General features: G+C 35.1%; 1 long non-coding RNA gene across 2 annotated transcripts; it reads right to left on the bottom strand.

Annotated features, from left to right (window-relative positions):
* Window positions 1–25,067: 25,067 nt before the first annotated feature.
* LOC112307957 (uncharacterized) lies at window positions 25,068–206,060 on the bottom strand. Of its 2 annotated transcripts, XR_006656053.2 has the most exons (5): window positions 205,265–206,060; window positions 203,410–203,794; window positions 185,323–185,401; window positions 59,955–60,082; window positions 25,068–26,316 (listed from the first exon to the last, which is right to left on the bottom strand). It is a non-coding gene; the product is annotated as an uncharacterized lncRNA (long non-coding RNA). The 2 variants fall into 2 exon arrangements; XR_006656055.2 differs by lacking the exons at window positions 25,068–26,316; window positions 59,955–60,082 and adding an exon at window positions 119,332–119,405.
* Between the last annotated feature and the right edge of the window lie 82,298 nt (window positions 206,061–288,358).

Genomic DNA, 288,358 nt, shown 5'->3' on the forward strand with positions numbered 1-288,358 from the left:
TTGCAAGCGATATCTGATAAGGGATTGATTTCCAAAATATGTAAGGAACTCCTACAACTTATTAGCAAAACAACAAAACATAATAATCTGATTTTAAAAATAAGCTAAAGAATTGAACAGACATTTCTCCAAAAAAAGACATACAAGGTATTAAAAAAGATGGTCAAAACCTTTGATATTCAATAAATGCAAATAAAAATCACAATAATATATCACCTCACATCTGTGAGGATGGCTATTAACAACAATAAAAAAGACAGTGCTGGTTAAGATGTGGGAAAATTGAGTTCCTTGTAATTTAGTTTTGAGGACTTCATTTTAAAGGTCATATATACAAACTGTAATATACTTAAAAATATGACAGATAACAGAATAATGAAGAGACACAAAATCCTCAAAGAAATATTTAAAGAAGCAAGACTTATTAACTCAAAGGAGAAACAGAAATTGTTTTATTTTATATTTTAAGTATATTTTATAAATTATGCTATTACAGCTTTCCCAACTTTCCCCCCTGCTTTATACTCCCTCTGCCCTGCACCCCACACCCTCCAGCATTCTCCCCTGCTTTAGTTTATGTCCATGGATTGTATGTATAAGTTCTTCAGCTTCTCTATTTCCTATAGTATTCTTAACCTCCTCCTGACTATTTTATGCCTACCAATTATGCTTCTTATTACCTGTACCTTCCCTTCCCATTCTCCCCCTTGCTCCTGACTGATAACTTTCCATGTGATCTCTATTTCTGTGATTCTGTTCCTGTTCTAGTTGTTTGCTTAGTTTTTGTTTTTGTTTCAGTTGTTGATAGTTGTGAGTTTGTTGTCATTTTACTGTTCATAGTTTTTGATCTTCTATTTCTTACATAAATCCCTTTAACATTTCATATAATAAGGGCTCAGTGATGATAAGCTCCTTTAACTTTACCTTATCTGAGAAGCACTTTATCTGCCCTCCTATTCTAAATGATAGCTTTGCTGGATAGAGTAATCTTGGATGTAGGTCCTTGCCTTTCATGACTTGGAATACTTCTTTCCAGCCCCTTCTTGCCTGTAAGGTCTCTTTTGAGAAATCAGCTGATAGTCTTAAGGTCAGTCCTTTGTAGGTAACACTCTCCTTTTCTCTTGCTGCTTTTAAGATTCTCTCCTTATCTTTAATCCTGGGTAACTTAATTATGATGTGCCTTGCTGTGTTCCTCCTTGGGTTCAATTTCCTTGGGATTCTCTGAGCTTCCTGGACTTCCTGGAAGTCTATTTCCTTTGCCAGATTGGGGAAGTTTTCCTTCATTATTTGTTCAAATAAGTTTTCAATTTCTTCCTCTTCCTTTTCTCCTACTGGCAGCCCTATGATTCACATGTTGGAACACTTAAAATTGTCTCAGAGGTTCCAAAGTCTCTCCTAATTTTTTAGAATTGTTGTTTCTTCATTTTATTCTATCTGGATGCTTATTTCTTTTTTTTTCTTCCAAATGATTTGAGTCCCAGTTTCTTTCCCTTCACTGTTGGTTCCCTGTATATTTTGCTTTATTTCACTTTGCATAGCCGTCATTTCTTCCTTCATTTTGTAACTGAGCTCAATCAATTCTGTGAGCGTCCTGATTACCAGTGTTTTGAACTCTACATCAGGTAGGTCATCTTTCTCCTTGTTGTTTAGTTCTTTTTCTGGAGTTTTGATCTGTTCTTTCAGTTGGGCCGTATTTCTTTGTCTTAGCACACCTGTTAAGTTCTGAGGGGGCAGGGCCTTAGGTATTTGCCAGGGTGGGGCAACCCTCTTTGCTGCATTGTGGCACTGTCTGTGGGGGAGGAGTCAGAGAGGGAACAGTGACACTCACTCCACTCTAGCCCCACTTTCCAACAAACTCTACTGTGAGACTGAGAGTTTCTCTTGCCTTCGTGACCCCCCCGAAGTATTTTACAGCTAGATGTTTTAAGTCTTTAGTTTCCTGTCAACCAGCCCCGTGTTTCCCAGGCCATCCACTGCCTTGCTATGGGTCCCCTTTGCCTGCTCAGGTTGCCTGTCTCTGCCCCTCCTATTGGTCTGAGTTGATGTTTCTTTAACTCCTTGGTTATCAGAGTTCCTTGCAGTTTGATATTCTGGCATTTCTGGTTGTTTACTGTTTTTTAATTGGCTGTTATCCATCTTTTGGTTGTGAATTCAGACAAAAAGGAAAGCATGCATTTTGTATGTTTTCACTGATACAATTTTTTAATATGCAAAGTAAACCATGTCAGAAAACAGAACAGATTTGGGGAAGGAGAGATTACAAAGCATATGAGGATAGTTTTGGGAGTGATGGGAATATTTTTAAAAATTTTGATTGTGGAGATTACTTGACAGATGTTTCTATATGTCAAAGCTGATTGTAGGACAATTTAAAAATGTGCAGTATATGATACTTCAGTTATACCTCAATAAAGTTTAGAAAAACATACCTATACATCGTGCTAAAGACACATGAAGTTAATAAATTTCTATATCAATTAAAATAGCATTATCCCTTTTAAATTGTATATTTAATCTGATGTAGTTTTTATTAAAGTAAGATTATTATTTTATTTATAATTTATTCTTTTTATATTTGTGTCTAATGTCAGTATATTTTATAAACTGTGTCTACTATAAGAGATTTAAATGTTGCATTGCTTGCTCTTTTCCTTCACTTCTTCCCTTCCATTCGCTCACTATATGATGCTTTTAAATTAAATGGACTACTTCTCTAAACTTAAAATTTTTTACTTGTCTGTCTTTATGGATAATATTTTTGGTGTTTTAATTAAAAATATTTTCCTTACAAAGGTTACAAAGATTTTCCCCAATGTTTTATGCTAGTAATCTTACAGTTTCAGGTTTTTTATTTAGATTTATAATGCATCTTGTGTTATTTTTTGATTATGGCTAAAGATATTGGTAAAAGTTTATTTTTATATGGAAATTCAATTCTCGCAATACCATTTGTTGAAATAGTTATGCTTTAAATATTGGCTTCTGATTTCATCTTTGTAAAAAAAATCAGTGACCATAAATATGGCACCACTTCTGTGTTCTTTATTCCCTTCTATTATCAGGTTTTCAATATCGACACCAGTTCTACGTGGCCTTGATTACTGTAGATAAATAATATCTTGAAATTAGATAATCTAAGTTATCCAAATTTAAGGTTCTTTTTGAAATTTGTTTTTCTTGTCAATTTTTACACTCCCCACCAAAAAAAAAGCTTAGTGACATTTTCATTGGAATTCAGTTGAATCTATTGGCCAATTTATGGTTGCTTTAACAATACTGAGTCTTTGGATCCATAACACAATGTATCTCTTCATTTATTCATCTGTTCTGATTTCTCTCAACAGTGTTTTTTGTACAGTACACGTCTTACATATCTTTTATCACATTGAACCCTATGTATTTTATTATAAATGGTAATTTTTAACTTTATTTTCTAACTTCTCATTCTTATTACATAGAAATAGAATTGACTTTGTAAATTGATCATGATTCTTACAAGCAAATGTACCAAAGCAATATTTCTCCAAGAGAAATATGAACCTCTGTCCCTACAAGAATCCTGAAACATCAATTCAAAAGACCCTATGCACCCCAATGTTCATAGCAGCACAATTCACAAAATCCAAGTGTTGGAAGCAACCTAGGTGCCCATCAGTAATGAGTGGGCCAAAAACCATGCTACATTGACATAATGGAATATTATGCAGCAGAAAGAAAGAAGTAGCTCTTACCCTTCACAGCAGCTTGGATGGATCTGGAGAGCATTACACTAAGTGAAATAAACCAGGTAGTAAAAGACAAATACCATATTATATCAACTATAAGTAGAACCTAACCAACAGAACAAACAAGCAAGCAAAATATAACCAGAGACTTTGAAATAAAGAACAGATTGATAGTAACCAAAGGGGAAGGAAGAAGGGAAGTATGGGGGGAGAAAGGGGAAGGGTCATCAAGGAGCATGTTTAGAAGACACATAGACAAGCCAAAGGGGGGTATGACCCAAGGAGGGAAGTGGGGGTGGGAGGGACAGAGTGTAGTGGTGGGGGGGAAATGGAGACAACTGTACTTGAACAACAATTTTTTAAAAACCAAATAAAGGAGATAATCATGATAATTACCTCTTTTTCAGCTCTTTTATGCTAGTGAAATATTAAAATAAAATATCACATTAAAAAGATTAGGATAGCTCAGGGAAAGCAAAGTCCCAATTCACTTTTTCATTCTTTTGGACAAAGGTATAAGGTTGTCATACTTATTGCATTATCCAAGATAGGTGTTGGTGGAGCAAAGATTTCTAATACCATATGACATGTGAGTGCCTGCCTCACACTAAATTTAAACATAAATACCCTGACGTTATCTATAATAAACTGCATTAACCATTTTCATTTCAAACTAAAAATAAAACCAAAACATATTTGAATAATAAGCCTAGTTATTTCTACTCCCTAATTGCTCTGATAGCACCATTTTTAAAAGATTTTCTGTTTTCATTCATTTATGTATGTATGTATGTATGTATGTATGTATGTATGTATGTATTTAGAGAAGAAGCAAGGGAGAAAGAGAGGGAGGGAAACATTAATGTGGGAAATATCAATCATTTGCCTTTCATGCATGCTCCCAGCCAGAGACCTGGCCTGCAACCCAGGCATGTGCCCTGACTGAGACTCAAGCCAGAGATCTTTGGTTTGGGAAGATGCCCAACCCGCTGAACCATGCCAGTCAGGGTTCTGATAGCACCATTGATAGTGTCAAATTTTCTAAGAGTCTATTTGCAGAAATATAAACTTTAAATAAGTTTCGGGAGCATTTAGGATGTGATTTATAAAATATGTAAATGTGTTTTAGTGAACTATTATGAAGTAGTCAAGAAAGGACATTCTGAATTATTATATATGGTACCTTCCAGTATGTTTCTTTTTTTATTATTATTATTTTTTTACAATCAGTAACTCAGGCTATTTGAATTTTCTATTACTAATGAAAATTGGTAATATTGGATAAAACGTTTATTCCAAAAATGTATTTTTATTATTGTGTTGCAAAAAATCCTCCCTTTACAAATATAAGGGATTTACTGTACTCAGTATAACTTATGAAAATAAAACAACATAAATTTATGCTTTAGGCTTTTCACTTCCAGTTAAAATGCATTCTTTATGGGTAGATCCATTTTTTCTGAGAATAGGGACAGTCAGGGAGCACTTCTCACAGACGCGCACAACGTGCGCACTGAGGTAACGCGAACGTGGGATGCTGTGGCGGCAGTAGCTGGTTGAGTATACTGACGTGCTTAAGAGTCTAATGAAATTCTGCTTAATTCTCATAATTATAAAAAGATAAAAATTCATTGAGCATGCATAGGGACATTTCAACTTAATGTTATTGGTTTAACTCCAATTCAACTTAATGATTAAGTTCTAATATTCCTGAGAAATAGAATTTTTAAACATAGTAACCCTTTGGAGCACTGTTCATCACCTGATCTCAGTGTAAGGGAGCTTCAAATCATCTGCACATCCAGGTTTTCCCCCTTTTTCCCAGAGTCTAAGCTTTAAATTAAATTATCAAAGAATGACTTAATAAATTTCTGAATAAATGCCCTATGGAGAGATGTCTTTTAGTTAATTTTCATGTAAAACAGGCTTTATAAGTAATTATTATTCTGGCAGAACACATTTAAAAAATATCTGAGAAACCCAGTATAAATTGCTGGAAATAAATGACATTGAACAAGCAGTGTTAAATTGACTTTTGAGATTATTCAGTGTTATTTTCCTCTGAGGCACAAAAGAGAAGTCCGTGTTTCTTCCTAGGATAATGCAACTTTTAAGTTTAGAAGATTACACGTAATTGTACATTTTTAACAGATACAAAAATACTCAAAATATTTCTTACATTTTTAGCAGTGTGCAATAAGTACTTTTTACTAGAAATATCCATATTGTTAATGTTTTATAATAATTGCAATCTTAGCATACACTTTTAAATATAATCTATGATAAAACTTTTTGGTGAAAGGATAATGTATGGAACAGTGATTTTGAACATTTTTCATCTCATAGCACACATCAACTAATTAATAACATTCTGTGGCACACACAAAATATATATATTTTTTGCCAATCTGACAAAAAATTAATAGGTATAGTTTTGATTCATTCACATTGATGGTTATTGTTGAGTTGGCTGTTGTCATTTTTTCATTTGATAACGTAAGGGAAAAGCGGTCAGTGCCCCTGACTAAATAAGTAGTCAGGTACTGCATGTTTTACAAGTCCTTGTGGCACACCGGTGTGCATCCTGCAGCTCACCAGCTGAAAATCACTGGCATACAGTACTTTTAATCTGAATGAGTAAGCATGCTATGCAAATATTAATTTATAATATAACACTGATAATTAATTACACACATGTATTTTCTTAGGTAACTCTAGCTTAAACTGGGAGGAGTCAACTAATCTGTTCCCTACCAGGTTCTTGGAAGAGCATGGTGGTGAGCAAAAGCAGGTTTATAGAAGACAAAGAATATATTAATTAATACATAATTTAGAATTCAAGTATACATTCTGTGTTTCCTATACTCACAACTGTAAACACACTTTACACCCCCATATATCGAAATCACTGTGAACCAGGCATCCTGTGATTTGCCTTAATGTGTTGCTTCACTGCATTGTTATAATGTCACCAGATGAGTTCTGTGCTGGGGGCTGGCCCTGCACCCCCACTGTCTGGGACCTTCAGGTTTTTGACTCCAAGAGGAAAGCCTTTGAGAACAGTCCAAGTGAGAGCCTGCATGAGAGTGAAAGCAAGTTTTATACAGGTAGAGTCCAAGAAACCGTGCTGGTGTGAAAGAAATGAAAGCATGTACTGAGTGGAACCTGGGCCAACTCGTGAGTAAGTTGTGTGAACGGTGGTCAGGAGTTCTTGGAATTTCACATGTTTCCAAGGGTGGGTTGTTGCTAGGCTTTGTGACCCAACGTCTGACTCCACCTTCTGGCTGGGAGGGGGTCTTATTCCTAGTATGGTCCAATTAGAACTATATGGCATTTGTCCCCTCAGCGGCCCTTCTACTATGGTGTTAGTTTTCATTATGGGGATGGTATAACCAGCTTTGGGGCCATTCTCTGGTCAGTTTTGCCTCCCACTTGGACTGATCTGGTTTTAGCCAGTCCTTGCTGTTTTGTGACTTCTGTGACCACCACAGGGGTTTCCTGCCATAAATTGTTCCCTTTTGATCATGCATGGAGGTAGGGGCTCTGTGAAAGGACCTGGCTTCTTAGCCTATGATGTCCACTCCTACTTCCTCATTCCACTTGCAATTTTCTCCTAATGTCTTTCTATCCTGCCTCAATGACAACCCCTGTGGATAGATTTTATAATGCCACATTTATGAGTATGGAAGCTGAGGAATGAGTAGTTAATTCATTTTGCTAATATTCTTATGTTTGCAATTCAAGCCAGTTCTGCTTTTTCTCCAAAACCCATACACTTCAATTTTATTCTTCTCTTAGATTCTGGGATAAAGACTAAAAAGGAATACATTCCTTGTCCTCTAGGAGCTTATAATAAAAGAGCTGATCTAGATAGGACATATAAGAAGAGAGTTTAATATATTATAACCTATTGTTTAAGAGAAACGTTTGGTGGGATAGCACAAAAGCAAGGTGGTTAACTCGGGTACTATTGGAAGATTAGAATGAAAACACAGAAGTTTCCTTGGTGACTTCCTGAAGGATGAGGGGACATTAGTCACTCTAAAAATGAAAGAATGAAAACTATCAGGAAAACAATGGGTGTGATGGTGCATAGAAAGGATAAAATAAGACTTGTGGGTTCTTGACAACAGGTCAAAAAAACTAGAAACTTGTACAGTAAGGACAGTGTCAAGAGTATAGTTCAGAGAGCTATTCAGAGCACATGAAGAAGGCTTTGATGGGCCATGGTAAATAGGTTTGACTTTATCTTTTAAGCCCTGGCAGAAAAAGAAAAGGAAAAGAAAAATTTAAACCAGATGTGCATGGGACTTGTGATATTGGGGAAGGACACAGAAAATTATCTAATTATATTTGTAAAATAATTACTTGAGGCTATGCAGTAGATATGTTATTATAGGTAGTTAACTAATTACTAATATGAAGGGAGGCAAAGGAAATTAGACATTGAGTTTAACAAACTGGGGAGCATAAGCCTGTTTGCTTCACTAGGAAGCTACAGCTTCACACCTCAGGGGGTGATGGCTTTGCTCGCTAAGGGATTAACACTTCTTTCTTTCCCCCTCAGGTACCAGATTGTCAGGGGGTGAAGGGGTGGAGTTCGAGCATATAGGACTGTCAGTCTAACTAGGGGATGGATCCATCAAAATGCCTGTGGAATCTTGGGATTAATTGGTTCTTTTGAAAAAGCATTTGGTCCATCCTGAATCCAAGCTAATATAATCTCAGGGGAATGAAGAAAAGCGCTCTCTCTTTCTCTCTCTCTCTCTGGTTCACCCGATAAAGCATTTGTTCCATCCACTCATGCATTCTCTCTCACCCTGGGGTACACGTGCTGTGGGTCTAGCAGCTCCTGGGGTCTGAGGCAGACTGCATGGGCTCCAAAGGACGAAGCTTTAATATGAAGTATAAACCTGGACCCTGCCTTTTGCTTTGGCCTTGCTGAAGACAAGGTTGGACTTTATTTTTCCATGGCAGGACGAAGAAAGAGGGCACTTAGGAGCAGCCTTTCCTCATGAATAAGCCAGTTGCCACACCACAGTCTCCCATGTGTGGGCTCTTAGAACGCTTTTCTCCTGATCCTGTGGAAGATCCCGATTTCCCCGACAACAGATGGATGGAGATGACAGGACTGCAGATGGAGAGGTCGGCGGGGTCACCCCTGTGTGCACGCCCGCAGTAGCAATGTTTACTGCATTTAATGTGAACTCTCTGAATATTAGGTAGAATTAAACTATTATTAGTTGTCAAAATACTAGAGTTAATATTTCCTTATTTTTAAAGTGCCATAGTTTAAATCACTTCTTTCAACAACTATTCCATTTCTACAAACAATCTTATAGGGCCTGACCAAGATAATCTTAAAGTTTCCTTTAGCTTGATTAAAATTTAGAAAGGATTTTCTTTTACTCTAGTCTTATAGCTACTGTTTTTAAAAGCATTCACTTTAAAAAACTTCAAAATACTTTTTCTGCCCCTTTGAAATATATGTAAATCTTCTCCCAGAGTCTTGCCAATTTTACCACCTAGGAAATATCTTTCTCAAAGACCTGTGAACCGTCCTTTGAGATGTAATCATTGAAGATGATGGACCTGTATTGTTACCGGACAGGGGCCTGGTCCTGAGCGGGTCTGCCTAGAGCCATTTGTAGTGTATGGGTTCTTCACTCTGTGTAGGAAGGTTTTCACAACATGAGTCCCGGTGACTGTGAGGATACATTTATTAAAGCTAGGGACAATTAAACAAGGGAGGACTTAGCCTAGAAGAAGCAACAGGGGAGCATAAGCTGGATTGCCTTGGCTTACTGGGAAGTCAGAGAAAAGGGGGCTTTAGGGAATGATTCAGGGTATTAGTCTGGGGCAATCTGCCCACTGCCAATTGCCTAGAGTTTAGGAGATGTGTTGCTGTGGGGACAGAAGTGAGGGAAAGGAATGATGCCGACTGCTCCCCAGAGGGAGAATGCGCACCGTGTGCTATTCCCTTTGTCTTGAGGCTTTTATCTCTTTCTTGCAGAAGGAATCTTAGGGGAGCTCTTAGGGGAGGGTTTCAGTAGAATATTCATCAGTTCTCCAGGTGTGCCTTCTCAGGGTCATGGTCTCTGCTGATTGGTCAGTGACAGGGCCGGAGGTCTTTAGTCACTGCAGTTGCTTCTGGTATTGCCCACTGATTTTGCTGCTTTTCTGGGCCTGAAGCTGGAAAAACAACTGAGGCCTAGATGTTGTCTCCAAGGAGGAAAGGCCAGAGGAATCCTTGTCTTCCCAGTTTTGACCCTTGCCAGGCCCTGGGGGCCTGCGCCACGGTGACCCTCTGCACCTGGCTGTAAACTGCTCTACCGCTGTCTTCAGCTGTTGCTATGGGAGGGTTGGAGTGTAACTTGAGAGGGACCTTCTTACTCCAAATTTTAAAAGTACCTCTAGTCATGAAGATAGGGGAAAGTTTACCTTTTCCTTGGCTAAGGCCATTTAGCAAACACAGATGGCCTATTATATGCCCATCCTACTCTTAAAATCTCTCTAGCCCTTGTTTCTCCTTGGAGTGTGTGTCCAGACTCAACCTGCCTGTGCGCTCTTACTTACTGCTTACCTATAGTATTGAAATAAAATTAACCTTTTCCTACTCATCTCGTCTGGTGTGATTTTTTTCTTTGACACCCCTCATGGTATAACAATGATACACACACACAGTGAGAGGGGATATGGGGTTGCGAGTATATACAGAGAAGTTTTTGTAAGTATTGGAAAACAACTTAAACTTAAGCCATAAAGAAGAGTGGCCACTAGGTATGTGGGTTTTTTTTTAAATAAAAATTATCAGATTTTCTGTTCAATAAATTGTAGCTTCCAACAGAATTGAGGTGCTAATGGACTGAGGACATTAGAAGGTGCTCGCTGGAACAAAACAGAAGCTAGTGATCAACAGTAACTCATGAAATTAAAATTGTGGGGCATATCACTTATTTTTAATGATGTGATGTAGACTATCACCAAATGGGCAAAAAGGGGAAGTAACAGAAGACATGATCAGTTGAGGAAAAGAATTCAAAGAAATAAAAGGCCTGTGTGTTGAAGAAACTCTACATATGTTTAAAAATTAAGAAGAATAACCTGAAGGGTGGTTATGTTGGAAAAGCATTTTAGACTGTGTGCCCTACAACTTAATTCACGGCTCTAAAGAGCGAAAGAAATGCAGGGACCTGAGGGTCAGAGTGAGTGGACAGATGACTATGGGGAAGAATACCAAAGACACCATGGTATGTATAGCCATTTTTGCCAGTGGCTAGAGCCTAAAAAAAAATTATGGGTCTGAGATTTTGCCCTATTTGCAAGATAATATGTTAACTTGTCACCATTTCATGAGTGCTGAGCGAGAACAAAAGACTCCCTCTGCAAAGGCTACAATTCGTTATCCACAACAATAGCAGTAGCCAGTGTACCAGCATTTGAGGGGCTTGCCCTCTGAGCCACGGTTCCCCCAAGGAAAGGCTGAGAGGGCAAAGTAGCAGATGCAGATGCAGAGGTTTGCATTGCAGGATAATGGGGACCTTAGTGAACCCAATCTTTTCTACTGAGCGGTCATGACGACTACTCTTTGCTTCTGGGGAAAGCCTATCTCTGTCTTCCAGGGCAGTTTGCTCTACAAATATCTCAGAAAAGATTGTACAGAATACATGTAGTCAGTGCCTCACTCACAAGATTTGGAGAAATGTGAGAGACTCACAAAAAATTGACTTGCACATCAGCAGCTAAGCCAAATAATAAATTTAGCTGTTTTTGATGACCATGCCTTATATTTTTGTGAGAAAATGGATGCACTGATTTTAAATAGAATATATTCATTAATATAAAATGGACTATGTGACCATTTAAAAGAACAAAAAACAAATTGAACTTAGTTTCTACAATTGTTAAAATAATTTTCTTAATCCAGGAATGTCATAAAATGAAACCTAAAACATTGTCTGTAATTAATATTTTTCATGGTCTGACTCTTCTTCCTTTTCATTTATTAAATGTTTACAACACATTGTGCAGAGGCCTTCCCCCTTTTTTCTCGGTCCTTTAGAAAACATTTGACTCCATTCTTTTTAAAATTTTATTTATTCATTTTAGAGAGGGGAAGGGAGGAGAAAGTGAGGGAGAAACATCAATGTGTGGTTGCCTCTTACGTGCCCCCTACTGGCGACTTGGCCCACAACCCAGGCATGTGCCCTGACTGAGAATCAAATCTGTGACCCTCTGATTCACAGGCCAGTGCTCAATCCACTGAATTACGCCAGCCAGGGCTCTTTTCTTTTAACTTGGTCATCAGATTTGACACCTCATCGTGAAATTTGGATTGGAGGATTTTAATACTACTACTGCAGTTACTACTGTAGCTATATAACAAGAACTAAACAACTAGAAACACCATACGTGAAATGAAACAAAAAGCGGGTAAGATAGAGACACAAGCTCTTTCAAGGATGAGCTCCAGTTTTTTAAATACATTGGAGAAAGTGACACAGTTTTAATTAGGTTCAAACTCATTGTTGTTCAGGGAACACGGGCACCTCATCTAACACTACTAAAAAGACAAAGCACCTCTTTGTATGACCTGATGTCTTCATAGCTAGGAAGCCACAGTAGAAAGAATCTTACATTTTTTACTGAATGGGACGGGTGTTCTTTACTTAGCGTCTGATTTCTTTCATTGAACAGTGGGTCAATCATGCCCATCAAGTACAACATATTCTGCCGCTGGTAGAAACTTCTGAAATATCTTATTGTGATATTGTAATAATGCTATTGTAATGGGGTGTAGGCTGAGAAGACCCAGATCGCCCCCCGCCCCCCCCTCCCCCCCGCAAGCCTAGCTTGAGGGCTGGGAAGAGCAGCAGCACAGGGATTGAGTTATTTTGCATGTCAGTAACGGCAGGCTAGCTTCAAAGCGTCTGCAGAGCCAAGGAGATGGGCATGACTTTGAGCGTGATGTAGTCGGGAGGCAGCTCCCCCAACCGCGTCTATGCCAGAGTTTGGAGATGGTTCCTCCAGCAATGGGACCACTCCTGCCTGGAATAACTATGGCATCCAAGAAAGGCAGAGAATACGGGAGTGCTAGCTCATTATGGGAGGAGTTGGAAATGGGGTTACGGAGGAGGTTTTAGGCTGCAATTTAAATGAAAAAGCGAGCGGCCAGTGTGGGATGTGAGACAATGTGGGACCCTGTGGGTCAACAGGGGGTGAAAGGACTCTTGCTGGCGTGCCATGGAGGTGCCGTGCTGTTTTGGATTAAGAATTGGACATTGTGGAGACACAGCTGATGGTGCTGGGGACTATGTCAGACCTGCCCGGCCAAGCACAGATTACTGGGAGGAACTGGAAGAAGTGAGCTTCGGATTTCGTTTTTTTCTCCTGGAGGGCAGTACTTCTGATTGGCATGTTCTGAGACTGACCTGACTGCGCAAAGTGGGGCGGGCAGGGCTGAGTGTTTGTTTCTGCAAGGAGTGAGATTTAATGGTAGAATTCTACCACTTTTCTGAACCTGTATAACTTTTAATTAAATCGTTCCTTTCCTTTTTACCAAACTCTGGCATTGAGATCCATAGTTCCTAACACGGAGGCAGGCAAAGAAGAACCATAGTACAAAAAGACCCTGGGATGGTTGTTTCTGTAGCACTATATTTAGAAATCACCTTGCAAACAGAAAAGGTCTCAAAGCATTTTGGAAAACTTTGACAACCAATTTATAATAGACTATTATAGGACTTCCACTGCTTGCCTCTGGAATGCAAACATCTTCTGGGTGAAACCTGACAAGTGATTAACAGTACAGCAACATTGTACAAGTGGCAAAGAATTCTCCACTAGGTAGGTACTGGGAAAGAGGGCTCTTAAGAAAGAATGCAGCCCTGGCTGGTGTGGCTCAGTTAGTTGGAGCATCAATCCATACAACAAAAGGTTGACAATTTGGTTCTTGGTCAGGGCACATAGCTAGGTTGCAAGTTCGATCCCCTATTGGGGTCTATGTGGAAGGCAGACACATTATTGTTTCTCTCTCCCTATCTCACCTTATCTCTCTCATTTCCTCTCTCTCCAAAAGCAATGAAAAAATATCCTCCAGTGAGGATACAAAAAAAATGATAGAATACATATTAGCCATTAGTGGTTGGCCAAGGCACCTGGGTTAACATTCTTACTTTTGAAAAGTTCCATAATTTGAATAGGCCTGAAAAGCTTTGAGCTCTTAAAAAGAGGTAATCTGTAATAGAACATTGCACTAAATAAATAATAGAAATATTACTTCACTGAGCCAATAGAATGTGGAGGCACTACCTTAAAATGTAAAATTCATAATAAAAGATGGTTTCAGTCCCGGCCCCTCCCCCCAAAATGTAAAGGTCTCTTTCTCTAGTTTTCAACCACTTCAAGGATCCCTTTTTGTTGACTGGTGTATGTAAGTGTTCTTTCTTATAACAATACAATTTAAGTCAATGAATGTTTTGAGGGCATTTAGAAAGTGACAGACACTGTAGAAGTTACTGGGAATATTAACATGAATGAGGCATGAACTCTGACCTTCAGAAATTCACCTCACCTTTGTTTTATAAGAGATTTATAGTGTCAGGATTTTCCAGATGAGATACTAGAAGTATTTGAGGGAAACATTCATTTAAAAAAATCATTCAATTATAAAATATTGGTATGCATATTTTTAGAATAATGGTTAATTAGTGTCTTTTTTAATTTTAGGGGTTTTATACCAATTGTAAATATTTCTTTAGAATTTACCAGAAATCACTTATTAATCAATGAAAAGGACATCTTTGAATCCAGGAGAGGAAAAATGGGTCTTTTGGAATTCATTCTTCTGCCTCTTTCTACTACCCTAAAACCAACCTGTGTACTGTACGAGAGTGTGCTTTTACATATGTAAGTCGTCTGCTGTTGTTGGAGCTGTTTGGGACGACGTAGCAAAGGGAAACAGAAGGTTAATGTTTGTGTGATTGCGAAAGTGCAAACAGAATGAACCCTGAATGCCAGAACCTATTAATATGTTGCCTTACATGTCCAAAGGACTTTGTAAATGTGATTAAATAAAGGGTCTTGAAATGAGAAGGTAATCCCAAATTACCTATTAGTTGGGCAGGCCTAATGTAACTTACAATGATCTTTGTAAGAGGGAGGTAGGAGAGGCAGGGTCAGAGCAGGTGAAGTGACATGTGACAAGGGATGCAGAGACTGGAATAGTACAGCCACAGAAAAAGCTAATAGCTCCTAGTAGCTTAAAAAAAGGCTAAAAAAGCATCCAAAAAGAGTGTAGCCCAGCCAACACCATGATGCTAGGACTTCTGACCTTCAGAACTCTAACATACTTGTTTTAAGCCACTACATTTTGAGCAGTTTGTAATAGGAGTGATAGGAAACTAACACAGCAAACAAAATATAAAGGAAACTCTAGTAAAGTCTTCTTTACCTTGGAAATTAATTTAATATGACAATCAATTATCTTCATTTTTTAAAAATTGGGGGTACAGCTATTGCCCACAATAGTATTTATTATACAAGGTTAATCACTAAACAAAAATATTTGTTTTTTGGTGAACAGAGGACTGGCCCTATGTTGCATGCGGGCATGTGATTGCTATTTTACACACATTATATCCTATGAATGGTGTTTGGTCTCATAAAAAGGTATTCATCCATCCAAATCCATTGTAAAAATTGTTCTGTTTAGGAATTAAACCCTTTTCAAGATTATATCTTTCCCTTGAAAAATCCAGATAGTATAATAGAAAGCAGCTGCCAAACTGCTGCAATAGTCAAGCTCAAAGTCATAGTCAATTAAAATATGACTCAAAAAATAATTATCACAGAGCTGGGTTATAGAGAAAACTTTAAAGGCAATAACTTCACTTCTTAGGTTAGCAATATTAATATTCTACAGTTGGACATTAACATGCCAAAATGGTCTAAAAGATTCATGAGCAACTTCAAAGAACTCTTACTAATAAAGAGAAATCTCTCATGTTTTCTTCATTTCCTTCTTCTGTTTCTTTCCACCTCACACCTGTGAGATGCCCCTATGAGAATGGGTATACTCTTGGCCAGATGTGTTTAGTTGCAGGTCCTTTGCTTTTGGAAACACCAGATAAAAGTGAAATAAAGGAGTAATAAAATGTAACACCTGCAACAGGTACTCCATTTCTTTTTTTTCACTTTCCCCTTGAATAATGAAATAATTAAAGAAAATAGACCATTTCTATTCTTTAGATAATTATCTGTATTATTGGGTGTGTATGTAATATCTAAAATTCTAAAGTTGAAGCTCATCAAAATTTTTAAAGTCTATTATAAAAGTTGATCTTCATTATTAAACCTGGAAATTTGAAAAGTTAAATATAGAGATTAGATTAGTATCAACGTATTGTCAGTTATATTTTTAATATCATTCTATGTGCTAGAGGTGCAAGGGGAGTTGAGCATCACTGAAGAAATTCAGATGCAGGGATGTAAGCCTGCTGAAGAGAAAAGTGGTGAAATTTAGACAGGGTGAGTGACAGTAGACCAATAATACCATTATTATGTGCCCTGGATCCATCAGTGACAACAGCGGAAGAGAAAGGGAGGCCAATAGAATTCCTTTTGTTTTTACTTTTCATAAATCCTATTTATTTCCATAATTACTAAAAAGACCAGTGTTATTATTTTTAATTATTTGCCTTCAAAAATTTCTTACATGGATAATTATTTTTTTTTACAGTAAGACCAATAAGGTTTTTTTTACTGAGTTTATTGGGTTGACATTGGCTAACAAAACCATGCAAGTTTCAAGTGTACAACTCAACATCATCTGCACACCGCATCGTGCACCCACTGTCCTAAATAAAGTATCTTTCCTTCCCCATTTATCCCCCCTTTGCCGTCTTCCACTTCCCCCCAACCCCCTTTTCCTCTGGCCATCACCACACTCTTGTCTGTGTCTTTGTGTGATTGTATAGATTATATATATATATATATATTTTTTTTCTTAATCCTTTCACCGTTTTCACCCAGCCATCCAATCCCCCCCCCCCGCATTCTGACAGCTGTTAGTCTATTCTGTGTATCTATGTTTTTGTTTCTATTTTGTTTGTTAAATTATTTTGTTCATTAGGTTCCTCATGTAAGTGAGATCATATGGTATTTGTCTTTCTCTGACTGGCTTATTTCACTTAGCATAATAGTCTCCAGAAGACCAATATGTTTTTAAATGGGTAGATCTTTTAAAGGCTAATATTTCACCCATATGTAATTCTCTTTTCCCAGATATCTTTCATGATTTTTAACTACTACACATGGGTGTGGGACCAGCCCCTTCCACGTCTCTGTCCCTCCTACCAATTTGGATGCAGCTTCTTCTTTGTATCTGTAGTTGTAGGGTTATTGTTCACCTAGACTTCAGGTGGTTATCAGAGTTGAATTTTCTGTGGTTTATAATTGTAATTTTGATGTGGTTGTGAGAGGATTTGAGTACTTCATTTACTTATTCTACTGTCTTGATGAAATCCCATTTTCAATTTTAATTTTTCTGCTCTGATTGCTCTCCTGCCTTTCTTCCTTCTTTCTTTTTTCATATATGCACATTGCTTTCCTGCTTTATTTCTGCCATTATAACTCCTTATTATTATATTTTTAAGTTTTAAGGCAAGTTATACCTCATTTCATAAACTGTATCTTATTGAATCAATCAGAATTCTGAGTGTGTTTCTATCTAGTTCTCTAATGTATCATCTACCTAGCTACTTTGTACAAGTATTCTTAATTTTTGATTATGTAATATATTTTCTTCCCCTCCCCAATTGCTCATTATTTATGTTCCTTGTGTTCTTATTCCTTACATGGGATGTAAATTATTTGAGAATTCAGCCGTTCCTTTTATTTCTCATGCTCCAGGTTTACCTGGTTTGTGAAAACATGTGTAAGGTGTTCACCAAGGGACTGGAGATTTGTAATCTTTGCCTAGTCCTACCTAATTATATTCTCATAAATATCAGCCTTTAACTACAGCTCTCTGTTGACTAATTTAAATAAAATTGATCTTTTCTGTTCTCTAATGAGCTTAATTTACAGATGTAGCCTTAAACTAGTAAACTGGTGAGTTTATAATTAGGACTGAAAGGAGTGAGACATTGATGATACTAGAAACTGTGGAAAATATTGGTGTTGAAAAAGATAATAAAAGGAAGGAGGATGTATGAGACAAACAGGCAGAGAGGAGATTTTGTGGTATGCTACCACTCTGTTTACAAGCAGCTTTGGAATGGTATCCTTCCTCTCTCTCTCTCCATATTTTCAAAGACAACTGATTCAAAATGAGAAAGTGTTGGGATAGAACTTTTGGGGGAAAGGAAGTTTCAATTGATTCCACCTGTACAATCTACAGGATGATCCAATTGTCCCTTCCTCATACTCTAAATTTTAACCCAGAGTGAAGGACAAGGTAAATTTTTCAATGTTTCTTTGGTAACAAATACAGATTCCTGTGTTTAAAAGGTTTAGGGAAAGAAAACATTTGAATGATGAGAAGAAAATATAAATATTTCTGAGTCCAAATTTAGGGCCCATTGAATAGTTACTTTGTGCCTCTGGAAACCCATGAGCTACTAATTCTTTTCCTTTATGTGTTAGGTATAACATACCACATCTTTGCACTTTGCTTTTAATAAAATTGCTATGATATTTCCATGTGTTGCTTATTGAATCATAGTGCAAGTAAAGTTCATACCAAATTAATTTATAATAGTTGAATAAAATGAATATCAGTTCCTGCACATAAAAGTTACAATTGATAATGACTGTAGACTTATACACAGTTATGTACTTGGCTCAAATACAAATGAATGATACGGCTGGCTAGAAAGGATGTCTCTAATTTAATTTATTAATGCTGAATACAAAGTTTTGAGGAAGATGGCTGTGAAGTATAGCATGAACTTCACAGTTATAAAGTAACTTTGAAAAGAAATTGCTGTATTGTTTTCTTAATTTTATTTTTTACAGCTAATATTTTTATTCAAATAATTTCTGAATATAACTCATGTGTACAGTGCAAAAACATCAATCACGAAGATAATATCTATGACAAGATTTCTCTTTTATCTAATCCTGGATTAAAATTTAGAAAATCCTTTTATCAGTCTGGTTGTATTAGATGAAAATAAGATACCAATAGATGCAAAAGCAAATAAGCATATCTAAAAATCAGCTAAAACTATACTTTGAAAAGCTAAGGGAGCTTCAACATCGATTACCTGAGAGGGTGCATATACTGGAGGGAAAATGTCACAGACGCACAATCAAGCCCTCGCACAGCACTGGAGCTTGCTCTGAATCTGGGCAGTATTAGTTGCCATTTCTTATTCCAAAAAATGCCTTCTCTCATCCTTTATATGCCCAAAGTACATATCTCCTATAACTCTCTGCTTTGTTTTGGATTTACCTTTTTTAAAAACTACCATCATCACCTAGATTTGATCGTAATCTGTTCCTTTCATCTTGTACACTTCTAAACTACTGTTATAATGCCATGATTTGATAGTGGTGCATCACATTTCTAGGAGAATAGGAAGGAAGTTTCAGGGTGAAATAGCTAGAGTCAAGGATTATAGGATTATCAGTATATTTTGAGAAATAAATGAGTGCAGATATATTAATGAATATGAAATTACAAAATATAATAAAGCATCCAACTTGAAGTAGTAATAAGAAAATAATTTTATAGCTTATTTGTATAGTGTAGTAAGACAAATTATAAATATATTATAAAAAAGTAATTGATATCAATTTTTGCCTTGCAAGTGTGTGTTTACTTGGTATTTGTTTTACATACATAGTCTTATTTGATTTTCACAATGAAATCATTATCTAACCTAAATGTATAACATAAACAAATAAAATACATTTAAATAAAATTTTAAATGTGCATTCTCATAAATAAATGTTGACAAGGAAAGGGGATTTAGAATCATGTCCCTGGTATGGGCATATCTTATATAAATTACAAGAGAGAATAAAGCAGTTCTCACCATAGAAACAATATGAATAAAGATTGGGAGATGGAAATTAATAAGATGTTGAGTGAATATATAAAGCATGGATTTTGGAAAGCACACATTCTCAGTGGGAATACTATTGCCTCAAGAGGACAAAATTAGTCCAGATGTTGGAGAAGAAAGTTGACAAAAAGATCTTAGATTTTAAAATGGATTATGGCCATCCAAAGCTCAACTGTTTTTGCCAAGATCTTTTTCCTTAGTATTTAATATCTTATACAGGTAGATAGTAAGTTAAATTTAAAATAATGAAATTAAAATAGCTTTTCTCAGAGGAGCACAATAATAAAAAATAGGTTGAGAAACATTGATGAAAAAGATATAAAATGTTTGAAAAAAGTTTTACTGTAGTATTTTTTCCTTTCATTATAAATTCAAGAGCAAAGAATCCTAGGAAACACATTTATTTAGATCACCTTGGTAGCGCAAACATAGACATGAGTATATCGAGTGAAACTGATCGTATTGTACATTATATTACTGTTCTGTGTGTAAGTGTTCCTGACTGGAAAAGCCCCATTCCATGGGTTTGTATTGTCCCAGATGCTAATCCAGCTTAGGCTCCCAATGAGAGCTTGTTGAATAAAACAAACAAACAAAAAACTCACTACATAAAAGCACTGTGAAATGATTGCATAGTCTATATTTAAATTTGCAAACTGTAATAAATCGCTAATTCCCTTAATGATTTTGAATCTTCACAGTTGTGGCCACATTTTAGTTTGTTAAAGGTCCCCTTGAAATGAGCTGAACGCCAAACTGAGCACAGAACTTCCACCATATTAAACCAACACAATATGAGAGGAGATTGATAATCCTCTAGTTATTAACTTTCCATTTCAATAGGAGCCTAAGGTGCCATTGGATTTATTAGCTGCCACATTCACTATTAATTCAAATCTAGCTTAATCTCAACAATTTTCTTAAATCTTCTGTATATGTTCTATTACGCTATATAATTGGCAGCCAAGATAGACTATTTGTTTAATCAAAAGAGTACTTAAAAATAATTTAAAAATATTGTCTTACTGAATTTAGTACAAAGCAAGTCTGTCTGTACGTCACAGATCAAATGTTCTTCAACATTAGTTTTGCTTTTCACTGTCTCCAATGTGAATTTAATGACCACTATTGTATTCTTACTTTAATCTGCAGGACTCCCAATGCCATTCATCTGTTTTACTGGGCTCATACCCAGTGTACTCTCAGCCCTACTGAGAGAGCAGCCCCTCCACTCCCATCTGTTCTTGCACGGATATCGTTCTTGTCAAACCATGATTTCATGGCTGCTCAGCTACATGATTCCTCTTTTCTCTGTCCCTGGTCCATAGTTCAGTATAGGTGGGGACTACAACATCCAGAGCACACACACTTGCTTTCTTTCCGTAATTTCTATTCAAACCTTTTCTGCCTAAAACGATGTGGTGACCGGATGGAGCAGGAAGGGTCAGAGCCTCAGAGGAACCCCCTCTCTCACAGAAGACCGAGACGGGAGTGCTGATCTCTGCCCCATCTTTCCTAATCGCTAAATCTTGAGAAGATTTTGGAAATGGTCTGAAGCTGACGTTTCTTATTCTGAATTCTGGTTCGAGTTTTTTACCTGTCCAGTTCTTTATCATGGTAAGTCTTCTCCAGAATTCACTACTTACTTAGCAAGTCACTATATATATATATTCCTAAAATACATGCATGCATACATATACATATATATGTATACACATATAAATATAAATGCATATATATAATTCCTAAAGTCTCTGAAGATTTCTAACATAAAACAATAAACAAAAGTAAAACTTCTTTAACTGTGTTTACCCAGGAATCTCTCATTTGTATTTTCCAAAGTTCCCTTTTAATTAACAACATGTATTAGAATTCTAATTTCAGAATTCATGGAGCTCACTTTGGACAATTCTGATTTAGAGCCATTTTTTTGTTGTTATTAAAAAGTGGCATGAGCTTCTTAACACTTTCCTATTTTTCCCTGACCCATGGTTTTATTTTTGAAAATGTCAATATGTGGGCCATTAAGAGCCCATTTCAAAATTTTTCCTACACATAAGAATTTTTAAACAATTTATCTGACAGATGGCTGTGTATCTACTTAGGAATGTTTTCCTGAGAAGCTATTCCATAATCTTCTGCAACCACCTGTTCAAATATCTAGCTGTCCTTCTAATCAAGAAGTATTTATTTAGATTTAACCAAAGAAGAAAATTAAATGTTTAAAAGTAAAAAAAAAATCACAATGATTCCTTGACGTGTTAGTTTTAGCAACTGATTTAAAAAATGAGGGAGACATAGTTATTTTCTAGGAGATTTAGAAACTCTAGTTCCATTTTGAAAGTTCTTTTTCTGATTTTGGCAGTATTACTTAAAAAAAATAATGGTTATCCCTATCTGCATTAAACCCAGAGCCCTCAATGTGTAGAGCACAGATCTGACATAATTCACAGAATGGTGCTAGAATTAAAGGTCCCTGAGAACTGTTTAGTACACTTCCTTTGATTCTAAGATATTGCTAGTTTTGTCAAAAACAGTAAAAGCAATGTAATCATAGTAAAGTCACTTGAACTACTTTCTGGCAATGAGAGAAGCTGGGAACCAATCTGAGGTCATTAGATAGAGGGAAAGAAATGGTGAGATGCTCAGTGGATTTCTCAGAACTGGCTCTATTCTTGCTGATGATTTCAATGCTTCATGGTTCCTTAAGAAATGCCATTTATCAACATGTAGAGTAGACAGGTCTCTGGATGCCTGCTTCTGACATGTTTGCCCAGACATTAATGCATTCTCATTGGAAAATACAGTTCTTGGAGGGCAGGTATCTCCTTTTGAAAGCTGGTTTTTGAATCTCTATTTAGCACCCTACAAAAAACATAATATATGTTCAAGTATATAACATATACAACTTTAATAACTTTGATTCTAAATTTACCTTAGTCATTAAAATTTGTTTCTTCAGTCTCTGGAGACAGAGGAGCTTAAGACTGTTCTTCAATTCAGGAAACATTTAAACTTAATACAAACTCCTTGTATTTTAACCTCTATTATTCTCCCAAGAAGAACTGAGTGTTATTCTCTTCTCAGACCTTTGGTTTTAATCGTGATTTCTAGCCCATCACCCCAGCAGTTCTATTCACTCTCCCACTATTCCTATGCCAAAATTGTCTCTGTCAAAATTATTTTCCTGATTAATTTTACTAGCTTCAATCATCTTATGCTATTTCCTTTTGTCATCTGTATAGCTTACTAGTTTATATTTATTATTCTTCTTAACATACATCGTTCATATAATTATAACTTATAATCTTATCTTAAGAGGAAGCACATTATTATCACTGTCTCAGGGCTTTGTATCCAGTGTTTTGAGACTGAGCAGTATACTTAAGTCCCCCTGAGGCTACCTTAGTATTTCTGAAATAGCCATACAGTCTGTAAGTTTAATTGTTGGAGTACGGCTGACCCCAACGTGGGAGAACAAGTAAATCCTCTGAGACACCTCGCACCCATACCTCCTTATTCATGGAAGATGATGTATTCTCAACTAAAATTAAATTCCTTAAAATTCTGGAGTTTTCAAAATTTATTGAGAATACTCGTTCGCTTCCCTAATGTGGCCTCCTTTGTCCCTAGCTACTTTTCCATCTCTTTTAGTCAAATAAGGAGAACAGACAATCTGTATTATTACCAAGAGTTTCAAGGTTTCAAGGAAACCTGATTAATAACCTTGTAGATTCTGAGTCAATTGATAAATCAGTAATCTAGGATGAAACTTTGTATTATTTTTCCCCCTGGGTTGGAGACTAAGCTTGGGCTCTAGAAATAAATGGCTGTTCTGTTACTTCCTCGGGCGAGTTTATTCACCCCACTGCATGAATTAGATCTGGAGGGCTGCAGGGCCAGAGCAGCCCTGGTGAGTGTCCCTTACAGAGGAGACTTGGTGTGAACAGTGATGTAGGTCTCAGAGATGGAGCCACCCCAACAATGACTTCTAGCATATGCATCTCACTTGTGACCAGAAGTGTCAGTCTGCAGTATTAATTAAGGTTGGCTTGACTGAAACAGGTGGAGGCAGGGCTCAGGAGTTTACTGTTTGTATTGCCTGTGCTGAGAGTCTGCACATAAGAAAGTGAGAGAACGAGAATAGCGTTTCCTTGAACAAAGTGCCAAGGGAAGATCCAAGGATATTCTACTCATAGTTTTTTGGAGGAATGGCCAGCTGGAGAGAGGACTTTCCACATTTAAAGATAAATGGGAAAAAAATGTACGTGGGCACCAATACAAAATTTAGGTCAAAGTATAAGAAATAGAACATATTCTACAAAAGAGTATCTCAGAAGATTGCTTCTAGAAAGCAGTTGAAGGTATTATTCTTAAATAAGTTGCACTTGCAAGGAAATCAAATAAACATACACTAACTGAAACAGGGGTTGAAAAAACAACAGAGAGACGAGAAGAGCTCAGGGCTTTTCCTCGACAGTTCACATGGCTGTGTGTGTGGACGGTATTGTACCTGTGAAGCTGTGCACCATCGATCTGTTAGCCGCCTATGCTTCCCAACAAAACCAAACAGCAACAGTAAGATACAGTCCAGTTAGCCAAAGACAAAGCAAATAATATTAACCACAAATGAGAAAGTCTAAGAGTTCATACTTAACCTAGAAAATAATTGTAATAAAGATGATAAATGCTATTCTATGAAAAATCACAGCATTAGTGCCTTTATAAAAAAATTATTAGAACAAACTCATAAAATTGAAAATATAAATGTTATTATGGATAGAGGAGACATTAATATAACATTGGAAATTAAAAAAAATAAATGAGAAAAGCCATGCGTGTAAAAACTAATTCTTTAAAAACAATGAAAGAGATAAACTACTCCTTGGACTAATCAAGTAAGGAAAAGAAGAGAAAACACACATATTTGTAATAAGGAAAGAAAGTACACAATCACTAAGAGAGAAAGAATAAAAGCAAGTAAAGTGATTATTATAACTATGCTACCAGAAATGAAAGTTTGTATAAATTGAATAATTTTCTAGAAAAATTGATGGAAAAAAACCTCATTTATTTGGAACTATTTTAATACTCCTTGTTAATAATGCTAAACAAAAAACTGAAGCAAATTAAAATTTCTAGGTTCAGCAAGTTTTTAAATATTTAACAAATAAATTTGCTGCTGTTTAAGCAATTTTAAAGTATAGAAAGTAAAAGAAAACATTTTGTTTATTTTATTTTATTTTCAATTTTTATTCTTTTGGCTGGGTACAATGAACTTTATTGACAGTGTATGACAAGGTAGGGCTCCCTAAGTCCTTTCTCTTCTTCAGGGGGTCTGGGATGGAAAATTGAAGTCAGGACGTTCTCAGTGTGCTTGGGAATCTATTTGGGGCAAGGACTCCCCAGCAGCTGAGGGCCTCTCTTCTTCCTGGGGCTGGTGGTCCAGGAGGCTCTTACTCTTTGGAGGCCATGTGGACTGTAAGTTCCACCACCATGTTGCTATAGCCAAATTCGCTGTCATACCAGGAAGTAAATTTGACAAAGTGGTCACTAAGGACAGTGTCAGCCCCAGCATCAAAAGTAGAGGAGTGGGTGTTGCCGTTAAAGTTGCAGGAGACAACCTTGTCCTCAGTATAGCCCAGGATGCCCTTGAGGGGGCCCCCTGATTCCTGCTCTACTGCTTTCTCAATGTCATTGTATTTGGCAGCTTTTCCAGGTGACAGGTCAGATACACAACTGACACATTAGGGGTGGGGACACAGAAGGTCATGCCAGTGAGTGTCCCATTCAACTCAAGGATGACCTCGCCCACAGCCTTGGCAGCAACAGTGGAAGCAGGGATGATGTTCTGGGCAGCCTCTCAGCCATCACACCACAGTTTCCCAGAGGGACCACCCTCGGTCTTCTGGATGGCAGTGATGTCATGGACTGTGGTCATAAGTCCCTCTATGATGCCGAAGTTGTCATAGATGACCCTGTCCAGATTGCTGGCAATCTTTAGGGAGTTGTCATACTTGTCATGGTTCACACCCATCACAAACATCCCCTTGTGGAGGGGGGCATCCACAGAAGGGGAAGAGATGGTGAACCCCAACCTTCTTTAACATAGTGAAGACACCAGTGGACTCCATAACATATTCAGCACCAGCATCACCCCATTTGATGTTGGTGGGGTCTCGCTCCTGGAAGATGGAGATGGAGATGGACTTTCCATTAATGACAAGTTTTCTGTTCTCAGCCTTGACTGTGCCTTTCAACTTGCCATGAGTAGAATCACACTGGAACATGTAGACCATGCAGCTGAGGTTAAGGATGGTAACAGTATCCACTTTGCCAGAGTTAAAAGCAGCCCTGAAGACCAGGGGCCCAATACAGCAAAATCCACTCACTTTGACCTTCACCAGCTTGTCTCAAGGTTGTGGCTGGCACTGCACAGGAAGACACAGTTGTCTGTCACACAGGAGAAGTAGAGAGCCCATTCTATTTATTTTAGAAGGACAATGTAACTTTGATATCTGAATAGTATAAAATAGCATAAAATATTTAATTATAAACAAAATATGAAATTCCAGCAGTATATCCAAATCAACCTTACCTGATCCCACCCCATCCTGATGATATTCCAGAGAATTATATTGTGCCTTAATATTAGTATATAGGTTATTATAATTTACTACATTAATAGGTTAAATGAGATAAATTGCATGATCAAATTTTTGTCAGCAAGACATGTGATAATATTTAAAATCTGTACTGATAAAAATCATTAGTGACATTGGGAAAATATATTTTTTCCCTAAAGGGAAGTACTATGTTTAATAGGGAAATAATTAAAACATTTTCTTTAAAAGCAGAAAGCAGAAAATAATATTGTCAGTTTTTACAATTTCTGGACATAGGCCATTGGGCAAAGTGAATTAAAATATAGCTAGCCCAAGTAAAGAGATAAAAATTTTAATTATTTGCAAAGAAAATCAAGTCAAATATACTTTAGGTATTGAAGGAATACAGTAAAGTAGCTATTTATGAATTAAATACATATAATCCAAATTATCTCATTTTTGTTTTTGGAACTTATTTTAATCACCACTGGGTTTGTACACAGTCTACAAAACTCAGTAAGTAGGTTAACAAAGAAAAACAAAATAGCAGAGACAACCAATTTGAGTTACAATATCTGATTATTTAATATTTATCTCCACATCTCTATGGAGTATCATGCTTTTTTTCAGTCATAAGTATACTTTTATGAACTCTTAGTACGGAAAAAGATATCTCTTTCTCCTACTTCTTTCTCACACATTTGCATTCTTTCCATTCGACCATCATCCCAGCAAAGTTTTATAGTAATTTTGGTTAGATTGAAATCCTTTTTGTTGATTAATATTGTTATGAATATACAAATGCCTTTTACAGTTAGGTGTTGTAGTAAACCATTATTAGTTTCCCTCTCTCATACAAATTATGGGTCACCAAGGTCTTTTCTGGTAGGTGACAAAAAACAGTTTTAAACATTTATTAAACATTTAAACATAAATTAAATATTTGATTGATTTGACTTCCTAATCTGGAATGACAAATGCATGATACATAAATGTATCTCAAGCACAAGCTAGAAAGCATGGTGAAATATATGTTATAATCAAAGGGTTTATTTCCTTAATATATTGTGAGCATTCAAGTCAATATGAATAAATAATTATTTTCACTAAAAAAGTAGAATGAACTAATGCAGCTCAAGAAAGACATTTGAAATGAACAATAAGCTGTTGGGAACTGCCCTGCCTGGTTTCAGAGGCTGTAACACCCCATGGTTAAGGCTGAGTCAGAGTTGGGACCATAAGCCACTAAGGAGACAAAGCTTGTCTTCCTGGCAGGTGTACCACCTCTGCCCACTTCACCCTGCTTGGCCCTGAGCTTGGCCAGTTAGCCAATGACGGGTAAGAATCCTCAAGGGAGGATCAACCTAAGACAGGTTCTGGTCACAGAATCTGTGAGACAGGAATAAACTCGCAGGGAAGAACTCGGGGAGCTGTGGAAAAAAGGGGTGATGGACCCTTGCCCCTCGGCTTTGAAATAGCCTGAGTCCTCATTCTGTCTGCAAGAAGTCTCCTAATCTCTTGGCTGCCTTACTTCCCTTGCCTGACTTAAGCCTGAAACAATGACAGAGGGCAGTGCAGTCATGTGCTGGGAGGGGCAGATTCCCTGGGGAATCAGGCCTAAGAAAAATACATACATTCCTGTGAAACCTACTTAATTTGTACCCTCAGTTTAAAAGATAAGGGTCCAGACCTGAGATGAGTCTGGCGCCTAAAGTTTTATGGCCCTCTAACTAATTGGCTGTAACTCAGAATAAGCCCTCAAAGTTCTCTGTAAATCATGTATTGTTTAACCCTTACTGGCTGACAATGATTGATGAGCTTTATCCGTATTCCTGTGCAAATGAACCTAATAAAAGCCCATGGAGAGAAAGACTCTGGGCCCTTCTCCTTTGAGAGATCGGCCACCTCTCCTCCTCAAGCAGATCATGTCTTGGTAGTCTTTTCTTCATCCGTGGCGGACCGGGGGGCTGCGTTAAAGCCCCCCGACAGTAAGCAAGAAAACAAATGGAATTTACTAGCAATTTTTAAAATGGCAGTTATATACCCATGATATGTAATATTTTGCTATCAAATTGCCAAGAATTAAAAAGAAAACAGGTAACTTCTGTGTTGAGGAAAGGTTGGACATGGGCGGACACTGCCGTAAGTCGTGCTGCTCCAGAGACACCAGGATAAGAACGAAAGTAGAAAGGAATCACTCTAGGAGGTGGTCCCAGTGTTCACTGGTTGGAAAACCCACTGTGTGAGACAGGGAGGAAAGTCTGGTTACCATTGTGTGAAACTAAAGCTCAGTTCTGCTGCGGAACTTTGAAGGACTATGCATAATTTATCTAAAAGTTTTCCCATCTGAGGGACAGGAAGCTGGGCAGTGTCTCCTCCCAATATTTATCTGTTATTGGCAGATGACTGCCCTCAAGACAATTATCTGACCGACACTAACGTCCTACCCCACATTTGTGGTCCTAGAGAAATTCTTCTCATGGAGAGTCAGGGATACTGGAGGTGAACGCCACTGGCCAAGGCTAGACTAGTGAGTGTCAAGGAAGTGTGGATGGAGCTCCAGCAGTATCTCCTGTACACAGTTGCACAATATGAATGGGTTTATGAATTGGTATGGTGCAGTTTTCTCAGGCGGCATCCATCCTTCTATGGTCTATCTATTGAATCTATCATCTGTCACCTAGCTACCCAACTGCCTATCTACTATTTATCTATCTCACCCTATACATTCGCACCTGTTGGGAATTCTGCAAATTTGTCAAATATGTGCCATTTATGGTCATATTGTTGGAGTCATTACACACTATTTTTTTCTGAAATCACTCTCTCTAGAGTTATCTTATGACCTATACAAATATGTTAGATTCAATATTTCTTTATAATTATGGTTGTTAGGGAACCCATTTCTTAAGTCTCTATACCAATTTTCTGGTTTTTTTGTTTTTATGTAAATATATACCCACTTATCTAATATTTAATCATACTACTTGCTTGACAACCTGAGGATAAATTTATTACAATTATGTAGGTCTGATTTATTTAATGTATGTGTATACTTTTTGATCCATTCTTTTACTGATGGGTACTTAGGTTGCTTCCAGCACTTGGCTATTGTAAGTTGTGCTTCTATGAACATTGGGGCACGTAGGTTCTTTTGGATTGATGTACATTTACACAATGGAATTCTACACAGCAGAAAGAAAGAAGGAGCTCCTACCCTTTACGACAGCATAGATGAAACTGGAGAGCATTATGCTAAGTGAAATAAGCCAGGTGGTAAAAGACAAATACCATATGATCTCACCTTTAACTGGAACCTAATCAACAAAACAAACAAGCAAGCAAAATATAATCAAAGACATTGAAATTGGGAACAAGCTGACAGTAACCAGAAGGGAGAAGGGAGGGGATAATGGGGGAAAAGGCTGAAGGGTTTACAGGAACAACTATAAAGGACACATGGACAATAACAGTGGGGGTGGAAACAGGGGAGGGAGGTGGGGAAGACTGGGATAGTAGGGAAGGGTGGGGGGAAAAGGCAGAAAACTGTACTTAAACAGCAGTAAAAATCAAAAGTATTTAAGAAAATAAAATAATGTATGTGATTTCTAATCCCATGAATACATCATACAAACATTTCTTGCAAGTACATATATTTCTATCTTTCTACATTCTAGATTTGAGGATACTTTCTCAGTTTTAACTTTTGATGAAAGTTTTAAACTCTTCCCTCATTTAATGCAATCCAAAATTATCCTGCAGTGTAAGCTTTTTATTTTTTTAAATTTTAGTCTTGATTTGGGGAAAAAGTGGGACAACAGAATTGAACAACAATAAAAAAAATAATAATTTGATACTTTAAAAATTACTTACTAGAAAATCAACACACAATGTATTCAACAAAAGACTTCACTGTTAAAAAAAGTATGCTCACAAAATCTAAGACCTCTATTTTCTAAACTTTTTGACTTCAGACTTTGCTTATAAAAAGATAGCTGCTTTATTTTTCTGTAATTTTCCATCTTTTACTTTTCTTAGTTCTGTTATTAGCTTTCTCTTCACTGAGCTTGTTTTCTTGCTCTTTCATTTTGTAAGTTGCACTTAAATTTACTTTTGTCCTTGCCTGTCCATTTCTTTTAAATCAAAGTAGTAGTCCTTTCTTGTATTTATTCCTAGTAACCTGACCTAGTTACCTATTTAAGTTTCAGGCTTTTGTGGCACCAACTTTCAATTCAGCCAAGTAGATTTCTTCTTATATTTATTGTTTCTTTCATTTGTTAGTGTAGCTTTTTCTTGCATGCATGTCTTCAAGGATATCTTTCTCTCCCAAATAGTTTGTCTCTCAGATACTCTTTCTTGGAAACTGTCCCCATATTTTCCTAAGCTTCTCAATGGTTGGCATAATTAAGATTCACTTTTTTGGTGTCTCTGGTTCCTTGTCCTTTTCTTAAAATTGCAACATTCATTAATCTGTAACCATGTTAAATTTATTTCCTTTGGCTTTAATTGGCATAGACCCTAGAAGAACAACACAAAAGAAAAGTACCCATAAAGGAAATCTGGGGCAATAGGACCCAGAAACCTAATTCACTTTATCCCCTCCCCTGGTATTTTCTATACAGATTAAGTTACTGGGACATTCAACTCTAACAAAATTTTTTGTGGGTATTTTAATGTCATGTTTTCCATGTATGCCTAGAAGATTCTTAACGGAAAAATATATGCTTAAAACTTGCATGTCCTATAACATTGCTACTGAAAATGAGTGCCTAGACATGCATGCCCAGTATCTCCAGGAAGATTATTAGAAGTAAAAAAAAATGCCTTGCCCACTTCAGACAGAAATCAAAATCTGCATATAGATAACATCTCCCCGTGATTTGCACGCACAGTGTAGAAGGAGAAGCATTGCTCTCCAATGTGGCTTGCATGTGATAGGTACCGATAAAATCACTGCTGTGGGCTCTTAGTCATCTACGATTATCAACTAATCAAGATTAGTAATCAAAATCTACTGGTCTTCATAGGGTAACTAAATTATTTACCTTCCAAATTCCCAAATACCTGCATCTAAAAAAACTTTGGGTTGAAAAAACAAATTCATGATTTTAGTTAAAAACATTAAATTTTCATTACAGGTTTATTTAAAAACTTTCAGTAGTCAAATTTTAAATCTGATGTTACAGAGAGGGAACATGGATTTCTCAGCACTTTCAACTGATACATTTATTCTGGATCACTTTAACACATATTTTTGATTAAATACAGGTTCTCTTTCAAGTGATACCAGTTACAAAACATACTATTTTGGGAATAACCTATTTTCTTCAAACATTTTCTTATTCTTTTCTATATGATTTATATTCTTTATTATGTCTAGGTTGAAAAAGGTTGCTCGTGAATATTGTCATACACAATTATGGAATTATTTTTCCTTCTCCCCTCAGTTAACTCATGTCCTAAACTTAATTAAATAACTAACCAGTTCTTATAGATTGTTTTACTTATTATTATGGCATAATATAGAATAAACAATTCTTCAAAGACTTGCATTACCTAACCTCTTGCTTTATGTTTTATTATTTTCAACAAATAATTGTTGAATCACTAAGGCATTATGCTTATATTATTTTGCATGCAAATTCTTAATAACTGTATTATCAATCTATTTCTCTATTTAACTATTTTAAAGCAATTACTAATGGATTTTACATGTAAATTAGCTCTTACAATCATAATTTTCTATTGCATTTTACTTTTGCAATAACACTGACTAATTTTTAAGAGTTGTACTTTTATTGAGCTTTCATTTATATCATCATATATTTCATGCAGTTGTAGAAAATAACATAGAGGAATCTCGTGTACCTTTTAATCCACGTCTCCCAATGGTATATTTTGTACAATCATCTTACAATATCACAAGTGCGTTGTCATTAATACAATTCATCAATCTTATTGAGAGTTCCTCAATTTTACTTAGACACATTTGTGTGCATTTGTGTGTGTACACTTAGCTCTGTACAATGTTATCCTGTACAGGGCCCTGTATCTACCACGGCATCAGGACACTGAGGCGTTCCATTCCTGTAGAGATACAAGTGTTGCAACTTCACAACCTCTCTGCTGCCCTCCACCCTTCCTATTCCTAACACCTGTCAGCCACCGATGTTTTCCATTTCTGCCGTTTTGTCATTTGAATACGTTATAGAAATGGAATCGTCCCATTTGTCACTGTTTGGAATTGGCTTTTTCTCTCGACAGAGTTCTCTGAAGGTCTGTCAAAATCGTTGCAGATAGGAATAGGTGCTTCTTTTAACCGCTGAGTGGTATTTTCTGGGATGAATGTACTGCTGCCGCTTGTTTGACGACCCATCTGCTGAAGGACATCGGAGGAGCCTTTTCCTGGTTTTAGCTGCGTAAGTACAGCTCCTATGAACATTTGTGTGCAGCATTGCTGCGTGCATGTATGTCCCCATCTCGTAAATGTCTATTTAATTATTACTGCAACTGACCGATAATTCCAACATATTAAACACTTAAGGTTTTTTCATGCCAAGTCATACCTATAATTGAAATTGAACAATCAGATAATGATGATTCTGATAAATACCTTGTCCTATTAGCTCTTGCAAAAGTTTCATGTTTAATATGACTTTGGCTATTTAATCAAGATTGAAACTGCCCTAAATAACGGATTTTGAACAAATATTGTAGTCAAATGTCAGTGCATTTCTAACAGTGCCTTAAACAATGCCTTGAAACATTGGACCTATAAACTCTGAACACTTACCGCCATCCACCTGGTAATAGTTGTGCACATGTCATGCTTAGTTAAAGGTCGTGGAAAGAGAAGAAAAATTAATCTACTAAATGGTAGGTACTTTATACCTTCCGAGGATTGTGTGTATGTGTATATGTATATTCACTCATCCACCAGTTTATTATTAAATGTCTGTATGTGGCAGACCCAAAGCTAATGCTTATATTTGAAAGATGAAATAAAATAATTTTTACTCTTAAAGAACTGATTGATTAGAAGCTATAGCTATATGCCTGAAATTAAAAATGCCGTGCTGCAGTTATGATTAGTTAGTATTGTTGGAATATAATAGTAGATAATTTTAATGAACTTATGATGATGTAGAGAAAATACTATTCAGAGTACCAGAATTTCTTTGTGTTTGAAGAGAGGAAGAGAGAGAGAGAGAGAGAGAGAGAGAGAGAGAGAGAGAGAGAGAGAGAGAGATGATAGATATAGATGCATTTTATTAAAAATATTTTTTCTGCATAGATATCACTTTGAAATGTTAATTTATGTTTTAATTTCTTCTTCTTCCTTTTTTGTTCTCCACAGAAGTAGGTGACATTTTTCACTTAACTCTCTCAGTTATGTGTCAGGGCAAAAAGCCAAGATAATCTGCAGCTTTTACTGGTTTAGATTTTCCAAAATTCTAAGGGAATTTAGTTTTGCCCAAATGGGGGTAGAGGATCCCTGGGTAGAGATCTAGTCAGTGGAAGACCAGAAGGGTTGGTGGTTGAGTTGAATTTCTTCCCAAACTGAAATAAACTATCCTACATTGGAGGAGAAGCATAGAGAGATCTGAGGTTCCCTGAGTAACATGGCTTGAGCTAAACTTTCATGTGGGAGCACCAAGGATGTGGAAAACGACGATACACGAATGGACAGCTGGTGCATCGAGGCAGACAGGGCTATCGTGCCCTTCACAAGATGTATTGTACTCCTGTGCCAGGGCATCCCCAGACACGAACAGTCATTGAGACAAGGCTGAGGGTCATTTCAGTACACATTGAAATGCTTCGTTAATGTGTTGTAAAACCTACATGTGTGGTGTAATGCAGACGAGAGGAAAACTTCTGCAATGATGGAGTCGTATGTTCTCCTTCCTGGGAGAACAAGGCACACATCTGAAATCACAGTGGTTCACAAAGCACAGAGAGAAGCAGTGATGTTTGCACACCTGATCGTGTGGCCTGAGAGTCGCATCTGCTTGGAGAGGAGCTCGGGGGCAGAAATGAGTCTCTCTGTTCTGGATATTGGTCTGATGCTCTGGGTTTTTACGGGGAGAGCTGTGCTCTTTTCAATGAGAAAAAGGGGGAGCTGGTGGAGACTACCGCAGCTCAGAGAAAGCGTCAGAAGAGAGGAGCTAAGCTTGGTTACACAGAAGCAGCAGAGCAAGGAGAACAGAGAGTCTGAAGAGGAAGCGATCTTTTAATAAAACTAAAACTAAAAATCCTAAAAAAAGTGGTTATGATAGAATTGAAAAATGAAACGAGATTGATGTTTGCACCATGATTTGGATAAGCCCGATAGAGACATAGGGGAACACCTGACATTTGTGGTGCAAACTTATTAAGGTGGCTAAAGTTTAATTTACCATGAAGTCAGTTTTATATATAAATACACATAAATATGTAAATAAATATACACACACGTATCCATTTTTATATTAGTGTATGCACTTATACATTCATATACACACATATAAATTTATATAAAATACATATAAATATTGTATATAATTTGTGTAATTATAAATTATATATAAACATAGATATAAATTATACATAAATTTATAAAATTATGCATTATATATAATTACATATATATACATAAAGTTAGAGGCCAAAGTTTGTATTTATCTCAGTAAAAAAATAGAAAACAGACAGCATTAATCTTCCTCCCTTTGAGACAAAAATAAAAATATACATTTGATGTGTGTGTATTCTTTTCAAAAGTAAATTCCTGTCTGGTAGTTGCTTATTTTTTCTCCTGCATGGCCTTTATGTGAAAGGCTATGTGCTGTATAAAGTTTTGAGGAAGGAACTCAGGTCATAAAGTAGCTGTGTATTTTGGTAGTCACCGTGAGGGTGACCTACGGTGTCTCGTGTCACCACAGCCACTGGGCCCTTTGATTGTGTACAATGATATAAAAACTGCAATTTTTCTCAGCGTAGTAAGTTCATTGGAGACCAAGTCTTCCTATAGCTTTTATAGTATTATCATTTGTGTTATAAACAAGAGGCTTTAAAAAAACCCAACAGTGTATTACTGAGATTTCTCTCTGGGCACAGAAATAAAAGGAAAAAAATGCACATTTTCTATGCTGCAGCATCTAGTTACTTTTGGTCTTATATTTTTCTTCATTATTCATCACCTGGAGAGTTTGACATTTATATTTTGCCAGTAAATGAGTCTTAAAGAAGAGAGATGGGTCAGTTGGAGGTTAAAATCAGCAGAATCTATAATACTAATACCAATAGAGCTGTCCAATGATGTTGACATATTCCTCATTAGTCCCTTGGTTTTACTTTACCTGTGGACACCTGGATGCTGATAGACTTGTGTAATACAAGCCTGGGAATCAATTAATGAAGCCATCTTTTACTTCACAGCCGCAAGTTTCACATTAGCCATGTGATGGGAGGGCGAAGTGAGAAAGAATCTTCAGAGTGTCTCAGGACATAAGTTTACTCATTGTTACCCCCTGAAAAAGTCTCTCCCATGGTATCACCATCACTCTTGTTTCAAAATGTTCAAAACGGACTTCTGATTCAAACATTGTCTTATCCCTAATTTTATAAATAAGCATAAAATTTTTGTCCAAGTGGAAGTTAAAGAGGTTGGCAAAAAAACTAAGCTGAGAGAGAAAACAACAGCAAAAATGTTTTAGGATTTTAGAAAAATTGGTAGAAGCAAGAGTTGTTAGGTGTGTTTGCTATTGAGAAGAAAGTGGTATAAAATGCAGAGTAATAAAACATGCTAATTAATCAAGTCTTTTTGGTTAACTGGAAATGTCCAATTCACTAGGCATTTGCTGAACTTCTATTGAGTGTACTCTGAACTGAGAAATCTTCTTTAAATACTTAAAATCATGTCAGATAAATAAAATGTAAACAGGTGAAAAAGTTAAATAATGATTAAATTCATATAATTACAAACTAAAAGTTGTGGCAGTGACAGTGAATTGATAGGTCTTTAAAGGGGGAAGGGGAAGAGGATGTTTGGAGTGGTGAGCGTCAGAGCCCTCCATCTCCCTCCTTGGGAGCAAAGAGCGTAGCCAGTGCAGTCCTTGAGTGAAGCAAAACCATCCAAGGACTTTTTTTCCCAAAAAGAAATAGAGAATACTTAGTTCATCCTTGAAAATGGGAAAAAATAATGAAAGAAATAACACTTTGGAAAGATTAGACAGATGTTTAGGAGAGAGAGAATGATAAGAGACCCATGCTTTATACACAGTAATTGTCAAAGGATGAGATTGCAAATGATGAGACTGGGGAAAATATTATAATTATATTTGCTTGATAGTGAAAGGAAAAGTCAACTCTACTCTGTGTTCTAAATTTTATTCTCGACTCAGTCCTTATCTGAAACCACCTTTGAATCTGCATGGTCTCTGCTTACTACAGCTTCCAGGGAACATGGATCTCCATCAATACCAAGGCTTGTGACGCTTGTCCAGAAGCATAGTACGCCTTCTTTCTGAGCTGACTCCTTAAGGATTTACACTGGCCCATATGAATTGGAACCTTACTTCCTCAGTAGTATTTAACCTGAACTCATTAGCTTTGAACTTGCCTTTGTCCTTGAGAGATATGCTATTTTCATATTCATTTTATCTTCCCTTAACTAATTCCCAGTTGTCCTTCTTGGTTTGTGTGCCAAATATTCACTAGGCTTTGGATATTCTCCGCTCATTTTGAACCTTACCTTTGAACCCCAGCACAATGCTTGCTGTCTTCTGACCAGGTTTTGCTCATTTCTATCTTTACTCCTATTATTGCTTTGTTGCTACTGTTGTTTTAAATCCATACTCTTCTTAAAAAAATTATTTACTTATTTATCTTTTATTGATTCCAGAGAGAGGAAAAGGGGGGATAAAGAGAGGGAGGGAAATATCAATATGAGAAACATCAATCAGTTGCCTCCAGCATGCATCCCAACCAGGGCATGTGCCCTGACCAGGAATTGAACCCATGGCCTTTTGGTTTATAGGACAATGTTCACCCAACTGAGCCACATTGGCCAGGGCAGGCCTTTCCATACCCTTACCATTATGAGTTCTTCAGACATGTCAAAATCCACTGATTACAGAAAACGTTTTTGTCTGCCTACTTCATATTATTATGCATTTTATTTATTTTATTATTTTGTTAACATATCCTAAATTAAAGTAAATAATTAGATTCATTTCTAACCAAATTTATTCTGAAACTGGTTGAATATTTATTAAATATATATATATGTGTGTGTATATATATATATATATAGCTAGGTAGGTAAGATAAATTTATTTTCAAATTAAGCAAATAAAAAAGAGAGGAACAAAATAAAGCAAGCATTATTATGTCCTAAACTTTTGGCTAGATATTGAACACACAAACAATAAGCGAGAGAAAAATACATCAGTTATAAGAGATTCTAAAAACAGATTCTTTAAATAAAATACCACTGACACCAGATAGTTACTCGTATATGAAACCTCACAGGGAGAACACTACGCATTATTAGGGTAAATGTCTTTGAGAACCACTTACAATAATCATCTACAAATTCTTAATATACAACATAATTAAAACTTATGACCTGCCCTGCATTTGTTTAATTTTGTAGAGATATAAAATTGATGTCTTTATTTTAGGAAAAAATTAATAACCCATTAAATTGTAAAATATTATTCTTATTCAAAGAATTGAGTAATAAAATTAAAAATAAAACTTCAACATTAAGCTGCCAAAGTCTGGGTCCAGAACAACTCCAGGCTGACAACCGCCCGCCCCCCCACCCCCCACCCTCCGGCCAAATAAGCAGGCAAGGCCAGCTCTTAAAAAATGTTTTGCAAGGGCAGTCCTAATAGTTTCCCTTCTACGGATTCTTTCTTTTTCTCTGGTTGATTCACCAAGTCTAAGTTAAAAGAGCTAATGACTTGATACACTGGCCCAGGGAAAAGTCAACTCTGAAAAGAAGAGTGCTAACAATTCAGGCAAACACAATGAATTCACTGGTTTCTCTGGCAGCTTTTTCATTTCCTGTAGGTTTCAAGGCTTCTGACTGGCTATGAAGTTGCAAGCCAACAACTACTTGTTTATTAGACTCCAAAGCTATAGAAGTGTTCTGGTTTATTTATATATACTTACTTTGAAAACACACACAAACACACTCATGCATATTTCATTTTTTTCTTACGTATCAGGATGAAAACTCTCTACTTCCATACCCACAAGAGTTGTGCAATGAACCAGTGTACTTAAATCTAGAAACAACTGAGTTTCTTTCTAAAAACTTTCCACATGCCCTCAAAAATCTCTGGATTTGATTTTTTTTTTCTTTTGTCAAACCAAGGATTCAAGTTTCAAAATCTACAGATTTTTTTTTCTTCAGTACTGTAGTTCTAAGCTATCACATTGTTTTCTCTTATCAGAAATATAAAAGACTCGGAATGATCCAAATTGATCATTAAGTTCTAGATATTAAAAAAAATCCCAATAGTTAGATGGCATGATTTGCCCAGATTTACATTACTAGTTAATAGCAGAATCACAGAAATGAGGTTCAATTTTCTTTCTCTCTTCCCTGGGAAAAATATCCAAAATATATTTATTCATCCATATAGTCAATCCATACTGAACACTTTGTGTCAGGTCCTGTGTAGAAACAATAATTCAAGCAGATATGAGCCTCACCGTCAGGTAAGGTTGGTGGGTAGGAAGACATATATGAAGATGAACAATCAAAGGAAAGACCAAGTTGCTGTGGGAAAAGTAATAGGGTACAATCTAATTTAGACTTAAGTCAAAGAAAAAAGTCTCTCAGGATATGGCATTTAAGTTTATATCTGGACAATATGGAAAAGAAAACCATGCAACGAGTAAGGGTAAACTGTTCTATGCATGGGAAAGTAGAACCCAGAATGTTATAGGAACAGACAGAACGCCGGTTTCCCTTTACTGTCTGCCGAGAGATCTAACAGTATACAGGTGTGTGTGCAAGTCTGGAACTGAGAAGACATGTCTGAGTTTCATGTTGTTTTGGGAATTATTAGCGTAAAGCTGGTTTGTAAAAGCCTAGCTATGGATGAGATCGTCTACGAAGAGATATAGAGAGAGAAAGGGTCATGACCAAGGGTGAAGAACTGCCACATTTAGTAACTAAAAAGTGAAATGTAAGACAAAGGAGAATGCAAAGAAACAGGCAGAAAAGCTGAAAGACAACCGTTGCTTCCTAACGGAACACAAAAAGAGAAGGGATCTCAGAAGACACTGACTGTTTTGTGTGACTGGAAATTCCCAGGAAAAGACTCAGAACTGACAGGGGACATGCGAGGACTAAGACCACTGGTGCCCTTCTCTAGAGTACATTTTTGCACTGTCATTGAGAAGCAAGACAAATGTTTTGAGAGAACGAGAAAACGAAGTGGAAGAAGATGGATACTCTGTGTACAGAAAATGTGTTCCAGAAGCTCGATCAGGAAGATAGGCTTACATATTGGGGGCTGAGGAGGGAGACATATGGTAAAGAGGCCTTTTGTGTTAAGAGGCAGTTATTAGAGAACATTTACATTTGGGGACATTGGGACCACTGTAATAGCATAATCAATAAAATATAGTTAAAAAAGAAAATCTAGGTGATTGTAGAAACACTTAAACTCCTAATATAAATTTCAATCAAAGGGTAAATGTTAAGCTTTGGAATATAAGGCAAAGGAAAGAGGACTATTTAGTAATATTGGGAAGACAATGAAATGGCATTTAGGAAAATAGATGGGCATTCTGAATAAGGAACAATAGTGAAGATACATGTCCCAAGAAGGAGAAGTTGGTGATGCAAAAAAATACACATATGTTTCTTTTTCATCAATAAAATTTCAGTCTCTAAAAAATACAAAATTCAATCCATAGTAAATCCTTTATAGGAAATGTTTAATATTTTACATTCTGATGGGGAATATAACTCTAGTTATCCACCCGCTGCAGGAGGTGGCTTATATATCAGTGAAAGTTAATTATAAGTTTTCTCTGACACAGAAAGGTGAGGTGACTTTCCAATGTCATAAAACTGGAGAACAGCAGAAGTGGGAATATAATTCAGGTCTACTGAATCCCAGTGCAATGCTTTAGGGAGAAGACAACTATGATTTGTTGTGAAATAAAATTGCTAATTACTTTGGGTATTTCTTTTATCCTTACAAGATCTAATAATGCTCACAACTTCATAAAAGTGTTTTATCCAAATGACAACAATGCCATGTAAGAAGATTTTCTTTTAAAGTTATGTCAAGTAAAATTTTAAAATTTGATAATTCAGTCATAGTTCTGAGTTCTCTAAAGGCAGATGTTGACTTTCTGTCTAAAGCTGGTGACAGGAGTGTACAGGGCCTCTCCTCCAAAGATGCAGAATGATAACATTAATTATGTTTCTGTGTTGCAGGCATTTATTGTGGTGCCTAATTCATTCCCTATAAAATTCTAAGAGGTAAGAATTTTACAGATTAGAACTAAGGCTGAAATTGGCCCCAAGTCGAGCAGATCAAGAAAAGAGCCAAACTTTGAATTCATATCAAACTCCAAAAATCTCATTCTTTTCAGGACACCACAGTCTCTCTGCACTCGAGCACCCGCTAGCAGCATCTACCCAGAGTAGCCATGGAAGAATGCAGAGACAGGAACTCAGGCGGTATACTGAGTTATGTGGAATACACTTTTTAATATGGCATCATTAGACTACAAGCAGAGGTAAAAGAAAGTTGCATTTATTGAAGGCATACAATGTATTATTTAATCCTCACATTCACAAGTCTATTACAGCTGTTTCATTGGAGGGGGCATGGAGTTTCTGAAAAGTTAAATACGTTGTCTGAGATTATAAAGCTAGCTAGTGAGTGGTAGAATCAAGATTGAAAGAACATATGTTTGACCTCATAATTCAAGAACCTTCCTTAATTCTTTGATATCTTTTTTACTATTACTATGTATATATTTTTTAAATTGAAAGGGACCTATGGAAGGTTGATAAGAGCTATTTCTGATTATTACCTATTTATCAATACTATTACCGTGCAATTTGGAGAAGAGTTTTAGGATTTTAATTTTTTTTTACTGTGTATTTATGAACAGATAATCAGAGTTCAGAGTGCATTAGTCCAAGATATATCTTAGAAACTGGTATAATTGTGGCTCTATCCACATAATACTTGACTTTTGCTTTTCATTTTTTTAATTCTTTCAGTGCTGGTATGGTAACCATACCTTAACATCTGCGTGCATAGGATTTATCTCAGAAGACAGATACCGTGTCTTCAACTCATATATTTGTCTTAAGTATCTGGGGAGAAGCCTCATAATTTTTAACAATTATCCCCAAATAGCAAATACTGCAGTATTCTGGGGAAAAAAGCACCCTAAAAATTTACAGGGGTTAGCCCTTGGACATGAAAGTTCAGAAGGTCTTGGGAATGGACATGAGTGAGTGAGGCATATTGATTGATGACAAGCTCACCGGGCTATTCCATATTATATAAAAAATTGGAGAAATGGTATCATAGTGTTAAATGGATTAAAAATTTACTTATGAGTTTATTGATGTTATTATTTAGGAGTTCTCATATTATGTTTCCACTGATAGAAACTAATTGTAGATAGAAAATAATTGTAGATAGGTTTTGATAGAAAATAATTGTATATTATATTCTTCCCAGTCACACCTGATTGATATGATCTCTGGTATGATAAGAGTAAAAATTCTATATAGTGACAGAACGAGAGCTTTTAAATACAATGTGCTCTTGAAGACTTGGCTACCATATGTGCAGTATGCATTTTCTAAAGTGCGCCCCAAATTTTCACCTGCGGTTTCAAAGTCTCATTTCCCCTGAATTGTAGAATAGTCAGTACAGGTACTCTTCTTTTTCTTTAATTTTCAGATATCAACCATAGATGTTAACACAAGGTAAATTTAAAAAAATAATTGTAAGTTTAATATGAACCCCCAAAGAATCTAAAATACTGACGCAGAACATCAGGACTCAGAGTATAAAGACTGTATACTGTTAGAGCATCGTGAAAAAATATATACGGAACTTCATTTAGAGGTTAGATAATAAGACCACGTTGAGAGACTACAAGAAATGTTGCTAAGCAACGTATTGTTGATTTTGTTTGCTCTAAGTCTGGTAATGAAAGCATTGTTCTCTAAACAAAGTGGTGTTTTAAAGAAACGTTGGGGCTTTTCATCTCAAGTATCAGAATTAAGAATTGTTATCCTTGACCAAATTTTTTGTTTTTATTTTATAGCCGCTGAAGATCATATTAGTGATTGGGTTTCCCACTTTGAGTTAGCTTCCAGAAAACTCAGAGTGAAATTATGACCCACTTTCTACTAAAAAATGATATGCCCTAATTACACGCCTAGCTTTATCATACTCCCAGTCTTATTCTCCTCCTTGTTTTATTCATTCCAAATGCAAAATCAACTTCCTGTAATGTTCATAAGGCAGTGTACCTCATAAATTGTGAAATGGTCAAGTAAAAGTAACTTAAATAAGCTTATGCACATTAGAAAACATTCTAATTAAACTAACGTAGTATTTTATTATTTTCTATGTATTGTTGCTTCACATTAGAGTTTATTTTTAAACAACATATGAATAAGGGTATTTAAAATGTGTCTTCACTCTCATTACTTACAATTTCACACCATTAAAATATATTTGTCATCAATTATTTATTTGCTTTCAAAGAAAACAAAATATCACTCTCGAAAATTGTGATTAGATTTTTTAATCACATGATTAACAATAGCTTCATTGTCTGGACTCTGAAAAACGTACTCAATAAATAATTTGCAGCAACTCTTTTCATTGCTTGCTTTGGGAACCCATGATAGGTCCCTCGGTTAGCGAGATGGCCCCAGTATTTGTACAAGCATAGGCTGTATCTCCCAGCTAGCACCAGACCAGGGTTCTTCATAGTGGCGTGGAGAGAGGGTTAAGTTTAAATAATTTTAATATGGGAGAAAATCCATAAAAGAAGCTAATGGGTAGGTGCGTGCCATAATAATTAAGTATTTGCATAGCTGACTGCAAACCTTATTAAGCAATGTGCCAAATGCCAGGCTGATTTACATAATGGATGTCGGGGAAGAAGTCGCGCACACCAAAGTAATGGAACACATTAATAAAAGTTTGCACAGTGTGTGTCCTTCATGCAGGCGGTGGTGATAAATATCCACGCCTTTACAAACTACGCCGCATTATGGCGGTTAGTCCTCCAGGACTCACCTGCCAATGGGCTGTCTATCATTCATTTTCTGCTCTGGCGTGTGCGCTTTGAGTGATCAGTGGAAGGTCACACAGCTAGTGAAATTTCCTTACCAAACGTTTCTTTTTTTTCCTGTCTGGGGATTTAAGTGGTTTGCTTTTAAAGTTTATGGTACTTATTTTAGTAAATGTCCCGAGGAGATTCAGGGTAGGTCCTAGGACCCAGGTCTTCCATCAACGTGTTTGCCCTGCGTGCTCCCTCACTGCTCCCATTTCCCACTTCTATAAATAACTGCTGAACATTTGCAGGAACACTTTCAGTGTCTTTAACCTTATCTTTTGTTACTTTACGGTTCTTATAAAAGGAAAAAAAGGAAAAAAAAAGCTCTTCTCACTTTCTCTATCTTGATGCTTATTGGCTCCCAGCAGATGGGCAGTGGTACTATAATACTCGTGTCAAAACTGCACCGCTTCGTCAAAGCTCTCTTCACTCAGGCTTAGCCATCAAAGTGCAGGTGGGTGACTGATAGTTAAATAGCACATCACCAGCGATCAGGGTACGGTATTCTCACTACATACAATAACTTTGCCTGTTTAAGCTGAACACGCACAGTGAATTACCTTTCTTTTCCCAATTTTTATTTCCAGGCCAGTATTTAACAATGGACCTTTACAAAGGAACACATTAAAGCGTCACCCCATCATTGCAGGTCTGAGTTGCCCAGTGGTGAAATTGAGAGTGCACACGCAGCGGGAGGGCACCATGCCTTTCCCAGAAGAAACAAACCTGTAATCTTGTCTAAGGCACTCAATTACTGCTCTGTGATGGGGGTAGTGGGCATTAACGCCAGGGCTTCTCTGAGCACCCCCAAGGCGCCAACCCCTGGGTATTCTTTTATCCTCTGTCTCATCATTTCCAATGTGGTATTTTTAGCACCTCACAAAGCTGGCATGCTGGGCATCTGTCCCTCCTACCTCACTATCTCTCATCCTCTCTCCTTGCCAGGCATGCAGGTGCTGGTGTTAACAGGTGAATAGTAAGCCAGCTCCAGAGAGATGTCTGCATTGCTTCTCTACCTCCTATGCATGAATTCTGAGCCTGGTCAGAAGAGGAATCATAGCAGAGAAGGAAAAATTTGTTCATACTAGGGTCAGATTTTAAGTGTTTTTGGTGTAGTAGTCATTTAATTTGGGAGGAGTAAGAATGTGATAAGCAAGTCCTTGATAAAACCCTTTTACCTGCAATACCTTTGAGGGTTTTCTTTATGGGAGGCCAGGGCACAAATACTACCTGTGGCAATAAATCATTTCTAAATACATCAAATATACAATTATGAGCCATGAATTCTGAATTAAAGGGATTGATGTTATTGGATTTTAAAAATGGTCCCTACCTTTTGACAAATATATTACTCAATCCATTCAAAACTTACAACTCTCAATCATGATCTATTTTCAAAAAGTTGGTTAATATACATGATGAGTTCATGTCTAAGTCAATGAATCATAAAACCATATTCTCTAAACTATCAAACCATTGTCAACACATTTTTGTGAATAAAATTCTTATTAATCAGCATAAATATTTTTTAATTTTGTTTTTTAATTAAATGTATTGGGGTGACACTGGTTAACAAAACTGTACATGTTCCACCTGCGTGATTCTTCCACACATCATCTGTACACTGTGTTTGTGCTCATAGCCCAAGTCAGGTGTCCGTCCATCGTTATTTACCCCCCCTTACCCGCTTCTACCTCCCCCACCCCCAAGCCCCCCGCAATCGCCAGACTGTTACCCATTTTCATTTCTTTCTCTCTCTTTCTTTTTTTGCTTAATCTCTCCCCCACCCCCCTGCCCCAACACCTGTCAGCGTGCTCTCTGAGTCTGTCTCTATTTTGCTTGTTCACTTTGTTCATTAGATCTCACATGTGAATGAAATCATAGGGTACTTATCTTTACCTGACTGGCTTATTTCACTTCACGTAATGTTCTCTAGGTCCTCCCATGCCGATACAAAGAGTAAGATTTCCTTCTTTTTGATCACTGAGTAGTATTCTATTGCATAAATGTACCACAGCTTTTTTATCCACTAATGGACACTTGGGCTGCTTCCAAATCTGGGCTATTGTAAATAACAGTATAATGAACATTTAAAAAACATCTAATATTCAAAATACTGTATCCATTACTTCTCATGACCAGTTAAAAATAAGATTTTATGTTGGGTATGTTTTTCATAAAGACACATTTTATCTTTCCCAACACGCTGTAGGCACCTGATTACTTAGATAATTTGTGGGCACTTGATTATTTTGATGATCAGTGCACTAGTTTGTTAATTCAGAGTAAATCCAGGATTTTTTATTCACATGACTTGCTGTGCCAACCCTGGGCTAATTCCCTTGCAGATCCCTTGCTGACACTTCTGCTCTGCTCTGCAATATACTCAGGGTCCATTACCAACAGTTTCCATCTACATTTATGCCACGAAAGGCACTGGAAGGACAAAGGAAAGAGGAAGGATATCTCTGAGAGTGGCCGAGTCTCTGCCGGGAGCCCAGCTTTCATCAGGCATTCCTTCTGGTTGCCATACCAGCTATCACCACGTAGAGTCTATATGTACCCAGATTCTGCCTGGTGGCCTCAGCTCTCTACTGAAACCACTGATCTCTTGGCTACCGGGGTTTGTAGAAGCTTCCTGCTACTCCTCGTCTCTAGTTTGCCTAATTATTCTGGGTTTGCTGTTCAGCTAACCAAAGTCTTTTTTTTTTTTTTTTAATTAATTTGCACGGCAATGGGAATGTTCTTGAAGAGAATCTGTCTGGGGGGGGGGGGGTTGGTGCATAGTTGCCTGGCAGTTTCCCACAGCTGCGCACCTTTGGATACACTACAGTTTTAATGCCAAAGCCACACTTACATCAAGCTGCTCTCAGCCAGTGATCATGAATGATGAGGTTGTTAGAATCAGGCCATCCCTGCACAGGGCAGGATTCCTTTCATGGGCAATCTTTGCTTTTGGTACTCCACTACAGCCTACCCCAGACTTTCCCAGAACTGTGCTGTGGTCTGGGACATTTCTTATGCAATTCTCCTTCTGTCCTTCTCTCCTCTCAGAGTTATGGGCCTGCATCATGATTTGATGCCTCTCTGCACCTATCCCTGCTCCTCCCTTTTTTCCCTTAGTATCATAATGTATATTGTGAATCTTTAAAAGAGGATATAGAAATTTTCGAATGTACTTGTTCATAGAACCTATTTTTAGAGAATGTTTTAGGGGATATTATCCTATTCAACATTCTTTGGGGAATAGTCATGTAATTTTTGAAGAGTAATTTATCACCCTCACAATTTGCTACTTCTTTTCTAATTAATCAGGATATAGAAGGTGAAATTACAGAGTTTACTGCAATTAAAGCAGGAAGCATTTCTCGTCGAATTGATGTTAGAGGGTGGGAGGGAGATGACTGCATCTTTAAAAGGGTAGAATGTGGTCAGTTCAAAGAAGAGAAAGGAAATGATTATACTGTAAATGTCTTCGATGTGCCAGGTCATACGGTAGGATTCCCCATAACAGTGAGCTTTGTCAGACCTACAACCTGTGCATAAAAGCTCTAAATCTGACATTCAGACAAATTATTTGGTGTTTTTCAGCCTTGTGTTGTATAGTTTTATCAAAGAAGTGCTATTTTATATCAGCCATAAAAATTTTGTTTTACCATCACTGAATCTTGATTTGATTAATATCTGTATTACTGTAATATGGAAATCGATTTAAACATTTATTTCAAATAATTGCAAATAAATCAATTTTATCATGTATGTATTTTAGGAAATGTGCTTTTTTTGTTCCTTTTTTGCTTCAAAAGCTGATTGTGAATTAAATGCATGTAAGCGTTTAGTTTCCTGAAGTATCTGTAGATAATAACTTCTGATTTTCTTTGTCTTCTTTTTGACTTCTTGTGATTTTCATATCCTATATGTCTAACCTAATCTTTTCTATGACCTATTAAAAGATGACAGCGGGATATTTATTTGTCCTCATTTATTGGTTTAACCAGCACATCACTAAGGTTCTGCTCCTTGAAGATCAGAGCACGCTGAGCACACTGCTAAATAGCTGCTCGGCTATAGAGTCAACACTCAAAATTAATGTTAAACAAAAGTTCACGATCATTAAACCAGGTATGCAAATAAATAGTTATCAGCAAACAATTTATTGTTTCATAAAGTTTTATGAGTTTACCTATTTAGAAGTCACATGGAGATTCAAAAAATGCCATTAATTTATTTGTTCATTTGTTTATAGGCAAAAACAGATTGTATGACTCCTGATTGTGTATTGAACAACTCACTGGGTATAGAATAGTCATTCATTCATTCATTCACTTTGTGCAAGGAACCATGTCGAGCGACTGTGGGTATTCATGTGATAAATAAGAACCAGCCCTCACGGCCTTGCCATTTTTCCAATGGACTTTCTTGGAACAGACCACCCATTTGGGTCTCTGGACACGGTTTGCACTCACGCGAGCATGACCTTTCTGACTCTCTGCGCGGCGCCAACACTCCTGGTCTGACTGCTTTGTTACCCCAGGCCTTTTGCGTAAACAGCTGCGTTTCCTTCCGTCATCTACTACAACCTACTGAAAAGTTTTTTTTTTTTTTTTTTTTTTTTTTTTAATTTATTTATTGTTATTTAATTACAGTTGTATGCCTTTTCCCCCATCCCTTCACCCCACCCCAGGTGAACCCACTTCCCTCCCCCCTCTCCACCCTCCCCCTTGGATTTGTTCATGTGTCCTTTATAGTAGTTCCTGTAATCCCCTCTACCTACTGTCCCTGCCCCCACCCCCCAGTTTTCAAAGCAAATAATGCAATTGTATTTCTCAAAAATTACATTTTACATCAATGAAACATAGTCAGCCCTTTTTTATTATTTGGATCTCCATAATGTTTAGGTTGTCCTTTGTGCCTTGAGCTCAGGTAGTTTGCTAGAAATTTCTCTAGGAGCCTCACTAAGTAGATTAGTGAATTTAATGAGGGGTCAAGTAGTGGAACAAACACTACAGCAGGAATCAGCTGAGTAAGAGATCTCATTTCATTTGATTTCATTTCCTCCACAGAGTGGAGATAATAATATTAGACCATGCTACTTCACAATGTGGTTGCGAGTATCAAAGAAGGTAATGGATATGAAAATTATTTGAAAAAATGTGGGATGACACTAATGTTTAATGGGGATCTATAATGCACTGAGCACCTTCTCAAATTGGGATTTCAATTATTCTGCTCAAAAACCTGCGATGTAGGTGGCGGAGGCAGATACTCTCACACAGCTCGTATCTAGCAGAGGTTCCAACCTGTCTTTTGGTGTCAGCAGAGCACAATTTCACTGTGCCACACTGGGGCTTTAGTAGCAGGGCCTTTAAACAGTGTTTGATAACTGTGCTAGGCATGTGTTTTTATTCCTATGTTTCTTACTGAGTTCCATTATGGACAACAGACAGAGAGGCTATTTAACTTAGGAAGATTACTTTGTTGCCAGTCCAGTTTAGAGGTTAGTTGAACAAAGAACTTATTAGTAAATAAGTGATTGAGAATAAAGCTACAAAATAGCAATTGCATCAATTCATCGGTTATATCAATACATCAATTGATTGTCTTTCTATAAAATGCCATTAAAAACAAATGCAAAGTATAGGATGGTATGATGCATTTGAGGTACTTTTCCTTTCTCTAGGAATTTAATTACTGTTATAAGTAAAGGGAATGATCCAAAGGGAGACATTTCCTCTCTGCCAAGCTGGAAGTAGAAGGTGTTTTACTGCACTTTTTCTTTCTTTCTTTTGGTAAAAACTTGGGATAAGAGGTGGAGTGACTTCTTTGCCATTGAAGAAGGATATCATTGATACCTTAGGTCATACACAGTACAGTCTTGTACAACATTTAAACAATGAAATGTTTTAATTTAAACAATTTAAATGTTTTAAATGTTGAAAATGCTTAAATTGTGAGCTTTTATAGTTAAATTGTTTTCTTTGAAAATGATTTCTAGTTATAGCACCTTGCCTGCCCTTTATGGCCATCTGGTTACTTTGCCCAGTCTTTCTTTTCCCAGTTTGGTTATTGGTGGCCAAGAAACGCATTGGCACTATGCTTTGCCTAAAGCATGAAAAAGCACGGGGAAAATAGAAAGCTCCTTTGGGAAGCACATGATGTTTCCACAGATACTGTACAGAAAAGTGAAGAATTGGAAAAACTATGCAGAAAAGATATACAGCTAATACAATTAAATAACTATATGAAGGAATAAACAATTTAACAGAAAGTCTAGAGTAACCTAGGAGATTTAAGGGATTAAGTCTGTTCCTATCGCCAATGAAACTTATCTCCTAAGTGGGTTTGTAGTTTTCTTCTGCACTTGTGGGGGATAATAATTAAAATATTTGCATTTGGTCAAGTTAAAGGAAAAAGTTATGAATAAATGGGTGGATCCACCTTTATAACATCCTTTATAGGGATGTTAAGGTACACAATAGGAGTGTGAAATACAAAAGAATATGGGCATGTGATTAGGAGTTAAGAAATAAGAACCTAGACAGAGTTATAAATAGATAACATGGTAATGACACTTTCATTTGGTCAAAGTCCATCATATATAATAAAATATTTTCTATATATTGTGTTGGTATCTTGTTTTCCCTCAGTAGTGGTCAAAACCCATGTACAGTATTTTGTCAGTATGAATCACTGCTGTAGTGTGGCAAAAGTAAATTACAAGTCCTGCTAAGAAGTTTTATTTATTTATTTCCTCATACTACACAATGACTTAAAAGGCAGGTTTCAAGCATAAACTTATTTTACTCTCTGCATTCTCTGTTTTGTTATGATATTATTAATCTATGACAGTGTATAAATAGCATGTAGCCACTGAACAATATTAAGAGGGAAATAGTTCTGAGTCATAAAGAAAGGAAGGGAAAAAAGCTTCTAATAAAACTGATAATTTTGCAAGTTAAAATAATCAAATATAACCCAAATATAGTAATAAAATATGAGCACTTTAAAAAAAATTCAAGTTTAAATCTTATTCTCAGTCTAGAGAAAAGATTCGGTTACCAACGTGACAGGATCTAGTCCGGATGCAGCGTGATGATGCAGTACGAATACTTTGCACGCTAAACTGCCAAACCCGTGGAAGGTGATTCTAGTGCAGGCCAACTCTTTGACCCAAGGTGTGAAATGAGATTGATCTTTCGCTTGGTAGATAAAGCCAACACACATGTGGATGACCAGATTGAGACAGGCATGGAGAGAGAACAATCCTTCTACCCTAACAAAGGGTGAAATCATCTGAAAGCTTCTCACCCATGCAAAGAACCAATAGGGGGCTGGATTTGGCAGGAGACTCAGAGGCAAGAAGCATGTTAGCTTTGCGCCGAGTAACTTAAACACGCTTCTCTGATTGCCTGTAAGTCTGTCTTTGCAGGAACAGATGCATGGATAACTAGGAACCCTTCAGCTAACTGAAACAAAAATTCTGGAGACAGAAGGGTGGTAGTGGTGGTAATGGTAAGACCATTCAACCTGTCTGAAAAATATAAACTAGTCTGAAATAAAAATGTTTATGTTTGAACAATTTGCAGGATATTTGGTTTGGCCATCAGTAATTCAAAATAAGAAATGTTTTATGAATAATATTCAGTAAAGAGATCATTCAATTTTAAATACTAGTATTGTTCAAATCTCAAAAATATATTTATGTCATATCAACGAAGATTGTATAACTCTAAACACCTATGCAGACATAAGGAATAAGTCTCACTTTATGGCTTGTGAAAGTATACTAAATATTTATATTTCTTGGCAAAGTGTCTCAAGATCTACTAGGTAGTTATAACTGTATTTCTTTTATTTTCATGGGTGTCATCACACTTGGAGCAGCTGTGACAATTTACAGCTAGAATAACTTCATCCCAAAATTATTACTGTAAATTGAAGTCCTACTTTTTTCTGCCCCAAGTGTATATTTAATATTAACAGTTGGTAATTATCCTGTCCTTTGGAGAGACTCTGAAGAGTTTTGAAGAGCATACTGTACATTTAATTAGGAGAAAGCTTTCCCTGAAATCATGGACAATAAAATATAACATTAATTGAATGGTGTTAGTTTTCACTAGTGGCTGATGCTATCTCCATTTTGATACTTTTAAAGTACATTTTAAAATATGATAATGAAGAAAATAATATGAATATGCCTTGTCAAGAGAGTCACTTCAATGGAGCTTAGAGGCCATGGGAGAAGTGGAGCCTGTGCATGACTCATGTCCTCGTTCTTTGAACTGTTGCTAAGTTGCTGACCTGTAGCTAAACTCAGCCCAAGGCCAAACAATGAGTGTCCCGGATCAAGGATGCCTACATGAACACACGTGAACTTCCTCATCACGGTAACATGATCTTCTGCATTCTTCAACTTGAAAGAAGTTAATCCATTCTGACAACCAGCATCCTCCATGGAGGATGAGCCCAGGCAATCTCAGCCTTAAGCCAATGCCTGTCATTTACACGCAGGACCCAGTGAGAACAGATCTGATGATTTTGTCTTCTATAAATGCTGCCAGTTCTGTGTTCCCTTCAGCATATAATTCAAGTTGCTGCCTGAGCCAGTGCCGTCTAGACTGCAATCTCTCCTCTGCTCAAATAAATGCTTTTTATTTTTGTTATAGCCTAAATTTTTTGTTAACAAAAATCATTAAGAATTTATTTTAAAAAAATTTTGCTGTAATTCCTTCTTAAAAACCTAATTTTGGAGAAAATACAAAATACTTAAAGATGTAAAAGCAAAGAGTAATTAATTAGAAACTGTCCTTTTAAAGAGAAAAATGTACATGAAATGTTTCTTTCTGAAACCATTAAACCAACCAGTCATGCATTATTATGCTAGTTACCTGCCTAGGAGTATACACAGGTGAGTGCAGTCTGTTTTTTCATCCCGATCCAGGTGCTTGCAGTCCATATTTAGACAGCATGCTTTGCATTTAGACAGTATATACTACCTGAATTATTACTTCAGAAAAATACTACACTTTTAAACATCTTCTTTTCATTTTATTTAAATCATTAAAATCTCCAAACCATTTTCCTTGATGTCCCTTGCAGTTTCCATTCCATGCTGTCATGAGACTTAGCAAGTAGATGTACATTTGCAAAGTTTTATTAAACTATTGCATGTTTCTGCCCTGGATGGTGTGGCTCAGTGTATTGAGTGCCAGCCTCCAAACCAAAGGGTTGCTGGTTCGATTCCCAGTCCAGGCACATGCCTGGGTTGCAGACCAGGTCCCCAGTAAGGGGTGCATGAAAGGCAACCACACATTGACGTTCCTCTCCCTCTCTTCCTCCCTCTCTTCCTCTCTCTCTAAAAATAAAAATAAATAAAATCTTTAAAAAGTAAATAAAAATAAAAGTAAATTGTTTAAATTATTGAATGTCACTGAACAGGTTGTCTTTATAATTCATTCCATTTTTACTTAAGAAGGACCCTCCTAAAGTCATGCTACTTATAACAAACACACAACAAACTAAAGTGCTATAAATCTTTTTGTTATATTCTAAATTAAAATTGCGTTCTGTAGAAAAATGCATGGTTATGATAGATCAATGGATTGAGCAAAATAAGATAGTGGACAAGATATAATGTGATGTTTATAATCAGCATGTTTAACTAAAAGTAAATTTTATGCTTGACTAGAGATTGAAATAAATTTTGTTAAGAGTAAAATTGAATTAATTGTTTTTCTTATTTTTATGTAGGTAAAAATCTCATATATTAAATTTTGGTACAATTTTGTATTTCCTAATAAGAGGTTTGATTTACCTTCAGGTGCTATATTTATGTTTGACAATTTTTATAGCTATTTTAAATGGTCATCATTCACAAAATTGATATTTTAAGATAAGACTGGACATTTTAGATCATTTAGGTGTTTTGATCTTTTATAATTATGGTGTATAAATATGAGAGATACTTGGAAAATTGTCTCATTAAAACAGTTACAAATAATTAAAGTGCACACCCTGTTGGAACCTCAACAGGGCAGCCAAATGCACATATTGCAAGGTGGAGAATATACCTAATTTGGTATAATGGAACTAATAATAGGCCCATTTGCAAGGTCTTGCTACAAAAGTTTGAGAGATTTTTGCTATACCAAGTCAGAAAACTTCCAAATGAAGAAATCATCAAAAGCTTGTCTAGAAGTTACTGCCATTTATATATTACTAAACTAGGCTTTATTGAAGGCAAATAGAACATATGGCTTATACAGTTCAAAGTAAATCATACATATACTGTTTCACTTATACCAAACCATTTTACTAGTAATTTATTTGGGAAGTAGTTAACATCTCCTGGATAGGAGCCAGAGAGAAAGAGTGATTATGATAATACATTCAGTTACTAAATAGGCTGAATATTTCCGAGCTTCCAATGATACAGCTGTTAACGACAGGGGCTTTGCTAGTTAATCAGATGTTTTGCCACTGGGGATTGCCCATGTGAATTGAATCTGACAGAGGCTTCTGCTTCACCTCAAATGTAATGACACAAGTGTGTCACTTATTAAGGACTCCAGGAAAAATGCACATAGCATTCACCCTCAAGCAACTGGAACTACTATGCACATATCATCCCCATTTATGGTATGATAATAAGTCATTCATTAATTAAATAATGATTCAAGAATGAATACAAATGCTTTGCATTTTTAATAGCATATATGTTTCTTTTGAATATGCTTCAGTTTAAGCTACATTAGAATTTTAATGTCTGGGAGCACAGACATCATTTAAAAGAGTGAGTTTGATTAGTATTTCCCAAAAGTAGAGATGAAAAAACTCATTTGTAAGTAAAATGTGAACTGTATTATCCATGCCTTCTCAGCCATAGTGCCCTGAGTTGGAAAAAAAAGATGCTGGACTTAAATCTATTTCAGATTATTTGAATGATTTTATATTACCATTGACTTTTGATCTAGTTTTTCTGAAAAATTATGGTTGTTAATTAACCTGAGGCAGGCTCGAAATAAGCACATTGCGATTCTTCGAGCAAGATTATGTTCACTGTGTAGTGTTTCTGATGCATTGATTTTTTTGCAGCAAATTTCAAGGTTGTGGAAAAAGGACAGAAGCGGCACATTGTGGGTCATTGCAAGAAACCGGATTCTCTGCCTCTTTCAGGAAGATCAGATGGCTGCCGGAATATTGACTTTGTGTGAACAGAGGTGGTGGGTCTTTGGGTACAGGACTCTCCTTACGAGGAAGGCAGCCATTTGGGGGCAAGCAACACTTGGCTGTGGTACAGCATTGTAAGGCCTTGGTACACAGGAATCCACAACCATGAGCACACTGGCTAAGGATTTGTTAATCATATGCAAGTAGGAACAATTCTTTACACGTGCTTTTGAAAATCAACATGATTGAAGTTCATTCTGAAAGAGCCTCAATTCTCCTTATGACTAGTCATAAGAAGTTACTATGCTCGACACCTCACATTTAAAAAGGAGCCTCAATTGAGGCCAAGAACAGTTCAAAGGAAATGATTTCTGTGTTCTTAGAGTACTAGTGAAAAAATAATGCATCTTAAAAATAGCCTTACAATAATATAGGGCAAATATGATCTACAAGATTCTTCCTCTTTTCCATCAGTTAGATTGATTGCTGGTAGTGACCTGTTAGTCTCCCCTGGGTCTGCATTATTCACAAACTAAACCTTCTGCAGACAAAACTAGGTCACCTTAATTACCTGTGAAAATGAGGCATACCTGTGAAAGTTTCTCAGTGATAATTACTCCAAAATGTCAAAATAGTGTATGCAAACTTTGGAAGTATGTGCTGTAAATTATTGCACAGCCAAGATCAATCACACCAAATGGTTATTTTTTTTCCCCAATTCTCCAACAATCCTCCATGATAAAAGTGCAATCCTGGCCAGGTAATACACTTACAACTACAAATTAGTTTTGTGGTTCTCTCTTTGCCTATTCTCTAAATTCCTTTGCTGTATTGAAGAAAATCAACAGACCATTGTAAAGGAACAAAAGATAGCTAATCACTTTTTAAAAAAATCTAAAATGGTACCATGAAACTCTACCTAATCAGCATGTTTTATTCCCTGAAGATATTTCTGTACCTGTCATTTTTTTTCATGGAAATTAAGTGAGGGAGATTAGAAAACATATGCTCTATTTAAACAGTGAGGGAATAAAAAGTAGAACTGGTTTGCATTTTTATATGAGTAGTTATAAAATATTTTAACTCTCTGTTCACCAATGCATTTAAAAGAATAATTCATTGAAGATTCAAAACCCTGGTAGATGCCAAATGAGTGATGCTGTGTGATAAAGACCAAAGTGACGTTACAATCTGAGTTACATTAGTAATTCTGAATTCTGAAAGTGCCTTGAAAGTTTTATGGATTAACCTGTAAGTTGGTTACTAATATTAGAGATTATTATTTTTAAGTATATTTTATTGATTATGCTATTACATGGTCCTAATTTTTTCTCCCTTTTATACCCCTGCCCCTCTACTCCCCCTCCCTCCAGCATCCTCCCCCCAATAGTTCATGTCAATGGGTCATACATATAAGTTTTTTGGCTTTTTCATTTTCCACACCATTCTTAATCTCTCCCTGTCTATTTTGTACCTACCAATTATGCTTATTCCCAGTACCTTTTTTTTTACAAAGAATTATGAAAACATAAGTTTCTGAAATGATTTTATTTTTTTATTTTGAAAATGAATGGATTTTAAGGAATGCTAAGTAGTGAGTATTGGAACACCAGTCAGTAGCTACGGTCAGTCATCTGAACTGACCCACAGCATACTAGGAATGTCAGCTTTCTTACGTAAGAGAGGACCGCAGAAAATTTCAACTGATTTTTTCCCTATGCGTAAGCATTCTTATGCTGACTACTGTCCCCAAAACAGAGTTTTGTCCTTGTTATTCTTTTTTTTCTTTTTTTTTTTGAGTCTAAATTGGAAGTGACAATGCAATTCTTGTAAAACTATATTAATTGAGAATGCTGTGTTGGGTGAATCTTTAGAAAAGAACATAATTTGATTTTGGGGTATGGGATTTTTATATTTTAAATATCTCCTTACACACTTTGCTAATTTAACACTTTAAAACTGTTCAGGTATTGTCTGCAAAGCTAAAATGTACTTGTAGCTCCACAGGCCTTATTTATATTAATCAATTTACTTTTGCTGTATTCATCTACGTAGTAGCTTTATGAGCCAAAATTAGTTTACTTTTTTAAGACTAAACCCATCTGCCATCTTAAGTGTTAACACTTTTACAGAAAAGGTAGAAAGGGAATTGTGCTGGATATCATCATTTATAAGAACTCATAACTGTTAACATTTACCAAGCACTTCCTCATTTAACCTTATGAAGTTCACACTATCATTATCATCTTTGTACTGATTATGAACTTGGGAATCAGAGAATAAGAAACATGTCCAAGATTGCCCAGTTTGGCTGGAATTTGACCTGAGGTCTCCCCAATCTAAAGCCTCCAAACACACTGTCCCGCAGCAATGGAGCGAAGGCAACAGCCTTCAGTCTGCTCACCAGCCCTTCCTGACATCCGAAGACTTGGGGAGCCAGGTGGACGCCATGTAGACTAAAGACTGAGAGGCCAGGCCGTTCGTATCATTCAGTACACTGTCTTATTTTTTTCCCTTTTCTTGTGAGATCCCACCAAAACTTCTAATGGAAGGCCCACTGAGATGAAAAAGCCACCAGTTTTAAGCTTGCTAATGGGATTTCACTTATATCTCATGCTCACAGAAACTGTGAGTTTCTCTCGGTAATTTGCTTACTAGCTTCTAAATGTACGTGCTCTAAAGCCAAGACTCACTCAGATGCATCATGTGATATTGTGGGAATGGCCCACTGGAGTGTGTTGCTGCACACTAGTGACGTGATATAGTTATTGTACTTTCTTTGACTCCTTTTATAGTAGAGAAATTTACTCATTAATTCCTTGCATTACAATATTGCCTTCTATTTCTGCAGTGCTTTTATCTACATTATCTCCTCTGAGCAGCTCAGCAATATTATGAGGAAGGAAATATTATCCCCATTTTAGAGAAGAGGGCTTTAAAGCTGCAGTGTTGATGTGATTTTTCTAAGGTTCTAAAACTAGTAGGTGAAATGCTCTGAAGTAGGTCAAGTGATTTTCTACTTTATTGTAGCTCTTGTTACCCACTTGCAAATAGCGGAGTGTTTTTTGCATTCCTGGCCATGTGTGAAAAATTCCAAACTAAAATCCAAACCCCAAATCCCAGGTTGTAATCTATGGTATTGTGATATTGGGACTTGTGCACCTGCATTTTCTAAAAAGTACACTGTTCAGGATTGAGAACTTTCCTGAATAAAACTACCCTTTTTGTTTGTTGATCCATTTGTTTCCATAATTTTAAAATTGGGGTAAAAACACAGAACATTAAATTTGCCATCTTAACCATTTTTAAGTGTTTAGTTCAGAAGTGTTAAGTATATTTACATTGTTGTGTAACAGATTTCTAGAACTTTTTCATCTCACAAAACTGTAACTCTAAACCCATGAACTCCCCCTCCTTGTTTTCATTATTTTATTTTGAAGTAATTTCAAACTCATAGGAAATTTACAAATGCAATACTAAAAAGCTGTTTTCCCCCGAAAGTACACACTTGAAGCTAAGTTGCAGCACTGTTCCTACAAACAAGGACATTTTTTTTGCATAACCACGACACAATCACCCAAGCCGAGAGACTGACATTAAAACATTACTATGTCAAATACACAGTCTCAGTTCAAATCTCACCAATTATCCTAATACAATACTATTTTTTGTGTGCTAATAAGAACCAGTTGAGGATCACGTGTTGCATTTGCCTGTGTTTAGTTTCCTTCCATTTGAAACAGTTCTTCACTATTGACTTTCATGACCTGGCTCTTACAAAGGCTATAAGCCGGGTATTTTCCTCAAATTTGCATTCGTCTGTTTTTCCTCATTTCCTCTTAATGAATCCTGTCAAGTGGTACATAATTTTGATTTGTCCCATTACTGGTGATCTTACCGTTGACCACAAGATTAAATGGTATTTGCTGAGTTTCTCCATTACAAAGGCCCGTTTTTAAAATTTGTATTTAGTAAGTGTTTTCTGGCGAGGTATTTTGAGACAGTGCATGTTTCTCATCGATCTTTTAAGACTAGTTTTAGTATCTGTTAGTGTTTATTGGCTAAAATAATTATGACTATAGGAGTAGCTAAATGTGATTTTGTAGCTTTAAATTTGGTTCCACTTTTATTAGCTGGCATTCTACTATAAGGAAAAGCTTTCTCCCTGGCTGGTGTGGCTCAGTGGATTGAGTGCTGGCCTGTGAACCAAAGGGCTGCTGTCCAATTCCCAGTCAGGGCACCTGCCTGGGTTGTGGGCCAGCTCCCCAGTACGGGGTGCAGGAGAGGCAACCACACATTGATGTTTCCCTCTCTTTCTCCCTCCCTTTCCCTCTCTCTAAAAAAAGATAAGTGAATTTTTTTTAAAAAATGAAAAGATTTCACTTCTTTCCATTTATTTGTTTGCTTATTTATATCTCTATGTCTTCTTAGATGCCTGTTTACTTCTACTGGTTATAATCTGTTCGTATCATTATTTTTAGATACTTAAACTACCTTAGATTTAGCTGGAAGAAACGCCTTCAAGCTGGCTTCTGAGTACTTTTGACACATTACATTAGTTTTTGCATCCTTCATTACTTTTTGCACAAGAATATCTTCAGAGTTAGCCTATCATTCCTTGAGTCATTCCCTGCCCTAGCCTTGTAGTCAGCAGTTTTCCTGTGAAGCCCCAGTTCCTGTCCATGAAGAAGGTATTTGGAAACCAAGATATGGGCTCCAGGTCTATTCATTGCTTTGGGGAGGAGGTGGGCCACAGCTTCAGCCCTTCTCAGCAGACACCTATTTATAGCATATTTTATTTTAATCTCTTCATATGAATGGTGAAAATCACATATTCATGCCAACATTTGCCATTAGAATCAACTATCACAGTATTTAGTTTTCTTCCTTCCTATATTTGTAACTTTCTTCAAGTACAGGGATGACTATTTTTAATATATTTTTATGATAACATCTATAATATATGTATACTTTATATATAACATGGACACTGTACATAAATTCTTTTTGCACAAACCCGTCTTTCGCTAACAGCACTGCCTCACCTCTCTTGCAGATGCCATCCTCAGCTCTGCTCAGGCTCCAGCGCCCCCAGTCAGGGCCTTCTCGCTTCCTTCGCCACCGTACTGTCCATCTGTTCAGTTCCGCATAATGGCTTCAGGAGCAAACTTTTCTGGAAGGAAAGAAGGAAAGAAGGAAAGAAAAAGAGATAGTAGCAAGGAAGGGAGAAGGAAGGAAAGAAGCTAATCAGTAAACAATATCTTAAGAGCAGGATGTATCTTTTAAGCCAGACCGTATTGAACACAGAGGCGTTTACCGATCAGTTGATCAATGTGTATTACGTGAATGTTGAAAGAATGAAGAAAGGAATAAAGAACTTCACTGCGTACAATTAAGTCTGAGAAATAATTCACAAATATTAATTTTGTCCAAAATATGGCGACTACTTGCAATTTAAAACAAATGACTTATTTCCAGTACTAAACCAATGCATCACCATTAACTGTGGGGATTTAAAATTCCAAAAATGGAGTCAAGGTTTATGTAAGAAAGAACACAACAAATCTAGTGCTAAGTATGAAGTTGTATGAATGTGTCTTTAGTGCATGTTTGGAGGTGAACTTACTGTGTCTGTCCTTTCTCCCTCCTTTCTCTTTTTCTTCACCACTTTTCTCAACTGAATAATACTAACCTTTATTCTCATAATATATTTTTTTGAGATAGATCAAAAGTTTGAGCTTTATTCTTCACTTAGTGACTCTATGAGATAGCAAGTGCAAAATGTTTCACTTCAGTGCTCAATGACTTCTATATAAAACCTTTAAACTGATCAATTATTATTATTTATTCAGACTGTTCAGTTACTTTTTAAGTGTACATAGTGGATTTAGTGGTCAATAGTCAGCACTTTTGCCGATAGCATTGCTACTCAGTTAAATCGTTACTCTGGTGGCTTCTCATTTGACCTAAGAAACTGGGCAATTCCCATGAGTTTGCCAAGAGTCTTCAAAATTTGTATTTTGAGACCTATATTCTCTGATTATATTTTACTTTGGAAGTTGCCCGTTAGCATGACCTAGGGTTGGAAAATATCTGATGAAATTCAGAAGAAAAAAACGTATTAAACTGTACATAATAAAGAGGTATAGAAAGCACAAATGTAGCAATGGTGAGGGAATGTAGTCACACACAAGAGCCTGCACCATATAATTTCGTTTGTGTAATATACAAGTACAGGGGCAGCTACTCTGTTATACACAGCACTGTGGGGGCAGGGGCGGGAGGGGACCAGAGGAAGCTTTTTGGAGTGTTTGTGTTTTCCTGATTCTTAATCTGACAGCTGATTGCAAGGGACTGTTCAGTTTGAGAAATTCAACACACTGCATTTATAATGCCTACTCTTGTGTTTGGTATGTTTTCCTCTGCTAACAAGTTTTAGAAAAAATTATGTCCATCTTCCATAACTCAGCAACAAGTCTTCTCTTGGCTGTGATCGTCTGTTTTTCAAACTTCTATTTCGACTAAGATATAAAAAGCACAATAGCTGCTACGTCTCTAAAAAAAAAAAGAATTTTGATAAGAATCTCACAGAACTTGTGAATCATCCATTAAGAGATGTTTTTTGGGGGCCAAGAACTCAATCCAGTCTGAGGTGGATTTGGCAAAGTCATTTGTCCTTTTCAAGTCAGCATGGTTTTGGCACCTGCACGTCAGCGAAAGCTGCCACTGCTGGAAACTCACTCTTAACAAAGGTTGCCGGCTTCTGACTAGTGGATTATGATACAGCAGAAAAGATCAGTGAAACTGTTCCAGCCATGTGAGTAATCAATGCAGGTGGCTGATTCCATAGTTCATGATTGATACAACTTGTTGATGCTACTCTTTGAAGACAGACTAGAGTAAGCAATATTGTCTGCTCAGACGAACCTACAAGAGTGCATCTTGTATAAAAATGGTCAAATGCAGCTTGGACTGAAGTGCTAGATATTCTGAGGGTTTATTTTCAGTGAGGAATTTCTCTCTTTGAAGTGTTTCATGCTTTTTGTGTTGTTGATGGTGGTGGTCACTATTGGTTTAGTTTCTCTCTTTTTTAAAACAAGATTTTTTTTTTCAGGAATTAGGGATAATATCCTTATGGACTTTATCATCTTTCATATTAACTCTCAATACAAAATGACATGCTTAACAGCTACAATGATTTCATCCAATTTTCTTTGGAACAATTTGTGACTGAACTGGTGACTATATTATGCCTTAAGGGAATGCTAAATATGGTTAATGTTGAACTTTTCTTTCTCTCTGGTGCACATATGTAAAATAAAACTGCACATAAAAAAATGGGCAGCAGAAGAGCTGTTCATAAAAATAATCAAGGTAGGCATCTGGTTAAGACATGTGCTCAACTGTTTTGTTCAGTTTATTTAGAGCTCAACATTTTCAACGTTTCTGTAAGTAATTCTCTGGTTTTTATAAAGCAAATCCTGGTCTGGATTGTGTAGCCCTTCAAAAATAACTTACTAGAATAACTTTCAATGGTGAATGCCTTCTAACTCTTAACATGTTTGGTGAATTGTTTTCAGGTTCACTCCCAATTAATGCAAATGTTTAAAAGATTATTATCGTATTTACCCCATTTTCTTAAATCTTATAGATCATATATTCAATTGAATTCATATTTATTTTTTCATAAATGATCCAAATTTATGAATAAATAGGCATACCATCGAAACTGGGTATCAGTGGTCATTATTTTGTTAGTGCAAGCCTTTTCCACCACGGCTTGCTTCCAAAACAGTAACTGCATTAAAGTTTAATAGCTTAAATGCTTGGGAGTCTTACACACTAAATCCAATTTCAGAGTTGTCTAGTAATATTTAATATTACTTCTGAACTGAAATAAGAACTTAGCTTTTGAAATCATCATCTTTTCTCTTTATTTGAAATATCTTTCTACCCAGAATGGCTGTGAAATGGCACTGGGCACCAATTTGGCCAGTACCACCTCACCATGGCCATATCTGAGGGTGGGACTTGTTCAGGTAGGATCATGGCCTTATGAATAGTGGGACAAGTAGGGGCATGCTAGGTTATCGAAATCAGAGCTGCAACCAGTGGAAAACAGAATAAGTAAGGCAGACCACAGTCTTAGAATTATTTCCAAGTATTGCTTTTTAAAAGTAATACTTACCAATTGTCTATATTTCTATTTTTATTTTATTTTGTTTTCATTCCTAAACAGTGAGAAGAACATTTCCTATAAAGATGTACTCTCTTTACCCATTTCCTCCACCCTGTAGCCCCTGCCTCTGGCAAACGCTAATCTGTTCTCAGTAGATGAGTGTATAAGTTTGGGTTACTTTTTTTTTTTTTAGAGTTTGCATATTTAAATCACATGGAAAAGTATAAGAATAATTTAACAAACTTATGTGCCAATAAATAATGTTAGAAAAATAATGTGTATTTTCTTTAGATATTTCATTTTTTAAAAATAAAGAAATAAAATCATTATAGGTGGAGTTGATATTTTGAGCAAGGGAGCACCCCTAAAAGGAATCACTCACACACATTTGTCTTTCCACAGTGCTGGGTTTATTAGAGGAGACCTCCCCAGTAAGCCAATAGAGTCACATGCAAGGTACACACAGAGAAGGGGAGCTTATGCAATAGAAACCAGCAGAATGAGTGTTCGGTGCAAAGTCCTGTTCACTGGTGGCATCTGCAGGTTGAGAGGCAGGTTTTAGTGTTAAGCCAGGCAGTTGGAGTGGTAGTAGGCGTCCAGTGGCATGGGAGTCTGGCAGGGCTCGGAACATGACCCATGGTACAGCCAAACTCATGGTAGTGCCAGGTGGTTTGAGCTCTGAGTTCTTATAGCCAAACAGGGGCAGATGCCTCACTCATATTGGTGTCTACATGGAGTCCTTATCCAAGTGTCCAGGCTTGTGGTTTTGGTCATAGGCCCCTCCTAAGGGTATTCCAATTACACCCCATTAACTCAGTCTTAACATAGCACTTGACGTAACTGTCATGGCTGACAGTGACTCCATATTGGATTGTCAAAGGTATCTAAGAAGTTCACTCTGCTCTGTCTTTATACAGTTGGAAACTCTTTGCATATCTCAGCTACTTCCTTTCCCTTCTTTCCCTTCCAGAGTTTACCACAACCCTTAGAGTCATGTGTACCTATCCCGTGCTTGTTTTTGTTATTGTGTGTTTTTAACCTTTACATAATCAGCATTAATCCTATCATTCTGAAATTTGCTATTTCATCCATTACTATGTTTGTTCTATATATCTTCTGTTCAAGTAACTTAACTACTGCATGGAATTCTACTGTATGAATATGCCAAGCTCACTTTTCCTACTGATGAACTTATATCCAGAGGGCATATCACATGTTTGCCTATGTCTAAAACAGATGATCAGTGAGAGCAGGGACTTTGTTTTGTTCATTACTGTATTGACAGTGCTTAGAATAGCACCTGGGATTCAATAATCATTTGTTCAATGAGTGAACAAATACATGAATAAACATGTACATTTCATCCAATATTTTGCCACTGAGAACTATATCAGTCTAAATTCTGGCAGGAAATAGATACTGTGCTCAAGCTAAAACATTTGTAAAAGAGTTTGATAAAGGGACTGTTTGCAAAGAAATGGGCAAAGTGTGGGAAAACCTTAAAGAGTGACTTCACAGTTTTAGGGCTAATTACCAAACTTAGTCCTAAAGGAAAAAGAGAAAGGCGTGGTGACTGGTAACTAAGTAGGAAGAGCTCACGGTTAGGTTAAGATCATTGTCTTAGACGAAACCTTAAGTAGAGGCAGCTTAATAAGAAGGAGGCCAGTGTTGGGGGGAACCAAACAGCCTAATTTTCCTCTCTCTCGTGTTCCTCAGATTTCATGCTTTTTCTCCTCCTCAGATACACACGACCGGAAGTCAGGGCCCGCGGAGCTCAAGGATCACATCCATTCAGTTCAGCCTCCCAGGAACACGGCTGGGGCCAACAGAGGCTTTCCTGTTCCAGCACGGTGCTTCATTGAACTTCCTTACACGTGTTTACTTACACATTTCATTTAGAATTTCTTTAGGGTAAACATTGAGCAATGACCTTCTTGGATAAGAGAATTTTGTTCCACTATACCAAACAATGCAAAGCCTGTGACACAGTCTCACTAAAACTAAGATAAGCAGACATGATATTTCTCAAGATGTGAGCAAATAGGAAGCACACAATACTACCTATGAAATATTTAAGCCTAAAGTGTTAAATCTTAACCTAAAAAAGCTGAAAGATCTAATTATCAGTTTACAAAGTTTACAAGAATGCATGGGAGAGGGGAACAAATGACCCAATTTTTCTAACAAACCCACTACTTGGGGATAAAAGAGAAGGAAAGAGGACCTCTATTTGGATTTAATTGAAACCTACAACAATAATACAATTATTAAAATAATATTAATATGGCCTGGGATTAACTCTTTATTTTTTTAAATTGGTGATAATACCAGGGATATGTGTAAAAATGCCCATCTTAGTAAGAGACAGATAGAAAAATATTTAACAGATAAAATAACAAAATTTGTGAGATTGTCTTTAAAATAATCTAGCAAACAAACAACCAAACACTGGGGGGTTTGGAGTAGCAGAAGGTAGGTGATATAATTTGGCAAAATGATGGTAACCTTGGAAGTTGAGTAATGTGTACACAGAGGTTAATCATATTATTATCTCTACTTTTGTGTATTTGATAATTTCCATAAAAATTTTAAAGGAAAAATTAATACAAATGTCTTTGAAAATAATTAGGCTGACTTATTCTCACATTAGTAGAATATGAGGGTTCTCATTGTCCTATATCCTCCCCTTACTTATTATGTTAAGGTATGTATTTTAGTGAATTTGCTATATGTTTAATACTGTTTCATCTTTCCTTCAATTTTTATTTCCCTGGACAATAATGAGGCTAAATAAGTGTTCATGTGTTTACTGGCCATTTGGGTTTTATCTATGTGAAATGTTTATATGTTACAATTTGTATTTGATTGAGCTTTTCTTAATGATACTGAGTTGCTTTTTATGTATTTTGTGTATTGCTTGGCAGTTATATTGATTGCACAAACCTGCTTTTATCCGGTACTTGCTTTTTTACTTTATTAAGGTTGTCTTTTATGTATAATTTTCTTTTTAAAAAATTCACATTTCCTACATTTTCCAAGAAAAAATCCATGCAATATATATTTTCTGCCTTTTTAAAAATAGTTTACAGATTTTTTCCTGGATTCTATTTTATATAATATTCAAGATGGAAATCTACATTGTTTCCCCATCAGAACCTGATTGACAGAATTATCCTTTAGTTCCTTAATGATTGGCATTGTGACTTCTTCCATATACAAATTTCCAGATCAAGTACAGGTTTGGTTCTATTGGGATGTTTGTTCCATTGGGATATTTGTACATCTCTCTGAAGTTACTATACACTGAATTACTACAGCTTTACCATAAGTCTTAATATATGCTTATGTAGATTCCCTGGATAATTTTTAAAAATTGCCTTGTGTAGTCTTGGCTCTTTTCTTTCCTGTGAACTTTAGGTTCAAATTTTCAGGTTCCATAAAACAGCTGCTGGTTTTCTGACTGGACTTGCATTGAATTTATAGATTAATTTGGGAAAATTTGCCAATTGTTTTGCATTGAGTCTTCCAATTCACATTCAGACATATCTATTTCTTTATATATTCAAGCTTCCTCTATGACTTCAGTAAAGATTTACAATTTTCTCCATAAAACCTTTTGTATTTTTCCAGATTTTTAAAGAGTTACTTACATTTCTATTGCTCATGCTGAATGTTATTTTAATAGAATATTTTACTTGTTTATTGTATGTGTGTAAGAACATTATGAATTTTGCATTCTCATCATGTTGTCATCAATTTTACTAAACTATCTTAACTCTATTTTTCTTATTGTATCATAATGTATTTTCTAGGTAACTTGGGTCACACTTTCTTGTTTATTCTCATGTCTACTGACTTTTCAAAAGTATCTACCGAATACTAGATACTTTTGATAATATATTAAAAGTCTGGATTTGGGTTTTACCTCCTTGCCACCTGGGTTGTTCTTGTTTGTTTGTTTACCATCGTGTCTAAACTAAATCCATAATTTGCATCTCCCAGTAACGTGTGGCCGTTGACCTGTGCTCAGATTTCTGTTTGGTTTTATAACGTGAGCCCTGGCCCCTGTGTCAGCATGGCTTAGAGGTCATCTAAGGATTGGTCAGAGGCTGTACTTGCCAACTTTAAGCTTCAGACCTTGGTTATTGGATTTGTGGATTCAAGGGCGCATTCAATGTCCTCACACTTTATGTCCTGTCACCCTCTCTCTGGACTCCTCTGAGTGTCCCTTGGCCCCATCAGTTCTGTGGACCAAAAGTGTGGATATGGCATGTGTCCACTGCCCACTTGTGTACACTTCATTTTCATAGTTTTTGGTGGATACTGAGTATGGGGTGAATTTATTTTGTCCTCTACGGCTGTCTTACCTCCCAGAATTCTCTATAAAGCCCCAGTTAGTCTGCTGGCTTTCCCTGTGTCCTTGCTACTGAATTTGACAACAGTTAAATCAAATGGGTCTCTTCCCGCAGTGGGGGGCAAATCTGCTGGTTTTCAAGGCTTGCACGCATTGGTTGCAGCATTCATTGATTGACGTGCCGTGGTGACGGAACTCAGGCTGCGGATAGGGAGAAAGGGAAGCAGCCGTGGGCAAGAGTGTCGCACACCTTCCCTATTCCTACTCGGAGCTCATTAATGAATGTGGTTTGCATGAAAACACACTTCTCGGTTTGTTGAAACCCCTGATTAAATTCCAGAGTGGTAATGAAATTGTTGATTTTAAACATTTTGCTCTCCCCCCCCCACCCCGTTATAGTTGCTTTTGAACAAATGGATTTTTCAACCTTCCTACTCACTCCATCATGCAGGAAGTCAGAGCTCTATTTTAACTTTTTATGCTCTGTGATTTATAGGATAATTGAATTTGCCAGGTAATTATGTCCTTTTTGTTCATTCATAAGTGTTTATGACGTCTCTGAGCCTTTCTTCTGAGCCCTTGAACCAGCAGGATGTTTTATTTTCCCCTCAATTGTTTGTCTTTCCAGTGTGGTTTTGACCTACTTTTGCTCTTTCTTGGTCAAGCTAGAGTCTTCTTTTAGATAAATCAAATTTGATTTATATATTTATCAGTTTATAATGGAGTTGAGATATTGCTCAGAAGATTACTTTGTCTTAAGTTTCTTCCACCATGCTAATAAATTCACAATTCTCAGCTCACAGCTCTACCTCTGCCACAGCCGTCCCACATATTTATATGGCCTTGCTTTTAATGTACAAATATATAGTGAACAAACATGGGCTTAGTTGGTGACATATTTATTGAGCTACCTATAATAGGTTCCCTTGCCCCCCCCCTTTGGACTTCTGTCTTGATACTAGCACATAATTTACTATTATTTTAGTCTCTAGTTCTGCATTACAATGTTTTTTTCTTTTCATGAACAAATGACGCCTATATAGAATTTTGGGTTGTAATAGCTTCACAAGAGAGTACCCCAGATAATTATTAAGTAATAAGTGACAAGGCAAATGACTGTGAGGTTCTTAAGTGATAATAAATGTCTGTCACCCTGATGCTAGTTTCAAGGATCTAGAGGGATAATGGGGAAAGAGCTGTAGCTGTTACTCTCTGACTACTTACTATATTCCAGATGCTATGGTTTAGCTGCATTGTTTTTAATTGAATTGTGTAATGTAGTTTGAACAATAAAAGTATAAAGTAGGTTCTGTTAATATTCACATTTTCAAAGTTAAGAAATTAAGGGATGGGACATGGTTTGGAAATCATACTGAAGAGATCAGTGTGGCACAGTCACTCACCGATCAGAACAGATGTTAGCTCCATACAGCCAGGCTGACTTCTGGGTAGTCGTGAAACTAGTGTTGCTGAAGGGGAATGTCAAGGAAGGGTGAATCAATGTTTCATTTAGCAGTGAATGGCAGAAACTTCAAATAATAACAGCTTCAAGAAGGGATTCTTTTTTTCACATAACAATAAATCTGGGATTGGACAAGCCTTGGACTGCATATGTCTTCCCCATCACGTACCCATGCCCTTTTTATCTCCTTGCTTTGCCTGTGGGTTTTGGCCTCATGATTGCAAGCTGGATGCTAAACCTTCAGATATCACACCATCATTCCCAAGAGGCAGGAGGAAAAATAGTGAAGGACCAGGACTCGAAGAGACAGCTCGTGCCTTTTATGAAGTTTTTCTTGATTTCATCTCCTGTACACACTGATTGGTAATACCACTGAGATTAGGTTCTTTCTGATGTGATACAACATAAAGTATTCACTCAAAATTATGTTATTTTTTATAATGTGGAGGACAGATATAACAGTGAGGTTGCCCCAATGCCATACCATGTACACAGTTTAAGCAGAGGCAGAAAGAGTAGGCACTGTGCCTGTAACAAAGACAGGTACACCCACATGAGGTGGTACACTGGACCTAGGTTGTGTGGGCTCTCATCTCTTGGTGAGGAAGTGTTCTAGGCGCAAGGCCCATTCTTAGGTGGCTGAGTTGTCATAGAAAGCTTGTGCACATGGGGCTGCCTTTCCCAATACTTTATATACTTCTTTAATTTTTACTTTGCATTTTTATGTTCTTAAGTGTGATTGGCAATTTTCTCATTCTTGTCTTTTTTGTCAATTCCCAAAAACTGTTCTTACATGTCTTTTGTTATTGTCACCCACTGTGGAAGATAGATTAGCTATATTCTTCTCTGTCTTCACTTTGATTGCTGGAACAATGTATACTCAGTGATACTCATAGCTGTGTCAATAACATTAAACTGTGATGCTGAGAAAGCGGCCCTAAGCTTCAGTTGTTCCATCAGTATTAGGAAGAATTTAGGATGGATGATCACCAATGACCCCTTCAAATCTAAGTTTTTATTATGCTTTCTTTCATTTCCAAGTGAGGGAACTCAATAACATAAAAAGATTAACATCTCAAAGATAGTATTAAAGAAAGACAAACACCATATGATTTCACTCATATGTGGAATCTAATGAACAAACTGAACTAACAACCAAAACAGACACTGACTCATAGATAGAGAGCAGGATGAAAGCACTGAATGGGGGTTAGGGGGTGGAGGGATCAAGCAAAAAAGATAAAGGACTCGTAGACGCGGACAAGAATGTGGTGATGCCGTGGGAGGAGAGGCATAAAGGGGAATAAACTGCAATGGAAAATACAATTAAAAAGAAACATAAATATTGGTATCTTTTCTCTTAATAGCTTTGCCTGAGAAAATAACATTTTTAAGATTTACTTTTCCAAGTTACAACTAAATTCTGTTGGGACAAAAACCCCAGATGTAGACATTTTGGATTAGTTTACCTCCCAGAAGTCATACAAATTACTGAAATTTCTGCATTCACACACAAAGTTGGAAATGGAGAGCTACTTTTCCTTTTGGGAGGAGTGAATTTAAAGGGGAAGATGGAGACAGTTGTACCTGAACAACAATAAAAAATGTAAAAAAAAAAAAGTAAAATTAAAAACATTTAAAAATATAAAGAGACAGCAAACTGGAGACAAAAGGAAGGGTCTCTTAAGTAGTGATAATGTCAGAGTTCTTCAATGCCTTTAATAGTAAGATGCAAACAGGCTTCGAATAAATCTGCTTGAGCAGCATCATCTATGAGCTCTCTAACAAATGCTCGTGGAGGAGATCCTCATCCACAGTGTCTCTGCCTGCACTGAGATGATTGATAAAACACTGCTGGGCTGGAGATGTGTGAAGAGTGGATGGCAGCAGGATTACCAAGTTTTTGAATTGGAACTGAGAAGATAAGTTCAAGCAGGGAGAGCAGAACAAATGCTTTAAGGATGAACAAAATTGCAGTTTTAAGCAGTGCTCCCTAGATACGGATTTCTGGGAAGCCATGAAGAATAGGGTCATTCTCTTTGATCCACACTTCAGGTTGACTAAGTTTTACATTGCAGACCCATGACTAACAGTAGGCCAAGTGGATATATTAGATTCACATGGATTTAAACACGTAACAGAGAATATAAGAAGAATTTAAACAGTGCTTACCTGATGTCTTCTTTTGAACTATCTTGGAAAAAACCTTTGCATAATTAATTACTAGATAAATACAAATTTCTGAGACTACTAAAAAATCTGTTATTATTAGAATAAATGATTTTAAATAAATAGTTGCAAAATTAGCTATTGCAAATCATCCTTTTACATGTAGTGTAGTAAGTTTCTCAATGTTTTTAAGCCAGGAAAACCTCTATTAAGATATGTCTTATAATTTTGAATCCATTATATAATATTTTTATGATTTAGATTCCCATTTAATTGAGAATATGTTTCTACAGCATTTGCCTACATTGGCTATAATTGTGGGGCAGCTCCACCCACAGGGCTCCCCCTCCCCCACAGCCACGGATGAGAATAAGTCTACCAAGACATGATCTGCTTGGGGAGGAAAGGTGGCTGATTTCTCAAAGGAGAAGGGCCAGGAGCCTTTTCCTCAATGGGCTTTTATTGGGTTTAGTTTGCACAGGAATACAGGTAAAGCTCATCAATCATTGTCAGGCAGTAAGGATCAAACAATAGATAACAAAGAACTCAGAGGGCTTATTCTGAGTCAGGGTCAGTTAGCTAAAGGGCTATGAGACTTTGGGAAACAAACTCATTTCAGGCTTGGACCCTTATCATTTAAATTGAGGGTATTAGCAAAGCAGGTTTCACAGGGTTTTATGTATTCTTTCTTAGGCCTGATTTCCCCAGGGAACCTGCCTTTTCTAGCACAGGGCTGCACCTAGCTCTGGCATTGTTTCAGGCTTAAGTCGAGCAGGGAAAGTAAGGCAGCCAAGAGATTAGGGAGACTTCTTGCAGACAGAATGAGGACTCAGGCTATCTCAAAGCCAAGGAGTGAGGGTCCATCACCCCCTTTTTCTATAGCCCCCCAAGTCCTTCCTTGAGGGCCTCTTCATGACCATGCCTGTCTTAGGTCATCCCTCCCTTGAGGAATCTTACCTGTCATTGGCTAACTGGTCAGGCTCAGGGCCAAGCAGGGTGAAGTAAAGTGGGCAGGGGCAGCGCCCCTGCCAGGAAGATAAGCTGTGTCTCCTTAGTGGCTTATGGTCCCAAGGTCTCTGACTCAGCCTTAGTCATGGGGGTTTACAGCTTCTGAAACCAGGCAGGGCAGTTCCCAACATATGATTTGTTTTTTATTTTGAAAATATAAAATAAGATTTATCACGTGCTTAACATGTACCACACACTAGACCAAGTATCGATACTTCATTCCTATTTAATATAAAAGCCATTTGATTAAATATGTCCTGTGTTTATTCCCATTTATATATTTGAAGAAAGTGAGGATAAGAGAGGGTAACTAGTAGTGAATGCTAAAACTGAGTCTTAACCTATATGTCTATCTCCCGTCTTCTAATATTTCTTGTAATGTATGAAAGCTCCCAAACCATATGCTTCATCAAGCCCAAGAACTCAATGAGTCATTTTTGTCCACTTTATACATTTGCAATGCAAAAGATTTTAATTATTGATCAATCAACATGAATTTAGTGAATTTCAACTGTTTTTAGCATCTCTAATATATTCCATGGTTGAGTCCACTACATTGATCTCACCCCAGCAGATAATATGAACAAATCACCTTAATTTTAGTCCTCTGGCCTGGGCAGTGAAAGGCAGGTGGGTTAGCCACCTTGGAGAAAGGTTTGGATACAGAAAACATAAGGCCATACTACTCTCTTGGGAGCAGCTAGCCTTAGAGTGAGGCCACTAGTATATCAGAAAGAGTGCGTGAGTCATTTATCACATTTTAAGCTCTGGATCTACTGACTCAAACTTCAGTTCTACTTATAAGAATTTGTGAATTTACACTTTTAATATTTTTAAGCCAGTTTCAGTAAGCTTTTTTATTTTTTGCATACAAAAAGTACTAGTAAGAACTCAGGTTTGATAAGTATCATAGGATAAAATTAGAATGAGTTTGAAAACCAAGCAAAAGTGTATAACTGTTTTTTTAAGAAAATAAAGAACCGTTCTCAGTTTTAAAAGTGATGATGGCATGATGCAAGATGTTAATGCTAGTGGCATGACGGGGTTTTGCAGCACAGATCCCTTGGTGGAGTATGGTGAGACTTTCGCCTCAAGTTAAAGGTATAAAGTGAATAAAACTTGCTTTTGAGACAAGGCAGAGGATGAACCCAAGATGTGATTTAAAAACAATTATTCATTTATTAGCTAGATTATTGAGATAAAGAAGAAATAAATGACAAAGATGGACATGAGCTTTTTGATTTAAAGAATTATTATCATTTATGTAGAGTCTTTCTATGTGTCTATCATTCTAAGTTTTTCTGTATATTCACTCATTTTATTACCAAACAGCGTTAAGTGATAGTGATCATTATTTCCTTTTCAGCTGGGAAAACAGTAACTTGCCCAAGGCTATGTAGCTAGGGAATGGCAGAGCTCGATTTCAAATCCACACAGATAAATTTCAAGTATGGAGCTTTGGGGGAAGACTGTGCTATTAAGAAAATAAAGTGCCTGGAATATATTAGGTTTGAGATGATGGTGAAGCTCCTATATATTTAGGGCCAGATGTGAGGTGAAGGAATGGGTAAGGCAATAAATGGCCTGAGAACTTTAGATTTCACAGCAGTGAATTAGAAAAGCAGTAACCTATAAATACCACATAAATTTGAAGAGCACTTTTTCAAGACTATTCTTAACAAGAATTCAAGTGACTTACTGAATTAATATACCTTTAATTTACACTAGCAAAATAAAGAATACAAATAAAAATATCAAAAAGAAAAAAGTTGGCAGTGGCATTGCTCTTATTTTAATGGTAATGAAAAAGAGTATTTCAAACAGGAATGGGCTTATTGTATGATTAACTTTTGCCAGTATATCTCACTGTTATTTTTTTTCCATCCAGCTTGGTAGAAATACTAAACATTAAGATATAACCATGTTTCATATATACTCAAACAGCCCTCATTTTTCTTCTCACAATTTAGATTACAAGTAGATCTATCACACTGCAAATGATTCTCTTTTCTTTAAAGATGAAGGTGCTTTTACTAACTTTTTTTAAAGATAATCTCTTGAAAAAGTAGGGAAGTGTGCAGGTGTGTGATATATTCTGCTTCCTCTGTGTATTTTAGTCTCAGGTTTACTTGGTAAATCTAGTAGAAAGGAGAAAGAAGTTCCTACAACCTTATGGGTTAAGAAAAATGCCTAGAGTTATGAAAGGAAAAAAGCATCATTTCTTACTCTACCAGTTGGAGACCTCTTATAGTCTTCTTTTAGATTAGCAAGATTATCAATCTATTATTAATTCAAATTTGAGTTTCACCTGATTTAATCCGACTGTCAGATGGAAACCTAAGTAACCTGAGATTTGATTTAGTGGAAAAATAGAAGAAAGAAGGAAAAATAAGGAATAAGAGGTCAAACTTTATCTGTCGTGGACCCATATCTATGTTGGCTGTGTCACACTGTCATTATGATTTTAGGACCTATTTTTGCATTTGCACATACACAAATAATATAAATATAAAGTAATGAAATTTATCAAATGAAATGTGCACATTATAAAGTATATCTGACCCATGAGGAATGTGTGATCTTAAGACTAATGTTCTGTCCAAAGTACAATAGTTTCAAGATCCACTCTTTAGAGTATGTTTCCTTTGCAACAAGTCATTTCAGAAAAATGCAGAGCTATTGAGCTTATGTGTAAGCCTCTAAAATATTCAAGCCATTTGAAGGTTATTGTACAAATCTGGTAAGTTCACAGAATATCACCAACCAATATTTATTATATTTCTATCTTTATATTAATTTAAAATAAGTAATTAAATGAAAAAAGGAATATATTATACAAAATATTATCCTTCTTTCTTACATCTCCCTCTTTTCCCCAAATTAAAGTAGGGGTATTCCATTTTACTTGGAACTAAGTTGAAAAGAACTCCAATCATTCATTTGAGTCAGACATCAATTGTAAGTTAATATTTATGATTTTAGGAGAGGATGAATCATAAACCTTACACTCTTTATAGCAAAACTAATAATACAAGAAATTATTTTTATCTGACAATAAAACATATATGCAAGAGATCATTTTAAATGACATACCAGCAGCCCAGTTAAGTTGTGAAAAATAAAGTTGTAACATCTAATATTTGTTTAAAATCTTTAAGAGTATGTTTGGATACAAAAAGAATTATGTCCTTGGTCAATGTTTTCTGAATATTGATACTCTTTACTCTGCAGCATTCAGCAGAGTGTTTTATGCAAAAAGGGTGCTAATGAATGTATGTGAGAGAATGAATAAAAATAGTTTTAGTGGAGAGAATATGACTTAGGTCATGTTTCTTTCTTTCCCATCCCCACTATCTGAAAATGTAGCCAAAGGCAATTCAATTTGTATTTTATCTGAGGTTATGCACTGCTGTACATCCACTCCGGATGAGGAGGGTGCAGCAAAGGGGGTTACTGAGGCAGAATGAGACTAATCAGGTTTCCCTTTCCGTTCTTCCATTCCGCCCAAAGGGAAAGATGACACCTGCTTTTGCAGCTTCAAAGTGTTGAAATCCTTTCTGCTTTCCTGTGGTTACTATGCATGTTCTCTGGTGGATTAAATGAGGGGAATACATTATAGTTTTAAACTTTGATGCCCCATTAAGATGAATATGCACCTAATGAGCTGAAAAATTACCGATGCCGCCTCCTCCCACCTCTTCCCCCACTGTCACAAGGAACTAGCTAATCAGGTTGGGAGTGTGTCTTCTGTGTTCTTAAACCACTGACTATGAAATTTGGCCAAGGATCATTTTCAAGCACGTGTTTAGTATATTAACAATATAAGCAATAAGCAATGCTTCCATTAATAGGAAAGAAAGAACAGTTTGTCTTTTAATAATGAATGCAATAGTCTCACGCAATTTGGATATAAACAGGATAGTTATAAACAGTGAATATTATTCATAGGCCAAAGGTACTCCTTCCTGTCAGCACTTTGTCACTCTGGGAAATATCCATCACATATCTTCCTCACCAAAACATGTAGAATATTTTGAAAAACAAGCGATTTTTGTCACCTCAGTAACACTCTTTATTTAAAAAGCTGTAATACAGCATTTAAGGTGGTCTGAATTTACAATCTGTCCTTGCTGCTTAGGTCAGGCCATCTAAGAATGAAGCCATTTCAGGAGACCACACCAGGAGCTGCAGCCAATTATACGTCAGTGTTATTCACTGATATTCCTACCTGCCAAGTGGAGTGATGTATGACCGTGGACACGAAGCTCAATTTTTCCTGAGAGAAATCTCCTAACCAACAGTTGACCAAGCAAAACACAGAAAGAAACACATGAAAAATATAGTAAATATACCTTAAAATACATTTTTAAATGAGGATTTCATAATGTTTTATTCAAAGCAAAAGTTCACCTTCTGTGTAAAGGCATCATTGCAAGAAACATGATATTATCATTAATTTTGAGAAAAGTTTGCTGAGAGATCCCTTGCTCTGAGTCAAAGTTGTATTTTTCTTATTTACTGGATTTTTGTATAGTTAAAAAATAAATGCAAATATATTAGTTTAGCTGTATTATTAAAGTAATGCATGTGTTTAAAATGCATGATAAATACTGAAATAATTGTGTCCTTACCACATGTATAATTTTATTCTTGTTGAAGAATATTGATTTATTGATCTCAGAGAGATAAATTAAAACAGATACTAGTTTTTTATAATAGTTTTTAACTTCTAGTAAGTGTCAGAGCAGAAAACAAATTCTTAATCTAGTGGTAAGAGCTCATATGACTTTAAGAAAAAACACAAACGGGGAGAGTGGGGAGGGGACAGTGGGGAGAGGGGTCTATAGGAGCTACTATAAAGGGCACATGGACAAAATCAAGGGGGAGGCTGGAGGTGGAGGAGGGAGGTGGGTTCAGCTGGGGTGGGGTGGAGGGATGGGGAGAAAAGGCGTAAAACTGCAATTGAATAACAATAACAATTAAAATAAAAGAAAAAACACAAACATGTTATTGCTTATAGATGTAAAACACCACATGTGCATGATGATATTAGAGCATGAAAAATAATGTGCTATATTGATATAATTTTCAAGTCAATATTTTCCAAGGCTTTTGAGTAATTACAACAAAAAGAAGACCAGACTCAACAATGCATTTTCAGTTAGAATTAATAAGTAAGTTGAAGCTTATTGCTTTCTTAAAACCAAATTTTCATAATGATGTTTGGTGAAATTAAGCACTTCAAATCACCAAAAATTAATGTAGATATTTATTTAACCAAAATTCAATATTTCCTGGATTTATGAAAACAAAACAAAATGAATATAGCTTCAATTCAAATATGTTTCTTAATTTTTATAACCCTGGAGCATCATTCCTTATAAATTATTTAGAATCCTTTGGAAGTTATTCACACTTTCTACATTTAAGCTTAATATATTGTCCAGCAATGCAATAGCCGGGTGCTCTGTCACTTAATAGAGGTTATCGTCATTGTACTGCTTCCTAGAAATTTTTCATCTCTTACCCACTGAGTTCTGGAATCACTATGGTTAAAATGCAGAGAAAACTTTTCTTCTTGCCAGTAATTCTAACTATTAATAATTTAGACACTGTTTTAGTTGTCAGTAATTTCAAAATAAATCAAAAAGTAATTAAGGATACATTTTGGTCACTTAAAACATTTTTTAAAAGGTCTTTTCTTGAGTTCTCTCCAGGTGGCTCAGCTGGTGGGAGCATCATCCTGTGGGCACACACCAGAAGGTTGCAGGTTTGATTCCCAGTCAGGGCATATAAGGAAGGCAACCAATCTATGTTTCTCTCTCACATCAATGTTTCTCTCCCTTCCTCTCTCTCTCTAACATCAATAAGCATGTCCTCAGGAAGGGATTTAAAAAAAGGTATTTTCTTGAGAATTTTTTATTTGTTCTTGGATGTAAAAATTTTTTATAATGACAAGTTGGTATCATTAATTCAATATCTTTTTATTGCATAGGAGTATTATATTTGAAACTTATAGCACATGCTCTCTTTCAAAAAATCTGGACACATTTAACTTCGCTTTTATGTTCAACGCACAGGAGATTTTGCATATTCATGTGGATGCAATATTTGTTTTCAAATTCCTTTTTATGACAACACATTTTATGTTTGACAGAAAACTTATATTAATAGACATGAAAAACATGTTCACAGATACATGAATATGTTCAAAAAGACTTTTGACAAATTTATGAATGATAGATCCGTGTGAGTTATCAAGAAACAGCGATCTATGTTGCAGAAAGTAATGGCCCTCTTCTAGAAAATATTTTTAATATGTATGAATGTAGTTGTTTACATTTGTTTCTGAATTTTAAAGAATGTTTCCTCAATTATAGATAGTATTGCCTATGTTCCATAGCTATAATAAATTACATCTACACTCTTATATATTCCTTTTTGTTAGCTGTTTATTTTTATTTTCTATCCCAACCTTTATTAGAAAAAGGTTAGCCTGTATGTCATTTGTGGGAGATCAACATTACTGTTGATTCAGAAAGCCACTTAAAAGAAGGAAGCTCCAGTCTTGGCAACCATTTTATGCTAAACTTGTTAAGGCCATTAAGTTATGTGTGAAAGATTTTAGAAAGTGTAACAGTATACCAGTATGCCTGTGCTTGTCAGAGTAGTACTTTATTCTTCCAAGTACAATTGATTTAGGATGTACATAAAATCCTCTTACATGCTATTATCATCTGTCATGTTTCAGTAATTGTTTCCATTTACTTAAATACCTACCAGTGGAGGCCAGATAGACGGTGTCCCTTCCTAAACTCTCTCACTGAAAAATTCTTATTAGGAAAACACCAACTATGATCTACAGGCAAATTACACAAACTCCAAGCACGGGAACATGTTGTATTTTATACAAGTCTATAAAAAAATCACTGTAATCTGCAATGCTTCATTGTGAAAGCAGGCAAAACACAGATATTAGAGATTAAATACTTGCTTGTTCTATATCAGAGGGAAACACAGCAGAAGAGAAGGAATAGATTTCATACAATTGTCTTTCCCCTTTGAACTTTATTCGTCTCACGTGTGTAACTACATTTATGATATCTAAAGTGCATGTATGAAAAACCGATGTGTTATATGCAGAGTGAAATGAAAACATAGAATATCAACTATAAATATAACAAGCTTTATTTAATATTGTTTGAATAACAATGCATTTGCATGTTTTCAATATAATAGGAGAACCCTTTACTGATTCTTATCAGTCTCGCATAACATCACAAGTGGCACTGGCCTTCTCTGTTGTGTCAGTCAGTGATGAAAAAGGGATGTCCGACGGGGCTTAGAATCCAGGATTTTTCAAGTCTGCCTGAAAAGCGAGTCCGATTGCAGGCAGTGCCTCCCACATCCCAGTTAATGTGTAATGATTCGGCTAAGTGCTGACGTGAAAAAAGCCTTCAGTGACCACCAGCACTCTTTTTTCCCCAGTGACTCTCTAAAAATCATCTCATCCACCACAGCACAAGGCTAGAAGCTAAAAAAAAAAAAAATGAATCCGCCAGTAATTTCTTTTTGACAATGATTTGACACCCAGCTGATGGGAGTAGCTAACAGTATGACCTCCAGACTGTTAGCTCTTCAAAAAGAGATTCACTTGAAACACCCATGGGGTTATGGATTCCTGCTAATAGCAGCAAATAGAATGGATGATAAAATTATGGCAGGGAAAAATGCTTTCTCAATTAATTTCCCATCAGGTGAAGGCCATTATCATTGGATGTCATCTGGCAAAATGTGAGGAAACTCTCTAGAACGTCTGAAAGTTCCTCTTAGTTAGAACCATGTATGAAAGCAGGTAGTAGCAAATCAGGCTCTTAGAACTGCTTACCTTCAAATAAAACTTTTATGATATTGGTCGACAAGCCATGTCAACTGAGTTTGGGTTAAAAGTTATGCATGTGGAAGAGAGAGAAATATGCGCTTGTGAATGGGGTAGACTAACAATGAAAATGTAAAAACTCGTATGATACAGTAAGTTACTGGCCAAAGGAGACATACACATATGGTCCAGCATCACATCCTCTTATGGGTCTCTTATGGCTTCAGGTAGTTCCCCGATGAACAAATATAAACAGAGAAAGAGTCTCCTTTATATTAGGTCATCTTCATTTCCACAAACTGCTTGTACAAGCAGTATTGTTCATCACAATACTTTAATTCCATGAACATTTATTAAATCATAATAAAAATGTAATGTGAACAAATAGATCTGTCTCAACATTATGTGGGCAAATGAGAGCTATTATGAACAGGCGAGGTATTATTTTACATGCATGAAATATAAAGGGGGGCTGACTAGGAAACTAACTAAAAACTTTAGGTATACCGTAGTCCTCCTTTATCTGCAGAAGATACTTTCCAAGACCCCCGATGCCTGAAACCGCAGATAGTACTGACCCCTATATATGCTATTTTTCCTATATATTTATACCTATGATAAGGTTGAACTTGTAAATTATGTACAGTAAGAGATTAACAATAATAGCTAATAATACTAGAACAATGGTAACAATATACTGTGATAAAAGTTATGTGAAAGGCTTTAGGGCTGTTGTTAAGTAAAATAAGAATGATTTGAACACAAGTACTACAATACTGTGACAGTTGGTCTGGTAACCAGGTTGGCTACTAAGTGACTCGGGAACATGAACATGCTGGGGAAAGGGAGGGATCATTCACATCACATACCAGGCAGGACAGCATGAAATTCCATCACTCTACTCAGAATGGCAAAAATGTTAAATTTTATAAATTGTTTATCTCTGGATTTTTTGATTTACTATTTTTGGGCTACAGCTGATCTCTGGAAACTGAAGCCTTGGAAACTGAAACCCTGTACAAGGGGGAGACAATGTACATTAAGTTTTATCAAGGTGGTAAGTTTTGTATTTCAACAAAATGGAGCTCACTAATTTCTTACTCACAGATTTTTTCTTAATCAACAGCATCACTTTTTGTCACAACTCCTTGTTTTTATAATATGAATATTATGTTAGTACTGAATAATAACCAAAATTGTATTTGTAGATGTCTTAAATATCTTAGTTAAGACATGGTATAAATAAACCTAGTTAAGAAATGATTTAAATAATTTTTTAATGTGACAAGATTTCATCTCAAATTCAAGAAATACGAGGTATGTCTGGAAAAAGTCCAGCCCTTGTTAATATAACTAGAACTGTTTGCACTGACATCAGTGTAACCTGGCAGCCAAGGAGAGTGGACTGGAATACACATGTGTGAACAATGACAACTTCACTGTACTAGTCAGTGGGGACAGTAGACACTGCTGAGTGAGCATGTGTACTCTGTGGCCATCACATTCAAAATGACTGAGCAAGTAGAGCAATAAATCTTCATCAAACTTTGTGTGAAGTTTGAACATTTCTCTGCAGAAACTATTTGGATGATTCTGAAGGCCACAGCTATGGGCAGCGGGTGATTGGTAACTTCATCATGACAATGAGCCTGCTCATACATCATGTCTCCTGTGGAGTTTTTTTGTGAAACATCAAATCATCCAGGTGACTCAGCACCCCTACAGCCCACATTTGGTGCCCTGAGACTCTGGCTTTTCCCAAAAGTAAAATCACCTTTGAAAGGGAAGAGATTTCAGACTCTCATGAGATTCAGGAAAATAGGACGGGAAAACTCATGGCTACTGGGAGAACTGTGTGAGGTCCCAAGGTGCCTACTTTGAAGGGGGCTGAGGCATCATTGTCTCATGTACAGTATTTCTTGTATCCTGTATCTTGTTCAATAAATGTCTCTATTCTTCATAGTACATGACTGGATACCTTCTGGACAGACCTCATACTTATGCCTAGAAGAGACTTCATTTTTTAAAAAAGTTAGAGTTGGAAGAAAATCTCTAAATTTTTGAAATCAGGAACAATAAGTGGTACAGATCTTTTGCAAATCATTTAATTAAGCTCTTGACAGTATAACATTTATCTAGTGCCAACAGTCTTTTGATTTTTTTCATTCTTTATATTTAACTATTTTACATATTTATCACTCTCTCATATCCCTAAAGAGATTATTATAAAATCTAATAATATCCCCTAAGAGATAACAATTATGATGCCAATTCTATATTTCTTCTTCTTACTTACATGGGTATGTATACATACATGTCACTCAACTGTAATTGGTACAGATAAATATGCATGTCTGATGCTTTTTATATATGCATCTCACTCAATTCTAGCTGATACTGTTATTTTAATAAATTTCCCCTCTAATTCCAGCTTTTTGATAGAGAATTTTTGTCTGTGCAACCATATTTGGTACTAAAAGAGAGTATATAGGTAACCTATACTAACTCAATATATTGATTAGAACTCTGCATCTCAAAGAAAACACTGTTACTTGATCCATGCTACTTGAGCTTGTTCGTAACAGAATAGAGACCAAATTCCTGATATCTAGTTCAATCCTGTTTCAATTAAAATGTTGCACACTATTAAAACCCACATAAAATATGTAAGTTAATGTTTACAGTTAAAATCTGTTCCTTGCTCTGTAATTCAATTTTCACATTATCTAAATTATAAACTATATAATACATTTTAACTCTGGTTTATATATTAATAAACTATTTTAAGCTTTTCTTCAATTTTATCATGTATATGCTATATTCTTTCAATATGTGTTTAAGTTTTGTACCTATGTGGTCTCAGGATACAAAGTCCAAAATAAGACAGAGTCCTTGAAAAAGGTGTACATTGAGGACTGTACTAGCAATTTCAGGCTAACAATATTTAGCACAACGTTTTCTTATAGAGAACTAAAGAAGAGTGAAAGCACAATAGTAAGTTTCTTTTGGTTGTAATTTAAATTTCTTACGGGACCACCAGTAGTACAGAGAGTGTACAAGAAAGATTGTGCCTCATTGACGGGAACAATGAGGGAATACCATCTAATAAACATCTGAGATGACAGGTTTATATGTGCTGAGGTGTGAGTATGTGTGCGTATCTTGTGGTGTTATGCGTGTATAATCAATAGAGGATCAGACTGGCAAAATGAAATGACTAAGGAGGACAGTAAGCATGGAAACAAAATAGCAATGTGTTTGAATCCTACCCTTGTCATTTGCTAATTATAAAACTAACCAAATTGCTTAAAATTTTCAAATATTGGTTAAATTATCTGTAAAGCTGAACAATAGTTTTTAATGTCATAAATTCTATGATTCTAGAAATCATCATTCTCTCCCTCTCCCCCTTGTGGTAGGATACTTTCCTTGATCCCTGACGTTGGGTCTGGGTATGCGACTTGCTGAGACAATGGAGTCGGACAGGACGTAATGCATGGAGGTTGTCAACCTGCCCTGCGTGGTTAGGGGCACCCTCACTTGTTTCCAAGATCCACTACTAGAACGTACCTTACGTGTCGTTGGACCAAAGAGGAGGGAAAACACTTGGAGAGAATACCTGAACAAAGCTGGTGAGGAAGTTAAGGGGATAAAAACAAGAGGCACCAAGACAAACAAACAGTGTCCATAGCCCAGTGAGGTGTAAGTGTTTTTAATGAGTTTGATTTAGGGCATACATTTGGAGTGTTATTATTTTTTTATCTCCACACTACACTGCACTTAATATTTACTATTGCATTCCTTTGTTATTTCCTTTTTGGCTTACTTTTCTATGCTTGGGCTCTTGCACAGTTAAAAAAAATATCTCTTTAGAATATGTTTTCTCTGAGGGATTTACTTGTTTTTCTTCAAGAGGAATCAAATTTTATCTCTTGACCATATTGCCAATTATCTTATAGCAATTTCCTTCTTGATATTTTTCTGAAACCTTTATTAATTTTGTTTAATTTTCCTCTTATCCTACTAATTTGTAGCTGAACATGTTCAGTGAAGCACAACTATCAAATGCAGTAAACACTTGTCATTTTCTTCCTGCTGCTTTTTTCCAAGGAGTAATTAATTTACTATAGCTCTGACACATAGACTATTTTGGTTTAAAAAAATCAATTAAAATCCTTTCTTGTAAAAAGTAACCTTTAACTATTGTTATGTAGCCATTGTGGTCAACTATTAACAGGAAGATGGTAACAAATTTATGTATGCATAATTGAACACAGGCTGAAACAAAAATATTGCTTTCTAAATACTTACCCATAACAGTATTTATCTTACTTCATTTTAGGTAAGAACTTACTGTTATACTAATGAACATTTTTACTTCTATCAGATTTATAAATTCATGTATTTTTATCATAAAGTTGGAAACACCAGAAAAAAGAAACATTTAGAAGGTTGTTTTGCACCATAAATTTATACTGTCAAGAATTTGGCTTGAAGATTATTTTAAAATTGTAAAATAATGATGGCAGATATTGAACACTTGACAGTAAAATACAACACATTTATTTTACACATATTTGCTGCTTGGACTTCTCTATCTTCCCCAGCGGAAAAGGAAAGCCCGAAACATCAGGACACCCTGCATGAACCACCCGTGTGAATTAGCATAATCGATAATCAAGGCTTTGGGAAATAGTCCATCTCTACTCTACGTTAACTCTCAAATATGTTAAATGGCCCACAAAAAAGTTAATGTGATTAGAGTTGATTATATTGGGCAGGAGTCTGGAATAATATAAAAACAACAAAAAATCATACTTATTCATGAAACCACTCTGGTTTCATGATTAATGAATAGATTAATAAAGGATCTTCAAGAAAGAAAAAAAAGGTTGATTAATAACTCAGTTTTAAGGCACAAAATACAAATCAACTTTATCCATTACAACTGAATTCAGTCTTTAATCAGTTTTATTTGAAGATCATTCATACTGATAGCAAATGGCACTTTCAGAAATTTAAGAATGAGGGTGTGTATGAACCCTGACCGTGCCTCTGACCTCTGTAACGTGCGTTCTAAAGGAAGAAGCCACCACAGCTGATGCTTCTTATGGTAAAAACCCACCGAGATTTTGCGCATACTTTAAGTAGGTGGCACTTTGTCTTGAGATTTGTTTTTCTATATGTCACTCTCTCACATTAGCTCCTGAAATCCTGAAGAACAAACACTACCCCTGGAGTCTGGCACCATGTTTGCATGGAGTAAGTATTCCGGGAAGGTTTGTTGAGTGGAAACAGAGTAGAATTGTGCTTGGGTTCAATTTATGCTGGTTCTCTCACTTATACTCAGAAACTTCACAAGCTTCATGAGGGGTATAAAGAAGTTGGGAAATATAGAGAGCTAAATATTTTAGGTAGTTTTTTTTGTCTTCCTTTATAGGCAGTTTACAATTGGGGAGATTTTGAGATTAGACTATCTGTTTTTTTTCCCTTAGAAAATATATTTAAATAAGATGATATGAAGGGAATGAAAAGCAAAAGAAACAGTGGAAGGAGAAAGTAGCTGAAAATAATATGAAATAAGTTATTTGAGTTTTCTCTTGCTTGAATGAATAATTAAGTTTAAAAAATCCTTGAGTTGGCTTCAGAAGAATTTAGGTTTCTGCACATCATCTTTGATTTGTGCATATAAAAAGATGTGAGGGTAGGTATAGGGTTCATCAAGAGAGAATAAGGTGAGGATCTAGAAGAAAATGACTTCAATTTCATAGCTAAAGCAAGTCTTTGCTTGATGGATAATCAGTATGGAGAGCTGAACACACAGGGTTATTGATTCACAGTGGGCAGGAGTTTTGATTTCTGACATATTTCTTCATACATTATTGAAAAGGTGAAAGGTGTGGATACTTAGAGCTATTGCATCCGTTTTTCAGTTCTCAGGGAACAGTTGTGAAGTTTGCTATCTAAGTACTGCCATTCCTTAGGCATTTGTTGGAGGAGAATGTAGGTATGTATAGCGAACAGATGTGGCTGCCATGTGTCTGTACAAGGTCATCTGGCTACAGCAGAACACTGGGAGCACTGAAACCAACATATTTGCAGTCAGCCTTGGAAGAAACAAAAACATTTGCAGAAGACATAATTCTACCACATCAAACTACTGTGTACTTTTATTTTGAATCAGGAGATTGTTCAGTAATGATAAAGTGTCCATAATATGTTTGAAGTTTTCACCATCCTTGTAATTGAGATTAGTCAACTTGTGCATTGCCAACATCTTTCAAAGCCATATCCTTTCTCATTTTTCCCTTTTGCTCCCTAAGTTTATTTCCTTTGGCTAAATATTTAACATGGTCTGCTTCATGTTTGCAAGTGATTGTGTGTGCATGTACGTGTGTATTTTAGATCCAGATGTTGCACATGAACTCTGCGGTCCTCTCTTGGGCTGTACTGATATTACTCTAGTGAATAATTTATCAAACAGAATCTTAGTAAGAAATTTAAAAAAATCTGTTCTTGGTTTTCTCAGAGCTTTGAAAGTCATCCTTTCAGGATATGTATAAATTGCTTACATATAGCAAGTATACTTCAAGATAGGATATAAATTACCCCCACATTAGTAATTTGTGAGTTGCTTGAGGACTAAAAACAGATGATTTTCCTCTTGCTAAGCATGCATTCAGATCAATTAATTAGATTTACTTTGTGTTCATTGGAACAGTTGCTGCAACTGAGTCATCACCAGGGTGAAAGCTAAATATGTTTGACCTTTGATCCACATGAGGGGTAGGAGTGCCGACCCTTGCACATTTGAAAATTTGCACACAACTTTGATTCCCCAAAATGTAACTATTAATAGCCTAATTTAGACCAGAAGCCTTACTGATAAAATATTTTGCATATTATAATTATTATATACTATATTATTATAATAAAGTAATCTGAAGAAAATAAAATGTAATTAAGAAAATCATAAGGGAGAGAAAATATATTTATAATATTTATTGAATAAAGGCAAATATAAATGGACCCATGTAGTTCCAACCCATGTTTTTCAAGGGTCAGCTTAAGTGGCTTTGTGTTCTTAAAATGGCAGATCTTTTGCTGTCTGAAGTTGTGTTTATTTTAATTTTTAGTGTATGTATATGTTGATTATCATAAGATTCCAAATAAAATTATTATTTAGGTAATTGGTATAATTCTTTTGTTTCCAAAAGTAAAGTTATTTGCCCTAAAACACATATTTTAGTAAGAATTAGGTTATTAGAAACATGATAAAGAGTACAAAGATTTATAAGAAACTGAAAACTATCAAATTGATAATATATTGACATACAGTTTTAATCTGTCCCTTTATATGACTTGAAGTTTGAGATATTCCCTAGTGACTTCAAGTTCGTACATGAAGAGTAATTCTCATTTTGCTGAGAGTTGTCATACTACTTTCAGAGGAAGTTTACATGTTTGAACAAATTACTTAGCTTGAAGAAAACTGCTGTGAAAATAAATGAAAAGCAATAAGTAATACTGAACTTCAGTTTTCCTATCCATGACTGGAATAATAATGTTTATCACTTGCAAAATTTAAATGACAAGCCTTCTTTTACTAAGAAACACTGCCTTCTTTTCATTTTCTCTTTCTGTTGAATGCTAATATATAATGTTATATATTATATTTATTATATTATATTATATTATATTCTTATATTATGTTATAATTAATATTCACAAGCTTAATATTGGTATTATTGTATACTCAATAAATGCCACACATACAAAAGTATAATTTTGTGTTGTTCGCAGATAATATGAGGTCTCGGCATATAAGAAGTGGATACTAATTTCAACTTTCTCCTATAGTATTTCTTTCAAAATACTGGGAAATTGTTTCTCCTCCTGAACTGCACCCTAAGGGGCTTGCATCTTGTTTGACATAATTAAAGGTAATTCAGAATGTCTTTTGGGGGACCCCTCTGCAACTGGAAGCGTGTCAGTGACCTTGAAAGTTCTCCTTGCGTTATCTTTGACCAATGGCAGCATGAAGTTTCACTTCTCCATTATTATAAGAGATAGGAGTTGTGAAAATTGGTCACCTTCTGTCAGTCATCACAGAAACCATTACACACTTTCTTCAAAAGCTTAGAGTAGTTATCTTTCAATTTTTCTCCCCACCCACCCCTTTGGAATCCAATCAGAAGAATTAAGTAGATGCTTACAATTTCAATTATAATTAAAAGAAAATTTTGATTGTGACTTCTACTGTAAATTAACATTTAAACTATTATATGTTTTTATACATATTAGCACAAAGGCTTTTTATTTACTTGTTTCATGTATTGTTTTTGTTGTTTACTTTTTACCTGAAAATTAGCATATCTTGTTTGGTTTGAATTGATGTTTTTTTTTTTAATTGAATTTATTCAGATGACATTGGTCAACAAAATTATACAGGTTTAAGGTGCATATTTGCACAACATATCATCTGTATAGGGTGTTGTGTGTTCACCACCCCAAGTCAAGTCTCCTTCCATCACCATTTATCCCCCTATACCCTCTTCCACCTTCCTCCACCCCTCACCCTAGTAATCAACACACTGTTCTCCATGTTCATGAAGTTTTTTTCTCTCTCTTTTTTCTTTTTTGCTCAATCCCTCCATCCCCTACCCTACCCAAAGGATTTGTGTCTTTTGGAAAGATGAAATTTTTTATTTCAGAGAACTGACAGATGCAAAGAATATGATTTCTATAAACATATAGACTTCATTCTGATTAATCTTTACTAAGACAAACTTGCTTACAGTGAACCTTTTCACAAAGCCACAGATCATCATCAAACACTAAAGTGAGTGCAACCATGCAATTGGTCAAGTTCAACAAATCATTTTTAAAATATTGGTTTTACAATTTGCCCTTTTTATAATTTCAAATTGATGGCTTTAGGGGCTTTGTATAATGGGAATATCTTATGAAATACTTTCACAAACCTTAGAAGTACAATTATCTGTGTATGACTTAAACTTGATACAAAATTTTGGTGAATATAGGATTTTATCGACTTTATAATTTGTTTCTTTTTAAGTAAAAATTCACAGAAAATAGCATAATCATTAAATTTCAGATTTACAAATACCACTGTTGTTTAAAAGATAATGAAAGGATATCAGATTCTATCTGATTTCTATGAATAATAGTTTGAATATTTATTTCCCTTTCAACTACCACAGTTAAGTCTTATGAACCCACTGAATTTTGCTTTGGTTTCTTTGTCACAGCCAGTAAAAGCACATTGCTTTAATCTGTTCTTTTTTATCACTCAGGTATTTTATTACAAGGAGACATGATAAGACAAAACAATGTGGCAATTGGATGCCGATCCTCAACTATCAACCAAGATCCAAATCCAGAACTTATGTTACTTGAAAATTTACTTATTGAGGCTGAAAATGCTTCTATGACATTCAGATTTTTATAATACTGCACCAAATACAGATCACTAGAGCCAGATAAACTGGGCCTCTATCCATGAAATGCTAACTAATTTAATTAACTACACTTAAAACAACTGATTAACAGAATAGGATGAGAAAATATAATAAGATATGGAACAAACATTTGTATTCAAACTTTAAAAGTTTCAACTGACAATATGTCTCCCACATTTCCAAAACCTCTTTGTGCCAAAGGCCTCAGTAAGTTTTTGTCTGTAACCATTTTAATTTCTCCAAAGGGGAATATTACCATTAATCTTTAATTTACCTCCTTGTTTATTTTTAATAGGACACTTCAAACTTCCCTTTATGGAGAAAAAAATTCATATGTTAATTTATATTCTCAATGCCTTAGGACTGGAAGAAGTGTAAATTAAGGATCAGAATGTTAGTTACAAAAGTGGTTTATATAATCCAGATTTGTTTACTGAACCACCAATTAAAGTTGCTGGGTTATATATGGTACTAAACACATTTTCCATCTCTTTAATTTTAAGCTAATACTATATAATTCCAAAATTATTACCACTTATATATAAGCATTATATTAGTAAAAATCATAAGCAATTAAAATGGACCATATGAAGTGACTGTGTTTAATGAAGAAAAATGATCATATATTAACAATTCTTATATATAGTACAACTTGGTACAAAAATAAATTATCTCAAGCATATATGACCTCCTAGCTTACAAAATATTTTCACCAAGATATTTCCTAACTTATTAAAAACAATATTTTAGGTAAATATTTTGAACACTTAGCCAGTGCAAAACCCTCTCCATGCATTAAGCATTTAATCCATGTGAAAAAACCTAATGCTGGACATTACTAGCTCCATTTTACAGATAAGGAGTGTGACACTTAGATCTTACATATTGTGTCCAAGATCACACACCAAAGAGGTGAGAACAGGAATCTGAAACCGTTCAGTAGGACTGTAAGATCTATGTTTACACCCACCACCATAAAGCCACGGCAGATGGTAGTCCAGTCAGTCTTCCTACTTGTTTGTTTTCAAAATGCAAACTTATTTCAAGGTGATTGATACAATAAAAAACAATTTGGACATGATGCAAATTTCAGGTTGTTTATGCACAATTTCAACTGAAGAAGCACGAGGTACATGCAGAACACGGCGCTGCACACAGCAAAAGCAGCCCCACAGGGACGCCCGAACTGCACACACCCCCCTCAAACATGTCATCTACCTGAATGGTACAACTGACCTTCCAAGTTCAGATAGCCATCCTTCCTTCACCCCCTCACAATAACTAACACGCTGCAACCCTTCCCGTCACAACTACCACAAGCAAACTCCAAGTCTTTTTTAAGGTCAAGTTTTTTAGTTTTTTAACATTATATTTATAGCATCCTCTAATACATTTTTGTATTGTTTATAAGTTGGAACTCATATAATGTTTAATTCTAAAAGCATAACATTTTCACATTAAGTACAAAAGATGGTATATATAAAGTATTCCAATTTGAATCAAACTGTCTATATACTTTCTTTGTTTTAGTATGGATGATCACTGGTATTAGAAATCAGTTGTCACATATTTGGCTAGCATCTTGAGAACTCCATTTCTGGATGTGTGACTTGATGACTTTCTATCCCCACCTCCACCTCCTATCCTCTTTCCTCACTTCTGGGCAGGTCAGTAGAAAGACCAAAAAACTCCTTCTTCGGTAATAGTAGGAAATTCAATGTACACAGGCCCTCCTTACCCACACATGAAGACCCTCACCCCAACACAAAGGCTTAACCACACAAATAGAGAAAGCTTATCCTTCTGCCCTTGGAACCCATTTTATGATCTGATTGGGAGTCTATCCTTGTCTCCCCAGAAGGTTTAATTTTGTGCACAGTAAATATTTTTATATCCTGTTGGTGTACTTGTGGCATCATCCATCTCAGCATCCAAACTAATTTGGTGTGGCAGGGTCTCCACACAACCACTTCAGCAGGGTGAATACAATAGCACAAAACCGCTTGAGGACTATTCTAATACTGGTCTCTATCTTAGTCCAACAATTACATATCCTATCTCTTTGGAATGAGTATCAAAACCAGGTGAGAAAGAGAAAAAAAAGTAACTTCACTGCTACTGCTAGATAGAGAAACATGGCCTGGATGATGTCATACACTGTATTCATTATAATGTAGGGAAAGGATATGTTGGGAAGAATATATATATATATATATATATATATATATATATATATATATACACAAACACACACGTATATATATACACACAAATATGTATATACATATAATTTTACTGTCTATACATGCATATATGTATACATATCTATATATGTATATGTACCTATATATGTATATACATGTATGAAGTAAAAAACTTTCAATGTGTGACAAAATGATACCCTAAACTAATTTATGTATCAATATTTTAATCTCAGAAAATAAAAATAATTCAACCTTTATTGCATTTTGCTCCCATAAAACAAAGCTTAAATTAGGACATTTCAAAACACGTCTCTAATTGCTTTTATGTCTGTGAATTAGACAACCCATAAAGAAAAAAAAGCCAACACCTGTCCCTCACAACCATTGTGAATTTATAGGTATGTTCAACTGACTGAGCCAGGGTTGATATCCATGTGTGAGTGTGCAAGCACGCCTAGCTAGGAAGGAGCTTCCCTCAAGTGAGCAGGATAATATGGCGTGCACAAATGTGCTGTTCATTTCAAAATTTGTGCCAGCGTGAATGTCTGCATTTCAGACAAGAGTGAAAGGGGAGAAGTAAAATAAAATAAGTCTTTGGGAACGTGGTATGGGCTTATTGAAAATAGAGCATCGATTTAGAAACATAGAGAAGTATACATCAGAAGAGCAGTTTGCAGTTTTGACAGGAGAAGGCTGCCTTCACAGTCGTTAGGAAGTCCACTGAGGTAGACGTCGGGCTGTGGCCAAGAACTTACGATCAACTTAAACGGAGACCCTGTTATTTTCTAGATATCAAAATAGCTCCAAAGCTCATCTGATGAATTACAATGGTAATTCATTACCACTTAGAGTCTAAGTCTAATATATACCACGTGTGTAGTAGATATCACACACACACACACACACACATATGAAAGTGGAACAAGAAAGAAAAGAATAACGAAGAAAGGATAACAGGAGAGCTGCCATAAATCAACACAACTGACCAACATAAGCTTGTGTACCTAACTCGCATTTAGTGTGTTTAATTGGCAGAGTGTGACAGCTTTTTCTGATAACACTATAGTGAAAATAAGCACTAAATGTTAACTGCTAGATTCAAGTTAAAATATCACAATTAAATGGTTGCGAATATTCAAAACGGGGAAAGCATATTTTTAAGACTAATTATCTCCTGACTTAAAAATATATTCTCATAGGTGGCTTCTTAGAAACACATTTTAGTATTATATTCATTACATTAAATCTGAATACCACTGGATTGAATAAAATCTAATTCAACACACTTATGACTAAATCTATGGTCTCATCCACAAGGTTATTAATCACGGTCATTACATGGCTGGCAAGTTGCAATTACTGGTAAGCCCACTTTGAACAAGAAAAGTGAAGACAAAACCACTTGCATATTTTGGAAACTCTTTCCAGGAAAAAACACTTGAACAGAACATGACAATGCTCTTTATTTCTGGTGCTGATACTATATTCAACTTGGTTTCTTAGGATTTGTCTGACTGTGTAACTATCAGGATGTCTGAGGATCAAGTGTATGGCAGGGGTATTAACCTCTCTGAGTAGTTTCCAACACTGCTTCTATGTCAAGGAAACCTGTGTTTTGGGAAGTTAGCACCTCATATCCCCAAAGTTAATCTACTCAATAAATTCCCTTCTGCCCACAATAGGAAAAAACAAACCAACTAGGTAACTTTAAAATAAATCCAATGTTGTCTTTTCCTGAGACTCAAGTCCTTTCTAATTAATGACTACTTCTCACAACAGTACTTTTCCCCTTGGCTTCATTTTAGAGTAAAATATTCAGAAAGATGCATATTTCATATTTTGAAAGATATTGGGACCAGATTCAAAATTCAGTTGGGCTTGAAAAAGCAAAAATTGAATGTGTAGGGTGGTGTATTTTTTCTTGTTCATTTGTTTTTATCAAGAATAATTTATTTTGCCCTGGCCAGTGTGTCTCAGTTGGTTGGGTGTTGTCCTGAAAAGCCAGTTGGATTCCCAGTCAGGGCACATGCCTGGGTTGCAGGTTTGGTCCCTGGTTTGGGAACATCTGGGAGGCAACCAATCTATGTTTCTCTCCTTCTTTTTCTGCTTCCCTTCCCCTCTAAATAAACAGAGAGAGAGAGAGAGAAAGGAAGAAAGAAAGAAAGAAAGAATTTTAAAATATTTACAAATAGTAATTTATTTTTTTAGTTAGCAAAGAAGGAAAATCATAAAGGCATTCCCATTCTGATGAGAAAGTAGGGGAGTCTGTGATTTAACAATTGTTCAAGGGGCTCCTTTTTATGTTTTTTTTTAAAGCAAATATGACTCAATCCTTAGTGTGAGGAGATACTTAATAGGAAGAAAGTGGACTTATATCTAGGTGCTACTTGATATCTCCACATAGTTGTCTCTAAATTACTTTTGTATGAAAAATTATGTAATACTTTTCAATGAATTTTAAAAATACTGGGTATCTTCAATAGTAACTATGTAATGTGTAATGCACCTTTCTAACTTTTTGGTGTCTCTACATCTTGCGTTGTGTCTAAGTTTAACACTTTGGAAAATATGGATGAATAATAGAAATGCAAATTATTCTTGCCCCTAGACATGCAAAAGAGTTTTGTGTCATAAAATACAATTGCTTTCCCTTCTCCTTTGTAGGAGATGCATGCTTTGCACCCACTAAGCGAGTTTACTTCAGCCGTCCTAATTGGCTCCACATATGTCTGCTCCTTTGGGTGCTCCTTTGAACTATTGTAACATCTTCCTGGTCTCCTCATTAATTAATGCATTAAATAGACTATAACACATGCTTATTTTATATTTGTGTTAGAGTCATGATTTTACCTATATTTTAAAAAATGCCCTTCAGCACCTCATATTTGAATCAAGTCTGTATCTGGTCCCCTTCCAGTGCTCATTGATCAGAAGCACCACCAGCCAGTGTTTCATTAACATATGCGCTCAGGAACTACAGGGACAGCTTCAGATTCTTCTTTCTATTCTCCCTCCCCCATATTAAGTCTATTTCCAAATCTTTCCTTTACAAGTGCTACTATTTATATGCATCAAATCCTAATGGACAGTGTACCTAGGTCTCTGGCCATGTGCTTGCTTTCATGTGAGGACGTTCCGTGCCACACTATGTCATTTATGCTTCCTCTGCACCGTTTAGAAACCTTTACGTAAGCAGTATTTCAAATAGACATCTTCACATTCAATCAATTTCTAAGCCCAACATATTCAGTTTGCTAAATGTCTCTTGCAATCATTTATGTTGTCCCCTTTTTACCATTATGGCAGCCGAAGTGTGTAGAGGTTGACTGACTTGGAAAACTCTAGAAGGACGTGAGTCAGTTAAGAGAACGGGAGAAAGTATTGTTTACAAAGGCAGGCATGGCGTGGTGCGGTGTAGATTGCCACGGCATAAGCCAGGGCTGGAGTTCATGCACATGGCAGGACTGTGTCTCCACTCCGTTAGAGTGTCACGTGTTTGTGCAGATGTGCCTGCAAGACAACTGAAAAGAGAATTAGTAGATCATCTAGCATTTGCTTGAAGGGAACAGTTCACTAATCTATCAGTTTATGGAGCTCTTGGAGTATCAGAACAAATGCCAGGTGGCTTTTTTTTTGTATACTGACACAAATATCCTTTATTTGATTAGTTTGACAGAAACCAGTCCAACCAATATTCAGAACACAGTGGATTGCTGTGTACATTTGGCTGTGACCAGAGGAGTAACTAAATGCATTAGCTTCTGAGAAGCACACATGAGAACCTTTGAAACACACATCAAATTTTATTGTGGAAGTTTTTGAAATGAGAAAATAATTTTTAAAATACTAAATTAATTTTGCTCTTAATGCAAATCCATATTTTGGTTATTCTGCATGTTATTTAAAAATAGCTGCCAATACTTCTCTGCTGTCAAAGTGCAGGATTTTCAACAGCAAGTGCATCAGAACTTTGAAGCTTAGATTTTTAACCTCATGAAAAAGAAGCAAGGCTGGAAGAGTGGAGAATGAGGTTGCTACATGTTGATACCATATCCATTTGAGTGTCCCTTTTGATTAATGCATCTAGTCATGAAGCCCTTTTTACTCTTTTAAAATAGCTTTTAAAAATGTGTTCGTGGGTTTTGTATTGTTTTATGTTTGCTTGCTTGTTTCGAAAGAAACAAACAAAAAAGTAGATCACCCCTTACATAAGTTTAGGAAAAGATGAGAGGTTTCTAAGATGGCTAAAATCTATAAATACTATTACTCAGTAATATTGTGTTATTTGAAGGGAGCTACCAATCTAGCAACATAGAGGAAGTTTAACAAATCAAGGGAACTCCTTAGAAACATTTTCCTTTAAATAGACATGAATTAGAGTTTACACATTCATAAGAGATTGTTGATGATCGTGTGTAGATAATTTTCCCCAATCATTCACCATCTTTTGTCTCTGATTTTGAACAAGAGACTGGCACATGTTATGAATATGAAAATGAAAACTTTCTGAGCAAACCCCTCAAGTGGAGAGGAATTACAAGACAAGTTTCTTGGCTGATTGAGAATGACAAGAGAGGAAATTACCACCTTTTGATTGTTTCATTGCCAGTAAATATTGTGTTGCAGGGCCTTTGCTTATGGGAGTATTAGTTTCTTCCTCCACAAGGGCGCTCAGGCAAGAGGAGTGAATGGTGACTAAAATCCATCCCATGTTGTGTTTGCCAGGTCATGAATCCTGGTGAGTGAATGTGTTGTTCTGGAAATGAATGGACACATTTTCCTTAATTAGTGCTAAGTCTCCCAGTAGCCCTGTTGAAAGCTTAGTGCTATGCTTTAAGGAGCACTTAGGAGCTCCTAGAAAACAGGCCCGGGTTAGTGCGTGTGTGTGTGTGTGTGTGTGTGTGTGTATCCTCAGAAGACTTCCTCTGAGAAAAGACTCAGATGAGTTTGTGCTCTTTTAATGCTAGATTGATTTCAGTGATGTTTAAATCTGATTAAGGCAATCTTGAATTAACTTTTAATGTGATACTAATTTTTAACTTTCTTTTATTTATTTATCTATTTTAGCTTTCTATAGTATGTGTTTCCTTAAATTCTTTCAGTTGTGCATATTTTAATTATACTTACTAATGAGGGAATTGTTAGATAGTCATGTTTTAACTGTAGTCAAAAATTATGTGGAAAACTATGTACATAGCTACACTCTTTTGGTTTACATTGCCTGTAAAATTCTTGGCATTTTGTTTTTTAAACCAAAAACGAGGTAGTGGTATCTTTTCTTACTGTACCCTCATTGTAAGAATATAAAGTTGATACTGAAAATTCAAATCAATGCTATGGTGGTAATGTCAGAATATATAAAATTTCAAAAGTTCTAATAATTGTTTTCTTTGCTTGAAAGAACTAATGAGTTTCGAGCTTTAAAATACAAAAAAACTGTGTTTTCCAAAAGTGTAAATGAAAAGGAAATATGTATTGCAAAGTACAAAATCACACGAACAAGTATTTTTGTGCTTGTGCCTTAACTGATTAAGAACACTGTTTGCATGGAAGTTTAGAATTAAATGTGCTTTTCAGGACAGATTTTAATGATTTTTTCTTTTGAAGCCTGCAGTCAGTCCAAGCAAGCACATTCAGTAACAAGAGCTTTCATTTTTCCTTTTGAATATGCCTTCTTAACTCCACCTGTTTCTGGCTATATCGATGTAAAAACACATTGCTCATTTCATATTGCATACAAGTATCATTTAAGTTAACTATTAGGCTGACTTTATCTGGAATAAGGAAAACTCAAATTCATGACTGGCGGCCAAAGTTCCAATTTAGATTACTCTTGTTTTCCTAGACACTCTTCTCTTTCAACAACTGTTCTTTCTTCCTTCCCTTCCCTCTACACCAGTCCCCATGTCCAGCTGATCTATATTCCAGGTCTTCATAGCAATACACTGTTCTCAGCACTGCAAATGTTTCCACCTAAGACGGCTACTGTCCTGCTGCCCAACGCGGATAGGGTGGCAGTCATCTCCACAAGACCCTGCGTGTCCTGCTAAACTGATAAACTAGTCCTTGCTAGTGCCTATCAGCAAAATATACCCCTGAAAACATGCATTTTAATCATTCCTTACATAAACAAGACTCTTCTTTCACTAAATATTTAATTATTCTAATGTTGGGGGGTTTTTTGAGTGAGAGAGACATTTTTTGAGCTTCTAAGATCTGGCAGCATAGTTGATTACCCACGTAATTTTAGAGTTTATCTTAGAAATGAAACAGTCATCTGAGAGTCAAAAAATTTGGCTTCTGGTATCAGCTCCCGCACTATGCACCTGTCAGGTCTTGGAAAGGCCCTGCACCTCTCTGATGCTCATGTTCCTTATTTCTACACCACTGAGAACATTGGGACTGGTCATTTTTTAAGTCCACCCTTCTGCAGCATTTCAGGTGTGTTTCTTTATGAGTCTGCAATTTTATAACAGTGCATCTCCATAAGAGGGGGATTGAATGTGGACCATTTAATCATTTCAGACCATTTAGCTCAATTCAAGGATCAGGGGACCACATCTTCAAATCCCATTCTTTAGGTAATCAGAGTATTATAAAGTGCTTATTTAAATGAAACAAAACAAAGCTCAGAGATGTTACAATGTCTTTCAAACTTTGCATAGCTAGTAAATTTTGAATGATGAATAGGGCTGAATTTTCTGATTCCTAATTCAACCAAAGATAAAATGAAAATGTTGTACTCTGGGGCAGATTTCCAGAGATTATTTCTCATTCTCTGCGAGAATTAACACTTGTGCCTGCTTAATGATTTGTTAATGCCAAATCTTTCCACTATGAAGAACATTTAGTAGTGCTTACTCTACTATAGGCAGTTGGCTATTGTGCTGTGCTGTGCGTCCTGGCTGCTCTTACCAGCCTGCCCCGGCACTCGGACCCTTTCAATAACAGATGCAGTGTTTGCCTGCATTAATTACAAAATTTGCTTATCACTTTTATTATCTTTACAATGGCTAAGGTCAAGACTAGGAGGGAGGAAGGTGAGGGTGGAGGGAGGAAGAGAGAGAGAGAGACCAAGAGACAGTCCCGATGTAAATAGTTAAACAGGTGGGTGGAGGGGGATGAGCTTTATAGAGGAATGAACAGTAATTAGCAAATCAAGCTGAGCCTGATCACCTCACGATTGAAACACGTAACAGCACCACAAAATCATTCCCTATATTTTTCCAAATGGGAAACTGCCTCTTCACCAATTCTATGAAAAGTGTGCAAGTCAGAAATTTCAAAAATAAGCTGGGAGAGTAGAGACAATACTTCTGTGTTTTCCTTTTTGTTGTTGACACCTGGAACCACCCGGTTTGGTTGATTACACTCCTCATATGGTATGTCTCCCATTGTTTCAGACAATAATCTTGTCTTAAATATTTAACATGTTGATGAAGTTTTTTTCCCCTTATTACCCTCCCTTCCCATCTTATAGGCGACTGTACCAATACAGATACTGGTATTTGTTGTTGGTTTGTGACTGTGTAAAAATGTGTATTATTTTGTTTGAGTATATAACTAATTTACATACGTATATAGGTACACACTTGAGTGGTATTATGTTATATATCATTCTATTTTTGGTATGACTCAGTATTGTTATTTCACATGCAATTAAATTTTTAAATCTGTATATTATGTGTATACCTGGTTCACTATCCTTTGACTATGGCATGGTGTGCATCCACCACGTACAGGGTTGGGGGAAAGTAGGTTTACAATTGTGAGTATGCAAAACACAGTAATTCTTATATTATTGTTTATTAATTACTGTGTTATTTTCTGTAAAACAACTGTCAATCTATTTTTTCCCACCCCGTATTATCTCACCACTTCTCTAGACATGGATGCCTGGTTTCCACCTCCTTACTACCGTGAGCAAGATGGCAATGAGCACCCCTAACCCTTACAGACCATGGAGACCTGCACAAGGACGTTCATTGAGTCTTGTTCGATTTAGCCAGAGTGTGATTGCTACCTGACAGAGTAGGCAGTTCCTTGTCTTGGATACACCAATCCCACTGACATGGTGTAAAGCTCATTCCTCCAGTAATGCTCCAGTTTTCTAGTTATAGTCTGCCTAAAATGTTTAAATCGATCCGTCCTTATCTTAATTTGCATTAACATGAATAAATTAAAACTTTTTAATATGTTTGTGTTTTGAATTTTATTTTTTAAAGTTTAACTAGTTGACTTGCAAATATACAGTGACATTATTCTCTTATTGATTCCAGGCATTTCACATATATATGTATCCTTTAAATTTGTCCATTGTTTTCTATTTATTTCTCTAATATACCTATAAACACATGATGCCTTCACATTAGGAAGAAACTAGAATAATGTATATATGAACAACATGGCTTTCTGGGGGTGGGAACTTGACAGAGACACTGGACCAGGTGCGGTAGGGATCTAGAGATGTTAGAAGATGTCAAAGCCAGATGGAGGAGCCAAAGAAGAGCCTTCGGTCATAAAAACATAGTGATCGAAATTATTAATTTTTGAATATGGTTAAATTTATCAAATTTTGCTTAGTGTTTTTTAAAGTCTTTCATACTCCTAATTTAAAAATATTCTGTTACATTTTTGTGTCATATAAAAATGTTGTATATTATATATATTTTGTGTCAACTTTTTAGTTATGAATATAGATACACATAATTTAAATCTGTAATTCATATCAAATATAATTTTTATGTAATATTAGGTAAGTATCTACTTAGAGTTTTCTCTAAGAAATAAACCAGTTTCCCTCCACCACCCATGCAACAATCCATATTTCCCATAGACTCATGTTGCCCACTTTCTATGAAGTTCCTGCAAAGGCATGGAAGTTAGTTCTTTTCAATGAATATTTTTTCCTCCAACTGGAATTCTGTATCTTTGCCTTCCCAGGACCTTCTACTGTGCCATCAGTGTCTTCTCATAAAACACATTCGATTTGTTAATGAAATTCAAAGAGTCCTGGGAACTTGAACGAAAACACCTCTGAATAGTATGTGCTATGAACTGGGGAGTCTCACTGGGCCTTCGCAGCTCCTACACTTGGCATCGTTCATGTGCACTGAAGATTACTTGCTACCAGAGGATATCTTGTTCACTCCGGGCACCTTTTCAACATTGCCTTCACCAGATGGGGGTCACTCAAGCAACTTTATTGCTGAGCTGTTTTTATAGTCACATATGTTCATATATAAGGGAAGTGAGAATATTGAATTATACAAGAGAACAACAGAAAAAGAATATGATTTAAGTATATATCACTTTCCTTTGTAAAAACAATGGTGAAGATCATTTCGATATCAAAGAAATTGAGAGGACAGAGAATAGGAGAATTGTCTCCTTCTCTTTTCTCACTGGGAGGGGTTCGCCCTCACAGCCCAGCATCGCTGGCAGCAGTAGAGTTTTCCTAGGGTGTATCTCTTCACTATTTATAGAGGTGTGGTGCCTGGAGCATTTCATGATCAGTTTTATTTGCACCAGTCAACCCTCATTAGCCTACTTTCCCAGGACAATAGAATTATAAAATCACTATGTCAGTCTGCCCTATCTTTTTCCGCTAATAACTTTTGATCCCAGAGGCTAATTTCAACCAGACCTGACAGAGTGGCAAAGGGTTTATCATTTCTGTAAAAACAAAGACACCCGCAGGAAAGTATGACAACTCACACACCTCAAACCAAGCACAGACCTAACACAGAGGTAGGCTTAACTAAAAGGACTGCAGATAGATTATACACAAATTTGCTGGGGGAGCTTGAAAATAACCTAATTTCAGCAAAGGATGTTTAATTGAAATAGTCTGTTTGAAATATATTTAATAAAACTCAGATCCAAGAGCCTGCTCACATTATCTAGCAAAAGTATTATTAGTTAAGAAATATAAACATCTTTTAGCATATTTTGTAAGCTACCTCAGTTTATCATGAACCAAAATCATATATATTGCAAGTATATTTATGTAAAAATGTAAAAAAGAAAGCATATATAAAATCATAATTCATTCATTGCTGTTTTTACTTTATTATTGACTTCCTTTCCAACCATATCTTTTCTTTCTCTTTTTTTATTGTTGTTCTATTAGAGTTGTCCCATTTTTCTCTATTGCTCTCCCCTGGCCTCCGTCTCCCCAGCTCCCAAGTCTATCTCCACCCTGTCGTCCTTGTCCCCAGGTCACTTATACTTGCTCTTTAACTAGGCCTTCCCCCTTCTTTCCTCTTTTATCCTCCTCCCTCCTCCCCTCTGGTCCTTGTCAGTTTGTTCCTTGTTTCCATGCCTCTGGTTCTATTTTGCTTATTTATTTTGTTTATTAAGTTTCTATTATAGGTGAGATCATATGGTATTTGTCTTTCACCTCCTGGATTATTTCACTTATCATAATGCTCTCCAGTTCCATCCATGCTGTTGTGAAAAGTAGGAACTCCTCCTTTCTTTCTTTTGCATAGTATTCCATTGTATAAATGTACCACAGTTTTTTGAGCCACATTTTTACTGATGGGCACTTAGGCTAATTCCAGAACTTGGCCATTGTAAATAATATAGCTATGAATATAGGGGTGCATAGGTTCTTCTGAATTGGTGTTTCAGGAGTCTTAAGGTATAATCCCAGCAGTGGTATTGCTGGATAGGAATGGCCATCATTAACAAATCAACAAACAACAAGTGCTGATGAAGATGTGGAGAAAAGGGAACCCAGTGCCCTGTCTGTGAGAATGCTGGCAGGTGCAGCCACTGTGGAAAACAGTATGGAATTTCCTCAGGAAACTAAAAATGGAACCAACTATACTTTCTCAAAACTGATTTTTCTGTATTAAAATTTTTATGACTGTGGTTCTATATAAATTCATTTGATAAACATTTTTTGTATTTTTCTGTTTTTATGAAATTTATTGAGGAGTCACCAGCCACTGATTTTTTAAATTAATGTATACTCCCAAATTTCTCTTATTTCTGTGTCTTTTGTTGCTTTGCTTTTTTTAAATAATTTTAATTTTTATTGTTATTCAATTACAGTTGTGTGCCTTTTCTCCCCATCCCTCCACCCCACCCCAGTTGAACCCCCCTCCCTCCCCCATCTCCACCCTCCCCCTTGATTTTGTCCATGTGTCCTTTATAGTAGTTCCTGTAATCCCCTCTCCTCACTGTCCCCTCCCCACTGACCATTGTTAGATTGTTCTTAACTTCAATGTCTCTGGTTATATTTTGTTTCCTTTTTTCTTCTATTTATTATATATACCCTTTGCAACAGCATGGATGGAACTGGAAAGTATTATGCTAAGTGAAATAAGCCAGACGGTGAGGGACAAATACCATATGATCTCAGCTTTGCTTTTGTTATCGGGCTATTTGAAACATATTTACACACCTGATAATCACTACATTCTCATGTAAAGCAATGGTATTTTAACTAAGACTGCCGCTCCCACACAAACGCATGATTATAAGAACTGATTTTTTAAGGACACTTACATATTATCATTCTTATTTGGTTTACATTTGACTTTATGAGTATATTTGCTTTTAATTGTACATTTTGTTTATAGAACAGGAGATTTTGACTTTATAGAACCTACAGGTTATCTCCTCTCCATGTCATATATATAATGGAGATTGACACATTTATTAGGCAGGTGTTGATCTAATGTACATATTCTATATACAAGCAAAATCTTCTGGGGAGAACTGATGTAAATTCTGGTCAGCTGAGTCAGAGTTTCAAAGTTATTACAGCATGTCAGATGGCTAGAACAGTCTAGCTAGGGACCAGATGCCAACAGCATGTCATAAAACTACAGAAAGAGAAATCAACAAGAGAGCAGGAGGGATGCCTCTCCATTAAAGACTGGGGTAAAAACGGAAATTTAATTCTGGGTCTGCATCTTTTAAACACAAACACTTTCTGACCCAAGCATCCTGACCTGGCAGGAGAATGTCTTCGGTGAATGATTGTGTTCTAATAACTGACATCAATTTTATACAAAAGCACACTGAGATAAGTACCCTTCCTCGCCCACAGAGCTACTGTGTCTCCATTAAGGAGTCACCCAGGAGCGATGGTAGCAGCAAAACAAGAGGAACAGTCTGAGTCATAGAGATGTGGTCTTTAGCAGTCCACCAGAGAGTGTCACAGCTCTGCTTTCACCAGAAGTCAGGGACAGGGGCATTTCTTAGGAAGAACCACAGTTTTTTGCTTGTTTTTATTTTGACTTTGTAATACTAGGTTTTTCTCTACTAAAAAGAATAGTGATCTAGCCAACGTCAGGAAACATTCAGAAATTGAGGCAGAGGTCATAGGTTCCCCCACTTTTATTGGCTAGGCTAGAATAACTATGCATTCTCTAGAATGCTTTTCCCTCCCTCCTTCCTTTCTCCCTTTCTTACTCATTCCTTTTGGTTTGTAATTTTCTTTGTCTTGAAAAAAATATTTTCATAGAAGCAATATAAATTAGCTAGTAATATTTTAATAATTTTTGAAATTTTGCTATGTGTATTTTACTCTTCAACTATATAGCAGTATTTTATATTTGAAAGTTTAATGTATTAACATTTTGCTAAATCTTTTATCAAGTAACTTGTTTTAGGCAACATTGTGTTTTTTATACATTTCTGTCTTGATGTATTTGATATAGTTTCTTCATTTAACCTGAGTTATTATATAACTTTAGTAAACAGATATTATTTTTGTCAATGTCCTTACTTAGAGACATCTAAGTGACTTCTTTCCTTCCTTCCTTTTTCTCCCCCTTTCTCTGCCTCCCTCCCTCTCTCCCTCCATCACTGCTCCTTCCTTCCTTCCTTCCTTCCTTCCTTCCTTCCTTCCTTCCTTCCTTCCTTCCTTCCTTCCTTCCTCTTTCCTTCTCCTCTTCACTATGAAAAGAAATATTGCCATGAACTTGTTTTGTACATATTATCTAGATTCAGTGTCATAGAGTTTCTCCACGGTAAACATAAGAGTGGAATTGCTTTGCCAGTGATATGTGAGTTTTCAGATTTCTAGGTATCACTGAATTGTCTTTTAAAGTGATCTTAATAATTTTGATTTCACTTTTTATTAAGGTTAGTAGATTGAAAACACTGTCAATTTTAGATATCTCATTTTTTTTCATCATGAGAGCAAGAAATCTTTTCCAATATTAATTGACCATTCGGTTTTCTCTCCCAAGCTGTATGTTCATGTTCTTTGCTCTTTTTAAAAAAAGAAATCAGGTTTTGGCTTTATAAAAATGATATGTGGGATATGTATGTGTTTGTGTGTATAGTTCAAATGGCCCCCCCCAATAACCCATATATCCCAATATTCGCATCCTTGAGTCGTCTCCCATGCTCAATCACCAAATCATGGTTGGTCCTATTCTGGTGGTAGGTCATAACATTTTTTTAGCTTTCACCTTGGTCTTTCGGAACGCACCCCTTGGAGCCCTGAGCTGCCATGCAAGAATTCACACTGCCCTGGAACTGCCATGCTGGGAACATGTAGAGAGATGGCAGGGAAAGTTCCAAAAAATATATTAAGAAGATGCCCATGGTACGTGCAGGAGAAACAAACCATCCTGCCCACCGCTGCCTATCGTGCAAATTGGTGAGCAAAAGAAATGAATTTTGTTATTTTAAATCACTTTGGGGTGATTTATGAATTACAATATGCAAATTATCTATCTACCTATTAGCTATCTAATTATCATCTATCTATCATCTATCATCTCTATCATCTGGTACTATCTATCTACTCTTTAGATAAATATATATACACGTCCATATTCTGGATATTAATCTTTTATTTATATGGAACACAAACTTCTTTTACTATATTATATCATTTTTATATTGTTTTTGATTTTTTCAAGTCTCACATAATCTCATTTTATACAAATTTGTGTTATTTTCTTTTGATTTTTGCTCTTTGTTTTTACAAATAAATTCTTTGTTACTCTAGTGATATAAAGATTGGCTTATATTCTATAATACAAGTTTCTCAGTTTTATTTTTTACCTTTAGTGACTGAAATTTCTGAAAATTATTTTTTTGAGTAGAGCATGATTTAATTTTATCTTTTTTGTATGGCTAACTTTCATGTGAATAATTTTCCTCACATGTTCATTAATTAACTCACATTTTTTATGATTTAAGTTCATGTTTTATCTTGCTACTTGCATTATATATGAAACTGGTTTTGGCTGCTCATTTTATTTTAGTTGCTTGCCAGTGTTGCAAATATCTTCAGCATTCTGGTACCAGGATCCTTATACCTGGTAGTTACAGTCTCATTTAATTTTTACTTCTGTCAGTTATTTTCTTCTTTTGTTTTTGACTGCTTAAGTTCCTTCTCTTGCACTATAAAATTGGATAGTTAATCAACAGCTGAAAAAAAAGTTAGGATTCTTATTAGAATTCCACTATTATTATAAATTAATGATGGAGATGAATGACATAGCTGTTGCGTTTCCTAATCTATGATTCTGACAATTTTTTGTTTATGCGGCTCTTCACAACAGGTATATTTGAAAGGGTTGAGGGAAGATTATATTTTATTTTCTTCAGGTGATGCTGCATGACATGGTTACTATAAGAGACGATCTAATTCTGGGTGGAACGGTGAACAGCATAAGCCTCAAAGTCTCTTTAATTTTAAATTTCTAGGTAGTAAAATTAGTTATGCAGACTAATGTTTGAATGTTATTTTTAGCCCTTTCTAATTGTAAGCCTTTAGGAAAATTGTTACAATTTTCTGATCATCCTTTTATTATCTGGAAATTGGGATTGGCTGTACTTCAAAGTATGCTTGGAAGATTTAACCAAACACTTAATATACTATCTGTTTCTCAGCCACTCAACACATTTAGTTCTCTTCTCTGTCTCTGTCATAATCTGCAATGTCCTAAGAGACAAAGGTGTTCTTTATAAAGAAATAATTGTCACAAAAATTTTAATGGCAACCTTAAATCAATGTGATGAACTATCAAAATCATTTCTCAAAATTACATGGAAGTATACATGTTTCTGACATCTCGAGGCTAGATTAGGGCAGGTGGTTGTGCAGGCATGGTTTCTGAGGGAGGAGTCTTAGGTGTAACACATCCGTTTTAGGCCACTCTTAAAGAGCTCTGGCCAGAAACTTTTGCTATGCAAATTCTATGGATTTAAAGTATGAGATAAAGTTAAGGTACAGGAGAAGCTCTGTTTATCTGTTTTCTTTAGAATCATTATCTATTAATATATTTACAAAAACAAATGGAACAGCTACAAATTTTTTTAAAACCATCATAATGAATACTATGAATCTTTTGCAATTTTTCTGATTCAAGTGTATCAAAAGTCCAGAAATAGCAAAATTAAAACCTCTATATCAGGAAAATAGAATTTAGTTAGAATTTATTGTATACATAAGAATAGTTCATGAACTGGGAGCTTTTAAGCACAAACTGATGTGAAACTCAGAGAGGTGGCACTACAGGACAGAGTACAAAGGGAAAATGAGGAAGTTTTTAACCTTTTCAGTGATTGGTTGTTACAAGGGGGTTTCCAGGTGGCAGGGGATTGGTAAAAAGTTATTATCTTATATCATTTTCAGGAATTTTCTTTTATGATTATAAGACATTTGTAAGAAATAACCTAAGTTTCACTTATGTTCATGAAATAACTATATTTAGTTTAACTTGCATAGCTTAAATGGTTTTGTCTGTTTAGGTAATTCTTAATTCAGGTCCTCTTTTTTATTTAATTTTAATAAGTGCATCAAGCTTTTCACCTTGGCCAGAACCATTTTCTCTACCTCTTTTCTCATATCTCTCTTTCTCCATATCTTTATCTCTACCTATTTTTTAAGGGAAAACAGATTAGTATTATTACACCAAAATTGTAGACACATTTCCCAACCATTTATTGCCCAATATGCATGTTCTTCTATGACACAGAATATTTATTGATGAATTGATTATGACTGGCATACAAAATCCTAAATTAGTTAAGGATATTTCTGGCCATTTTTTTCTTAATCTTAAATATTTTTTCTTAATTTTCTCCCCACTACCACATTTTCTTTTTAAAAGTTGCTTTGTATTTTCCCTTTGTTCAAAAACACAGAGACTAAAATATGCAAGAATGACATATTTCCTGAATATAGTAATGTGGGATTTACAGGGAAAACAAATTAACCTTGGCTTTTCTACAGATGTGGTCCCATCCTTCCATTTTTCCCCATTGGAAATGAAAAGAAAACATTAGGGAAGAAATCCAAATCAGAATTTATCCCAATGCCAATAATTTAATTCCAACTTTTCTGCTGCTGCAAAGAATCTTTCCCTCTAAACTTCTCACCATTACTTCCTACTCAGAAACAAAAATACATGGAAACAGAAAGTCAAGAAGAAAGAACAAAGTTAGGTAGTTTATATATATGACAAATGGTTACCCAACTATTATATTTTATTTTAAGTCTGTTATTTTGACATTTTTTATTATTGCAAATAAAAATAGAGTAGGAGTCATGCCACTATGTGGTGTTAAAAACTATATGTAAACTGAGTAAAAATCCTGAAAGGCTTCTTATTAAATTTAGAATAGAATTCAAACTTCCTTACCATGAACCGCCAGGCCCTCCAGATGCAACTGGATCCTTCCTGTCTTTTCACTCACTCTCTCTAGTCCAGCATGATGAACCCTCTGTTTCCTTGAACATTCTTTGTGGTTCTGTTCCTGTCTTAAGGCCACTTGCTGTCACTTGGTGAGCACAGTCCCCCAGTACTCCTAGATTTTCACAAGGCTGGCTCCACATATCGAACCATTAAATATTCTCCTTTCTAACAGCTCACTCTTATCTAGACACTGTCATGTTACTCTTTTATTTTCTTTAGAATATTTATCACTATTTGAAATAGTCTGTTTAATTTTTACTTGCTGTTTTCTGTCCAACTGAGTAGAATTTAAGTTCATGAGAGCAGGACACTAATTACTTTTGTTCCCTTTACTCACAACACATAAGTGAGTTCTGTCCTGGGATAGGTTCTTGATAAATACTTTTGAACATATGACTTAATGAAGACCTGCCTTTAACACAAAGGTAGCATGTTTACACTATTTATGTAAGACACTGAGAAGCATGATTTCTCATATATTGGTTTACATTAACAGTCTGTTTCTTCCAGAAATGATATATTTACTCCATCAAACAGTTGGTGAAAATGAAAAACATTCCTTTATTATTATGTTATTATTATTTAACTGAGGAGAATAATTGTGCAATTTTTACTTCTTAAAATAATTTTCTGTTGTGCATTCATTAAAATGATTTATGAAGAAAAACTTGGAGTTGTAACAGTAATTAAAACAAAACCTAGGGGAGGAGAAGAGAAAAAAGGAAGATGGAGAACATAGGAATATGAACTGGTGATGATGGGGTGATAAAAATTCCTGTGCTGCACATCTCAACCAGTGGACCTGTATCCCGACTCCTGGCATGTTTCCCAAATGCCCCTCTCACACTCAACACCACATTCTCAAGCTGACATTTTTCTACGGCTTCATTCACAGGTCAATGATTCTTGCTGCCATCTTGGTATCAAGTGACTTGGCATCTTCCTCTTTCTGGAGCTAACTTAGAGTCTTTCAAGGTAATTTGATGAACAATCTTAAACTAACTTGCTAATAAGAGATGCTTAAGTTGAAGCATCTTGTCCTAGGGGCCCCCACTTAAGTACATTTTAAAAACTGACATGCTTCAAGCTGTGTACTGCCTTGATTTATAAATAGAAGAATGTCTCTAATGGTGGAAATACAAAGACAGCTGGAAGGGATGATTGTTTATTCTTTATCCTTGTGGAAGTGGTAAGTAAGGGTATGCAGGGATTCATGGGGCATTATTGTTTTCCTTTTGAATGATCTTGTATAGTCTGTTCTCTTGATCACTTATCCAAAAATTTAATATCACTATTCTTCCTCATCTTTCTGTATGCAGCATAAGAGAAGGAAAGTCACTAAACCTGAGGAAAATCTTTAATTTATAGGGACAAAGCCACACAAACACATTAACAGTGCTTTTCTCTTTTTCTCATTTTTTCTTTGGCTTTCCATTAGTCACGGTTCAGTTGCTACCTGATTATTTTTAATTTCTATTATATCCTTTCAAATGGGTGAATGTAAAGAAGTAATGCTAGGTCAATTATATCTGATTTTCATAGGGATATCAAGTTCCTCCAGGTTCTCAAACAATGTTGGCTATAACTTGTCACCAAAAGACCAGCATCTCTGGTATGACCTGATGTCTTGAAAAACTGATATACACAAGAAATCTTGAACACATTGCATAAACATTGTTTTGGTGATATGACACTAGGGAAATTGAAAATCAATACAAGTTTGTGGAGTCTAATGCTGATTTAAAGTTCTATTTTATTATTAAAAAGAAAATTTCCAGTCTAATTTTTACAATAGATACTGCATACCTATTGTTTATATATTTTTACATATACATATAAGTAGAAACATAAATGACTAGTCAAAGAATATTTATGCACCCTGCAGGGTTTTTAAATATGAGGAGATATTTTGAATATAGAGAGACTTGTGAGGCAGCTTGGTAGAAAACCCAGTTAAAAGAAAAGGCGCAGTGAGTATGGAAATAAGCAAGCAAATGAAGAAGTAGAAAGGCAGGTAGAACAAAGAAAGGATCTGGCTAGAAGGAGCTGGGGGTGGGTGGAGAGGTACTAGGCATAGAGGAGCATGAGAATAAACTGAAGACCAGTGTGCGAATAAAGTGCTCGTCATTTGTCCTGCCAAGGGGAGGAAAGAACCCATAACCTGAAACGGGTCATTTGGCTAACAGGACTCTGGAGAGAGCCCAAGTCAACCTTCTGAGCACCAAACGGACAAAGGTAATTAAAAATATATATCATAAAGAAACCAAGTTATACATAATTGAATATGTAGTTTTACCTACCAGGCTGCTTCTTCCTAAAAAGAGTGATGTAGTTACATGCAAGACACCTTGAATATATATTGGTATTAAAAATTGATGCCTCTGCCATATACAGAGGTTAACGTTTTTTCCCCTGTAACAAGAAAGAATGTCTGCACATTTCAAATGCAGCCCAGCTTCCTTTTCCCAGACAACTGCAAACTGACTCTTCCAAGGTGCTCGATTTCCAGCTCATCGATCCTAATTATTTCTCTTCCCCACTCAGGGTTAAATATACCTTAATGGATCTTAAATCTGCTTGACAAAGAGGCTGACTTAGATACTCATCTTACCCATGACATACAATTATTAATTAATGAGGGTCAGCAGCATGAGGGGCTCGCAGCTGATAAGGATACCAAGGGAAAGCAGCACAGGCTGATTTATGCACTGGAGAACAGGAAAGAGTACTTTTTATTAGAATCATCAAAATTTCCTGTTACCAGACTAATTCAGTTAACTCTTTCTGTAGTTTAAACAAATTGTGTTTGTGTCTTTCAGGTTGCTGCAATTACCTTCTAGCAAATAAAATGCCTGTGTCTTTTCATTAAGAGCAAAAAGCTTCCTTCCTACAGCAGTTAAGTTCCGTCCTGGCACCACAGTCTATCCTTCTTACTATTGGGTGGGGGTCAAGTAGAGTGTGCATAGTTAATCTTGGAAGCTTTCGGCAGTGTTGGCAGCCCACAGTGACCGACAAGCTAACGGAGAAATCTCTATAGGCTCCTGATGCTCTTTCCCAACCAAAGAAAAATGTCTTATGACAGAGTGACAATTAACTTAAACCTGCTATTTCCCTTTTGGGACATTCTTTCCACCTGAACATACTCTGGCTATCTAATGTTATCTGAGACTTTATTTGAGAATGTTCCTCTCATGAGAGTGTCCTTTTGAAGTTTGAGATCTTACTAAAACAAAAGATGTCTGATGACCTTAGCTTCAACCAACTGAACTATATCACAGAGCAGATGTGCAGAATCTCTTGGAGAAAATGTTTGTTGGAAAAACAAAACAAAAATTACAGCACTTAAAGCTTCATATATTGATTTGCTTCCATTAGGGAGTATGACAACTGTCAGAAGGCATCCTCGGTGTGAATATACAAGGTAGGTCTTCTCCAACCAGGGCCACTAGCCAGATGTGCTGATTAAGGTTCTCACACTTGCTTTCCTTTTAGAAATAATGAAAGGAGTGATGTGGACCTATTCCAGCCGCTCCTGAATCCTATGTTCATGTTCTAGTCAACATGGGAATGGGGACAGGGAGCACCCTAACAAATGTACATATTCACTGACTTTCACCCTGTGCTTTTCTGTTAACTGTTGCCCATTAAAATGTAAAATCGTGGAGGTCAGAGATGGTCTACTTAATTTGCTTTGTATTTGCTTTTTTATGTGTTTATATATTAGCATTCAAAAATTACTTGTTGATAATTTTGATTAAATAAATGGAGTATTCTCTGTAAATGTCCTGCTCAAAAATACGTCCTTATAGATAGAATAATATTTAGTAAGATAATTGCCTTTGTTGGCTTTTAGAATTCACTTTTTTTTAGTCTAACTAGTCAACAATCTCATCTGTGATAGCTTCCACTTTGCTTTGGCCTATTACGCCTCTGCGATGGCCTCTGAGGTTCACCCCTTGCTAGCATTTCCACTTGTCCACTCTAACAATCAGAAACATTTGCAGCATGTAAAATCTCCACAGTGGTTATCCAATAAACTGTTCAGTCTTTCTTAGCACTGTTTATCCATTGTGGCTTCTCCTGTCTTTCTATGTCCCTTCTCAACAAGGAGACATCTAATTTCTTGAAGACACGATAGTAATGGGTGTGACTTGAAGTTGAGTGGGAGAATTGCTTTGAATTTGGAGTCTAACAATATCACTTAACATCCTAAAATGAGTTTGTATAAGCTCATGACAATAGTTATCAATTTGTTTACAGATTTTAAGTTAGATAATATGAATATCTGAAGTCTATTTTTTTTTGCAAAGTAAACATTTTATTCATAGTATGTTGATAAGAGCTCCGGCAGAATTGAGCTTTTATACAAATAAAAATCACTATTAGGAATGTAGACTATGAAAACTCTAAGATCATTTTAGAAAAATTCATCTAATTAATATTTAAAAGTCTGTGACTGTCAAGTGGCAGATATATAGTTTTCTTCAAAGTATCTTTTTTCTGTTTCTCTTCTCCCTAATGGCTTAATGTCAAGAACCAAAGTTCACGAACTCAGTTGATTCAGCATAAACGTTTTAGAAGTCTTTGTCGGTAGCCTTCACACAAGGTTACCTTATTGAGGGTCAGCTGATTAGGGTAAATGTCAAATGCAAAATAATTTTTTGTCCAATCTACAAAATGAAATACAAGGTTGGTGCTAATTCTTTGGAAAACTGGATATAATTCTGCAAGGCTGGCCCCAAGTCTTATTGGTGAATGAAAGTCAATGTGATTTGAACTTTACTTATGCCCTTCTCCAGTTTCCTCTCACCACAATGTCTGAGTCCAGCTCATGGGACTTGTAAGCTCTTCCCTAGGTGGACAAAAACTTGGTCTTGGAACATCACCTTGGCTTATCCAGGGCAGGCTGCACTACCACTGTTAGCATGCCCTTAGTTACACCCTCATACAAATCTGTTTGAATATCTTTTTCCTGAAATTAGCATATAGAGTGCTAAAATAACATATGGAGCCCTTAATCTCTGTGCTTCCATTTTTCAGATTCCGGATGGAGCATACAACTGGGGCAGGAATAAAAGGGAGCCTCAGTTTTAACACCAGTGTTTCAGTTTGGAACTTGAGATGATCTTCTTCCATAATCAGTTAAGTCTTAGCGTTCTTTTTTTTTTTTAACGATTTTATTTATTTTATTTTTTGACAGAGGGGAAAGGAAGGAGAAAGACGGGGAGAGAAACATTAATATGTGGTTGCCTCTCAAGTGCCCCCACTGGGGACCTGGCCCACAACTCAGACATGTGCCCTGACTTGGGAACAAACTGGCAACCCTTTGCTTTGCAGGCCGGCACTCAATCCACTGAGCCACGCTAGCCAAGAAGTCTTAGCATTGTTTACTTTCCACATTTGGACATTATACAATTTCCTATTTTTCCTCCCCTAATAAATGGTAATGTGTGTAAAAACAGGCTCGGTTTCAAGGTAATTCATAAAGCCTGCCATAGTGTTTTGCGTGTACTAGACATTTGAGAATCAACTTTTTGTTGTCAATGAATAATAACACTGCTGTGTTAACTTTATCAGGAAGTACATGTGCTTTTTAATAGAGGGTTTCCTATCTAAACATTAATGAATAGCTCTGGTTAATATTCCAGACATCCTGCAAGTTTCTTCAAGAGGTATCTTTAGACAAGGAGCAATTTTAAATATTTCAATTCACAAGAGGGAGAGGTAACTGATTTTGAAATTAAATGTGCAAATGAGACATGTTCAAATAACTGGGATTTAATTTTAGGGTTATAGTTAGTTATAAAAGGTAAGGAATTATACATATAACCCACCTTGTATTTGTATCAACATGGACAGATTATTTGAATAATTAATTCTAACAAATTCCTAGTATTGTATGAGGGATTATATCATTCTTTCTTATCTCTTTAACTTTGTTTTTATACTTACCCAGCCTTCAATCAGTAAGGCCCCCCTTATTGAGATGTCTGGGAAAAAACTTGACACTTACTGTTCAATTATTCTTGTTTTGACTATGGTACATGTGAATAAAATATGCAACAGAGTAGGAGAAACATCACCTTAATGCTAAGGAGCCTTCATAAAAATGCTTCTTTGTCCACATTAATTAAATGGGTTTGTAGAAACCACTGAGGCAAAAGACTACCAATCATTTTCCTTGGGAATTTATCTTCTTTTTTTTCTTTGTTCAAAAATAACAAAACAGTTTAGCTACTGGGCATACACTATTGAAGATTTTTAGACACACTTTCTAATGCACGAATGAGAACAGTTAGGGGTCAATCAATTTAAGTAACAGGTTTAATATTTCTGAAAGTATTTATTGAATACTGATAACTGGAGAATGGCTATTCTCCCGTTGTTCGTAAAACAGTGCCTTGAACTTGTATAGCTCTTTGCCATATTCTAGTTTATCTTGTTCATAAGGATTTCAATGGTTAACAATATTCACTCCTTCAGTCCCTCACAAAAATTGTTTCTTCAGTTCTTACTATGCGCCTCGCACTCTTGCAGGAACTGGAAACAAGACAAGACAAAGGAAAGCAAGAAAAGCAGGAGAGCAGGGGCGAGGGGGCTAAGTGAACTGTGGTATATTCACTGGAATGTTCTCTGTTCATGTGGAATGGTTTTACACAAACTAGATATTGATACCAACAAAAAATATGACACACTTCACATTTCAAACAATATGTTGAGCATAACCTTTTTACATGTAAGTCATTGAATTAAGTGATTGTATAAATTATGTATGAAAACAAATTTCAAAGACATCACACCTTGGTTTGGGTAAGGACTAAACACATTACATTCTCATCAGTATAATTGTGCTTTGAACTAGAAATTGCAGTAAATGTGAAATCCTAGTAAATTATAAATTAAACAACGTGAGTTAAGCTGTTATAGAAACTCTTAGAAGCTGCTCCTAGCTTCATAAATCTCTACTTTGGAATTGTGAACAGAGTAACTATATAAGGCATATTGATTTAAAATCAGGATTTTTTTGTAAGTTGGATTTTAGCATAGAAGCATAAAGATAATGAATGATAAAAGGTAGTTTGCCAGAAATAAGAAACTTTCCAAAGCAATGTGTCTGAGCTAAGGATGACTCACAGTGCAAAGCCCTTTGCCCTAGGGATTCCTATCAAAACGCCCTCCCAGCTGACCCCAGGCCTGCTTTCATGCAGTATCCACCTGCTTGGTCTGTAAATGACTGATTAACTCTCGTCCTTCTCTTCAACAGCACCAACACACACACACGCAAAAATATCTTTGTTGATTGAAAACAGCTTAGACTGTTTCTTCAACACCACTTCTTTTTATAAATATTTAAATTATCATTTGTAAAAGAGAGACATCAAGACAGAGCGAAACAAAGACAAAGAACGAGAAAGTGTGTTCAGTTAAGAGAAGAATTCTAAAGCAGATACAGTGAACTCATTGCAGAATTTTGTATGTGACATAAGGTGAAAGTGGGAGGGCCTCGGATGGCCTGGCTGTGAGCCCTCCTCCCCACTCTGCTCCCATGGAAAAGGCTTTTTGGCCAAACAACCTCCTTTACCCTTTGAGATGGATCAAGTGCAATTCCTACTTATCTCTGAGTAGCAAGTTTCTGTTCCCTGCCAACTGGCAGAATTATTCAAACAAGCCAATCTCATCTACTCATGGGAACCAGGGAGCAACTCACCCTTTATATACTACAAAGCCTTCCTCCTACGGCCTCTGGCTTTTCATTCTGTTTTCAAGTGCAACCTGTGCATGGCCCCATATGCCTCCTTCCTTGGACTACAGGCACGTGTGATCAATAAACTGCAGCTAGCTATCTGATCTGCCTGGAGCTAGATGTCCTGTGTTTGGCCAGCCCTATAATTCGAAGGGAGAATCCCTCCCTCACCCACAGGGTGAACAGAAGGCAATAAAATGCTATAGCACCATGACATGTATAAGAATTTTAAATGTGATAAAAGATGTCTCAAAAAATCTGGGCTTGGATATTTGGAAACAATCCATTTAAGTTCTTATATCACACACAAAATACATTAAGGGATTACATGGGGGAAAAAAGACATGTATAAAATTAGAAGAAAATAGTAACAAGCATTTTCAAATGTCTTGAGAAGGAGGAAGACTTTTTTTTTAAAGATATTATTTACTTATTTTTAGAGAGAGAGGAAGGGAGGGAGAGAGGGAGAGAAAGAGCAATGTGTGGTTGCCTCTCATATGGCCCCCACTGGGGACCTGGCTTGCAACCCAGGCATGTGCCCTGACTGGGAATTGAACCGGTGATCCTTTGGTCCACAGCCCACACTCAATCCACTGAGCTACACCAGCCATGGCAGGAGTAAGTCTTTTAAAAATGTAAGTGATAGAAGAGATACAATTATGCAATGTTAAAATTTCTATATTATCAAAAAACATAATAACAAAATAAAAGTAAATGGAAGAATGATAGAAGTAATAAAAAAGCATGATTTAAATTTCTATAGAGAAGAAATCAAAATAAAGAGAATAACTATTTGAACATTTGATGAATTTTGGAAAAATATTTGAGAATATCTGATAGCTATATAATAAAGATAGCTCGTGAATCTATAAGAGAAAGACAAATGCCACATAGAAAAAGCAGGAAATCAATGTGAGCACATAATTCACAGTAAAATAATTCTGTTTTATAAACATATAACTTACTGTTTCATGAGTAATTAAATCCAGTATTTTCTCTAACAAGATTTCATTTTTCATGCCTGATGATCAGATTTTATAAGTGAATATATTCATTTACTAGCGAGTCTAATGAAACAGCCTCCTAGTGAGGGTACAAGTACTCAATCTTTATAGAAAATGCTTTACATATATATTAAAATTAAATATGTTCATACCATTTGATTGATTAATGACAAAGACAGAAGTGATGAAAAGAGATAATTATAGCATAACTGATGGCAATGAAATCATAGAAAAGTGTTATTTTCAACAAGGGACCATTTGAAACCACACTGAGATGCATACACATGATGGAAAACCATGTAGCCATTAAAGTTATACTTTATCAGTAATTTTAATGCAGTGGTATGATATGATATGTTGTTTAAAAGTCCTATGAAGAATTTTGTATAAACAGCATATTTTAACTATAATGATAAAATGCATTTCTTGATAGAAAGTTGCTGAAACAGAACCTCAAATAGTATCTTATTACAGACATTGGTAAAGAGCTCTTTCCCACATATCCAAATTTGGCATCTAAATCCAAATGTGACCTTAGTCATTATGAATTACATTTTTAGATAATTTAAAAACCATTCACAGATACCCAGAGATTACCTAATTAAGGAGACACTAACGGGTTTTTCATCATCATTAAAACCGAGGTTCTATTTCAAGAATCGAGGATTTATTAATGTGAAACTTAAGTCTTGCAGAAAGTAAGAAAACATTGCTTGAGCCTGGGCCTTGGCTAAGGAAGTTAAGACTTTGCTGTTGTGATACTAGTAAAATTCTTACATATTATTTCTTTCCGGTAATGATACTAGTGAATAATTTTACAAAAAGAGAGGTTCAGTTAACACAAATCTTTACTGTTAGTATAAGAATGTTAATACAATTCAAATCAATCAATATGCCAATTAAGCATATTTGTTATGAAAATTCTAAACTGGGATATTTAGCTTGTGTAAACATGTAATTGCATAAGTATGCATTTTCTGTATAGATTGTGTTCATATATGTTTAAAATAGTATTCACAGTGACCTTCAAAGCAGTATTTCCCATTTATGGACTTCATTGCTGCTATGGTTAACTACAGCAAATTTCATTTCAGTTTTTTTTTTTAATCTAAGACTGCATATAGCTGAGCTATTGAAAATAATAGTAAATGTCATTTGTAGATCATCTTCATATACTTTTACATTTAACTCCTATGTAACTCCCCTTTAAACAACTTACAATCTAGGAACTCACATAGTCCACTCCGTGCACAGAATATTATGCCAAAAGTTACAGTGCAGGACTAAAAGTAATTTTCATACTGTTTTTAAAAGTTTTACTTTTATTTCTCTAAGAATTTTAGAGAAAATTCACTTTGCTCACAGTATTACTTAATAAAAATGCTACTTCTGTCTTCCCTGTTGCCTCCTTTCCACTTCTTGTTTCTCAGATCTTGCTGTGAAGGTTTGTTTCTTTCTTTGCTCATTTATCCTTTGCCTCCTGTCCACTTGTTTTCTTCCCAGTCTTTTCATTCAGAGACATGTACTGAAGACTGGGTAGCTTTTTTTTGGATTGGGATATCAAGGGGAGAAAAGGAAGGGGATGCCTTGGTGTAGATGGAGTGGAAAATTGGGGGCACTCATCACATTAGACATTGTAATTCTCTTTTTTCAGATTTGGAATCTGAGGTCAGAGAAATTTAATTATTTAACTAAAGCGAAACAGAAAGGATGTGAGATTGTTGCTATTCCACACATTTTATTTCAATTCTCCCTCTATTACATGGATCTTGGTGATTCTTTTTTCTAAAAATATTTTTAAATAAAAAATATTTTAAATACTAATATCCTGAAACCCCTTTACCTTTTCACAAGTTATTATACGCTAATGCACACTGTACACAAGCACACATGTCCGCACACACATCTTTTCATCTCTATTGTCAAGTAATTCCTTTGTTATCAACCACAGTAATAGTTAAAAAATGGAAACAGATCTATTCTTAAATGTGCCTGTATTGACTCCATCATGGGACCTAATCCCCAACTCTTATAAGACGGAATAGTTCAAAAAGACAGAATAAAAGAAGAAAAGCTAGAAAGAGTCACATGGTAAATAGATTTATGGCAAAGACTGCTGATGCTCACATATATTTCACTGATTCTGCTTTCTGGTTGTACAGGTAGGCTCCAGCTTCCCTTGTAATCAGATGTGACCCGGTGCTGAATTCTGACTAAGGAACTGTGAGTGAAGGTAATACATACCACTACCACAACTGGCACTGTAAATATTCCATGTCCAATGTTCCACCTTTTAAGTATCTTCCAGCTGAATAGATGGGGCTTCAAAGATCTGGAAGAGAGTGAAGTGCAAGGCAAAAGGATCCTGGGTTCCTGAATAACCCCACAGAAGAGTATAAATGAAAAAGTATCATTTATTTTGATAAGCTACAAGCTGTTGAGATTTTGCATGAATTACTTAGAGTAGCTAAATCAGGCATCAAAAGACGGTGCTGATGTGAAAATACAGAATTATATTTGGGAAAGACATTTAATAAGATATGGGTGGAAAATAAATTTTCATCCTTTTTGTAGTTATGTTATCTCTCCCTTTTTGTAAATGGTATAGTATTTTTCAGTTCTACTACTACATTCTTACTTCTCCTCAAGCCAATTTGTGGCAATGGCCAATATAAACAACAGTATTTTTAAGTTCTCATGAATACTGACTTATAACAAAATAAAACAAAACAAAAAAGGCTCCTTTCACTGATGGTCCAACACGTAATGGCTGTAAGGATATTAGATAGAAGATTTGGCAGTAGAAGTTATCTGACCAACAGATATTAAGAGGATGGATAAGAAAACCTTGAAGGGACAAGGGCTTCCCTGTGGGTAGATCACATGGGAGATCCTACAGCACATGGGAGCCCAGGGGGCAGATGAAAATGAAAAGACACAGTCAGGGCCCAAGGCCAGTGAATGTGCTAGGATCCAGGCACCTACATTAAAGAAGAAGGTTGCAGAATTTGGGGAGCTGACAGGAGGTGAGCAGTGTGTTTCTACATTCATCAGGAATAAAATGTGTCATAAAATGAAATACTTTTGTATAAATACCATTTTGAGAAAACACTCAAGAAGCATAAATGCATATCGATCACTGATAGATATTGATGCTACAGAGATTTTTTGTTCTAAGGATTAGTCTAGGAGTTTGACTACAGATTATGTACAGTTATGTCTTGATAGAGACATAGCAATTGAGACAACAAAACAAATATTGACCCCTCTTGAGAGGGGACATTATCTGCCTGCCTTCAGTATGGCCTGCCTCTCCTATTTGCACTCTTTTGTAATAATAATAATATTAGCTAACAATTATCTAGTGTCTACCATGAAGTAGCATGGTAACCCATTCAAGGCTAGTCCTTCAGGGTTAAAAAAAAACAGATTTAAAATATGTTTGCTGAGTACAAATTAATAAGTGTATACTGTGTCCAACAAAATGAGATGAAGCATTGGTAGATTAAAAATGATATGATTATCTTTGGAAGCCTGCAGCTTCTGGAAACATCTGACTTGGCCAATGGGCTGATGGATTACATTACAGGAGCAGATTCTGACACGAGCCAAATGATGCCTCGATTGTGGTATCACACCTGTTTAGGAACACAGCCTTCCGTTCTTATAGTTTGAATTAAAAAAAAATTCCCAAATAGAGCAGTCAAGCACCCCACAAACCATTCCTCACAGTGTCTGGTGCGTGCTCAGTGGGATTCATGCATAAAGTGTTGGCATCACAAAATGATACTGGGCTAACATGAGGATTGGGCTTCCAGCCCAGTAACACTAAGTACCAGGAGGCAGGAAATGGGAACAGCTGGCAGCTGTTATGCCCACATGCATCCTCCTCCCTCTCCTTTGCTCTTGAAGGATGAAAACAGTCTTCTCACATCTGGGACAGGGGTTGCCATCACAGCTCATGTAGCCCTGTCAGGGGGTTACCTCTGGAAAAATATAAATATCAACAGGGGTTCTCATCTAGAGACAGCTCAAAGCTGTCAGGTTAAAAAGGAAGGGGAGCATGCAAGTGTTCAAAGGACTCAGCCAAGCATGTTTCTGGATTATATCCATTTTTGTTATCAGGTGTGTGAAACTTGAGAAACTCCTATTCCACCATAAGATCTGATCATAAACACTGCATATTAAAAACTTCACTGTAATGAAAAATTTTCATTCTTTTACTTCTCCAGTGTTATTATGGTACTTAATCTAAAGAAAAGGCTCATTTTAAATAGATTTATTAGAAAAGTATACATATATGCTAATATTACCCATAAACATATGTGATTATTTGTTTGGAACAAATTAGAATATGTAAAAGGCAAGCACTTTTATGCCCATCTGAAAAGTGGGGCTACTCCTAATTACACAGAGTTTGATGTATTAAAATGAGTAATACATGCTGTAAGCTTTTAGAGCAGTCCCTGAAATAATCATCGCTCGGTAAATGTATCTTTAAGCAGCCCGTTTTTTCAGTATTCTGACAAATCTTGATCCGTATCAATTAGTTTTTCAAATTCTTCACTTCTATATTGTTATTATGTTAAAAATAAATTTTGATAATGGGACTTATCGCCCAAATACTAAAACAAATTCAATTGTTATAGATCCAGGGACTCTGCTTTTTTAAAAATGTTCAGAGCTTTTTTCACATTTCTGAGCTAAAGATGTAACATTAATATTTGGGCATCTCTGAACTTAGCCATCTATGTTTCTTCTCTTTATTTCTTTATTACTATAGAAAAATGATGTTTTCGATTTCAGATAAAGGGGCCACAAACTTGTTAATCATTCAGGCATAAAACCTTGGCATCACAACCGCCTCTTACTGCTAAGTGATTCCCATCACTCCGAAGTGATGGCTAGTATATCCAGTCGGTCCCGTCTCAGCAGACCTGCCAATACTCTGCAGATTATAAGGTAAGTGTACCTGGCAGAATAGTATCACTTTCAAATACTATAAAAGCACCCAATATCCGGCTGAAAAATAAATATGATTTATTGACATATGTGCCTTCACCTTCCAGAGGTAGGGAAGATATTGGGGTGGTTTGGTCAATGTTTCTGCTTTATCTCTCTATGACTTTTTCATTTGCTCCTTTTTCAGTTGTAGGGTCTTTTTTTTCCTATTTTTTTATTGTTGTTTTTTCTTTTTACTCTAGGTGGCTACTTGTATAGCAAGAAAATTGCCGTAGCAATTCCAGTGGCATGTACGCAACCCATAATACCCAGAAGGTGGAGGGATTCACGTTTTCATGGTGATCATGTCAATGTATCATTCTGCCTTCTGATCAGTCTAGTTTGAGTTATGCACCCATCTTTTAACAAGTCACCGTGACTAGATAACTGTCAAATACTAATTGGCCAAGAATTGCGTAATACTCATATATCCTCTCTTTCGATGTACCCTCAACAAAGTTTTAAATCTTTATCTGAGTATGGAAGAATTTCATTCACCCCTAGAGATACTTTACAAATGAACAAAGGTATGCTGATGCCCACCAGCCAAAGACAACCAGGGACACACCTGTAGTCAATCAAAGTTATGTGTATTTCTTGCTGCATCAAGGGTACATTGCTCGCCATGAAGAATTGTGAGATGTCCTGGTAACAGAGTACTGAGAGGGGGATGTTATGGGTAAGGGTTCGAGAGAGTAAGGATTTCTCTGGATTGAGTATTGTCATAAAGTCAGGGCATTTCAGTGATTGGTATCCTAAAATTTTACATCTAGTGATGGCTGTGCATGAAGCTGTTTTTATCATTCTCTGGTGAAATGAATTCTTGGAAGTTGACCACAAAGTTTACTAATTCCTATAAATTTTGTAAGGATATGTATTACATTTTACTCATTTTCTAAATCATCACAACATAAAAAATTCTGCATATAGAGTATGTGCTTAACTCATATTTATTGACTCATTCTGAAAATTATTCTTTAGATAAATCAACTAATCCTATAGAATGTTACATGATATACTTGAGATTTAACCTGATGATGGCAATGTCTGCCATTTATAATGTTAATTTTGACATGAAGTATTTTCAGGACTTTACATATAATATAGCACTTAGCCCCAAAGAAAAACTAATATATATGTATTGTTATCCTCATCCTGTGAATGAGAAAATAAGGCTGAAGGAAGTCTAAGACTTTAATTTATATCATGCAAATAGCCAATGGTACTTATGTTTTCAATAGGTACAATTGTTTCTTTAAAGAAATATGGACTTAAACATTCTGGATCTATAGACGTCTGGTTCTGCAAAGACCTAGCCGCAGCAGGGCACAAAGCACATGGTTTTCTAAACAACAGCATGTCGTATGAGAGACCACATTCAATTCAGAGTGTTCTTGACGTGATGAGAAACATAAATCTACTAATCAACACCCATGTTCTCTACCATCCATGGATCATAATAGGGATCGAATCTAGTTCGTTATAAATGGAAAAAAGAAGAACAAATGGAGCATTATTTTTCATTACCCAATATCATAAGCAGCTGCGCTTTTCATGACTGTAGTTTCAATATTAATCTCTGAAGGTGTTTTATGTTTAGTTTATTATACCTATTCCTTTGGTTAATTCCATTTGCTTGCAATGCAAATGTCATACATCAGGGTTGATCCTGCTTTAACATATTTTTTTTTACTGATTTTAATTTAGCTTTTGTGAATAAGTTTTCGTAACATGAATGCCATAGCTGAATCTGAGCTTTGCTGAACAAATGCATACAAATGCACAAGAATCTTGGAAAATGGAGGTGCTCCAAAATACAGGGATTTAAAAAAGGAAAATTTAGCTCTCAATAAAGTCATAAAATTGTTGAGATAATTTGGTCTTGCCAGACTGAAAATTATAGAAAAGAAAAGATTGCAGAACTCAGAGAATGATTACCAATAACATATTTTTCTTGCTACATGTTACTTTTTGTTGGAGTTCAGTGTAAACATATTCATTCTCTTGTCCCTTGTAATTAAAAAATGGACTTGTTCAATATGGGAGCACATAATTTTAAAAAGCCTTATGGTGTATTCTAAGCATGGAATATATAGCCTATGAATAGATACATCTTACCTCTCTTCTAACTTTTGAGAAGCTTCTCACAGTTCAAACTTCCTCTCCCAAGACCTAATTTCAGATACGACTGCTTTAATCTTCAGTGGCTTTGTATGTGTTATGCCAGAGAATAATAAATGTAAATGTAACATTTTAACTATCAGTGATTCATTCTGTAAGAGCAGTTCAAAGGGAACACCACACTGGAGCTATGGATTGAGGTGAGAAATTGCAGAGGCATTACACACAATTGTAACATCTTTGTATACTAAGAGAAATTCATATGAACATGATCATCAACAGTGTAACCATGTAGAAGCTGATCAGCTATTTACAGTTTAATTTTTATAATGCACCTGTCAGAAGGAAATTATTCTGAAATCTGTTCTTTCATCGTGTCAGGGTTAAAATTAAGGATCTTGTGCACTATGCAGTCAAAATAAGCAAGTTTGCAGATATCTGAGCAGTGGCCCACAGTCTGAGCTACTTGTCTAGCAAGAGAGAATCTATTCATAAGCTTAGCACATAAAATAATTGAGTTTCTTTTAATATATGTGACAAAAGACGTATAATATATGGTTTTAATTATAACATCATAAAAATAAGTTTCCTTGATGACATTAACAGCTGTTTATACAAAATAAAACAATAGGGAGCAACTGAGTTTCATCCACTCCTAACAAGGAGCAGGATGTTTATAGAAACATTTTTATCACTTAAATTGGTGATGTAGTCTGATGGCAAACTGTCTCTCCAAAACATATGTTTTTCATTGTCTGAATCATATTTTCCATCTCAGTAGGGAATTAACTTGAGCTGTTATTAGCATAATAACAGGGAGATTTACTTATATCCATTTCTCAAAATAGAAAGTACCTGAAGTGTAAATTGCAAGTTCTCTCTGCTAAGGGCTATCATATATTAAACAACTTTTGTAATTGAGAGCAATTATTTTATTAGAAATATTGCTGCTTTGATTTGGGGTTATAATTGTTATGTTTCTTTAATCTTTAATTCATTGCTTGAAAAATTATAATAAATACACACTGTTATCAACAAAAGTTTATTCCTGAGAACTCAGACGTAGCCATTTTGGAACTACTGTAAAGTGAGAACATTCCTTTGCTCGAACTTTATTTCTCATGCTGAATGCTAAGCTTATTGTGGAAATGGCACACACATTTAGCATTGCCAGAAACAACGTTTGGATCCTTTCATCATCAAAAGCATTTATGAAGTCTCCGTGTGTGTAACCCTTGGCAAACTACGGTACAAAATGATTCAGCAGAAAAGCTGCCCTCAGCTAGAATTAGGCTATCTGTGAATTAGTGACAGCTCTCAGCAACGCTGATCTTCAAACAGAAACCAATTATGACGGTCTGGAGTTTAGCCATTAAGACTGTTCAGGAAAAGTCATCTGCTTCCTACCGAGCTGCCAGGTTAAAGCACGTGTGGCAAAGATTACCATGGTAGGAAAAGGAGTATCTGTCTCAGATTATACTGGAAAACATGAGTAGACTTGAATCCACAACTGTTACCATAGGTAAGTGACTAGTTATTAACAAAGGAAATAGAGCAAAGGAATTAGACACTGACTTTAGTAAACTGGGGAGCATAAGCCTTTTTGCTTTACCAAAAGACTACAGCTTCACACCACAGGGGATCGTAGCACTGCTCCACCAAGGGGGTAACACTTCTCCCTTCCCCTCCAGTACTGGGCTGTTGTGGGGGGCACAGGAGGGCTTTCTTAGCCATAGAGGTCTGTCAGTCTAACTAGGGGGTGTGGACCTATCAAAAGCCTGCAAAAGCTTGGGAAACTGATGGGTCATTTTGAAAAGGTACCTGGTCTGTCCCAAATCCAAGGTCATATAATCCCAGGAGAACACTGAAGTGCTTGCTCTCTCTGTCTCTGTCTCTGTCTCTCTCTCTCCCTTGCTCATGACCCACACTTGCTCTTTTGTTCACAAACTCTTTTGCCCAAGAACAGGTGACCATATGGGTCTAGCAGCTACCAGGCCACAGCAGATGGCCTGGGGTCCGAAAGGATGAAGCTTTAATATAAAGCAGAAACTCTGGATACTGGCTTTTGCTTTGGCCTTGCTGAGGCCATGATTGGACTTTTTCCATGGCAGGATGGAGGGAAATGGGAACTGAAGACCCAGGGGCAGATTTCCAGCCAAATAGTTTGCCACAGCACATCTCCATTGTGCGTCCTTGGGATGCTTTCCTCGCAATCCCTTGGAAGAGCCTGATTTCCACTGACAACACAACCTTCAATTGTCTGAAAGGATAAATCTTTCTGAGTCAAGGAATGTTCATATGCTTTAACAAATATCCAAGTGAGGACCTGCTTGAAGAAGAGGAGTATCCAGAGTATTCAGAAAAGATATGACAAAGAAGTGAACATCCTAAGAAGAATAGATGTGTTTGACAATTAGGAGGAACAATTAAAAGAGTGAGCTGAGAGTGTGGTGGAGACTGAAAGTATGCTTAGCTATGTGAGTGGGGCATGGCAATGATTACGTAAGCTAGGCGGAGGACGATGGTCTTTCATGTACAGATCTTGGGGAGGTTTGCAGATATCTCACATTTAACTTCCTTAAAACTGAACTTCTCCGTCTTTGCTCCATTTAGTAGGAGAAAACCAAGCTTGTTAAAAACTTGAGTCATTCTTGAAGCCTACGTTGACCTCATATGCACAAAATATTTATCCTAAATCTTTTCATGAAATTTCCGAAGTATATCTTTCCATTTCTCTTTTTTCTACTGCCAGGACTCCAACCCAAGCTGAAGTAATTTCTTGGATAGTCATTACCATAACCTCACAATTGTTCTCCTCATTTGGTCTCTTTACAATCTTCCTACCCATTCACTATGCAGAGCAGGAAATGCTTTTAATATGTAAATTTGAATATGCCAATTCTCACATTTCAACCCTTCGATGGCCTCTTATCTTCTTGGACTAAAATTCTAAATCCTCCCCGACGGACATGTCCTGCGACTTGGCGCTGCTCACTTCTCCAGCGTACCTATCTTACTCTCCTCACTCACAGTGACAACGACGACGCTCTGGTCTTCTTTTTGTTAATGGGAAAACAGAGGCTTTTTTTCTGTCTCAGGACATTTAAATGTCCAGGTTTCTCTGCTTGATGTCCTTTTTTTTATTTTTATTTTTGCCTGATAGGTTTCTTTTCATTCTAGCATCTGAACTTAAAATTCAGTTCCTCAGAGAAGCAGTCACTGTTACAGCAACAAAAATTGTTTACATGTTACTATTGTATTACACAGCCCTTATTTCAATTTGAATTGATGTTCAAACCACTCGTTTTGTTGGCTTATTTGATTAATATCATTCTCTCCCCAGTATACTTTAATCCTAGCTAGGATAGTGGCATACAGGTTTTGTTCACTGATTTATACATAGGTCAAAGCCCAGTACTTAAGGAAATCAGCCTTTTAAGATATAGTCAATAAAACATGACTAACCTTTGAGATTCCTTCATTTCTCAAGTGAGAAAAATGGCATTAATAGTGATTCATTTTATAAAAACATATGGTTGAGTCAGTGCTGGAAACAGAACTCTTGGGTACCAACCAAGTATTAGTTTTGATCATTTTATTATGCTTATTTGCTATTTTAGGTAATAGAAAATCATGGTGGGTACCTGCCAAGGTGGTGGTAGTGGAGGAGGGGTAGAGGGTGCAGACGGTGGTGCAGAAAGGCACATATGGCATAGTACTTATTTTGGAAGGTGCCACATATTCTGTAAAGAAAATCTCTTTGACCAAACCTATTACATAGATTAGTTTGGCCTCTGCTTGAATATTTCCAGTGCAGGGGCTTTTACTTATTTTTTGAGGCAGCTCACCCTTTTGTCAGAGAATTTTAGTTTTAATAAAGAACACTCTTTAAGTAGTGAGCTAAAATCCATACAACATTTTTTTTTCCTTAGGTCAGTCCTCTGTAATCGAACATAAAATAAAAGGGCTCTTGATCACAAGGGCTATATTCAGTGAAATGCATTCATCACAGATTGAGAACATAATTTTGAGTTTGACAAATTGATGCATGTTAGATTTAACCATATGGAAATTTATGTCTATGTGTAAATAGACACATATTTGAATAAATATATATCTACATGTCTATCATTTAGGAAGATGAAGAATCCCATAAAAATTTTTATGAGAACATTTTAATTAGAATTAATTGACATGGGTTCATATAATCATCAAACAAATATTTTAAATATGAAATCTCTAAGAGAAAAAGAAATATAGAAATCCATTATCACAAATAATCAGAGCTAGAAATATTTTCTTTGTATTAGTATCACTTATAAAGTTAAACTTTATATAGATAAGTTTTATAATTTATAATTCAGCAGAAGACAATGATATGAAGCATAAATATATTTCAAAATTCATGTACTATTTCTGTAATTAAATTCTGAATTTGGTTAAGATACGTGTATATTGAACTTCAGAAGCCTGATAGCTATATGTGAATAAGAATTAAAATCAATGGTTGACAAGGTTTTTAGGTATACTGAAGAAAGAAGATAACAAAAGATACTTGAAATTTCTTAAAAATGAAATTTAAAATATATTGAACAACAATAAAAATTTTAAAAAAGAAATTTAAAATACAGTTAACTCTTGAACAACACAGAATTGATCTGTGTGGGTCCACTTACTCTGGATTTTTTTCAGTAAATATTATAAATGTTATTTTTTCCTATTCATTGTGATTTCCTTAATAACATTTTGTCCTTACTGGTTTGTTTACTTTATTATGAGATTACAGTATACAATACATATAACATACAAACTATGCTATTGACTGTTTATGTTATTGACAAGGCTGCCAGTCAAATTTATAAATAATGCAATTTTTACATCAATCTGTATATTTAACCTTTACGTTAACACAAGAACCTTAGCAAAGTTTCATTACCATCTCACCTTTTCTTCTTTATATGCAATTTTATTTATATTGGTTTTTAATCCCACAAAATAGTATTTCTTTGTTCTATTCAGTTAAAACTTATACTAATGTGCATACACAACTATTTTTTCCTCATCATTTGCTATTTCAATTTAGATCTCTTTTCTGTGATCATTTTGCATATTTCATATATATATGGAGAAAGAGAGAGACTGTTACAAAGTTTCTCAATTTTTATATAAAAATATGTTCACTTGCTTCTGTTTTGGAAAACTAATTTTTTGTACTTATAATTTTAGGTTAATATTTTTAGCTCTTGAAAAATATTGTTATTATTTTACTGGCTTTCAACTTTATTATTGAGAAGTCAGTTGTAAGATATTTTCCTTTTAAAGGTAGTATTTCTTTTATTCCTTGTTCTATTTAAAAACATGTCTTGGTCATTAGCTTTTCAATTTTAATATAATGCATCTTATTGGGAATTTAAAAAAATATTTTATCTATTTCTATTTTAGTGAGAGGGGATGGGAGGGAGAAAGAGATGGAGAGAAGCATCTGTGTGGAGAGAAACATCAATCCTTGCCTCTTGCATGTGCCCCAGATGGGGACCAGGCCCACAATCCAGGAATGGGTCTTGACCAGGAATCGAACCTGCTCCGCTTTTCCAGAGGACGCCCCACAGACTGAGCCATGCTGGCCAGGATGAGCTGTGAATGGCTTGTTGAACTCTCTGAATCTGAAGATTGATATATTTTCTCAACTTCGAAGAATTTGAGTGTTTTTCTCTTTTAATATTACTGTGCCAGAATTTTCTCTTTTCTTACCTTCTAGGAAACTAATTAGAATTCTACTGTCTTTGTCTCTTAAAATACTTTTATATTTTTTATCTCTCCATTTGTACTCTAATCTGAATATGTTTATGAAAGCTATCTTATACTTTATTAATATTCTTTTTTGGCTATATCTAATTGCTTTATATCTATTATTTGTAATAATTTTTTGCATTTTTAGAATTTTGGTACATTTTATGATTTGTTTTTCCTCGTTGTTTATAAATTTCTTATTTTATTTTTTAAAATATATTAAGCATGTTCAATTATAAACTGTACTTTATAGATTGAATATCTACTTTCTCTGTGAATTTCATTCTTTAATTTGTACTTTTGTTAATTCTCATTCATCACATGTTCTGTAACTTTTGAAAATTACAATCTCATGTGCCTTAAAAACTTATCTGAGGAATGTTTTTAGACCTCATTATTGAAAATGTCTTCAGAAGAGGTTAATTATTTTCTCCTAGCAGAGGCATGGATAAATAATTAACTCACAACAATTGTAGGCCTCGAGGTGGATTTGTGGTTTTTAGGTGACATAAGTACCAAGAATTCCAGCTCCAAACTTTTCTGAGTAAGCAGCTGTGGAAAGTAACTCTTAGCAAAGGCTTATATTGTCCTTGTCTGTTCTTTAAACAGCCAAGATTGAAACAGACGCATACCCTTCTGCACTGTGGGTTTATCATTTTTGTTTTATTGTGGTTAATAATGTCCAACCACTGAAGATAGAACTAAAATTCTTCCACTTAACTTTGGCTTTATCCATGGATCTTCAATCTGACCTCCTTTCCTGCTCAGTTTTGACTTCTGGCCGATATAATATATGCATGTGGGTCATTTCAATCTGGAATCCACGCCAGCAGGAGTTAATAACAAACTGCAAGTTCTCAAAACTTGCTGTCTCCTTATTTCTGTTTTATGATTGGAGTAACTCTTTTTTCAAAAGTATTTTATTTATTTTTAAAGAGAGGGGAAGGGAGGGAGAGAAACATCAATATGTGGTTGCCTCTCATGTGGCCTTCACTGGGGACCTGGCACGCAACCCAGGCATGTGCCCTGACTGGGAATCGGACCAGGGATCCTTTGGTTCACAGCCTGCACTCAATCCACTGAGCTACAACAGCCAGGGCTGATTGGAGTAACTCTTTTCCATTCCTTCACCATAATCCATTTGTCCATTTTCACCTGTGTTTAAATAACTTGGAATACAACCTCCTTCCTAACTCTTTAGTTGATCACTTTAGCTAGAAGTATCTTTTATGTTCTGATTTCCTAGAAATTATATATTTTATTTTGAATTAATGAAGATCTTGAATTCAAATGTATGTGTATATGTCTAATATTCCCTTTTAGACAATAGGTTATTGATGGATAGAAAGGTAATTTGTTTTATCCTCCACTGTGTTTATCATCAACACTCTCAGCCCTAAGCCTCTCTCAGAGAGAGGTTTAGTATTTTGTGAATCTTTTAGCATTAAAACAGAGTTATAGAATCTATATTAAATACAATTAAAATTTATTTCAACTTTTTGTGAAGTTTTGCAAACTACTATATGCTTAATATTTAGCATAAATCACCTTCTATAGATAATTTTATAATAGATATAAAATAACTTGAAACAAATTCAGTTACCAACTGAGTTGTTATTCAGAAGAGAAACAAGGATGAAAGGAAGCACTTAGCATTCATAGTTTAAAAAGAAATAAAGAATTTGTGTCACAGTGTTTAAAACTTCAAATTACAAATCTCTCAGTGGCTGATCCATTTGAGACTCTCATGTACTACCTAATGGAACTACTACACAAATGTGGAATCATAAAAGTGGAGGACTGGATGAAAGAAGGTGAAGGGATTAGCCAAAAAATATGTATGAGCAACCCATAGTCATAGACCACAGTGTGGGGAGGGCCAGAGGGAAGGGGTGTGGGTGCTGGGTGGAGGTGGGCAAAGGGGGGAAAATGGAGACTTCTGTCACAGTCAACAATAAAAACGAAGTTGATAAAAATACCACAGTCTTCTTTGTAGCATATTCTGCATTACATTTTGATATTTCCATACTATAATCTACAATCATATTTTGAAAAGAGTAAATTTGGGAATAAACTAATTCTGGTTCCTGTGGGAAACAATAAAAATCACATAGAACATTTTTTAGGTTATAGGTGAGCAACTGAAACAGGCAATATTTTAACTTTCAACTACATAGCTTCATTCTACTTTTTGAACTATTTCCTTGGAGATTTCAAGGGTGTGTGAAGAGAGACACAGGTGCAAAGAATTCATCATCTTACAGAGCTCATTTAATCAACATACATGTGTCTAGCTCTGGGCTTCTTAGAAGTTCAAGTTTACCTGCTAGGAAAATAAATTGCTTCTTGAGGTTTCCAATTGACACTATAAAATGTTGCCTTTAACCATACATTTTAATGTGTATTTTTCTAATCCATTTGTCTATATACTAATTTATGTAATCACTTTGGGATGTTTTACACATAATAAGTCAGAGAGCTAACTGCTAGTCTATGTGAACTATGTAAACTATAGATACACTTTCAATATGTGTGGGTACTTCAATATAAACCGCGTAACGTAGTGCCAAGGGCAACATTGTTTAGTGGATTTAAAAATTCTTTCATTGTGACATAATTGACATATAACATCATATTAGTTTCAGATGTCCAACATAGTGATTCAATATTTGTATATAGTGGTTTTTAATAAATATTTTCAGTTCCATTGGAGACCACATGATTACAGAAATTGGCTCTCTGATTTTTTTTCCATGACCATATTTTGTGTTTTAAAAGCCAGGTAAAATTTTATTGCTAGTGTATAATAATGAACATTTATAAAACTACATGTTTATAGTCATAACATTTATATGCTTAAGCCATAATTTAAAGGGGGCAAGTATTTTTTACATCTTTCTCTTTTTCAAGATGAGAGTGAGGAAATTTCAGCTTCATTCATATAATTAAATGCTATATTTGAATGAATGCTTTAAATTTATCATTGCAAACCTCATATTTTAGAAATAAGAACGTTGGATATGCTTAAAATAAATGATTGATGAACATGCAACTCAAAGTTGTAGACTAGAAACTTCTTAAATGTGATCACCAATTCAATCTTCCTCTCTTTCCTCACATTATTATATATGGAATATAATACATATTGAGGGTATAAATGAAAGTATAATTCAAATTGAATCATACAGCTGGTATCTGAGATTTGAAAAGTTTGCTTCTGTCTTTTACTAGAAGCTTCTGTTAGGCAACAGGAACAAAGAGAGAAACATCAAAAAATCTTTGGGTAAGTTGGACTTTAAATAACCTTTTCGTGCATAGATAATTTTTCCTTTCTTCACCCCAGAGCGAAAGATACAGTGAAAGCTAAAGCTTTATAAGCACTCCCACAGGACAACTGTGCTGAGGAGGCATTCGGCCTGGACCCATCCCTTTGCCCACAAGGTGCCACCCCTCCGCCATTGGCGGGATTCAGTGTAAGACTGAGCTGCTTTATATACTCAGCTCAGTTTTCCTGAAGTTTGAACGTCAAAAACATCCCCTTAATTTAGCCATCCACATCTTCTGCTCTCAGTTCTCTTAAATGCATTTTCTTCCCCGATAAGGTAATTTAAAATCTTGCTTTGATTCATTATTTATTAAAACATGACATAAACTTTGGCTCTATCTGCCCTTCACATTTTTGTATAATTTCACATAAAGGAAATAAGTTTTATACTTTAATATATCACACTGAGAATTCTGTAACAGTTATTAAGCATATTTAAAAGTAGATATATCTCAAAAAACACATTTCTGTCACTTATCTGAAGTCAATGTTTTCAGAAATTTATATTCACGAAGAAATAGTATAAACAATATTTTCAATTTACACATGTCCTTTGAATGACAAGTTTCCTTTGGAGGGAGGTGCCAAGGTCCTATTAGCAGTCAACATATTTAAAATACCAATTAAAACAGCTTATGTTTTCTAGTAAAATTCATAGAGAAGGTCTCCAGAGTTTCTGTCTTTCAAACTACCCAGTTTGCCGTAATCCAGGGCACTTGAAACAACTTCATACTGCTTGAAATTGCAAACTGATTAAAGCATTGCTATCTTCCCCATCCCTATCATGGGAAAAACCCCACATACTTTAATATTATAGTTGCGTTACATTCCCAAAGACTTTTTCATTCATATTTTATCACCTTATTGAAACATTCCTGGCAAAACTGAAAAATGTTTGCACTGATGAAAAGCCAAACCTTCATAATGTTTGAGAAAAACATAATTTATATTTTTTCTTCTGAACACCCTGATTGAGAGATCAAAATAGACATGTAAAATAATTAATAATGGTCATTTTTATGCTAATTTCATATTATAAAATCATCAAACTCTGTCTTTGGAAGAGGTACAAAAGAGCAAATGAACCCCTAGTCAATATGGCCTCAGAGAACAGTGATTTGAACCTTGAGTGAACGGAGGCATCTCCTCTCTCCCTTGAGTTCAGGAAAATGAACATAAACTCAAAATTTTTACTTAGATGCATTACATTTGTTTATACCCAGCTTGAATAGGAGAAGCGCAGTACATTTGTGGAAACAAATTCTTTATAGATAGTTTAAAAATCAAGTCTAAGAACACAGAGGAATCAAGATTTTGAACACGATGACTAGTTGCCGCAGCTGGATTTGATTTCTTTTTAGAAGCCTGCGCTAACTTCCAACACCTTTCTTCCCTTACTCCCTAGCAGCACTCAATCACTTCCTTGTGCCTCACTTCTATACTAGCAGGCAAGTATATGACTTGCATATATTCACGTGTCTGTTTCTAACATTAACTGTGAATTCCTTGACATCTGTGATGTATCTTCTTTCTTAGCAGGCTGGAGTTGAGCAACATCTTTCAAATTAACAAATTTACTAAGAGTCTGCTGCTTATATGGAAAAAAATATATAAGTCTTAGATTTCCAGTTAATCAGTATAAAGGAGCTAAGGAAATGTTATATAGCATTTGTGAAACTATATTTATGAAAAGCGTTAACTTGCATAATTCAGACAGGTGGTCTTAGCATATCTCATAGAATAGAAGACACCATGCACATCCTGGTGAATCATAAATCCATCCACTCATTGCTTCCTTGTGGGCACACCTGCTGCTACTTCCTTCTTTCATACTGCTATTGTTACTTGTGCTTTCTGTCAAGTAAATAGTTAAGGGCTGAAACATCAATTTATTGGGGCAAATATGAGACACTATCAATATTAAAACAAAAAGAGCACTGCACCTATATGTAACAAAACTCATGTTTCTGTTTCTGTCACTGTCTTTTTCTGTCTGTCTCTGCCTCATACACATGCACACACAGTATAAGCACTCCATGTGCTTGGTAGATCAAAAGAGGAAGTAAGAAAGATGGAAGATTCTGAGGCAAGGATGCAGAAGGTGTGTATTTTAGATATGACAAGGAGAATTAATGTGAAGACTTTTAAAAAAAATTTTCATCCAAAGCCAGAGACAAGATTTACTATAATGTTCAAACACTTCTGTCCTTTAAATCAGTCTTCTTATCTCTGCACCCTGCATTGATCTTCCCAAAGACTGTTAGGGCAATTACATTGCACTTGTGTCTTCTGTGTACTGGCCGTTTTTATCATCACCTCTACTTTTTTCTGACTTACATATTTACATTCGTCCTTAGACTTTTACAAATGGCACTTTTACTTGGTCTCACAGTTTTTCACTTTCAGCCTTCCACAATGAATTTGACTTAGCTCATCCTTCCAACTTGTCATGTGTCAGCTTGTTTAGAGCAAAGCTCAATCAACCTTTTTCTGTAGAGCCAGATAACAAATGTTGTTAGACTTTGCAGGGCCATACAGTCTGTCACAACTACTCAACTCTGCAGTTTTAGGGTGAAAGCAGCCATTGACAGACAATATGGGAGTCAATTGGTACACCTGTCTTCCAGTACAATCCTGACTGAAAATCAGCCAAGGGTTTAGTACTGTACTAATTTATTCAGTGTGTGTATATATACTATGTATATATATATGTATATATATAGTATATGTATAGTGTACACACACTATATATACACATACACACATACACTGTATTATGTTCTACTAATTTGTAGGCTCTTGGATACACACATGAATAAACAAAACTGGTACTTGTCCATCAGGGTATTTTATGTATCTAAAAAGGATAATTATAACTGAGTGTCAAATGTTTTATCATGGGAAAAGAACCATGTTTTAAGTGAGGATACCATAGGGCAATGACTTGGTCTGATGAATTTGGGGTATTAGAAAAGCCTCCTCTGAGGAGCAGATGTAACAGCTTGGATTTAATGGCTAAAAATGAATAAACCAATTAATGAATTTTTTAACTAAGCAATGTATTCAACCTGGTTGTTTTCTTTATAGGTGTGCTGCAGTTTATACTATTCCATAAATTTTGACATCTGCTAGTTTTCTTTATTACTCTTTCATACTCTTTATCACTCTTTTTTATGTCAGGAAAGGTGGTGTATAAATCAGAATAACCTCAGTTATGCTGCTAGAATATACTAGCGTTAATGTAGAAAATACATTCACGTGTACGGAATGCACATTACTGCCCTAGTAATGACACATAACACTGTGCTCAAAACTCATTGTCCAGAACTGTTTGCATTTTGCCACCCAGCCCCAAGCAGCCTAAAGGTAAATCATACACCTAGAAGGTGAATTTCACAAATACTCCTTGAGACATTGTTAGTGATTAACACAATACTTGGCTTTTTCTTTTTTTTAAACTTTTCTACTTAGCACAGTTACATTTTTTATACTGCTGAAAGCATCCCTCAGTAGACTGTTTATTACATTCTCAAAAATAATTTAAAAATAACTGTTTTTGGAGGTTATGGCTAAAGTAACTAAAAAAAAATCTGAGATCTATAACAGGCAGCAGAATAGCTTGGAGAGTAAACCTAAGGAAATACATACTGTAGGATCATAGGATTTTGTAGTCATTGATATCATGACTATAGTATAAATATATATTATATGTTTTGATTTTTCTAAAAGATCAATAAATAAAATTTACCTTGTAAAATAATCAACAGTGTAAAATAACATTTCTTCATGTGAATCATCACAGTATATGGTTTATTTTTAAAGCTACACCACCACTTAAAGAAACTTTTGGATGGTTGAGCACATGAGACAAAAATTAGATTAGCATGAGAATTTTCCAATTTTAACACTATGAAAAGACTGAATACTATGTAAAATTTGTGTAAAATATATTTAAAGAAACAAAAATCTGTCATGTCTATATACCTAAGCAAGAGCATCATTAATATTTTGACATATGGCTCACAATTATCTATTTATCTATTTATTTATATAATTTAAAATAAAATTGTATATATTTATGTTTTAACATATTCAATTATGTTATTAGATTTGTCCCATTATTTCCTCCCCTTTATTCCCCTCCACCCTGAAACCCCCTTTCCACCAGCATTCCCCCCCTTAGTTAATGTCCATGGGTCATACATATAAGTTCTTTGGCTTCTCCATTTCCTATATACTTCTTAACCTCCCCCCATCAATTTTGTTCCTACCTTTTATGCTTCTTATTCCTTGTACCTTTTCCCCCCATTCTTCCCTCTCTCTTCTCCCTGCTGATAACCTTCCATGTGATCTCCATTTCTGTGATGCTGTTCCTGTTCCAGTTGTTTGCTTAGTTTTTGTTTTAGGTTCACTTGTTGATAGTTTTGAGTTTGTTTTTATTTTACTGCTCATATTTTTGATCATCTTCTTTTTCTTAGATAGATCCCTTTTACGTTTCATATAATAAAGGCTTGGTGATGATGAACTCCTTTAACTTGACCTTATCTCAGAAGCACTTGATCTCCCCTCCCATTCTAAATGATAGCTTCGCTGGATAGAGTAGTCTTGGATGTAGGTCCTTGCCTTCCATGACTTTGAATACTTCTTTCCAGCCCCTTCTTCCCTGCAAGGTTTCTTTTGAGAAACCACATGATAATCTTATGGGAACTCCTTTGTAGATAACTCTCTCCTTTCCTCTTGCTGCTTTTAAGATTCTCTCCTCTTTAATCGTGGGTAATGAAATTATGATGTGCCTTGGTGTGTGCTTCCTTAGGTCCAACCTCTTTGGGAATCTCTGAGCTTCCTGGACTTCCTGGAAGTCTATTTCCTTTGCTAGATTAGGGAAGTTCTCCTTCATTATGTTTTCAATTTTTTGCTCTTCCTCTTCACCTTCTGGCAGCTCTGTGATTCAGATGTTGGAACATTTAAAGGTTTAAATTTGTCCTGGAGGTTCCTAAGCCTCTCCTCATATTTTTAAATTCTTGTTTCTTTATTCTGTTCTGGTTTAATGTTTATTTCTTCCTTCTGGTCCAAACCATTGATTTGAGGCTCAGTTTCCTCCTTGTCACTGTTGGTTCCCTGTGTATTTTCCTTTAATTTGCTTTTCATAGCCTTCACTCTTTTCTCTATTTTGTGATCATACTCGATCATTTCTGTGAGCACCCTGATTATCAGTGTTTTGAACTGTACATCTGATAGGTTGGTTATGTCTTCATTGCTTAGTTGTATTTTTCAGCAGCTTTGATCTGTTCTTTCATTTGGGCCATATTTTTTGTCTTGGTGTACCTGTTACATAGTAAGGAGCAGAGCCTTGGGATTTGCTAGGGTCAGGTAACCCACATCTCTGCATTGTGGCACTGTCTGTGGGGGAGGGGTCCAGGAGGGAACAATGCTGCTTGCTGGGCTCTGTGTGGCTTTCAGTAACTTCCTCTGCTACCCAGAAGTAAAAGGGTCCCTTCTGGTGCTGATTCCCTGGTAGGTGGGTTTGTGTACTTTTTAGGAACCAGTGAGTCTCACCAATGAACTCTACTGTGAGGCTGGGACTTTCTCCCACCACCACAACCCCCACAGATTTTTACAGCCAGAGGTTTTGAGGCTTTATTTCCCCACACTAGAATCCTGGGTTGCATGGTCTGTCTTGCTCCCCAGTTGTTCCTCCCAGTTTATCCACAAGCAAATGTGGGACCTCCCAGTCCACTAGCCACTGCCTCGCCTGCCAAGAGGCTCTAGCCACTCTCTTGCCACAAGTGTTTTCCACCCAGGCTGCCTGTCTCCACCTCTCCTACCAGTCTAGATGAATGTTTCTTCTTTAACTTTTTGGTTGTCAGACTTCTATATAGTTCGGTTTTCTGGTAGTTCTGGGGTTTTTTGTTTTTAAATTTGTTCTTGTCCTTCTTTTGGTTGTGTGAGGAAACACAGTGTATCTACCTATGCCTCCATCTTGCCAGAAGTCCAAAAATTGTATGTATTTACATTACCTGACATGCCTGAGGCTTCAGAAGCTGGCCTGACAGCTGGGTCTGTAAGGACTGGCTGGCTCTAGTGAAGGGCTGGTGTGCAGTTTAGTTTTCTTCCCTGTTAGGGTGCATGTCTCTCCTTTTACTGGTCTTGCTGGGTTTGGTTGAGGTTTGATAAAGGTCATGTGAAACTTCTACATTTTTCCATGCACTTTTTCTTATTTTCTGTTCCACTTGGGTATGGGTACTGTAATCATTCATCTGGAATCCTTAGTTTTTCTGAAGGTGTTATTATGTATAGGTAGTTGTTCAAATTGATTTTTCTGTGAGGGGACGAGCCCTGGCAACTTCTATACACCACCTTGGTGATACCATTGTGTCATATTTCAATGTATTTTTAAACTATTGCTATATAACCAACATTTATAGCATTTGTTAACATGCAATAAGCATTTACTTTGCTCATGGTTATTCATTTTATCTAAAGTGGCTCTGCTTCAAGTTAACATGGCTGGAGATTTCTACTCCACAGTGTTTATTACCAGGACCCCAACTGAGGTTGGATCACCTTTCTGGGAGGTCTTCTTATGGTAAAGGCATCCACATAAGAGAACAAATCCTAATGCTAAAGTACATTTGAAGCCATTGTCTTTTTCTTCTAGGCTAACATTTCCCTGGCTAATCAAGTTATGAGTTGAGTCCTAATTCAAAAGACAGGGAGAATACCTCTCCCAAGAAGTTGGGGAAGTGAGAGGGAATAAATTGTTTTTAACAATAATCTAATATAGTCTTTATAAGTATTCACATTCATTTCATGTGAAAAACATACCAACCCCATTCCAAGATCCCACCAACTCTTAGCCAATAATGGTATACAACTTGAATTCTAGAATCTGGTTATTTATATCAGTTTTAAAAGTGACTCTTTTTTTTATATATAGAGACCTATGAAACTCCAATTAAGTTATCTCTTCTCATGTACTGTACTACACACTCCAAATAAAATTGTAAAACATGCATAAGAGAAAATGAGAAGAGAAAAATGGGAGATATGAAGGAGAATGGTCTATGGCAATTCTGAAATCACATTGGGCATAAATTTCAATCTCCTTCTATCTTGATTCTGCTCTGTGGAGTGACCAAAGAGTCCATTATTCTTGTGACTCTTCCCATTTTCCTCTGAAAGTTTTTTTCTTTTTTGTTATTCTTTTTGGCCACCACTGAAGAAAACATTGCAAAATTTATATTTTATTTGTAATATTGTACAGCTTTCTAAACCTGCTTCTTTATTGTACAAAGTTCTGACCCAGAGATCTTTCCCTATCTCAAATACATCTTCTTGTCCCTTAAAAAAATTCTGAAATGATCCTAAAATAATCAGCTATTCCACAGGTTCTCAAATGGAGGCTGCACATTTTAATCACCTATGAATCTTTATAAAATTCCAGTGTTTCAGTCTCACCCCAGAGATTCTGATAGGTCATTTAGGGTGAGGACTGCACATCTTGATTCAAATACGAGGCCTGTCCATAAAATACCTAGCCGTGTACTATGAAAAATAGAGACATTTGTTGAAGAAGATACAAGGCACAAGAAATGTACGCAGGACAGGACAATGATGCTTTAGTCCCCTTCAAAGTAGGCACCTTGGGACCCCACACAGTTCTCCCAACTGCCATCAGCTGCCCCATTATATTTTCCTGAATCTCATTGGAGGTCTGCAATGTCTTCCTTTTCAATGGTGATTTTAGTTTCAGGAAAAGCCAGAAGTTGCAGGGCACCAAATCTGGGCTGTAGGGGGCCTGAGCCACCTGGGTGATGTGATGTTTAAAAAAAAAAACCTGGAAGATGTAATGCATAAGGGGGCACATTGTCATGTTGAAGCTGTCAACCACCAGTTGCTCATAGCTGTGGCCTTCTGAGTCATCTGAATAGTTTCCATGGAGGAATGTTCAAGACTTCATGCAAAATGTGAGGTAGATTCATTGCTCTACTCACTTAGTCATTTTGAATGCAACAGCCACATAATAAAGATGCTCACTCAACAGCATCTACCACCCCTACTGACTAGTACAATGAAGTCATCGTTATTCACACATGTGTATTCTGGTCCACCCTCCTTGGCTACCAGGTTATATCCATGTTGGCACAAACTGTTGTCGCTATATTAAAAATGGTTGGACTTTTTCTGGACAGACTTCGTGCATGTTATTCTAATTCAGTTCAGGCTGACAAAACTTTTTCTAATACGGCTCTCTCAAAGCATGTGGGCCTTTAATATATATCATCCCATCAAGTCCATGTGTCATGAATTATGTTGTCAGTTATTTTTGAGGTGTGCCTGTGTCACCGTCTTTTATGGATACTTCTTTATAGAAGACTTCTTGCACAGCTGGACAGGTCTACTACATACCAACTTTTTATTTTTAGATCTTCATAAAGAGTTTTACAGCCAGTGCTGTAAAGTGCAACTCAGTGCAACTCAGTTGGTTGGGCATTGTCCCACATACCAAAATGTCACCTATTTAATTCCCTGTCAGGATACAGGCCTTGGTTGTGGGTTCAGTCCAAGTCAGAGCTTACATGAGGGGCAACCATCTCATGTCAATGTTTCTCTCCCTTCCTTTTCCTCTCTTTATAAATAAATAAATAAAAGCTTTAAAAAAAGAGCTTACAACCATACTTTCCCCCCCCTTAACTTTAAGACCATATTTTATTGGGAGCATCCTGATATAGTCTTTGTCCCCAAGCTTTGCCCCTTCAACATTAATTTAAGAATTTTTTACTGGCTTGAGAAATAAGAGAGGAGAAACTTCTATTTTCCAACTCAGAAAATTATAGAATATCTGAACTTAACTCTGTGTACACTTAATTCAGCTTACACTTCAGGCAATATCTTATCAAAATGCAGATAATGAGACCCAGCACAAACTTTTAATATTCTCCTCATAAATTTTTGTGTCCAAGTCCATAATTTCAAAAGTACATTATCTATCTCCCAAGGTATAGCAGACTATAGTTTGCCAAATGTTTCACCAGTGTGCTATAATTTAGGTCAAATAATTTCTTAACCATTCTCTTGCCATTTTCTCCTGCTTCCTGTAGAAGAGCCCTTATGTTCAATCTTGAAACCAATATTACAATTTTCATTTTTGTTATAGCAGCACCCCCATCTTTGTAATTTTAACAAATGTCCATAAAATCTTCGTACTATAAAAGTCAAACATTTGCTTTCTACGATAGTCCTTGGATAACAGGTGTGATTCTGATTGAAGTTGTGATGCTTCATGCCAACGTTTCACGCTGCAGAATACACCCTACACATTTTCACTCCGTGATGCCTCCTGAGGTATCAGCAGCGATGCAGGTGGAAGAGGGGAGCATCTTCTCATAACCATGACAGAAATATAGGAGAGCAAGCCTATTGTACAAACAATTTTAAGTGTTTGGTTCACATCCTGAAAGATCCAGTGGGCCTGGGAAAATCACATTGTGGAACCCACAGTCAAAAAATGGTGACAATGGACCCACAAAGAACGGGGATGTTTATACATTCCCTGGAAATAAGGAATGAAATAGAAAATTTTTGAATAATTGTCTAATCTACTATTTATATTATAAGATTTTGAAAATATTGTTAATTTTAAAAGTCGATCTTAATGGAGTATGTATTAAAATTTGTACTTTATAAACGATGGCAAAGTAATAACAATCTATTTGCTATGCTAGTGATTCAGAACATTTGGATATATCTATAAAATATTTTATTTTAGCTAAGATGGTTCACTCTAGTCCTGAGAGATCAGAAATGTTACTATTTTTACTAGTTAAAATGGTTTATTCTGAAGAATACATTACTTTGAAAATATACTCACAAAATCATTTATAGACAGAGAAATTTATGTTGACCGATTTGTGAAGTTATTAATATTGCAACTGGTATCATTGATCTGAAAATGAATTGTGTATTTGTATTATAATGAGACAATGGTGTAAGACTGTAGTCACCCTTTTCTCTTGAAAGAAAATTCAAATCATTCTGGCTTAACTTTACCTCTCTATTGAGAAATTCCATTAATATAATCATATATCAGAATTAAAACTTGGTTCTTAAAATTATTGACATTGAAAATCTCGAAAATTTGCAATTAACCCTTTGAAAAAATCATCACTTAACTATGGATCAATTTTATATCATTCCTATGAAAAGTAAAACTACATATATTATTTAAGGTATATTGAAAAACAAACATTTGTAAGCTACACATATAGAAACATTGGACTATCCATACATTGTTAGTTCAAATAATATTTTAACAGATTTTAATTAAAATAAGGCAAAGTAGAAATTTTTGTAGGTGAAGGTGAAAATAGATGGATACTGTGTGGCTGACTGTCTTAGCTGACAAGAGAGATGTACCTGCATGAAGGGAAGACAAACAAAAGCAGATGTATTCACAGTGTAGAACCTACGAAAAGGCTCACGACTTAAAGGACATTCCAAAAGAGGGGTTTATGGTAGGGACACAAACATAGAGATTAGTTCAGCATTTGATTAAACAATATTTGGACCCTCGATCTCTAGAATGTAAACACCATTATGGTGGGGATCTTGTTTGTTATCCATATATCCCAATCGCCTATAACAGTGTTTGACACATAATCAGAATTTTTAAAAAATGTGTGAAGTGAACAAAAAGCCTTCCAAACCTCACACAGCAGATGACTACTCACCCCTGAGAAGCTAGAAGTTTATTTTCTGAAGAGGCTTGTACCATTGAGATCATTTTGTGAGATGCCATTGTCAACACAGGTTTGGAATATTAAGTTTAAATATTCACCAGAGAGAATACCTCTGTACCTAGATAGATCCCATGTGCTGACACAGATTCACCCTCATCGTTCCCACCATGCAGATTTTTATAGTGTGCCCATGTGGGGAACTTCATCACTGCTCAGTAAAAAATATGGCGCACTGTCTTATCAATTAGCTTTGAGTCTTAACCTTCAATGTACCCCATCGAAGAAATGAGAGCATTCAATTAGCTTCTAAGTTTCTTCTTCTTAAATGTAAGTGAAAAATAAGATTATAAAAATTTAAGAGAAACTTTTATGAAATATATAAACTAGGAAGCCAATAAAATTTATTTCAGACACCATAAAAACAATGCAGAGTTCAGGAGAAAAGTCTCTAAACAACTATAATCAATATCTCCTAGGAGATAAAAGAAGGCAATGCATCATGAATTTATAGGAATATAAAAATAACATTTAGATATAAAGATGCACCTGGACATCTAAAATATGACAATAGGAATAAGTTCTCAAACAGGTTAAGTGATAAATTTGAAAAAAACTCTCAGAAAAATACAAGGTTAAAAAATGGCTAAAAGTAGGAACAATAAATTGTTTAAAGAATGGGTCATAAGAATGAATAATAGGAGTTTTCAGAAGAGAAACTAGCAAAAGAAAATCATTAAAGAACTAATGAGATTATTTTTGAAATGAAAGAATCTATTGCATGTCCTACACATGAGTCAAAAAGAAATATCCACACAAAAATATATCATTCTTAAATTTTAGGCAATGGAACTAAAGATGCTAATGTCTTCTAGAAAGAAACATGAATAGGGATATGTACAGAGTTAAGGATCTGAATGGGATTATTTTCTCAAGTATAAAATACCAGGAGTCAGAGGAAAATAAGGAAGTTTTTAAACCCATGATTTCCAACTTAACATTCTCTACTCAGTTATCACTCACATATAATGGTAAAATCATGGTTACTTCTTATATTTAAAATATTTAGTGAATATGGATAAGTATTCTTTAGTATCTGGGGATCATTTAGTAATTAGCACATATAAAACTAAGCAAGTAAAAATGAGGGAACATAAAAATGATGAGGCAAAAAGATATAATTTTACTATTTTTTATAGCTTGTGTTTATATTTTCATAAGTGATATTGTATAAACAATAAATATTGAAATAAGCAGAACAGTAGATAACTATATCGGTGAGTTAGTGGGAAGTAAAACTTAAAAGTGAACCAAAAATGTTGTCATATTTTAGAATTTTCCTGGAAGCAGACACCAAGATGGTGTGGGTGGTGTAAAATGTGAAAGGAAGAAAGATGGGAAAAGGGACAAATGGAGCCCTGAGGTGGTGTCACAGACTCACTCACACCAGTGAGGATGTCTGAGGTGCATGTAGTCTGTTACACTTGCCCCCACATGCTACAGATGGAGGTCCATTCACACTCCTACCGATGGCGGCCTCCTGGGGGAGGGGCAGCGTGTGCTCCAGTGAGGCAGCTCTCTGCAGCTGATTTACATCCTGCAGCAGCTGCCAAGTGGAAGGTATTTGGTGAGAGTGCCAGCACAGCTGGGCACCAAATCCGCCCTTACAGGAAGGTTGGGACACCGTCTACCAAAGCTGTCCAGCAAACATCTCATCTGTGAAAATAGACTCACTATCACTAATCACCATGATGACACAGAGAGGGATTTCATGTAAGTTGGACATATAATTGAAGAAAAATAAATTCCTCAAAAATCCTTCAAACTGAATTAAAAGAACATAAGTCTTGTAAAAATGGAACTCACAATGAGACTAAATGAGTTTTCAAACCTATTGAAATATTAAAAACCAAAATTATATTATTTCAGAATTAATAAATCAAAAGCAGTGAGGTATAGAATAAAAGCAAATAGTGATAGAAAGGAATGTTTTTTGATTAATAAAGATACCAAAAAATAAATAATTGGAGAAAATATTTTAAACATGATAAAGGCAATAAAATATAAGGAAGTTTGACATTCTGATAGGTAGAATACAAAATGAGAAGAGTAATATTATATTTAATAAAATGTTAATTTAAAAATCTTGGCAGAGAAAAGTGATTCTAAAGAGGGCAATCCATCCTATTCTCAGACCTGTCCAAGGCCATGTTGAATACCAAACAACCACCAAGCGATAGCAACAGTGTTCCAAGGCAAATGTACTAGAACCTAAGAATATTTATGCCCAACCAAGATGCCTATCTAATATAAAAGAAGATAACAGACCTCAAATGTGAGGGAACATGGGAAAACAAACATTCATGAGTCCTTTGAAAAACACATGAAAACAAAATCAATGCATTTCAGAGGCAGAGGAAAATAAAGAACTTCAAAATGCAAAATCCCGGTAGCAGAATTTATGGTGGTCATTCAATCTTATAAAGAAAGAACTAAATGACTATACATTTGTAAGTAGAGGACAACTTAAAATAATAAAACCTTAAACAATTTAGCAATGATTTTTAAATAACATTTGATTTGAAATAGCTGAAGACTCATAAGTAGTTGCAGAAACAGTACAGACCAAACTACTCTTTACCAAGTTTCTCCCAATGATAACATTATACAAAATTATCACACATTACCCAAACCAGGAAACTGACAGTGGTGGAACACTATGAAGTGCAGACTTACTCAGATTTCACTAATTCACTCCTTCACCGTGTGTGTGTTTAGCTCCAGAAAAAAATGTTATCACATATGCCGATTTGAGTAACCATCACCACAACTGACACACAGCTGTACTATCAACACAAAGAAACTCTCTTATGTTATTTTTCAATAATACCACACCCTCTTCCAATCCCAACCCATGATCACAACAAATATATTTTCCATCACTCCATCTCTATCAATTTGTGGATTATTATATAAGTACAATAATATACTATGTAACTCTTCAAGAGTGCCTTCTCTTCCCATGCCCCTTGCTTCAGGATAATGCTGCTGAGATCCATCCAAGACATCATATCGATAGTTATATCAAGAGTTGTTTTCTTTATTGTTGAATGATATTACCTCATACAGAGGTACCACAGAGGAAGGGCACTTAGGTTGTTTCTAGTTTTTCATTATCATGAATAAGCCAAAATAAACATTTGCGTGCAAAGTATTGTGGGAACACAAGTTTCTATTTTTCTAGGAAAAAATACCCAGTGGTGTGATTACTAGGTCATGTGGTAACTACATGCATAACTTTATGTGAAAACACCACCATGTTTATGAGAATGACTATAATATTATACGTTATCACCAGCAATGTGTGTAAGATTGACTTATTCTACACCCTTGCTAACATTAGTATTGTCAGTTTTTTTATTCTAGTCATTTTAATAAGTGCATAGTGATATCACATTATAGCTTTAATTTGTAATACATGGCTAATACTATAGATAATTTTTATTGGCTTATTTGCCATGTATACATGACTTCTGGAAAAATATATATTCAAAGACTTCCCTCTTTTTGTAACTAAGCTGGTTGTTTTCTTATTGTTGCCTTTAGAGAGTTTCTAAAACATACTCTGAATACAAGTCCTTTGTCAGATATGTGATTAGCAAGTATTTTCTCCCAGTGTGGATTTTATTTCCATTCTTTTAACAGGGCTCTAACTTTGATGAAGTTTAATTTATCTTCTCATTTTTTTATGAAGTATGCCTTTTATATCAAGTCTAATAACTTTATCTGACTATAGGTTATAAAAACTTTCTCCTATGTTTGCTTTTAAAATTTTGCATTTTACATTTAGTTCCATGATCTCTTTAGAGTTAATTTTTTTTGCAAGGTGTACAGTTTAGGCTGAGATTCCTTTTTTTCTTTCTTTTTTCATTTTTGGATACCCGGTATCCCAATGTTATTTGTTGAAAAGTCTATCTTTTCATTGGATTGTTTGTGTGCTTTTCTCAAAATAAGTTAGCTATGATTGTGTGAGTCTAGTTCTGAATTCTCTATTTCGTTTCATTGACCCATGTATTTACCCACTGAACAATACTACACTCTCTTGATTACTAGAGGTATGTAAGTACAAAAATCAGGCAGTAAGAGACCGTCCATTTTAGGTTTCTTTAAAAAAATGTTGGCTATTCTTGTTCCCTTGCCTTACCATATAATTTTGGAAACTGCTTACCTCTGTCTAGGTAGACTTCTGCTTGAATTTTGGTAGGAACTGAGACAGAGGGATTAGGGTTGAATTTATTTTTTAATTGGAAAAGTCAATATTACTAAGGTGCCAATTCTCCTCGATATGACTCATGAATTCTGTATCAAAATGTTAGTGTCTTTGGTTGTTGTTGTTTTTTCTAATAATGGGCAAACTGACCCTAATATGTTTGGGAAAGGCGGAGGAAATAGAATAGCCACGATTATTTTTAAAAAGAAAAAATTAGAGGACTTATACCACCTGGTTTCTTATGATAATCTTACTATTGTATAAATTCACAATAATCAAGATAATGTAGTATTAGTGAAAAGTTAGACATGTAACAATGGAACATAATAAAAACTTTAAAAGTAAAAGCAAATATATATGGGCAACACATTTTTGGCAAAGGTACTAAAGAAATTCAATAAAAAATGGATAGTCTTTTTTTAAAGAAATTGTGCAGAAAACATTAGATTCACTTCCTAATAAATGTATGTTGACTCATAACATGCACCTTCCATAAAAATTATTTGAACTGCATTATAAATCTAAATGTTAAATATAAAGCTATAAGACTTCTGGGAGAAACCATGGGAGAAACCATCTTGATGACTTTGGGTTAGGAAAAGGTATATTAAAATACAAAAAAGAAGACTTTAAAAGAAAAATAATAAGTGAAATGAAATGAAAAATTCAAAACTTCTGCTTTTCTTAAGACACAGTTAATACAATGAAAAGAATAGGGCGGTATGTTCTGTCTCATTAGTCATTAGGAAAATGCAAAACAAAACCACAATTAGATATCACTACATATGTATTAGAAGGGCTGAGAAACGAATGAGCAGTAAGTGCTGATGAAAATGCAGAACAAGCGGAATGCTAAACTGCTGGTTGGAATGCGGGATAGTGTAGCCATTTTGAAAACAGTTTGGCAGTTTCTTATAAAATTAAACACATGCTTATAATAGAGAAAAGCAGCCTCATGTCAACATGTTTATCTTAGTGAGTGAAAAATTGTAGGTAAAAATCTACAAGCCAAGATTTACAGAAAGTTTTCATTGTAAACTGGAAAACAAAAGACCCAAGTGTTCACTGATTGGTAAATGGATAAACAAATTGGTTTATATCTATGTAATGGAATACTACTTAATTATAAAAACAAATTATTCCTGATTGCCCAAAACATTGCATAAATTTCAAGCACATTATACTAAAAGAAAAAGGCTCTGACTTAAAGCTATAATGTATAAATTTTATTTCACATAGAGTATTATTTTTCAAGGGAAATCTTAGATTACTGATAGTTCTATTAACATAATAAAATCCACTTTTAGTTTTGAGGTATGATCCATCAACAGATCATATTAGGTCAGAGGTCTTAATAGAAGTCCCTAATAAACCTCAGAGGGGTACAGAAAGTTTTATAACTAAGGTAAGATAATTATAATGTTCCTTTTTCAAGATTCAGAGTGTTGCAGTGGTGAATAGTAATGGGAAGGGGAAAAACTAACAAAATCTCTGAAGTGGGTAATTAACTGTCTGATAAGTATTGTGTGTTCTCAGTTGGTAGTAATACTTTTATACCATAAGAAACCAGAAGGTCAAGTGTGAATCCTAGAACTAGTTCAGCAGAAGCAACAGTAAGCTTTGCAGCAGCAGCTATCACCCTAGACAAGGGGAAAGAGCCTTTGCAACCAGGTGAAGGATGAGGCTGTACTAAGTGAGGGTTTTTGATGGTTTCCATGAAGTTGAATTAGGCCCCAAGGACTTATCTGGATCACTTGTGCACAAGTAGCTGAAACAGTTTCTTGTAGTTAGGGATATGTACAGAAGGAGGCTGCTGAAGAGACTTCTTCAGGTTATAAAAGGGGAAGGTCTCTACTGAGAACTTTTGTCAATTCATAAGGAGGTATTACAGTCTCAGAAATCTTTGTCACTTGTTGTCTGCAGTATTCACTTAAACCTAGAAGTCCTCATGATTATCTTTTGTGAGGGATCTAGGATAAGTTTGGATACTCTTTATCAGGAGGTAATGTTTTTTTGGTCAATAAGTAGGCCATGTTCCAATATACAGTAGACTGTATATTGGCAAAATTGTAATGCAGCTTATGAACTTTTCTGGCCCTTTCCTACTAGAACTGGGAACAAGTAAATAGCATCTCTATAAGCTCCCTTGTTCTATGAACAAAGTAGAAGGTCATCTACATTTTGTATCGGAACTAGATCACAAGAGAACTTTAGATCTCTTAAGTCTTGATGGAAGACCTGGAGAAACTGAAGGGGTAGCTCAGTGGACCCATGGGACACAACTCTCCATATGATGTGTTCCTCAAATTGAAGGTAAAAGGCATTTATTTTGAAGGTCATGCAGGCTATTGGTCAAATTTTCATTTTGGGGAACCGTAACTGATCTGAATTGAAGGATATTTGTTTTGTTTTGTTTTTGTTATTCTTTTCTAAGAATGGGACAGTTATTTTTTCCAGTGTCCATTGTGTTCACAGCATTTACAAGTGTTCCTGTCGGGAGATGGTTGTTAGAAAGTGGGCCACCCACATGTTTAATCTGTACAGCCACCATTGATTTTATGACCTATCTCAGTTTGCTCGAAAGCCCTTTCAAAATGATTTGTAAGTGTTATAGTTAATATGAATAGGCTATTTTCCATTTTAATTTCTGTTTAGTAATTAGGTGTCAGATTTTAAGATTAACTCCACTGATGAAATGAGATGAAAAATCTGTTGTTACATCAGCACTTTGTTTAATTTTCATATGTTCTCAGAAAATATTTTCCAGACAATTCTGAAAATTTCCTGTAGTTTCATCTCTTTTTGTTATTGATCATTTCAATCAATCAAATTATTTAAATCATTCAAATTTTATTTAATTAAGTTTTATTGGAAAGGTTTTGGGTATGGCTTTTAATAGCTTTGCCTTATTTGCCTGGGCCTTATTATTATTATTATTATTTTTAATCTTTAGGTTTATTTTGGAAAGAGAGATCCTAAAGGTCCCTTTCTGGGACAGTTCAACCAGCTTTTGCCATCTAGGAGTTAACTTCTGAGGTTCTGACCAACATGTGTGTAAGTTGATACAGATCATAGAACCTTGAGTCACAGGTACCCCTTAAAATTCAAAATTCTTCTATGAATATTAATGACCTTGTTTGGGTTTAGAGAAGTCTTTAATTATAGCTCATAATTTCACTTGAGTCCATTAGGGAAGATTTAAATCCTGTAGTTGCCTGCACATCTTGCTCATAAGAAGGGTGAATTTTTTGAGGCAACTATTTTTTGTTTGTTTGTTTTTCGGGGAAAGATAAAAAGTATGGAAAAGAGAAACTGAAGGAGATACAGAGGCCCAGAAGGAGAAAGATCGGAAAGATAAAGAAGAGGGAAAGCTGAAAAATAGGAAGCCATTGGAGGACAGGAGGGAAAGAACTCACTAGAGAAATGAATCTAACTTGTTGTTGCTAAAGATGATAAAATTGCTCAATAACTTTGGTCAAAGAATCTTTTGGTGGAGCAAATTTTTATTCAGAATTTTATTTGGAGCCCTCTGCATGACAATCACAAATTGCTGGTCATTGGGCCTGATAAATCTAATTTCTTTTCTGTGGAGTGTCTGATATAAATAATATTGTTTAAATCAAATGTGTCCTAGCATTGCCACTGAGAACCCAAATCAGCTTTGTTGAAATTATATATTTAAAAAGAGAGGCTTAAGAATGAGTACTGTGGTGAGGTATATATGAAAAGCAGTTCTTTTTCTAGAAGAGTAAATGTGTCAGACTTGGATGACACAATGGGAGCTGGCAACAGTCAATGGGAATACAATGTGCTCCTTTTGTCTCAGGCCCCCACCTGACAGTTGGCGGCTCCTGAATGCAGACCCCAACATCTGGGCGTTTTAGTGGGTAGAAAACCCAAAAACTCTGCAGCTGAAAATTGAGTTCTCAGGATACAACACAAAAGCAAGGCTGTTCAAAGACGAAAGTAAGTAAATCTAGGGAGTGATGAGTGGTATGAAAATGGTGAGGTTAAGGACCTCAATAAGAAAATAAATAAATAAATTTAGCTAATTGAGCCAATGAACTAGAGGGAAAGTTAGTAGTAGTCAGGTGGGTGCTAGAAACTATGATTTTATAGATGGTGCAGTTTTAATTAGTAACAAATTCTAGCTTTAGCTATAGAGTAGTTTAGGAAAAGCAATTGAAAATAAAAAGTTCATGCAGAGGATTGGATCATCTATGGGTGGTAGGGGCAATGCGCGTGACGCAACAGGTTCGGAGGAGTGGAAGAATGTAATTTATTTGCTAATGTCGTTAATAAATGAGGGAACGTTTCCACAAGGTTAGTAATGATCAAGAACATTTTTCCTGTGGAAATGGGATGGAAAGGATTATGGGGTCAAATTGTACAAGTCTCAAAGGAAAGTTGTTTCTTCATCTTATTATTATTTTTTTAATGACAAGTAGAATTTTAAAATGGAAGTTATATTGATTAGTATACAGGGAAAGTAATCAACTTACTAACCAATCCTGATATAGCAAGAGTGTTTGAAAATCAGCAACCCCCCACAGAGAAAGCTATAGTACCCTCTGGAGGCAGTCGACTTTGAGTGGAGGAAAGAAGCCGTGCGATGGAAGACTGAGGATATATGGGAGTTATTGGCAAGAGCTAGGAGACTTCCCTGAGCTTCAGAGGCCTCTGTGCGTCATTCTTCTTGCTGGTTTTGTCATTTTTCATCATGTTGTGCTTTCCGTCAGTCTAGAACCTCCTCTTCTCTGTATTCTCTGCTGTCCTGGCTATGTTCTAGCTCATCCTAATGCAATAACACTCAGCTCACAGTCTCCCTTCTGCCACCAGTACATGCATCTAACCATACAGTGGGAGGGGAAAGAGCCAGAAGGGAGACAGGGAGAGAGAAGTGACAAAAGCATGAAACAAATATTTTATACATCATGTACTACTATCAGATTTTTCCCTAATCTCTTCTCCATGCCATTTGTTCTGTTCTCTGACAAGGTAGTGGAACTACCAGTGGGTTCCTCTCTCATGCCATTCAGGTATGTTGAATGTCAGGTATATTGTTGGTTATATAGCATATGCCAAAACCTATGAGTAACACACCATAAAATATTTAAATATGTTGCTTAATTATTTATTGCCATTCTAAAAGGAAGATGAAAACAGAGACATGAGAGTACCATGTTTTTTTTTTTCCTAATAAAATCATGATTTACCTGAAAGAAATGATTTTCTGTTTCTAGATCTTTTTTGGACATTTAGACTTCTCTATCATATAATTCAAGTGCTTCTGAACCATAGTTTGTATCCTCTTCACTTTCCCTCAAGTCCCGGAATGTTACTGCAACAGTGCAATTTGAGCAGGTAAAACAGGAATTAGAAAGTATAAACAGAAGTCATATCTGGCTGCCTAGCTGTAGGGATATGACAGTAACTTGGGGCATATGCACTGTGCAGACATGACCTTTGCAGTGACGCAGTAGAGTTCTCAATGTCACGGTAGCTTTTAGTACACTAATAATCAGAGAAGTAGAAATCTTCTGATGTGGATAAATGTGTATATTTTTAATATTCAGGGTATTAGGAGTGCTTTTACTCTAGTCTCTGGAAACACAGCTTTCCATATCTTAAGTTAATTATATTTCCAGCTCTACTAAGAGCAATGATAATTTTCAGCCAATAAACTAAATTTGCTTTAATTCAACTCATCTACCCTGAAAAACAAAACAGCCTTCAAATTCACTTTCTCTGTGACTTTCCATGTGTCTGAACTCATAACTGATTTCCATAAAAACTATTATTACAATGCTGTGTCACTTTATGATTATATTTAATGGTTATTATTATTATTATTTACTCATTATTACACTGAGAAAAGATAACAAAAATGAAGAAAATAAGGAAAGAAGCAGGAAAGAAAAAAATGCTGATATCTAAGCAAAGATATGTCTTTCTTAATATTATCTGCATTACTAAGCTTATCTGTGATGGACTGCCAGTGAGTCATCATGGAACTGAGGGACTATTAGTCAACTCAAACATATAATGTATATTAAAAAAAGAACCTTATCAAAATGTAATTGATCATTGCTGGTCAACACAACTGAAGTAAAATAAAATATTAGCCCTATTGATTCCTTTTTGTTAAGAGAAATTAAAAAAAACCAAGCATGAGTTTTGTACAGTATATAAACATAATCTCATATACATCCTGGAAAATAATTTATTTGATACTATCATTTATCACCCTAAGGTAGGTCCCAAATATGATGACTAACTAGCCAACTGAAGTGTACTTTATTATTTACACAAAATAACAATTAAAAACACAAGGTATTATGAAGCACCATTAGAGATTATATTTTGCTCCCAGTAATTACTGTGACAGTAAAGAAAAGTTATCTGGTTGATAGAGTTTTGTTTTTTTATTTTAGTAACTTAAAAGTGTTAGGTAGTTTTAAACTAGATATTTAAGTTTTTAGAAATAAATAATAACTTTGTTCTCTAGTATTACTCTTTTTTAGGTGACTAAAAGCTGCAGTCAACTAATATCAACTAAAATACTGTCTAGCCTGGGAAGAAAAACCTATAAAATATTAATTTTAGAAGGTATACTTATACAATGAAAGAAGGATGTTCATAAAAACACAAAACAGTATGTAATGCAAAATGAATACTGTTAATTTCAAAATAAAAGTATTAAAATATATATTAGATAATTCATTAAAATATATTAGATAATTCACCCTCCAACCCCCTACCCAAAGCTGTCAGCCTGCTCTCTATCTATGAGTCTGTTTCTATTTTGCTTGTTAGTTCAGTTCATTAGATTCCAAATATAAGTGAAATTATATAATACTTGTCTTTCTCTGACTGGCTTATATCACTTAGCATAATGTTCCCCAGGTCAGTCTATGCTGTCATAAGGTTAAAATTTTCTTCTTTTTATTAAAGGTTGAGTAGTATTACATTGTGTAACTGTACCATAGTTGTTTTATCCATTCATCTACTGCTGGATACTTGGGCTCCCCAAATCTTGGCTATTGTAAATAATGCTGCAATGAACATAGGGGTGCTTAGATTTTTTCAAATTAGTGTTTTGGGTTCCTTTGGATAAATTCTCAGAAGTGGAATCACTAGGTCATTAGGTAATTCCATTTTTAATTTTTTGAGGTAACTGCGTACTGCTTTCCACAGTGGCCTCACCAATCTGCATTCCCACCAACAGTACACAAGAGTTCCCCTTTCTATGTGATGTAATCTCTTAAAAAGTAGCCCAGTCACTTCATTTCTTACTGTCACATCTTGTCAGTATACATGACAGGCTCTCAGTGTTAGCTCCTCAAAATATTAATGTCCTGTTAATTGAACTTAGTTTAGATATGCACAATTTCTAAATTAAATTTGGATTTGCTTTGCCTGGATTATTCCCTCATTTGGAGACATCATTTTTCTACCAAAATTAATAAAATACACTTTCCATAATCTTGCTCATTTTCCCTATGCAGGGTGCACAAAATTGACTGGTATCTAATATTATCAAATTTCTTAAAGAGAATCAACAACAAACATATCATTTGAGAGTGTGTTCTATCATGGCTTTCTCTCTATCAATATCCCTTCTTTACCATCTGCTTCTCAATCTGTACTCTACAAGCCCCAGGGTTCTCAGTCTCCCATCAAAGAGAGCAACCTTGCTTTTAGCTGAATTTTTCACTCATCCTTTCATTTCAATCCAGGGCACCTTAGCCCCTCACTTGCCCTTTTCCCATGATTGCTAATCTCCATTCTAAACTCCTCCCTTGTGTTGTTAGAACTCACAATGAATTATATAAAGAGAATGGTTCCTCTGCCTTGATTCCCAAATAACCACCAAAAGAAGTCACACGTTGTCCTTAAATCTCATACACGGCTAGGTGATGTTTTGCCAGAATTGCCTCCACTTTTCAGTTTCTCCTCTGTTGAAAGTGTTAAAGTTGTGACATTCTATTGTCATTCTTGTTTTCTGTTAACCCATATTTACTAATTACTTTACTACTTGGTTTCTGCCTTCCATCAATTACTTTGAATAGTATATCCACTTCAACAATCACAGTGAGAACCTACTTAACACACTTACCTAAAGGAAGATTTAATTTTCTCTACTTTAGAACAAGGGGAGAAAAGCAACAGACCCCAGGATGAATCTGGTTGCTTTGTTTTGTAAATAAACTTTAAGTGAATCCAGCCTTGCCCACCTCTTTGCATATTGTTCTACGACTTTTTCTGAGGTCTACGTGAGTGCTTAGAAATAGAGACCACAAAGTCAAAAATATTTACTATCAGCCCTTTATAGAAAAAGCTTGTAGGTTCCTGTTCTAGAGTTCCCCCACATCACTAATTTCCAGTTGAATTCCAAAAAATCCCAGTTTTCTTTCTGAGAATTTCATTTTTACTTAGTAGATGATCCCACTGTCTTTACCAGATTGAGATTTCCACATGCACAGAAAGAGGAGACAACTGTATAATACTAGGCAGTAGTAGCAGAAAACAGATGTGGCATTCTTGCTATTTTATAGAAATCATTTCAATAAGTTTTATGCCTAAATTATAATAATGTACATAGAAATATTACCTCCAGATATGGTGTTATCACTATATCAAAGTTGTTTAAGAGAACCTAGGGGTATTTAATTACATTCAGGAATTATGCAAAGCTAGGATTTGTAATTGTCAATATATTATCATATACAAGCACAGAGACAACTATCGTAACTGTAAATATTAATTTATCCACAAAACAATCATTCTATATTTCTCCCTTTCTATTTATCTTACAGTTTTGACAGATTTCCTTAAGCCTATTATTTTTTCCATTCCCTGTAATGGCCAGCGACAAATGTGAGGCAATTGACCAGAATTAGGAAGGTGGCCTAAGGTCACGGAAAAGGGCAAAACTAGTAACAATGATGAGCACCGACAATTTAGCCTAGTGTAATCTGTATGACAGCTTGAGTATTCATCATCTACAATAGATATTTCCTCACAATTCAGAATATTCTCATATAATAAAAATTTCTGTAAAATCTAAGCTAAAAACATAGTCATTTTTCATAGTCATAGGTCAGAGTGAGAACTAGTACTTTTTTTTTTACTGTTCTTCAACCCTCTTGTTCTAGTCAATAGAGTTGAATAACAACAAAAATAATAATGGCTATTTTAACAAGTATACTGCCTGAATACTTTGTTTGAAAAGTATCAACAGGTTCTAAAATAACCAAGACACATATATGTCTTAGCAAAAATTACCTGCAATATGTTCAACTGATTATATTCATTACAAAAGTTAGCTACCCAGAAAAAATCCAAATTACCCCATTATGGAAAAATAAATGTTTCTCAATTATTAGGAAATTATTTTTTATTTTACATTTTGTTGTTTTTTTCTTAGTTAAATTTGATTTCTTCAACCTGAATTTAAGAGAGAGAAAGAGAGAGAACTTTGATCTGTTTGCAAATGCCAGTTGACAAGCCACTAAGTATCAATTTTCTAAATATGGTATTAAATGGATCACAATTACTGAAACTGAGTTTGGCTTGTTATATCTAAATGTCAGGGGAAAAGATTTTCACTATCTCATTTGTCCAATGTTCCTTGCCAGTGATTATTTAACCTTTAAATGCACTAGACTGTAATACCAAGGAAAACTTAATAATACTTAGAATGAAAGATGTATTTGCTATTGTAAACCCCCAAATTTACAACCTATTTTGGATTAAATGTTCGGCCATAGATACCATGATTGGATATGTGAACATATTAAACTTAGAAACAATGCTATAAATAATATTTCACCATGCTTTCCAAAAATTCATATGTAAAGCCTAAAAAATGGGAAAATATGTTACAGCACTTGTATGCATTTAAGAGAATTGAATTATACATGTTAATTGACTCTGGATCTTTGCCTGAGGGAAAGCAGGCTTCATCACAGGAGAATGGAGAGTTAGCTGAATACTTTCTGGAACTTCTGAATATGGATACTGTTGAGAGCTTCAGAGGTTTATGTCACCTGTTTCTAAAGTTTCTATAGTTTAATTTCCAAATGTAACCTTTTTCTTAAAGGTGTGTCATTTTTTGTATGTGAAATGATTATTTATGACTTGATAAAATGGAAAAAGAAAATAAATCAAGGGACTATTCAAAAGATTACATCACATAAAAGAACAGAGGGATAGAAAATCATTATAGAAAAAGAAGTTAGATTTACCTAAAGCAAATGAGCAAGAATTAGAGGAGAGGATAAGGTGAAAGCCATCATGGAATATCTTCAGACACATTTGTATGGGTGACAGCTATTGGTGGAGTTAACCAAGCTTAATGAGCAAAACTCTGGACTCTTTGGTGATACGGTATTTTTGTATCTTCCTCATGGACAATGTCTCTATAACTGACTGTATCCTAAAGGGTAGAAAGAATGAATTAGTTATATGTGTGATCATCCCTGGTGCATTGTCTAAAAGAGATATACATTATATGCTGCTGGTTATGACCTAATAGTCTAAAGGGTTCTTACTCTTTCTTTGAAAAGGGAAATTTATTAACTGTATAATGTAATATAGTGTCCTAATTAAAAAATAGTTGCCACTACATGCAGGCCATTGATCATGGTAATTGGTTAAGAGAGAAATATTAAAATGTTTATTGTCCTTAGGAATTAACAGATATACTTAGATATTTACTTTATATCTTGAAGTTGTACCTTTTGACTCCTCTCACCCATTTAGCTCACCACTACCTCTGCCTCTAACAAGCATCAATATGTTGTTCTCTGTATCCATGAGCTGTTTTGTTTTGGTTTTGGTTGTTAGATTCTACATATAAATGAGACCATATGATATTTGTCTTTCTCTATCTGACTTATTCCCCTTGTATAGTGTCTGCAAAGTCCATCCATGTGTTAAAAATGGCAATGTTTCATACTCTTATATGGCCAAATATTTTATTATGTATACATACATGCATAACATATTTTCTTTATCCATTCATCCATCAATGGGTGGTTGTTTCCATAGCTTGCTATTGTAAATAATGTTGCAATGGACATGGGGGTTCATATATCTTTTCAAGTTTAGTGTTTCCATTTTCTTTGGATAAATATTCACAAGCAGAATTGCTAGATCATATGGAAGTTTGATTTTTAATTGTTTGTGAAAATTTCATATTGTTTTCCATAGTGGCTGCACCAATTTACATTCCCAGCAACAGTTCACAAGCATCCCCTTCACCCACACAACCTTGCCAACACTTATTTCTCCTCTTTCTGATACTGACCATTGAACCAGCTGTGAAGTGATATCTCTTTTTGGTTTTGATTTGCATTTCCCTGATGACTAGTGATGCTGAGCATCTTCTCATGTACCTATTAGCCATCTGTGTGTCTTCATTACAAGACTGTCTATATAGATCCTCTGCCCATTTGTTAATTGAATTGTTTTTTGTGTGTGTTTGTTTTTTTTACTATTGAGTTGTATGAGTTATTTATATATTTTTAATATTAACTCTTCATCAAATATATGACATGCAAATATTTGTCCCATTCACTGTAGGTTTCCTTTACATTTTGTTGATGATTTTCTTTTCTTTGCAGAAGAGTTTTAGTTAGGATTTCTGTTTTAGTGATTTATAATACTTTTGTTGTTATTAAGGCCTTACTTACTATTGTTTTAATATAAGCACAACTGGTTACACAAATGAATTAAAGAAGATTTATTGAATTAAATATACATATTTATTCTGGTTTTCTCCCTTAGTTAAAATGGGATGTTTTCACACTCAAATATGAAATGGTTTAATGAGTGAATTCAGAAACAGTAACACTTACAATTTATCAGAACTTAGAAAAATACACCAATAGCTTCTGGTAGTGGAATGCATCTGATGTTTTGAACATTAATTTCTAATTCTGTGTATCTATTTCTTTCCCAGAGCTTGGTTCACTCCCTTGTGATAACAGTGGAGTGTGGTCTATGAAAGACCTTTATGTGTACGTATAATACTCGTGTAGCAGCTTCATCTATGTGATTATTGCATCACAAATATGCATTTCTGAATTATAAAATATTCAAACTAAGCACCTAAGACACCATCATAACAGATGATAATCCTATACTGGAAAGAAGCATAAATTTTATTATCAGAAGTTTTGGGACATTTTAAGATTTATTTTTAATCAGACATGGGAGGCAATTTCATGTGCTCAGTTTTTAAAATTTTGAATTTCCTATTATAGTCCTACAAATATGCCAAGTAACTGTTGCTCTCCTGCACTCACTCTCTTATTATTGATTCTTTACGTAATGCCCTTCACGGCTTATTTTTTCATTGGAATTCTAACCATCCTTGAAGATGCAGATAAATCTGTTACTCTCCTGAATCAAAATTAATAGGGAAGGGGCTTTGCAGGCACAATTTTTTATTATTTAAATATTTTATTTTAAGAATTAAAAATTAAATGTTTATTCATGTAACAGAGATTAGTGCATATGTTGTAACTATCTGTATAATCTTACAAAAAATAAAATGTATGTCTCAGAATAAACAATAAATTATTTCTTAAATTAAGTCGGAGGTTTGGGACCTATATTTTATAGCCAATTAACTTGAGGCACAGGGAATTTTGTTTCTCCAAAGCTGTTGGGGTTGGAATAGAAACTACTTCTCCTGACTTCTGTTTATAAATTCTTCACCAACTTACCTTATACAGTAATTTCCACATAGTGAATAATCAGTAAATGATTGTTGAATTTAACTACTTTTAATTTTTAAGTAACTCAGGACAACTCATAAATAGTCTTGATAAAATAGCATGAAATTCTGTTTTACCTTCCATTGAAACACCAATGTCCAGTGTTCACATTTCATCTTAAAGCCTGTTCATTTCAGGGCACATTAGTTTTGTTTATCAGTTGCTTTATTCTTTTCTTTACTTCCCTAAAAATTGAAAGTATATTACCCCAAAAGTCAAAAATGCATTACATATCATCCAAACAAGGAAAAAGAAAAGAGCCAGGTAATGAATCAGAAAGCAGGCTACGACTAACTACTGGTCTTAATATAAATCAAAGCTTCGTGCCTCCTGAAAATTGAAACGCATAAGGTGATGTGATGTGTTATGTCATCTGATTATTAATTTTTGAAGTGGATCAAGAAATACAATGTTTTCTAACACAATGTTTTTTTTGATGAATCTGTGTATGAGAAATTAGAGTTTATCAGAAAGTAACTTCAATAGTACTTTTATAAAATATCAAGACACATTATTTATATTGTCATTTAAGGTATCCACATTATAATGAAAACATAACATTATATATGTTTCCTGAAGACAACTGTAAACATAATAAATTGATATAATATATAATTCTTATATCTTTCAGTTGTCTTTTTTTTCAATTTAAGGTTAAAAAGTTAGAGGTAGTTATTGGAAATCCTAGTGAATAAATATTAGCATGTTTTTCTTTCTATTTAAAAAATATTTTATTAATTTATTTTTAGAGTGAAGAAGGGAGGGAGAAGGAGAGCGAGAGAAACGTCAAGGTGTGGTTGCCTCTTGTACGCCTCCTACTGGGGACCTGGCCCACAACCCAGGCATGTGCCCCAATTGGGAATCAAGCCGACAACTCTTTGGTTCACAGGGTGGCACTCAATCCACTGAGCCACACTGGCCAGAAGCATGTTCTCCTTTAACTGTCAATTGTGTAATTGTTTCTTTAGATAGGAAGTAGAAGGTAAGTAATTGAACATGAAAGTACTATAGTTCAATACTAAAATAGAAATAGAATTCTATATTGTTTATGAAAATATCAAAATACTAAAAATGCAGGTGGCAAGCTTGACACTTTGTTTTAGAGTTTACAAGGTCTAACATAAATATGTGGCCTATGAACTCCCAGCTTCTTCACTAAAAGTGAAAGATAGGAAGTGGAGTTTTGTGTTTTTTTAATTACAATTGTACTATTGTAGGTCTTGAGGGATAGAGTCTGTGTTCTCCAGATATCTTCAATTCACTTGATGACTGGCTTTCTTGTTATTCATCCAAGGTACCCAAGAGAATGTAGGACTTATTTCTATCTTTTTCATCACAAATCTCTGTAAAGTTATTGATTTTCAAGTTAAAAAAACAGCTTTTATCTTACTTTAGGGCATATTCAGTTACAGTTGTCTCCATTGGGATTCCATGTGTAGCATGCAGCTATTATGTAGCATGATAAGGGTATGAGATGTCATCAGAAACACTCATGTACACATGGTTTTTGCCAATTGACTCAAAGGCTGATGACAGATTAACAAATACTATGAAATGTTATAAGTTGTTTGTAGTTTCTCCATAAGTGAATGCAGAATGTAGCAATTATCATTAGGAACTACTGTAATGAGTCTATAGTCCTGCAAAGTTTTAGATAAGGAGGTTCAGAATGGTAATTACAGAGATAGCAAAATAATAAAAGTCTGAACAATAATCACAAGTTATAAGAAATTGTGTAGGAATAAAGCTCCAACTCAAGTGGAAGGATTTTAGTAATTTGGGTGAACAAGGTTCTTCACGCCAGGCTCCTAACACTCAGTCGTCAGTTAAGTCAGTAAAGTCAGTGAGATTCTGTCCTTCCCATCACAGGTCTTCGGTCTCTCCACCGTGGGCCAAAAATTTGGGTAAAATTGTTCAACCAGGCCGTGGTAGAAAATTGCACCTCTGTAATTCTTCTTTCTTATTTACATCATGGATAGTTTTTTCCAAGTATTTTTAATTTGGAAACTAATGAAAAATTCAGTCCCTCCCATTAAGACACATTTGAAAGTGAAACGATGCTTATACTTGACATATAATATTCACCGTTACAATATTTTGCTTGCTTCTTGAGTTTTTGTTTTATTTTTGTTATAGTCACTGCTGTTTAATTTTGGTGTTGTTCTCTTAATCTGCATTGTTTCTTCTAAATATTCCAGTGGCCATGGCCTAGTCACGTCAGTGGGTGGAGAGCTCAGTTTCAAGCTCTCTCATCTATGAGTGTACACTTCATCACTCATGTAGTTATTCTGTTACTAGGGACCCTTAAACTATAACTCAGTTTCTGAGCTTCCCTGACTGATGACAAAAGAAAAATAAAAAATAAAAAAAACAACAAATAATCAAAATAGCTTCCTCAAGGAACATGTGAATTGCTCTGAGGGACAAAACCTGGACTACATTCTGAACATTTTATACTTCATAGTGTCTCTTCCTGCAGAATCTCCAGACAGCATCTGGTATAACACTCTGTAGTCTGACAAAGAAGGGGAGTGTTGGAAAATGATTTAAAGATATTAAGCATTTATATATTCTGCATTCTGCTGACTTATTTCTTCACTCAGGTTCATTCCGTTGTTCCAGCTACATACATTGGAACACACACAACCTTGCAGACACTGTGCTGGGTAGACACTGCAAGGATAAAACATGAATAAAACATATCCTGTTGGTAAGAGCTTTCTATTTTCTAAGATGGGTAGCACAAACATTAAAAACTATTTCCTTAATTCCTGTTGAATATAGTCCTGCAATTTTATTAGTAGTGCCATTTAAGATACAATATAAACGTCAATTTTATGTCCATTTAGAAGCATCATTGAGGAGTCATTATAACATGTCCAAAGGAGGATTTCGTAATTCTATTAGGATACAGAAGCTATGGCAGTGACTCTACATGAAAGATCTCTGCCATAACAGGTCTTCAGTTTCAGTGAGTACCATTTAAAACATCCCCCTACCCGCCGTGTAAACGTCTTAATTCAAATACTGACTTGGCACAGGTCAAACGTGTGAATGGAAACTCACGATGGGCATCCAACTACGTCTGACTTTCATAGATTATAAAGAACATAATACACTTCACTCTAGGATATTATATTTTGATGTCTTACAAGAAAATAAAAGTTTTCCAAAATATTAATTCCACGTAGCAAAAAGTTAGCATCACCAACTTGTCCCCAGTTACCTGTTTCAATCACAATTCTGTCCTATCTTTGAGAACATGTAATATTGTATTGATTAAACATATTTCCCAGGAATTGTAATTTCTTATCTATTGTTGACTGTCTTGTAGGAAAACCCCCCCCCAGAATCCTATGTGTATTACAAGAAATTTACCAAATAAGGTCTTAGAAAAGAGATTTATCTTCTCATAACTATTTTCCATCTACACACACACACACACACTAACAAACTATATTTACTTTGTAAACCCCAAAGAACCTGATATTTCTACTTTAATTGAACCAAAATATTTTTAGATAAAAGAGTTGGATAACTTTCAGATAGTATACTATGCAAAAACCCATCAGAATAAATTTTCAAAACTCTCATATTAAACCATTTAATTCCCAGACCATTTTAGGTCAAAGTCATGAATTTACCATATGTTGTCTTTTATATTGACACACACAGTATTTTTTTTACTAACATTTGAAAAGTTGGATATTTAAGGCAAAATAATATTTACACAGCAATTAGATATGACTAACATGGGCACATAGTCCAGTTTGTTCCCACAAATTTCTATTGTGTTGATTTTGTCCCACTTGCCATGTTTCATCCTATATCTGGGTGGAGTCACTTATTTAAACCCTTTCATATTTTAAAGTATTTGAAATGTGGTCAACTCCTTTGAAGTCATAAGATATCATCCAAGATTTTAAGTAATAGAATGTCTTCACATCTGATTTTTTCCATATCCCAGTATTCTTTTATTTTTAGAAAGAAGTGTTTATCTTTTCTCTTATTGAAAACTTCTGGATTTATTCACATACTTTTCCTTTTATTTGAACTTACATTTTTATTATACAGACAAGATTCAAACAAAATCTGGTAGAAGACTCTTCCAATGCCTTATGATTTTCCATGTAGCTTTTAACAATACCAGAAACTTACGTTCCTAAGCATCTCCTTTCACTGCCAAGAGTTCCATACTATCAAACATATTACTCTGATTCCATTCTTATTTTTGTTATATATGATGGATAGAGACCTCCTCGAGGAAGGTACTGAGATTTAGCTACTGTTTTGCCAGAGGGTTTTGAAAAAGATTAAGTTGCATATTAATGTAAAACTTAGTGAAACAACAAAATCTGCTACATAAAGATTTTTACTCTGTTTTCCCTTCAAGATTTTGTTGCACAGCATAGAATATGTTGATAAGTTATCTGATAAAATTACTATCTGCAATGATACAAATTAATTGAATAGATTTATCACTTTTATCAAGTAATAGAAGCAAGTACCCTCCTGGGAAGTAAGACTTGTCTCTGAATTAAGGCAATTAAAATTATGCCACTAAGCCACACAACCTTAGTCTTGTGAGGTTATTTAAAATTGCTTCTGGTCAACTGAAATACATTTTTAATGAGTAGTGTAGAGGAATGCAAGTACTTAAGGAAATAAAGACTCCATGGTAAAGGATCATTTTGAATCCTAGTTAAAGTATACATTACATCAAAAGTAATCCCATTATTTACTTCTGTTAAGAAAGTTATAAACTTCCACTATTGTTTCTGGCTTTCTAGAATAGGAGCTTGTAGTGTTTCAAAAATATGTAGTCGAATTCATTGTGTTGCATGACTTACTATTGATATGCATTTCCATTTTTTGTAATTATATATGAATGCATTTTAATTCATGAATTATATGCACAAGTTGTCCTTATATTCTTAGGAATGTGTCTTTATATAACTTAAGGAGTGTATCTATTAAAAATTTTATACTGAAAACTAAAAATTTTACAACATGTTCAGTGACTAAGGACATTAATGATTATTACAATTATTCTGTCAGTATACTACACTGCAAAAATAAGTATATTAGGAAAAATATATGTGATTTAAAACATCCTGAAAATGGTACATGGATTGTATTTTTCATAAAGGTACCATAATCATATATTCACTGAATTACAGAGGTAAAAATGACATTAATGTCACTTTGTAAAATTTCAACAAACATTTCACATCCACGGTAATGTAAAATATTTTCTATCACGGGGAAAATAATGCTATCTTACTCTGTATTTATATTGTCACGATATTAATCATTTTGAGAAAATGTATTATGTAATCTTAGAAATAATTTTCTGGAAGTCAGACAAACACAGAGCTGAAAAACATGCTCACAAGTGAATAATTGTACAGTATACTCTGTCTTACTCCTTGGATTCCCGCCAAGACTTCTTTGTGAAAGTAAAGTGTGATGGTTCATTTTATGTGGCAATTTGACTGATCACAGGGTGTCCAGATATTTGGCTCAACATTATTTCTAGGTATGTCTGTGAGGTTTCCTGGAGGAAATTGGCATTTTAGACTCAGTAAAATGCCAGTTTTACTTAGTAATTTGCCCTCCCCCACGTGAGTGGCCACCATGCAATCCATAAAGGGCCTGAATAGAGCAATGACGCAGAGGCAGCAAGAATGTGGCCCATCTTGACGAACTGTTTGAGCTGCAAAATGGATCTTTACAGGCCCTCTTATTCCTGTTTCTCGGCATTTCAGACTCAGACTAAGTTACACCAACCAGCTCTCCTGGGTCTCCAGTTTTCAGACAGCAAGCAGATTGTGGGGCACCTCAGTTTCCATAATGGTATGAGCCAATTCCTTATACTAAATATCTTCTTACATATGTATTCTGTTATATCTGTTTCTGTATTGCCAAGATGCAAACACATTCTGTTTCTGTTCCTTGAGTTGGTAGTAAATGGTAGATATAACTGGGGCAATAAAAGCATATGAAAAATCTTTCAAGTGATTATTCCAATAACTATGATTACTATCAAGTTTGATTTTGTCTCTATATCTTTACACACCTTTAGAAAATCTTGCTTTATATTTATTATAAGTCATGAAAAATTTTCACTAGAAAGTGAAAGTGTCAAAGCCAAATCTAAAAACAATGATTTCAACTTTTAACTTTAGATTTTTCCTTATATATTTGTTTAAATAAGTTTTTAAAAGTATGATAAAGGCATCCAACATAAATATTTTAAAGAAAATTAAAAGTCATGCTATTTATTCCGCCCTCACAGATCTAGATGCCTAGTTTTCTCTAAAGTGTCTGCTTCTGTTCCATATCCCTTTTACCCCTCACCCTCACGTGATATGTCATCGTAAAATTTAAATATTTGACAGAACCTTCCAAGACAGACAACTATTCTTTTCTTCTCCTTTTTGGATTTTGATATCTCATAATTGTGATCAGTCCAATTAACCAGTCAGAGAAGAATAATATCATAATTGTGAAAGTCCAAATTACATTTAAATTATGGAAAGTATCACTGCATTTATTTTTTGTGATGGGAATAGGAAGCAGTGCTCTGATTGGGTGATTATATCAGAATACCATGAAATAAATATTTAAAACATTCAGGGCCACAATTTCAGACTTTGTATGCAGAGAATTTTTGGCATATGCAAATATTTTTTTTAACTGGTAAACTCCTAATTAAGGAAGTCTCTTACCTCCTTATAAATTTAGAAAATATTATATGTTCAAGAATAAGTCTCCCCAAGAATTCCACTTAATCACTAATGAAAGGTATCCCCTACATGGATGAGGACAAATAAAGGGAAATTGAAGAGAAAGCTAAGGCTATAAAGGGTTTTAATATCTCATGATTTATTATGATTTAGCGATGTGATGTGACTTTGTCACTCTTCTCTCAAGAAGTGGGGTCTAACTTTTCATCCCTGGAACCTGGGCATGATCCTGTGACTTGCTTTGGCTAAGGAGATGTGTGTGAATGTGACACACACAGAGACTCAGGAAATGCTTGCACACTGGTGCCCGTTTTTCTTGTTGCTTCCAACACAGCCTTTGGTGGGCACCTTTGTTGTTGTTGTTTTTAGAACAGAGCTACCATCTGAAGAAGTTCACAATAGCCTGTTGGACATGTGGTTCGGGTGCCCCAGCGCTCCAGTCAATGGCCAGTTTACCTACCAGGAGAATGGAGCTGCATGAGTGAGCCAAGGCAAGAGCAGCAGCAGAAGTCCCAGCTGAGCTCAGGTCAGCTTTCCCACCCCGAGGATGATGGTCTGATAAATGCTCATGGTTTTAACCTACCAGGTTTGGGGTGGTTTGCTGTGTAGCAAAAGCTAAATGCTATTGATGGAGTCTCTTTTTTCTCTTTATTTTGTCTGTATTTAATTGATTTTAGTAAAGTCAGAGGACCAATGAAGTCATTTCAAAGTCATCAAATATTTTTCCTTGCTTTCAGGAATTCCTTCACTCACAACCATGCCTAGACACGTTTAAATCATATTTCTCGGCAATGTTACTGAAAGAATCCTAGGAAAAATAGTAACATGCCAGGAGAAAAATATCTTCTCCAGTTGATTTAAAAAGTAGTGTGTGTAAGACTTAGAAATTGCTTTCTACTTTAAGAGCAGAAGGACTAGGAAGAATAATCGAAGTAAAAAATCTGCAATACCACTAAACTAAGAAAGAGGCAGATAGCAATATAAAGTCCTGTTAAAATTACTAGACTTCGGACAGAAATAAAATAATCTTTTTGGAAATACAGATAGGTAGTAAATGAAAATACCTGATAAGTAAAAATACCAAGAGGCCAGAGTGAACACAGCAGATTTGTGCTGTAAGAAACTTTTCTGCTTGATTTTGATGTTGATTTCAAACGCAGATTCAGGAACAGGAAAATTGAAGGGAGTTATGAAAAGATGCTCAAATATGATTAAAGAACTGAGGTACTAATTCATGAAAAGGATTAAAAGAAATAAATGCAGAGATCTTGGCTAAAAGTAAGTGGACAGCAGTCTCCAAAACCATGAAAGTTATACAAATAGTTTTTAAAAAGATTTTCTTATTTATTCAAACACTCAGAAAAACTCTTTGAAAACTTCAATCCTGTTGTTACATTAAAAATTAAGCATTTCTCTCCATATACAGAGAAGTACACTACTTAGAAAAGAACATTTAATGAAATATAGTTATTGTTTCTAAAAAATGAAGAGAAATATCATATATTTAAAATTCTAAACTTGTGGATGGTGATGATAATAATAATTGCTTTTTAATTCTGATTAAAGCATGAAATAAGTTATATAAGTGCTTCCATTGGATGTATTTCCAAAGTTTGCTTCCTAAAGTATTTGAAATTATGTATTAGAGCACACATATTAGTTAAAACCAAAGAAATTAGAAATACAATACCAAAACATGGTGCACCAAAAATCTCATTGTAATAGTTGTGTTTAAGTATTAAATTTACCTCTCAGCTTTCTCTTATCCAAAATGAAAGTTCAGAGATGCCAAGTTAATAATTTTATGCTCAAATGAGGCAAGCTTATTCATCAAAAGAGATAAATAAAGTAATAATAAAGTCAGAACGTTCAGAAAGATAGTTCCCCATGCCTCCCTTACATTTACGTTTCTGGTTTTATTGGAGTTTTATTGTAACACCTTAAGAAAACTACGTGATATTCTCGGTCTCTTTTCTCTGACCTGTATAATGACAGTTATTGGAGTTGTTTTATCTTAGGCAGATGTTCAGGGCAGTTCTTTTATGCTTTAACTTGAACTCCAATGAGAATTGTTCTAATGGAAGTCAATAAAACGTCCTATGTGCTGTGTACCCTGCAATATTTTTTATTATTTATTTTTCACAATAATAGCAGAGGGAGCTTTTAGGCTCAAATACCACTGCAATAAATAGTAAAGCATGTCAGCTTACTAGTGAACAAGTAGAAACAGTAAAACTTAGGGAAGAAAAGTAGAACTTTTCCTATAATTTAGGATACAGATAATAAGTTAGGTTTCATCTGAACAGGTACAGAATTGCCATATTTAGGCAATTTGAATACTCTGAAAATGCGACTTCTGTACTTAGAGACGATAAATGATCAATTCAGAAAAAATCTGGGGACAATAAGAGCCTCGTTAATATTTCTCAACTTGCCATTTCTGACTACTTGTGGTTATGATGATTTATGGTAGGTTTATGTTCCGACTTGACGTTGTGAAATGTCACTTAGAGCCGTGACAAGGGCTTGCACAGGGCCTGTGCTGCCTGGCCAGGTGGATGACATCATCCTTACACAATCGGCTTGCACATGGTTGCTTGCCAGTGTGCCATCTTTTCATTTTCATGATCATCATTATGAATTATAAGTCTCTTACCAATAATTTGAATGACCTCAATTTCTCTCCACATTCTTTTAGTGCATGATATGTTCATTTTACTTTTTAACATCTTTCACATTTTAGCAAAGTAGTCATTTAAAATGCGTGCAGAGCTAGAAAGTAAATTACCAGGGTAAAGGGCATTTCAAGATGATTGAAAATATGCTTCATGAGCTGTTGCCTTTTTTATTTCACAGTTATTGCAAATGTGTTAGAAATGCGATTTTATAGGTAAATATATACATACTGTGTATATTTTTGGTTTCCATGTATTTTTCTTTAATGTTTTTACATCATCCTCATAGTAGCCTAACCTGAAATAGTTATCTATGGCATAAGCTTATAGGATTTAATACCTTGACAGATTTAATTTACTCAGGCACTTAGTTGAAGTTTTATATTTAAGATTTTACTGAAAATTTGTAGGCATTATTCATGGTTTGCTGATATCATTTATTCTGTTTACAGAAAGTAACTAATTTCAAACAACATATATTTTTTCATATATTAACTGTGTGTGATTGATATATATATATATGTGTGTGTGTATATATATGTATATATATATCATTCAGAGTTATTTGCAGTTTTATGAATCTAAATATTTTCTCCCTGACAAAGGGCTTAGAAAGTTCACATTCTAACTGCTCTATTATATACCAACTAATTTGCAATGAATTTAGCTTTATGCAGTCACAGCATTCTGTCTTCAGAGAACTGGGCTTATTCATCTTACCTGATAAAGATATAAGTGCACATTTACGTTATTTAAACAGAACAGGTAATTTCAACCTGAAGTCCATGGATGAACTATGACTCCTGTGAAATTTTATGCCAAAATTTGGATGCATATGCCCAAGTGAATTTTTCTGGGGAATTAAAAGAAGTTCATGGTTTTTAAAAGGATTGTCACCACTCTTTGTATAAGAACTATATAGCAATAAAAATGTAATTTTATTTTGCTTTTGATATCTTTATGTAATGGGCAGCACTTTTAACATTGATACACATTAATTTTTGACAATTTTATAACAAAAGTGGATACTATCCCATTTCCTAAGAACTATTAACAAGCACTTTTAAAAATACAATTTAAAGAAATTTACATTTGTGGTATTTTCTCCAGAGATTAAACAAATGAATAGAATCAGGTTTTACTTGTATTAGACTTATTTTCCAACAGTAAAATGTTATTTGACAATCCAAGACTCATTGCCGCTTAAGAAGATGGATAGTGAATAGGTCCTACACATCTAAATCAAACATGTCCTGAAATTCTATAGAGTAGCGTGTACTTTAGTGCCAGCTGAAGGCGAGTGGGAGACAGTCCAGTAAGCTTACGGTAGAGTCAGCTTTGATTTTTTTTTCATCTTTAGCTGAAATTTTTTGAAGGGAATGCTGTAGTAATTAGTAACACCATTCTGAGCCTTTTTTTCCTCTGATTTTAGTCCTGATTTGTGGCAACTGCACTTCTGTTTTTAAAAAGATTTTATTTACTTATTTTTTGAGGAAGGAGAAAATGAGGGAGAAAGATAGGGAGAGAAACATCAATGTGTGGTTGCCTCTCCTGTGTCCCCAACCTGGGACCTGACCTGCAATCCAGGAATGTGCCCTGACTGGGAATCGAACCGGCAACACTTTGGTTTGCAGGCTGGCACTCAATCGACTGAGCTACACCAACCAGGGCCACTGTCCTTCTATGCTAGAATAAATTTGAATGTAATTAAGTATAAAATAAATCTTGCTGTTGAGGGGTAACGTTTTATTTATACAATTACTTTGCAAAAAGTAATATTTGAAATCCCATCCTTCTAGGACTTCCCATCTTAGTTGTGACCTACTCCCAATTTAATGTTCTTAGTCTTTTCTGTCCCTCACTCGGGTGACACTCTTACAAAAAATCCCACTTCCCACAGACTGACAAGTGAGGGTACACAGATTAGAACAGTATTTCTCTTTTTACACACTAAGGAATATTTTAATAGGTTATCAGTTAAGACAGTGAAGATTATAATTAAATTTAAAAACATGATTTGTTACCACTTCTAATTGCCCAATTGCATTTAAAATAGCTAAGTGAACAACCAAGTGCCATGTTCTAAAAGTCACCAAACTCAGAATACTGAAAACGTGAACAACAGAAATAAGGAAAACTCTCCCTCACTTCTCTCCAGTTTTTCAATTTGATAGTTCAAAAAGACTTTGAGTATATTTTAAAAGTTACAGCACCCGGGCTTTGAAATAAGACAAACCATCCCATTAAATATAAATGCTAGCTAAGGTTTAGTCTAGCACAGAAAGCGGCTGAACAAACCGTCTGTAGAATTGACAATGCCGTACTTCCCAGAGCCAGAGTTCAATGAAGATTTGACTAAATTATCCTTTGAACTTTCAAGGACCTGTTCTGTTAGTCTCTTCTGTGCTTAGTAAGGCAGAGATAACAGACTGTGCAACGTTTTCAAAACTCCTCAAAAGGGAAAGAAGCAACAAGAAGAAAAAGAGAAATAGGAAAAGATACAGGTAAATTAATCTTTGAGGTTATTTGAAAGACTATACATTTTCATAGTCTTATAATCTTCTATAAAAATGTATAGGCTTTCAAATAATTTCACACTTTAAGAATGTATAATACACCATGCATTTTAATTCTATTCTCTCTATAGGTAACATTTGAAGAGGGGATAGTGTTGTTGTTTTTGTTGTATTAATGAGTCCTCAGTGGGGAAATACTTTGTGCTTTTAAATATAATAACTGATACTAACATAAGCTACTTATGAGTCAAATATTAATCTAGTGGTTTACACACATCCTGACTTGTGTAATCCACACAATGACCTATAACTTGGATGCTGTTTTAATCTTGCTTTTACATAAAATAAATCGAGGTCTGTGTGCATCAGCTAGTAAACACTGAAGGTGGGATTCAAATCCTGGCATTCAGCTATAGACACCAGTCTCTTAATCATTAGGTTGTACTGCATCTCAATAGGTAGTTATTTAAATGTGACAATTAAGTTGTGTAATTTTAAAAAAAATGATTCACTAGATCAAAAAGATTCAACTGATATCTTCAGAATATTTCATCCCAAAGCAGCAGAATATACATACCCTTCAGGTGCACACGGAACCTTCCCCAGGATAGACCACATGTTAGGACACAAAACGAGTCTCAACAAATTCAAGAAGATTCAGATCGTATCAGGCAACCTCCCTCACCACAATGCTATGCAACTAGAAATCAATCACAAGAACACCCCAAACCATGCAAATTTAAATAACAGGCTCTTAAACACTGAATGGGTCAACAATGAGAACAAGGAAGAAATCAACAAATATTCTGAAACAAATAAAAATGAGGACACAACAATCCAAAACCAGCAGGACTTTAGGAAAGCAATCCTAACAGAAAAATGGACTGTATTACATGCCTATCTCAAAAAAAAAGAAAGAAAAAAGAAAAAGGAAAAAGCCCAAATAAACATTCTTTTTTCAAATTGTTGTTCAAGTACAGTTGTCTTCATTTTCCTCCCACCTTTCCCCCCAACCCCAGCCATCCTCATCTCCCCCCCCCATCCCATCTCCCTTTGGTATTGTCCCTGTGTCCTTTATAGTTGTTCCTGAAAACCCTTCCCCCATTTGCTCCCCATTATCCCCTCCCACCTCCCCTCTGGTTACTGTCAGATTGTTCTTAATTTCCATGTCTCTGGTTATATTTTGCTTGCTTGTTTGTTCTGTTATTAGGTTCCACTTATAGGTGAGATCATATGGTATTTGTCTTTCACTGCCTGGCTTATTTCACTCAGCATAATGCTCTCCAGTTCCATCCATACTGTCTGCTGCTATGCAGCAGAAAGTTGTGTAAAATTTTATTTAAAATTATGGTTGACGAGAAGAATATTTATGAATTCATATGTATAAACTATTTAAATTTCTTATGACCTGTATTATAGCCATTGCACAAGAAAAAGCATTTTAACTATTTTTACATGATTACATGTCAAAATGACACTATTTTAGAAATTTTGGATTAATAAAATACATTATTAAATTAAATTTTACCTTATTTTTATTAATGAGGTATTGAGTATTTAAGTTACATGCTGTTTGCATTAAATTTGTACCAACTAGTGCTGTTATAGACCACTTTATAACATCATGTTTCTTCAGTTTTTTAAACACATGAAGGTACTTCACATCATTTCTCAAAAGAATAATGTGAATACATGCCAGGACTGTTTGTTTTCAGTGATTTCATCCCCAATAAGTTGGATTGTGAACCATTAGAACTTAATGGGTTTGTTGTCAATAAAAGTTAAAGGACCATTTGTTCAGTTATAAAAACAAACATTCATGAAAATTTTACCCAAATTTCTCTAAAGATAATTATTTGGTTAAAACTCTAAAAAGAATTGATGGAGTGGCACAGGAAAAAAACTCCACTCTATGAAAAAAACATATGTGTCTCAAAACTACAAGGTGCTACATTATACCAATTATTAAAATTTAATTTATTCTGAAACTCCTATTAAATTATATGTACTTATAAACGGAATCTAGATTGTTGAATCCCATTGACTTGAAAAATTTAAAAATCAGAAAAGGGTCACATTTCCTGCAATACTTTTAGCAGAGGTAAGCACGTGGTTTGAGTTGAAGATTTTGTTCATGAGTAAAACTGGTCTGTAATTTTCTTATTTTGTGATAGCCTTGTCTGGTATAGGTACGAGAGTAATGCTGGCTCGCTTCACAGAATGAGTTCAGAAGTATTTTATACCTTCCAATTTCCTGAATTTGTGTACAATTAGTAATATTTCATCATTAAATATTTGGTAAAATTCACCACTGAATTTCCTTTGTACAAAGAATTTGGCAATTTGAAAAATCATAAATTCAATGCTTGCTCTTTAGGTAATCATTTTCTTCCAAGTAAGCTTTGGTAGCCTGCGTTTCCCTCATTCTTCTTCTTCTTTTTATTTTTCTTTTGAGGAAACTTTCTGCCACCTCTGTTTCCCTCATTCTTGATATTGATAAACTGTGTCCTCTCATTTTAAGGGATCAATCTGGCTAGATTGGAATAATTGTTTAAAATTTTGATATAAATATTTTATAGTCATTTAGTAAAAAAATACATCCTAATTTTCTTTTGACTTCTTTTGTTCATGAGTTATGTAAAAGTAAAGATTTCAGAGTAAAGAAATCTACTTTGATTGATATTAATATATACACTTAGCTTTCTTTTCATTAAAGTTTTTATGATTATCTGTGTTCTATCATTTTGTTTTTAAACTATCTGTATATTGATCGTTAACAGTAGAGGAAGTAGGGTGAAGTGAGTGAGACACTAACCCTGTATGGAAGATATGAAGAGGCACAAAAACCCCTCAGCTATTAAGACAATATTTTAATATAATATTTTAAGAATCAAAATTAATTTATACATCCATGAGTTACAAAAATATCAAATTTTAAGTAAAGGTAAGGTAAATGTTACCATTATTTCTTTTGCTTCAGGTTTCAAATATACCTCAGCCCAGCACTAATATTTAAAGTTGGCTTCTTGTAGGTGCCATATAATTAAGGCTTTTCATTTTTATTCAATCATAATATTTCTCTTTTTTTAAAAATTTTTATTGTTACTCAATTACAGTTGTATGCCTTTGCTTCCCATCCCTCCACCCCACCCCAGATGAACATATTTCTCTTTTTAATTGGTGTGTTTAGATCATTTACATTTAATGTGACTATTGATGAGATTGGATTTAAATTTACCATCTTGTTATTTGCTTTATATTTGCCCATCTGATATTTTTCCATTCTTCCATTTCTGCCTTCTTTTGGATTATTTTTATTATTATGTTTATTTATTCTGTTGTCATATTAGCTATAATTCTTGGCTGTTTGGTTGCTGTTTTACATTTTTTAGTGTCACTTAGTGACTTTATGGCTTATTTTGGGTGTATGTTTATTTTATTGCTGTATGTATTCAAGCAATATTATACCATGTTATGTGTTATGTAATAACCTATAAGAGTATGCTTCTATTTCCCCCTCCTAGATTTTGTGCATTTGCTTTGATACATTTTATTTTTATATGTTATAAAACTGAGAATACATTATAACTGCCTTTGCTTTAAATAACTTTAAGAAATTTAAATAGTAATGTCTTTTATATTTGTTTTTATTTTATTTTTTTCAGAATATATAATTTTTATTAGCAGAAAAATTAGTTCAATACAAGCTTCTTGCCATTTCTGGATCTGGAATGTGTGGTAGTTAGGATTTTTGTTTGCTTCTTTCATATTTTTCTCTTTAATCTTCGAATTCAAGAATTTCATGAATGTATGCCAGCTATGTTATTTTCTCATTGACAGTGATTGCATTCATTGATGAATTTTAATTTTGAATTCAAGCCACATTATTTTTATTTTGTCATAGGTCAGTTATTTAACATGATACATGTTGAATGCAAGTTTCTCCTACAGCGGCATGTGTATCTGTTACGTAGAAACTGCTATATTTTTGTTTATACTGTCTTTTATTTATACACCTCTTTAATTTTAGCAGATGACATTGTACTTCATTCATGTAAGTGCATGACAAAGAAAGGCAGGGGAAGAAGAGAAGGAGAGAGAGAAGAAGGTGGAGGATGAGGTTAGTTTTGAGTAGGAGGCTGTCTCAGTAATTTCTGGTCTACAGGTTAGATTCCTTTCATGATTAGCATATCTACAAACAGAAGTAAGCAGATGTGGCTAATACATCAGGCTTGAGTAAGATGGAGTCAAAAAGACTATTTTATACTGTTACAGAAATATTTAACTTAATGAATCACTGGTTTACCATAAAAATGATAAATCAGGAAGAGCCATATGGAAGGGGTGTATAAGGCAAGGTATGGGGAAAGGGTGCAGAGCTTCCACTACCTCTCTGAGAGTGCCAGTCTCCCAGCACCTTCATGTGTATACCCAAGTGCATGGTCCTCAAACCCAGTACTTTGGGTTTTTAATGGAGGCTTCATTACACAGGCATGATTAATTAAATATTTGGCTACTGGTGATTGAACTCAATCTCCAGGCCAATCCCTTCCCTGGAGGTCAGCAGGGAAGGACTCAAAGTCACAGGTGGTTGACCAGACAATCAAACAGGATCCTTAAGTGATTTCCAAAGGTCACCTTATGAACATAACAAAAGACACCTTTTGGCTCTTATCACTTGGGAAATTACAAGGGTTGTAGGATATCCTGTAAGAAAGGTGGGTACAGGTCCAATATATATTTCATAATATAAATGACAATATCACATAGGGCTACTGTATAAAAATATAGTGAAAAATATTAAACAGCAAAATATGTGGAAAAATAAATAATAAGTTAATGTGGCAATATTGTTGAAAGAAACTGTCTGCTTGGTAGTCTAGTGTGAGTGGTTTGTATCTTTCCCTCTAACTTCTGGACTATCTTTAATCAAGGCTTAAGTTTCCATTTTTCATAGCATATCCAGCAAGAAAATATAGAGTTCCCTGTAAAAAAACTTGTTTTCTAGGGAGAAAAGAGATTCTTTTGTTGAATAAGAACACACATCATAGTGTAATGGGGTGCAGAGTGAGGGTCCCCTGAAAATAGGAGAAAACCCCCACAACCCTTGGTTGGGGGAAGGTGGAAGTGGATGATAGGATGTTTAAGGTACTTTGCATAATAATGGCAAGTAAACAGCCAAGCTTTCCTTAAAAGAGAGAGGACTGCTGCCCAGGGCAAAAGGTATAGTGACTCTGACAGCATTTGGGGACTCGTGACAAAGCCGTGAGGAGCTTATACAGCACCTGCTCTACAGGCAGGGGGCAGATGCTCAACCTGGAAGCCACTGGGAACTCTTGCTCTAATTAAAGATGGCAGCAGAAAGTAGGTAAAGGATATAGGGGAACTGGCAAAAATCCACATTATGGGAGGGGCCAGATATGAGGTCATATAGGAAGTTCTAGGCTGAGTATTTAAAATAAAGCCAGGCTGAGAGACCAAAAAAAGCCCCGCAGTTTGGAGTAAGAGCACGCTATGAAATCTGGAATAAGAAAGAGGAGACCTGCTGGGAAGCCTGCCTGCAGAAGATGGTGACAGAGCTGATGGAGCTGTGTGGTGACCTGCCAAGCCAAGCACAGATGCGTGAGCAATGCTTGGAGCTGAACTGAGACTGGGCATGCAGAGCTGCAGACTCCTGCTTTTCTGGAAGATGGTACCTCTGACTGGCGTGTTCTGAAACAGGCCTGGTTTGGTAAAGGGAGTCAAAATTATATGTTTTGGGGTATTTTAAAGGGAGTGAGGCTTAAGGGATGAAATCTGCCATTGTTCTAAATCTGTATAAACTTTAATTAAACCACCCCTTTCCTGTTTCACCAGACTCTTGCATTGGGAGTCCCACTTCTTGGTGGTGGGCAATCAAACCCACAACTGTTTTGGAACAGCACTGGCAGGGTTCTGTAAGAAGAGTTTAAATTGAAGAAATGATAGGTACCTTATTTAGATAAATTGACATATTAGAGCTTCCTTTTCCCCTCCTTTATCTTACATAGTGTGATTCATATAGAGACAAAATTACTCTATCAGACCAAGTAAGTATCAAAGTCAGGCCTCGTCTTCTGAGTTTTACATTTCCTACCCCCTTGAATTCATCTTCTAGCTATTTGAAGGGCATTTGAAGTAGATTTCTGGTTTCTGTTGGTTACATTGAGTGATAATGCTGACTGAAATTTTTTTCTTGGTGAAAGGTTATTGGCAGAAATCGTAGTGCTTCTGAAATACTGCTACAGGCTGTTAAGAATCTGGATTAAAAAAGAATGAAATAGCTCAGAATGTCAATGTTAACTATTAAAATACATTTTAAATCTTTCTAAAGTTCTAATTCACAATGAACTTCATACATGGCATAAAAATATTCTATTCCTATGTTTTATTCCCTGTATAATGCTTTTATTTGCAGCAAAAACCTCAACATTTAATCAATTAATGACATAGAATGTTACTGAGCATTTCTTTGCTCTGAATTCAATTTTGCAAGCTGATGTGTTTATAAAATTTGAGAATAATTAATCCAATAAATAAATATGTAAGCATTTTAAGATATAAAGTGAAAACAAAACTGGTTCTTCAGAAAATTATAATGGAACAAATACATATACATATGCAGAATAGGATACTGTTTTTCTTCACATTAAAAAATGGTGCTGTATATAGCACATGAGAGATAAAACATCTTGTTTAAATAATCATGAATGAGGTCCTACTTAAGGGTTACAAAAAAGATATGCCAGCACCCAGGATGACTGCCTCACTGGACTGCCTCATTGTCACTGAATAAAATATTCATATGCTACATGACTTTTTTATTTTACATCTTTTAGTACCTTTCTAATTGCTCGAACCTCTTTATCCAGCATATTGATTATGATTGTGTAAGTCATTTTTCTTTGGAAATAACTTGATATTTATTGATGCCTATTCTGTTCATTCCTGGTTTTAATTTATTAATTGATTCATTAATGGTATTTTATAGTTTATTTCATTCGTAGTTTAATTTTTCCTTTTGTTTTCTATACCTCGATATGTTGAATTTAATATTGTTAATTTATCCTACAACATCAATAAATTATGATGCTGTAGGATAAATTAACTATCATTCCATTTGATATATAATTCTTATTTTAAAATTTGCCTTTTGCACACTGATTGTGAATGTGTGTTTAGTTTATATAACTATTACAAGTTATTTTAAATTTGTTCATGCTGAATGTAATGTCTTGACATTACATTTATTCTGTTATAATGTGGATTACATTTTATTTTTATTTTCACTGAATATAAATACAGTTTTTCTTCTTTTTAATGTACAGATAAGGTTGAAAAATAGGCATTATATTCTCTTTTTCTTTGTAATCTGAGTTAATTTAGTAATAAATTAACCTTTGCAAATATTTGATTTATATGGTCTCTTCTGAAATGTTATATATATGAAACTTGCATTTAGTTCACTTATAAACTAAATTTTTTTAAATGAATTTGTGCATAAATACCATTCCCACAAATTGCTCTTGGGTTTTGAACCATCTCTACAGTTCAATGTGCATGAAACAGAGCTTACTATTTTTTTTTTCCTACCCAGGTGATTTTATGCTATTGTCAATGTACTTCTCTTCAGCTATATCTACTCCATAGCAACTTCTATCATTACTAATTTGAAAAAAATAAGTGTAAGGGTACCCTGTCACATTTGTAGGTAATGTCAAAATGTTCTCCAAAGAGACTGTGTAAATTTCCTCTCCCACTAATGATATATGAAAATTTACATAGTCTCATATTATAACAACACTTGGAATTTTCAAATTTTTATTTTGCAGATCTATTGGGTATGTAGTGATACTGCATTGTGGCATTATTTTCCACTTTGCTGGTTACTCATAAAATTGAACATTTTTAATGTTTATGGTCCATTTATAAATCATCCTCTGTCAGAAATTCATTCATAAATTTTGTTTGTTAATTTTATTAGTGGCTTCACTTTTTCTTACTGTTGTGTTGTATTTTTCAATATATTATAGATAATCAGCTTTTCACTTTTTTATATTGTCCTTTAGTGAATATGATTATTAATTTAAATGTACTAAAATTTACCAGCATTTATTATAATTTTTTTCTGTTCAATATTATTTAGGAAACCTTATTCAGAATTTTAAAATATATTCTCTTTAAATCTAAAAGGTTTATACTCTTTGCACTTCGGCAACTGATCTGCCTATAACATACTGTGAGAAAATAAGAGATTATTTTCTTTTCTATATAGATAGTGATATGGGGTGAATTGTGGGCCTCCCAAATATATGTGCAAATCCTAATCCCCAGAACCTGGGAACGTGACCTTATTTGGAAAAATCATCTTTGCTCATGTGATTAAGTTAAGGATTGTGAGATGATGTCATTCTGGATTCGTCTGATCCCTAAACTCAAGGATGTGTGTGTTAAGCAAGAGAAGGGGAAGGCCACGCATGGAGAGACAGGGATGGGCGGGAAGGCCATGTGAGGACAGAAATGGAGACTGGAGCTATGCTGAAAGAAGAGCCAAAGGATACCCAAGTCTAACAGAAGTAGATGAGGAATGGAAGTATTGTCCCCTAGGTCCTTCAGAGGGAAAAGGGGGTTATTGAAGCGTGAAGAAATTTAAAGGAACTGGTGCTGTGATTATGAACACATACTAAATTAAACACACAATCAGTGCTCCAAAGACACTCCCACCTACACCTTTGTGAGAGAATAAATTTCTCTTGTTTTAAGCCGCTGAACTAAAGATAATTTATAATGGTCGCCATTAGAAACTCATAGATACTTAATGCTTCCTTAAAAATATTGGAAAGTCCACCTTTCCTTACATTTGTCTACTGTCAAATATCAGATGTCCTTATATGCATGAATCTGTTCCTGTTCTATCCAATGCTCTATGGCCTTCCTATCTTACTGAAGGGTGACAAAGGGTGAGGAACACATATTAAGTTCACAACCCAGGGATACAGGCCCACTTAAAACTTGAGATTTGATCATCATAATTCAATTACAAAATTTCCCCTCCTCCACACCCACCCATACATCAACACTGCTCCAGCAAAACTGTAGTGGATTACTAACTAAAGGCCTAAAAGAAGCAGATGCTATCTAAGTACAAATTAGAGTTGTATGGAGAAAACACGAGAGACAAAAGACAGAACATTGGAGGAATGTGAAGCCTCTAGCAAATACAGCTATAGCAAACATTAAAAGCAACCTAGCTCCTACACAGTTAAACATAAGCATTGATACTTTATTAAATTTTTAGTAGAATCCAGAAGATGTTCATGAGTTAAAATTTTAATAAAAGGCGATTCCACACTCAAAAGAAAAGGAGTAAAATGTATTGGAAAGATTATTGAAGTAAGGGGATTTGGAAGGACTATTGGAGAACTAACATTTTCCTTCACACCCCATATGTTCAATCATTTGGCTTAGGCAAACTATTCTTAAATATTCATTATTTCACTTCTTTTTATAAAGCTACCAGAACAAAACATCAGCAAAATATAGGTAGTTGTCAAGAAAAGAAAAGATGAAGTAAACAAAAAAGTGATAAAAGAAATTACAATAAATTGATGAAAATGTTAAGAGAAATGTAATATTTTTAATGAATGAAGAAAAAAGCAAAATATAAAAAATAGAAGAAATTAACATTAAAAAGAAATAAAATAAAGCAAGGTAGGTATAATCCAGATACAACATACATTTAAAACCAATGACTAAGCATATACAGATACTATATGAAAATATTACTCCAATGAAAGCAAGTGTAAATTCTGATAGCAGCTTCTAAGATGACTACCAATGGCCTCTGCCTTCTGGCATTTGTGCCCTTGTGTAAGTCCTTCTGGTAGAGTGTGTGCTAGACCTAGTGCCTTTTTCTCATGAAAATAGATATGGCACAAGTGATGGCTGTCACTTCCTAAGTAGGTTATGAAACACTGTGATGTCTCTATCTATCATCTATCTATCTATCATCTATCTGTCATCTATCATCTCTGTCTCTATCTCTATCATCACTATCTCTATCTATTTCTATTATCTCTATCTCTATCATCTCTATCTCTCAGATTCTTCTCACTTGCTGTTATTGATCCCTGCCATGATTCATGTGAGCTGCCCTATGGAGGTAGCCTCTGTGTCAGGGAACTGAGGGCAGCCTCCAGCCAAAAGCTGAAGGGAACTGAGACCTTCAGTCCAAAGGCTTGAAGGAACTGGATCCTGAAAACATGCGCACGACCCGGCAGCCAGCTGGAAAGTGCCCCTGCCTCCCGTCTTGAGATGGTATCAGCCCAGGCTGAAACCAGGTGAGAGATCCCGAGCCACACGTTAGGCTGTGCTGCACCCACAGAAACTGAGAGATAATAACTCTTACAGTTTTACATCACTATGTTTTAAGGTATTTGTTACTCTGCAATAGTAACTAATCTACAATTACGGAGAAAAACACACAGAAGTCATTTATTTGTAAATAAAGCAAGACATTTTTCTAAACTCAGTAGCAAAATGTCGTCATACAGTTGCAATCTGGCTTCCTAAAACTGAGGCATCTGCAGTGACTTTCTAAGAATGAAATCATCTCACACGCATCTTCCAGGTGTTTTGGATTTTCTGTGGGCTTTATCAAGGAGAACATTTTCAAATCAAAATGAATTATCTGAAAGTTATATGACACTTGAACTTTCACCCTTGAGCTCCTTCCACTACTGTTTTTTTTTTTTTTTTGGTTTTTTGTTTGTTTATTTGTTTGTTTTACATTCCTCTCTTTGCAAAGAGGCTAGGGATGTCTAATTTCCCTCCCATTGATTCTGGTTGCCCTTGTGAACATTTAGATTAACAGAGTATGGAGGATGTAAGGCTTTGTAACTTCCAAGGACATTAAAAGGACATGTAGTTGCTACGTGATTTCTTTTTGTGATGTTCTCTTTAGGAAAAGCCATCAGCCATGTAAAAATGATGATTACCATGAGATTGCCATGCTGGAGAGGACATGTGTGAATAATCTGTTAAGTAACTCCAGCTGTGCTCTCAGCTGTCCCTTAGCCTTAACTGCCAGCCCCTTGAGTAAGCCATCCTGGAGTCCAGACCATTTGCTCTTTCAGGTGACTGTAACCCATCCAACATCTGAAACAATAAAGTCCAAGCAGGAACCACTCACTGCACCATTCCATGATTTGTCAATCACAAACTGGTGAGCAGTATCAAATGGCTGTTTTTAGCTGCTCTATTTTAAGGTAATTTGTTTTGCTGCAACAGCAATCCAAGAAAGTGGCTTGTTCTAGCAGCTTTTGTATTTGTTCTTGGATACAATTTGTTTTTAACTCAAGCTGCTCCAGTTACTTTTTTTAATCTGATCTGTACTCTATATGATGATGGTGCACACACAGCCAATAGAAACCACAATAGAAAATTTAAAGATACAGTACTTTTAATTTAAAAAATTTAAGAATATTCTCTTTCTAAAATTGAGTCCCTTTAATTGAATCAAAGCTATTTTTTTTTTAGTGGCACTTGCATGACTTCAAAGGTGTGCTTTACCTTATTAAAAGTTTCTCTTTATTGTCTTCTATAGCTCTTCCACAATGAATTTTATTTTTTCTCTGAACTATTTTAATTTTGTCATTTCTTGCTGTATCGAGTTATAATGCCCCTTCCTTTCTTTCTTCCTTCCTGCCTTCCTTCCTCACCCTAGGATATGTTTATTCATCTTAGAAAGGAAGGAAGAGAGAGACATTGATTTGAGACAGAAGTGTTGATGGGTTGCCTCCCATATGTGCCCTGACTAGGGATCAAATTTACAGCCTTGACTGGGAATTGAACCCACATTTTTGGTGTGTGGACAATTCTCCAATCAACTGAACCACCCAGCTAGGGTACCCCTTTCATAAAAAATACTCTCACATTCTAAACTGACAAAGACCCAGACAGTATGTCTCTACATAGATGTTCAACACAGTATTTTGTACAACTCTATATTTTCTTTAGAAAATATGATAATAGGTTAGGATCACTGGAAAGGGGCACAAAATAATTTTTTAGTGTGATATAAAAGCTCTATATCTTGCCTGGAGTGGTGGTTGAGTAGTTGTATATAATTTCATAAATCTTCTAGCTATACACTTAAAGGTTTTATACTTTACTATATGTAAATTATTCTTCAATAACAAGAATTTAAGCTCCACAACAAACTACAATGATTGTGAATACAAATAATAATATATTCCTACCTTTGTATATTTTCCTAAATTGACTTCTATTGAAGTTTCTTTGTGTGTGGCTTGCAGTCTGCAGTAAACAGATGATAGTCTGAAAAAGAATGATTAAAAATATAAATAAAATGAGTTATCTACAAATGTGTGGGGTTGGTTAAGAAAAAGCAACAAGATAGTATTTCCCTCTACTCCACCCCCAAATCCCAGTGTTTAAGGATAGTTGAAATCTGTTCATAAAAGGAGAAAAAAAAAACACCCTGAAATACTTTTAGCAGAAGTAGAGGAGGTGTCTAACAGAGGTTATGGAACAAGCTAGTGAAAGTCATTAGTGAAGGTAGTCATTAGTGAAAGAAGGTAGATGAAGAAAGGCACCGGCAACTCATGACCCCACAGGCAATGAACAGTAAACAAATATGAGAACTTACTCTCCTTTGTCCTTATATCCCTAGTCTCAGCTTCACATTGACACAACCAACCAGATGGCAAAGAGTATAGTGGCTTGTCTTCAGGATGAATGCTAGCAATCTGTTAACCTTTTGACTGTTAACTCCCCCATCAAGACATAAAGTCTATTCCTACCATCTTTTTGAATCTGCCCAGGTGTTAGTGGCCAACTTCAGAAATAAATCTATGAGACTTTTAAGACTAGGTCATAAAGAGTCTTAAAGTCTACCTGGTAGTGTTTTTTTCTTTTTGAGATAAAAGGAGATTTTCTTTCCTATTATTTCCAAAAGGGACATAAGATATTTTTTATACACAGACACACACATACATATACATATATATATACATATACATATATACGTGTGTGTGTGTATAACATCATTGAACATATAGCCTTTGGAGTCTAAAAGAGTTTAATTATTTAATTAAAATCTTAGCTCTTGCATTAATAGTTGTGTGGTCAATGGGAAATTTATTTAAAATTAAAATGACACAAATTACTTGGTAGTGTTGTTCTAAGGGCAAAATTAATTCCCTATGCCAGTCTAGCCCAAGAAGCAATAATTCTATAACTTTCCTTTAAACAAAATCATTCATAAGCAATGCTTTACATTGCACATTGTACCCCTTAAAATGTGTCTTTTTTTTGAAAGATGGGTCTGAAAACATATGTTATTTTCTTATTTTTTTCCTTCATATTGTTTCACTGGTAGAATACTTGGCATTTTGTTAAATAAAGACTTTAATTCAATTTTCTTTACATGTGCAAATAATATAAAAAGCAACCAAATCTTTTGCTATAAATCCTTAAAAAATTGTAAAATTTAAGTCATGGCAAATTTTTCCTTTTTTATTATAAATATACTCAAAACATTTATTTCACCAGCTTATGTTATAAAGCATTGCATGATGTTCCTGCACAAAAATATAAGTATTTACTAAATAATTCTCTAAGAACATGATTAAATAAAATATGTTACATATATCATAGTATACAAGTTCTGTCTGAAAAAAGTCAAAGCATTGTTAATATAATGAGAATTGTTTGGACAACATCCACGTAACCTGGCAGCCAAGGAGGAGTGGACTGGAATGCACATGGATGATCAATGACAACCTCACTGTACGAGTCAGTGAGGGTGGTTAATGCTGTTGAGTGAGCATGTGCACTGTGTGGTCATCCCATTCAAAATGACTGAGCAAAGCAACAAATCTGCATCAAGTTTTACATTAAACTTGAACATTCCTCTGTGGAAACCAGTTGTATAATTCAGAAACCTTTCGTGGATGATACAGTGAGTGCAGCACAATAAAAGTGTGGCACAAATGCTTCAAAGATGGTCAAGAATCTGTTGAAAGTGATCCACGTTCTGGAAGGTCTGCAACAAGCAGGACACCTGAGAATGTTGAACGTGTCTATGCTGCAATCAACCAGGATTAGTGACTGACAGTGCGAGAACTAGAAGCTGATCTGGGGATTCCAAAAACTACTGTGTCCGAGAGTTTGACACAGGATCTTGGCATGAACTGTGACATGGCAAAACTCATTCTACATATTCTGGTACCAGAGCAGAAGGATTTTGCGGGGTTTGAACAGTGGAAGAGACACTGGGAGAACTGTGTGAGGTCCCAAGGTGGCTACTATGAAGGAGTCTGAGGTGTCATTGTCCTGTGTACAATGTTTCTTGTATCTTGTATTTTCAATAAATGTCTCCTTTTCATAATACATGGCTGGATACTTTCTGGACAGACTCCGTATGGGCTATGCAGCTATAAACTATGTGATGTATTTATTATTGGTATTCAGTTATATTCACTGTTAAGCCATATCAGTTTTTAGTATCAGTATCTGTTCTTATCACACTGATCATTATGTCAGATGTAACCCTGTGTTACTACACTTATATGTGCATAACTGGCAGTTTGTCCATGTTAGATATAAAAATAAATCAAGTTATTATATGCGTTTTTTAAAAACATAGTAAAGCACATCCTATGTACTGTATATGTAAATTTGCATATGATTGAATGAACGTATATAAAATTATTGAGACACACCAATTTGATTATGTTGGGCTAATTTTCAATATTTTCTTAAATAATAGATATTATACATTAAAGTTCCATAGATTTGCATAATGTTATTTTCTCCTAGAAGGGTTTAATTTTCTTTTTGCAGTCAGATCACCTATTCGCTTATAATCCTGATCTAGGAGCAGCTGGTCTATTTCTGGTTCGCTCTAACATCTAGGGGCAACTTTTCTGGTGCCATCTCTGGTTTGCCTCATGGCCTACTGCTTTGCCGTGAAATTCATTTTATTACAGCAACATCCTGAGATCATCACATTCTCTGTTTATGTTTTACATTAATTTTCTATTGTTGTATAAAAGTTACCACAAGCTTAGCAGCTTAAAAATACACATTTATTCAACAATAAGAAAAAAAAATGACCCTGCCTATTGAATTATAGGCAGAAGATCTAAAGTGACACCACAATAGAGAAGGTAAACCAATAACAAATAAGTCGGTGAAAAGATGTTCAGCATCCTATTTCATTAGATAATTACAAAGCAAAACTGCAGTGAGACACCACTACACACTTTTAATGGCAACATTCAGAACACTGATGATGAATGTTGGCAAAAAAGTGGAGTAACAGAACTGTCATTTACTGCTGCTCAGAATGCAAAATGGTACAGCTGCTTTGGAAGAGAGTTTGGCAGTTTCTTACTAAACTAAACACACTCTTGCCATATGATCCAGCACTCGTGTTTCTTGGTGTTGAATCAAGTGAGTTGAAAACTTTATACCCATACAAAACCTGCAGGTGAATGTTTATAAGAACTTCATTTACAAATTGCCAAAACCAAAGTGGATGAACACACACTCTGACACACCCATACGAAACAGTATTATGTAGCACAAAAAGAAAAGCGCTATCAAGCCACAAAAAGACACAAAGGAAGTTTAAATGGATATTGCTAAATGAAAGAAGCCAATATGAAAATGCTATGCAGTACATGATTCAAACTAATTCCCACAAAAGTCAAAATTGTGGAGAAAGTAAAACAATTAGTAGTTTTCAGGGGCAGGGAGTTGGGAGGGATGAGTAGGTGAAGGAGAGTAGACTTTTAGAGCAGTGGAAGTGTTCTGTATGGCACTGTAATGATGAAGGCATGTTGTAGAACGTAGTACACAAGGGATGAGCCCTAATGTACACTATGTACATTAGTTAACAATAATGATAATAATGCATCAACATTGGGCCATCAGTTGTAACAAAGGCATCACACTACTACCAGTTTTTAATACTAGGGAAAAATGGAGGAAGGGCTTGAAGGAGTAAGTGGGAACTCTACTTTTTGCTCAAATTTTCTGGACACTTAAACTGCTCAAAAATAAGGTATGTTTTAAAATGCACATTTATTATTTCACAGTGTTTATGGGTTAGGAGTGTGAGCACAGCTTGCTGGTCCCATTTGGGGTCTCACAAGGCTGCAATCAAGACACCTGCCAGGCAGTATTCTCATTTGGAAGCTTGACTGAGGAAGATCCACTTCCATGCTCATTCAGATTGCTAACAGATTGCTCTTCATCTCCTTGTGGCAGTATGACTAAAAGCCCAGCTGCTTAATGACTGTTGGCCGTTGGACTCTCAGCTCTCCTACAAGTTCCTTACCGTGTTGGAATCTCCAGCATGACCACTTAGTTCATTATGCATTCAAGAGAGTCTCAGGAGTAGGTCTGCTAATAAGGCAAAGTTCTGTATAATATACAATTACTATAGCAAGGACTTCCTATTATTTTTGTCATATTTTATTGCATAGAAAGAGGTCATAGGTCTCACCTACATTCAAGGAAGGAGCTTTACAAGACCATGAATACCAGACCATAGGACTATGGAGCAGGGATAACCTCAGGGTCTGTCTATAATTATAAGTGTTTAGTCTTTTGTCAGTTGTCTTCTTCTTGGTTTCCCTCTCATTAATTGGTTTCTAATTCTACACAAACATGATTTAAGGATCATTTTATGTCTTGAGGGCAAATTGTATGCAAAATATTGAGGTTGTTTCTCTACAATCTCCTTTCTTTGTGATATCGGACACTCAGGTCCTGATAGCTGTTCCTGATGGCTTCCTTGGTAGCACCCAAATCTGGCTTGTGTATCCAGCCCAGAGATGGTTCTAGAACCCTAGACTGACTTACTCTGTTTACCCTTTAAGCATCTGACCTTGAAGTTTGAGACTCTGAGTGCATTTTATGCTGTGTAATGTCCAATACCAAGAGATGAAAAAACAGTACTTCATGCAGCCTCATCTCAATACCAGTTTTTTTCTTGTCAGACTTGCTAAAGATGTATGTCTCCTAATTTATGAAACCTGTGAGAATATTTCCTTTTGTGGCAAAAGGAACTTGGAGGAGTGAATAGATTAAGAACTTTGGAATGGGGAGATTATCCCGGATTGTCTGTGTGGGCTCAATGTAATCACAAAGGCCTACATGAGAGGAAAGGCAAGGGTATGAGAGTCAGAGAAGGAGATTTGAAGACAAAATCAGATGCCGAAAGGAGATCACTACCCAGGGAATGCGAGCAGCTTCTGGAAGCTGGAAAAGGCAAGGGGATAGTTTCTCCCCTAAAGCTTCCTAGAGGAGATTGGTCTAGGGGATGCAGCTTTGCCAACACCTTGATTTTATCCCTGCAAGATTCATTTTAGACTTATCTCCAGAAATGTGACATAGTGCATTTTTACTTTTAAGCTACTATATTTGTGATAATTTGTTACAGTGGCAATAGGAAATGCATACCTATTCTGTCCAGGATTTGGGCTTCTCAAATCCAATATTCTCTCTCTCTTTCTCTTTTATCCAGCTTTTTAGTTGTTCTCATCATATTATTCAGACACAAGCTATTCCTGCACACTGAAGGTGGAAACCTCAAATAGACTCAATATTTGCAAGTGATCCATCCCATAATTTTTGCAATATAAGTTCCTTTACTCTATTCACCTACAAAGGTGAGGATAATAATAGATACTACGAGATACTGAGGATTACATGGATTCAAGTTTAAAATACAGCCACCATGCGGCATAGAGAAACAAGTGCTGAGATGTTAGTTTTGCAGTTAGGCTTGCCAATGAAGTGACATACCTGAGTCAAAGTTTAGAAAATTAAAATACATGCCTCGAGAAAATGAAGCATTCTACCTACTCATTGTCCTAAAAAGAGACTTGCGAACACATGGAAGCAACACTGAGAAACTACAGAACACAAAAAATACTACAAAATATGGTGACACTTTCAGGATATCAAAGAGTGATAACATGATTTGATTCTACACTAATGTAAAAGATATAACTGTTATAAATCACTTTGAGAATGTATGTTTTTCTACATTATGCATGTATTTTTTTGGCTTTTTAATTTTTACTCTGTTTTGAATTTTATGGTGTAAAACCAATACACTATATGCTTCCTGAGGCAGGGGAACAGTAACTTTAAATACTAAATCATTGCCATGCATAGTCTAGGCTGTGGATAAATGACGATTAAATTAAGTAAAGCTGTAAAACTCTGTACATATGAAAAGTAGTAATTTTCTTAGTATCATTTTAATGCTGAAGTAATTTTTATAGCACAGTACTTTGAAAATTAGTAATCCATGTATGATGTAGATGAGGACCAGAAAATTTGAATAATGAGAACATACCACCAGTTTCCTGCCAAGCTAGATAACAGAGAACTGATTGTAATTGAGAGGAATAAGTTTATGGGTGAATGTGGGGTGAAGACAGTCGCATGTGAAATTATGTGAATATGAAAAGATGAAACGCAGGATTTGAACAAACTGACATCTACATAAAAAGTATCTGTAATGTGCTTAAAAATATCAGGAATTTAAATATATATATAAATATCTAATAGAGTAAATATATTAAAATTATTTTATGTACTTAGGATACTATTTAACATATTTGTATTTCTCTGACTCACACTCAAGAGTCCCTATTTTGTTCTCAACTGACCTATTTCCTTTTGCAGTTCTTTGTCTAAAAAGAATGTGAACCATTTTCTATAATTAGAAATATGCAAAATAAAATCTTTGGTTTTCTTACAAACACATTTTCAGAGAAAGGTTTATATTATTAATCATTGCTAGAAAGAATTTTTAAATGATTATTTAATTGAATGATATTTTAAAAAAATACCTCTCATAATGTATCAGTCATGTATTTATGGTACAATTATCCAATATCTGAAAAAGTAAAAAAATCCCTTTTTCTGTATTTTATATTGTGTTTCGTTGATCTGAACTCCAGTGTTCACGTGACTACACTCCCCCATACGCAACGTTCTGTCAGATCCTGCAAGCTTCAGCATCCACTACTCTTCATTGTAACCATAAGTCTGATAATTTTTCAGAGTGACTATCTCAGTTTGTCTTCTATTAATTTCCTATTCATATAATGTATTAGGTACATAATTTGGACATTGTTTTCCTGAAGTCTCCCATTTTATCCCTTAACACAGACACGTGCCTATGCTTCCTGTGATGGCTGTCATTCATAACACAGGTCTCTCTTCTAAGGTTATTGTTAGGTTTTCAAATAAAAATGCATGTGTTGATTTTTTTGACATCATGACTAAAGTTATTTTACATGTCATTCTACCTGTACAGGTGGTAAATATCTTGATTGTCATTGTATTACCAACAAGGTTTAGTTTATGAATAAGAAATCTCTGTATATGGGCTGCTGTTGCCTGGCAACATCTGGAGAAAGCTCTCTGTGAGCCAGTGAAAACACCACATGCAGCATTGTCTGGGAAGGCCCCTTATATTTTACATTTTCTGAATCAGTTTGCAATACAGATGGCTTTCATAGCATAATTTCAAAATCTGGGCTGTAAGTTGTTGATTATTAAATTGCAGTAGAGTTTACTTCTCCATAATAAGATACAGAAAGAGTACACTCAACAGTTTTATTTAGTTCCCTTTAATTCAGTAAAATGTGATCATAGCTTAAAAACATCCACTCTATAAAAATGACATTCACACTGATTTTTTGAAAGCTTAAAAACTTGACACAAGTCGTGTATATTGTCACAATAGGAAATAAAATGACACTTGGAAATATCCTTTCAAAACCATTTAAATCATTAAAACTAGAAGGTCATAAGGGACCTTAGGAAATTAATTAACTTATCCTTTTGCCATCTGGTATGAATCCGTATTCTGTTCTATATGGATGAATGCATATTCTGTTCTACACAGATCCATAAAAGAGGATACACAGTCTTATTTTACAACCTACATTAATAGCAGTTTAACACAAAATATTCACCAGTACCATTGTATTATAACTGACTTCAAGTTTAGAAATGTAAATTTGTTTCTGTGTTCCTATCTATATATTTGTATCATACATGACATCTGCCTGGGAGGTATACGAAGAGCTTCTTAGAAGAGAATATTTGAAATGTACTAAGAATGTAGTGTGGCGGGGAATGTTTACCAAGAGTTTCGTCTTCTTCTTCTTTTTCCTGGGGATACAACCAGGTAACACCGCCAGACTCCACTGAAGTTAAGTGTAACCATGTAACTGACCCATTGACAATAGAATGAGAGTGAAAATGAGATGTGCAACTCCAGATCTGGCCCATAAGACCCTCCATATTTCCTTCCTCTTCACTCACTTGATGCGAACAAACATGGTAACCTTGAAAATTATGATTGAAAATGACAGAATGATGTGACTGAAGGAGCCTGGTTCCCCAAATTACCTTGTATAAGACAGCTACCGTCTAAGTAGGGTTGCTTATTTGGGGGCTTCCCATGAATAAGAAATAAACTATTACTTTTGGGTACTTTATCTTGTACAACAGTTGCCTTAATATGACCTTACCTGTGGATAGGTTGGGATAGAAGTAACCTGCATAGACAGGAAGTCAAAACAAGAGACAGGCTCAGCACAGCATGAGAATGGTGCAGAAGCAGAAAAGGACAAGTCGTATGTGTAGAGGCTCAGGGAGTCTGACACTACTATTAAATAGTTATAGAGAATAATGGAAAATATTCATATTGCTATCTATATTTAAAATGTATTGACTAAATATCAAAAGTAATTGGAAACTCTTGATAAAGATATAGAAAATTTTACAAGTTATCACCTGAAATTTTAATTTCAAATACATTCTAAAACATATTTATTTGCAAATAAGATTGTTTTATGACACAACTTGCAAATAAAAAGAGTGGTGGTAAATTAAAATATATTAACATAAAATTTTATTATACAATAATTTTGTATGTAACATATCTAAATACGAATTATACAAAATGTATTTCATGATTGACCCCTTAATAAATAAAAGTTGATCTCAGATCATCAAACTATAATCTGTTGAATTCTTTTCTGTAAATCTAAGCTCACAAAGGTCAGAATATTCATACCATATTTACTACAAATTGGCAAGTTATCCTGATAATACCGTGTTAAATAAAATTCTGCTAACATTCTTCTCATGCAGGGACTCTCATTGGGATTAACATATGTCACAATTCAAAGGCCTAAATAGAATGCTATTTAAACCTACTGGTTCTGAAGGAGAAAGTGTTCAGGTGTTTATTTGTAGCACTTCTGGGAGAAATGCCAACCCCCTAGAACATTAATATTCCTGCAAGTTCACATTCACTTCCTAGAAACTGTTCTTCTAAAAAATGTACAATAGTATTCACATGTTTGATAATTAAACCACACATGGTCACATGTGTAATGATTTACTAGTAGATAAAAAAGTGTATGAGCAGGTGGCAATAAACATTTAAAATAAAGAATAAACAAAGCTATTTTGTGTTTTCTCATTCATACAAATATTTTTGATGAGAGTGCTACTACTAGGACTGAAATACCTAGATTAGCATGAATAATAATAGGAAAAATAGAAATATTAATCTGACTATATGCCAAGGGTGTTTGGAATGTAGGACAAAAATTTGAGGTGCTGGGAAATTAGCTGACTTTGTGGGTATATTAACAGGTATATATGTGGGTATAAAAGTGAGGATATAAAAATATAATTGCATATATTTTTATATTATATTCTCATTATGAAGTATTTAATTTGCTTTTTTAAATGAACTGTGAGCTCCTCTAATTCAGGCACTGAGTTTTTAAAATTTTATTTATTTTTGCCAATGCCTGCCCAGTGCCTGATACTCACTGACTGGTGCTTAAAACTGTTTTGCAAAGCACGACTAAACAAAGCAAAGTGCAGTTTCAATGGTAATAAAAGAGAGAGAGAAAGGACAGAATTTTTGCTCATAGAGGAAGCTTACAGCCATTGGGAATCCTACAAATAGAGATATTTTGCTTGATAATGGGGTATGGTCATATTTTTGAGTGGCTGAAGTGGACAAAATTTTGCAACTGCATTTTTAAATTCCCAAAAAGAATAAGGGGAGGAGGAATGGTATTTACCGAGTATCTCTTTTCAGATAGGTGCCGAGGCACTGCCCTGACGTCACTCACGTATCACATCAGATATACATATTAAGTATTGATAATCCCATTTCACATATATGGACAAAAGGCTGATGGGATTGAACAAGGTTCCAAATACAATTTAGCTAGTTTTTGTCGAGTAGAAGGAGTTGGGAGCAGTCTTCACCTCACCACAGTGACCAGTGACTGTGCTCTTTGTCTTTCTGTTTCTCTTTCTCAGTCTATGTCAGAGTGTGACTCTAAGCATGAATTTCCTTAAGTTCCACAATTCCAAATGAGGCCTTCCTATGCCATGCCTCAAAAACTGCTGTACTTTTATTTTCATATGTAATCAGGAGCTTTCTAGGCCTAGTAATAGAGTGAGCATTGGTAAATTAGTCTCATAATTACTTAAAGTGGAAAAAATCCTTTCAAACCCATATTATATTATAATTGACTTGTCACTTCATCTTTTTTCCATGCACTTGAGTAAAGCCCTAATGAATGCATTTTGGAAATGGATTTTCCTCAAGAGCTATTCTCACTCATTTGTCACAGAAAAAAATAAAAGGCGGAAAATATCCAACTTAAGCATCTGCTTCATGCTGAAGATAAAATTCAGTCAAATAAATTTTGCTTAATTTTATTTTTTGCACACTTGATCACATTTCTCAATGGACCCAGAAGGATTAAGGACTCTCTCTCACAGGATCAGACATTTTCCCTTTGCTCCCTGAGCCGGTGACACCTTCTAAACCATCGTCTGTGGGAGTGCAGGTGTGAGTGTGTACACGTAAATCTTTCACTAGAGGGTTATGGAAACTTTTTATATTGCTAGAGGTTTGGTTTGTTGCCTGTTACGCCTTTGATTCAGTTAGCAATCATTAAAAAGTCCTTAATCCATTTTGTTATCACAAAATAATTATTTCCTGACCTGTAATTGCGCTTCGAAGGCTTTTTGTCAATGGTGGCTCAAGTTTTGTTCTTATTATGCCGGTCCTGTTTCCAACTTGCCCTCACAGCAGTTTGACTGCTATTCATTTCTTAGTAGCTTGTTTTTCTTTATTCTTCAATCCATTTTTTAAAATGCAATCAAAGAACTTTTCAAGGATCTTATGAAAGCACTCTAGAAACAGGCGGACTTACCAGGTATAATAAACTTCATTTGATGAAGTATGTGGAGACATAAATCGTTGGGGGTTCCAGACGGTTGATGAACCGTTGTGAAGCCATTAGCACCTGTTTTCACACTATATGTAAAATGTCCCTGCATTTGTGCTGCATTTGCCAAAGGCAAGAACAGTTTTGTATATATGTTCTTGTAAGAAAGCTATCCTTAGGAATATTGTAAAAAATGAGCTTAGCACTCAGACATAGTTTTGTTTTCCTTTCTATGAAGAAAATAACCAATTGGTATGTTATATACAATATCCTTCAAGCTATTTTTCAACATGCATAAAAATATAGGTTTCAACATACAGCTCAATCAACCCAGGGAGAACTACTTCTTTAGGACCAGCAAAGATCATGAAAGCCAGATCCCATATGGTCCTGTTGCTGTAATGAACTCGGGCCTCTCTGACCATCAGCATTCCCAGATTTCTCTCTTTCCCAGGGACGTGTTTGGCCGGGAAGACTTCCATGTTCTTACATAATTTGGACAATGTCTGGCTTCAGGGTAAGAGGAGCCTGCGTGGCACAGCAGAGCTTGGAATTGGGCAGAGGCTCTGTGGTTCTTGAGACCCTTGGCCAGCAACGCGGACTCTGTCTACATGGCCCAGACACCAGGACAGGTGAAGTGCACTAGTGGGTGACGAGAATTACTGGTCAGACGCCACATGGGTTCTGTCATTCAGAGCCCTCCAGGCCTGTGGAGCCAGTCCTCCTTCCACCCTACTGACGGGCCTTATCCCTTCAACAGGGGCTGAGTTAAGATCACACTCCTCCTGACTATTTGAGCTGGGAGTTGGTCTTTTCCAGACTTTGGACTCAGATCAAAACATTCACCCTTCTCTTTTCTGGAGCCTGCTTGCTGGTCTTGGGGATTGGAACTCACCTGGTTTCCTGGCATTCAGACTTGGATGGGGGCTACAAAGCTGTTCTCTGGGTCTCCAGCTTGCTCAGCTGCACATCTTGGACATTCTCAGGCCCCATAATTACCTGAATCAATTCCTTATAATCTATATGTTCTCTGGAGAACCCTGACTAATACAATAAGCATATATCACTATTGATTCATTACTGGTAATAAATGTGTCAAACTAAATGTAAGAATAGTGATTGGGAATCCAGATGTGGGATATACGGAGAGATTGTACTGTCTTTGGAGTTATTTTTTAAAATCTAACAATACTCTAAAATAATTTTTATTAAAGAAATTGATATCAGAATTTTATCCTGATTAGATGAGTGCCTGTGACCTTCATAAAATTTGATGAATTGACATTAAAAACATTAAAGTATATAGAGTATAGACAAAATAGAATATATATTTCTCTATATTATACATTTAAGTATATATTACATGTATTCTCTATATTTTAAGTGTATATATTCTATATAGTCTCTATACATTTTATATAATTTGTATTTGCTTCATTTTTGAGAAATATAAAATCAGTATTCTTTTCAAAGTTGTTAACTCATCTCAAGCAACATACTACATAAATACTTTTTTGCCTTCAATTAGATATTTATAACTTCATGTTTTATTTTTCAATTTAATCCAGTGGGTAATTTAAGAATCTTCAAATTATATTGAAGTAGTTAGGATACCAAATGAATAGATACTATTGATTAAGGAAAGGAAATTAGGTTCCAGTGTGTCATCATGCATGTGTGTGTGTGTATGTGTGTGTATACATATATATACATATATATGATGTCATGTAGCATTAATCCTCCTTAAAGACAGAAGTTTTACTGCTATGACATTTTTAGTATAAGATGAATTGAGAAAATATTTGCAGTCATGAAAATTGGTTTATGAACTGAGACTGGTAAGGTTAAGAATTATTGGACTTGTTTTACTGTGGACAAATTATTAAACAAAATTATTTTAAAACTCATTTGTAACTGTTTAGGCTTGTGTCCACCATCGATTTAAACACTTAAAATTAAATTTAAAACAAGACTAACTCCGCTCATCCTGCTTAATTAAGTGGATGTGATTAGATCTGTAAGACACAAACCTGTGAGGTAATCAAGCCTGGGAAACGTTTTGGAGTTATGCCTTGACTGACACTGCCAAGCCAAGCCCCCCAAGAACCCCCTGACGGAGTGGGTCCCAGCTGGTTGAGGTCCTCCCAGCCGCAGTTAATAACCATGTCTGAATCTCTTGTCTGCTCCGTTTGATAGTGGCTTCAGTATACACAGTGAAGCTCATGCTCATCTCTAAGGGCCAGTGAGTCATTGCTACTTCACTCCTCCTGCCACTAAGGTAGGAAAAGAAATAGTCCCTTCATGCAATCGTTATGAAACCAATTTGGGACGAGCTGCTGAGGAACTGGGTCAAAGACATTGCACTGACACAAACTCACTTTGTGCTCTACACCACTAGGCCTTGACAAACTATTATTTGTCCAGGAGGCGTTATGGTCTTCCACCTCAGGATAAATTTCCTGTCAGAACGGGATAATCTCCAGAGAATTTGGGCATTGCCTGAGGGCAGGTCTCATTTTTTCCCCAGGGGTCGATGCCTATAACAGTGTCACAATTTAAACTTTTTACCTTGTGCTCTTTTTTGCTATCTGCCTCTGCAGGCAGGGCCAGCTGGAGTGATTGGCCTTTTTGAAAAGATAAGGGCTTTCCTAAGCTTGGGGTTCTGCTGTGACAAGAACCCCCTGCATGCACATCATCCATCTGTGTCCTCATGGAGCTGGGGGAACAAAGAGAACCCATGTGAACCTGAAGCTCATAATGACTGCTGTGTCATGAGTACTAATGTTTTTTTTTTTTTGTCTCTGACACAGAAATCCTTCCCAACTATGTAACTGAGGCATCCAAAGTGTTTAGTTTGAAAATAGATGCAAAGTCTGACCCTCGACAGTTATTGACAATGTTTATGGTTAAGCTCCTGATATTATTAAACTTCTGTAATGAGTCCTATGTGTTTTATTTTACCCTGAATGACTTGCATGCTGTTCCCTTGGTCTAGGACGTTTTCTTTTCTTCATCTGCCTAACAAAGGTACAGACAATGCAGAACATTGAAGAATCCTCCCTCTCCACCAAGGAATAGAAATAGGTAATGTCAATATGCCCTGATTAACAGTTTCTAGAATTAATGCATTTTGACATTTGCTTCACAAATTTGTAGAAATTAACTTCCTCTAAACAAGCATCAATTTATCATATATAGAAACTTAAAAAAAAAGAAAAGAAAAAGCAGACTATACTAATCTCATGAGATAAGCATTTGTGTGCCTATATGAGTGTGCACTTTCTGAATTCCTAGAACTGAGGGTATAATTAACTTTGAATAATAAATAAAATTATGATTTGATAATTATTTCCCACTATAGGCAATGCTAATTTAAAAATATAACTAACTCTGATTGACTAAATTAAACCTAAGGCATTATTACTAAAATCAATGGTATGTATACTTCAACACTTATTTTAAATCAGGCACTGGCAAAATTCTTTACATATATTTCCTTATTTAATCCTGACAATGTTCACATGGGTGGGTACTATTGTTAATGCAATGTACAGATTACAACGGAAATTTAGAGAGGTTACTTGTCTAGTGTCTTTGAGCCAGGTGGACATAAGCAGAGTATGAAACCTGGTCCTCACATTCCAGAGTAAGCCTATTTACAGGCTCAGCTGCATGTATTAGCAACGTAAAAATGGAAACATAAAGTGCTGTCTTTGAAACAATGATAAATGTGATGAGTGAGAATAGGCTGCTTTTCCATGTGGAGTTCTAACATCACTGTCATCTTGAACACCTGAACACCTGCCTCCCGCACAAGTAAAGATAGCTACAAGAGAAAGTTGAGTATCTGATTAAAAGAAAAATCCTGCTACGATGAATTTTCTCACCAATATGACTAAGCAGTTAAGCGAAGTAAGGTATTGATTTCTCATTGTGTCTCATCTAAATCTCAGTTCCAGATCCTCAGTACCCTGGATAGGGGGCTATTCTATCACAACATTGCATAATGCCCTATGGTGCGTTCTTCCTGGAACTGGAGACTCTTTGAGACTGAAACCTTAGCTGACAATACCTATTTGAAAACATTTGTTCACTTTGCTACCAAGACAAATTATGCTTTGAATGGAAATCTAATTCTTTAGAGAATATTCACCTGTTAAAAGCCAGGCTTTGTGATGTTGAAATTATTAATCCTAGAGGATAAAGATACTATCTTGTTGCTAAAAATATTGCAAATAGACAATTAGGATTAATTATTTACAAAACTCACAAGAAGATATTCTTCTTCAAAGCTACAGTGACTTGCAAAGTTCTGGTACAAACATTTTCAAAGAGAAAAATAATTTACATATTATATGCAGCTTGTTTTGAAAAATTAGCAAAACAATAACTTATTAAACATATAACAAGCTATTATAAAATTGTAATTTACAGAATTCATATTTATTTAGAAAGGTAGATGACTAAATAGTACTATAAGAGGCAGTAAAGAGCAGAGATTTTGAATAAAAGCTCTAAAATTAGACCAGCTAGTTCGCATAAAAAATACCTCTATATTGTATGATTTGACAACTTAGCTATCTACTTATGCTTCAACTTTTTCATCTATACAATGTGAATGATCATAATACCTTTGCCATAGCATTTTTTATGAAAAATCAATGTGCTAGTACATCTAAAGAGATATAAAAATACTTGAAATGTACTAAGATTTAATAAATGCTAGCTATTTTCATGTGTCAAAACACTACACTGGATGTATATGCACTATTTCACTCACTTCATTTAATGTACTTAAACTATTATGTGAGATGTACTATTATTCTCATTGAATGTTATGAAGAAACCAAGGTCTCCTGAGGTTAGCTTAACTGGTTCATAGACACATAACCTTCTATTACTCATTATCAGAACTATTGTTTAGGAAGGTTTAAACAAAACAAAACAAAATTGCCCTGAAGCTTCCTAAATGACTTAGCATTTTTTCTTGATTCTCAATGTACTTGTGCTAGTAGATCACAAAAATAATTTTAATTATACTTAAGATAGCAGTAATCAACAGGCTACATGGATAATAAAATATTTTAAAGATAAATTTTTATAATATTGATCTCTCTCTAATTACCAACTGTAATTCCCATTTGTTTCAACTTTTTTCAACTTCTATTGTAACTTTTAATGTTAGTTTTCTCTTTCAGAAATTTTCTATGACATTAACACTGTGTCCCTGCCTCAAACTATTATATCTGGGTTGTATCATTATTTTTTATACTGTGTCTACTGACTTAATAGCTTTTCTTCTAGCTACGGTGTCCCGTGAGTGTAAGGTAGCCACTATCTTGCTCACTGTTGGTGGGGTAGAGAGTGGTATGATATTTCTGCAGAACAAATTGAAAACACCTATCAAAGCTTTTGAGTGAATATAACCTTTAGCTTAGTAGGTCCACTAACAGTAATCACAAGATTATTTAGTGGTACATTTTTTATACTGATGAAATAAAACCAGCTTAATTGTTCTACAAAGTTAAATTAAATAAATTAAGATATATCATATGATTGGATACTCTGGAATCGTTAAAATTATATGATAAGGGAACTACATGTTCAAAGAGTTCTCATTATATTAAGTAGAAAATAGCTATAAAATCATGTGAGTAATATAGTTAAACTCCAGTACTGGGACGCCTCACCTGCTAAACCAACTAATGCCCCTGAGTAGCTCAGTAGTTCAGAAGTTCCAGTTTTTCTTTTTTCTTTTTTTAACTTTGTAGGCAGTTGTCTTGTTTTTCAAGGCTTCTTCTAATCTTGTTGGGGAATAAGTTAAAAATTCTCCATTACTTTAATGATGTCTTATAGAACACAGTGTCATGTTTAATTTTTGAACAAGTTGAATTTTTTGTCTATGTTGCTTTTAAAACATATATAAAAATAAATGTAATATTCCACCAGTCCAGCTTAATGCAGGACTATTGCCTACCTTGTTCATTCAATTATATGTGATATTTGCTTTTTTCTCTTTCTTTCCTTCTGTCCTTCCCCATTTTCTGGGGGAAGTCACAGGGCACTACTGATGGTGACCAAGCCTCTGCCTTCACTGCCCATGGAGTTTCCAAACCCATGTTTGCCGCTATGAATTTATTTTGTACCTATATGCAAAATCTTACTCTTATCCCTGTCAAAAACCCTTTATGTTCTATGTATTTATTATTTAGCTCTTCAAAAAATGTTTTATGAGTTTGCTCTCCAAAATGTTTGCTATATATTTCTCATAGCTTCCAGTCAGCCAGCCACACATTTTCATAGCCTGCTTCTTCCTTTCTACCTGAGACTGCTAGAATATTGCCCAGCCGGCAGAGGCCTCACGGGCAGCAATTATCATGTGGCCATAGTTATAGAATCACTGGGCACCATCTTGAAACTGCCAGTAAGTTCTGTAAGTCTGAGTCTACCTTCTTTAGGGTTCAGTTTCAACTATCATTTCCTTGGAATAAAGTCCTTGAAATTTTAATTTAATTTAAGTCACATTCTTCTGGCTCTTACTTTTCTGTAATAACACACATGAAAGAATATGTATTATAATATTTAAATATTTCTCCTTCAGTACAATATACACTTAATGACACACAATTGCTATTTTTATTACCAATGTGTTCTCAAATTTTAGTAGAGAGCTTGAAATATATTAAATATTCAGTAAATATTTCTTTAATTAATGAGTGGATTCCATGAGACAGATATGAAAACAGAGCTATGCTTTAAGGGATAAGCCTGGATATGTATTTATGTGCATTAATATTTGTACACACATATTCATATGCATGCATGTATGCGTACACATGCACATATACATACATACATGTGCATATGCATATTATATATTTTAATTTTTTTTCACGATTTTGTAAGTGCTAAAATTATTCTGTTAAAAAAGACATTATGTCAAATCTATTAAAAAGTGTTCCTACATTTACACTTTTAGCTTTTTAGAGATGGAACTGCACAGGTTTATCTCACCGAGTCTTTCAGTTGTGAAGACATGAGTTCCACTGTTAATCCTGAGTACTCCCACTGAGCCCGCCAAGCTCCCTGAAGGGAATGATACGAAGGTGAATCACTAGGAATAATTTCCGCCTTATTACAACAGCATCGCACTGCAGCTGGAGCAGCCCTTTGTCACTGCCTCTCTAGCTTCTCCAGATGCCAGGTCCAGGGCCAGGTGCAAGGAATTCCAAGGTTGTCCTCATGCTTTTGTCAAGCTTCCTATTAGATACTGTTTCTTTGATGAAAGAATCTATATATCTTAAACAGTTTTTTTTTCTTTTGAGGGTTTTTGTCTATGAATTTTTTAATTATTTATGATTGTGTTTTCCCTGTTGAATGTCTTCTTCCTGGATTCAATCTATGAAGACACAAGCAGGAGACATTTACACATATTATCAGAGTCACTAAATTCATTTTCATGAATAAAATTCTCCATTTTACCCAGGAGCTTATTCTTTCCTGGTGTAAATTTACCATTTTGATAATCTGTTGGTTCCACTGCTTAAGTAAATATAGCTCTTTTTTTCTCCTCAGGTATGCCTCACCCTCTTAATCTTTTTTTTTTCTTTAAATTCAGGGCCAGAAGGAGGAAAATATTCTTTATACAAAGAAATACTTTTTATCTTGTATCTGAAGTGATCCACTTGATCCATGTGTTGTTTGTATGGGTCTGAACCATCTCTGAAATCTCATGTGACTTCTTCTAGATCAGTAGTCTGAAATCTTTGCTTCAAGGGTTAGCTAGTAAATACATTATTCTCAGGGGGCATAGTGTCTCTCTCACACCTCCTCAGTCCTGCTCTTCTAATGTGACAAAAGCCACACATAAGGCATAAACAAATGGACATGACTATTCCGGTAAGACTTTACTGGCAAGCCGATGGACTGCAGTTCAACAACACTTGTTCCAATTAATGAGAAAATTAATATTTTCTATTTCACTTGATTTTTCATGGTTTCTAACTTTTGATCAGAAATATTCATGTAGTGTCCAGAAATAACATTTCAAAATATTCTAAAGCTTTATTCTAATATTTAGTGAAGAAAACACAAATATATGCATATACATATATTAAATATACTTATTCATTTTTGTTAGATGCATATACCTGTCCCGTAATTATTAGATCAAATTACATTGAAGTGTATATGCTATTATTTTGGTTTTATGTATCCTACACACACACACACACACACACACACATCTATATAATATGATATATTTAAGTTTGGGATTTAGAAATACTTTAAGGAAGCACAGACTTGAAATATTGATTTCTTAATAGTTTTGCAGAGGCCCTGCATTTGAATTCACAGAAATGTTATCTTCACATTCTCACATTCTATAATTTTATTGGTTTTAAGATTCATTTACTTACTGGACTTACATCAGCGTCTTTCCACCTCTTTCATCTCATGGCGTACATCAACTCATGGTGTACATAAACTAATTACTAAAATTCTGTGGCACACACAAATATATATACTTTTCCAGTCTGACAAATTGGTATAATTTTGATTGATTTACAAAAAATAATAATAGCAATTACTTACCCTTTTTGTTCTAAAGTGACTTTTAAAATAATCAGGTGCCAGTATTTCTGGTACCAAGAATTAACCAATTGGACACAAACTTATTATGATACATTACCAATAAGATGCAACTCTATTGTATGACCTATATATTTATGGTTCAAGACAGAGCTTTCACAACTATTGTTGTGTTGGTTGTTGTCACTTTTAATTTGATGATCTAAGGGAGAAGAGGTCAGGTATTGCACGTTTGAAAACATTCTTGCATCACATCACTTGGAAATTGCTGACTTACGTTACGTGCGATCTCAGTCCTCTCAGGCTGCTACAGTGGAGTACCACAGACCAGGTAGTTTACAAACAACAGAAACTTATCTCTCACAGTTCTGGAGGCTGCCAGCAAGGTGAGGTTCAATGGAGGGCCCTCTTCCAGGTTGTAGACCATTGACTTCTCCATGTATCCTTGCATGGTAGAAAGAGCTGAACAGAGCTCTCCGGAGTCTCTTTTATAAGAGCACTAATCCCATTCATGGGGGAGCTCCACCTTCATGGCCTAAACACTTCCCAGTAGTGCCACCTCCTAATATCATTACATTGGGGTTTAGGATTTAACTGGATTTTAGAGGGACAGAAACATTTAGTCCATACACCCATAATCTCCTTGTTCATCGTTACTGCAAATGTCCACCTAGTGGAAAATATTATCACCCTATTGTGAAAACTTTGATCCATAAGACATCCTGAAAGAGAAGGAGGGAACTTATGAAGCAGGACACAGCACAGAGCTCTGAGACTGTAGTACTGTTAAACTGGCCAGTTTCTAGCACCCTGGTTGTCAGGAGATGCCTTTTATCACTTCAGTAGAACAAATAGTAAACCGAGGCAGGGAGGAGGAGGGAGACATGTCTCACCCACTAACTCAGGAGTCCTAAGCTTGGTCCAGTAATATTGCCAGGTGTTCCAACACCACAAGAAACACTATGTTAGCCAGGAAGAAGGGAGGTCCTTGAAATTCTATGTAGCCTTTCCACTATCTGGGAAAGAAAGCCTCGAAACAGTGTATTCATCCCAAGACCCAGAATGTGGGAGAGGGTCCACAATGCCCAAAGAAGAAGCCCATAGATCAACTTTGGTTAATTGTCTACCTCTGGTCACTATTTGTTTTAGGAGGAAGTCCCTGATGCTTAAAGGAAGAGCCCATAAATAACTTTGGACAACTGGGCCAACTTTAACTAACTGCCTCCTGTCAGTTATCTGTTTTTACAACAAGATGAACAAATGGAGTGTGGAGCAAGATAAGGATTAGAGATAACCGACCCCCCCCCACCCCTAAGTTTGGGTAGTCACACCCTCCAGGAAAGCTGGTGAAGGGCTGCAAATAAGACACCACTCTTGAGTGAAGGTGAATAGCCAGAGGCAAACCGCCAAAGCTTATTGTCCAAGCTTCTGATATATAGCCCATTGTTATATAACTTTGTTACATAGTGTTTTTACTTATTACACACATGATTCCATTATAGGCTGTAACATAGCAATCACCATGGTAGGTATGTTATGTGTTCTTGGTACTAAGGTTACCTCTATAGTAACTTACTTCTGTATACCCAATGGGGTGAGCCTTAGGTTACTTCTATGGTAACCTGGGGCGAGACTGAGGCTACCTCTATGGTAACTTTACCTCAGCCAATAAGGGTTTGTTATGTGGTCACGATTCCATTGGTTACGGAGCCAGCCTTGGTTATGAAGCATGTGGCATTCCACAGCGTCTTTGTAACCAGGTTTTATGGTCTGTAACCAAGGATGAGGAATCTAGGTTTTGATCACCACAAGCTGGCACCACATTTACCCGTTAATCAATGTGTAACCTTTTTACTCCTATCCCAACAACTATATAGGTCTTCAGAACAAAGGACTCGCTTGTTGTGCTCTCTTGGCTCTCTGGCCACACAGCCTCTGGCCACCTGGGGGCTTGCCACCCTGGCCTTCAGCCACCCTCACTTTTGCCACTGTGCTTTGCCCTGAACCTACTTCTTCCACTCCATCCCCTTAACTGGGCCCGTTCTCTTCCATGAGAATGGATCGCTGATAAACTCTGATTGCACACTAATAGATTTGCTGATCTGTGATTCTTTACATGTGTCAGCAAGAAGAACCAGGTCTCTCCTGTCAACAATTACACTTCTGAGAACCATACTTTGAGAACCTTCTTCAACATGATTAAAAAGAAAGGAAAATATCACAATTCATTAAATAAAGATCAACTGAGTCCATATTTCAGTCAATACATTAATCAAATAAATAAAGCTGATTCCATGTTTTGGGGCTGCTTCATTAAATGAAGGCAAACTGCAAATAGGTGTTAATACTGTTATTAAAATAGTTTCTGCCTTGTGGGCCCATTGGCAGGGTCTCAGGGATGCTGATAACAGGGTAGCCCTGAGCCATACACTAGAGCAAGCTGAATTCTCATACTCATTATAGGAACAGAGGCAATAAAGTGTGGTGGGGTTTGCTGTGGGTAGTCTAGGCATCCTTTGCAATGCGCCTGCCTCAGCTGTGTTTATGAAGAGAGAATCAGACTGTGGAAAGCTAGTGTTCTCAGGCACAAGAAAAAGGAAGCCAGAGATATTCAGGAAGTCAGCTGCTCACTTTATTTCCCTCGTCATACACGTCAAAGATCTAAAATTGTTTTGCTTAATGATTATTTGGATTTTTTGGTCTGTGGAAAATTTATGCCACACACTATATCAATCTATTGTTTTGTGCTAATTTTAGCCTATGTTACAGTTAAACATTGTGATTATAATCAATTAATTACTGACACTATTATATATAATAGGAAATATCCTTTCTTGGGGGGTATTACTCAAGGACTAGTCCAAAAAGTAGTAAAATTGTCTTCTCTTCCCTGATTAGTTGAGAAAAAAAATGTAATACATGTCCTTGACATATTTGTGCCTTCAGAATATACTGATAAAATCCAATACCATTATATATAGTTAACCATAAAATTTTAAATTATTAAAAGCATTTAACAATTTTAATGTGTGCTTATTGATAGTTGAATCAATTAAAACAACTGGACCTTTGATTGAAATGATTTCGGTTTCTAATATTGGCAATTCCGTTTCTGTATTAGCGAGTTTACTGTGTTGCAGAGTAGTGGCATGTTGTGTCTGGTTTCAGTACTAATAGGAAAAGCAGATTTTGTTAGCTTTGACTAGATTTTGATATTCTTAGTATAGTGAAACTCTATTGTACTTTAAATGAATTGTTTTTCGGTTCATAAAGTCATTTTACCATTTGGAGGTTGGCTTTTTAAAATTAATTAATTTATTTTTATTCAGGTACAATTGTCTGCATTTTCTCCTCATCCCTCCACCCCACCTCAGCCAGTCCCAGCTCCCTCCCCCACCTCTACCCTCCCCCTTGATTTTGTCCTTCTGTCCTTTATAGTAGCTCCTATAGACCCCTCTTCCCACTATTCCCTCCCCACTCCCCTCTGGCTATTGTTACAATGTTCTTAATTTCAATGTCTCTGGTTATATTTTGTTTGCTTTTTTCTTTTGTTGATTTATGTTCCAGTTAAAGGTGAGATCATATGGTATTTGTCCCTCACCACCTGGCTTGTTTCACTTAGCATAATGCTCTCCAGTTCTATCTATGCCATTGCAAAGGGTATAAGCTCCTTCTTTCTCTCTGCTGTGTAGAATTCCATTGTGTAAATATATGGAGGGTTTTTAAAAAAATTTTATTATGAGTAAGCCACATTCAAGGTATATTTCCTAAAAAAGTATGTCTACTTCTGTCTATTTCTGCTTTTAGTTTTGTCAATTTTTGCTTCATATGTTTTGATGGTTTGTTATTAGACAAAACATTTTTATTCTTACTATATCATTTTGCTGTATTGAGTCTTTTGTTAATGTATAATCTTTTTAAAATTTAAAGTATATTTTGACCAATATTAGTAAAGCTACCTCTGCTCTCTTTTAATCACTATTTGCATAGAATATCTTTTTCCATTCTTTTATTTTTTAAGTTAAATCTGTGTTTGGGTGTGAAGTGAGTTCTTATAAACAGCAGGTAGTTGGATCATTAGTATTTTTACTCATTCCTCCAATCTCTATCTTTTGATTGGAGAGTTTAAACCATTTGTATTTAAAGTTATTATTGATAAAGAGAGATTTCTTTCAATTTTCTACTTTTTTCTATATCTCTTATATACTTTTTCTGTCTATAACTTCCTGCATTACTGTTTGCTTTTGTGTTTAGTTTAGTTTTATGTATTTTCTCATTTCCTTTTGTATATATTTTGTAGCTATTTCTTTGTGGTTACTATAGGGATTACATTTAACTTCCAAGAGTTATAACACATTATTTGAATTTATATCAGCTTAACTTTAATAACATACAAAAATTCTGCTTCTATGCAGATCTAGCTCTACCTTTTTTCATTTATTGATGTCTCACAATAGCATCTTTATGTATCAAAAACATAGAACAAAAATTTCTTTTATGCAGTATTTTCTTAAATTATGGAGAAAAGCAAAAGTGGAGTAACAAATCAAAAGTTGAAATAATACTGTTTTTTATAATTACCTGTTTACTTGCTTTTACTAAAGATCTTCATTTCCTCATACAGCTTTAAGTTAGTGTTAGTATTCTTTGGTTTCACCCTGAAGTATTCCTTTTAGTGTTTCTTGTATAACAGTTCTAATTGTTATAAGAAACACACAACTTAAATCGAAATCAATGGGAAATTGTGAAAGCATTTATCTGTAGGACATGGAACAAGACAAGGATGCCCACTTTGACCAGTTCTATTATAAGCTTAGTATTGGAAGTCCTAGCCAGAGAATCAGGTAAGAAGTAATTATGTCTGTTTACAGATGGTCTAGAGATATACACACACAGACATTTAACAAAACAACAGAACTGATAACGGAAATTAGAAAGCTGCAGGATAAAAATCAACATACAAAAATCAGTGACACCTCTATATTAACAATAAAATTTTCAAAATGGAAATCAAGAAAATAATTCTCCATACACATTGTCAACAAAGTAATAAGGTATTGATGATTTAACTTAACCAAAGTGGTGAAAGTCTTGCACAATAAAAAGTACAAAACATTTGTGAAGGAAATTTAAAAAGCACAAATAAATTGAAAGACATCCTATATTCATAAATTGGAAAAGATTAATACTGTTAAAATGCCCATACTGCCAAAAGCAGTCAACACTCATTAAAATCCGATTTTTTTATAGAAAGAAAAAAAATCCTTAAATTTGTATGGAATCACAAAAGATTCTAGCCAGCCCTGGCTGGTGTGGCTGAGTTGACTAGAGCATCATCCTGTGACTGAAAGGTTACAGGTTCAATTCCTGTTCAGTTCCTGATCAGGGAATATATGTAGTTGTGGATTTGATCCTTGGTCTGGGAGCATATGATCCCCTGTCCCAGCACTTGTGAGAGGCAATGAAAAAATGTCTTTGGGTGAGAAAATTTTCAAAGACCCCAATCAAAGAAATCTCGAAGAAAATGAACAAAGCTGGACACATCACAGTTCCTAATTTCAAATTATACTACAAAGCTGCAGTAATCATAACTGTATGGCACTAGTAAGAAACCAGGCATAGACCAATGTAACAAAATAGAAAATCCAGAAATCCACACATTTATTGTCAACTTTTCTTCCTAGAACCCACAATGGGTAAAGAAGAGTTTCTCCAGTAAATGGTGTTGGGAAAATTGGATATCTGCATGTAAAAAAAAAATGAAATTGGACCCTTACATCACACCATATACAAAAAAAAAAACACCAACTATAAAACTCCTAGAAGAAAATATAAGGACAAACCTTTTTCATATTGGTCTTAGCAATATTTTGTTTTGATATGACACCAAAAATACAGGAAACAAATGTAAAAATAGGTGGGACTATATCAAACAAAAATGTTCTTGCACAGCAAAGGAAACAATTAACCAAATGAAAAATTAACCAATGCAATGTGAAAAAAATTGCAAATTATGTATCTGATAAAATATGTAACTCATCTAAATCAACATAAAAGTACAAACACAGATCTAGTATCATAAAAATATACATTTGAAACCTACATGATCTTATTAACCAATGTCACCCAAATAAATTTAATTAAAAAAGAAATAAAGATAATAGATATTCTTTAAAAAATACAAATAACTTGATTAAAAATGGGCAAAATACCTAAATAGACACTTCTCAAAAGGGGAAATTCAAGTGGTTAAACTGTATATGAAAAATGGCTCAGCAATTATCAAGGAAATGCAAATCAAAACCACAATGAAATATCACCTGTGAGGATTGCTATTATCAGAAAGACAAGAGATAAGTGTGAGGGTGTGGAGAAAACCGAACCCTTCTACACTACTGGTGGGAATGTAAATTAGTACAAACATATGGAAAACATACGGACACTTCCTCACATTAAAAACTAGGGCTACTATATGATTCAGCAATCCCATTGCTGGGTATGTATCCCCACAAATTGAGATTAGGGTAGTAAAGTGATATGTGCACTTCCATGTTCATTGCAGTGTTATTTTAAATAGCAAAGAGGGAAACACAACATGAATATCCTCAATGGATAAATGCATAAAGAACATATGCTGTGTGTATATGTCTATACATGTGTATATGATGTATGTGTATATATCTCAGTAAAGCCATCCCATGAACTGAAAAGTCACCAGTTTTATCACAGGTCAGGGCACACATCTGGGTTGCAGGTCAGGTCCCTGGTTGGGGTGTGCAAGAGGCAACCAATTGATGTTTCTCTCCTTGTCTTTTTCCCTCCCTGCTCCATCTCTGAAAGTAAATACAGCAACATGGTTGGAGCTGGAGTTGATTATGTTAAGCAAAATAAATCAGACAGAGAATGAAAAATATTGCATAATCTCATGTACATGTGGAATCTAAAAAAGTCAAACTCTATTAGAAGCAGACAGTAAGATGGTTGTTGCAGGGGCTGGGGAGGGAGATATTGATGAAAAGGTACACAGTTTCACTTATGCATGATGAGTGATACCTGGAGAGTCAGTGTATATAGCACGGTGGTGATAGTTAACAATACCATACTGTATACCTGTACTTTGCTTAGAGGTTAGATTTTAGACTAAATCTCACCATAGACTCACACATCTACAATAATAACCATGTGAAAGTATTGATTATGTTAATAGCTTGATTGTGGTGATCATTTGACAATGTATCAAAACATCAAGTTATACATATTAAAAATATACTTTTGCAAGTCAATGATATCTCAATAAAGCTGTTAAAAATCAAAAAGTAAAGTATATGAAACATTTGGTGATACAATAGCAATAATCTTTAAATACATTAAATAAAATATTTAGTGTTTTATAAGAGTACAGTAGGGAAATGATAGGAGATAGCCATAAATATGAAGAAAATGCATTATTAGTGAAATAATTGTCTTGTTAAGTATTTAAAAGAAATGAAGAAAAATGATGGTTAAATTTATTTAATATATTTCTTACTTGGGCAAATGAAAAAAGCTTGAGATAGATAACATCGTTTTAGTCTTGTGCATTCTTTGTTCAAAACTTGAGAAAACATGGAGAAGCTAAAGCCGCTGTTGTATAGGTGGTGTTTTCGCCTCTATTATCTTGTCACTAAAACATTACTGTCACTGAAACTTTTCAATGTAAAAAATTAGCACTTTAGTCCAATCAAATTGCATTTTAAATTTCATTAATTTTCAGAATGGCTCAGGTCTAATAATTGAGAAAGAAAAAGCTACGAGTACAAAGTAGATTCATGCATGAATCTAGAAGATAAAGAAAAACCTGCTATTTTTTCAGGGAAATCATTTAGATATTCCACAAGAGATATTTCAGAAAGCGTGACTAAACTCTCTGCATAAAAATTAACAATTAGTCATTGAAAAGTCCAAGCTCTGTGTTAAATCTGATGAACTGGATAATGATTATATTGAGAAATATAATGAAATATTGAGATTATATATGAGAAAAGTATTGCAATAGCTGGCAAACTACTCATCATACTCTACCAGAAAACTTGGTCTTCTAAGAAATGTTATGAAGATATATTTTGTTAAGAACCAATCAAAATTTTTAACACTTAATTAAGCAACTTTTGTTGTGACAGACCCCCTCCTGGGATGCTCAATGCATTCTAATTAAAATGCCTGTTCCAGTGGCGCAATTCTGAGCCTGCTCGTGTGAGAGATGTAAGTGTAGTGCAAGTGTGCAAGTGTGTGTGTTCGAGGTTGGTCATCACAAAATGTCTGTGAGAGCAAATGAGTGGAAACAACCTCAACATCTTTTCAAAGGGTGATTAAACATAACACATACAATGAAATATTCTTAAGAAAAATAATTTGAAAGTCTTGATATATTCAACACCAAGATTGAACATTCTGAATAATATATTGATATGATAAAAGCAAGATACAGATAAGCAAAATATGTAAAAAATGGGGAAACTGATTCTGTATGTGTTCGTGCATGTGCATTCCTCTATATGAGGAGGAATGCACATTCCTCCTAAGAACATCATTACTGGATGGCTGAATTCGAGGAAATGGAAGGAGACTATATACTCTCTATATACTCATCTGTTTTGAAACATTTGAATCCTATAGAGGAATTAAATAATATATAAAGTAAAAAGGACAAACACTATGGCTTGGTTTATGTGTATCTTGATTTCCTATGACTCTTGAGAAACAAGCGTGTGCATAGCTGCACAGGAATTCTGTCTCCCGGCACATCTCAGCCCACTACCCCATGCCCTGAACAAAATCCAAAGTAACATGTATATTAAAAACAAAAGAGTAACAAAGGTTTTACTTGGGAAAAGAGAAATAAAATATGTACCTGTATTTCCTCATCAGCATATCTTTTTAAAGGTTAAATATCACTAATCAAAGAAGATAATTATGATTTCCCAAATATTGTAATATTCAGTTATAAAACATGTGGACATTATTATTTAAACAAAATAGTGTTAAAATATAAACTTAGTTATAACATAGTTTATTAGGGGATTTTGCCTACTGAAAACAAATAGATTTAATTAAACTAGTTTTATTGTTTTCTCTGATTATAAAAGTGGGTTTTATTTTATAGATAATAATCTAAAATATATTAAGGATAATATAAAAATGCCCATTGTATTTGTAAGCTAATTATTTGGTGAGTATTTTTCTAGATATCTTTCTTTGCAAACACACATGTACATACATGGGCACAAGTAAACCTCCATGAGATTGTGTTTTCAATGAGTTTGTAGTATAAATGCTTGACATCCTTTTACCTACATATATATATATAAAACTGTTCCATGTTAATAAGTTTAGACATAAATCATTATTTTAATGATTGCCTCGTCTATTTTTAAAATGTTTATATATACGAAGGTCCATTAAAGCAGTCTCTGTTATAATCCTATTTTGTTTGTTTGTATGTTTTACATGTTTTCACTATTTTATTTCATTTATTTTGGGGGGGGGTTGAATTTTTTTATTGTTCTATTATAGTTGTCTTATTACAGTTACTGTTTTACTACTGATGACCATATGTCTCCTGGGTATGACATATTTTAGAAAAGATCCAACTTAAGTTTATCCATCCATGTGTTGCAGCGGAAACCCTTCAGCATCGTGTAGCACAGCACTTTCCTCTTGTCTTCTCCACGTGTCTGCGTGTGTGAGCCTTCTTTCCCAGTTCCAACTCTTAATGTACACTGATGACAGAACAATCTTTCCAAAGCAGAGTTCTCATTAACAACAGTAAATAAACTGAGTTACAAATACAGAAGATAAAGTAATACTTAGTATATATTTCCAAATATTTTCAAGACAGAAATTTTAAGTGAATCATGATATATTCCTTCTACTATGTATGTATTAAAATTAGTAAAAATAATATGCATTACTGATGTGGGAAGACGTCTATTAATTTATTGTTAATTGAGAAAAAAACAAATTGTTGAATAAGATATATATGTCACTCCATTTTGTAAGAGTAAATCATATACTTATTCATATAACACATTTGAAATACATATATGAAGCATATTGCATGAGACATAGTAATAGATGTAAATACAGAGGATTATGAATTTGCAAATAATGATCATATCTGTAGAATGGGAATGGGAACAGGGGGAAGGAGATTTTATTTACTTATTCATTTCTTTTATAGGGAGATATAATGGGCATCTTGTTTAAGTTGTTTTGTTTTTTAAACAATATTTTTGATATATGCTGTTAATAAATTACCTAGTGAAACTGAAGAAGTCAGTGAGGATTTTCACTTATTCTTTTATCCAATACTATATCGCCTACTTAAAAAAACAACAAAGAACATGTATTTCCTTAGTAATTTGAAAAAGTGTAAGGCTGTTAATGCTTTTAATTAAAAATAAAGATAAGCAAGACTACCTTTATTGGCAGATGCAGCTTTGAAGTACTTGGACAAGTTGTCACTTATTACACCAGCTTCGCAGAATTCTATTAAAATGAGCAACAGAACAATGCCCTGCAGTATTGTTGGGAGTATAAGCCAATACAAGTGAATTATAAGTAAGAAGTTTAACAAACTATGGGAAATCGGCAAGGGTTATGTGAAAAAAAAAATCAACCTAGTAAAAAATCATCCTCTTTTCCTATAAACACTGTAGTGCTAAATGAGGATTCCAGGGACAATCAGGAGTTTCTTTTCTGTTGTGGGCCCTAGAAGTCTCATTTTCTTCACCTGAGAGACCTCGCCAGAAATCCTTTTCTCAGAAAGACTGTTTGTAAAAGCTCAAAGGACTAGGCTTCCTTCATAGTTGGCAGTTTCCCTGCCTGTCACTGGAGGATTCCATCTTTTTTTATTGTTTTTCTATTACAATTGCCTCAATTTTCCCCTGTAGCTTCCCACTGCCCTGCTCACCCCACTGCTCCCTCATCAATCCCAACCCGATTGTCCATGTCCATGGGTCATTTATACTTGTTTTTTTTTAACTAAACCCTCCTCTTTACTTTCCTCCCTTAATCCCTACCCCCTCCCTTCTGGTCTCTGTCAGTTTGTTCCTGGTTTCCCTGTCTCTGGTCCAATTTTGCTGGTTTGTTTTGTTCATTAGGTTCCTGATATAGGTGAGATCATACAGTATTTGTCTTTCATCTTCTGGCTTATGTCACTTAGCATAATGCTCTCCAGTTTTATCTATGCTGTAGCAAAAGCAAAGTTTCCTTCTTTCTTTTTGCTACATAGTATTCCATTGTGTGAATGTATCATTTTTTTTTGATCCACTCATTTACCGATGGGCACTTAAGCTGTTTCCAGCACTTGACTATTGTAAATAGTGCTGCTATGAACAGAGGTACATAGGTCCTTTTGAATTGGTGTTTCAGGATTCTTTGGGTATATTCCCAGCAGCAATATCACTGGATCAAAAAGCAGTTCCATTTTTAGTTTTTTGAGGAAATTCCATACTGTTTTCCACAGTGGCTGTAGTAGTATGAATTCTTACCAATAGTGCACCAGGGTTCCCTTTTCTCCACATCCTTTCCAGCATTTGTTGTTTGTTGATTTGTTAATGATGGCCACTCTGACAGGTGTGAAGTGGTATTTTGTCGTGGTTTTTATTTGTATCTCTCTGATGGCTAGTGGTGCTGAGCATCCTTTCATATGCCCACAGCCCTCTGTATGTCTTCCTTGGAGAATTGTCTGTTCAGATCCTTTGCCCATTTTTTAATTGGATTGTTTGTCTTCCTGGCATTGACTCACATGAGTTCTTTATATATTTTGGAGATCAAACCCTTGCCCAAGATATCATTGGCAAATATGTTTTCCCATACAGTTGGCTCCATTTTCATTTTGAAGATGTTTTCTTCAGCTGTGAATAAACTTTTTAATTTAATGAAGTCCATTTGTTTATTCTTTCCTTCATTTCCTTTGCCATAGAGGATGTATCGGTGAAAACATTGCTGCATGGGATGTCTGAAATTTACTGCCTGTGTTTTCCTCTAGGACTGTTATGGTGTCATGACTTATGTTTAAGTCTTGTATCCACTTTGAGTTATTTTCACTATTTTAAACTGTGCAAAACAAACACCCTGTTAAAACATTGTCTTGTTTTCTGATACTATGTTTGGATACATTGGTAAACAAACATAAAACAAAGTATATCAAATTATAATTCTGATCCATATGAAGCCTTATATTTTAATGTATATTTTATATAAGATGTGCTCTAGTAGAGTTTACAGGAGTAATTTGGTACACAACATTCTAATTGTGAAATTGTTGTGTTCTTGAAAATATCTGTTATTTGTATTTTTATTCTGAATTCATAAGAATTTTTATAGCTGAATAGCAGCCTGAGTTTTGAAATTTTTTCATGAATATAAGAAACATGCATGCACTTTAACTTCAGTAAATGCAATTTTTTACATTTCTAATTAAGTGAGCTTGTTGGTTGTTCAAATTACCTATTTCCATTCTCAATTAGTACATTTGGTGTTTAATCAAAAATATTCTTATATAAGCATACACTCACACAGTGAAATACTTTGATATGTTTTTATAGGAAAAAAACTAAAAATGAATTTTGGTACATGTATACTAGGCGATACAAAAAAGGCACATTGCACCATGCTTGCATTATGTAACCTTATTCTTGTGTGTGTATCTAAAGCAATAAATAGAGAGCTGCATGGGGACAGCCAGCCCTTCTCTGCTCCTGAGAAGTTAACTTGGCTGAGTACTAATAAGGGCATGCATGTAAGGAAAGTTCCTTGGTCTGGGAAAAGAATCATTTTAAAGAATTAAAGGGAACAGTACTCAGTGGTGACACAGGACGAGGAATAGTACCTGTTCCCACTAGCGAGACTCAAGCCTCGTAATGCCAGGGCTACGGCATATATAATACTCAGGTGAGTGTTCACTCAACTGTGTAGCATAACAAGCCCTAGAATGAGAACTGCTCTTGGTCCACTTAACACATTTTTAAAAGCAAGATGAAAAATTATTAAATTTTCTAAGTAACTGTGTCTAGAATAAAGCTCAAAAAAAAAAAACCCCTCACTAAAAGTTTAATTCACAATGTCTGATATCAGTCAAAGTTTACCAGTCATACAGAGGAGGAAAGAGGACACCTAAGAAAATTTTAAAAATCAATTGAAAACAGTCCAGACTTGATACGGATGTAAGAAGTCATAGACATGGATAAAAAATGCATTGTAATAGTCGTATGCTTTCTGTTCAAAGAGATAAGTAGACACATGAAAGATAATTTCTTACAAAAGACCAAAATCCAACTAGTAGAGGCGAAAACTACAATGACAGTTGTAAGTAAATTTGATATGATTAACAGATGAGACATAGCAGGGAAAACATTAATGTGCTTGATGAGTAAACAATCCTTTCTCTTAAATTTAAACCTTCCTTAAAACATACATATGTCTACTAAAAGACATGTACAAATACAATCATAGCAGTAGTATTCATAATAACCCCCATATAGACAAAACCCAAATGCTCATGAATGTTAAAGTGGGTAAGTAAATTATGGTACTTTAAGAAAATAACCCTGGCTGCTGTAGTTCAATGGATTGAGAGCCAGCCTGTGAACCAAAGAGTCACTGGTTCGACTCCCAGTCAGGGCACATGCCTGGGTAGCAGGCCAGGTCCCTAGTAGGGGGCATGCGAGAGGCAACCACACATTGATGTTTCTCTCCCTCTCTTTCTCCCTCCCTTTCCCTGTCTAAAAAATAAAATAACTGAAATCTTTTTTTTAAAGAAAAGAAAATAGAATAACACAGAAAAGAAAATGAGCAAAAATATTCATCATTAACAACATGAATTAATCTCACAATGTCATCAAATGTATCCAGATCCAAAACTGTACATACAGTATGATCCTGTTTATGAAATTTGAAATAGGCAAACTACTTTATGATAATAGAAGTTAGTGAACACATTTGGGAGGGTAGTTGATCTGAGAGAGCATAAATGGGAACCTTAGGGTGCTAGAAAAATTCTATTTCTTGATATAATTGGTGGTTGCATGAATGTCATTATTGTGATGAAACTGGACTCTCAGGAGTTTCTGCAGATGGAAGAGAGGTAGGAAAGCCCATGTATTCAATGGAAATGAGGAGTGAGAGAGTATGTTAGCACCAGGAATTGAAAAGCCCCTTTTATGTCTTGTAGATCCTTTGTTTAGACAAGCTGAAGACACTCAGTGGATGCTTCTTGAATTTTTCCCAGTATAAAAAATTTTGGTCAACTTGCAGAAATATAAAATTTACTCCTGGGATAAGCATATTGAGAGGATCTATGAAAATAAAGTTAGTGGAATTTCTTTAAAGATTTATTTCACCAATAGTATTTTTATTTTTGTGTCATCTTTCTATATTATGCATTATTTGTGTCTTTGGATACCTTCATACTTTACATAAAATATCAAATGCCATACTTCATCTTTTTCCTGCAAAATCATGTCATTCAAAATTGTTCACTGTTATGTTTAGTTTGCTAAATTTAAAAAGATAATTGTTAACTTCTGAGAGGCTAGAATTTGGGGAGATAAATTGTCACACTTTAAACAACTAATTAAATTAACATCTTCATCACTCTACATACAATTTAGGAACAAGTCTATCAACAGATACATTTACACTGCATTTGCCCACTTTATTACATTTCTCAGTGTAATATGAATTGCAGTTTTGGACTGATAATTCTTCCAGGCTCTTGGGAGACTGCCCACAACACATGACCCTAAAGTTTCAACACACTACTTTTTGTCTGTATGTACATACCCTTCTAGCTGAGTCTATTACTAACCCTCCTATCTGAAAAAGAAATTTTATATATATTTTTCTGCACTATTATTAGAAAGTATGCTTTTCTTTTTCTCTGCAAAATATTATGTTAACCACATTGGTGACATTGAATTGATTAACCTAATTAATTTCCCCAAAACTTAACTGCTATTATTATTCAATACACTACTATCCAGAAATTTTAACCACAAGATGGTATTAATGAATTTGTGTACAACATAAAATTATACATTTATCTACAATACCACATTGCCATACATTAAAACATGTATGCCCACTTTATTATGGTACCAGTTTAAATCTGCATAAAAATATTCTAGGTTTCTCCATCAGCATAAAATATACTTTTATATTTTGTTTAATAAAATGTTCCTGGAGGGTATAATTTATGCCTTCTGATTCTATTTAGATGATGACAAAAGTCTGAATTCCAAAGGAATATTATACTACTTTATAATCATAAAAATACAATTTGAAAGGAAATAAATTGAAATTTTATGTATACCTCCTCATCAACACTTACTGAATGTCCTTTGCATTTTACACTGTTACTCAGAGTAGTGCTTCTATGATTTTTGATACCAACAGCAGCTTCACAGATGATAAAGTCACTGGAGTGACGCTGTGTCCTGTGGAATTATCTGATTTGGTATTGCTATCACAGCTGCAGGGTTTTTTTTTTTGTTTTTCCTAGAGACATCTTTCCCCTCAAAAAAAAAAAAAAGAAAGAAAGAAAAATAGAACTCCCCAGGAAACATTTTTAGTGACAGATTAAACATTCACTTGACCTGAAAATTCTGAGACACATTCAATTTCCTACTCCACCCCCTACTATTTTCCCCATTAAATACAGTGAATACTTGAGCTCACTTTCCTAAGCACTGCATCTTCAAAGCTTACCTAGAAAATGGGGACAGTGATTTCCCTGCTGGTTTTGTAAATTGTGCTTTCCTGCTTTTTTTATTATGTAAATAAAGATAATTAACATGAAATTGAATAAATCTAATGGATTAACTAACTAGTGTCTGCATTCCAAAATATCAAATAATCAAGTCATCTTTGAATATTCCTTTTTAAAAAAGATTTTGTTTATTTATTTTTTAGACAAAGGGAAAGGGAGGAAGGAAGAGAGGGAAACATCAGTGTGTGGTTGCCTCTGGTGCACCGCCTACTGGGGACCTGGCCTGCAACCCAGGCTTGTGCCCTGCCTGGGAATCAAACCTGAGACCATTTGGTTCCCACTGGTACTTAGTCCACTGAGCCACACCAGCCAGGGCCTGAATAATCTTTATATAACGTATCACTTGTGCAAATGGGACAAGAGCACTGTTAGTTGTAAGTTCTCTCTCTTGTATAGCATATATAGAGGATTGAAAAGGTGCTATACTTCAGAAGAAAAAACATCATGTCAGAAATCCATAAGAAATTGTTACAAATTTCTCTTTAGGATGGTGAATATTTCTGCATTCTTTCTATCGACTATCCTTTAGTACCTACAGGCTAGGGTGGGTATTTGGGATACCTTATAACCTATGGCTTCCTTCTGTGTTTTTTATCTCCCACACTGCTTCACTCGGGTTTTTCCTGAAAGTCTTCTTTTGATGGAGGCTGAGCCCTTAGAGACAATCTTACCTAGTATGCTCTGAAATAGGTTGGTGACTTCTAAGAGTAGGTTTAATACTAAAATTTTTTAGAATGGAATATCAGTAAGCAAAACAAACCTTGCTCCTACTTCAGAATAAAGTTTAGGTGTTACTAAACAAAGAGACCCATTTTTATCTAAATAAGAATAGAAAGAAATAAAGAAAAGGTAAATAGAAAGTTTGCAGAACGTGCTCAAGAGTCAAATGTCTGATTTACCAAGGGTTTCTGGTAACCTCTAAATTTCAACCAGCATGCACTGGAGGAGCTACTCAAAGGAAACTCTTTCTGCACTCATGAGATATTCACCAACAACTTTCCCTGAATTATTAGTTCAATAGACCAAAATCTAATATTTAAGGTTGAATCGTTTGTCTTTATCCTACTGTAAGCAGAGCAAGTGTCAGATATCAAAATGATGGACAGATTTAAGTGAGAATAATTTTTTGAGATTATACTTTAAGTTCCAAGATTTCTACGCATATTTGTCCTAAAATTTCCACTTTTCCAAATAAACATTCACGTATGGGGACATGACATTATATGATTCTGAGGAAGTTGAGTACAAAATGAATATTCTATCCTAGAGAGCCCTACTCAAGTGATTCTCACTCCATGGGGTCAGCCCATCAGACCCTGCACAACAGCTGGTTCCCTGTCACTGCTGGACCTTACTGCCAGTCAGCCTGAGGGTCAATGACACTTAATGAGGTGCCAATAACAATCAAAGCTCAACTACACCAGGAGAGAACACACAAAGGACACGCAGGAGCACCTAGCTCAGGTTAACAGGGGAATTATACTACTGGGCCCTATAGGACACCTACTACATAGGGTACTCTGTCCATAGTGGGAAATACAGCAGATCCACCTAATACATAGAAACAAACACAGGGAGGCAAAATAAGGAGGCAAAAAAATGTGTTCCAAATGGAAGAACAGAAGAAAACTCCAGAAAAAAATAAAGAAAATGGAAGCAAGCAATTTACCAGATGCAGAATTCAAATGTACCTATTAGAAGGATGCTCAATGAAGAATAGATGATTTCAGTGAGAACTTCAACAGAGAGATAGGAAATGTAAAGACAAAGATAGAAAATTTAAAGAGAAACCAGTCAGAAATGAAGAATAGAGTAAATAAAATGAAAATAAATTAGATGGAATCAACAGGAAATTAGATAAAGCAGAAGATCAAATCACAGATTTGAAGATAAGGAAGTAGAAAACACCCAATGAAAACTGCAAGGTGCTTCTGGCCAAGATGGAGGCTTAGGTAGACACACTGTGCCTCCTCACACAACCAAAAGAAGGACAACAATTTAAAAAGAAAAAACAACCAGAACTGACAGAAAATCTAACTGTATGGAAGTCTGACAACCAAGGAGATAAAGAAGAAACATTCATCCAGACCGGTAGGAGGGGTGGAGACAGGCAGCCGGGGTGGAGAGGACTCACAGCAAAGCGGTGGCTGGCGAACCCAGCAGGGTGGCAGATTCTGGAGAGGGGCAGGCCAGGCTGCAGCTAGCAGACCCCACAAGGTGGTGGCTGGCAGACCCTGCAGCCCCACATTCCCACATAGATAAATCGGGAGGAATGGCGGGGGAGCAAAGCAGACCACGCAACCCAGGGCTCCAGCGCGGGGAAATAAGGACTCAAACCTCTGATTGAAAACACCTGTGGGGGTTGAGGCGGCAGCAAGAGAAACTCCCAGCCTCACAGGAGAGGTGGTTGGAGAGACCCACAGGGGCCTAGAACATATAGAAACCCACTCACCTGGGAAGCAGCACCAGAGGGGCCCAATTTGCTTGTGGGTAACGGAGGGAGTGACTGAAATCCGGCAGAGAGAGAAGCAAGTGCCATTGCTCCCTCTCAGCCCCTCCCCCATGTACAGCATCACAGCGCAGCAAGCAGCATTACCCCGCCTTGGTGAACACCTAAGGCTCCACCCCTTTATGTAACAGGCACGCCAAGACAAAAAAAAAAAAAAAAAAAAAGGCCCAAATGAAAGAACAAATCAAAGCTGCAGAAAAAATACAACTAAGCAAGGAAGAGATAGCCAACCTATCAGATACACAGTTCAAAACACTGGTAATCAGGAAGCTCACAGAATTGGTTGAATTTGGTCACAAATTACATGGAAAAATGAAGGCTATGCTAAGAGAAACAAAGGAAAATGTACAGGGGACCAATAGTGATGTGAAGGAAACTGGGACTCAAATCAATGGTGTGGTCCAGAAGGAAGAAAGAAACATCCAACCAGAAAAGAATGAAGAAACAAGAATTCGGAAAAATGAGGAGAGGCTTAGGAACCTCCAGGACATCTTTAAACGTTCCAACATCCGAATTATAGGGGTACCAGAAGGGGAAGAGGAAGAACAAAAAATTGGAAACTTATTTGAACAAATAATGAAGGAGAACTTTTCCAATCTGGCAAAGGAAATAGACTTCCAGGAAGTCCAGGAAACTCATAGAGCCCCAAAGAAGCTAGACCCAAGGAGGAACACACCAAGGCACATCATAATTACATTAGCCAAGATGAAACAGAAGGAGAGAATCTTAGAAGCAGCAAGAGAAAAGGACACAGTTACCTACAAAAGAGTTCCCATAAGCCTGTCAGCTGATTTCTCAAAAGAGACTTTCCAGGCAAGAAGGGGCTGGAAAGAAGTATTCCAAGTCATGAAAGGCAAGACCCTATATCCAAGATTACTCTATCCAGCAAAGCTATCACTTAGAATGGAAGGGAAGATAAAGTGCTTCTCAGATAAGGTCAAGTTAAAGGAGTTCATCATCACCAAGCCCTTATTATATGAAATGCTAAAGGGAGTTACCTAAGAAAAAATAAAAAATATGAACAGTAAAAATGACAGCAAACTCACAGTTATTAACAACCACACCTAAAACAAGAACAGAAGCAAATGAAGCAAACAACTAGAATAGGAACAGAACCACAGAAATGGAGATCACATGGAGGGTTATCAGCAGGGGAGTGGGAGGGGAGAGAGGGGGGAAAGGTATAGAGAATAAGTAGCATAAATGGTAGGTAGAAAATAGACAGGGGGAGGGTAAGAATAGTATAGGAAATATAGAAGCCAAAGAACTTGGAGGGAGGGGGTATGCAGGATGGAGTGGAGTGAAGGGGGGAAATGGGACAACTGTAATAGCATAATCAATAAATATATTTAAAAAAATAAAATAAAAAAAGAAGCTTTAAATGTAAAAAAAAATTAGAAGCCTCAAACAAAACAAAACAAAAAGGATAGTTTAAGGGACCTCTGGAATACCATCAAGCATAACAATATTAGTATCATAGGTATACTTATCTCATTGGGTTATTAAAGAGATTAAAAGAATTAATCTTGTAAAGCATTTACAATTGAGACAGTAACTTCCTAGGCACTTCAAAAGTGTGTTTTATACAAGTAAATAAGTTTGGATATAAAAGTCCTTGAATACATTTTTTTTCTCCTTAGCTATGTTATCTGAGAATGACCAATTAATCTTTTTGACACTCATTTTTCTCATATGTCAAAAGGGGATCACATTTCTAAGATTTATAAAATATCAGATGAGGACTTCTATAGTTTATAGTTTTAAACTAGCTAGTTTGAACCTTACTTTGAATTATGGGACACAAAGTCTAGGTGACATATAAGATACTTAAAGGTATCAGAGGCCAGTAGGGAAAGTGAGTTAGTAGCAGGTCATGAGTTGGAGGAGAATTTAGACATAGAAAAATGAGCTTAGCACTTATTTTCTTTTTTTTTTCTTGGGGGAGTTTGAAGATTTCGGAACAAATATGTTGAGAGTCTAGGAGAAAGTTCATAACATTTGGCTGCCTTACCAAGTACAGAAACAATGACTGGATGTTGCTCCCCCACAATATATGGGTAACCTGGAAGCTGAAAAACACCTGCTGAGACTACAAACCTGCTTCCAATTCTTCTGATTCTAAAGTTATGCTTCTCTTCTCCCTGGAGGAAAATAAATAACACCATTCTTGATCTAAAATTATTTCTACACGTTACAAATACAGTGTCTGACACATAAGAAAAAAATATCCTGGCTCATAGGAAAGATAAGAAAACATGAAATAAGGCCAGGAAAAAAACAGACAATTGAAATAGACCCATAGGGAACCATATATTGAAGTTATCAAATAGAAGAGCTAAAATAAGCATGACTAACATGTAGAAGATGATAAAACCTCAAACAGCATTTGAACAAAGTGAAAACTATTAAAATGAGTCAAGTGAAAATTCTAGAATTGATTAGGTGATAGAAATTTTAAATTAAGATATATTTTTAAAAGTATGTATACAATAAAAGAGGTAATTAGAAAAGAATGAGAGGTCAAAAAGTGATTTATGTTTAACATTGGAAGACATAGATAAATAATAAAAGACCACATAAAACATAGAGTATATAATAATGTCTATATTATGAATGTGTAAATGGAGCCTCAGAGGGAAAAGTCTGAGAAAATTCATCAAAAATTTTTCTTTGAACAGATAGTAGCTGAAACATTTCTAAACTGGTGAAAGACCTATTAGAGTTCTCCAGAGAAACAGAACCTATAGGAGACATGTGGATGGGTGGAAAGACAGAGTAGATGTAAGAAACTTCCAAACGTATAGAGAATTTTATGAGTTTATTTCAGCCAAGCGGAAAACATATGCGTGCGAGTAAGATTTCAAACGCTCCAAAGAATAACAGTTTTGTAGCTTCTTTTACATTTGAAATTAAAGAGGGAATGTAAAGAAGATTACATGGTGGTGGGAGAAAGCAAGGCTGTGATTGTATTCCCGGATAGTAAAACAAGACCATGTGTTCTCATGAGGGTGATTACAGCTCATTTCAAAGGTGTGTTAACCCAGATACATGGAAACAATGGACATGAACAACAGTGTGGTGACTGTGGTAGGCGGTGGGTGGGTGGAGGTGGAAGAAGGTATAAGAAGATAAATGGTAACAGAAAAATACAATGAAAATAAATTAAAAAAGAAACAATGGACAGAGCTTGCTTAAGGCAAAGATAAACATCAAGTGATTTTGGAGGCTGAGAAGTTCCAAGATCTGCAGTCATCAAGCTGGAGACTCAGGAGAGCAGATGTGTGTTCCTTCACGACCTATATTCTGAGAACTGGGAGAGCTGAACATGTGTTTGTGTGAAAGCCAGCAGGCTCGAGATGCAAGAAGAGCTGATATTTCAGCCCAAGTCCAAAGGCTGGAAAAGACTGAAGTTCAAGTTAAAAGTCAGGCTGGAGTGGTTTTTTCTCACTCAGTCTTTTTGTTCTATTCAAGTCTTCAGTTAATTGTATGAGGCTCACCCCAATAAGAAAGGGCAATGTGCTTAACTCAGTCTACTCTTTCAAATGTTAATCTTATCTACAAACACACTCATAGACACACCCAAAATAATGTTCCAGTTTATGTTTGGGCACTCCAGGTCCTATTCAAGTGGATACAAAAGATTAACCATAATAGACTTCAAGTCACTAATTCAAAAACCCTGACAAAATGGAAAAAAAAGATAAAAGATAAGCAGAACTAGATATATTCTGGTAAGGTTGCTAAAATCAAAAACAAATAGAACCATTTTACAAGCAACCAGACAAAACAGACAGAATATGTTTAAATAAACAACAAGATTGGTAGCTATCTTATAAACAGGAAGAGTAAAAATTGGAAGACAATTGAATCATGTCTTCAAATGACTGAAAGAAAATAATTGGCAACCTAGAATTTAATATTTGAAAAAATATTGCTTAAGAATGACAGTGAGGCCCTGGCCAGGTGGCTCTGTTGGTTGGAGCATCATCCCGTAAACCAAAAGTTTGAGGGTTCAATTCCTGGTCAGGGCACATACCTAGGCTGCAGGCTCACCCCCTTGCCAGGGCATGTACAGGAGGCAACTGATTGATGTTTCTCTGGCACATCAATGTTCCTGTCTCTTTGTCTCTTTCTCTCTCGCTGCCTTTCTCTCTCTAAAACAATAAATATATCCGCAGGTAAGGATTAAAAAGAAAGAATGACAGTAGGAACTCTGGGCAGATGGTGGTAGTTGTGTCATAATTTATCTGAATTTCCCCATAAAAATTGAGTAAGCTATGCTAAAAATTAAAAATTGAGAAGATCGTTTTATGAATCTAAATAAATAAATTTATGGAGACAGCACACCAACAGCTATGTTGTCCATACAGTCGTCCCCTGCCCTTCACCATGGTACTGCTTTCTGTTGTTTCAATTACCTGAGGTCAACCACAGTCTGAAAGTATTAAGTGAAAAATTTCAACACAAAACAAGAAAATACCAGACAGAGATCCACATTTGAAATACAGAGCTGCATAGAGCAAGATCTGTACATTTAGTTTAAACTTCAAAAATAAGTTTTCATTTTAAAGTCAACTTTACTGAGGTATAGTTTGCATTGTATTTTTTGGTTTACTTTTTAATTTAGAAACAATTATAAAGTCACAGGAAGTTTCAAGAATAAAAAAATTAAAAAGAGGAATTTCAGAATTAAACAAAGTATGATTTAAATTATGTGCTGTTCTGAGAAGTGTGAGGAAACCTCGTGTAGTTCTGCCCCATCCCCCTCAGAACACACAGTACGCCTTCGTCTAGCATTTCCACCGCACTTCGTACCGTCCCGCAGCTGTCGTATCACCTCCCATCATCTCCAGAAGGGTAAGCAGAGCATAAGATATTTTGAGAAGAGCTCACATTCACATAACTTTTACTACAGCATATTGCTACAGTTAGTACACAATAATACATAAGTTTTGGGTGTCCCATGTAGTGATTTGACATTTATTATCATAGGTGTGTATAAATAGGAAAAACCTAGCAGATACCGAGGTTGGTTCTGTTTGCAGTTTCAGTCATACACTGGAAGCCTTGGAACATACATTCCACAGATAAGGGGGCCACTGCACATTTTTATTGACTTTGAAAGCTGGATAACTGGTGAATTCCAGCAGATATATATGGAAATCTCTAATGGGCCATAGAAACTACCATAAAAGCTGGGAGGGTTTTTGCTTCTTCCGTTTGAGGGTGATTATGGGGGTAGCTGGGAAATTCTGAACGAACTGTAGTTGGCTGTGTGTCTAGAAAGAGACCTTTTCAGAATAAAATTTAAAAAAAATGTCTTTTTCTAAATAAAGCATAAAATAAGGACAAAGAAAAGGGAAGATCTAAGTTAAAAAAGTAGAGAAGTGATCATGGCATGAAGCCTAGAGAAAGAATAAATCTCAGTGAGAAACGTGAGAGATACTCAGTTCCAAATGGAGGAACCGGCGATTTTTAAAAATGGAATAAAGGGACATGGAGGGGGAATTCTTTATTTCTGATTATATGTGTATACAAACGTATATGCTGAAATTTATATCTCATGTTCAGAATTCTGAGTAGATGTAATATCAATCTATTCAGAATATATATATGTACATATATATTTGAAAACACATACATTTAGTAATAAATAAACTCAACATAAGGATTTATAATATCTCTCTGAAAAAAATTAAAAGGTAAAAAAGAAGAAAATATTTAAAAATAAAAAATTAATTAAGAAGAGATCAAAAGTTTGTTGCTATTTTTTGTTAAATTTATTGGGGTGGCATTGGTTAACAAAATCATGTAAGTTTCAAGTATACAATTCTGTGATGCATCATCTGTATTTTGCATTGTGTGTTTACCACTCAAAGTCAGGTCTCCTTCCATCATATATATTTGACACCCTTAGGAGCCTGCATCCCCCTTTCCCTCTGGCAACCACCGTACTCTTGTCTGTGTTTATGAGTTTTTGTTTTTCCTGTTTGTTCATTTGTTGCTTTCAGTTTTATATGTCACATACAAGTGAAATCATCTGGCTCTTGACTTTTTTGACATTTTGCTTAGCAGGATATTCTTAAGACCCATCCATGTTGTCACAAATGGTAGTGTTACATCTTTTCTATGGCTGAGTAGTATTCCATTCTACATATGTACCATATCTTCTTTATCCAGCCCTTTATCAAGGGGTGTTTGGGTTGTGTCCATGGGTTGGCCACCATGAAAAATGCTTTCGTGAACATATAAGTACATGTATCTTTGCAAATAAATGTTTTTAAAATGTTTTGGTAGATAGCCAGAGGGGTTACCGGGTCATATGGTAACTCTATTAATTTTTTGAGGAACCTCCATACTGTTTTCCATGGTGGCTGTTTCAGTTTACATTCCCATCAGCAGTGAATGAGAGTTTCTTTCCTCCATCCAACCCCGAGCCTCTCCACCCTTTGTTACAAATTGTCTTGTTGATAGTTGCTATTGTAACAGGTGAGAGATGGGATCTCACTGTACTTTTGACTCGCATTTCCCTAATGATTAGTGAAGTTGAGCATCTTTTCCTGTCTACTGGCAATTTGTATGCATTCTTGGAAGAAGTGTCTGTTTAGGTCCTCTGCCTATTTTTAAATTGGGCTGCTTATGTTATTGTTAAGTGGTGTGAGTTCTTCACATGTTTTGGTTATTAACCCTTTGTCAGAGCTATTGTTTGCAAGCATTGTCCCCCATTCGGTTGGTTGCTTTTTTGTTTCACTGGCAGTTTCTTTTGCTGTGCAGAACTTTTTATTTTATATAGTCATATATTTCCTTTGCTTTTGGGGTCAAATTCATAAAATGTTCTTTACAATTAAGGTCCATAAGTTTAGTACCTATGTATTCTTCTATGCAACTTACTGTTTTGGGTCTTATATTTAGGTCTTTGATCCATTTTGAGTTAAAGTTTATATATGGGGACAAATAAGAGTCTACTTTTACTCTTTCAAATATGACTTTCCAAACTTTTCAGGACCATTTATTGAAAAAGCCTTTCTTTTTGCCATTGTATATTCTTGGCTCCTTTGTTAAAAATTATTCCAGCATGCATGTGGGTTTATTTCTGGGCTTTCAGTTATGTTCCATTAGACCGTGTATCTGTTTTTCTGCCACTTTGTAGTTTAATTTGAAGTCAGGAAATGCAAACTTCTGACTTTGTTCTTTTTTCTCAGGGTTGCCTTGGCTATTCATGGTCTTTTGTGGTTCCATGAGAATCTGATTATTTTGTTCTATTTCTTTTAAGATGCCATTGTGTTGGGGGGTTCCTCTCTCTTTGCTAAATGGGATGTTGTCTGACTCATGAATTGCTTAATAAAGCCAATTAGATCTTCAAAAAATGCTGTTGGGATTTTGATGGGGATTGCATTAAATCTGTGTGCAGGGTGGGACAAAAGTAGGGTTACAGTTTTTTGGATGGAAAATAATATAATAATTAATAAATAATATTGCAAGAATAAGCTTTGTTTTCTTATAGATGTAAAACTCTTTTTGCCCCACCCTGTTTTGCTTTGAGTAATAGGGCCACTTTAATTATGTTCATTCTTCCGATCCATGAACATGGAGCATCTTTCCATGTCTTTGTTTCTTTTTCTAGGTCTTTTAAATGCCTTATAGTTTTCAGCGTATAGGTCTTTTATATCTTTTGTTAAGTTTATTCTTAGGTATTTTATCCTTTTTCTTGCAATTACAAAAAGAACTGTTTTCTAAATTTCTTTTTCTGTAAATTCATTGTTAGTACTTAGGAATGTATTGGATTTCTTTTAATATTTATTTTTTATCCTGCAACTTTACTATATTTCTTTATTGTTTCTATAGTTTTTGGTGGAGTCTTTAGTATTTTCTGTATAAAGAATCATGTCATCTGCAAAAAGTGACAATTTTACTTTTTTGTTCTTAATTTGTATGTATTTCCATTTTATTTTGTTATAATATAAACAAAATGAGATTACTAGGAGACTCTGACAGCAATACTTTATACCAAAAGTCAGCGTAGTGACATAATTAAGATATACGAAGAGAAAAATAAGTGGGCCAAGCATTTTTATGTCCATTAAAGTGACCTTCAAGTGTAAATGTCTCAATCAAACTGTTATGAACATGCAAGGCCTTTTGAAGTATTGATTTGTTGTCCTCAAGACATCCAAAGAACACACTTCACACTATAAAGATGGCTAGAATGGCAACAACGTGAGAATTAATGGTGAGCATTAAATATAGATTTAAATAAAAAACTAAGGGTAGATAATTGTTGTGTGTAAGAAAATGCACTATGCAATGGTTGTATGCCCCAGTTAGATTCATTCCAACTGCTAAAAATGTGAAAATACCTGTAAGCTTGAATTTGTGACAAAAGAAACCATTTCAAAAATGAGGAAATAATTTGGAGCACATGTAAGAAGTACAATCACCTTTGGCTCAACCTTACATATAAATTAGAAGTACACAAATAGTATTTCCAATTAGATGTTAGCAAACAGAGCCAGGAAAGAAGAAGTGGTCACTAGCTAATCTTATGTTGTACACAGAATAAAATCTGAAGATGAATGTAAGTAAAGTGAAAATTTTATTTAATTAAATATTAACATTAGAACAAAATATAAAACCTCTTAAATACTGAAAGTTGTAACTGCAAAAAGAGAGAATGAATACATTTTACTACATAGTAAAATAGTCATCTAGTTAGATGTAACATATGGACAAAATGTAACATATGGACAAAAAATGCATAAGGTTAATAAAAATATTACTGCCTCTTAGAGAAAAGTACTGTATTTTTCAGACTACATGACACACTGGACCATAAGACATGCCTAGGTTTTAGAGGAGGAAAATAGTAAAAGGAGAAAGATTTGTGCGTTCTGAAGAGAAACCATAGTATAGAGGAGGAAAATAGGGGAAAAAAAATTGAAGCAAATAATGTGGTCCTGCTCCTGCCTCCTGTGACCCTGCTCCACCAGCATGCCCCCTTCCCGCCTGCAAGCCAGGTAAGCTACATTTGGACTATAAGATGCACCCCCATTTTCCTCCCAGATTTGGGGGAAAATGTGTCGTATAGTCCGCAAAATACAGTAAATGGAAGACTCAAATAGCACTTCAAGTTTTAGGAGTAGCTCATGTTTTCTGAATTTGACTTCCAAACTGGAAAATATTTTATATAATTAGGAAAAGTAAATTAAAAAATCTCAGAAGTGAACTCAGAAGTAAAATAAGACAGATGAGACTGTGTGTCCAGTTAGCAGCATGAGGATAGTGTGAGGAACTATCCTCAAGGTGGCTTTAAAATGGAATAATTGAACTTTATATACCAAGTGAGAACCACTTGGTATATACCACTTTATATACCACTAAGAACAGAAATAATTATCAAAAAATTAGAACTATTTTCAGTAGTTGTAGTTTACGATCCTGAGAGTGTTGTCATGATAATTTGGAATGAATCAATAAGTAATTATGTTGATGGTTTTCTATAATTGATAATTGATATTTTGTCAGGAGTGAATAGTTCTCTATGTCAGTCTGTTTTTCATCAATGAGTCAGATTAATAACCCTATAGCTACAGGTCATATTTCCTATTTTTTTAATTGAAAATTGCTGGAAACAATAACCAGTTCAGTAGCATCCAACATTAAGGATTCAAAGATGCCTCTAATTCCATATCATTTTTTCTTCAATGAATCCAGAATTTCTTGGAGAAATGACTGAGTCCAAGGCTGGGTCAGAGAATATATAAGATGAGTGTCATACTAGGAAGGAAGGCGCTATTAATTACTACTAAAGTCATATCAAATAGCGGGAACTTTGTAGTCTCACATGCTTACATCACAAAAGAAGAATGTGCTCAAATTTTGAATTTTCAAAGATGATAAAAAGAAAAAATCAACTTAAACCTAAGGCAAACAGAAGGAAGGAAATATTAAAGATAAGAGCAGAAATTGAGACAATTGATAGAGATAGAGAAAATTAATAAAAACAAAAAATAACTCGGGAAAAAATCAATAAAAATGACAAATTTCTAATAGGACTGATTCAGAAAAAAAGAAGGTATAAATGACTAATACTGGATTTCAAAGCGAGAACATGACTGAAGATGGAACGATGGGAGTGTTCTATACGGATCTGTGATTGTGCATACATGACTCAGTGCATTTATCAGAAGTCATAGGGTTGTCCACAACAAGGAGTATATTACTGTATGTAAATTTTTAAAAACAGCTAAAATGTGGGGAAGGGGAAAGTCTCAAATGAGATAGTTATGTGACAAAAGGAAGAATGAAACGTATCATCACACCTAATGGGATTATACAAATTTAAAAAGGAAAGAGAGAATTGACCCAAGCTGTTTGGAAGACACCTTGAGGACATACAGTAAGGCTGTGGGACACAAATAAGTGTTCACACACATTGTGCTGTAGTTGGTAAATTTGTTCCACACTGGATTGTAGGTTAAACATCTATGAATTATAGATGTCAACATTTGCATGGGTTAATAACCATACATTTGACCAGCTCTGTCACCTGAGAAGGTATAGAAGCAGTAAAATGGGACCTCAATAATACTTTATTAATATATTTTTACATTTACAAATTTGAAATAAAGAAACATTCAGACATAAGTAAAAAATAAAATGCAGAGAGAATTTCTCAACAAAACTCAAGGTAAAGAAACATTTAAGGGTATCATTTCAGCATATGGAAACATGGTCCCAGATAGAAGGTCAAAAATGCAGGAAGCAATAATAATTCCAGGAGTAATGAAAATAGTAAACATATTTATAAATTTAAACACGATTTACCTGTAGAGATAAGGTGATAAAGATAATTAAAAGAACTGATGTCCTTGCCTTTTCCAGGCATGCAAGAAGAGATGAAATTAATATTAAATAGTTAAGGGTACATATGTAATCTCCAGGGTAATCACTAAAAATTCAAAACAGTATATAACAAAAAACCTGTAAGTAATAAAATGAGGAAAATTAAGTTTAAAATGAAATAAAGTAAGTAAAAGAAAGATAATCTTAACATAAGGCACGAAGGACAAATATGAAACAATCAATAAAAGTATATATTTAAATACAAGTATATCAGAAATTTATGAAATAGAAGTGAATTAAGTGTCAAAATTATTATATAAAGGTAAAAATGACTGAATAATTACCAATACTATGTGCTATAAAACAAGAACATATTGAAAATAAAACTGCATATATTTTAAAGAAACAGACATAAAATATATAACATGCAGCTATAACTAAAGTAAATAATGATATTAATACCAAAGTAAATGTGAAGATACAAATGTATTATTAAGAAAAAAGGGAGAGATTTTAAATGATTAAAAATGTGATTAATTAAAAAGGTTAAATAAGTCAAATTTGTATTCACTGAATAAAATATCCCCAAATGAATAAAGCAAAAATTAAAAACACTAAATAATAATATAAATACTCAGTGATGATAGGTCATTAAAAAATAAAGTGATAATCATTATTATCTTCTTTCCAAACTAAAAAAAACAATGTATCTAAGCAGACAGGAATAGAGTTTTTCAAAGCTACAATGAACATTTACAGAAATTGACTATGTATGTACCTTGAAGCAAATCTCAACAAAATTCAAAAGATCTAATTCATATAGTTTTTTTACCATTGAAAATGCCTGTAGTCTTCAAATTTAAAAAATAAAAAATTTATATGGTTGTAAATTAAGAAATGATTTTAAATAACCTATGAGTCAAACACTAACAATATACTAAAGAGAAATGTCATTTAATGTCAATATACTAAAAAAAGAAATGTCATTTAGATAACATCAAAAACCAAATACTTAGAAATAAATTTAACCAAGGAGGGGAGGACCTGTACAATGAAAAAGCTAAGATATCAATGAAAGAAATTAAAGGAGACACAAATAAATTGGAAGACATCTGTGTTCTTGAATAGAAATAAATAATATTTTGAAAATGGCCATACTATCCAAAATGATCTACACATTTAATTCAATGTCTATTAAAATTTCAATGGCTTCTTTTTCAGAAATAGAAAAAAAAGCTATCCTAAAATTTGTATGGAACTATAAGACCTTGAATATCCAAAGTCAGCAAAGCAGCGTGGTACTGGCATAAAGGCAGTCACATAGACCAGTGGATCGGAATAGAAAGCCTCATATAAACCCATGCATATAAGACAACTAATTTGTGACAATGCACCAAGAACACGCAATGGGAAAAGGATAGTCTTTTCAATCAATAGTGTTGGGAAATCAGGATATCCACCTGCAGAAAATGACACTGGACCACTATCTTACACTACACACAAAAATTAGCTCAAAATGAATTAAAGATTTATATGTAAGCCTGAAGCAGTAGCACTCATAGAAGAAAATATAGGGAAATGATCCTTGATATTGGTATTGGTAGTGATTTCTTGGTAAGATACCAAAAGCACAGGCAACGAATGCTAAAATAAAGGAGTGTAACAGTATCAAAGAAAAAGTCCTGCACAGCAGAAGAAACAATCAACAAAATGAAAAGGCATTAAAAGAAAATATTTGCAAACCATATATCTGATAAAAGATTAATATCTCAAACACATAAAGCAAATAAAATTCAGTAGCAAAAAACACATTAAAACGGACAAAAGACTTGATAATAGACATTATTCCAACGAGGACATTCAAATTGCAGTGGACAAAGACTTCATATACAAGATACAAAAATCCTAATTTTAGATGAAAGGACTGCAAATGATGCTACAGAAAAGTAAGAGATTCTGTTCATAAAAAATGACATGGCTTGTTGAAAAGTAAATTGGCAGGGAAGAAACATTGGGGGCAGAGGCATCACAAATACAAATATTCTAATGAGAGACCATGCTTGATGGATTTTAAGATCAATAAAAAGGCTGGTTGAAGCAGAGTTAGGAGGAGAGTAGTAGGAGTAATAGAAAATGAATTTAGAAAATTTGCAGTGATCCAGATCCAGAGAGCCAATTTTTGGCCATTTTGCAAGGATTTTATTCTGAAAGAGGACTGAGATTTTACCATTGAATTTAACACCTTGTGGGTCATTGAAGCATTAAAGATGTGGAAGAGGGGAAAGTAGAGATGTTGCAAAAGCCTGATTTAAGATTCAAAAAGAATGTACTAAAATAAGACAATGATTAGTGATGACTATTTCTAAGTGTTTTTCAAGTAAAGGAAGTAGATAAATAGGATCCTGCTTTATGGGGCGAAATTAATTTTTTTTATGGGAAAAATAACACTAGGGCTAGTCAGTGTCAGTTTGTTTTTCTCTATCCATATTTAGCTGCACGGGTAAATAGCCTGAGAAAGTAAAGTTAGAGTTGATAATGTGTTTAATTTAACCAGGTATTTAAAATGAAACATGACATACATCTTAAGGTGCAAGGCATTTTATTGTATATATAAAAGAAGTGAACATAAGTATTGAAGTGATGTTGAAAAAGTGGTCAATGGATTATGGGCCTTGGTATGGTCAAAATATTTTTGATGTGGAGGTAGTGAGTGATACAGGCTGAAAATAAAAATGGTGGTCTGAGGTGCTTAAAAATGAGATTTTAATGATGTCAGTTATTAGTGATGCCAAAATAATTTCTATGACAACAGAGAGTGGACATTTGAGATATGCATAAAGACAGATCATGGCAAGAGAGGAATAATCACTCTCTATTAGTTCATGTTAGGGTCATTTATGAGTATACAGAAAAGACTAAAAATGATGGCAGGAGTAGTGTTGAATTAGTTATAATGATTCAGAAACTAAAGTCTTCAATAAGTCAAATGGATAGCAGACTTGGAGTAAAACATAAAACTATAAAAGTCCTAGAAGATAATATGGGAGTAAAATTAGATGAGTTTGGGTGTGGCAATTATGTTTTAGAAATAGCACTAAAGGTCCAATCCTTTAAAGAAATAACTGATGAGTGTACTTCATTAAAATTAAAAACTTCTCCTCTGCAAAGACAATGTAAAGAAAATGAGAAGACAAACCCAGATTGGAAGAAATTACTTGCAAAAGGCACATCTGATAAAGAACTGTATGTCAAAATATACAAAAAATATTTAAAATTCAATATGAAATATAGACGAGAATCTTTCAACTCTATAAAGATTATGTGTCTGGAAAAAGTCCAGTTATTGTTAATATAATGAGAATGGTTTGCTTGGCATCAATGTAATCTGGCAGCCAAGGAGAGTGGACTGGAATGTGCATGCATGAACAATGATGATTGCACTTTAGTATTCAGTGAGGGCGGTAGATGCTGTTGAATGAGCATGTGTACTGTGTGGCTGTTGCATTCAAAATGACTGAGTGAGTAGAGCAATGAATCTGCATCAAAATTTTGCTTTAAGCTTGAGCATTCCACCTTGGAAATTATTCGGATGATTCAGAAAGATGTTGTGGATAATGCAATGAGTGCAGAACAAATAAAAATGTGGCACAAATGCTTCAAACATGGTTGAGAATCTGTTGAAAGTGATCCACATCCTGGAAGGCTTGCAACAAGCACAACACCAGAGAATGTTGCATATGTAAGGGTGGCAATCAGCAAAGATCAGCAACTCACACTGCGAGAACTAGAAGCTGATGCGGGGATTTCAAAAACTATTGTGTCTGAGATTTTGATGCAGGCTCTTAGTATGAAAAATGTCATGGCAAAATTCTTTCTGTGGCTTCTGCTACCAGAGCAGAAGGAACATCATGCTGCAGTTGCTGATGACTAGATTCAAACTACTACCAATAAGCCAGATTTCCTCAAGAAGGTCATAACTGGAGATGAATGGTAGTTCTATGGCTATGATGCAGGAATGAAGGGCCAGTTGTCCCAGTGGAAGTTGCCTGGTTCTCCATGCCTGAAGAAGGCGCAGCAAGGTAGCAGCAAGACCAAAACCATGTTGTTAGCTGTTTTTTTTTTGTTTTTTTTTGTTTTTTTTTTTTTAATTGGGAAAGCGTTGTCCATCATGAGTACACCCCTCCAGGCCAAACAATTAATAAGGAGTATGTTCTTAATATTTGCCAGTTGAGAGATGCAATACAATGAAAATGGTGGCACCTATGGGCAACTGTTGAAGGGCAGCTTCATCACAAAATGCACCTGCTCATGTATCATGTCTCATGCAGAGATTTTCTGGTGAAACATCAAATTACACAGGGGACTCAGCCCCTATATGGCCCAGATTTGGCACCCTGGGACTTCTAGCTTTTATCAAAACTAAAATCAGCTTTGAAAAAGAAGAGATTTCTGACTTGATGAGACTCAGGAGAATACGATGGGGCAGGTGATAGCAATTCCAACAAGGGGGTTTTCGGAGTGTTTTAAACAGTGGAAGACACACTGAGAGAACCGTGTGATGTCCCAAGGTGCTAACTTTGAAGGGGACTGAAGTGCCATTGTTCTATGTACAAGGTTTCTTGTATCTTCTATCTTCTTTGATAAATGTCTCTATTTTTCATATTACATGGCTGGATGCTTTCTGGGCAGACTGTGTGCACTCTTGTTTTCGATATTCAACACTATGCATTTTGCCAGTAGTATAGCTTCACTGGTTATATTAAAAAGCTGAGACTGGCTACTAGTTGCTATCTCTATCTTATCTGAATTAAACCGTAAAGAGGATGTAACACAATTGGCAGTTTTACATAGAACAAATGTTGAAGCTAAAGACAGCATGAATAAGAGAGATGGAATTTACTTAGGTGGTTAAGCTGATTAACATTAACACCTTCTGTGTGCTTTAAAAACAATTGACCTGTGTTTGAGTACCCAGTAATGCAATGAATCAATCAGATCCCACATTTCAGCTCAGCTGGTACAAGGATAATAATAAAATTTGTGGAACAGAACTGTCCTATTGATCTCTCCTAAATCTAATCTTCCCATGTAGTGCCAACCCATCACTAAGTTTCCACTCATGCAGGACTCTTGCCCTAAAGCACTGAGAGCTGGGGTTGCTATTATGTCAGGGACATTCTCATTAAGCGCTGTCATCCATTATCTGAATGCAGTCATTAAAGACATGACAGCAAGAGCTTCTCATAAATTTGAACCATTTTGTGAGAGTAACGTAAATGAATACACACACACAACACATACACATTTCCTACGCTAGGCTTAGTAACAAGAGAAGAGATTGGGGTCTGAATTGGATAATAAAAATATCTCAATCCCTCTTTCTCTATCAATCAATTTAGAAAAGCAGGAGCTAGAAGCTGGAAACACAGGTGCTTCTTACTTTCTAGTAAAACAAGAAATAGCTGCATTCAGGACATTGATTATCATTTTTAAAAGGAAGTAAATGCTCATTTCAGTGACAGTATGACTTTCAATAATGTCCAAACTCTTGCTGCCTCTCAAGTGGCTTTTGTGTTTCAACTGGATCTTTTCTTTCTTCAGCCAAGTTTTAAAAACACAGAGGGGAAGTCAGATGTCTTGTAGAGATACAGGGAAGACAGACCCAAGGAGGAATAAAACTTAAGTTAGTAATTTTGATGAGTAAAAACTAAGCAAATTATTTGTATATTAAGTCAGTGTGGAAATATAATTTCTGTACTCTTTTTCATAAAAGAATGTAGTAGTTCAAATTAGTAGAAAGTAGAGGTGTCCTTTAATTATATATGTATACATAATGTATCATACATGTGTATAATAATTGATAATGTGGTATATTATTCATTAAAGATCACCTAACATTTAATGACAATTGAGAAAAATTCAGTATTTTTGATAGAATATAATATAAAGAATTTTAAAGATAATACTAGTATTCTTGAAGTCTCCGAAAATATAAAAAACATTTAACAACACTTCCTTACCTCTTTTGTGCCCGGCTACAAAAGTGCAATAAAGAGAATGAAAAGGGGCTAATGATATCCAGGCATTAACATCATCATTTTTAAGACTTTTATGAACTACAATGAGATAATTACTGCTAATTGGTATATTAAGATAGCAGAATTATTAGTGTGTAAGAGAGTTAGCAATGAGTTCAAGGTATGGCATTCATCCAGGGATCCGTGGGGCTGACATTTTCTTTGTTGTTTTTTGTTAACATTGAATAAAGAACTGCTCTTGGTCTTTATTAGCTCCAAATGTGATTTTGCTTACAATTTTGTTAGTTTAAATTTTATAGTATTCATGTTTGTGTCTTTTTTTCTTATACTGCTTTTTTCTGTAACAAGGGAGCTTAACATATTATTCGTGAAGAACAAATCTAAAACCAAAACTGCAAATTGGACTGTGAGGAATTTTTACATTTTGAAAGTTTTTCTTTACTCTTACATATTGAATGTACTTTTAAATAACTTCTTATAAAAATAATGCTTAAAATTACAAATCCTTTCTGAGAATATTACCATTATATTGATGCTGTCATTATCTCCAATATAAAGGCAGACTGGCTTATGTATGAAGATTAGAATGAAAATAAATAGGTTTATCCAGTAAAACAATGGACCAAAGTTAAAGACGAAGACAGATCTACACCAGTAACATTGAATTATTGAAAAAGAAAATTAAAATATCAAGCAGTCTGACTGTGCATGTTTTTAACATGTAAGTTAATTAAATCCTTTAAAAGGAAGGGAACATGATACAAATGAATATATTTTATGGGCTCTAAGTTACAGTTACATAAAAGATAGTTCCTGACAATTTTACTTGTTAAATATGTTTTTCAAATATTTACTCCTGTTTATTACCGCCAAAACAAATTTTAAGTTTTCAAGAAAAAATGAGAGAAATAATGTAACTATGTAAAAGGTATCTTTAATATTTTAATCTTATTATGAAAGGCATTTGGGGATAAATAAGTATGAAATTGATTTTGAAAGGTTGAAGGGTTCCCTATGTTAGAGGAACTGGTGTAACAAGGGGAGAAGTACAATTTATCACTGATAGGTCAGTTTGAGGCCAAACAGAGGCTTATCAATGACAAGCTGTGGAAGTTAAATTTTATTTTAGGATATGGCTGTCACTGAAGGATTAATAGAAAAATGGCTGGGTTAGAGCTATGCTATATGGTTGTTAATCTGACCAAAAGCATTGTTTTAATTGCTGGGCAAAAATTGGGAGGTAGGAAAACTAAGTGGGAGAACTTTGAATAAAAATATGAGTAATAAAAGTGTGAATTTGATGCCAAGGTAATAAAATAAAAGTAATATATCAAAGGACATTTTGTGGTCCTAATTTAAAGTCAAGGAGAGTTTACAAAGAATAAAGTGCCCATTTTTTAGTTAATTATTTAGACAATTTTCTCACTATGTCGAATCATTTTAAAGTATGGAGATTTGAAGTAAAACAGTAAAATGTACATCTTCTAAAACATGATTCAATCATCCTGCCTAATCCTTTATTTATTAGGCAAAGGTATGTGAAAGAATACACAGAAATGCTAGATGCATTAGGGAAACAAATAGAAGTGTCAGCTCTCTGCACGCATCATTACATGTTCACCTCGACTGGACAATGAACAAACTGATATTGATTACTTTGGTTTGTCTTGTAAGATACATTCAAAGTGTCCAAATACATTGGTTTTGTTGCTGTAAATGCTGTTTAATAAGATTGTTACTTCACTTGCCACTCCTGCTATGTTGTGACAGTAAATAGTACTACGCACTTAATAAAATCAATGGCATTAGAAGGCTTAGAAGCTGTTTTAGGGAATGAACACAGAGCTCATTATGAGTGAATTCAGGAATGAATTTTAACACCAATTTGATATTTTTCCATTTAATTTTGTTCTCCTTGCAAATTAAAGGACCAGTGTGCAATGGTTTGAATACAGAGAGGCTTCTAAAATGTAACACTTCGGTAAGGGCATTTTCTGTGTAGACTGCTTCAGAGTCACCCCTTCTTGTACTTCAGCTTTAGAACGTTTGTATTCAAAATGCCTCAGGAAAAAGTTTCTTGGGCTAATATATTTTGAAGTAGATTATCTCCATAAAAATGTCTCTCCATTAGATTTTGGAGTGTCCAGGGAAAGCATTAAGCCTATCACTCTGAATTTCTGTGAATGTTCTTACATACTTCCATCATTAGAGAAAACAGGTTAGAATTTGTTGTTTCTCTGAGACAATAAAAAGCATGGGAGGATTTCCCATTATATCCTTTATGCTAATTCTGTGACCATTATGGACACCCAAGATTGATCATTTCATTCATGTCCAGAAATGGAAAAATAAAAACGTACTAATGCCCTTAATTATTACATGGCATATCTAGCAAGAAGAGCATGAGATTCTAAATTAGACAATCATAATTCAGTCTAGGATCTACCACTTTACTGGGTTTGGTATCTCAGCAGGTAGCCCAGTGTCTCTGAATCTTATTTTCCTCGTGAACAAAAAATTTATCAAATGTTTTGGGAATTAAATAAGTGGTACATAACACATAGCCTGGCTTACTTTAAAACATGTGATTCAAGAGTTTAGTGTTAGGAAATAGTTAATCACATTTACTTAATAATATATTAGCTCACTAATAATATTGGGCAATGTATAAAATTATATACTACTGTTTAAATAAATATATATTGAGTTTCTACTCTGTGTTATGCACTTTTCTAGGCACTGAAGCAGTAAATATATTCTCAGCTTTTAAAGAGCTTCTGTTCTGGTAAATGAAACCAACAACACTAAGGTAGTAAGCTGATGAATATATAATATTTCAGATAGTAATACATTTTACAAGAAAGGTTAAGTAGTTTAAAGAGAGTGTGGGAAACAAACTGAAGATAGTTATTATTTTAGTGATGTTAAGAAAGAAACTGGATTAAGGAAAATTTAAGCAAAGATCTGAGGGAAGCAAGCATTGGGATTGTTGAGGTTCATTCCCCAACAAAGGAAATGAGCATAAAATTTGCCCCGAGATGAGAAAGGCCTTAGTGAGTTCATCCCACAGGAATTCTCTTAGGTACTGCGTTATATCCCCAGACAGGTCTTATATACATATTTTTCCATAAATGTATGGAATGTTAACCCCTTTTTTAAAAATTTTATTGTTGTTCAAGTAGAGTTGTCTGCCTTTTCCCTCCTCTAGTCCCCCCCACCCCAGCCACCCCCACCTCCCCATCTTGATTCTACCCCTCCTTGGTTTTGTCCATGTGTCTTTTATACATATTCCTGAAAATCCTTCCCCTTTTCCCCTCTTTATCCCCTCCCACCTCCCCACTGGTTACTATGTTTGTTCTTAATTTCAATGTCTCTGGTTATATTTTCCTTGCTTGTTTGCTTTATTGATTAGGTTCTACTTAAGGGTGAGATCATATGGTATTTGTCTTTTACTGCCTGGCTTATTTCACTTAGCACAGTGCTCTCCAGATCCATCCATGCTGTCCAAAGGGTTCAGAGATCCTTCCTTATTTCTGCTGTGTAGTATTCCATCATGTAAATGTACCACAGTTTTTTGATCCATTCATTTACTGATGGGCACTGAGGTTGCTTCCAGCACTTGGCTATTGTAAATTGTGCTGCTATGAACATTGGGGTGAATGGGTTCTTTTGAGTTAGTGTTTCAGGATTTTTAGGGTATAATCCCAGCAGTGGAATTACTGGGTCAAAGGCAATTCCATTTTTAGTTTTCTGAGGAAATTGCATGCTTTTTTCCACAGTGGCCTCACCAGTCTGTATTCCCACCAATAGTGCACTAGGGTTCCCTTTTCTCCACAACCTCTCCAACACTTGTTGTTTGTTGATTTGTTTATGATGGCCATTCTCACCAGCGTGAAGTGGTATCTCATTGTGGTTTTAATTTGCCTATCTCTGATGGCTAGTGATGCTGAGCATCCTTTCATATGTCTCTGGGCCTTCTGTATGTTCTCCTTGGAGAAGTGTCTCTTCTTTCAGGTCTGTTGTTCATTTTTTTAATTGGATAGTTTGTCTCCCAGGAGTTGAGTCCTGTGAGTTCTTTATACATTGGGCCCAAGGGCCTTGTATTTGCCACCTGTGTTTCAAAATTAGTACATATATAATTTGTTAGAGATAAAGCAATATCTTCATGGGATCTAAAATTTAAAAAACTTCTATTCCAATCTTTTTTTGCCTGTGTGTGAATAAAAATTTTTATCCAAAATATTTCTTCTGATCACATTTGCCTTAATTAGTGGATTTTTACATGATGTACATAAAAAAGTAGAATAAGCAATTCTCAGTTAATACATAGCTTTGTGACTAACATTTTTTCTCTATTTTTTCTTTCCAATATAACATCTCTATCTAGTTTTGGAAACTAATAAATCATGTTTTGTAGGGTTTTTTTCACTCTATAAGGTTTGGACTGATAGAATAATGCTTGCATTTTTATGTTTCCAAAACCCATATAATATTCTGTGAACCTTCTAAATTCGACATTATTCTAGTGAAATATGGTTCAGTTTTATTAGAAGAAGCCTGTTTTTTAAATCAGGAACTTGATTTTTTTCCTGCTAACTAACATGGTCATCTTGGGCAAGTTATACCTTTCTTGTCTCCAATTTTCTCGCCTAGAAAGTAAAGTGATTGACAGGTTCCTGGAGTACCTCTAAAGCCTAACCATCTCAACTACATAATACTTTAAGTTCCTCATGGTTATTAAATGCCATGTGGATTTCTGTTGTTCTAACCATTACTTGTTTTAAATACTCAAAGATAATGTGATAAAGATAATATCACAGATAAACATCATTTATCTGTTTACATTCTCAGTTTCATATCCAGAATGGACTATCAAAATATGTGAATATTTCCAACTCCCCAACTCACCCACCCACCAGCAAATACATTTTCTGCCCCCCTATTTTATTATTTATTTTATTAGTTTGAACTCTTATTCCTAGTTGTTAGTTTCTTCTACACATTTATTATATCTTACTAGATGTAAACTTTGTGAAGATAGGAAATATGTATTTTTGTTATACCCTGTGATTTTTACCATAATGTGCAAAGCAGTGGAATATAAATAAATACATTGACAGATGTTTTCCTACTCAAGGACAATGGATAACAGGAATGATTCTTAAACTCAGTTTACTAAGACATTGATTTATTGTCGTCATCAAGCAAAAGAACCATATACAGAACTCACAACAAAAACTAATGATAGATATGATAGATTTCCTTAGGCATCTTACATTCAAATTCAATTTGTGTCCTATTAAATTAAGGGAAATAAGTAAGGTAATGCTATGTCATATAAATTCCTGAGCTCACCATCATTTCCATAGCAACTTCATTTAATGTAAATATCATCATGCAATACAACTGAATTAAATCAAATAAAAATGTGATTGGAGAGGAAAACAAGAGGATTTTTCTAAAACAGAAGAAAAATGCCATTCCAAAGGAGATAAGGAATAAGAATACCTGTCCTTTCTTAGAGTAAGTTTAAATGTACTCATTTAATTGTTTTTCTGCCACATTCCATCTAGACTCTAGGGTAAGAGTTATTTTTTCTAATATATATTTTTGTTTTAGAAATTTTATATTAAAGGCAGAAGCTGAATTCATATTAAACAATATTTTTACATTTGATAATCTTTAATGAACAAATTTACAAGAGTTATATTAAAACTAAAAGAAGTGACTGTTTTTTAAAAAATACTTGTAACAGTATGGCAGTTGAAATTCACTTAATTTTGTTCCAGATTGTCACTGCAGTGAAAAGTTCAGGAGAGTTTAAAATAAAATTTTGACCACTTGTTTTTAATGAAAACCAGAAACAACTGCTGGTATATTTAGACTGCAAGATATAACTCAATGTTAACAACAGAACAAAAAGTTTCAACTTCGTCATTCATTTTATACAAATGGAATGGAAAATTTCTTGTAGATCATTGTTAACTCTGAGTCAGATGTCTTCAGATGGCTTAAACAGGTGCCAGAAATGGGATTCAAAAATTTTTTTCTGGTACTTACAGTTCTTAATGCATCTGTGTGTGTGTGTATGTGTGTGGCCTAGGGCTTAAGCATATGTGAATTACTAAGTTTTTAAACTGGTTAGGTGCCTGTTATAACTAATTTGTTTATCTTTCTTACTACATTATCTTGAAAGGCTATTCAGAGTCAATATGTATAGTAATACTAACACACTCAAAGGATGGATAATCAAAAAAAACTTGAATAGCACACATTAATTACAGTTTTATATTTGGTACATTATGCTATTTAATTACATAGTTAGTTGATAATTCTGTAAATTAAATGAATATATAAATAGGTCATGATTTATTTATTGCAAATAACATGATAAAGAGAAAACACTGAAAAATGACTAGAAGTAAAATTAAGACAAGAATAAAATTTGCTGTTGGAATAGTAATATATCTTTTAGGTCTTTTTTTAGTACTCACCCGAGGACATGCTTATTGATTTTTAGAGAGGGCGAGGGAGGGAGAGAGAGGGAGAGAAACAGCAATTGGCTGCCTCTCATACCTCCAGCCCCAACCAGGCACCGAACCGTATCCTAAGTATGTGACAGGACCAGGAATCGAACTTGTGACCTTTCCATTTGCAGAACAGTCCAACCAACTGAGCCACACCAGTCAGAGCCCCCACCTTTGTCTAATAGATATTGTGGCAATCTTACTATATTTCGTAAAATTGAATAGATTGAAAGCTCATCAAATTACAGCACTTTTCTAACTCAATGGATTACATTTTCATGTATATATTTTTTCCCGTTCTTTCCCAGTTACTCCAACCATTCAATTTTTCCTACAATAGTTTTCTAATAGGAAAGAATACGAGACAATAAAGTCAGGATAGAAGAAAAAGTTGAGTGATATATAACATCTACTTCCCTGAAATATAGTTGAATTATTTTGGGTATACATTAAATCATTCTGTTAAGATTTTATTCTGAGTCATCCTTAATTATAGGTTCTCTGTGTTTTATATTCTTCTTTATCAAAATGTTTATATGAATATTTTCTCATAGGGTAATTGTCAAGATAAGATAACTCATGAGTGGCTCTAAAATTGCTTCTGTTTTATTAATTAATTTTTGCAGTTATTCTTCTAATTTTCTTAGCCTTCTTGCTCCCAACCCCCATATTTTGTCTAATAATATTTTTCCTTCTCATACATAAGTCTTAGTATAGATAAGTCAAAATGTAACTATTTCTAAAGTGGCAACGATACTGAATTCTTGTGACTTAGATAAGTTTTTTATGAGTTGCTGACATTAATTGCAAGAATTTATTGTGAAAAGGAAATGTAAAAAAACCCCCAAAATTCCGGTACGGGATGAAACTGAAAAATCCAGTAACACATAAAAAAGAAAACAAGAAGAAATAAGTTATAGACCAACTTAAAATTCAATGTTTCAATCATTGAACTTTTGGGGTAACAATTATTGTTTTCTATTTCAAAAGTATTAAGTTTTGAGATCAGTTGTGTGATAATGCCTTTGTATCTCCTTTCCTATGTATGTTTAAATAACCAGTTAAGTATAAATGTAATTTTTCTATGATGTAAAAAAATCAAGAAACAGTAGGCACTCTTGGCTACTAGATATATCATCATTTTTAAATAATAATAATAATAATAATAATTATTATTATTATTATTATTATTATTACTGTGGGCTCTGGCCAGGTGGCTCCGTGGGTTGGAGTGTTGTCCCACACACTAAAAGTGTGCAGGTTTGATTCACGGTCAGGGTCCATAGCTAGATTGTGGGTTCCATCCTTTCTGGTAAGGGTGCATATGGGAAGCAACCAATTGATGTTCCTCTCTCTCTCACTCTCTCTCTCTCTCTTTTTCTCCCCGTCCTCTCTCTCTATAAATCAATAAACATATCATTGAATAAAACATATGCTCAGGTGAGGATTAAAAATATATGTAACTCAATTGTTATTATAGGGTGAATTAGGATACTTACATTTGAATAATGATTTCAGAGATTTTGCAATATTGGTTCATGAAACTTCTGGTTGGAAAGAAAACAGATGACTGACCATCAAGTGATGTGATTTCTTATGGGTAATAACATGCATATACTGGTATTGTGTGGAGCTTTCCTCTCTCATTTTTACATATGCCCTATAGTTTTGTATTTTTTAAAATAATTTCTCATTCAAGGATTTCCTTGACATTCATATTATTTTTTCACCTACATAATGAGTTGCCTGGGTTTGGGAAATAATTACTGTGTGTCTTCCCTTTGTTCACACCCCTAGGCATGACCTCAGGTTACCCACACCTTGGGGGTGCAATTCTTGTAAGCTCATGTTTCTATTCAATTAAATGATATCTTTAAACTGATTTCCTCGCTACTGATACTCTGTAAACTGAAGTGTGCTTCTTATCTTAGGTGTATTTTCACTATCATTTTCAGCAACTTAACATCCCCATCAGTCCCTAATGCATTTACTATATTGCTTGCCTAGGTAAATTCCCTTCAGAACTTCCTGAAAAAAGCTGACACTGTAAGCTACATTTTTTATTCACATATATTTTCTTGGTTTAGTATTGATAATGATATGAGGATTGTAATAACTATTTTTATTTGATGCATGTGAGTTCTGAGTGCTTTACGTACATTTATTCATTTATACCTAGCAGTAAGTCCATAAAGCAGGTGCTATTATCATTCTCATTTGTAGGTAGGAAAACTGAGTCCCCGAGTGCTCAGGGGCCTTGCTCATGGTGGAAGAGTGGCAAAGTTGGGGAAAAATAGCATTTTCATTTACTCACTACAAGTTTATTATGAAATAATTTCTAAAAGGCTGACTATTGCCTAGATTAGTTTTTCATGCTATGGACTTACTAGCAATCAGTATAGCAAATATTTTATAGCACTCTTTTTACTGTCTTGAAATATTATTTATTCATAGTATAAACTATCTATATACATGTATAAATAAAGTTGATATATTGCTCTAATTTAAAATAAAAGAAATAAAATGAAATTAATTTACAATAAAGATTCTGTACTTTAAATTTTCAATGCTTGGGTCCAACTGCAGTAGTATATTTAAACAAATAAATCTGGTTCTTAGCCTATACATATAATATGCAACAAATCAGGTATATTTTATGGCAGACAGGTATGGAGATACAGGTGTGTTCTATTGGTGATACAATTTTCCAAAATGATGGTCAATTTCTGGTAAAATTCTGAATGAAATAAAGTACAATTCTACTAGTGATTTACATAACAATTACGTTGATGGAAAATCCAACATATACTGTGCAAAAAGGTCTATTTGTTTATATCAAGTGTGTAGTTAGGTTTTAGGCTTGAATGATTATGTACAAATTCTTCACTTCATGCTTGCATGGCTGAATATTCAAAAGCTATGGGAGATAACAGGATAATCCTTTTTTTGATTGTAGTGACTGATAGATTTTAGGAAATCCAGCATCCTTGACCCTCTTTCCTAAAATATCAGCTGCCATCTCCCCAGATACGCTCAGAAATTCTAGTACACCATGGTTAGGGCTTGATGCCACACCATTGAGAACACCTGAATTAGGTAATTTCTGATAACAATTTGAACTATGTACACATTTATAAGATAAATTTAATGTTTTTTTTGTTTCTGAATTTAGAAAAAAAGCATTAATAAAGTGAACACTCAGGTCAAAATGTGCATATTTTACACAACTCTGGGTTATTAGAAAATAAACTCCTTTTTTAAAATTTTTAACAAAAGAACACTTATGAAGAAAGAGTTGTCAAGAATCCTATTAATCCATGCAACCCCAATAAATTTAATAAAAAGAAATAAAAAGAATTTACTGTGCTTTTATTTGAAGCTGGTTTTCAAATGCTTAAGTGGGCAATATTGATTTGAAATGCTTTCTGATCTTGTAATTTCCTGTCTTCACTTTTGCCTATAATGTGAGAAGTAAGAGAGAGGAAATGTAACTACTTTGCTCTGAGTTTGGAAACAATATGATGGAAGTAGTAATGATAGTAGTAATAATAATAATAATAACAACAACTTTTCAATTTATACCAGAAATCCTTTCATGGGAGAAAAATGTCCTTTGTTTGGGAAAATAAATTGAGGCATTTTCTATAAAAGAAGGATTCAATAAAAGACAATACAATAAAGGGAGAGAAAATATATATAATAAATACCCAGGCATTCGGTGGATGTATGTAAACTGGAAGATTGAGGTGAGAGTGAGAGGAAGAGAGCAGGAGAGAATGGGCTGGAACCGAGAGCAAGGGGACCAGTGAGTAGGTCCTGCTGGCCAGGAGTGTCAGTGAATGTTAAAGTCAAGGTAGAGGCTGGACTGCATTACTCCACCCTTGGCCACACATCTCAGTGCCTGAACAATGACCTTCTGCAGGTAAGTACAGAGGGGAACGAAAATGAAAACAAAAACAAAAACCAAACATAGAATCTAAAGACATGAGGTTGTAGAATAGAAAAGAAGAAAAACAATGTGTTAGAAACAAGGAAAAAAATTAGTATGTGAGAAGCCGGCAATAGGAAAAAAACGTGTATACAGACACCAAGAAAGGGAATCAACCTCATTGTAATTAAATTTTAGAGGGCTATGTGACTTTAGTGATATATATCTATATTTCAGGGTTAAATTTATATCTATACGTTTATTTTATAATTTGCTAATGATGGGTGTTGAAGCTAATGAAAAAGGAGATCTATGGACATATTACACTTAGTTTTATGCTGTCCTTAGGCCTTATCAGGTATAACTGAGATTTATATTTATTTTCAACATGCATGCTTATATGTCTATTTGTATATTTGTACATTTACATTTTTATAGCAACATATAGAAATCATGATACTATATTTTTGAGTTAACACTTTATAAAATAATATCAGGTTACTAAGTTAAAATGATTGATTGGTTTGTGGGTCTCTAAATGTACACTTCATAATGGGAAGACTAACAGACAGGGCTTCAACATACTGGTGAAGAAGACCGGTAGCCAGTGGCAGTGTGCCTTCGTCTGAGCATATGGTCCTTGTGTTTGGAACAGTAAAAGTGGGAAGCATCTGTTGTACCCTATTGGATTCAACCAAGTGTATGTCACAGTGCTTCAATACAAGTCTATGATAAGGAAAATCATTTGTACTTATGCTGCAGTAAGTTACCCGCTATATTGACACTGCCTTAGTGGTATGATTTTAAGATGATTTTTAGCTCCCATCTAGAAAACAACTTTAAGTGGTATTTTCATTGTTCTTTTCAAAATAAAATACTAATACACATTTTCAACAATAAAAAGTAATTTCTTTATAAAGTCTGTACTAACATACATTATATTTAACTAAACCTAAGCATTTTAATATTTTAATTTTAGAATTAGTAGCTTCAATGAAGTACTTTAAGATAATTTTCTTCATACTTTTCAGACATTTATATAAACTATTATTAAAATAAAGTGTTTTTTCTTTATTATATATTTTCTTTGTATGACAGAATAACAGGTCAGATTCTGTTTCTTAATTCCCACTTAGGGTTCTGTGGATCTCTGGACTCTGTCTAACACAGGTAGCAAACACAAGGCCCGCGGGCCAAACACGCCCATCACTTTGTTTTATCCGGCCTGGCACCTGTTTCTACCCGGCAGCAGCGCCCAGCTCCTTGCCCCTAGTTCTGGAGTAGTTACATTTATACAGTCCTAAAATTACATTAGGCCCTATGAAGGCAACTGAGAGGCTGATGTGGCCCCCGGTGAAAATGAGTTTGACACCCCTGACCGGTTATCAATCTTTGTTCTCCTCAGCACACTCAAAGGATGTATCACATACTAACTACTCTGTAGAAGCGAGCTGCAAAGACAGTGATACTAGTTCTGGGGAGTGGGTGTAGGGAACTGATGCTTTGGCCTGTGGGAACTAGAGCACGATTCTTGGTTTTGAAGCTCTCCACTCACCCCCATCAAAGCACACTTTCTGATACATAATGAGAGTCACCTATTTAAAATGCTTGATTAACTTAGTAATTGCATTATTAAGCTTCTCTTAAATTTGTACAGTTATTGCAGTCTTAGTATGTTTTATGTGTTCTGGTACATCTGTCCTAGTATATTTGCATCAAATAATTTATTACATTGTAATGCTTCTTTTTAAGAATTGTAGCAATTTAATATCAGTCAGGTATTTCATCTTCATTTTAATTTTAAATGTACCATGTGAATGAAACCATTCCTCTCATACTGTGACCTCTCCATTCACTTTACTTCCATTCATTAGTAAACATTTCAGAAACCCAGGGAGTTAAAGAGTAGTTTAACAAATAAATTCCTTATAGATTCTGCAACTGTTATTATTTCATCATCTTTGCTTTATCCTCTCTGTAAATTTGGTTTTGCTGAACCATTTGAAAACAACTTACAGATATGATGACAATTCATCCTTAAATACCTCAGCATGCACCTCATCATCATAGACATTCTCCCTACATAATCACAGTATCAGTAGGACATCTAAGAAGATTAAATAGTCCACATAATTTAAATTCTAGTCTGTAGTCTGTCCCAATTGTTCTAATAATATATTTTTACTTTATAACTTTTTAAAGCGAGATGGACTTGTTTGGAACACTACATTTTATTCAGGTCTCTTAAATCTCTTTCATTCTCAAGATTTCCTCACAGTTCTTAGATTATTTTTACTTTTCTTTTTTAGAGCAGTTTGTTCTTGGTTTACAAAAAAAACTGAGGGAGATATAGAAATTTTCTTTGTACCCTTACCTGCACACAAGCAAAGCCTCCCACTTCTCATCATCACTCACTAGAATGGTTTGTATCTTTTTTTAACAAGGATGAACCGATACATACACATCATAGTTACCCAAAGGCCATACCTTAAGGCTCACTCTTGGTATTATGTGTTCTATAGATTTGGACAAATGTAAAAAGAAATACATTCGTTGTTGTGACATATAGAGAAGTTTCTCCTCCCTAGCAGTCCTCTGTGTTCTGACTATTCATCTGTCCTCACTTCACACACTCCAGCAACCACCGATATTTTTACTGTCTATAATTTTGCCTTTCTCAGAATGCCATGTAATTGGAATTCTATGGTATGTAGCCTTCTCAGGTTGGCTTCTTTGACATAATAATTCAGTGATATGCATTTAAGATTTCTTCATGTCTTTTCTTGTCTTGATAGTGCATTATTCAGTGCTGAATAATATTCCATTGTCTGGGTATACCACATTTATTAATCTATTCATCTATTGAAGGGCATCTTGGTTGATTCCAAGTTTTTCTAATTATGAATAAAGCTACTATAAATACAAACATCCATGTACATGGGTGTGTGGGCATGTTTTCAACTTCTTTGGGTAAATACCAAGGAGCATGGTTGTTATATAATATGGTAAGAGTATATTTATTTTTGTAAGAAGGCACCAAACTCTTCCAAAGTGGCTGTACCATTTTGCATCCCACACCACATTGAATGAGTGTTTCTGCCTATTGCCACACATCCTCATCAGCAGTTGTCTCATCAGCAGTTGTCAAGGTTCTGGATTTTTGCTCATTCTTACAGGTGTACAGTGGCATCTCATTGTTTTAATTGCATGTTCTTGATGACATATGATATGGAGAATCTTTTTATGTGTTTATTTGTCACCTGTCTATCTTCTTTGGGGACGTGTTTGTTAGGCTTTTGGGCTCATTTTTTAATTGGTTTGTTTGTTTCCTTATTGTTGAAAGTTAAGAATTATTTGTATATTTTACAATATAGTCCTTTTTCAGATGTGTCTTTTATAAATATTTCCTCCCAATCTGTGGCTTGTCTCTCATCTTGATATTATGTGTTGGAGAACAGTTTTTTTTTAAGATTTTAGTTATTTATTTTAGACAGAGGAAAGGGAGGAAGAAAAAGAGAGAGAAAAACATCAGAGTGTGTCTGTCTCTCACCTGCCCCCTACTGGGCACCTGACCTGACCTGGTCCTCAATGCAGGAATGTAACCTAACTGGGAATCAAACCAGCAACCCTTAGCTTCCCAAGCTGGAGCTCAATCCACTAAGCCATACCAACCAGAGCCAGAAGTTGTTATTTTAATGAAGTCCAGCTTATCAATTTTTTTCTTACAGATCAGGGTTTGATATCATATATAAAATGACATTGCCATATTCAAGGCCATCTAGGTTTTCTCCCATCTTATCTTCAGTTTTATAGTGATGCATTTTACATTTCAGTCTATGAATCTATTTTCAGTTAATTATTGTGAAGGTTGTAAAGTTCCTGTCTTGATTCTTTTAGTTTTGGCAGTGAGTGTCCAGTTGCTCTTGCACCATTTGTTTAAGAGCCTATTATTGTTCCCCTGTGTTACCTTTGTTCCTTTGTCAAACAGCAGCCAACTGCATGTATTGGCATCTATTTCTGGGGTCCCCATTCCATACCATTGGTCAGTTATTTCATCATTACCACACTGTCTGGATTACTGTGTCTGTCCTCCAACTTTATCATTTTTCTTCAGTATTTTATTGGTTATCTGGATCTTTCTCCTCTCCATAAAACTTTAGAATCAGTTTTCCAATTACAAAAGTAACTTGCTGATATTCATTGAATCTATGGATCAGTGAATACCAAGTTGAGAATAATTGACATCTTGAGAATGAGTCATCTGTCCACAAAGATGGAATATGTCTCCATTTATTTAGATCTTTTTGGATTGTGTTCATTGGAGTTTCATAGTTTTCTTTATATAGAATATATAAGTATTGTGTTAGTTATAACTATTTATTTTTCTTAGTTGCTAGTATAGATGATATTAAATTTTTAATTTTAAATCCCACCTGTTTATTCCTGATATATAGGAAAGCAATTGACTTTTGTATATTAACCTTGTATCCTTCAACCATTCTGCATTTGCTTATTAGTTCTAGGATGTTTTGTTATTTAATTCAGATTTTCTGCATAGACAATCATGTCTTGTGTAAACAAATATAGTTTTATGTCTTCCTTTGTAATCTATATAGCTTTCATTTTATTTTCTTCACTTACTGCATTATCACGGACTTCTAGTTGATGTTGAAAAGGAGTGATGAGTGGGAATGTACTTGTCTTGCACTTGATCTTAGTGGGAATGCTTTCAGTTTTTAAGCCTCAACTATGATGTTAGTTGTAGGTTTTTTGTAAATAGTCCTTATCAAATTAAGAAAGTTCTCCTCTATTCCTATTTTACTGAGAATGCATGTTGGATTTTGACAAAATCTTTTTCATCTTTTACACATTAAAGTTTTGTACCTATTGATATAATTATGTGAGTTTTATGTTCCAATCTCTTGATGTCATGGATTTCATTAATCAATTTTTGAATATTCATCCAACTTTGCATTCTGGGATAAACCCCACTTGGTCGTGAGATTATATAGATAATATATATGTATATACAAAATATAAGTATATATGTATATATACACATATACATACACACATGTATATACACATACATATATATTTACACACGATTTTTCTATATATGATCTATATATATATAATTACATATCATTTGGTAATGTTTTATAATTTGATTTGGTAATATTTTATTGAACATTTTTAAAATCTATGTTCATGATAGATGTTAGTCTATATATAATTTTTTTCTTGTATTTGGTTTTGGTATTAGGGTAATCCTAGTATCACAGAATGAATAGAAAGTATTCCTTCTATTCCAAATTCTGAAAGAGTTTGTAAAGATTTGGTACAATTTCTTCCTTAAATGGTAGATTTCACCACTGAACCCATTTGGGACAACAAAGTGGTTATTCAGTTTCTCCATAATCCGGCACTTTTGGTACATTTATCATTTGTTTTCATTTTAATCAATTTAATATTGTAAAGAAAAGTATGATAATTTTAATTTGTATTTGCCCAATAGCTAATGATGTTTTACATCTTTTCATGTGCTGACTTGTCATGTGTATATTTTCTTCTGTACAAAGTCACAAGATGAATCATTAGCAGAAATACACCATAGCTGACATGTGTAATTGATTTTTAGGTAGAGTGGGCAGTTAGAATTAAAAGAAAATTAAATTGATGCTAAACTAAGTAATAGCACAGAGGAGCAGATTTAATGTATCAGATTCATGTTCATTATAATTAATCCAAGTGTATGGTGGGATGAATGATACTGTTTCTGCTGTATTTAGTGAGCAAGTATCTTAGTAACTGGAGGTGGAGAGAGAGACAGAGAGAGTGAGAGAGAACACATAATTTAAACCATAATTATAAGGGTGACAGGTACTCTTGGTAGAATTTGATCATTATTTCAGAATAATGCTTGGCTTATATTAGGTACTCAATAAGATTGTGCTGAATAATTTAATAAATGAAGGTCATGGTTCTTAAGGCATACCCACTGCAAATTAAAAGCTCTAGTCGTTACTGGCTTTATTGATGGAAACTAATAAGCATACGTCTTCCCCTGTAATCTATATTTGCTTCTTGGTATGCTTTCTGTGTTTTTTTTACTCAAATACTTTCAGTATGTTTCTGTAAGTATAAGTATAAGATCACTGATTTGCAAGGCCCATTGAACTGATACCACTTGGGTATGAGCAGAAGGAACTAGGCCTGCTATCTCCTATCTATTTCATGATTGACCAACCAACTGTCAACAAAACACAGGTTGTACTATTTATTGAATTGTGTGTATGGTGACTGTAAGAAATGACAAATGAAAAAGTTACAGCTACCACATAGGCACAACAATTCTCAAGGATTTCTTAACCAGGACATGTTATTGCTCCATCACTCATTTTTCACATGACCAAGGCTTGCTTACCTCCAGATGGACCAGTTCTCCTGAGCATTTGCAGCCGTACAGTCCGGGACAGATGCCCACTAGCTCTGGAGTTGGTTGATTGTTTTTATACTCTACTCAATATGAAATAAGAAAATCATGCAATAGATTAATAACACATTGCTCAAAGTTTCGACTACACAATTAAAAAAAAAACTTATCTTTTCACCAACAACCTACCTATCGAATCTGCAACAAAATTCGCCTGTTTTTTAAAGGTGAAATGTCATGTTTCAAATATGGTAATCTCTTCAGGAATAAATTAAAGCTTACTCTAAAATATTTTGCTAAGTTATAAAATACAGGTTTCATCATTATTAAGACTGTCTTGTTTTGTACTGAATTATTTATCCCATAATAATTTCCACTTTGCAAATGCACAGTTTGTCTTAATACCTATGTTTTTATAGTATTTATTTAGATGGATTTTAGTCACTTATTAACTGATTAAATTGATGATTTTGTGTAATGCGCACAACTTTGGAATGTTAACATTAGGATGTTTTCTTCATTGTTATTTTATAGTATCTATATTCACCATAGGACAAAGGCTTTTTAACCAAAGAATTCAGTCCTATATATATCAAGGAGAAATGTAATTTAATGGAGGGAAAAAAAACCCTCCAGTTACCAGTTTGTCCGTCAATTCAAAACAGATTGTCTTACAAATTGTACTCAAATCCAAATATATAATTTAGCAATTGCCTTTTGTTTAAATATGGTTTTTCATAGTACATTTTTTCAGAGAACATAGTTACACTTGTAACATGGTATGTTTAATGCAATAAAAAGACAGATATCCAAAGGTGATTATGTTGTGTGAATAGTGTAGACTGAAGATATAGTTTTTGGTTTTTCCCCATTTATAACAGCTCACAATGGCTTAGGGCTGTTGGGGCTAAATGAATGAAATGACCAGAAAGCAGTTGTAGTTTACTGCTTAAAGCTTGATTTGTACAAGGGACACTCTCTAGGAGGTGCTGATAGTTTTTAGGGGGCCATGCAAACCAAGTAGATAAAGTTATACTTATTTTAGCGGTGAATAGAGAAGATGTTAAATGAACCCATTAGGAATAATTAATCTAACAATATAAAATAGGTAGATTTGACTCTTGGAAAATGTAGGATCAGTTGTGGCTAAGCAAGCATGAAATCTTCTCCCACAGCTTCCTGGACAAGCTGAGGTAATGAATTCTTCACAAGTTAATATGATTCTAGGAATTTCTGAAAATGGATCCTTCAATCATCAAGAAGAATGCTATTTATTTACTGAATCCTCTCTCTCAGGAATTTGGAACAGATTCATACAGAACTGGTTAACTTGTTAGAAATGAAAAAAATGAGGCAAAAGAGAGAAATATTGTGGGTATCTACCTTGTCCTAAAAGAATATTTCTAGAATAGAGATCTTGATTTAGAATGATTAGGGAGTCAATGAGGTTAAATTTTCATTTTTTTTCCTTTGTTACAATACATTTCTTTTTTAAATTTATTTTTTATTGTTCAATAACAGTTGTCCCCATTTTACCCCATTACTCTCCCTTGCCCTACCCACATCTCACCTCCCACATTCAATCCTCCCCCTGTTGTCCTTGTCCATGGGTCCTTTATACATGTTCCTCATCTTGACCCTTTTCCTCTATCCTCCCATTATCCCCTCCCCTCTGGCTACTGCCAGTTTGTTCTTTATTGCCATGTCTCTGGTTATATTTTTCTCACATGTTTGTTTTGTTGATTAGGTTCCACTTATAGGTCAGATCATATGGTATTTGCCTTTCATGGCCCAGCTTATTTCACTTAACATAATACTCCATCCATCCTGTTGCAAAAGGTAGGAGCTTGCTCTTTCTTTCTGCTGTGTAGTGTTCCATTGTGTAAATGTACCACAGTTTTTTGATCCACTCATTTACTGATGGGCACTTAGGCTGCTTCCAGCACTTGGCTGTTGCAAGTAATGCTGCTATGAACATTGAAGTGTGTAGGATTTTTTGAACTGGTGTTTCGGGATTCTTAGGGTATAACCCCAGCAGTGGAATTGCCAGGCCAAGAGGCAGTTCCATTTTTAGTTTTCTGAGGAAATTCCACACTGTTTTCCACAGTGGCTGCACCAGTCTGCATTCCCACCAACAGTGTACTAGGGTTCCTCTTTCTCCACAACCTCTCTAGCACTTGTTTTTTGTTGATTTGCTTATGATGGTCATTCTGACAGGTGTGAGGTGGTATCTCATTGTGACTTTAATTTGCATCTCTCTGATGGCTAGTGATTTGAGCATCCTTTCATATGTCTCTGGGCCCTCTATATATCCTCCTTGGAGAAGTGTCTGTTCAGGTCCTTTACCCATTTTTTTTGAGTAAAACTGGATCGTTTTCCCGGTGTGGAGTTGTGTGATTTCTATATATGTTTGGGAGATCAAACCCTTGTCCGAGGTATGATTGGCAAATATATTTTCCCATACAGTTGGTTCCCTTTTCATGTTGCAAATATTTCCTTTAGCTGTGCAGAAGCTTTTTATTTTGAGGTAGTCCTATTTTTTATTTTTTCATATATTTCAGCTTCCATAAACACTATCTGTCCTGAGTTTCCAGGAAGTCTAAGCTTCCATTTAAGAAACAAGCAATATGTAACTGGTTTAATAGGTATTCTGATTGTGTTCATCCCTTGAAATTAAATGAACACAGTAACAGTCATGGCTGTATTCTAATACCTCTCCTTGTAGTGGAAAGAATGCAATGCAGTATTGCCATATCCTTGAGGGAAAGCACTGCTTTGCATTCTAGTTTAGAATTTTACATAGTAGGTACACAGCACATATTTGTAAAATGAATAAAAATAAAATAAAATGAATGTAGGAAACAATCATATACAAATTTGAAAGACTAAAAAGGATAGAAAAAATAAAGAGGACAAAGAAATAAAAACATTAGTAGTCACAGTAGTAGACTATAATGTCAGGCCAATTTTGGATAACAGACCTGCATTGAGGAGTTTTTTTAAATGAACATTTGCAAATTTCTAGTTGCAGTAAATAAAAGAATATTCAATATTGCATCAAAATATTGTTGAGAATTTCCTTCTTTAAGAATTTCATTTTGAGGGTCCTAGCATTAAAGAAAAGAATGACAAATTTCATGTTTTTCATCCCTTTTCATTGATAATTTTTCTTAGTTGCTTTATTGATATCTATGAATGAATAAGAAAGGATGTGTTTAAAAAATCTGGTTTCACAGTGCTTGTGAGTACTCCAGTCAACCCACTAGTGTAATTTATTTTAATAATAAAATGTTATGCTAACTCTTAGTTTTGAAATTATAAAATACGGATAATGGAAGGAAAGTTTGGACAAGTGAACATACTTTCGGATAAAGGAATCAATATTCTTCCAGATTTAATTAACATATCATATGTATAAAGACAATATTTACCCTTTAACTTCAGTATTAATTTAAACAGAAATTTTATTTCTTGCCATGAAGTTTGCATATGCACCACATTTTTGAAAGGTATTTATTTTTCATGAGTATTTTGGTTAATATTAGAAAACCTTCCCTCTATTACCCCCAGCAATGATATTTTAAACTACCTAATGTTGATAAGGTTTGTTCTGTGAGTAGGCTGAGAATTTATCTTCAGCCAAAAGATGATAGTCTTAGAATCTTAATTACTATTTTGAATTTTTATTTGAGACTACAGGCTTAAAACTTTGTTTTGGAATCAATTCCTATCTATTTGGCTTATAATTGTTATGCATGCAAATTGCTTGCTGTTAATATCAATTATTTTGTTTCCTTTAATTTTGAAACTAAATTCAATGTTCTTCTTTAATGCATAGATTATGGAGTCAGATATTACAAATGTCCTCTAAAGTTTATCAGTGATTTGCATGCCTTCAAATCACTACTGCATCTTTCCATTCCTTTGTCTTTGACAATCATTGTTATTTCATTTATATTTATTTCATATAATGGATTCAAAAACATATGATTCTTCTTTAGCGAAATTGTGTCACATATTGCCCAACTTCCAGGTTTCAGGTCATCTCTTAATCTAATTCTCTTATTCTAAACAACACAGGAAAGTGTTGAAAAAAGAACAAAACACATCCTTTTACCTTGATTTAAATGCAATATGCTGTTGAATTTTTGTTCAGGATGAGAGATTGAGAATACTTCTTTTCTGACCCCCCCATCCTATTCTGCCTCTCAGCTTCTGTTGAAATAATTTAAACTACACTTAAATTAGATAAAAGATTCCTGAAAGACAAGAAAGGATGAAAAATGTTTGGAAGATTTTCCATGAAACAGAAAGTAAACAAAATTAAACTTACTAATACCTCCCCACTGCAAACAGACGGACGTCTGTTGTTTACATGCTACCCAGTCTTTTGTTACAGCATCTCAAACAGTCCAGCACGCCATACCCCGTCATTACTTAGTTCTGCTTTCAGCAACAAAGTCTTCTCTCTAGTGTAAAGCACTTAAACATCTCTCTCTAAAATAATTACATAATCTACCCAGGTGTTTTCTTGTACAGTGAGATTTGATATATGAGTAGAGCACACTTTGATGTAGTTCTGTATCCTCACAATAGATATGGAGGGGGGTAAATGGAAAAATTGGCAGCTTTGTTTAATATGGAAATATACTAAACAGATCCATTCCCAAATTAAAGATTTTTTTTTTACCTTGGAATTTACAAGGGTACACAGACTACCAGTTTCTTGCTTAAACTCTCCAGAGTAAAAACTGAATTTAACCTTCTATTTAAGAAAAACTGTTTAGAAAATGAGCATGCTGAATTTCAGGAAAAAAAAGAAAAATTGACTCTCTCTAGTAATAAGCTTAGTTTATCAATAAAAACCAGTATGTAAGTGGACAGACAAGAAGATTTTCTAGTACAAAAGATGAAAGATGAATCAGCAGAGGTCTTCACAGAGACTTATGAAGAATTCAGTAAAGGAAACTTAAAAGTCTACTATTATTATTGAGTTATTTTTAAGCCAAAGTGAGAAAGTGCTGCAAAGCAAAAGGGACAATTTAAGAAAAATTATCTTCAGAAATTAAAATATATTCATTAAATAAAATTGTATATTATAATGAAATACTGTCAACCTAGAAGCCTAGAAGATCAGGTCAAAGGAATTATGAGTAAAGACTAAATATATATGTAGCATTATGTAGTATAGATGCTGTTCCAACATCCTGGTAATAGTAATTTCATACAGAAGAAATAATGAAAAAAGAAATAATTCAGACACAATAAAATTCTTGCCATATTTTATTAAAAAGAAGAATGTGTTTTTAAAATATTCCAGAGAAATAGTTAACATAAAAAAGGAGTTATAATCACACTTGCGGTGACCTGTCACAAGTAACACTGAATGCTAGAAGTCACTAAGCAATACCCTCAACGTTCCCTGTAGCAAGTGTTTATGAACATGGTATTAATATCTTTCTAATCATGTGTGAAGGTAAATAAAAATATTATTGATATTCACAACATTTACACAAACCTATTTAAGCATGCATATATGCACTTGAGATATATTTAACTTTCATTTAATCCAACTTTATTATATTTAATTTTTAAATTCATGAATATCATTAATAAAGATTCAAAAGAGTCAAACAAAGTATGTCTTTGGTTTATTATCTGACACATATTTTTTGAGGGTCTAATTTGGGCTAATCTTTGTAGTGGGCGGTGACCAAACATACATTTTTCTCTGCACTCATATACTAATGTGGTGGGTAAGAATGAAAACTTTAAAATCAGACTTTGGGTTTCTATTTCTCACTCAATACTCAATCATTATGGGCTATGAGAATTGATTGATCTCTTTGTTTCTAGTTTCTTCCTCTGGAGAAGGCTAACAGTGGAACCTACTTCCTGAAGGTCGTTGTGGGAGTTAGAGAGTTAATCAGTAAAAAAACATTTATAAGAGCACTTGCAACAATAAAACACGAAACGATGTATGTCAGTGCTATAAAAATGCAAACTATTATTCTTATTACTACATGTTAATGGGAAGAACATACAATTCTACAAATCTACTCAGTGGAGTTAAACCTATGACTTTGATAATTGTATGTCAGGGAAAAATACATCTGTCAAATGGAAACATATGCTCTTATTTTTAAATCATTTTTTCTAAGAGAGAAATAATAGCCACCTTTTAAAAAACTAAACACTTAGGTGATGAACACAGCTGTAGAACTACACTTGTACCAAAAGCTCAGAAGCCTAGACTCCAGGCACTATTCACATTCTACGTTATCGTTTACGTGAAGCAGCTGGCATCTGTATTTCAGGCTGAGAATTTAGAGCCTTATGAGATTTTTAGAAAGCTCTAAATTTTTGCTTTAGTTTTTCACTAAAGTCAAATTATTGTAGGGTGTTATCTTCTGCAATATAATTATATATTCTCATTTTCAGATATTTTTCCTGGGTAAATTAAACATTTTTATGACATAATTATATTTTATGATAGACTTTTATTCTGTACCTCCTCAGAAACATTAAGAATTGTAGTGAGTGCTTCTTAATTTATTACCCAATAGATAGACTCTTTTTTTAATGATGATTTCTTTATTAACTTAGTACCCAGAAATTCAGTCTTTTTTTCCAAGTCCTCAATTTGGACGTTTTTCATACTTCCAAAATAGGCTCGAACCAGATAAATTCTTCCTGAAAGGGTGTCATTGGGTAGGAGGAATCCGCATACTAGTTAGAGTGGTTTAAAGTAGGGTGTTGAATTCATGATTTAAGTAGAATATCAAATCTAAATTACAAGATAAGGGTGAAACCAAAATAATTAATAAGGCCAGTAACTGAGAATTATAACTGGATAAAAGTAGAGGCAGAAGTTGTGCCAAAAAGAATGGCTCCGTTTTAAAACAGCGAATTCCAAGTATGTAACAAAACAAGTGTCAATACTATGGACTCTGAGACTTCCTGAGAAATACAGACGTCGTTTTTACGCAGGCATTTCCTTATCTTGCTCTTTTGTAACTTGATATCAACTTGTCCCTTATCTGTTCTTCCCACTGCTGCTAGATCAATATTGATTTAATGTCACTTTCACGCTGAAGAACAAATAGTGTTACCTCAATATAAAGCTTAATCTACTCTGTTCCGTATTTTGTTTATACCTATTATATGCATCTTCAACCAACTATTTAGTAAGAATATTCTATACTATTTAGTACAGAAGTCAGGTTGCTGGTCTGCTCCTGGAGTTGTCCTCATTTTATTTCTGAATCTTTGATTTTGCTCACGTTCTTAGTTGGAATACCCCACAACCATTATCACTGTTATGTAATCACCTGCTGTATATTACTTCATTTCTTAACTCTTTAATACTCTAGAAAAATTCCTCTAACTCCTCTGAGCCCTATTTTAAAACCCCGCACTTGATTTATACATAATGCAATTTTATTTCCCAGATATATTTTCATTCATTAAGATCAAATGCTTTGCTTTCATGAGTTTTGTGATAACCTGAAATGTTTTGCGCCATTTGCAAAAACATGGCTGGAGGTGAAGGTGTTACTGTAAGTTAAGTAAGTCAGACAGGAAAAAGATAAATACCATATGATTTCATTTATTTGTGGAGTCTAAGAACTGCTGAATAGGACTAGATCATTTTCTCAGCCAAGAACAGGAGAAAATGATACATACAATTTGTCAAATTTTCTTTCTTTATTTTATTCTTTCCTATTTCTGAGGTCTCTGAGAACAATTAATTTTTTTTAAATTTTTATTGTTATTCAATTACAGTTGTATGCCTTTTCTCCCCATCCCTCCACCCCACCCCAGCTGAACCCACCTCCCTCCCCCACCTCCACCCTCCCCCTTGATTTGGTCCATGTGTCCTTTATAGTAGTTCCTGTAATCCCCTCTCCCCACTGTCCCCTCCCCACTCCCCCCTGACGATTGTTAGATTATTCTTAACTTCAATGTCTCTGGTTATATTTTGTTTGCTTTTTTCTTCTGTTGATTATATTCCAGTTAAAGGTGAGATCATATGGTATTTGTCCCTCACCGTCTGGCTTATTTCATTTAGCATAATGCTCTCCAGTTTCATCTATGCTGTTGCAAAGGGTATAAGCTCCTTCTTTCTCTCTGCTGCATAGAATTCCATTGTGTAAATGTACCATAGTTTTTTGATCCACTCATTTGCTGATGGGCACTTAGGTTGCTTCCAGTAAGAACAATTAATTTTATATTTCATGCACATAAAACTATGTTGGTGTCCTGTATAAATTTCAGTCTATTTGACTTATTTTTCCCCAAGACAAAATAATGCCAAATTTGAAGTATTAAATTAATAATTATCAATATATAAATAATTGTAATTTTCTGCTAATGTAAAAATAACTCATATTTCACCCTGGAGTAAGATATAAGTGCTATTAAAAATAATGGGTTATATATAGTTTCTTGAAAACCTCTTCTATATGTTTATTCTTTCAACTTAAAAGATCCATTCATGGATATATTGAAAAATGTATCAACCCAAATGTTTTGTTACAGGTTCTGAGGAAGTGTTTAAAGCATTTATAATTTTTTAGTAGGTATAAGACAGAATTTGAAGAGAAATATTATGACAAAATGCTATCTGTGTGTGTTTCTATATCATAATATTATATAATATTTTATATTTCCCCATTGTGTTCAACAATAAACACTGAACCTATTTTTATTCTCATTTTAATAAATGTGGATTCCAAAGCTCTAGATATTTGATGCAGTGTAGAAAGTCCCACAAGTAATGATACATCCAATATAGTACCTTAAAGATCAATTTGCCATCCCAAAATTCAGTTGCTATGTTCCTCGCCTGACATACACATTCTTTTCTTTTTCTCACTGTGTCAATTTTTAACTTGTCAATTGTAACACTTGCCAAATATAGGTAGCAAGAGAGATATCAACAAGTAAACATAGCTAGATGTTATAACTAAGAATTAATATGAACTCATGAATGCCTTAATTTTAGAGAAAAGCCTCCAAAGAGAATAGTTGCTATTTAATAATTTAATTTTAATGTAAATAGAACATCATTCACTTTCTATTACATTTTGTAGTTCCATCAGTTTCCTGCATCTACTGCCTGGAATAAATTCACCATTGTACTTGATGGCTAGAAAATCGTGTTCCTGTCCTCTAAAGGCTCATAATTCTCAATGGAAGGGAGGGAAAACAGCCCAAATATGTCCTGAAGTCTGTCCTTTCTACCATCTAACTATTTTGAACATTCATGCATTTTTCTCACTCATCTCTCTCATTAGTGTTTTCCTTTAAAAGGAAAAAGGTACATTTCAGTGTTTACCTTTTTTACTTATTAATATAGAAAAACTATTATATTTGTTGTTATTCTGGATTATGAAAAACGAAGTGTTTAAGAAAATGAAAGGATTAAACAACATTTGTAGTCCCTGATTTATAAGCTGAGTGTTCGTGAGATAAATAGGTAAATGGGAAATCCATGGGTACAGCAAAATTGTCTTCTCCACAGTAGCTTTGTGAAACATAAAATGTTTTTCATTAATGTGCAAAAAAATTTTAATGCTAACCATTAATGCAAGCAAATCAATGTCATTTTGATTAGCACAAAATGAAGTTAGAATAAATTTCTAGCCAACTAAATTCATTACATTTTCAAAGGTTAACAAACATGTATGCTTTAGTAAATTGTTTGAAGTCACCCAACATATAAAACTAAAAACACAATTAAGGTGCAGCTAATATAGAATAATAATGATGAAAAATTGTTGCAGTGGATATTAAGAAACTAGTTACAGTGATGCTTGAAGCCTAATACTAAATACTGTTAGTTAAAATAGTCAAAATTGCTAACAAAATAATTTTTGTGTCCATATATTTTCTAACACAGGTAATACTACTTCTATCAATCTATGCTTCCATCCATCCATCCATATCTCTTTAATCTATCACCTATTTATCTATCTATTATCGTTATACCTATGTATCCCAAAATAAACTGAAAATGATGAAGGAAATATATCTATAAATTTTATCAAAAGAACACCATATCATAATTATTGTTATTTCTCATTATTGTACAGTATTGTAGAACATTAAATTGTGCATAGGTAGTAAGAGGAAATGGCAGAATTGATATTGGGCAGCCACAACTCCCAGGAAAATATCTGTAGTAGAACAGTATTAGGTTCTTGACTCCTAATAACATGGGAAGGTGGACCACCATGCATTAACACAAAGTGTCTCAATAGGAGAATATTATAAGGATTAAGATTGTATGGTCTGGTTTTGAGCAGGACTTAAGGAAACAGTTTTGCTTTCTTTCAGTTTTTTACCTTTGCTTTAGAAACAAGTGTATTAAGGAGTATGTTAATTGTTGTCTAGCAAGTGGTAGGAATTGAGCGAGGCTAAAGTGGCCATTTGTAAAGAAGCAATGGCCACTCTTTTAGGGGAGATGGGTATCTCCCCTAAGTGTCCAATGTCCAATGTTTGGACATTGTTATGGTTTATACAGTAAATATTTATGGCTGTATTCAGACTTGATTATGGAGTGGTTTTGCTTTTGTCTTACTCAATCATGGTCAGAGAATGACCTTGTCTGATGTTGTGTTATGAAGGTGTTTATGTCCAACAGATCATTTTGGTCTAGTTGGTAGGGCCAGGCTAGCTTGCTGCAAAAGTAGAGTTGTAGCTTATTGTCAACTTTTGACTATCAGAGGTCACTCTTCTCTTTCTCATAGATTCTCTCAGATATTATTTAAACCCCTTGTCTCACTTCCTCACTGTTCCATTAAAAGTTCTACATAATAATGGCTCAAATTGTTGATATAAAAAGTATAAACTTGTAGATATTCAATATCTGTCAAAAACAGTACTCTTGGAGGACTGTGACACTTTAACATCAGAAAAGTAAAGTAAAATTTAAAACAATAATGATAAATCTGGTTTTAAATCACAAAGTTTGTGATAAGTTGGTGTAAAACAGAGATAAATAATTCAAAGGTCTTTGTTCAGCAATGTGAAGTTCATTACCATTTTTATATGATATGAGAAGGATATTTGTTTTCTTTTAAAAAGGAATATTACTATGCAGATTGTAATGGTGATCTCTTTTTAAATAGCTTATGCATTTTTTAAAGAAAAAAAGCCATATAGTACAGTGAACCAAATAAAATATATTCAAGTTGAAACTCAATTCATATTAATTGAGTGAATGAAAACAGATAGAAGTACAATTACTCGTTAGGGCTTAGGTCTATTATCTTTAAGAGAGCAATAAGTAAAAAAAAGGTTTTGAGAACTCATTTAGAAGACAGCAAAATCTGATGCGTATCTGTTCTGATCCTCTGATGAATAGATGTAGTGACCCTGATAATGTCACAGGGGTGGTGACACATGTGTGTGCATTATGAGTTGTTAGTGGGAATGCAGTGTTGAAAAGGTGTTTTTCTACTAATTTTACCATAATTGATTTACTCTAAGTGCACACACTGACTGTTTATATATAAACAGTGGAAAAAATTGAATGCCTTTTCTGATTCATAATAACTTAGTTGATGTTTGAAAAAAGTACCCAGTGTCATTGATGGAAAATGTTTTAATATGACAAGCAAATCAAAGTGCTCTGAGGAAAAGAGAAACTATGTGGTCAGTGGTTTTTGATCCACATTTCAAAGAAAATTAGAGCCAAACATAAAAGAATGGGCAATAAAAAGATTTGTTGTTGCAAAAAATTCAGATGGTCTGACAATTAAAAAATATGTATTGTTTCCTGACATTACTGTCTTACTTTTTCATTTATTTCCACTTGAAGGGGTCTACTTATTGCTCTGAATTATGAATAACAATTATTGTTTTATTCTAACCATAGGTGTTTAACTAATAAAATACAAATTCAGTTAAAATAATTAAATTTTGAAATTCTCCCTTAGATCTATGTTAGCACTACTGAAATAAGGCTCTAAAAATGTTATTAGTTCTTAAAATACATGTTCATTTCATTGTTACTTCTAACTGAAGGAACCTGACTAATCACTGTCTAAGTTAATTTACATTGTGGGTCGGCTAGTTGGTGTAATTATGTCATTCTTCAAATTTGTTTAAGGGCAAAGCTGACTTCTTGAAAGGCTATGAACACCTAGCAATGTGAGTCACCTTGATGCTTTTTTATCAATGATATTATCTCCAGCACACAGAACTGTTGTACAAAGTGAAGCCATAACCTTCCTATGCCCACTTCTCAGAGATAAGGGGAAGACAGCACACAAAAAGATTGACATTTTAAGCATATATCAATTTTGTAAAAATGATTGTATAATTTATCTGATCCTTTTCTATAATAATCACATATGATACAACTATAAATACGGTTTATGAAAGAATTAAAATTAATTGTTACTAAATGATTGTTTTAATACATTTTTAAAAACATGCTTTTTATTTCAATAATGTTTGGGTTGAAACCAGAAAAGTAAATATTAGATGGTTTTTTCTCTAGATTATGGGAAATAGTAATACAAATATTTAATGAGAGTGACTTGATTCATTACCATTTTCAGCCATACAAAAGAAGAAAATTTTACCCTTTGTGACAGCATGGAAGGACTTGGGGAACATTATGCTAAGTGAAATAAGCCATGTGGTAAAAGACAAATACCATATGACTTCACTCATAAATGGAATCTAATGAACAAACTGAACTAACAAGCAAAGTAGAGACAGACTCATAGATAGAAGGAGGACAGCTGTTGGAGGGGAGAGGTTAGGGGGTTGAGGGATCAAGTGAAAAGGAAAAAGGACTCATGGGCATAGACAAGACTGCAGTGATTTCAGGGAGTAGGAGGTGTAAGGGGGGTTAAATGGTAATAGAAAAAATATAATAAAAAAATTAAAAATACCACTCTAGACCATGGGCTTAGCTATTTTTGAAAGGCTGTGAAAGATACCGGGTTTCTAGTAAATCTGAATGGTGGAAAGTTAGCTCCTGGTATTTTCCGAGCCAATTTGTGTATAATATTCACTACATATATTGTAAGTAGTTACTTATTTTTCTGTCCTCTGTGAAACTCTGTCCTTTTTCCTATGAAAGGTTAAGGCTTGTCAGAAGGAATTTTTCCATGAGATAGACTTGGCCCTGAAAAAGCTCTGCCCTTACTGTGGAACCTTGGCGGGTGCTCACATTTCCCCTTGCTAGTTAGTAAACTGGAGAGAATCTCTGAGTTATTGGTTAGTTAATATAAAATGAGAAGTTCAGGGTGAGGCAAATTAGGTTTACAGTTGTTTACATGGAAAATAATTAATAAATAATAAAAATAAACTTTCACATACCCAAAGCTGTAAACCTATTTTGCCACACCCCACATCTGTTCAGTGCTCAGCACAATGTGTTCTCTCCAGTGAGCAAGTACTAAATGAAATGTGCCACACTCACACACTTCTGCCAGATCAACTCATTGGTTCACTATCGAGATGATTTGGAATTCTCACATCAGCACTTCAAGGTGGCATTATTTAGAATTTCAACTCATGACCAGTTTTTTGACAAATTGTTCATGTCACCCGCCTGCTATTCTTTGACAGTTTATTGAGTGTCTGCTATATGCCTCAGTGACACAGAAGAATGAATAAAATATTTTTACCTGTAAAAGTGGAAATACAGGTGCATTTGGCAATATGGTGCATTGAATATTCAATATTATAAGACAAATTTGTGAAATAAAAGCATTGTGATCAGTAATTAATACCAGCCTCCCTAATACCACCATCTGTCCTTCCTGTAAGTCCCCTTCTTGTCTGGTACCTACAAACTTCTGACTGTCTGCCCTATTTTGCAGGTCGTTATTTCTGGGTTTCAAACATAAAACATCTATCAGGATCTGCCCCCAACCAATCCTAGTTTAAAAAAAAAACTATCATAAAATTAGTATACTTCAGTTTTTCCTGTTAAGTCTGAAGGTATTTTTTCCTTATAGCTCTTTTTTTTTTTTTTTACCATTTTTGCTGAGCACTCTGTTGAGACACGCATAATATGCAATGAACTTATTTAAAGTGCCCCATTAGATATACTTTAATACATTCATAGACTTGCGTTTCCATCACAAGAATCAGATTTAGAACATTTTTATTACCTCAGAAAGAAATCATGCACCACTCAGCCACCAACTCCCAATTCTCCCATTCCTCCAAGCTGTAGGCAACCACAAACCTACTTTCTGTTTCTATAGAGTTGCCTGTTCTGGACATTTCATAGATAAATAGAATCATTCGTATTTGTTTCTCTGTGGCTGGCTTCTTTCACTTAGCATACCCATTCATTCATGTTTTAGCATGTATCAGTACTTCATTTTTTATTATTATTGTTTCATATGGTTATATGACATTCAACATATATGTATACAAATAGATATTTACAAATATATATATTTGTATTTTTTTTACTTTTAATTACAGTTGACATGTATTATTATATTAGTTTCAGGTGTACACACCAGTGATTAAATGTTACATAACTTACTGAGTGACCATCCAGATGAATCTTGTGCCCACCTGACACCATACATAGTTAGAGTATTATTTTCTATATTTCCTATGCTGTACTTTACATTCTCATGACTATTCTTTAACAACCAATTTGTACTTATTAATCCCTTCACCTTTTTCACCTTTTTCTCTGTATGTAAGATTCTGCTTCTGTTCTCTTTGTGTGTTTATTTTGTTTTTTAGATTCAGTTGTTGATAGATATGCATTTATTGTCATTTTATTTATCACTTTTTAATTTTTTTCTTATGCTTGTGACCCTTTAACATTTCATATAATACTTGTTTGGTGGTGATGAACTCTTTTAGCTTTTCCTTGTCTGGGAAGCTCTTTATTTGTTCTTCAAATACTTCTTGCTAATCCCTTCTGGACTGTAAATTCTCTGTTGAGAAATCAGCTGACAACCTTATGAGAGGTCCCTTGTCAGTAACTACCATATTTTTCAGACTATAAGACACACCCTTTTCCCCCAAATTTGGGATGAAAATGGGGGTGCATCTTATAGTCTGAATGTAGCTTACCTGGCTTGCTGTGGGGGGAGGTGGTGGAGCAGGGTCACAAGAAGCAGGAGCAGGACCACATTTTTTGCTTCAATTTTTTTTTCTATTTTCCTCCTCTGAAACCTAGGTGCATCTTATGGTCCGGTGCATCATATAGTCCAAAAAATACAGGGGCTGCTTCTGGCTTGCTGTGTTTAAGATTCTCTTTGTCCTTAAGCTTCTGAATTTTAATTGTGATGTGTCTTCTTATGGCCCTTTTTGGATTCATCTTGTTTGGGACTCTTTGCTATTCTTAAACTTATATGTCTATTTCTTTCACCAGGTTAGGGAATTTTTTTGTCATTATTTTTTTCAAGTAGGTTTTCAATTTCTTGCTCTCTCTCTTCTTGCAGCATCTCCATGGTGTGAATACTGGTATGCTTCAAGTTATCCCAGAGGATCCTTTCGCTATCCTCATTTTGGGGGGGTCTCTTTTTTTGCTCTTATGATTGGGTGGTTTTCTTCCTTATATTCCAAGTCACTGATTTGACTCAGCTTCATCTACTCTACTGTTGGCTCCCTATAAATTATTCTTCATTTCAGTTAATGTAGCCTTCATTTGTGACTGGTCCTTTTTTATGCTATTAAGGTTGTCACTAAGTTCCTTGAGTATTCTTATAACCAGTGTTTTGAACTGTGCATTTAGTAGATTGTATGTCTCCATTTTGTTTAGTTCTTTTTCTGGAGTTTTCTTCTGTTCTTTTTTTGGGATATGTTTCTTTGCTCATTTCAGAAGCCTCCTTGTGTTTGTTTCTACGTATTAGGTAAAACTGCTATGTCTACCAGTCTTGGTAGAGTATTCCAATGTATGAATAGGTGTTCTGTAGGGTCCAGTGGCACAGTCTCCTCAAACACTCCCACTGGGCATTCAAAGTGCACCTCCGGTGTGTGCTGTATATACCCTCCTCTTGTAGCCAAGCCTTGATTGTTGTTGACACGTAACTGGGAGGCATTGCCCACCCCCCAAGTTGATCAGTTTCAAGGACTGGCTGTGACCACAGTCTACTGACCTCTGACCACCATGCAGGATCAGTTGTGCACAGCCCACCTCACAGAGCAGGACTGACTTCCGCAGGGCTCTGGTGCCTGCTGAGTCTGCCCCCCTGAATGTGTCCCTTGTGGAGGTGGTTGAGTGGTACTTCAACATGGTCTTGTAACTGAACACAGGTCTAGCTGCCAGCCGCAACAAAAGCCAAACTCATTAGACAGGAACTGGCAAAAAGAAAAGGGGTTTATTTGAGTGCTAGGTTTTCAAGAACTTTGGAGACTCTTGTCTCAAAGTCCACCTTAACATCTCAGTACAAGCAGAGGTTTTTACAATGAGGGATAGGGAAAGCAGAACAAAGAGATCAAGGGGAGTGGGTCGAACAATCCTCTACATTTAGGCTAGCACAGTTTATTCCAATGAGGACCTTGACAATGGTCAAGCAATTGTCTGACTTGTGTCACTTTGGGTTTCATCCTCCTGGTTTTAAATCATCCTGGTTAAAAGTGAGCAAATTTTCCAGAGCTGGATGACTGAAGGTCAAGACCTGTATCTTTTGAAGTTAGTTCTTAGGATTCTTATACAAACGTGCTATTTGTGCACAAGTTACATATTAGTCAGAGTCAGCATTTACAGACACAATGTAAAAGAATGTTTGGGTGCATTACAATTCCCCACTGTTGAAATTCTCGACTCTTACAGTCTGAAGCTATTCACTGGTTGTGCTGGTTCTAAGGCCTCCCAGGAGTTGCAAGCCACAATCAGCTGTCACCTGTGTTGTGTCTGGGGCCCCCCAGCATGATTTACAAAGCAATCTGCAGATGGCTGCTACTTGTGCTTGGCTTGGAGGGGCTCAGGGGAGGCCAAGCTGAGAAGCAAGGCTGGCTGCTGCTAGTACCAGGTCTGGGGCTACCTAAAGAGAGAGGCACGGGGCACACTAAGGCCAAATGCTGCTTGTTTGAGAGACTGTATGGAAATCTGAATCATGAGCCAATGCAGGCTGATTGTATGGAAAGGCCACTGGAAATGGCTTGGGTGGGTCTGAAAGTTGGGTGGAACAGGGGATCACCAGGGTGGGGCAAACCAAGTGAACCAGTTTGATGGAATCTCAGATATGGTGCCAGTCTGCTGGCTCTGCAGGGAGGGTGGGTCATCATCAAAGGAACAATGGCCTCTGCCAACACTTCTGTGTGTAGGAAAGCTGTGCCCCCCCCCACCCCACCTAGTTCTCATCCTGATGATGGACAATTCAGTTCCTTCCCATGTGTTTCTGGTTTCTTTCAAGCTGCTTCCCCAATGCTGGATCTCAGAGGGAGTGAGTTCAAACTAGCTTGTTGTTCGGCCATTAAGAGAAACTGCCTGGATTACAGCAGCCTCAGCCTTAATCCCCACTGGTTTTTACAGCCAGAAGTTACAGAGATTTCTTTTCCTGGTATTGGAACCCTGGGCTGTGGGGCCTGATGTGGGGCTGAGACCCCTTGCTCTTTGGGGGGTACCTCCACAGATAGATATCTCTCCCAAGTTTTATTCTCCACACAGGGGTGTGGGACCAGCCCCTTCCATGTCTTGGCCCCTTCTACAAGTCTCAGTGTGAGTTTTTCTTTATATCTTTAGTTGTAGGACTTCATTGGACTCCATTTCAGGCTTTTCTGAATGATGATTTTTCTGTAGTTTAGTTGTGATTTTGATGTGGAAAACCTCACAGCTGATGTTTAGTTTGGGGCCTTGGGAAACCTAAGACAGCACAAAGCCAATCTGGATCCAGGTGTAGTCCTAGTTCTGATATCAGATGTTCCAAATATAGAATCAGATTCGGGTAAAATTGTGTTTTTTCTTTAGAGAACTTATTTTTCTCTGAGGCCAAAAGATCTGATAGATGGGTGCTGTCTTCCTGTGAGAAGACCTGTCTCAAACCTGTCAGGGTTATTCTTCTATGGAATTCCAGATGAAACCTCCAAATGTTGGCTGGAAAATAATATCTACTAGGTGTTTCATCACCACAAAGGATTTACTAGGGAAAAAGAAAGGGTTGCATCCCAATGCACGCAGACATGGCAAGCCACCTGCACACTCTTTATATGTTTCATATTAGACTCTACTTGTTAACTTATCAAAGGAAGTTCTTTTCTCAGTCTGCTAGTTTTTGCTTTTTATAACAGTATGTTATAGTAAAAGGCATTGATTGTCTTTAAAGAAAAAAACTATATTTTATCTTCTGTAATAGTTCTAATGCCCTCATTAACACTTTGCATAAACTGGCAATGACTTAGAAAATTGAACAGAGAAAAATCCAGTAGAATATATTGTTACAGTATACCATAAAATAAGCTGAATGAGTGACCTGGAGTTCTGAAATATGAGATCAACATTATGAGACAAAATGACAAAAGTGAAAAAGGCAAGATGCTCCAGATAATATTCTGTCAAAAATCACTCCCAGAATTTGCTTCATTTAATTTCTTTATAACTTACTGACAAGAATGATATATTACTTATTATTTTTTAAAGATTCTTCAATAAACTAGAAAAGTGATGAACAGTTAGTTCTCTTTTGAACCTTGCCCAGAAATAATTATGATTATCTGCACTATTTAGCTTGAAAAGAATCAAACACTGTTCATGGCCTGTTACTTCTACTGTGATATTTGATAATCCATACATACAAGTCACTGAAGGTCACTCAACCTTAGAATGCTTCAAATGGACCTTAGTTAGTCTTAAATGAATGGTCAAGTATATGTGCTACTTTTCTATTACTCACATGTCTTAAACCTACTTAAGTATGAGTTCCTAAAAGATGAACACGATGATTTTATCTGCCATTGATAAAGCTTAAAATAATTCAGTTATTTTAAAATTGTAAATATGCATGTTTTAATACTATAATATAAATATGTATATATTTCATACTATAAATGCTTGCTATCAAACAAAGATAGAATCGTATTTTATAATTAACTGTCATTTCTCTGTTATCTTGTTTAGGATGAGCAATATACCATGGTTGTAAAAGGAATAGAAATTTTTCCATGGTTTCTCTATCATTAATGTAAATTTAAAAAATGTGAAAACAAAACATCCATTTCCTATTGAGGAAAGAGGTGGCAAAGAAGGCAGCCAGCTCATCTTTAAAATGTCAGATACAAACAGAACAACCATGTCCCTAATTATTATCCATATGTCTAGGCTGAGGAATTGTGGCTTATTAACATTCTCTACATGAGTAAAATGAGACAAAAATACTACACATCTTGATATTTAAACCCAAGCAAATAGGGATGTAATTTGATCATAGATTGAGGATAGGAAAAGTGGCCTGGAGATAAAAAGGAGACTGTAGTGGTATCTCCAGTTGGTTACTATAAATGGTCAACAAACAGTCTCTTGACCGCAATCATGGTCAGTGTGCACTGCCTAAAGGCACATAAAGCAAAGTTGTGGCAGGTTAGCCAGAAATATGGCTTCTGGCGCTATCCATCCTCCCGAAGAGCTGGCAGAACGCTCGTTTAGATCAGAGACTAACGAAATGGTAAAGAGCGCCTGCAGCTGTCAGATTTCCTAATCTGCACTCGCGCTGTACTACTTGCTGAGTCTTTGACTTGGGTCAGGTTATTTAACGCGTCAGTACCCCGGTTTTTTCATTTTTAACAATGAGAAAACAATAATAACATTTTATATTGAAGGACTAGATTAGATATCAGAGTAAAATACATAGAAGAGCACCTGGCCCATAAAAAGCTTTCCCACATTAGTCATTCAAATACAGGTTGTTTGTGGGTTTTCTGTTTTCACTGTAATAACATTGAGAATCCCAGACACAAAATTGGAGATAAGTTTATTAACACAAATGATTTCCTCAACAAGAGGCCCAGCTAGTGAGAAAAATATAGGGTCATTTAAAAGCCTTTTAAAACTGAGAACTGACATGTACATGACAAATTGAGCTTTTCAGGGTAAGGTCTTCTAAGCAATAATTTGTTTTAATGAACTCCCACATTATTAATGTTGTTTATGCAACTTTTACAAGAAAAATAAAAAGACTTTATGTCCTAGTTTTGAGGCTGGGTGGAAAATGAATAGGCAGAAATGTGATATGTGATATTTGTGATATTTAACTACAGAACAGTTATAACTGACAGAGGATACCACACCAAAAAAATAACAATTTAAGATAATTAATATGAACATATATGTGTTAACTCTCAAACTAGAGATTAAGACTACTTATTATAAACAGAGCTTTAGGTATAGCAAGAATTTGGGAACCAATGAAAAGTTGTCTTTAATGGAATTAGAAAATAAAATAACATGACAAAGGGCATTGAAAACCAATTAAAATCAATTAAATATGAAATATTTTAAAATCAAAGAAAATAACTTTTTTATCTGTCATTTACTTTCTTTCTTACACTTAAACTATATTAAATATTCTACATATACTGGGAAAAAACAACCGAATGCATTTCTTTGAACTAAAGATTTGAGGTGGTATTTTGTGTAGTTAAATAAAAATAAATCAATAAACAATTATTTTTATACAACCTCATTCGCTTTTGAATACCACTATTTATCTTGAATTAATTTTCTCATACAATTGTTATAATACATAACAATATTATTGGTTTTTATATCCCAAATCCTATTTTTTTAAATATAAAAGACAAGGACAAACATTTTCTCTCCAAGTCAATATCAAGGAAACAGATTAAAGCTATATTTCATTTATATAACCAAATAACAAAATTGACTATTCCCTGTTAGAGTACAACATGTTTTCTATAAAGAGAAACACATAAATCATGAATTTGTTTTTTTCCTTTGCATTCTTGTATCTATTACATATTTCATGATATGTTTAGTCAGTAACTTTCATTACTAAAATTTGCATATGTACACTATGAAGTCTAAATAAAGGACCAGTATCCTACAATGGTTTCTAGTAAAAGAGCATTTTCCTAAGACTTCTCTGCTGCATAATATTCATCCTTATGTCAACCCTTAAACATATACTAGGTCCCAAGCTTTCTATCTTGATTTATTTTATGACTCTGTCTTGACTTATTTGACTTATTAGTTTTCTGCTGTTAAACTTCAACTATAAGCTCCAGGTGTCTCTTCCGTCCAGTGACACAGTACGTGCCATCTCGCTGCAAGGCCTTAAGTTGCATGTGTTCAAGTTGCATGTGGCAAAATGAAACCGTATTCTTCCCTATTGTATAATATTGATTACTTGAGAAAATAGGTAACTTTAAATCCTTACCTTCCACAGAACACATTTCTTAGTAGTTGCTTACTTTTATAGAAATATTTAAGGAAGTTGATTTTAAAAACAGGTTTTCTTCAGTTTCAAGGGTTTTTTTTTAGAGTTTTATTTATTGTTTCTGATCATCTGATACTTTCCATTCACTGGTCTTAATTTTTGTTATAATTGTGCCTCAGTCATTACTTGGTGAAGGTAAAGTAAGAGATACTGGAATAAATTCTGTGCATATTTCAAGGAGTTTGTGCATAGACTGAAAATTTTAACTACAGAGGTAAAAAGAAGGCATGGTTATTTCATTCTGAGGACAGAACAAGTGACTCACAGTACAAGTACAAATTCACAGGGAAAAGAAAATGCAAGAGAGTAAGAACTACCATGCAAAGTTCCAAACAGAATCTAAGCTTCAAGAAGTATAGGTTCAATAGAGAGGGATGTCATGATTGAATTTCATGAATTAGACAATTGGTAAAAATATAAAAGGACTGAAGATGGAATTGAAATGTTTGGTAAGAGGTGCAGGGGACAAGAAAATTGGGAGATTAAAATTCATGAACAAAGATGCGGACACATGAGTGGTCAGTCAATGTTATCTAATGAGCCCACTTCTGTGAATTTATCCAAAGAGACTGGAAACACTAATTTGAAAGAACACAACCACCCCTATGTTCATTTGCAGCGTTACTTGCAATTGCTAAGACATGGACAAAGCCCAAGTATCCATCAGTAGATGAGTGGATAAAACAACTATGGGACATTTATACAATGTAATACTTCTTGACCTTAAAAACTGAAAAATTTTCCCTTTGCAACAGCATGGATGGATGTGGTGAACGTTATGCTAAGTGAAATAAGCCAGTCAGAAGAAGACAGATACCGTATGATTTCACTTATACATGGAATCTAATGAACAAACTGAACTAACAAGCAAAATACAGACAGACTCATAGACAGAGAGCAAGCTGATAGCTCTGGGGGTGGGGTGGGGATTAAGGGGTGAAGAGATGGAGCATAAAGGAGAAAGTGCTTGTGGACACGGACAATAATGTGGTGATTGGGGGTGTGAGGAAAGGTGTACAAGGGGGATAAATAAATGGTAATGGAAAAATAGAAAAAGAAAAAAGAGAATATATGGCATAAGCCCTGCTAATAAGCTATATATAATGATCATTAATGACCATTATACTATATAATGATAAGGCTCAGTTATTGGGGAATTTAAACACAAGCCTGTTGTTGAACATTGTAAATCGAAATAAAAACACTTATTAAAAAACCAGCTAACAAGTTCAGAGCATGAATAATAATAAAAATTATAATTACTATTCTTGTGTAATTATTTTGTTAAGAGCAGTACATAATATATTTATAATCTTTAAAATAGATAACATTGATCCAGTTTTGCTGGAACAAAGAAAAATAAAAAACACATAATGTAAGCACTGGGTTTAAAATTGAAACTTAGATTTCCTTAAGTCTAAATCTTTGCTCATTTCATCTAAAAAGATTATCTCTCTTCAAGTGTAGAGGGGTACACCCCGTATATTAGGTATTATGCTTCCACAGGTTAAGACAAATCTAAAATTAGAATTCTGATGGAGGTTATAGGTTGCCTAAACTTTGTTTATCTTTAGAGCTTTAATGCCACGTCACCTAATACAATGAATCCTATCCCTCCCCTTACAATATTATGACTAAAACTAGATATTGAAAAGAATAAAATTCTATGCAAACTAAATCACTTGAACTTTTCACATGTTTTTTACCATTTTATTGAAGTTATGGCATCTCATTTATTATTTTCAACGAACTTAAGATGGTAAGTTCTTATGGCAAACTTAACTTAAGATGGTTAGTTCTTATGGCAAAGATACGAATCATCCGATCTGATAAGTTGACTTTTATTGGGAGGAGACCCAGGGGATAACTTCTTCAGTACTAGATAATTTAGAGTTCTAAGTCACTGCTTTTTCTCTCTGTAAGGAGGACTGGATCAATCCAGCCTTTCCTCCCAAACGGAATTTCTTGGCCTTTTTTGCACATGAAAAATAGTAAAGCCATTTAACTGTTTTGGACTTTTTACCATAGACTCATATGTTTATTTTAGTTCTCAGAATCTTACTACTCTATTACTAGTAAGTTTAAAAATGCCAAAATATGTTCCTCCTCCACCCAGGCGTGGTACATAGTTTCATTAAACAGGAATAAGCACTATGATTTTTATTTCATTTAGATCTTTTTCCGATCTTGTTAGTCTCTGCAAGGCTGTGAGGAGAGGGTTGCACTGGAGGGAGAGACTCTGGGCCCGTGTTGTAGGTAGATCTGCATGAAAGGACAAAAATAACAATGAGCTCTGTGAAGGAGAGTGTTCCGAGTGAGCTACAATAATTGAGCTATTCTATTTATAGTCAGCTTAATTTTGTCACTAAAGTCTACCTTCCCTAGCATGGAAATCCACTTATGTGCTTAGCATTGACCCATATCAGCATTTTTGCAGCTGTGAGTCCTATAAAATATGAATTTGAACAAAATAAATTAATCTTGAATTCCCCACAGAGGTTACACCATGTAACTAATACATATTGCTGTTGACATGATGGTCAAAGAAGTAATTCTGGGTGACTGGCTGCTTTTCACCTCTCTTCTATATGTCTATTATTTTGGTTATATGGAAACTATTTTATATAGTTTAGTAATATTGCTGTTTTTCATACAGTTTTGATGAAGAAAGTATAATGTTTATAGGCATTCAGAAGTCAATTTGACCAGAATTAGATTCCTATTTAAATAAATTATTTATAAATACATTCCTCTGGAATTTATATTTCATTTATGCTTTAATCATGCTTACAGTTATTTGTATTTGAATAATAATGGACAGTTTCCAATTATTTATAACAAATTATTAGTCATACCCACCATTCTGTCTTCACTATGGTTTTATCCCTACTCCTCATTCTTCTTCCCTAACCTATATCATTGGTTTGAAAATATTTGGGCATTTCTCTGAATTTTTAATAATCATCTTATGTTTCTCATACTCTTTTGAGGTTGGAGACCTTGGGTAACGTACTTTCCTAGAAAGAGGCATGGCGAGTGAGAAATGAGACAAGGCAGTCACTAGACCGACTTTCATTTTACTGTTCTTGGCTGTTAAATGTTGCAGTTACAGTGACTGCTTCATAACAGGCCATTGTCTAAACAGTAAGATTGACATTTGTGAATAGTTTAAAGATGGTGAGTAGATATTTCATGATTGGATGACTGGTAACGTAGCAGTAAAACATCTTAATGATACCCTTGTGCCATCAATGTTATCCACTGTGGCACTACTCCTAATTCTAATTGAAAAAGGCCAGTGAAGTTCACACTATATTGTACATGAGTCAATGATACACCACCTGAGTATACTACAGTATATGTAGCTTATGTATTCTTTTTTTACTATCTTGTAATTATCTAACATTAAGAGCAAATTCAATCAATACATAGAGCTTCTATATCCATAGAGTAAAATAAGCCAGGCTGTGAAAGACAAATACCATATAATCTTGCCTATATGTTGAACCTACAGGCAATAGGGGAGGTGGGGTAACAGGGGAAAGAAGGGGAAGGGTCAAGTCAAGGAACATGTATAAAGGACCCATGGACAAAGACAACAGGGTGGATGGGAGGATTGAAAGTGGGAGATGGGGGTGGGCAGGGCAGAGGAAAGTAATGGGGACAATTGTAATTAAATAATAAAAAAAGAAAATGTAAACAATATGTTTTGGACAGTACCTTAACCTCCTTTCACATTTGCAGTTTTCATTTTCTTATCCATAATTTGGTTTTCCTCTCCATAAGCCTCTGTACACTAGTATTATTTAGTCATAACTCTGGAATCAGAAATAAAAAAAGATCACATAGAAAAAATATAAAGCCCCAACCCTACCCTTTCTGATCCAGGGAATTGTGGGAAGGAGAAAGGACAGAGAGAGAAGAGAGAGGGCCAGAATAAAATAAAAAGCAATGAGGAGAGTGAACAAAAACTGGAAAATTTACCATAAGAAAGGGAGTTACCTGAAGGGAGTATTTAAATTATACTTGGAAATTAAATGAGCTAGCCTATTGATTCATTCAATAAATATATATTGATAACCCATTGTGTGTCAGGTATCACTTAGGTGCTAGGATAGAGCACTTGTTAGCAGACAGACTCTGCCTTCATGGGGACTGTAATCCAGTGTGTAAAGATAACTAATAAACAAATTGAAAAACATACAGTGTTTTTCAGATTGTTATAAGGGCTCTATAGAATCACAAAGCTGGATACAGCAGTAAGGAAATGACGGCCTTTCAGGAGGACAGAGGGAAGGAATTCCACATATAACTGCATTGTGGGGAGAGGTCCTCTCCAATGTGTGTGCGTGTGCGTGTATGAGCTTTTCAGGAATAAGATGGTCTGTTTAGCTCCCACCTCCTTTCTGCCCAGGGCAGCTTGAGACACTGGGACGTGTGGTGCTCTCAGGATCTCTATAACCTGCTCTGCTTAAACACCACCGAAAATGGTTTTGAGGTTGGGAAACAGCAAGTTTGCCGGGAACGCAAGTGTCCCTGCCCCGCTGTCCCTACACCACCCCCCGTTTCTCCCAGAGCAGTGTTCAGATGACTTGGGGAGAGGCGTCTCGTCAGGAGCACACTGAGCAAACCAATGGTAGACAGAGGGAGAAATCTGACGGTGATAGAGGTTTGACAATGTTTTAGCCAATAAAACATTGAGTTCTGGAACCTATCAGGCTGTGAGAATTGCTCCTTGGTGGGCCCTAATGGGCAAACCTTTATGGCCCCGCGGAGAAGAGCGTGGCCTTCAGCTGGTACCTCAGCAGCAGCGCGCAATGGCTGATGGCTTGGGCACCAGGTCCTCCCTTGAATGGTGAATCTCTGTGTCCACCAACCAAACATTTATGGAAATGTTGCAAAGTTACATTTACTTAACAAATTCAAGTAGCATCTACCTGAAGCTTTCCCTTCAATATTTAAAATTAAAATACTTGGAGCTTTCTGTTGGAGTTTAGACTGCTGTTAGAATTATTAATGAGTATTTTTTTCTTTGAGGTGGTTATATTATCTTCCTTACTTTTGATATAGATTTTATTATTTATATTTTGGAATGCAAATAAAGATTTTTTTGCTAATTGCAAATTAAAAACACCATTTTAAATAAATTTGGGAAATAGAGTGAAGTATAAATTAGAAAATAAATGTACTTATAATCCATCACTTAGATATTGAGTGTTATTGATATATTAATGTATTTTCCTCTAATATGTATTTAAATATGAATTTTTCAATATGTTCAAATAAGATAATATTCTATATACAGTATTTTTTGTCTTCCTGTTTTTATTTTTAAACTGAATGTGGCCTCATTTGTATTTTCTTATGAACTGCTATAATGTACATTTTATAAGACAGCAAATTTGTCCGCTACTTTCACTGTTAAACACCTTATGCTAGCGTACTGTCTAGTACTCAGTAAGCATTTAAAACATATTTTTTGAATAGATACAATATCTAAACTTTCTGAGAACAAGATTTTAATGACCATTGTTAAAAGCAACATCAGATCTTTACTCCCCAACCAAGCTTATGTTTTTGGAGAAGAGGAGGACATTTTCATACAAGAAAGTTTATTAGGAGTCCCCTGAAATAGTCTTGTCTTTCCAATTTCAGATGCCAGGGAAGCTTAGCATTTTCAGCTGGTATTCCAAATCTCCAATTTTCTGATCTGTTATTGTTTCTCTTGGTAACAGTAGTTCTCTGTTAGGTCACCATGTCCTTAAAAAAATAAACCCCATAGCTGATTTGTAGGAATCAAAATCACTGGTAGTGAGTCATTAGGTAAAGTATTGAAAAATGCCACTTCCAATTCCACCCCTTAATTCCTAGACTCACAAAAATATTGCCATATAAGAAGTCACACCATGCGTTATTTGCTGCTGAGGAATATTTATCAGTGACATGGCAATCCCCAATAGCTCAAATCTTTCATTACCTGAGTTTTCAAGTGAAAATGTTATTATTCTCTAAGAGCATCATTTTTCCGAGTAATATGATATATGTCAAAACTAGAAAATGTTTTGAGCGTCAGCCCCTTGTCTTCTTAACCGTTAAGTGGATTTTTCTGTCAGAGGAGATGCACTGTGAGAAGCCACAGTAAAAGGCATTCAGTGAATAGAAGATTGTGTAGGCAGAGGAATGGTGGATAAAAAAATAAAAATGCATGAGGACAAATCACTATCTTCTCTATAACAGAAACCTTTAGTGAAACCCCCTCAGCCAGTGTTGGTGATAAAATTCCGTGACCGCACTGATAATGCTCTTAGCCTTTATTTTGCCTTGGTTGCTACATTCTTTAGAGTCCTCTGAGCAAACACGGACCTGGTGGGCAAAGGGGGACGACTCTTTCTATAGAACATGTTTAATAAAAACCTCTTAAGATCCTTGCCCAACCCAGGAAGTCTGTTTACAAGTCTTATTCTTAGTTGTCCCAAGTCCCTGTCTCAGACTATTAGCCTGTCCCAGAAATCAGTGTAGAGCTTGCTATCAGGCATCTCTCCACATTATGTGTGTGAAGTGCCCGGCCCTGATTTTGCCTCCCAGGCTGTTTTCCATCTTCTAATCTCCGTCAGGATCAAACCTGAGAGGAATTAGAATGCTAAAACAGTTAAGCTGAGACTGCCCCACAACACGCAATAAGGATCTAAAATCACACCTGTATTTTTCATCAGCTGTCAGGTGATTAGAGGGGATTCTTTTTGAAGCTATAGTTAGGGTTGAAGCAGGAACAGCAATTTGGCAACAGCAAGCTTATTGTTAGTGTGAGAAAATTGTTCATGGAACCTATCTGTGCCTTCAAGACCTCATCAGGTTGAGAGAAAAATTTAACACTAACTCTAGAGATTGGGCTGTTTGAAAATATGAGAAAGACCACCAAATGGAGTTTATTTACCAAAAATTGTGTATTCTTACATGTTTAAACGTCAGTCACCATCAAAGTACTCTCCATGTGATGCAATACACCTCTCCCAACATTTTCTACTGCTCAGAACAGTTTTTGAACTGATTGATTTTGACGACTTTTAGTGCTTCCACCATTTGTGTTTCACCTCTTCCACATTGGCAAAATGTTTCCCTTTGGGGACTTTTTTCATCTGGGGAAACAAAATAAGTCAGGGAGATACCAGGTAAATAGAGAGGGTGGGGCATGGGGTCATGCTGTTTTTGGTCAAAAACTGCTGAACATTCAGTGTGGTGTGGGCAGGTGCACTCATAAATCACCCAAGAAATGGGCAAATGTGTTGAAAGAGTCTTCAGAAAAAAAATCACTAAAGCCGAATGCAGCCTCTCACAACAAGGCCAGATGGTACACTGATAGAGATGGGTTCCTAGTTCACCTAGCAGGGGAAGCTTATACTACAATGGGCCTGCCCTCCAGAAGATAATTCCATCTTAGGGGTCCTCACTCATACAGTGATGTGACAAAATGGACAGGATGGGCTACTTATGGAACCGAAACAGGTTGAGTAGTCACGTGGGGGCTCACCATTTGGAATTTTGTCTCTGTACAGCCTAGTAGCAAGCTGATGCCCATTTCTCAAAGGGAGAATACTTATGTGCTGGGGTGAGATGTCTGCTAATTCTACATCAAATATCCACAGGCCTCTTATCCTGTTGAAATTTACCTCCCTATGGTACTCACATCTGCTGCAGAAACTTCAAATTTCATTGGCTTCTCCATGTCACAGTGGCCACTGTCAGAGGCACTTGCGCCAGGAACTGAACCATCTAGAGACTTCTTTTATTCTATGTCACCTTAGATATTGCAGCTTTGGGGTTACCTGGTAAAGAGAAGAGAGAAAAATATTTAAGTGAGGAAACTTTGTCTACCCAGTGCAAAGTGACCCACTGATTGCTTTGCTTCTTAACGGCAGGGGCTGCAGGGTGCAGTGAAGTGTCTATTGTTACCAATATATTGTTACTAGACAATATATAGTTAGGCTCCTGGAATATTATATACCTCAGTAAAGTGCATTTTGTCCCATCTTTCGTCATACATCTCTCTTATTAAGACATATAAAGGTAGTTACTATTGCCTTCTTTCCAGGTGTTCTGAGCTAAAGGTCATCAACTTGGTAGACAGCTCCCATATCCTTTGCAACAATGAAGCAGTCCTGGCTCATGTGGCATGAAGACAGAAGGTGAGATATCCCCAAAAGAGGATAGCTAGGGTATTGGTGTTTTCCTTCTGGTACTCCTTATGTATTAGGGGGTAGAAAATGACTTTGGAAGATAAAATGCACTACAGATAACAGGGCTTGTACATTTTCTCCTGTGAGGGGACTGCAACTGAAACAGAGTGCCCCTATCAGATTTTTCACTTGATTAAATTTAAGTAAGCACTTTAATATCTAGAAGTCTTTGTTATTTGTTAGGATGGAAAATTGAACATAATGAAAGATATTATACTTGCATATGTTAAGTGTTTGATGCTAGCATTCGTCTCTGTATTTTCTCCAAGAAGATAATGCATTTCATTTTCTAATTTGGTAGTAATTGAGATTTAGAGCATTTTTAACTTATTGTAATAGCTTTAATTTTTTAACTGTGTGATGAAATAGGATTAAGGAAAGGCAGTATTCAGGGAAACTCAGGGGAGCTAGTAAACATTCGGACTGTGGTTCTTTTGTGAAGTAATTCACCTTCAACAAATGAATCTCTCTCTGTGCAAATCTTTTCCAGTTTTTAAACTTCTGAAATAGATAATCCCATTGACCCAGGTTTGGTCAGTTTTCTCTGCTTAGAGCAATTATCCATGGCCAAGGGGCAAGAGGAAGAAGAATGAGAAATGCCAGAGAAGAGTCACTATTAGTCTGGCTGCCAAACAAATTTAAATCCCAACTTGCCGTTAACTCACTACATTAAGGGAAAATATGCTTTGAGACTTTAGGCACATTTTAATTAAGGAAGTTAAAGTTCATTCCGAAGCAGAGCATCACTTTATATGAACGGGGACGTGGTAAACACAGATAATACAAATATCTTCTCCATTAAAATGTACCAAGTTTTAGGCAGCATAGCAGAGTTCAGGAATTCTGACTCCAGGCTCAGATCACCCTTTGAACTCTGCCCCTGTGCCATCTCATCCGTGCCCCCCGTTCCTCTGCTGAAGATGAAAACAATAGAATTTACCTCATGGTTGTTTCGAGGCAGAATGAGGTAATGCTGGGGGTGTGTATGCATTGTGTCTGACACATAGTAAGCACTGTATAAGGCTTGCTAAATATTAACAAGCATATGAAGCTGCACTTATAATAAGAAAAGTGAAAAGTCCAGCTAAACAATTTGAAGGTATCATGTAAGCTCTGAATTCAGAAAGACCGTATTTGTATGTGCAGACATTCTTTCAAAGTAATGTAATGCAAAATATAATGCAAAAGTTGAAAAGATGATATGAACAAAATGACTAAATAAGTAGGTAGACTCTATTAAGGAAGGAATATTAGACGCTTACATGGCAGGTGAAAATTATAACTGAGAAAGGGTTTAGGAAGTCTAAAATTAGTGACAGGTATTTTACTAAGCATAATGCATAAGAGTCTCTTTCTCAATCTTCCTTTAAGATTTTTCTATTTGCAAAGAGCACCCATATTTTCTACTCTCTGCCATGTTGTACCAGGTAGCTCTGACTTTCATAAGTGAGCATATCTGTCTGATTCTAGACTGAAACACCTAAAACCATATTGTTACCACACAATTAAACCATGATTACCAAATGCAATCTCCATTTGTGTGAATAATGTGACTCACTTTATGCTGGTTCTGAAATCAGGCTGAAGAAGAGATGTTATTTATTCCCAACATATGAAGACAAAAAAGAAAAGCTCTGGCCTTTTACCACCA

Source organism: Desmodus rotundus, chromosome 2 (genome assembly GCF_022682495.2).
Source record: "Desmodus rotundus isolate HL8 chromosome 2, HLdesRot8A.1, whole genome shotgun sequence".
Lineage (NCBI taxonomy): Eukaryota > Metazoa > Chordata > Mammalia > Chiroptera > Phyllostomidae > Desmodus > Desmodus rotundus.